This window comes from Alligator mississippiensis, chromosome 4, assembly GCF_030867095.1.
Source record: "Alligator mississippiensis isolate rAllMis1 chromosome 4, rAllMis1, whole genome shotgun sequence".
NCBI classification, from domain to species: domain Eukaryota; kingdom Metazoa; phylum Chordata; order Crocodylia; family Alligatoridae; genus Alligator; species Alligator mississippiensis.
Window position 1 is genome coordinate 156,200,476 of NC_081827.1, and position 288,358 is coordinate 156,488,833.

The 288,358-nt window shown below is 47.6% G+C and overlaps 1 protein-coding gene across 2 annotated transcripts; it reads left to right on the forward strand.

Annotated features, from left to right (window-relative positions):
- The first annotated feature begins 27,001 nt into the window (after nt 1-27,001).
- On the forward strand, nt 27,002-158,649 carry CRHR1 (corticotropin releasing hormone receptor 1). Of its 2 annotated transcripts, XM_019500696.2 has the most exons (13): nt 27,002-27,130; nt 49,804-49,888; nt 106,169-106,288; nt 122,671-122,756; nt 127,913-128,019; nt 128,602-128,722; nt 131,215-131,368; nt 132,549-132,609; nt 135,348-135,420; nt 144,454-144,539; nt 150,467-150,602; nt 151,056-151,097; nt 156,047-158,649. In XM_019500696.2, exons 1-13 carry the CDS (start codon nt 27,080-27,082, stop codon nt 156,185-156,187), a joined length of 1,263 nt encoding a protein of 420 aa, XP_019356241.1. In that variant the 5' UTR covers nt 27,002-27,079; the 3' UTR covers nt 156,188-158,649. The 2 variants fall into 2 exon arrangements, with proteins under 2 accessions (XP_019356241.1, XP_019356248.1); XM_019500703.2 differs by lacking the exons at nt 27,002-27,130; nt 49,804-49,888; nt 122,671-122,756 and having other exon boundaries at nt 106,201-106,288.
- Nucleotides 158,650-288,358: the final 129,709 nt, after the last annotated feature.

Below are 288,358 nucleotides of genomic sequence, written 5' to 3' on the forward strand. Positions count from 1 at the left end.
GTTACTCACCCAGCTATACTCTCAGGGGAGCAAAACTTGTGCACTACCCTTCACCCAGGGCAAGTGGCAATGTTCTCTGTTAGTTATGACCCATTTCACAGTGAGCCCTTGCCCTGTATGGACTTGTGTCAATCACAGCTAGGTTTTTGCACTGGAAGTACTGCTCAAGGTGAAGAAGGATGGTCCAAGGCAGGGGCGGGCAAAATACGACCTGTAGGCTGGATCCAGCCCACCAGGCCATTCTATCCAGCCTGCAGGCCCCTAAAATTTTTAGAAAATTAATTTTATCTTCTCCTGGCTGCCTATCAAAGATGACAGGCAGTCAGTGGCAGCACGACCCAGGGGGATCCAGTGGCAGGACCCAGGGGCTGAGCAGCAAGGCCCGCCTGGCTGCACCCTGCTCCCAGCCCCCACCCACCTCCCTTCCTGCCCCCAGGTCCCAACCGGAAGCCTCTGGTGGCTTCTGGCCTCACAACCTTGGAGCTGTCCCCTCCCCCACTTCCTTCCACCCCAGTGGAAAGGCAGATAAGATAAGATAGAGGGAGGGGGTGAAACTGCTATGATCTGCCCAGCAGCCAGGAGCCCTGTGGTGCTTGCCAGTCCTGGCTGCAGCCAGAGCAGAAAGTAGTGGATGAGGGGGGTGGAGAGAGGAAGCAGGGGGGCTGTGGGAAGCGGCAGTGGTGTGGGGAGCAGGAAGTGGCAGCAGCTATGGGAAGTGGCAGCAATGCAGGGAGCGGCAGGGACCGCAAGAAGCAGCGGTGGTGCAGGGAGTGGCAGGGAGAGTGGTGGTGGTGGGGGGAGTGACTGGTGGTGGTTGGGAAATGGTGGCAATGGAAGCGGCAGCAGCTGCAGGGTGCGGTGGCAGTAGGGGGAGTGGCAGTGGTGGCAGCTGGGAAACAGCAGGGGCAGCAGCAGTGGCAGATGGGCGTGTGGGAGGGAAAGCAGGGAAATAATGGTGTAGTGGCGGTGGCAGGCAGGAGTATAGAACCCATATAGGTGCCCTGGCGCCACCCGGGACCGAGGGTAAGGTGGCAGGAGTGCAGAGCCAGGGCACGGAGTCTGCCTGGCTGCATCACATGAGGCTTGCACCAGTCTGCAAGAACTGTACATGATGGATCCAGCATCCCAGCCCCATCTCTCTCTTTCTCTCCTACCCCAACCACCGTAACCCCACACCCTCCCACAGCCCCCACCCCAATCACATACCCCACACTCCTCCATGGCCACCCGCCAAACCCATACCCTACCACATACACACATACACACTCCCCAACCACCCCCTCACATACAGCCCCTTACCACCCACACACACTATACAGTAGGACTGTATTTTGACCTGTTATGCAATCACCTCTAGATACACTTTGTAAACACATAAATCAGTACAAACATATTTTAAAATAAAATAAAAATAAGTTATAGCAGATGTTTATGGGCGGGGGGGCTTTGAGGAGGGGGTTCTGGTTTCAAGACTGCAGCACCCTCCCACCCAAAAGGAGTACTTCTGAGACAAGGTTGGTGATTTCTGGTGGCAAAGGTCAGGGGCTGGGGGTGGAGTGGGGTGGCATGCAAGGCTTCCGATCCCAATATGGCAACCAGGGGTGGGGCAACTGTCAAAGGGCAGGGCTACCATGTGGCCCTTGACAGCTCACCAAAACTCAGTAAGCTCCACCCAAAATAATTGCTCACCCCTGGTCTAAGGTCACATTGCTGGTTGATAACAGAATCAAGGATAGACAGCAGACCCCCTATGCTGCACCACAACTGCCCCGTCACAGAAATGTTGTCAAGCCAAGATGTGCTATTGCTCTTCACAAATCAAGGCTTTTAATATGTAATCCTGGGCTTCTCCTCACTGCATGTTCTTAGCCATGAAAATGACTAGCATCATTTCCCATTCTCTCAGCATGGGTGGGTACACTCACATGCTACTCTGAGCCCAAATGACTGGAAACTACACTCCAAAGAAACTGCCCTTCATTAAGAGGCTTTGGCACTGTTGACTGCAACCTAACTCATGACAATGCAGAGGCTAGAATACACTGCCTACCTCTAGGAAAAACTCTTTGTCCAGCTACCCAATGGGATAAAAGAATGCATTTGACAGCTGATACATTCCTGTGAAAAATTTAGGATGCAGTTCCAAGACGTTCTTTTTTATGCCCTTCATAAAACCTTTATGTGTAAAAAAAAATATTAGCCCAGCCCATACTCAAGAATTTTTCTCTCAGACACAGTGCCTGCAAGAGGACTGAAGCCCAAAGTCATATCAGCAGCAGCAGGGAGTTTTACTATGAAAGGGCTTGGCAGTGGATTGCCAATAGCACACCGGCAGCTTTATTGACAACACACTGGCACAGTGATAGGGTGACCTTTCTATGACATTGTGATATATTGATATAGCATCCTATATCAGAGAGCTCTGCAAACTGTTCGTGGCATCATACCAAGTTGCACACTCCCCTAGGAGTGTTCATCCAAAAATCAAAAAGCCCTTGGCAAGAAACAAGACATTTAGTTTCATACCCTATCCTTTTTCCCCAGAGAATATGCCATCGCTGCATTCTATAGGCAAAGAAATCCAAGCATGGAATAGCCACTGGTGAGAAGTCACTAATGTTTCACAATGAGTGAGTGCAGGGCAAAGCAGTTATAATCCCTTAATACAGCTCTGATGCAGAAGTTCAACCCTCTGTCTAGCCTCATGTTAAATACTGCTACCAGTCAACTCATGTTTAAATGGGCACTCATTTATTTAAACTGCAGAATCAAAAGCATTCATATATGATATTAGCCATTAGTTATAGAAATCAGTGTGCTTTAAGCATGCTAACCCATAAGTAGCCATGCTGAACTTGTTCCACATGATCTTGAAAGCTAAACAGTCCTAGCAGTAGGCTGAGATGCCACCTTGAAATAACAGGTGCCATAGACAGAAATCAAGGAAATGTAACCAAACACTTGCTGTCTACTACACTATAGAAATCAGATAGGTGGCATGTCTTAATTCAGACCACTAGTAGCGATCAGCTGACAGGTGGGTATGGAAGGAAGGGATGCAACATGGTATATGTTCCCTGCTCTTAAAACAAACTCACCTTTGTCACCTAGCCCTCAATGGGTTTAAGCACAGCAGCTCTTTAACAGTAATACTATGGAGCAGAAAGCTATAAAATGGACAAAGGCATTAGATCCCATTAGAAATGCCAGAGGGAATTTTAAAGGGGTGATAAATTAATAAAAGTAACAATGATTATTATTTATTCTGATTGACATTGTGCTTTTAGGCCATGTCCATGTAAGCATAGACGTTTGTTTTCCCAGAGACATGAGGAAGCGGCACACCTTGTGCTGCTGCTACTTGTCTGTGGGAAACACCTGTGCCAAGTGCCCTCTGGTGTGCAGCAGGTTACCCTGGGTGGAGTAGAAGAGATGGGGCCAGCACTGGACTGGCCCCAGTGGCCTTACCTGGGGTCCTGGAGGCCTCCTGGGGCTGCAGCAGCAGCAGTGATCCTGCCAAGCGAGTTCTGGCCAGCCAGACTCTGGTTTTGGTTGGCACATGCTGCCCCCACATGCACCACTCCACTTTTTTTTTTTTTTTTTTTTGTGCAGATTTTTTTGACCTCAGGATCTCCCAGAACAAAACCCCACACTCTGTGCTGCTACCCTGCAATGCACAGAACACCTGAATGTGCAGTGTGTGGGGCTGCAGACGTGTCTGTGGTGCCACATACCGCACAGCCGCGCTCATCCACATGTGGCCTTAGGCTGTGTTCAGATGAGCACAGCTGTGCGGTATGTGGTGCCGCAAACATGTCTGCAGCACCACATACCACACATTTAAATGTTCTCCATGCTGCAAGGGCACACTGCCCGTGCGTGCGCTGCTCTTTTTTTCCCATGGTTTTTTTATCCCCCTGGATATACAGGTGCCACTCAAAAGCAAAGCCAGGCTGTCTGGAGCCATGCTCTGGCTACCAGCCAGGCTCCTCGCAGCAGAATGGCTGCTGCTGTAGCCCCAGGAAGCCCCCAGGACCCCAGGTAAGACTGCCTCCCCTACCCCACCCAAGGTAACTTGCCATGCACCAAAGTGTGCATGGCATGGGAGTTCCCTGGGGACAAATACCAGCAGTGCAAGGTGCACTGCTGCTACTTATCTCCAGGGAACAAAACATCCATGCTCATCTAGATGCAGCCTTACAGTCCAACAGAGAGCGGGGGGAAAAAGGCAGGGCTCTTCACAACTTCCCACCTAACTAAAAGGGGGTGCCAGTGTTTGAAGGAAGGTGTCAATCCACTCCCATACTCTGCAGGTGTTTTTGCATTATGAAGCGGCCTGATTGCTCCTCCTTTTGAACCTGAAAGGAAGCGTTTACCCACCCACCAGCTCTAATGATGTCTGTGATTGTCTCTGGATCTAAAACTATCTGATAGCAACCATTAGCAGCTTCCAGCCTGCCCCTTCCTAAATATTAGTGCAAAGACATTTTCACACAATAGTGCTATTGTGCTACTTGAACTTTTCCTGGTCCCTGTTGTTTTTATTTTCAAAGTGTGTCATTTATTCTTCTCTGACCAACTTTGAAAACCTGTTTTCTTATGTGTTTAAGTACTTCCTTTAATTATTAAGAATAATCCCTCCCTAATCTAGCAGGAACTGAAACACAGTGCCAAATGACATTTACATTCTACCCCATATGCCCTCCATCATTTGTGTGACTGCCTTCCAAGAGCCAGGAAGAAGGTTCCTTATACAGAGTTTTCCACTATGTTGAGGATTTTTTTTTATTTGTTTCTTCTTTGTGCAGAGGGTATTAGTGTGTCATTTCTTCTAAGTTTGGTTTGATTGCTTCTGGCGGAAGTAGAGATTAATTTTTAATATAATTCCATACAAATGAATAACACATTTTTAAAGCTCGTCCAGACATCTCCTCCTCTTTGAACTCTGGATTTCTAATGGGGCTCCTACAGTAGACCTTCGCTAACATGACCACCATTTTCACTGTATCCCCTGCAGAACAAGCCCATTGCCTCACAACATTGTGCTAGTGCAGTGCAGAGTGATGTTGGCAAGTACTGATGCACATTCCTCTGACACCAAGATATAGGACAGAGTTCAATGCAGCGTGCTGGTGCTGCCACCCAGACCTGCTAGTATAGTACACTGTGAGGATGACATGCAATACTAGAAGTATTCTGGGTGTCATGGGCTCTCCATACTGTGACCCTTCTATTTACTCTCTGCCACTTGGGAAAATGGGATAAGCTTGGCCCAAGGGGAGTAGAGTCCTAATGCCCTTAAAGAGATCAACCACTCTGGTGATAATTTGCTTATCCCCTAACTGGGTGGGTTCTGTGCTTCCTGCTCTGCTTGAGGGCATACAGAAGAACAGGGATTTGTCTTGTTCATGTTTCACATGGATTCCACAGGATGTGCCCAGGCTATACGCTTGTGCTGTGGCCTAGGGCAAGATGCTAAGTACCTCATTGTTTCTACCCTTCCAGCCATCAAGACAGAATGCCCTCTGTTGGACCATCCCTGAGCAGGAGAAACCTGCTGTCAAGCCAAGAGGGCTCAGTCTCCACGGTTCAGTCTTTAGCCTTGGGCCTCTAATCTGACACGACCATCAAGGTAATGTGTGAAAAATAAAAAAGATCTCCAATCTCATGTCAGGCACTGCCATGGTATAGCCTTACAGTAAGGGTCATTACTAGTGTGGACTGATTTTGACACCATGCTACAACAGAATTTAGTCACTAGCAGTGCCCTGAGCTATCCAGTTTTCCAGAGCATTTTCCAACACTTTCCATCTCCCCTTTGAAATCCAACCCCCAAATAAAAGTAGAGGAGAAAAGAGTAGCAAATATTTAAATATAACACATCATGAAGGGTCTGCTGGCCTTCTGCAGGATATGAATTTTCCAGACTGAGAATATTCCTGATGCTCACAGTATGAGTGGGAAGGTGTCACAGACCACTAAGGTGCCCTGTGCCTGAAGAGGGGAAAAACTGCTAAAGAAGGAGCCCTAGCGGTGATTAAGGAGCACAGCTGTGTGTTGCCGGGGCAACTAATGAGAGTCAGCTGACCAGAGGGGGCAGGGCCTGGCCCTTCATAGATTCATAGATTCATAGATGTTAGGGTTGGAAGGGACCTCAATAGATCATCGAGTCTGACCCCCTGCATAAGCAGGAAAGAGTGCTGGGTCTAGATGACCCCAGCTAGATACTCATCTAACCTCCTCTTGAAGACCCCCAGGGTAGGGGAGAGCACCACCTCCCTTGGGAGCCCTTTCCAGACCTTGGCCACTCGAACTGTGAAGAAGTTCTTCCTAATGTCCAATCTAAATCTGCTCTCTGCTAGCTTGTGGCCATTGTTTCTTGTAACCCCCGGGGGCGCCTTGGTGAATAAATACTCACCAATTCCCTTCTGTGCCCCCATGATGAACTTAAAGGCAGCCACAAGGTCGCCTCTCAACCTTCTCTTGCGGAGGCTGAAAAGGTCCAGTTTCTCTAGTCTCTCCTCGTAGGGCTTGGTCTGCAGGCCCTTAACCATACGAGTGGCCCTTCTCTGGACCCTCTCCAGGTTATCCGCATCCTTCTTGAAGTGTGGCGCCCAGAATTGCATGCAGTACTCCAACTGTGGTCTGACCAGCGCCCTATAGAGGGGAAGTATCACCTCCCTGGACCTATTCGTCATGCATCTGCTGATGCACGATAAAGTGCCATTGGCTTTTCTGATGGCTTCGTCACACTGCCGGCTCATGTTCATCTTGGAGTCCACTAGGACTCCAAGATCCCTCTCCACCTCTGTGCCACCCAGCAGGTCATTCCCCAGGCTTTAGGTGTGCTGGACATTTTTCCTCCCTAGGTGCAGCACTTTGCATTTCTCCTTGTTGAACTGCATCCTGTTGTTTTCTGCCCACTTGTCCAACCTATCCAGGTCTGCCTGCAGCTGTTCCTTGCCCTCCGGCGTGTCCACTTCTCCCCATAGCTTTGTGTCATCTGCAAACTTGGACAGAGTACATTTGACTCCCTCGTCCAAGTCGCTGATGAAGACATTAAAGAGTATCGGTCCAAGGACCGAGCCCTGCGGGACACCACTGCCCACACCCTTCCAGGTCGAGACCGACCCATCCACCACGACTCTTTGGGTACGACCCTCTAGCCAATTCGCCACCCACCGGACTGTGCAGTCATCCACATCACAGCCTCTTAGCTTGTTCACCAGTATGGGGTGGGATACCGTATCGAAGGCCTTCCTGAAGTCTAAGTATACGACATCCACCCCTCCTCCTGTGTCCAGGCGTTTCGTAACCTGGTCATAGAAAGAGACTAGATTGGTCAGGCATGATCTGCCCGCCACAAACCCGTGCTGGTTTCCCCTCAGCATAATTTGCCCTGCCGGGCTCTCACAAATGTGAGCCTTGATAATTTTTTCAAAGACTTTACCAAGGATGGAGGTGAGACTGACTGGCCTATAGTTGCCCGGGTCCTCCTTCCTCCCCTTTTTGAAAATGGGGACCACATTAGCCCTTTTCCAGTCCTCTGGGACTTGGCCCGTGTGCCACGAGCATTCGAATATTCCTGCCAGTGGCTCTGCAATGATGTCGGCCAGTGCCTTCAGCACCCTCGGATGGAGCCCATCCGGGCCTGCCGATTTAAAGGCATCCAGTTCTTCCAAGTGACTCTGCACCACCTCAGGATCTACGTGTGGAAGTCTGGTGCCTTGCTGCTGCCTCTCTACTACCCCAGTGAGAGACTTGTCATGCCCCTCACTTAGGAACACTGAGGCAAAGAACTCGTTGAGGAGTTCAGCCTTGTCCCCCCTGTCTGTCACCAATTGTTTCTGCCCATTTAGCAGGGGTCCTATTCCTCCCTGGGCCTTCCTTTTACTCCCAATATATCTAAAAAACAATTTCTTCTTGTCTTTTACTTGGGTTGCCATCCTCAGCTCCATGGTAGCTTTGGCCCGCCTAACTGCCTCCCTACAAGCACGAGCAGAGGAGGTATATTCATCTTTAGTGATCTTACCCTGTTTCCACTTTTTATGTGCTCCTTATACAGCCCAGAAGCAGAGGCCTGAGGTAGTTTGCTGCCAGCAGCCAGAGAGGTAGGAGCTCCCTAAGGCAGGAGGTGAGGAAAAGCCTGACTGCAGCGACAGCTTATGGCAGCTCTCAGAGGCTTGAGCAATGTTGTTTTAGCCAGGCAGCTTCGATTTATTTTACAGCCCAGGGGCTTGTGTTTTGTTGTTGTTTAGACCGGTGGTTTGGGTGAGGCTATAAGGGGTTGGAGGAGGCCTCATAGGGGACCCACAGTAGCGTGGGGATCCTGGTGCCAGGAAGGGTGCAGGTTACAGGGTGCTTAGACCCCAGCCCCAGAGAGGGGCATTTGAAGAGCCCAAGTGTGGGCACGGTGAGCCCCAGAAAGGGGGCCATCTTATTGAGAGGCCCAAGTGTGGGCGCGGGGAGCCCCAGAAAGGGGGCAGTATTATTGAGAAGCTCAAGTGTGGGCGCGGGGAGCCCCAGAAAGGGGGCAGTATTATTGAGAAGCCCAAGTGTGGGCGTGGGGAGCCCCAGACAAAGGGGGGGTAGCTTTAGCAGGAGGCCCAAAGGTGGGCACAGAGAAGGAGGGCCCAGGGAGAGCAGGAAGGGGCCAAATAGGGACAGAATAGAGATAACAATGATTCCATCTGCGAGGCTTGGGCTGCGGTATTGGGGAGGAAAAGGAGCCGCAGACAGCGCCCCCTAGTGGTGGGGCAGGACAAGGGCAGCCTCCCGCTGATTAAAACTAATTATTCAATTAAGATCAAAGGCATGGCAGGCGAGACAAGGCGGGCAGGTGCCCCAGAGACAGGTGTGTGGGCCACATTGAGGGCGGCCCAGTGAGATGACCTGTCACAGAAGGCCACAAAGATACCGATGCAAGCTGAACCCAGGGAAGACCAAAAGTTGTGTTGGCTGGGAAAGGGAGATACTCTATAAAGAATAAGTCAACAGGTCATCTTCACCACAGAGAAGATGCAAAACTTTGGTTTTCAGCACAGCACCATGCCTCATGGTCTTGCTTGATTCTTCAGTAAGCTTGGGTGACCAGGGAATGTGAGTCTCTAAAAACGCCTTCCTCCTCCAAAATGAAAGGGAACTGCTTGCTACCCTCCATCCCGGGTGAGTGCCTGCCACTGCATCACCTCAGGCTGGGTTATTTGTTACTCAATATGTCTGAAGCTGAATGTGGAAAGGAGGGACAGGTTCCACCTGGTACAGAACATCTAACCTTCCTTTCCCATGATGGAGCAGAGTGTCTGAGTTGTGCCAGTCTTATGTTAGAAAGGCTTTTTTCCAATGAGAAAGTTTCACAGTGTTCCCTGAAGATGATCACTCCTTGCCTGCATCTGCTCTCCATTGTTCTGCAGACTGATCTCTTCAGTGACATGCTACAGCCCCTCCATCAGCACCCAGCAAACCTAGTATGTTGGTCATAATTTTCCAAGCAGTTCATGGCTCATGCTTTACCTGCATCTAAAATCAAAGCTTACTCTGTAATCTACAACAGCTGTGCTCCTGCAGGGAGAAGCAAATCACAAAACCCAAATGAAGCTTGAGGGCTGGGCACAGAATGTCACTGAAGGGATCAGTCTGCAGAACAATGGAGAGCAGATGCAGGCAAGGAGTGATCATCTTCAGAGAACACTGTGAAACTTTCTCATTGGAAAAAAGCCTTTCTAACATAAGACTAGCACAGCTCAGACACTCTGCTCCATCCAGGCCCTTTCTGTCCCCAAACCCACTACCAATCAAGAGAAAAAAAAGCACAGAAATTCATAAAATCAAAAATACTAAAACCAACCCCCACACATCTAACTAGTTCCAGAAACCCTGTGAAATCTACTAGAGACTCCCCTAATGCCTTTGAGTGTACATGGCAGTCAGCCTAGTATTACAGTGAGGGGCACATGCAGTATAAGCCCTTAGAAAATAGATAGGTATAAGCAGACAGACCAAGAATACATAGCAAATATGGCTGCTAGGACTGGATCATTTGATTCATGCAAAAGGCATTGACAGTGGACAGCAGTGACAGACAGACAGCAGGGAGAAGTCTTTACAGTGTCTTAACAGGTACTGTGTTCCGTGTTAGTCTCTAAGACACCCCTAGGTCTTTAATTTGTCTCCTTCACTGCTTGTACCCTCCTACCTCTTCCTTGCAAGTTCTCCAGGAAGCTCAGTCCATCCTGCACTGCTCAGTTTATCCTGGGCAATGCTGTGTTCTTAACCATCTCCCCCATCCCCTGTGGCTGATGGCAGCTCCCCAGAGGCAGCCCCTTGCCTGTGCTGAGGCACAGGTGTGGCCAGGTGCTGTCTGTGGTAACAGCACTATGTAAATAAGAGAAGACATGGACTCTTAAATGCAACCTTCTTTCCATCCCTGCGCTGAACAATAACGAGCAGAGCCTGGAGGAGGCCGGCAGTACAACTCTAACCTTGGTGAGACATGGGACACATGACAGGCTTGTCTAATAGAAATCCATCCCAGAGTGCTGCCCAGAATCTGAACCAAATGTATGGAGAGGAGTGTTAGAATATGGAGTTGGAAGTCCTGGCTCTCCAAGTCCTTTCTAATTCTAGCAGAGGCCCTCTAGTAAAGAGTAAGGAAGCATTAGCAGGGCTGAGCAAAGTTTTGACTCAACACTGTTTTCAATTAAAAATTAAAATTCAGATCAATAGCAACATTTCAGAAATTCACATTGATCTCACCATATTGGTTTGGTTTAAAACCTATGAATAACCTTAAAAAATCCAAACAAACCTAAATGCTGACATATTTTCAGAACCAGAGTTTTGGATTTAATTCTGTTTAAAATGACATTTTTTATTTTGAAATGTGTGCGGGCCGGGAGCAGTCCGAGGCCCTTTTTTCACGCGGTGGGCTATGGCCAGCAGCCCGGACATGCTGGGTCAGGGAAGGCAGGCGGCACGCTAGAATTAGGCACGGACGCTTAATGGTTGTTTTAAGATTATTTACTTACACCGTAGATGGTCGCGGTGTAGGCTGGAAAACTTCCAGGAAAACTTCGCTTAAGTCCTAGTTTAAGGACTCGGACAGAGCTCTGGATTCACTCACATGAAGTTTGCTAGGCTCCATGGAACTTCTGTGCGTAGGGAAGGGTACATCAAGGGATCGTTCGGCGACGGGGAGAGGCGAGAGGCTGATCAGACCCCTGTTGCCTTCTTGATATTCACGCTAGGTCCAATAGGCTCTGCAGCGCTTAGAGATCTTCACGAGACGTGAAGTCTCCTCCTGATGTTCGTGGAGTCCTCCAACTTGGGCGGAAACCACTCAAGCCTCTTATACGGCTAGCAAGCCAATCGCTAGCCACCACGTAGGAATAATTTAGAACTGACCAATAGTGGGGCACAAATTTGAATACAAATGGCGGGAACTCCTTGCAACGTGCATTTCTGTGTTGCAACGAAGAAATGCACCCTGCAAAGAAAGCTACAAGTGGCGGGAAATAATTCAGCAGTGCCAAAGCGCACACAAACAAAAATCACACCCTTGGGTTGTGACAAAATGTACTTATGTTTTATTTACAATCCATGGGGAAAAATCATTTTAAAAACCTGAAAATGCAACAAAACATTGTATTCTGTCCAAAATATTTTTCGTTACTTTCTTAAAAGTTTGGGGGAGCTAGGTCTGAGTGATAATGAACAAGGCAGAGGCCACTTACATTTGTGTTAGCTTTTAAACACATAGCTATGGTAAATGTGTTCTGAGTAATATTGCATCATTCAGAATGCAGCATTACTGCCTGTGCTTTATCCAGTGCCTTGAAGTGGGATGCTTGAGTATGTGACAAATCCCTGTCTGCAAATGAGAGCACTTATGTAAAGCACACAAAGTGACAAGGCAAGGACCTTTGTTGCTCTACTCTGAAGACAACGTTCTGTGGAGCACATGCTAACAGCAAACAGACTGTGCATTTCCTTTAAGGGCCCAGCTAACCCTGGATCTTGGACTAAGGCTCAGTTCCTATTTTTGCTATCCATGCCATGTGAAACCTGAAGTGACTCATTAACAGTGGCATTAGCTTGACAACAACTAGGCAGCTGGTGTACATCACAGTGACCGGTAGTATCCCATGGTTCCCGTATACACCTCTTCTCTTACATCTATTAAACTCTTTGGGACAGGATCTTCTTTTTTCTTCTTGTTTGTACAGCAACTAACATAACAGGATCCTAGCCCATGATTGGATCTCCTGGGCTTTATGACAAGACAAACCAGACAACACAGAACACTAACTAATCCATGCATCCATTTCCTCATCTGCACAAATAGGGATATTATTTACTACAATTAGTGGGTGGACTGTGGCTAGGGACAGACATTATACATACAATGGTTTAAGTGATCAGAAACTGGTTCAAACCTGCAGACTAGCGGTGGCACTGGTGCTGGGAGGGGCAATGGCCTCCTCAAAGCCCCGGTACCACCTGCAGCAGTGTTGACTCCCGCTCATGGCCTCTCGCCAGGAAGAGGTTCACACTGCCTGGACACCAGGGCAGGAGCTGCTGCCCTGCCAGGACCCTGCCCCTTTGCTGCTGCAACAGCGGGGTGGAGGCACAGCCAGAGTCCAGCCAGCAGGGCCCCTTAGATGAGGGGGCAGGGAGGGAAGTTATACACTTCAAGTTACTGCTGGAGCTGGGTATGGCCCCCCAGCACAGCTTCCCTGCAGCTCCTAGCCTAAGCGACTGCAGGTATGTGCCTGCATTTCCTCAGTCCAGATGGAATGTCTGTACACTTGCAAACTGATTCAATCTAGGCAGGTTAGAGTAATCTGCAAAGATTGAATCAATTTAGGCTGAGGCTTTTTGAACATCTGTCCCTAGCCTGTAAGGATAAATTAGTCCTGTTTGTGAGATGTCCCTGGTAAACCAGCCTGTATTCCACCCTGATCCCACAAGGCACCAGGGACCTAAGTTGATGTCTCCTGCATGGAGCAGTCTCCATGGGCATGTATCTGGTGCATTTCACCACCACTCCTGACACCTGGCCCTTCTGTCATTAGAGGAAAACCCTGGCACATTCCTACCTTGAGTGCACTAGGCTTCAGCCCCTCCACCACTACTTCAAGAACCTCCTTGTGAGCCTCTAGCTGCACTTGGAGTTTTCTTGTATGCACCATAAAAGAGTGGCTCCATGAAGTCTCAGGACCTCTTGGTCAGTCTCCTTCTGGCCCTAGCTAAAGTAGCCATCTACCTGACAGGAAGGAGGGTCTGGCCAAGTGGGACCCCCAGTGACTGTAAGGTCATCTTCCTGTTCCTCTTCTGTTTAGGTCTCTGGGCACACTTTCACAGGGCAGGGTCCACTGGCCCCTTGAACCGCTCATGATTAACCTCTGACCTGCATACCCATTTCTGCTTTGGTGTTAGTTGTCCCAAGTATTCAGTAGTTACACACTTAATAGCCCCTTCTAATAACAGTTTCTTTGTGGACCCAGCCCCACAGTCCCCTACATGTAACAAATAGGCCTGTCACTTCTCTGAGCATATCTCCAGACAGAGTTTTACTAGACATGTTTGAGGGGCAGTGGACACTAGCCCGTGTGCTCTGCTTGGTATCCGCCCTTGGAAGACTCATTATGAGCCGTTGACCCACACTCCCATCCCTGTTTTCTTATTTGCTGTCCCCCAGAATATCTTGTGCTCACAGCAGCCTCCCTGATTCCAGGAGACTTATAGTTCACTTGATGGGCCCAGGCCCACCACTCTTTCAACAACAAATAGGCCTGTCTCTGAAGTGTTCAAGTGCTCTAAAGAGAGGAACCTCAGCACCTAAAAATATTCAACAGCAAGTCAAGCACATGTGGATTAGCCTCCACTCTCTCCAGGTCCCAGTCCATACCTCTGTACAGTGAGACAGACTATCTCCCTGCCTCTAATGTCTGCTGTGAGACTGAGCTGACTACTCCTGGTTGTAAGCCCGATTACAAGAGACAGCCAAAGCATCAGCATTGTTAACAAATAAACTTGCAGTATACATTGCTTATGTGTAATGCATCGTGACTATCCCTGGAATGCAAATATATGTAAAGAGGGAAATAATTAATTGCAGCAATCAGTTATAAATGCCCTTCTAGGGTCCCCAGAGATTATGTGGCTAGAAGCTTCATTTTTAAATGGCTGGACATCTCATAGCAGATCTTCTAAAATAAAAAAACTCCTGTCCTTTTTCTGTGCACTTGGTAACCACCAGTATCCCCAGCCCTGGGGTCACTGTTGGATCATTCACCAGGTTGAAGGCTCTCAAATTCACCACCTCAAACCAGGGCATAAAACTGGAGAATGAAGGGGAGATAAGAAAGATTTGGGGATGCTGTTCAAGTTAAACAGCTCCTTCACACTGAAAGAGGAGGGCAATTTTTATGCAGTTTCCAGCTCAGCAAGTCCTGCTATTTTCTCCTCCACACAGAACAACCTTGATCTTTCCCTCTTGAATGAGCTGTATTATATCACTTTTCAACAGCAAAGGGCCTACTGGAGAATCCAGGAACAGGATCTAGGTAGTTTAATGCAGCAGCAGGAACAGGGATTAAACCTGCAGACCTTGAACTGATATTGCCTCAACTAAAAGCCCCATCTCTAATAGCCCAAACTTATTAGCCTTGAAGTGCCCCAGCAACCCATGCAGCAGAACAGAGTGCTTCACCAAGTAGGCATATTTTACACACATTTTCTTTCCTGGAAGTTCCAAAGGATAAATTGTACGAACTTCTGGTGTACAGATATATTTGAAGCCATGGCTTCTGGCATGTTTATTTCGGATCTTAAAAGAGTCTTCCTACCTGAGTCACCCTGGGTATGTGCTTTCATAGATTTCAGAGATTTTTCATAGATTTTCATATATTTTTAGGGTTGGAAGAGACCTCAGTAGATCATCAAGTACAACCCTCTGCCCTGGGCAGAAAAGAGTGCTGGGGTCAGATGGCCCCAGACAGGTGTTTGTCCAGTCTCTTCTTAAAGACCTCCAAAGTAGGGGAGAGCACCACCTCACTTAGAAGCTTATTCTAGATTCTGGTAACCCATAAAGAAGTTCTTCCTAATGTCTAGTCTAAATCTGCCCTCTGTCAGTTTGTGGCTGTTGTTCCTAGTTACTCCAAGGGGTGCCCTGGCAAACAAAGTATCTCCTATTCTTTGCTGTCCCCTCCCCCACCCCAACACACACACACACAAACTGGAAGACAGCCACTAGATCACCTCTCAGACTTCTCTTATAGAAGCTGAAGAGATCCAGGTCCCTCAATCTCTCCCTGCAGAACCTTACCTGCAGGCCCCCAACCATACAAGTAGCACTCCTCTGTACCCTCTCAAGGTTATCCACATCCCTCTTGAAGTGTGGTGCCCAAAACTGGACACAGTACTCCAGCTGCAGCCTTACCCATGCTGCATATAGGGGAAATATCACCTCCTTAGACCTGTTCGTGATGCACCTGTTAATGCATGATAAAGTGCGATTAGCTCTATTGGTCACTTCATCACATTGTTGACTCATGTTCATCTTGGAGTCAACTATGACTCTGAGATTCCTCTCTGCTGCTGTGATGTTTAGAAAGTTGTCTCCCAGTCTATAAGTGTGTTGGTGATTCCTCCTCCCCAGGTGCAGTACCTTGCACTGATCCTTGTTAAACTGCATCCTGTTTTGTTTTCCCCACTTTCCCAGCCTGTCCAAATCTGCCTGAATTCATTCTCTACCCTCCAGTGTGTTTACTTTGCTCCATAATTTGGTGTCACCTGCAAACTTGGACAATGTGCTCTCCACGCCCTCATCCAAGTCACTGATGAAGATATTGAACAGCGTTGGTTCAAGGACCGAGGCTTGTGGGACCCCAATGCCCACATCTTTCCAGGTTGATACAGACCTGTCCGCCACCACTCTCTGGGTGCATCCCATTAGCCAATTCACCACCCACTTGACCGTGTAATTATCTAAGTTACAGCCGCTTCATTTTTTTATGGGAATGGGATGTGTGACACCTTATTGAAAGCTTTTTAAAAATCCAAGTATAGGACATCCACCTCGACTCCTGTGTCATATAGTTTGTGGCCTGATCATAAAAAGAAACAAGGTTTGTCAGGCAGGATCTACCTGCTATGAATCCATGCTGGTTCCCCTTCAGCATTATTTTTCCTGCTGAACTCCCACAAATGTAATCCTTAATAATTTTTTCAAAGATTTTCCCAAGGCTAAAGGTGAGGCTAACCAGTCTATATTACCCAGATCCTCCTTCCTCCCCTTTTAGAAAGTAAGAACCACACTGGGCCTTTTCCAGTGCTCTGGAACTTGTCCTGAGTGCTCAGTCTTGCAAGTGGTTCTGCTATGACACTGGCTAATTCTTTCAGCACCCTTGGGTGAAGATCATCTGGGCGTGCTGACTTGAACACATCAAGCCCCTCCAAGTGTCCCTTCACTAGGTCAGTGCTAATTGTTGGTGGGCCAGTGTCTTTGCTGTGCCTGTCTATGGTCAAATCTAGAGATACGTCTTTGTCCGTGCTCAGGAATACTGATGTAAAAAGCTCATTGAAGAGCTCAGCTTTGTCCCTCCTATCTGTCACTAATTGTCCCAGCCAGTCCTGTGGGGGTCCTATGTTACCATGCACCTTCTTTTTGCTCCCTATATACCTGAAAAAGGACTTTTTGTTGTCTTTAATTTGTGTTGCCAGCCTGAGTTTCATTGCTGCCTTAGCCTTTCTAACTGACTCCCTGCAAGCGTGAGCCAAGTAGGTACATTCCTCCTTGGTGGCAACCCCCTGCTTCCACAGTCTGTATGCCTCCCTTTTCAACCCTAGACTTTCCTGGATTTCCCTATTCAGCAAAGAGGTTTTCATGGCTCCTTTGCCTCCCTTTATGTGCAATGGGATTGTCCCCTTATGTGCCTGAAGGTTCATTCCCTTGAGGAATGACCACCCTTCCTGGACTCCCATCTCTCCTAGGCTCTTGTGCTTCAGCGCCTCACTTACTAACCTCCTGAGCTCATTGAAGTTACCCTTTCTGAAGACTAGCACTTCTGCCCTACTGGTTATCTTTCCCACCTTTCAGCGGATAGTGAATTCTAACAATTGGTTGTCACTAACCCCTAGATTATGCTTTATCTGCAGATCCTCCACCAGGTCATCCCCTGTAGCAAACACTAAATCCAGAAAGGTATTTCCCCTAGTGCGACCTGCATTAAGTAAAGGAACTGTATGCAGGTTAGATACCTATGTGTACAGTTGGATCTAGCTGACTGCTTCTCTCAGCAGATGCCTGGATAGTTAAAATCACCCATGACTACCGTATCCCTTGAGTGATCTGCCTCAGAGCTGTCTTGAGAATTCCAGGTCTAGCTCATCCTCCTGGTACAGTGGTCTGTAATAAACTCCTACTACCAAGTCCCTTTCACCCTGACCCTCTTGTATACCCACAGTGCCTCAATTTGCCCTTCTGATCCCATCTTGATCACTGAAGATGTGTATTGTTCCTTAACACATAGAGCAATGCTCCCCACCCCCACCTTTTTCCACTCTATCATGTCTATACAGCTTATAGCCCTCAATGCCTACTGTCCAATTGTGGGTAGGATCCCACCAGTTTTCAGTTAAACAAGCCAGGTCAAAGTCTTTGTTTGCAAGCAGGAGTGTGAGTTCCTCCTGCTTGCTCCCCATGCTCCTAGCATTAGTACAGAGACACTTAAGCCCCCCAGTGGGTGCCCTTGATATACCCCAGTCCTGATGTTTATTGGGCCACACAGTAGTTAAGGGGACCTTTCCATGCATGGCTTGTGATTCATTGTTCCTAGGTTTTCTCTGTCTTCTGCAACCCCATCCCCCAACTAACCTAATTTAAAGCTCTGTGTAGGAGATCAGTCAACCTGTAAGAGAACAGACTCTTACCTTTTGAAAAGAGGTGGAGACCATCACAACCCAGCATGTCTCTGTCATGGAAGTGTGGATCATGGTCGAAGAAGCCAAAACCTGCACAATGGCACCAGCTCCAGAGCTGCAGGTTGGCTTTTTTAATACAGCTTTCTCAATGCTGACCGTGACCGCTGACCGGAAGGATCGATGAGAAGACCACCTGCACCTCCGAACTCCTAAGCCTGGCCCCCAGAGCCTTGTAGTCACTGATGATCTGGCTCGGACTACTCCTGGCCGTATCATTTGTTCCCACATGGACAAGGACCATGGGATAGTAGTCGGAGGTCTGGATGAGGTCAGGAATCCTTACAGTGACATGCCAGATCTGGGCACCAGGCAAGAAGCATACCTCCTGGACCACGGGCTCCAGGTGACAGATGACTCCCTCTGTTCCTCTCAGCATGGAGGTGCCCACCACGATGACTCTGCATCTCTTCTTCCAGCTGTCCAGTTGTCCCTCAATCTGCATGGTGGTGATTGTGGATGTTGCTTCCTCTGCTGCACCCTCCTCCAGTGATGCCATGGCCTGATACCTGTTCCCAATTGCACTAGGCAAGTTGCAAGTGTGGCAAGTGTGATGTCTGGCTCTGGAGGTAGCCATCTTCCATATGTCTGCATTGGGTCCCTCCTGCATTGTCTTTCCACAGGCTGTGCCGGCCTGAAGAGAATTAAAGTGCCCATCAATCTCATTTCTGCAGCCCTGATCCCCTGCAGCGTGCTTACCTCTGCCTGAAGTTCCCTCATCTTCCTCTCCAGGGCCTCAAGCTAGGCACTCATGGGACGGGTGAGGGGACTCCTGTTCCCTTCCCCATCCCCAGGCCGCAGGTACCTCACTAGGCAAGCCTCACAGACAGGGGGCCTGGGTGCTCTCGGCTCTCCCAAGGGTTCCGCGTGGGTGGAGGCCTCAGAGGACCCCAGGTGCGGGGCATAGCAGGGGAAGGATTCCTGGCTGTGTGCCATGTCCTTGCCACCATTGAAAGACTCCTCTGCTTTCCACTCACCCAGAGTCTCTGTCCGTGGCCACTGACACCTAGAGTTGCTGGCCCCTGCTGTGTGCCCTCCTGTGCAAACTCCCATGCAACCTCCAATGCGCCCAAGAAGAGCACCTCCTGTTTGTGCAGACTGTTTGCGTGGCTCTCTCCCAGCTCAGCTATATGGGGAGCGGAGGGTGGAAAAACCCTTCCCGATCCCCTACTGGTGGCCCCTCTCTCTTGCCCCTCCCCTTCACTCACCCCACTTACCTTTCCTTTTCATTATCTTCCCACCTGCTGGAGACTTGCCGCTTTGGCGTGCTGGTTCGGCAGTGTGCTAGGCGGAAGCCGAGGGCACATGCGCACTGCTGCACACGTGTGCCCGCTTCGGCATCCAGCCCTGACTTTGGAACAAACATCCTCCTCTGAAACACTTTACTATCTTCTCTGCTCCTGTTATTTCAACATTTCCAAGCAAAGGATACTGGAATCCTTTCTGTGATGCATCCAACTCCTCAGCTCCTGGTGTATTGAAAAAAACTGTTGTCTAGCAGCCTCAGAATAGAAGCCAAGACCCAAACCAGTACAGAGGTAACTCCAGTCCTCCATGTTGTGCTGCTCCCCAAAATTTGCTCCCCACGGGTCATCTGAGACTCCCAGAAAGTGAGCTGTTTAGGAGAGGCATGCTGAGGCAGCAGGGGACTTGCATCATGGTCCATCAAACTGGTCAATACAATACATTTCATTCAAATCCTCCCTGTTCTCTGCCCTCCTACTGAATGAGAGAGAACTGCCTGTCTGCAACTCCTAGCATTTTTATTAAATTACACCTTTATAATCTGCTTGTCTGAATTAACTTCACTTTGTAGGGGAAGTGTCCTTTTCCCAGTGACCATTCTCTCTTCCTCCTGTTTGCATGTTGAGAGTTCTCTGCAAAGAGAAGGACTATAAAGTGACTCCTATTTTAAAAAGATCAAAGCTAGTGAAATGCTGTATCGCTTAGCAGGTGCCTTGTTTAGGGCACTGGGTGGGTTGTTTGTTTCTTTAATACATTGGAAGACCTGCTTTGCCTTTAAGAGACCTTGCTTTGCTGAAGATGTTGGCCATGAACATAAATAAGTTTACCTGGGCTTCTTTCCCTCATCTGTAAAATAGAAATAACAATTTTGCCCAGTTACAGGCATTAACACATTAAAGATAGTCAGCTCCACAACAGTAGTGATAATGACTTTATCACAACATCCTGGGACATCTACTAAAAATGAGAGGTTAACACGTTTGAGACTCAAAAATACGGATTTGCATCCATTTTTTGCATTGTGTGCGTGACCCCTGAAACTGGAAATATGGGATTCTGGCAGGTGTCTAGATTTTCTGATGTTGCAATTTAATACAATAATGATTAAAGCAACTAATGGTTGATCTCAGACACTGGAAGACAAGTAGCTGAGTTCAATGTTTCAGCACTCTTTCAATTTGCAGGTACAAAATGTATTGTTTGGTTGGTTTTGCTGCCAAGTGACCAACTAGAATGCTGAACTGTAGTGGGTCAATGTAAAATTAAGGGGAAGAAGCAACTTTAGGATTAAGCTTGGTAAGCTTCTAAATGGGATAACTGGATATGGTTGTGCTGTGATAGATTTCCAGTCCCATGAAAAGCCCCTATGGTGTGTTTTTTTAGTGTGGCTTTGGCTTTTTCTTTTGGTGCCATAACTTGAGAACTCTTTATTCAATTAATTTTCAATTCAGGAGAAAAATATCAAGCTTTGGTTCAGATTTATCAATTTTGAGGCCTGACTTCTTTCAGTTGGTGGATTGTAAAGGCAGGGCTAGCAGAAGACTTGTAACAGAAGCTTTAAATACAGACCTCTTCATAGAATAGCTATCATAATACCATTTATAGCTCTTCATCCACAGAACACCTTGTCAAACCTGCTGACTCCCTGCTGCCTTCTCCCTTATTCTCTTGATAGAGGAGATAAACAGTTCTAATTTACAGATGTGATGACCAAGGCAGATAAATCTCTTCTGAGCTGGAAGTACAAATTTCTGTGAAAAGTAGCAGTGTAAACACAGTGGGAGCTCCATCTTTATTGTCTCTTAGTGACTCCAGAGCAAAAGTGCTCTGCTGATAAGCCAGCCCAGAGTACTCATCCTCTACTCTGGGAGTTGAAGTAGGCTCACTGTTTCCCAGACACTCTCCCTAGCATTAAGGGTTCTGGCCAAAGTGGCCCTACAGGACACTGGGTACATTCAAAGGGCTTGCATAGATGTAATAGACTGAATTTCAGTACATGGCTCTGCAGAAATAGATTCTGGCTTCCTCACCCTTAGCCATTCTATGCAGAAGGAAGAAGCACAAATAAACAGGTCACTAGCTCTGACTCTGAGGCACAGAGGGATACATACAATGCCGTGAGCTTTGCCTTTTGGGTTACATAAGGATCACTCTAACAGCTCCAAATAGCAGACCTTCCTGGAACACTGCTGAGACCCAGAAGTGTCAAAACCATGTGCAGTTACAAAAAAAAAACATTAAAGACAACAAACTTCTAGTTAAAATTCCCCCCTCTCTTACAGGTCAGGTTGTGTGAGAGCTTTCTGAGCAAAGCTTTTTCTCTTTATTTCACTCTTCCCTAATACCAGAGTCTGCTTTAGTCCATGTAAAGGAATTTGAGATTAGCCATGACAAATGAATTGATTTCCTTGTCTTGGGGACTGTTTTATTTTTCCTCTGCCACATCTGACAAGTCACATTTTACTATAAATCCCCTCAATTAGGCCTTTAGAACAGTTCTACAGTCATTTCTCTGATATATGAGGAAGGAATTATCCTAATGTCCCTGGCAACCAATTTCTTGACTAAAAATAGTGTATGTTAGATTAGCTTTCTCCTGCTTCTTCCTTATTTTCGCCTGGCACCTGATAAGAGTATTGTCAATAAGCTTCCCCTTCCCTAGTAATCACTGGGCAGGTTGGGCTACTAAGGGTTAACCCTTAAGACCTGTAAAGCATGATAAAAATGCTTGCACCCAGCCACAGGCCCTCATTTGAATGAATAGAAAATAAGCAGTCAAGGTGATGATGCTGTAATGCAGTGGCTTTGTGTGTAGGAGTAAATAGGTGATGCTCCTTGCCTCTTTGAGCCCTAAGAAATAGTAAGGGACCTGCTAATGCCAATAGCTAAGAAAGTGCCTTCAACTCAGACCGAAACAGCTCATCTCTTTAGCAGCCAAAGACCTGGTTTCTAGCCTCAGCCCCACCAGAAATGTGTACAGTGTGCATACCTATATGAGCTGTAAAATAGGCTGCTGTACATTAAATATCACTTTAAAAAGCATGTGCTTTCACTACTGTGCATTAGGGCAGCCTAATGTGTATTTATTTAGTACCTCACATTGGAGTCACTAACTTTAATGCACTGTAGGAAAAGCACATTATAATGCACATGTAGACACACTCAGTGTGCGCTAGAATCATGAAGGGCTTGGTTAGATGTTAGTCATTTCCAGTCTTTAGCTAGGTGCCCAGGTTCCCTTGGACAGTGAGGGAAGCTAAGGGTGTGATTTGCAGCAAGAAGAGCAGGGAGCGACTGAAACCAGCTGGGAGAAAGCCATGGAGAGGATTTGAGTGCCCACCTACTTTTGTGACTAGAATTCCTCTCCTTCCTTTGCATGCAGAGAAGGGCATCTGTCCTTTCAGGGCACAGGCAAAGGATAAGCAGCTGCTGGTGCCCTTTTATCCATTACCCATTTGATAATGTCTCAAAATTTTCCTTTGTATCATTCCTTTTAATGGAAGTGCCAATATAATATGCTCTTCAGGAACCCAAATAAATAACTTGCATGATGCCAATGAGCCCAAAATATATACAGGAATTACTTTGCTTGTTCCTGAAATGCAACAAACTCTGGAGTGGAACAGAGGTGTTTTATCTGTGCTCAAAAAAACTGAAAGATTTACTCAGAGAGGTGTAGAAAAATTCTGCATCTGGTTGAAAATGCAGACACACAGTCCAGGTAGGTGGCATGTCATTACCCACTTTGGAATCTGACTAGGAAATCATCTTGTCCTGGATATGGGGCCATAGGATCACATGTTTGGTTTCTTTGGGGTTTCAAATAACATCTGTCAAAGCAACTCTTAGCACCTATTTGCTTTCTTGACAGAATGTGAAGACTTCAGGCCTGATTCTCAGGAAATCATCCACCGAAGTCCATGAAACTAGGGTGAGGAGAGTCGAGTTCTATCTACAAGTTTTCCCCAGGCTGCTGCATCTGTGTCTCCCCTACCACCCTATCAACTGTCCCTTTTCTACTAAAATCCTACTGGAAAGTTAGGTAAGAATAGTACCCTTAGACCTAGAGGTAGACAAAGGGGCATGCTGCCTAAAGAGCCTCTAGAGTGCTTAGATTAGCACACACCCCACTGATTTACCTGGCTCTCCCGAAGGGAGGGGAGGGCGAGCTGCCAGCAGGCAGAGCGGTCCCTGTGCTGTGTGTGCATTGGGGAGAGGGCTGGTGCTTCCCTCCACAGCAGGGGTGGCTCCCCGGCTTCCCACCCCCACCAGGTGGCAGTCCCGGGGGGCACCGCAGCCAGGGAGGAAAGCACCAGGCCCCTGCAGCTCAGCCAGGCAGGCGGGCTCCAGGAGTGGGGAAAAAATAAGATCAGGCTCACCGGGCTGCTGCCAGGCTGCCTGCAGGGCTTCCTACAGAGCTGTGGAACTGCATGGAGCCCAGTGCTTTGCTCCATGGTTGTAGGGGCAGCAAACTAAAACTCCTTCGAGGAGTTTTAGTTTGCTGCGCCCCAAGTCATTTAAGGCATATTACACCACCAAATTTCCTACAGCAGCTAGAATTCACGTTCAATACACTGCCGAGGCATGCAAACACCGACACCATTAAAGCGATGCAAAAGCATTTAGCCGGCTTTAAAGTGTTATGCACACACGGCTCCTCCCAGCCCTGGGACTCCTCCTGAACCTCCTCCCAGCTCCTCAGCAGCCCTAGTAGAACAAGAAGCATAGACAGCCACCAGAAGCATAGACAATCCCCAACATTAAGCGTTAAGTTCCTCTCCCTCTAAAAATACCTCTGCTTGAGAGTAGGGAGGAGGAATTGGGACCTCAGGAACCTAGCGCAAAGTTGCAAGAAGTGCAGTCATTTCCTGAGAATTACTAGCCAGGAGAAGAGAATCCAATATCTCCTGGCCCTGAGTGGAGGAGGGGGAAGTTTGGTCCAGCAGGAAGAGTAAAAAGGCAGGCTTGCCAAGTGATCCAGGACTTTGAGAACTGGTGTTCAGCTCTTTGCTGCATGACCTTGGCTCTGGCACCTAGGCTAAGATCCTGCAAAGGAAACAAGGTGCCTAGGTCCTGCTCCACGAGGGAGTTTGGCTTAGTTTCCTTGAGGATCTCAATTTAGTCTCACTGGCCCTCTAGCTATTGCCATGGCAGGACTTCCCGGCCCATGGGGGTGGGAGGCTAATTATGTCATTGGGGAAAGAGGAGTCAAACAGACATCTTGCGCTGTAAGGGGTCCTGGCTCCATACCACGTGCTTTCTGAGATAGCAACTTCCCTTCCCTGTGTTCTGCTCTCCCTTAAGCAAAACCAAGCTGATAATCCTGATGAAAGCTCTTGGGGAGAGCAGTGGTTGAGCCTATCATCAGCAAAGGGCTTAGCAAGCCTCAGGGAATGGGCTGGTACACAGCTGAGCATCGCTCGGGGGTCCCATACAAATCTACGGAGGCACTCACCTGGGCTGAAATGCCTGGAAAGCCATGCGTTAGAGCCTCAGCCTTCGTGTTTGAAAGAGACGAGTTGCTATGGAAATCTAACTGGGGCTGGACAATCAGATTTTAAAAGACGTTGGCAGGACATCATTTTTCCTCAGTTGAAGAGGCAGGAAAAGGGTCAGGGCCTGTGGGCAAGCGTCAGACTATCGGCATGAATAAATCAAAGAGCACTGACCTTCTGTTTACCTGTCAAGAGTCCTTTGCACCCCTGTGTTGTTCCAGATCACAAGGATTGGCAGGAGCAGGATTGGAAAGGATTAGGATCCATCCTGCCCATGCTACATGCTGCCACACAAGACTTTTATCAGAAACAATGCGTTGCATCAAAGACAAAACCCATAGCATCAGGTAGTTGTTGCAACAGGGTGTAGGGGGAGGACTCCCCAGTTTTTGGAGTATAAGGGATTGACTTCAGTTCAATTACACCCACAGTGGAAGTGCTCAGAAGGGAGGTCCGAGTGGTCACTTGCAGTTAGGTGCAGGGCAGGCTGTCCCCCTGCTCAAAGCAACATGACTGAACTAAACCTCCAGGAAGGTTTCCCATTCACTCCTGTGCAGTTTCTGGCACACTTACTCACCTTGACTTCTCATTACTAATTTAAAAAAAAAAAATCTTGCTGACTGGTTGGTTTTCCTCCTGCTGAATCATCCCAGCAGGTACATTTAAAACTGCCTTCCCTGGGGCTGGCTCCTTCAAGCCCAAAGCAATGCTTGTACAAAGTCTGTGTAGTGCCTGCAGGTGTCTGCCCTCTAGCCCTGCACTAGCACAGTGGTGGCAGCATTACTGCAGAAAATCTTAGAGGGCTTTCCTCACCAGGCAGGACAGCCCCAGATCCTAGTAGAGGAGATGCTGCCAGAAGAAAAATGCTACCGTCTAAGGGCCCAAACCTAGCTGTACCACGGCAGGCAGCATCGCCACCCAAGGGGTGCCACAGAGAGCTGGATGGTACCAGGGCAAGGCAGCAATATCTTGGCATAGCAAGGGGCAGCATTAGTACCCACTGCTTGAAGATAATGGAGTCGGGTCTCCCCTCTACCCATTTCTACCGGAAATTACTCAGTCCAAAAGTGCTGGGCAGATGCCTCCATCAGCTTTGTTTCAGAATCAATTTGGGAAATTATAGCAGGCCCAGGAACAGCAGGATTCAGGCGCAGAGACGGCTGGGCACTGACTTCATTCTGTGGGCAAGTGACAGGAGGCACACAGCCAGCACCCCCTGGGCCAGGTGCCCTCTCTGTGCCATGCTGCAGGCACACTTCCCAAGGCCTGCTGGAGAGGCGAGAGGGGCCCAATGGTTTTATAGATTTCATACATTCGAGCTGGAAGGGACCCTGGAGGATCATCGAGTCCAGACCCCTGCCCAAGGGGCAGGAAGTCAGCTAGGGCCAAAGGATCCCAGCAAGATAAGCATGCAAACGTTTCTTAAAAGAGTCCAGGGGAGGTGCTCGCACCACCTCCCGAGGGAGTCTGTTCCAGGCCCCGGGGGCTTGGACCATAAAGAAGTTTTTCCTTATGTCCAGTGTAAAACGGTCTTGGAGGAGTTCACAACCATTACAGCAGGACAGGAGAAAGCCAGGACTCTTGGCTGCGCTGCCCCAATGTATCCCCCCTCCCACTGCCGCAGCTCTTCAGAACGGGAAGGGGCAGCACCTGCCGGGGAGCGGATGTCCACGGCGGGGCTGGACCTCATCCTTGGAGCTCAGAGGGATGTAAAGGGCCTTGGGGACAGGTGATGCCCAGGCCCACCAAGAGGCTGGCAGGTGACCCCCTAGGTGCCTGGGGGCTTGCAACAGGCCTATATAATTCATCAGGGGAGGGCAGCAGGGAATAGGAGACCCGGATGGCCACAAAACCCACGGAGAGCAGCTTTAGCTTGGACATCAGGAAGAACTTCTTCACGGGCAGGGCAGGGTGGCCAGAGTCTGGGATGTGCTCCCAAGGGAGGTGGTGCTCGCCCCGACCTCTTCAAGAGGAGACTGGACAGGCACCTGGCCGGGTCCCGCCCGGGGCAGGGGGGCCGACTCCATGACCTACCAAGGACCCGAACATCTCTGACTGAGAGGGCAGGAGGCTGCGGGGCGGGCTTGCTCCAGGCCAGGGCAGGCAGGAGTCCTGCCGGCTGCCCTGAGGAGGGGCGGGCCGGTCTCGGGCGCTGCCCCAGCGGCTCCCGCCCCCTGCCCGGCCGGCGGCGGGGGCTCGGGGCGCGGGCCGGGGCCGGCGCGGGGCTCGGGGGAGGAGCGGCGCGGGGAGCTGCGCGGCGGCGGCGGCGGCGGGCGGATAAAAGCAGGCGGGGGCCGCGCCGCACCGCTCGTCAGCCCGACCCCTACCTCCGGGAGCGTGGCACGAGAAGCCGCAGGATGGTGCCCTGCACCCGGCCCGGCCTCTTCCTTCTCCTCCTCCTCCTCCAGGTAAGCTGCTCCCCGCGCTGACTTTCTTTCAGGAAGGAGCAAGCCCAGGCCGGGGCAGCCGGTGCGCTCGGCTCCCGGGATGCGCGCCGCCGTGGCCGGGGGCAAGGTCCGGGCGGCTTCTTGCCCTCCCCCGGCCGCCAGAGGAGACGGGCAGCGGGGGCGAGGCCGTCCCAGCTCTCCTGCCCCTGCCCCGCTCCTGTCCTCTCGCCCGGGCAGCCAGGAGAGCGGGCTGGGGGAGTCCTGGCTGCAATGAATGGGCGAGCAAGAGCTCGCAGCACATGACAGTTGGAAGAGACACCTCGTTCAACCCCTTGCCGCAAGCAGGACCGGCCCCAGCTAGATCATCCCACCCAAGTCCAAGTTCAGGTCTTACAAATCTCCGAGACTTGAGCGATTCCCCCCGTGTCTCTGCTCCAGTGCTTTGCTACCTACCCTCCTTGCCAGTCCCGTTGCTACATTCAAAGGCTTTCCGAGGAAAATGCCCTTTGGTTTCAAGTGCTTTGACTGCAACTTGAATCTTCCAGTTCTGTCAGCTGCAAATATCTGCGCTGGTTGGGCAAGGATTGTTTCCCCCCCTCCTGAAAAGTTTAGGGTTTCTGTTGAGAAAATGCACAGAGCCAAGGATTTTGGGGGAGTTGCCAAATACAGGGTCTTACTCAAATGCTGAACACTTTTTTTTTTTTTTTTTTTAAACGAAGGCAGAGATGGGCTTGAAAAATGTTGGCTCTTTGTTTTTAAAAAAATGAGTTGCCAAAGACATGTCAGTTCTGGAAGACTGAAGTGGTACTATCTGCATAGTTAAAATGACAGAAAATGCAGAGGTTCAAGCTCCCTTAGCACCTTTACTACCTTGTGTTTTGCATCTTGCGGGGATGTCTGAGGCTATCCATTTTACAACATGAACAAGAAGCAGCATTTAGCTGCATGTTTTTAACAGAAAAACACGGTAAAAAGCCCTACGTAAGGGCCAGTATTTGCCAGTAAGTGTTAACATTCGTATAACATCGCTTTTGGACGCTTCTTGACTTTGTTTCATTTGTCTTATCTGTTCATTTGTCTTATCTGTGTGGCTGAAATACTGCATTCATGGAGTTTTTCAAAATTAAATTCTATGGTGGTGGTTCTGCTTTCTGTTAATAAAATGATGGAGATTGCTGCTTGTGCATAGGGTATGCATGTCCATAATCTTGTATTTGGACCTTTTGTCTCCATTAAATAGGTGTATCCTTTCCCCATCCCTTCTTCCAAATACTAATTAATTTTGGCCAGAAGCCAGTCCTGCAGAATTTTATCCTGAGCATTTTGTTAAACTGAGATCAGTTAAAAATGGGCATATTAGGTACCAATATTTCTAGTACTGTCTGTGAAAATAGAGATGAGAGGAAACCAAGCTCACTGAGAAAATGATATATCAAGGCACCTCCATATCTAGGGTCTTGGTGGTTATCTGAACTGTACTGCACTTCAGATAACTTCCAATGGGCCACCCTAGACACTAGTTTTCTCTGCCCATTCGAGTGTGCACCTTCCATAGTTGCTATTGGGGATGGCCTCTCTGTGCAGAAAGACCAGGAGCTTGCTACCCTTGCCTAGTGTCTAGGTAGAGTTAACAGTTCTCTATGGTCTTCATGGCAAACCAGGCACATACGGCTGCTTGTGCTGCTCAAGTCTTTGCCAGGTTTGGGAAAAAAATATGTGACCCTCTTGCTCTGCAGCTGGGAGTAGTCTAGAACCACTTCTGATGGGGTCTCCTCAAGAGATACATGCCTGGTGCCACCTCCGTGGACTGAGTTTGAGTTCATCCAGACAAAAAAATACAACTGATACCGAATGACTGTATGACCAGTCTCACCTGCACTAACTAGCCCCACACCAGAAAACATAAAGGAAAGGTAAACACAGGAACAACTTGTAGATTAATTTAACAATTATTTGCTTTTAATTAAAACCTTGCTAGAAGTGCAGATGTTCCTGAGGCTCCATGAAAGCCACTGGGTACTTTCCTAGTACTCCCAGTCTTGCTTGGAAGTCACTCCATTACCATAGGCATAGGTGGCATTGAAGAAAACACAAAGAATGTGTCTGTGTTGTGGTAGGCATCCAGGTTGTAGCCATATTGTTCTAGAGGAAAAGGCAATCAGAACTCGTAGTAGAGATTTATATCTTTTATCACACAAACAAGATTTTTGCAAAAAAAAATTCTTTAATTGCAAGCTTTCGGGCACAAACACCATTCATCAGGCATTGGAGAAAAAACTGTAAAAGTTCTCTTGGGTAGAAATTAAAGTTCATATTTCATAGAGGACTCCATAGATGGAAAACTCCTCTGGGCAGTCAGTTCATAGCTGGTATGAAGCCTCTCGCCTCCTGTGAGGATCTGCAATGATGCAAATTACCTTGAAACAAAGGCTCAGGTTTCAGGTGGTCACAGTGGCTTCCTGCTTGGGAAAAGATGAAGATTTCATTTTTTATTTTTTTTTAATTGGCTAAAATTTGATATCTGTGTGTCGTATCCAGGTTGTAGCCATATTGGTCTAGAGGAAAAGGCAATCAGGACTCGTAGTAGAGATTATATGTTTTATAGATGAAATCTATATTTTTATATAATAGAGATGATATATAATATAGATTTTATCTATAAAACATCATCTGTACTGTAAGTCTTGATTGTCTATATTGTGGTTGCATCAACAGCTGCATGGCATGTGGTCACACACCCAGCTAGATTGAGAGGAGCTAACTCGGGTCCCTATCACAGTGTATGCACAGAAGCAAATTTCTCATCGTGAACTAATTTATCCCCCTTCCTGCATGAGTTTTGCAGTCTGCGTTAAGCTCTGTGCTGCTGTAGCTCGAATGTTACTGGTAACCAAGCCAGTTTAAAGCATTCTTAAGTATGTCTGTACTTAACAGTCTTCACAGCAGTGTGTAGAGGGCTGATGACCCTCAAGAGCCAGGCAGGCAGATATGAAAATATGTTGCAAAAATGTTTTCCTTTATCCCATACGTAGTCAATAGCAAATCAAGCTAAATAATTTTTTGTGAAATTATGTCCAGTGTTGCAGCATCATAAGATGACTGTTTTCTACAAACTTGATTTTTGCTGGGGGGGGGGCACTTATTTGCTTGTTTGTTTTTTCAGGCCCAATAGGCAAGTTTTTGATGGGGAGGGAAAGGTAAAAAAATAAATTAATTAATAACTTTGCTGCACTTTTTGCTGTTCAGCTGTAATAATAGGTTTGATAATAAAATCTGAAATGCAGACCTCAGCTCCATGCCTGTCAAACCATTTGCTCAGTTTGCTTTAAACCGTGTGCGTGTGCAAGTACACCCACAATCATGTGAATTTTTTAAGTGGAAAAGGTAACTAATGGCACAATCTTTCCTGGTACTAGTTGCTCTATTTCTTTAGGAAGGATGTTACAGGAACAGTCGGGGTAACCCATGAACCATTCTGATTTGGAGCCCTACATATCAGAAAATCTGCGTAGAGTTCCTGTATATATCCATACAGGTTCACTTTTCATTTTGGGCCCTAGAAACTTTACCTGGAGCAGCTGCTCTTAAGTGAGTAGATAGTAAGTTTTGAATACATCACCAGCACCATTTCATAGAGTTCAGGGACAGACATAGCCTTGAAGACTAACGGCATAATGAGATTGAAGGGGGGGCAGGCAGAGAGGGGGACACAGATTTAGACCAATTCAGACTGGAAACCAGGTACAAATGTTTAGCTGTGAGGGCAATTAGTTATTGAAAAAACTTGGTAATGGTCAAAGTGAATTTTCCACCATTTTCAGGCTTTACACCATGGCTGGGCGTCTTTCTAAAGGAAGAGCTTCAATTCAGCAAGAAGTTATGGTTGATGGAGTGGACAGGATAAAGTTCAGCAGCCTGTGCTTTACCGGAGGCCAGATGAGATAATCATGATTCCTTCTGGCTTTAAAATGTGTGAACTCTGGTCCCATTCAGTTTTGCCTTTGAATTGATTGCAGCCAAAATTTCACATAAAGCAATAACTGAGTCTGGAGGGCCTGGGCAGACATTGGAGGGTTTGTTTTGTTTTGACATAAAAAAAGAGAGATCTGCTCCCAGGAGTATGTGCAGCATAAGGGGAGATGGATGCCTGTGTGCTTGTGAAAAGAAAATGGAGGGATACACTTAGAGGTGAGAATGAGGGAGTCACTGGGGAGAAGAAGGAATGGATCTTCAATTCTGTGTGGGTCTCTTGCTTTTTATGGATCAGGATTGTCATCAGAGGAGCCTAATATTACACACTAAAAAATGGCCCTTCCAAATGAATCTCTTCAGCTCTCAGTCTTAGCTTCAAGAGCTTTCACTGCATTGAGTCTGTAGGTTCCCTGAAAGTGGTTCTGATTCTGCCAGGATCTTTCCTCCTTGTTTGACTGCAGCAGTAGTTTCTGACAGTCTCATAGTTGCTGTTGCATTTTTCTCTCTTCCCCAAGATCAAAAAGAACTCTTAACAAATAAATGAAGTCAGAATTTCTTTTTCTATGAGAGAGAAACTAGATTTGAATCCAGGTGAATGCTTAATTGCATGTAAATCAGCTTTCATGAGGCATTTGTTAAGGATTTATTGATATTCCTTCTAGGTTTTGCTCCCATCTTGTCCGTAATTTAACACGGAGAGACTCCAGATGGGATAAATGCTCAGAGCTAATGTGCTTACTGCAAAATGACTGAGGCTGACCCCAGCAGAGGTGTAAAGTCATAAATTCATAGATTTTAAGGCCAGATGGGACCATTGTCATCATTCAGTCTGACCCTTCTGCACAGGGTTGGGGAAATTTCAGCCAGTGCTGTTTTTGCATTAAGCCCATTATTTCTGTCTGTGCATAATCTTGATTTATTTTTTTTGACTAAACCTTTTGATAAAATCCTGTATGACATTCTTATAAGCAAGCTAAGGAAATATGGCCTAGATGTAATCGCCATCAGGTGGGTACACAGCTGATTGAAAAATCACTTTCAAAGTAGTTATCAATGCTTCTCTGTCAAGTGGGGTAAGCATATCAAGTGGAGTCCCACAGGGCTCTGTCATGGACTGAGTTCTATTCAGGATTTTCATTAGCACCTTGGAAGATGGAATAGTGACTACACTCATAAAATCTGCAGATGACACCAAGCTGGGACCAAACAGGTGACACCAAACACTTTGGAGCACAGGATTAGAATTCACAATAATTTGCCAGACTGGATATGAAATTAATGGGGTAAAATTCAATGAAAACAAGTGCAAAGTGCTAAAAATGAGGAGGGGAAAAACTGAAATGCAGAAACGCAAAATGGGGTGGCAGTGGGGCTGGGGAAAAAAAAAAAGATTGAAGGTTTAGGGTGGATCACTAAATGTGAATTGGCAAAGTGATGCGATTGCAAGAACAAGTCCTGTTCTGGGATGTGTTAACTGGAGTTTGGCATAACAGAGGCAAGTGGTCCAGCGTCCTAGGTACTAATAAGGTTTCAGCTAGAGGGCAATGTCTATTTCTGGGCAGCAAATTTAGGATATAGACCGGGGGTCACCAACCCCCAACATGCATGCCAGAGCATGGCAAGTGAGGCCATTTTGCTCAGCATGCCACAGCTGGCCTGAGGTCTGGGCTGCTGGGTCCAGCCAGGGAGCCTGGGCTGCTCACAGCAGACAGCAAGGACAGCTGCAAGCAGCTGGGCTCTATGGCAGGGTGCTTGCACCAGGCAGGCACAAGCATGGAAGCAGCTGCATCAGGGTCCAGAGCCCTGGCCCAGCTCCATAGCTGGTGGGGACACACAGCAGAGAAGGGGTCAGGGCAGCGCACCCCCAGTCCTTTCCTTGCTGTGTGCCCCAAGGCACACTGCAGCTGCCACTGGCCACAGAGCCTGAGCTGCTCATAACGAAGAGGCAACAAGTCCTGCTGTGAGCAGCCCAGCCCAGGCTGCCAGGGCCTGCATACAGGGGTCTGCATACAGCATGGGCTGCTCGCAGCAGGCAGCTATGAGCCTGCAAGCGGTTGCATGGGGTCTGAAGCCTCAGCCCAGCTCATTGCTGGCAGTGGCTGCATGCGTGCCTTGGGGAGCATGGTGGGGAAATAGCCAAAGTTTGCCACAACAAGGATCAGGCCCCTCATGGATGCCCTGCCATCCGCCCCTAGCACTTGGCCCAAAAATGTTGCTGACCCCGATATAGACCAACTGGGGAGATTTCAGAGAAGAACAATAAAATATGCCTTCTGAGGAAGGGTTGAAGGAGCTGGTTTTATTTAGCCTAGATGAGAGAAGACTAATGGGGAAGCACAATGTCAGTGTAACGATACCTGAAAGATTCTTATAAAATGATTAGTAGCTAGTTATCTTCTCCAGCGACTGAAGGAAGGACATGAATTCAGTTTAATTTGCAAAAAAAGAAAGTTTAGGTTGGATATTAAGAGAACCTGTCTAGCTCTGAGGGTGGGAATACAGCAGAATAGCCTGTCAAGAAATATGGATGTTCATAAAAGCAGGTCGGACAAATACTTGTCAAGATGGACAAGGTCAGGGGCAAAATCCGGCCTGAAAAAAAGTCTGATCCAGCCCTCAAAAGTCTAATCTGGCCTAAGGAACTGATTGGTAACATGAAGCTGCACTATGCCACCCATCCCTTCTGCAGTGCTCCCCTCTGCTGCAGAATCTGCTGCATTTGAACTTTCCTTGTTGCAGGAGGGTTAGAAATCTTCCAGGACGGTGAGTGCAAGGCAGCTGGCCACTGTGGAGGCAGAGAATTCTCGCCTGTAGCCACTGCTAGTTCTGGACCAAAAGCTACCACCACCTAGACTGAGTATACTTCATTTATCCTGGTGCAGGCAGTCCTATTTGACTTCTCAAGGTCCTATTCAGACCTACCTTTCTATATAATTTCACCCTCTCCACTGTAGGACCCTCTCACCAGCGCTCTGACCACTGTTCTGACTGAAACAATGAAGTCAGTAGGATGTTTGCTATGAGTCCTGGTGGGAGCAGGAGCAAGAATTATGGTATGTCCCCACAGAGTTAGCAATGCCAAACTATATCCTTGGCAAGTGAAAATCCATGCTCTTGAAGCCAGTGATGCTTTGACCACTTAAATTTACTGAGCATCAGGCTACAGTGTCTTAAGCTGAGATCAGGAAATAGAGAATAAGGTTGAACATGTGAACAAAATGTTTGCCTTTCCTTCCAGCTAATGCACAGAGCTTGCCGGAGGCCAGGTCTCACCTCACAGAGACTCTGAAGGCTGCAGCCCTGTGCGACTCTCCCTGGTAGCATAGCCCATAGTGTTGTCTTGCAAAACTCTAGACCCATGTCTTCATCTATGTTTTTACCATAAATACAGGACTGGGAAAATAAGGATTCTTTGTGTTGTGTTATGGTCTACAGCATCCTAATGCTCCTTATCTTCATTAAACCTTTGGGTATGAATAGGCATAGTGAAGAGAGCTGGCCACCTATAACTTTGACCACACTGTATTTATCAATTCAAGCATTGCAGTTTGAGGGACCACGTTGAATCGAGCCACTTTCCTGGGGTACCACTGGGTGCTGAACACAAGGTGATGGAATTCCTGTTACAGAGGTCAGTTTGGGGTGTATCTACCCATTAGCCTGAGTCTGTGGTAGTACCTAAAAACCTGGCCAGAGTTTGACTTTTGTGGCAAGTATGCAATGCATAGTGCTTTCCTGTGTAAGGCTGGTTTGGGCATTAGTAGTATAGCCACATTAACACAAAGTTCCTCCCTCTACTACCATTCATGCACGTTCCTATCCTGCATACAGGACCTCCACCTGACGCAAGAGGTACACGGTCCCACTAGGGGGAATGCCTTACTGGACCTGGTATTGGCAACGGGGGATGATATGGTAGGGGACCTACAGATTGGTAGTCACCTGGGGGACAGTGATCACCAAATAATAGAATTCACCATAAGACGTTGAGTGGGTAAGGTGACTAGTAGGGTGAAAGTGCTAGACTTTAGGAAAGCTGATTTCAATGAACTCAGGCAATTAGTCAAGGACGCACTACAGAGTAGGAGTTTTGAAGAGATGGGAGCCCAAGAAGGGTGGCTGTGCCTTAAGGAAATGATCCTTCTGGCACAGAGGGAGACGATCCCGATGAGAGGAAAAAGAGGGAAAGGGGCCAGGAGGCTTCCTTGGCTGACCAGAGAAATCCAGGGCAGCCTGCGGACTAAAAGGGGAGCATATAAAAAGTGGAAACGGGGAGAGATTACCAAAGAGGAGTATACCTCCTCTGCTCGCACTTGTAGGGAGACAGTTAGCCGGGCCAAAGCTACCATGGAGCTGAGGATGGCATCCCAAGTAAAGAATAACAAGAAATTGTTTTTTAGATATATAGGGAGTAAAAGGAAGGCCCAGGGTGGAATAGGACCCCTACTAAAGGGGCATAAGCAATTGGTGATGGACACGGGGGACAAGGCTGAACTCCTCAACGAGTTCTTTGCCTCAGTGTTCCTAAGCGAGGGGCAGGACAAGGCTCTCACTGGGGTTGTAGAGAGGCAGCAGCAAGGAGCCAGACTGCCATGCGTAGACCCTGAGATGGTGCAGAGTCACTTGGAGGAACTGGATGCCTTTAAGTCGGCAGGCCCGGATGAGCTCCATCCAGGGGTACTGAAGGCACTGGCTGACGTCATTGCAGAGCCACTGGCGGGAATATTTGAACACTCGGAGCGCACGGGCCAGGTCCCAAAGGACTGGAAAAGGGCCAATGTGGTCCCCATTTTCAAGAAGGGGAGGAAGGAGGACCCGGGCAACTATAGGCCAGTCTGTCTCACCTCCATCCTAGGCAAAGTCTTCGAAAAAATTATCAAGGCTCACATTTGCGAGAGCCTGGCAGGGCAAATTATGCTGAGGGGAAACCAGCACGGGTTCGTAGCAGGTAGATCATGCCTGACTAATCTAATCTCTCTCTTATGACCAGGTTACGAAACGCCTGGACGCAGGAGTAGGGGTGGATGTCGTGTACTTAGACTTCAGGAAGGCCTTCGATACGGTATCCCACACCATACTGGTGAACAAGTTAAGAGGCTGTGACTTGGAGGACTACACAGTCCGGTGCGTAGTGAATTGGCTGGAGGGTCGCACCCAGAGAGTCACGGTGGATGGGTCGGTTTCGACCTGGAAGGGCGTGGGCAGTGGGGTCCCGCATCAGTGACTTGGACGAGGGAGTGAAATGTACTCTGTCCAAGTTTGCAGATGACACAAAACTGTGGAGAGAAGTGGACACGCCGGAGGGCAGGGAACAACTACAAGCAGACCTGGACAGGTTGGACATATGGGCAGAAAACAACAGAATGCAATTCAACAAGGAGAAATGCAAAGTGCTGCACCTAGGGGGGAAAAATGTCCAGCATACCTACTGCCTAGGAAATGACCTGCTTTTGGTGGAACGGAAGGGGAAAGGGATCTTGGAGTCCTAGTGGACTCCAAGATGAACATGAGTCGGCAGTGTGACGAAGCCATCAGAAAAGCTAATGGCACTTTATCGTGCATCAGCAGATGCATGACAAACAGAACCAAGGAGATGATACTTCTCCTCTATCGGGCGCTGGTCAGACCGCAGTTGGAGTACTGCGTGCAATTTTGGGCGCCGCACTTCAAGAGGGATGTGGATAACCTGGAGAGGGTCCAGAGAAGGACCACACGTATGGTTAAGGGCTTACAGGCCAAGCCCTATGAAGAGAGACTAGGGCACCTGGACCTCTTCAGCCTCCGCAAGAGAAGGTTGAGGGGTGACCTTGTGGCTGCCTATAAGTTCATCATGGGGGCACAGAAGGGAACTGGTGAGGTTTTATTCACCAAGGTGCCCCTGGGGGTTACAAGAAATAATGGCCACAAGCTAGCAGAGAGCAGATTTAGACTGGACATTAGGAAGAACATCTTCACAGTTAGTGGCCAAGGTCTGGAATGGGCTCCCGAGGGAGGTGGTGCTCTCCCCTACCCTGGGGGTCTTCAAGAGGAGGTTAGATAAGCGTCTAGCTGGGGTCATCTGAACCCAGCACTCTTTCCTGCCTATGCAGCGGGTCGGACTCGATCAATTGAGGTCCCTTCCAACCCTAGCGTCTATGAATCTATGCTGGTCTCTACATGGCTCTGCATTGTGCTGTGCAGATGTATCCCCTTGGTTTGTTTAGAAGTACTGTCTTCCTCAAATGGCACTGAACATGCCACCCCAAGCACCTCTGAGGCACAGGAACTCTCCAGACCATCTGAGCCTGCATATGGATTGTGGAGCACTAATGAAACGTCAACCGTTAAACAGTAAGCTTGTCTATCTTCACAGCAGAGCTCCCACACCAGTAAAATCACGTAAGCCCGTATATCATTTATCCCCTGTGCAATTTCACAGCCCTACCCACTGCTTTTAATCATTGCTGTGCTGCCTTCTTTACTCTGACTTAAAGAAGAATGCCTTGCATTTGAAAGCATGTCTAACTTTATCCCAACCATGCAGTTGGTCCAGTAAAAGATAATACCCACAAAAATCCTTGCCTTTCACATAATTCCTGGACCATCACAGTTACTGCATCCCTCCAATACTATATCATTTACATGCATTCCTTTTCTCCCTTGAAATCAAGAAAGGAATGACTGAGATTGAATAGGGGAGCTGCTTGGCAGAGTACTGCATTGCTCGCTCCCAGGGGCTTTGTCAGCAATGACATCTGCTGTCTTGTGAATCATGGAGCAATTGTCAGGCGTCTGTTGGCAGTTAAATAAAGTTGTCTGGCCCTGGGCTCTGCAGCCCCTGCCCCAGGCACAACAATTGCTCTGAAATGCGGAGTCTGAGGCTGTGCACACTGGAGAGGCTGGTGCCTTTTTCAGGGTTTAGAGAGTCGCTCCATGTAAAGACAGCTCTGATACCTGGCAGCATGGTGGGCATGTTAGATATGGCTTTATTCTTCCCTCTCATCTTGTTCTCTTTTCACACATCTGAAATGGGCTTCTTCAAGGCCATGCTTGATAGCTTAAGCCTGAGTCCTCCCCTGCAGCATCACTGAAAAATGCTGCAGAAACAATTGCAGCATCTTGCCTGCAGGGGAGCCTGCTCCAGGTGAAGGAGTGGCAGGAGCAGATGGACTCTCATGCTTCCCCAGCCACACTCGGGCTGTCTGCAACCTCTCCGACTCGGTGGATTTCTCACGCTGACTTTGCACTGGTATGCAAGGTTGGCACCAGGTGGTGGCAAATCCTGCCCACGCCAAGAGTACAAGAATAAGGCATGAGAGATGTAGCAAGGGTTTAACTGCATGGAAAGCTGCCAAGCTCTCTAGCCGCTGCTTTGTCTGGTTCTGCCCTGCAGTCAGCAATTGCAGAAGCATGGAACCAGGAATAGTAAAAGGTGAGGGCAGCAGCAGGGAAGGGAGAGGCCAGGGAACAAGTTTAGCGTGCTATCATGTGTTCAGGTAGGTGGATCAGCCTGGGTCTTGCTCGGTTCATCCTCTGAGTTGTTTCTTCTCTGCATTCCCTATCATGGGTGGAATCCCTACCACAGGCAGCACTAGACAAGCTGTAAGATAAAGACCGAATCTCAAGATCTGTGTCCAGCTGGAGGCAGAGTCCCACTCAGGGTCGCTGCAGTGTATACCTACCCCTTCTATATGTCAGGTTGAACCCATACAGGGCCTCTTTAAACTGGGTAGTGTAACTAGATCCATAATTAGTAGTACCCAGTTGCTATCTGGAACACTTCTCAGCTAAAAGAGAGTTTAAGTAGGGAAACTGAGGCACAAGGGGTAATTTTACCTGCCCAAGGACAAAAAAAACACTTGACAGTGTTGGGAACAGAACCCTTACCTCCCTGGTCCTGGTGCGATGCATCCTTAAGGCCTACTTGCTCCTCCCAAATTACAGATATCATTTCTTTTCCTTGGTTAGAGGAACAAATACCTGCTTTCTGCTCACCCTGAAAATAAGCACAACTTAATCCCAAAAGGGTCATCCCAATTATCTGAGCCCAGTACCGAAATGAGAAGGGAGGGGTGGGAGGCTACAGGAGCATGAGGCCTGGGTGCTGAGTTAGTGGGGAGGAGGGCATAAAAATAGTTCCTGCTACACTGACAGCCTGAGACCTGCCACTAGCAGCACAGCCACTAAAACTGCCTTATGTGCTGCTTCTAACTAGTGCACAGAAGTACCAAGCAATGCTCCCCTGCTGCAGTCTCTGCTGTCAGTGCCCATGAGCATGCACACAGATCTGTGAAAAGTGAACTGCAAGAGCCATTGAACATGGTTCTGGCCCAGTAGCAGAACAACTGTGCCTGTCCCCTCCCTCATTATTGCCACTCTCTGAGACCACCTGCCACAGAAGGGCTTCTGAAAAAATTGACAGCAGCACAGCTGTCCTGGGCGTCTTTGCTCTGAAATTCAGTTAATACTTGGCTTAAGACGGCTTAGTGGTTTGCTTTCTGGTTTCAGCCCTGTTGAGCCTAGAAAACCCAAGCCCCATCTTTTTATAGCTAATTGGGCTTCACCCTTTTATCTTTGTGCTCTGAAGCTGTTGCATCTCCCCCCCCCCCCCCCTTCCTCCCATATGGATCAGATCTTGTCCTGGGCAGTGAAATGTCACAGTAGTGAGGCTGGCCTATCTTCAGGAAGCGTTGTGGTTGGTATTTGACTTGTATGTTAATTAATTGGTTCATGTCCACAGAGCAGCATGGATATGGAAAGTGCTGGAGATGCTTTAAATGTTAATTGTTGTTCATTAGGATTTCACTGCTAGGTCACTGCCAGATCAGCTGTAGCCTGACACCAGATGTATCCAAGGGTGCACCCCTACCTCGCATATTAATAACAATACTGGGGCTTTTGGGAACTGTAGAAGCCCCTTCATGCTAACACGTGCTGACACTCTGTCTTCCAGCTCCTTTCAGGGACAAAACCATCCTCCCCTCTCTTTTAACAAAGCATGTGGTCAAGACATCTTTCAGCAAAACAAAAATGTGAGACACCAAACCTGAAATGCACACAGCCCAGAGGGAAAGACCTTGCCCAAGATCAGTCACAGGCCATAGGGATGCCTCCCAGCTCCTGCTGCCCGGCCCCAGGCATGGGCCCCATGGGGGATATTGGATCTGTGGTCCTGGTTAGGAAATAAAAGTGAAGGGATGCAAAGGGCTGGAGTAAGAGGGGCTGGGAAGGTCACAGGGAGAGAGGATGCTAAACCATAAGGCAGGGAGAGGTGACATGGGGCTGGAAGCTGAAGTCTAAGGACTGGAGGGTTGGATGATTGGTGAACTCCAGGAGTCAAGCCCTTGAAATGGGGCATCAGGCAGGAAATTGCCTAGATTTTCCTCACTTTCTCCTGAGTTCAGTCACCTGCTACCTCAAGTTCACTCTACTGAGGGGCTGGCAACTACTTTGCTGCCAATGGGCACTATATTTCCTGTAAAGGTAGGAGGGACTATGAAATCCCCTGGTGCTTGACATCCAGCAGCAGACTGGTCTTTGATGGCTACTGCTGTTATGTTAGGAAGCCACTTATGCCTTTCCCAGATGGAAATGCCCATGGCGCTGATGTGGGGAGGGGAAAGGTGGCAATGGCCAGGGTGTTTGCACTTTGTTTAACTGCTACAATGCCAAACAAAGTGCCAGTGAGAGGCTTCCACAGGGCTTGATAAGATGTTGGTACCCAGCTGTCTCACCACACCCTGGCCACGCCATATGATGAAGTCCCAATGATTCAGGTGTTTCTTGCATTCACTGCAGCAATGAGGGCATCATGATTCATTCCCCGGGGTGTTCCTGACTCTCCTGTCCCTGGGGGAGGAGGCATACATGCATTAACCCTGGGCATGCTGTAAGAAAGTAGTTTTCCATCACCTTGCCACAACCCAAGCATAGGTGTCCAATCTGCTTAGCCTTCTTTAAGTGCAGCCACCTTCTATTCATGCGCACTCTGCTGAATGCCCCCTCTATGGACTTCCCCTCTCTTGTCAAAGCAGATGGAGCCTGTGCCATCATGGCTGTCAGCAGCATAGATAACTTTTTGTAAAGGTGGACAAAGTCTTGAGGCAGCTGTTCCCATTTGCAGCACAGCCTTAAGAGGGTGCTAGTCTGCAGGGGGTGCTCTGCCACATGAAGGTGTGCCTGCTGGGGGGCCAGTCTGCTTTGGGAGGTGGGGTATACTCTGTTGGATGAGGCCTTGGCTGTTCAGCAGCCCTGGAATAAATGTCAGTTCAGGGCAGCCACTGTCTACTGCCCTCTTTATACCTCCTCTTTGCTCCCAGCAGAGGCCAGTTAGGCTGTATGGATGAGGCTATACTGGGATCTGGATGCTCCTTGTGTCACGGGGCTCAGCATCCCACTAGCGCCTGAAGAGCCAAGTCACTTGTGCCTTATCCCACCTTTTTTCCTTCTAACCTGCCGTCATGATTCAGCCCCCAGTGTAGAGTTTGAAATGAGCAGGCAGAACGGTGCATCCATACACAAGCATGTAGCCCCACCAGGGCTCTATCTAGCCCTCCATCCCAGACACCAGAGACCTGACTCCTATACATAAAGCTTAAAGAGGCCCCGCTTTACCCCAGATCAGAAACCCATCCTGCTCTTTGCCACTGTCCTAATATGTCCATTCCTTATAGGCCCCCACTACCTCATTCGTGATGGACTCCTCAGTCTCTTCACTGAGCTCAGCTCCATTGATAAACAGTAACATGGTTGTGACCATGGACAGGACAGGGGTGAATTGTCCATTGGAGAAACTCAGTTATGCTGGAATTCAATAATCCAGGAAGATGCTTGGCTTTTCCTGCCCTTTATTCCCCCTACAAGGAAAGAGGAGGGAAGCGAGGGAAACAAAGAAACCGCACTTGATGAAAGAGCAGACAGTGACATTTCCATGAAATCTGATGTAATCTCAAATGCCAAGTTTTTTGTTTTTTGTTTTTTTTCCATCCTGCAAAGGGTTTAAGAAAGAATATGCCCAGTTCTATTCCTTGGACCAAAGAGGCCACTGCAGGCCTCTGAAAATCATACCTGAGAGGTGGTTGGTGAGCACCTGTTACAGTTCCCACAGCGTGCCACTGGAGCAGGGGGCAAAAATACAATGTTATGGTACATCTGACTTTCTAGGACACTGCTGTACCAAGGCCTGTGGGTTTTGCTGTTGCCCACTCTGGGGGTTGTACACTGGAACCTACCCTCCTTAGACATGCCCATAAGGAGAAGGAGGCAAATTGAAATCCTGCAGCACCTTCTTTTGTTCTGCTGAGTGCTGGTGCCTGGTTTCACAATTTGAAAATGCAATCATATCCAGGTAATGGTGAAATTAAATGACTTGGCATAGGGGAAAGGAACTGGGGAATGTCCCTTTAGATCAGGAGTGTCAAACATACAACCCATTACAAGCTGGCAACCAGAAGTTGTGGGACATGGCTGGTGGAGTGACTTGCCACCGGATCTGGGGCCTTTGGGCCCACTGAACATGGCAGTCGGCAACAGGAAAGTGAGTGAAGGCTGATACAGCTCTGGTAGCCCTCCAGCCACTTTGCCTGTTGCCACCACTGCATCCCTATATTCTCAGCTGCTGGCTGCATGCTGTCACAGCAGGGGTGCAGTGAGCTCACTGAGCACATGCTGGGGTGCAGGGGAAGAGGATGGTGTCAACCATGGTAGATTGGTGTGCAGCATGGTACTGGGTACAACACTGTGCTGCCTGGCTTGTGTGGCAGGGCTTCCCCTGCAGCAGCACCAACTCCCAGCAAGGGGATTCTGGCACCCCTTCAAAGTTGGAGCCAGAGGTGGGTGCCTCTCTCACCCCACCTTGGCTACACTACTGTGAGACAGCCAGAACTTCTACAGCTGCATGCAGCTCCCAGGTAACAGCTATGTCTGCAATGGTGGTGTTCATTGTGGGCCCTTTCACGCTACAGGTTTCCCTCACTCTATGCAGGTTCTGTATGTCCAAATTCGCTCTTATGTGATGATCCTTTTTATACCAAAAATTTATTATATGTGAGGTAAATTCACTCTCAGGCAATCAGTGTGGTGGAAGCCCGCAGGCTGCTTTGTGCATTGCACTGTGGGAGTGATGCACCCCAAAATATAGTCTGTTGTGTGGATCTGTGCTCCTCACTAGGCCTGTGTGAATAGGGAAGTATTTGATTTGGATTCAGCCAATTCTGAGGACAGTGATTCAATCTGGTGATTTGAATCGCTGTCCGCACTTGATTCAGCCAAATCAGAATTGGAGATTTGGCGCAGATTCGGATCCACCAAGGAGAGGCAGGTACAGCTGGGTGGCTGCGGGATCTCCCACTGCTTCTGCAGCTGTGCCTGGCCTCTCCCCGGGCAGGGGGAGCCACAGAAGAAGCTCCCGTGGCTGCCTTACCTGGCACTTTAAAAAGCCCTGCACACACCAGCTCTGGCAGCAGCGATCAGGGTTCATGACAGAACACCCTTTCACCCTCTTCCTCCCCAGTGTCAGTGGGGGGCAGCAGGGATTGTCCATCCCCCCTCTCTGCCTGGCACCCATGCAGCAGCTGCTTCATGGCATGGGTGCAGCATGGCTCAGCAGGGCTCCACGCACTGTCTGGGAGCTAAGGCAGCTCCACATTTCAACTGGACCAGCCTGGCAGAACTCAGCCCCAGCTCCGGTGTGCAGCGCCCTGCTGAGCCGCGCTACACCTGTTCCATGGGACAGCTGCCACATGGGTGCCAGGCAAGGGAGGACGATCCCCGCTGCTCCCTGCTGCCTCCACTGCATTGGGGGGGGGGCCTTTGCCACGAGCCCTGATCGCTGCTGCCAGAGCTGGGGTGTGCAGGACTTTTTAAAGTGCCAGGTAGGGGATGGGGCTGGGCAGGGAGCCAGGGGAGTTCCTTCCATGGCCTGGGGAGAGGCGGGCACAGCCAAAGGAGCCATGGGAGAACCTGCAGCCACTTGGCTGTGCCTGCAACTCCCTGGGCGATCCGAATCTCTCCAAATAAGTTTGGAGGCTTCCAATTGGATTTGGACCTCTTAATGGGTCTCCCGATTTGATTCGGATTGGGAGATTCGGCCATAGAATCAAATCGGTGACCGAAGCTTCGCACAGTCCTACTCCTCGCTCATTTGTGACGCATGTTTCTGTAGTTGCTACCCATATTATAATAGTGCCCTGTGCTTGTGTGCACTGTCTGCTGTTGGTGAGTACCAAAATTGTCTTGCAAAAGTGGTTGAAATGGGTCTGAGGGTTGGTGCAGTTGAGGTCTTGGAACATATCCCTATTTGTTACATTATAAAGTGGGTTCCCTTTACGCAAATTTGAGTTATCCACTGTTTTCCAGGAATGCATGTACAGTATCAAGTAAGGGAAACCTATATTGGAAAGAGATGCAAGCTGGCTGCCGCTGTGGACAGAGATGGCTTTAAATGTTTTTTCTACATACCTCTTGGTAGCTGGGGCTTGTGATCCCTGTGGTGCCGGGGCAGATGCAGCATCCCACAGAAGCGGGGGGGGGCGTTCCCCAGTGCACTTGAAAGTGGACCAGAAACACTTTGGGTCCAGTTCCTGGTCCACCGGGGAGTGTACTGAGAAACCCCCCTGCGCCCCCCCCAGCTCAGCAACTGGTGCCTCCTGGGTCTGGGGGGCGCAGGGGGGCTTCCCTGCACTCTCCCTGGCGGTCCTGGAAGTACTCCTGGTCCACTTCCAGTCCACTTCTGGGTTCATTGCTAAACATGCTGGAGAACCCACCCCTCCCACGCTGCTGTGGGACGCTGCATCTGTCCCAGCACCACAGCAATCACAAGCCACACCTGCTACCTCAAGGTATGTAGAAAAAAACTTTTTAAAGCTGTGTCTGTGTCCGAATTGCTGATTTGCTGAATCAGCATCAACTCATGAGATTCGGTTTCGGCCAAATCACATTGGGGACAGTGATCCAAATCATTGTCCCCAGTTCGGGTCAAATCCAAATCTAAGAGCAGAGTTGACCTGCAGATTGACAGCCATGAGAAAAAACAGCTGAGCACAGATTGGGGCACGAAAAGCAGGCTGAGCAGACTTGGGAAATGATCCAGTTGGCACTGCAAGGGGCAGCACCTGTTAGCCAGTTTGGAGTCTCAGAGGCACATGCCTGGGCTAGGAATTAAGTCATGGCCAACCAGCTCTGCCTGAGTCCAGGTCACAGGTAAGTTAGGAGCAAAGCGGAACTGGGCCCAGTTGGGGCTTCTAAAGGATAGTGGTGCTCCCCCAAACTGTTATATGTAATTGGGAGGAGCTTTAATTTTGGGGCCTCCAGCTTGAGACCTGATTTTTAGAAATGTGATTATAGCTCCAATTCCCAATATCTAGTGGCCCATGTGCCCTGCCCAGGAGTTCTGCAAACTTGCACATGCATCCATCTTTCTCATATGTGGATGTCTGATGCTGCCAGAGTGATGCAGGTATGGAATACAAAGCTGTGCTGCTTAAACCACTCTCCCTCCTTTCCCACCCCCAGCTGCCGTTGAGATATATCCCACCCACCTTGCCTCTTATCAGTGTAACAGCAAACAGATCAGGGAACTGCCAAGAACATTGCTTCTCCACACAGAGAGAAAGCGTGTATGGTGTGTGGGCTCCTTTTGAATTTTCTACGTATAGTCTGAAGAGTTTTTTACAAGGAAGCTATCCTCAGCCCACTTATACCTCTGTCTGGCATGGCTCTTGCTATCAGAGACAGCTCCCAACAGCAGCAAATGGTTGTTTGCAAGTCCAGTGTCTGTAATGTGTGTTTAATGTTTGACCATTGTCGGAGGCTCTCTGTCTGCTCCAGTGAGATCGGTCTGGGCCAGGACTGTTTACCATCATAAGACAGATCTCTCTCCACTGACAGTCATTGGGTCATTTAGGTTAACTACCATGCATCACTCCAGGGCATTTTGGGTGCCAGAGACTTGCCTGGCTCACAGCATACTATGTTTTCAGAATTCAAACCTGCCTTGATAAGTAGAAGAGCCATTAAGGCTTAATGAACCTGGTGGCTGTGACCCTCCCCATTGTTAATCAGAGGGGGTAGGTCATTCCCTGTGCACTTCTTGCAAGAGGAAAATTTATGCCCATTAAAATAAATGGGTTATTTCACTTCAGCTCCCATCCTGTTGCAGGGTCTCCCTGGCCTTCTCTCAGTAAGCTGGACTGCAAATACAGAGTCCCTCTTGAACTTCAGTCCAGCCAGCCCACACTGCCCCTCTCCATGACCAGTGCTTCCAGTTCATCAATATGGTCCTTGTCCACACATGTCTCTGAGAATGGACAGTCATGCTAAACTCCTTTGGTCTTACTGCATCTTCTCCTGTATAACAATCTGTCTGGGCCTACAGCTTGGTATATGGCTTGGTATACTTGGATGTTCTGTGGAGCTGGGTTGACTTTTTCCTGTTATTCGCATTGCCCCATTGGCCTGAGAAGTTAGCCAACAGGGGCTTTTTCATGATTGTTTCCATGAGGACGAAAACGTGGTCATATGAGTCTGAAATGTTCTTGGGTGGAATCTTGTTTCTTTATGATGAATGGACCCACAGTGCTGTTTCCCTTAACACAGCAGGAACAAAAACATTGGGCAGCTTTATTACTTGGAAGTCCCCAACCCTGCCTCTCCAGCTAGTGCTAGGACAAACACACTCTGCTCTTCTGCTCCTTCCTGGAGCTGTGTTCATAGATGGCTATTCATTTTCTTTGCTTTTGCACAAAGCTCACTAGAAAGCCTTCCAACCCCTCAGACCATATAGCTTAGATTTGCTCAGGTTTCAGCATGTGGGGCCTTGGGCACTATCATGCCTTGGCCAACTATCATTACCTAAAGGGACATTTTAATTGTTCCTTTCCATTCAGAAAAAACTGATGAGCTTATATTGCAAAATGAGCTATTCCAGGATTACTCTCTATGGGGACTTTCTGTTCTAAAATAAGTGATTTTATTCTGGAATAATTGCTCTGCTCTGGATATGGTAATTATTCCAGAGTAGCTATCATGTTTATTCTAGAATACAGTATCCATGTGGGGAGCTATTCTGGAGGAGCTATTGTATTCTGGTTCATTTCCCTTATATAGAAAAGCCCTTAGCCTGAAACAACGTTTACCACATTCTTCAGTCTCAACTAGTCTGAGTAAAGATCCAGAACTCTTGCACTAGTAGCCGTTAGGGCTGTGTGAAACGGCACTGTTCCGTTTTGACTTCAGTTTTGAGGTTTGGACAGAACAGCATTTTGTTTTGAATTTCATTTCGAGTCGAAACAGCCTCACTGTTTCATTTTGTCAAAACGTGAGGCTGTTTCAATGTTTTACCTGACCATTGTGCTGGGGAAAGGAAGTCAGCTTAGCTGGGCTGAGTTCCCAACCCCAGCTCCACGATCAGGCTGGGAAAATAAACTCAGCCTAGGGAGGTTGAGTTCCTTTCCCCAGCGCGATGGTCAGGCTGGGGTTGGGAAGTCAGCCCAGCTAGGCTGACTTCCCATCCCATGTGCTAGATGGGGCTGGGGCTGGGCTGACTTCCCATCCCCAGCCTGATCTAGTGCAGGGGATGTAACTCAGCCCAGCTGGGCTGACTTCCCATCCCCAGCCCGATATTTTTTTTTTTTTTTTGGAAGGCTGGGGAGGGGAACCAAGTCATTGGGCTCAATTCCTTTCCCCAGCCCAATCGCAGCACTTGGGAGGGGAACTGAGCCTCCCTGGGCTGCTGAGAGCACAGCCCTGGCTCTCCCCTATCTCCCACCACCTCACTGGCTGCTTTGAAACTCGAAACATTTTGAAATGTTTTGACTAGCCTCATTTTGTTTTGAGGCTGTTTCAGAGCACTTTGTTTAGATTCAATTTCGCTGTTTCGAGCTTAAAATGAGTCGAAACACTGTTGAATCGAAACAGCCAGTAAAATTTTGCACAGCCCTAGTAGCCATTAATCCCTTCCAGCATAACAACACCTCCATAGAATCCTGTGATTTGGGTTGGGTAATGGGATTGGGGATGAAATCAGACATGTTTACTCTATCTGTTCTACATGATGTCGAGGTGCTAGGGCAGAAGTCGGGGATTGGAATGATTATTCAGTCCCTCAATCACATGCCTTGGCTGGGCACAGTTTGGATTGTGTAGGGGCTGAGTGATTGTCAGGACTCTGCTATGGTCACTAGGGATAGTCAGAGGCCAAGGCCAAAGCTTCCAGAGCAGCCTACCAGGGTAGTAAGATTAAGCTACTCAAGGGTCTATAGCCAGTGGCACACAAGAGTGTGGCATGAGCAGTATCACATGTGCTACCTTGGATTGCCAAATTTAAATGATTGTGTACCATTTGCAGATGGTGTGGGGGGCTTTGTCATAAGTCCCAAATGGACTTATCATTCCCTTGGAGCCATAGCAAGACTCCTTATCCTCTCTGCCACTTAAGCCTACCCTTGGGCTGATTTTAGTATTTGCAATGTGTCAAGTGGATATGGTGCCTTATGGGTCTGCTTGAGTGCTGGGTACTGCTGTGGTGGAAATTCACGGTTTCAGAAGATGAAACCTTCAGACTAAGGTTGGATTGAACCTGAGCATCACCATAATTTAGATTTTTTTCCCTGCTTTTCAGCTGTTGCATTGAGAGCAAATATACTTAGTGCACACACTTCGTATCCTGATGCCTAACTGAGAGCATGCCTCTTTGGAAAGTTCTTCAGAAAACTTTGGCAGACAAGGTTCCTTGGGTGAATTTGATATCTTTTATTAGACCAACCCAAATGGTTGGAGAATAGTTATTAAGCAAGCTTTCGGGTTCTAATAAAAGATATCAAATTCACCCAAGGAACCTTGTCTGCCTATGTCCTTAGACCAACACGGCTACAACCCAAACCTCAGAAAACTTTGTGCAGATTGCTTTGGAAATCTACAATATGCAGACTGGGAATCGGATCTTGATTTTGCTTTTACCTTTCTGACAAATAACCTTCTGCACCACTCTGGTTGGGGAAAGGGGTCTTGATGTAACAAGACTGTAGGGACTGTAAATGCTTCAGTGTTTAAAAAGGCAACCACAATACTAACCACCTCTGTAAGGTGTTTTGAAATATGCACATAAAGTAGTAAAGTTTGACATGTGAATTATTTGTAACATACACAGAAATCAGGCCCTTGCAGAAGCAAAGACTTCCCTCCCCCTCTAACAGCCTATGGTGCACTCACGCTTATAGAATTTCAGACTCTGGTCTGGCAGTCCCTTCTTATTATTGCTTTCTCTTGTGGCCTCCTGCCTCTGCAAGGGTGCTAGGGTCCATTTTATGTTACTCCATGACCACATTAAGGGACAGTAGGCCCCTAGTTTCCAAAACTCTGGCCTGCACTAACAGGAGCCACAGAAGATTCTGCTTCTATGGAAAACAGTTTGCGCCTGCAACACAAGGCTTACAGTGATTGAACTTGAGAACAACTGTTTGCTGTAGCAGGAAAGCAATTCAGGATTAAATGTAATGGAGCTTCTGGGCTCTGGGGACATGGTACTGGGCTGGGAGCATTGAGCAGCTGCTCAGGCTGGGATCAGGTGCATGTGCCAAACAGAAAGGGGTGACATGAACAAATATCACTGAGGCACCCTCAGCAGTGGGGAGGATGTGGCTGAAGCAAACCTAGGTTCTGTTTGCAAGCTCCATTGTTAGTGACTGGTAGGGGACAGGGCAAGTCCACCGGTTGTTCTAACTGTTTGCTTTCTCTTCTGTACACAGGCATTTATCCTCTGGATTAGCCCCTCCTCGGCCTCCATCCAGGATCAATACTGTGAAAGTTTACCTCCTGCCACTAATTACACAGGTAAGCATATACCGTGTCATCCTTCTGCCTGGCCCCTGAGCAGCCAGCCCTCTCCATCCTCTTGGTTTATTTCTGTGGCTTCTGAATGGACACTGCTTACCTGGTCCCTAATGGGATTCCCCTGGATCCCTAATGGGATCTCTGAAGTTGAGATGTAAGAGAGTCTGTTGCCTGAGTATTAAGTTGTCTTGTTCCTTCCCAGTGGTAGCTTTGAGCTCTCCAGAACACCACAGCTTCTCCTTGCTAATGGCACGAAGTTAGCATGAGCTGCATATTCCCAGAGAAGTGGATAGGATTCTTCACTGGTGATTCTGGTGGGGACCCCCCAAGCAACTTCAATCCACCCCTGTGCCATTGAAAGCTGGGCTTTCTCCAGGTTTGGGAGAGACATCTGGCATGCCTCAGAGTGCCCAGCACCTTCCCCACCACTGTCATTCTGAGATGGAACACTTCCAGAATCTCCATTACACTGATTCTCTGATTCTCCCTGCAACATGCTCCCTCTACCAAGGCTGGCCAGGGGCCTTTCAGAGGATAGCCTTTGCTCCGTAACTCCTGAACTTTGGTCCAGAGATAGGGTTCTTTATGCTGTTCTGCCTTTTACACAGGGGCCACATGTCAGCTGAGAGCTGGTGGAGGGAAGACACCCTTAAAAGGAGGGGCTAAGGGCGTGTGATCAGGGAGAAGAGTGGAAAGAACCAACAGCAAAGGAAGGGTTGGAGCAGACAGCCACCCAGTAAAGGACACCTGGTACTAATGGCAGGAAGTTCTCTAGTGGCCAAAGGTCCAGACTTGACTGATTTTTGTGCAGTCACTCCTGCCAGCAAGAGCCTCTGGCTCCCCAGGGCAGTTCTTCCTGCAGGCAAATGGTAAGACAGACCTCTCATCTCTGGATGAGTGGGGATGGCAGTACTGCTCTATGGTCCCTCTGTAAGTTTTATCATTGAGCTTCTCTGCCATGTAAAATTCTACATGGAAGAGGATTCAGCAAGCATGATATATAAGGGCTGCTGGGCCCTGCTCATGGGGGAAGAAGGGGACAGGAAGTTTGCCTCAGGTCTATCCATGCAGTACCCCTTCTATTCCATTTCTGCTACAGATCAGCTGGCATCTGACCAGCAGTGGAATACCCTCTTGCTAATGCCCAGTCCCCATCCAAAGCCAAGCCATCTTCCTACTTCCCACTAGCAATCCAGACTAAGTGCCAGCATCCCTGAGGGACCATGAGTCACTTAGCTCAGGGGCCGCATGTGGCCAGAGAGGCAGAGGAAGGCATAAGCCTTGATAGGCTCTTCAGTCTAGAAGGCCTATTGTCTGATTTGCATTGAGGAAACCATGGTATCTGAGCAGCAGCTCAGCCTGACCCACTAATCAGCATAAGGAGCTCCATCAGGGTGACTGATGAACTTGGATGAGCTGTGCTGATGGATGGTCCCCGCCACGCTACTCCCATTAGCACAGCTTTAAAAACTACTTTTTGAAATTAAATATTGGCATCAGCTCCTGGTGACTCACCCCTTCCCTGGCTGGTGACTGCTTGCAAAGTGGCAAGATAGCAGCCTGATAAACAAACACTCTCCATGCATCGCACCCCCATGGCAGAAGCTCACTCGTGCAGTAGGGGCCAGGAGAAATTTCACAGCAATAGCCAGACCGCAATGGGCCAGAGCTGACCACAGGGGGACCTGCACCCTGGAATACCACCTGGCAGCATGACTCTTGGGGCAGAGCTCATGGCAATGGCAGCCCAGCAACGCCTTGTGTTCTGGGAACTAACCCAAATGCTGGTGTCACTAAGTTTATTGCTCTGAGAGCTCCTGGGTGAACTGCAGGTCAGCCCAGTAGCTGGTCATGCCCTGTGGGCTCAAGTTTAGCTCAGGGAAAGGAGGGGAGGGCTGGAATTACTGTATGCCGAAGAGCTGGAGAGTATCACAAACAGCAGGTACATCTCCAGAAAGGAATAACACAGGGACATGCATTGACAGGAGACACCAAGAAGCCTAAATACCCAGAGAAACCTCTACAGCAGGGGTTTCAAACTCATTAGGCCCACTGGCTGGATGAGTGGTATGAAGCAAGTCCAGGGCCTGGACAGGTCTAAAAACAAACCCTGCACACCTTGTGCAGCAGGCACTCTGGACTGGCCCTGTGTATTGTGTGCAGTGCATGTCCTGGACCAGGTCCACAGGGTTGGGGCCAGTACACTGCGTGTGGTGTGCAGGCCAGCTTGGGTCATGCCATTTGCAGGTGGCACTGTGGACTGGAGGATAGGGTTCCACAGGCCATATCCAGCCTGAAGGCCAGATCTTTGAAAAACCCCTCCTCTAAAAGGACCACTGCTCCCTTGGCTTACCCATGTGTGTGATACTGAAGCTCTCTTTCCAGATCTAGCCTAGGCTTCTGCCTCGTCGGTTCCCTTTTCCCCAAAGTCCCTTGAAGGGATTCAGTATCAAAGATCCCTGACTCCCATTAAACTTCATGCCAGGCTTCAGCTCTGAGAGGGTGATAATCTCTGTCTTTCCTCCAAGCCAGAGATAAGTCCTGATTCCCTCCTATTCTGTACCCATTTTTACTACATTGAGACTCCTCTTTAAGTAACTGGGTGTGTCTACACAAGACGTTTACTGAAGACTTGCCTAATTCGCTTGGCAATAATTGTCGCAGTGTCTACACATACAGTGCTATTAGGATGGAGTAAACTAATTAACTCCACCATAGGTTAATATCTGTAAACACAGGTACTATCCTACGGCAGTTTTTTACTCTGCAGCAATGCATGTGTAGATGCTGACGGGGCTTACTGGGGCATGAGGATGATTTGGGGTTGGGGCTCCCTGCCGGCTAGTCCCATACTGAAGCACCCTTGTGCCCCAGCCAGCCTCTCTGTAGCACATTGAGCCAGGTTGAAGCAGCTCTGGGCTGGCAGGCTGACCCCCAGGCCCTCTACCAGCTGGTGCTGCTCTGACCCAATGTGCATATTAACATGTGGCACGCAAGAGCAATAAACTCTGGCATGATATGCACCAGAGTTTATTGCTATGCATTAATGGCATGTGTAGATGCACCCACTGGGTACAAACTTACATTTTAGCACGGTGCTCAGGTTAGTTATTACCCAGCGCATCTGCACATGGACATACAACACCTTTGTTACTGTGCCGTCATTTAGTATTTCCTTTTGGAAGTACTAAAAGATGGTGCAGTAACAGCCCATACTGCGCCGTGCCAGCCGCGCACAGTTATTTTTGGTTGCTATGTTGCCATAGCAATGCACTATGAGGGAGTGCATTGCTTCAGCAATGTAGTGGTGACATCACAGGTTTTCTCAATGGATGCTACAGTGCCATAGTGTCTTATGTAGATGCTCCCGCTGTGTTTAGAAGCCGACAGCAGGTGCCAGGTTCTGTATAAATCTGCATAAGCAAGAGTAACACCCCCCCCCCGCCCCCCCGCGCTTACATTAAAAGTAAAATCTCCTGCTTTTGGCTATGAGCCAGCCCTTCACCCATGCTCCACAGACATCCTGCATCTTGGCTACTGTAGATGCAGAAGACATTTCCTGAACAAAGGTTATTCCAAAATCACTTACTCCAGGGTTTTCTGGGCCTTCTAGTGGTGGGGCCTGTCAGAGACAAGATCCTGGGCTGGAAAGCTCTGATGCAATTTGGCAATTCCTATGTTTCTAATGAAAGCAAGGGGGGACCCTGTCAGAGAGCTTATGACCAAGGCTGATGCCATTAGGGCACACCAGCTTTCATAGCCAGCCACATTCAAGAGAGCAGGGTTGTCAGCATTACAGCCAGCTGCTTTGATTTGCTGGAAGATTGACCCAGGTACCTATTTACAGTTCAACTGACTAGAGATCGTGTTAGCATGAACTCATAGTGAGGCTTGCATTCATGCCTTTGTAGCTGTTGAAAAATCTTTTGCCACCCTGACTCTGCATCCTTTTTTTAACTCGCTGCCATAGACGAAATGGAATGGGATCAGGGGACAAGCCTACTCTATACGTAAGGTACTGATGAGGTGTCTCAACAGTCATAGTGGTTACAGGCAACTTGACCCGTAAAAGCGCAGGCTCAGGGGTGACCTGGTGGCTGCCTGTAAGTATATAAGGGGTGTACATCAGGATCTGGAGGAATGCCTGTTCACCAGAGTGCCCCAAGGGATGACAATGTCAAATGGTCACAAACTCCCCTGAGACCATTTTAGGCTGGACATAAGAAAAAAAACTTTACTGTCCAAGTCCCCAAGGTCTGGAATAGACTGCTTCCAGAGGTGGTGCAAGCACCCACTCTGGACTCTTAAACATTTGGACGCTTATCTTGCTGGGATCCTTTGACCCTAGCTGACTTCCTGCCTCTTGGGCAGGGGGGTGGACTTAATGATCTTCCGAGGTTCCTTCCAGCCCTAATGTCTATGAAACTTCTGGACTTGCCCTTGGCAGTGGGTAATAAGCTCTTGGTACAACAGTAGCCATATATTTATTATTAATAATCCTTTACAGTGTGGTAGCTATTTAGGAGCTACAAGAATGGATTGGAATACTGTGTGCTGGGTGCTGTACAAACACAGGATGAAAAGTTGTTTTTTTGTCCCAAGGAGACTTCCAATCTGAGTCTCCCAAATGGAGGATACCGAGGAACCATGTGTCCCCTCCCCCCCCCCCATAAAGCCACATGATGAAGTTATAAAGCCCTGGGTAAGAACAAGGTGTGTAACCAAAATGCCAAGATAGCGTTGGCCCAGGCACAGTGCGGACTGGAACTGTGGTCATAATTCATTTGTTTTTCCTCCCTGAAAGGTTTCATTTCTCTGTGTCATTTGTCCTTGAGAGTGTTAGGGTGTGATGAATGGCATTTGTTTTCCTCTTGTTCATCTCACCTGATCTATAGTATGCCTGGCTTTGTGGGTTCCTGATCTATTACATTCCAGATTGGTCTCCTCAGAAAGTGCTATTTTTCTGCCTTCTGCTACATACTTATCTAAATTGACAGACACTTAGAAAGGCAGAAGGCTACAGAGACTGATAGGAAGAGGCACAGACAGGTGACTGTCTACTTCACGGAGCAAGATAAATAGGAGCTCTTCTAATGCAGGTGCCCCATGGAACACAGTTTAATTTGACACTTTCAGCAACAGAACTGGTGCATTATTCTCCCTTAAAGTACCTGCTGCAGTCAGCCGTAAAGCAGGTATGTCCTATCTGGGCCTGTCTGTTATGTTTAGCAGCATAGCAGGGGCATTCTGCTTGGATACCTCTGGAACATTTGACATGCCAATCCATGTTGTGATCTAAAAACAGAAGAGCTCAGCCAGCAGGAAGCCCAGTTCACTGCTTCTGTCATCTCACAGACCAACTGCTAAAAATGAGAGAGGTGAGGTGGCAGTTTGACTTGTTAATTCTGCGGTATGACCCTCTAGGAGTTGCTACCACTGCTAAGTGAGAGCTCCCATTTGCAAAAGTTTCTGTGTACTGACTAGCAGGTGAGAGCACTGGGTTCCACTCTTGGCCATGATCAGGATTTCTTAGGTGATTGTCTCTACTTTTTATACGCTGTCCGCAAACTGGACTGACAATGACCGATTTCCCCCAAGTGTAGAGTGCTTTGAGATCCTGGCCTGACAGGCTTAGGGGGGTGTTACCCCCAGGCTTTTGTTTTTACCCCTATGAACACAGGTATGGCCCATGTACCTCCTTCTCTCCAGGTGTTCCTGCTTTCTTCAGCCTTTCAAAGCACTGTCACTAAAAGGCTTCCTTCATCTGTATCTGAAATATTAGGGGTGGCTACTGTTGTGAATGACATAATACTGCTGTAATCCTGCCTGGATTCATGCGCTCCAGAAAGAACAAGGTGGTTTAAAACTAAAGCCTCACTTTAAATCACCATAAATCACTTCTGGGTAGAAACAAGCATGAGGTTAAAATAAGAATTATTTTGTTTTTTTCCACAAAGTAGGCTTTTTCCCTTCCCTTTGCAAAAGCAGTGGTCACTTATCCATATAGTCGTGGCTTGGTTGCTCTGTAGTGCAACCTGTGTGCAGATGTAGCCCAGATGTTCAATTTGTATCATGCTGTCTCAAAGATGGCATCCTCCAAAATCCTGTGGCTGCCAAGGAGCTGAGAGCTATGAAAATATTGTAACGAACTGTCTGGGATGCATGAGCATCACCACCCTCTAATGAGCAAATTCAGGACTGTTGGAGGCTCTATGCTGCTGCCCATAAACTGAGCTCTTCCTGTAGCTTGGGTGAAAGGAGCCTGAACTTTAGGGGGAACAATGCTGTCTCTTTGCTGCCTCTGAACAGGTACTGTATCAGCATGGTGACAGTCAAATCCTCAGTTTGGTCCTAGGTACTACAACCTCACTTTGCATTTCTGTTACCCTCTAATTCAAGGCTGTTTTAAACCCCACTAACTTTTTAAAAATCAAATGTACAGAACTTTAGTAGTTAACTGCTGAAATGCATGCATTAGAAACAGCTGGGGCTCTGTTCTGGCTTCAGTTACAGGGATGCAATTCTTCTTCGAGTCGATGAGAGTTGCATTTGACTGATGTGCGGCAGTCTTCGGCCTCATTCACCATATTAACTGTGATGTAGTTCCTGGCTAACTCCATTGATTAGGGGATTTACAGGGATGGATCTGAGAGTAGACTCCAGCCTGAGGGTAGATTAGATCAGGGTAAATATATAAAGTTAATCCACTCATCCATATGTAGGTAAGGGTATTTCAGCATTTCCTTGGAGTGGGTAAGAACATTGTGTGAGTAATGCAGAGATTCCTTAGGGGGGATTTATGTTTCCCCTTAAAATGACAGGAGAATTTTATAAAAGCTTTGATTAGGGTAATTTTGAATTGAGAGTTATTATAATGAAACTAATGAGCCTCACTGTAGGACTGTGAGACTTCATTAGCTAATGCCTGTGTAACTCTCAGGAATTGGCATGTGGTAATAATGAGGTTTACTAGTCGCTGGACTTGCGTTCTATCTATCACAATGTCAACACAACATGCAGAAGGGGCCTCCTAGCATTTAGCAGTGGAATTTTTTTTTAAGGAAAAAGAAGTGCTATATGGGTGGCTTGAATCCATTGCAGGTACTTCTCTGGCTCCCATTGGGATAGTGCTTGTGCACCTCAGTCATTAATGTATATAGTCTTTCAACACCCGTGGAGAGACAGGGCAGTGCTATTAATCTTGTTTTACAAGTAAGGGCTAAGTGGCTTCACCAAGGTCACAACAGGGAGTCCATGGCAGAGCAGAGATTGGACCCAGATCTCTCCCAGGACAGTGACCTAACCATTGGGCCTCCCTTCCTTTCTAAGCAAGCTTTCAGCAATGCAGACACAAGGGAACATTTTTCTGAACACAGTACTGTTAACCCCCAAGTATAGGTCTTCAAACAGCATCTCAAATTGCACAAGCCTCACGATGTAATTCAGAGAACTCACAAATTTATTCCGGGGAGCATGCTGAACGTATTGGAGCAGTCTATCCATGTTAAAGCAATCAATCCTAATGAGGCATGTTGTCCCTTCCACACATCATTCACAATCTCTGATCACCTGGAGTGTGCCAGGGGGGGTGCATGCAGTCTAGAGCCATGGAAAAAGCTTTTTTTTTTTTTTTCTATTTACTGGAGTTCTGGACAAAAAACCCTTAATTTTAGATTGAGCAAAAACTCATAGTTTTCAAATGATGGCCACAAGGAGAAAGTAAAAATATTTTCTGATCAAATGAAACATTTCTCAGCTTTAAAATGAAGAGGTTGTTTTTTGGGTTATTTGTTTTGGGGTTTGTTTGTTTTTTAAGTCTTGACTGCCTTTCTTATGTCTTTGTTTCTATGTTTCCTTAAAACTTATTTTAAAGTCATTTCAAGGCAGAAAAAACAAAACATTTTGTTCAGACATCTTGGACTTCTTCCAGTTTTAATTTTTCTTTGGAATGAACAATTTGGTAAAGCTGATAAGGTTATGCAAAATGATTTGTTGTTTCTGATTCTGAGACTTTGTGACTGAATCCTCACAGAGTCATAGAAAAGAGAGGCTGAAAGGGCCCACCAGTCACCTAGTCCAATCCCCCCTGCTCAAGGCAGGATTATTCTCATCCAAACCATGGAATGCATGTACTTGTGTAGCCCAGGGTTGTCCAGTTTACAAGAGGCCGGGAATTGCGTATACCGTGAGCTGCACAAGTGGGGCTACAAGCCCTGCAGGGAGCACCAGGGCAAGCCACAACTGCCCTGGACCACATACACCGTGGATGCACCCTCCCCCGCCTCCCAACTGCTATACCATGTGCCTGCAACCCCCATCACTGCACTGCTTACCCACAACTTTCCCCTACAGTGCATGCCCATGCTGAATTCTCCCCTACTGCACCACATGCCCATGATCCCCCTCCACCCTCTCACTGCACCATGTGCAGTGTGGCAGGGGGAGTTAGGAACACACCTGCAACCCTGCCACTGCACCATGTACCTCAGGTTTACCTTCAGCTCCCCACACTGCTGCAGTGCTCTGACCCCTGGGGCAGAGGTAGGAAGCAGCAGCTGGAGAAAGGAGGGAAGAGCCTGAAGACAGCAACTAAAGCAATGGTGACAGTGGGAGTTGTGGCCAGACAGGAGCCTGGGAGCCACAATTTCATCCCTTGCGGGCCTCATACAGCCCACAGGCCACCTGTTGGACACCACAGTTCTAAAACTACACCATCAACTGTGTCCCACAACTACAAGGTGCCTTAAAACACCAACGTCACCCTAACCTGCCACAGGTAAAGCAGTGGGACAAGGGCTGTCAAGGTCCTGGCACTGCACATGTTAAAAACCACCCAAATAACAAAACATTTCTTTTAGCTATAACACAAGTGATATTATAGGTCTTTTAGACAGGAGGTACCTGTCCAAGTCAACACAGCCTCAGGAGGGCTTACTAACAAAAACGATCAAAAATGCTGATTATCACTGTGGGAATATTTTACTTTTTTCATTTCCTACAATTTATTTTTTATTTGGCAAAAAGCCTACACGGACACATTTTTCAGCTATTCAAGATCTATTTTAATAGATGTATACAGTGCAAAGCAGATATCAAATTCTGTCTTGTCCAACAATGCATTTTACTCACTTCAAAAGGTACAGGACAGCAAGGAAGATAAGGCTCAAAGCCCTTGGTCTATTCCCCATTTTCTTAGAAGGGATTTGTCCTTGCTTCTCTGCCCTCCTATCTTAAAACCAGCAAGAAAACTGAATCATTTTTAGAAGCTGTAAAGAGATTGGAATGAGGTAACAAAAGGAATATCCGAATGTTTTGGTGAATCCACCCATATGAAGACTGTGGCTGGAATATGTTCAAGGGGTGGAATCATAAAGTCATAGAAAATGAGGGTCAGAAGGGACCTCAGTGTGCAGGCCGGGAGCGATCCGCGGCCCGTTTTGCGCACGCGAGCTGTGGCCAGCAGCCCGGGCACGCGGGGTCGGAGAAGACCGGGGGCGAGCTAGAATTAGTCACGGACGCGTAGTGGTTGATTCAAGATTGTTTACTTACATCCAAGATGGTCGTGGTGTAGGCTGGACAGTTTTCCAGGCACAGCTCCGCTTAAATCCTCGTTTGAGGACTACGACAAGTTCGCTCTCTCCCACGGAGTTGTTGAAGCTCCGTGGGTCCATCTCTTTTCTCGCAGGAAGGGATACGTCTAGGAATCTATCGGTGACGGGGAGAGGCCAGAGGCTGGTCAGGCCCCTGTTGCCTTTTAAGAAATGCATTGGGTCTGTAAGGATCCGCAGCGCTTAGAGATCTTCACACAGCATGAAGTCTCCTCCTCCTGGTGTTCGTGGAGTCCTCCAACTTGGGCAGAAACCACTCAAACTCTTTATACGGCTAGCAAGCCAATCACTAGCCGCCACGTGTGCATAATTTAATGTGAACCAATAATGTGGCTCGAATTTCAATACAAATGGCGGGAACTCTTTGCACCAAGCATTTCCTAGATGCAAAAAGAAATGCACCATGCAAAGAAAGCTACAAATTGGCGGGAATTCTCCCTTGCACCGGGGTTCTCTTCTGCAGCAGAAAACTCCACCGTGCAAAGAAGCTGTAATTTAGCAGTGCCAAAGCACACACAAAACACAAAATCACAACTTTGGGTTGTGACATCCCCCCCTTGCTGAAGGCATAGCTAAATTATGCTATACACTTATCATTCTAGTGATCTAGAGCTTTGTCGTGAATCATCAAACGAACAGATAAGCAAACAAACAAATAAACAAACATAAAATTCGCTGTCCTGGGATTGGGTTACATAATAATCAACAAGCAATAATCAACACAAACTCATAATCAGATTCATAATAAAACTACATGATCAGGGCTTCAGTGGGCGTCATGGTGAAGTCGTACGTCAGGCCCTCAATTCTTCCGATGATGTTATCCCTCTCAGGGCTTCTCTTCGCCACGCACTCTGAATTCCGGATCTGTAAACAAAACTCTCAAAAAAAAAAAAATAGATTAACACATCTTCAGCAAATTTACAAAATTTTCATGGAACTTTACTAGTTCTCTAAACCATCTTCTCTTTATATTCTCAATTGGATGAAATCATTGAGGAGCAATCATCTGGTTCCTCTAAATAACGGAAACCTAACTCATAGGCCAATTGCCATTGGCCTGCATCCCCTAAAATCCGAAGATGCCGCTTATTGAGTCCAGAACGCTGTAGGAGAAATCCAAACATGTATCGCTCTTCTGGGGTTCTCAGTGGCAGTGGTGGAAGATCGGATTCACGATATTTGGTGCCTTGAAGTTCGGTTGGGTGTCGACGGTCCCGATCAAAAGATAATCTTGGCTCCATCAGGATACGCAGTCGTGACAACTGACAAAGGAGATTGCTTACGGGTTGGTTCACCATTGGGTTGAGCAGAATCCGGAGGACGATGATGTTTTTTCGCCCATAAATCTCGAGGCAACTGTCTAAGCTGTGAACGGTTACTGGAACGGTTCCAGGATCTCGTAGATGACGGTGAGGCCATGGTCTTATTCGCTGGAGTGATGTCAGTCCCAGTGCACATGCTCTGGGGTTCCAGGCACAGTACAAGACTCCAATAATTGCTAGCATGAGATGCTCTGCACCGGTATGTTCTGGCCGTCCTTCATGCCATACATGAGCTTTTTGACTAATCAGTCCTGCAACAAGCGCTGGCAGTGGAATAGGCCAGTGAACGTTGACCGCTATCATGTCGATGTCAGTGACATGTCCTCTACTCCACGAAGCTTGTCTAACTAGGAAGCTTGCTTCTTCCTGGTTCAGCAGGTCGGATCCAAGTTCCATGACCAAACGTCCCAACCATACAACTAGAGTCTCTTCAGGCTGGATTCTTGATGCTCTACATAAATCTTGTAACTCAGTTCTGGTGCGAGCATAGTAGGCAGTAGCAATTCGATTAGTCGTTGTTGTAGGGAAAGCTGCTCTTTCGGGAGTTGATGTTGTTACAGGCTGAACTGCTGCCGCGGGAGTTACTGCTGCTATTGTTGCTTCAGGTAGGAGGGGCGGATGCACTCCTCCGCTTGACTCTCCTTCGTCGGCAGGAAGGCGTGGTCGGTAGAGGCATCGCTGCATCGCTAGGCGGGGTTGCCGGAGATGACTCTGCAGCAATGGGCGGAGTCGCTGACCAAACTCTCGTGGGTTCTTCCGAAGCTCCACCCTTCTTTTCCGGTTCTTCCACGCGGTCTCCCTCTTGCTCGGCGCCATCTTGGGCTGGCGTTTCAGGCTCCCTTCTCTCAGACGCTTCTTTGACTGCTTGAATAGCCATCTGCAGCTGGGTTTTTAAACTTAAATTCTGGTGCATTAAATTAGTGATCATACGAAAAGTTGCACTTAACTCTCCCCCCTTGTCGTATTGTGGGGCCACCCTCTCATCTGCGGTGCGTTCCTCCGTCTCCAGATCTTCGCGGAGCTCGGATGGAAGCTCGCGACCCCATAATCTAGACGCCACCATGAAAGGGGAGAACCGGCCAATTGACACCGGTTCTTCACTCTCCCGAGCATATCGTAGGCATCGGGCACACTCCCAGGTGAGGGTCGGGTTCACTGCGCCCGCCGGGTTGACTCTGGCGAGGAACACGGTATCGAGGGGCCTGAACAGGACCCGCTCGTCCCTCATTATACACCCGAACGCCGCGGGGAGCAAATACACTTCCCTCTCTCTCGGGGCTCCGTCTTCGGAGACTCCCTCTTCTCCCTTCAGCGACAGGCGTCCGCTGACAAATCTCTCACCCGTTCCGCCTGCCTGGTGGTAAGCGATATGCGCCTCCAGTTCTTCAAAGCTTTTCACTTGGCGTTGGTTATTGCGCCAAGGGCAGTTCTTAACCAGTTCTAGCTCTAATGTGTCCTCTCCTGATCCCATCCTTGTCACCATGTGCGGGCCGGGAGCAATCCGTGGCCCGTTTTGCGCATGCGCGGGCTGTGGCCAGCAGCCCAGGCACACTGGGTCGGAGAAAACAGGCGGCACGCTAGAATTAGTCACGGACGCGTAGTGGTTGATTCAAGATTGTTTACTTACACCAAAGATGGTTGTGGTGTAGGCTGGACAGTTTTCCAGGCACAGCTCCGCTTAAATCCTTGTTTGAGAACTACAACAAGTTCGCTCTCTCCCACGGAGTTGTTGAAGCTCCGTGGGTCCATCTCTTTTCTCGCAGGAAGGGATACGTCTAGGAATCTATCGGCAACGGGGAGAGGCCAGAGGCTGGTCAGGCCCCTGTTGCCTTTTAAGAAATGCGTTGGGTCCGTAAGGATCCGCAGCGCTTAGAGATCTTCACACAGCGTGAAGTCTCCTCCTCCTGGTGTTCGTGGAGTCCTCCAACTTGGGCAGAAACCACTCAAACTCTTTATACGGCTAGCAAGCCAATCGCTAGCCGCCACGTGTGCATAATTTAATGTGAACCAATAATGTGGCTCGAATTTCAATACAAATGGCGGGAACTCTTTGCAGTGAGCATTTCCTAGATGCAAAAAGAAATGCACCATGCAAAGAAAGCTACAAATTGGCGGGAATTCTCCCTTGCACCAGGGTTCTCTTCTGCAGCAGAAAACTCCACCGTGCAAAGAAGCTGTAATTTAGCGGGAAAATAATTTAGCAGTGCCGAACCACACACAAAACACAAAATCACAACTTTGGGTTGTGACACTCAGGAGCTCATTTAGTCTAACCCCCTGCTCAAAGCAGGACCATCCCCAACTAGGTCTCCTAGCCAAGGCTTTGTCTAGAGGGTCTTAGAAGTTTTTAAGGATAGAGATTCCACAACCTCCCTGAGTAAACTGTTCCAGTGCTTTATACTACCCTCCTTGTGAGAAAGTTCTTCCTAGTATCTAACCTAAATTTCCCTTGCTGCAACTTGAGAGCGTTGCTTCTTGTTCTGTCATCTGCCACCACTGAGAACAGTCTAGGAGGGCTGTGCAAAATTTCGCTGGCTGTTTCATTTTGACACTGTTTTGACTCATTTTCAGCTTGAAACAGTGAAATAGAAACGAAACGAGGGGCTTTGAAAAAGCCTCGAAACAAAACAAGGCCAGTCTAAAAGTCTAAAAGTTTCAAAATATTCCATATGGAGCCCCGCGGGGCAAGTGGTGGGATAGGGGCTCCTGGCCAGTAGAGATACTGCTGCACTTCAGCCCAGGCCTACTGCAGGGCTTGTGACTGGGCGGGGCAGCTGCCAGGGGGCAGATAAGGCTGCAGTCAGCGACTGGGCAGCAAGCAGCACAAAGGTGACCACCAGGGCCAGGACAGTGTCCAGCATCTAGCAGTCCTCCTCCATGACCTCCACTGTCCTTGCCACTGTGGCAGCCTGCCACTCCTGGGCCTCCAGGTGCCTCTTCTCAAGAGCCAGGAGCCTGTCCTGGAACTCCTGGTCCACCCAGTCCCTCTGCCAGGCCTTCTCCTCCTTGCTTGTGACCCTCTTCTCTTCGCATGCGTCCCTCACTCCTCAGCCACCATGAGGAGGCAGTCCAGTAGCCAGGTACAGCCTTGGGTCCTCCGCTGCCTGAGCCTGTGCATACCTCGGCCCTAGCCAAGACTGGTAGTGACCCTGAAAGTGCATCCCAGCTGCCAGCTGGTGGTGCCTCCACCCTCCCGCAAGGGAGCCTCTCCAGGGCCAGCCCCCATCCCCATGCCAGCCCTGCAACCTGAACGTATCCCTGCTCAGAGTGTCCCAGGCATACTGTGAGGTGCTGTTTTGCAGACTGAGGGGTGCCCAACCCACTGCACCTTGCTGCTGCTTGCCATGGTGCCCCAAGCACACCTGAGAACCTGGCTTGGGACCCTGAGCTTTGATGTCATAGTGGGCAAGCCCACGCTGCCCCTCAACTTCTGCTGCCACCTGGATGGCTACCTCTAGCTACGCTACACATCTCTGCCTCCTGCAGGTGAAGATGACATTGCCGCCAGCATTGACGCATTTCTCTGCATGTGAAAGGCCTGTGCTTGCCTATAAAGTTTTGCACTCCCTCCTGTCTCCCTGTGTGCTGTGGTGGGGAAAACTTGGGGGGTCAGGGGGAGCTCAGCCAGGCCAGGGAGGGGGGAAGGCAGGGGCGGGGATGGGGAGGGCCCTTCCCACAGTGCAGGACCTACTGGCTGGGTGTGGCGGGCATGCCCAGTGGCCCGAGTCTGTCCCCACTGGAGTGAGGACATGAGGCCCCCAGTGGTGTCCTGGGGCACAGTGCCTGGTTGCCCAAGCAGACGTCCCCTCTGGAGAGGAGTTGGAGCTGCTGAGGGCCGCTGGTGTTATGGCTGGGCTGGTCTCCTGGGTGGGGCTGTGCACCCAGAGCTGGCAGGGCAGGTGATAGTGTGGGCTGCCAGAGTTGATGGACAAGGCTGGGGCAGGGAGCATGGTGGGACATGCTCCTGATGCCCTGAGGTGCCCTCCCCTACTGACACCTCATTGCAGGTGCCAGGCCGCAGCGGAGGCTTGGGCAGGCTGCCCATGGTGGAGTAGACAGCATGGCTCCAGCCAGGGTCCCAGGGCGTGAGGATATCATCCAGCTGCTGCATAAAGGATACTGTCCAGCTGCTATCCACTGTAGGCAAACTGACTGAGAACCTTGGCCTTGCCCCACAGCACCATGTGGTCTGTGGTCTCTTTCTGGGACCAATTCTGGCCCTGGGAGGCAGTGTTTGCCTTTGGGAACAACATCAGTGTATCTCCCTCAATGGCTTGCTGGACCTCCATGTGACAGTCCAGGTGCTACCAGGTCTGGGCAGGCTATTGAGGCTGGCCTGGGACCTCTGCTGCATGACACAGTGGCCAGAGGATGACTGCAGGTGGCCCAGGGCCCAGCGTCTCCGCAGGCTTTTAAGGAACAGGGGCTGGAGCAGGCAAAGAGCTGCCCCAGCCCTGGGTCTGGAGAAGCTCCCAGCCCCATGGCCCTGTGACTAGCTTGCAGGTGGCACCCTGGTGCCAGGACTGACCAAGAGCAAATTCGCTCTCAGTCAGTCTACACATACCTTACTGCACAATAACTACTTGGGAGTGATTTTGCTACTCATATTTTCAGGTAACTAATTAACTCCAGAGTAGGGCAAATTTACTGCACAGTAAGTGTCTACATGTGTAGAAAGTGATACTTACTGTGCAGTAATTTGCTCTATTGCGCAGTAAAGCACCTTGTGTAGATATACCCTCTGAATCCTAGCCCTACCTCCAGCCTATCTACTGCTACCCCAACCTTGGTGTCATCTGCAAACTTGCTGTGGGTGCACTCCATGCCATCTTCCAGGTCATTGATGAAGACACTGAACAAAACCAGCCACAGAACCAATTGCTGGAGCACTCCACTTAATACAGGCTGCCAACTAGACATAGAGCCATTGACTACTACCCTCTGATCCTGATGTTCCAGCCAGTTTTCTAGCCATCTTACAGTACCTTTATCCAAACCATATTTCATTAGCTTACTTGTGAGAATGTTGTGGGAGACGGTATCAAAAGCCTTGCTAAACTCAAGGTATGTGACATCCCCTGCTCTCCACACATCCAGAGAGCCAGTCATCTCAATATAGAAAGCAATCAGGTTGTTCAGGCATGACTTCTCTTTGTTGAATCCCATCTGACAGTTCTTAATCACTTTCTTCTCCTCCAAGTGCTTAAAAATGGATTCCTTGAGGACCTGCTCCATGATTTTTCCAGGGACTGAGGTGAGGCTGACTGGTCTGTAGTTTCTTAAAGATGGGCACTATATTGTCCAGTACTCTGGGACCTCTCTCAAGAGCCCTGAATTTTCAAAGATAATGGCCAGCGGCTCTGCAGTCACATAAGCCAACTCTCTCAGCACCCTTGGATGCATCATGTCTGGCCCCATGGTCTTGTACACATCCAATTTTTCTAAATAGTTCCTAACCCATTCTTTTATTATTTTTTGTCTGTTCACCTTGTTCCCAAACTGTGCTGCCTGTTGCAGTAATCTGGTAGCTGACCTTGCTTTTGAAGACTGCAGTAAAGAAGACATTGAGTAATTCAGCCTTTTGCATCCTCTGTCACTAGATTGCCTCCCCCATTCAGTAAGGAACCTGCACTTTCCCTGATCCTCCTCTTGTTACTGACATACTTTTGGAAACCCTTCTTGTTACCCTTCATGTCCCTTGCTAGCTGCAACTCTAATTGCACTTTGGCCTTCCTGATGTCATCCTTGCATGCCCAAGCAATACTCTTATACTCCTCCCTAGTCATTTATCGAATTTTCCACTTCTTGTAAGCTTCCTTTTTTGTGCTTTAATTTACCTCATTAAAGAGTTCCATGCTAAGCCAAGCTGGTCTTCTGCCATACTTGCTAGTCTTCCTGCTCATTGGGATAGTTTGTTCCTGCACACTCTGTAAGGTTTCTTTAAAGTACATCCAGCTCTCCTGGACACCTCTCCCTCTCAGACTGGCCTCCAAGGGGATCCTACCCATTAGTTTCCTGAGTAAGTGGGAGTCTGCTTTTTTGAAGTCCAAGGTCCTTACTCTATTGGTCTCTCTTCCTTTCCTCAGGATCCTGAACTTAATCATCTTGTGGTTGCTGCTGCCCAGATTGCCATCCACTTGTGCATTTCCCACCAATTCTTCCCTGTTTGTCAAGAAGAGCATGGCCCCCAGTTGGCCTCTCCAGCGCTTGCCCCAGAAGATGTCCCCAATACTCTCCAAAAACTTCCTGGATTGCCTGTGCACCACTGTATTGCCCTCCCAGCAGATGTCAGGGTGATTGAAGTTCCCCATGTGAAGCAGGGCCTGTAATCAGGAAACTTACACTATCCGTTTGCAGAAAGCTTCATCCACCTCATCTTCCTGGTCTGGTGGTCTATAGCAGACATCCACCACAACCTCACCCTTGTTGCTCTCCCCTCTGACCCCAATCCAGAGACTTTCAACAGGCCTCTCTCCAGTTTGATATTGGAGCTGTGAGCAATCATACTGCTCTTTTACATAAAGCACAACTACTCCTCCTCCTCTTCTCCCTTGCTTATCTGTCCTGAACAGTTTGTACCCATCCATGGCAGTGCTCCAGTTATGCGAGCTATCCCACCAAGTCTCTGTTATTCCAGTCATGGCATAGTTTTGTGACTGCAAGGACTTACAATTCTTCCCATGTTTTTCCCAAGTTCTGTGCATTCAGTGTACAGACAACGGAGGTAACTAGCTGAGGAACAAGTGCCTGTCAGATTCCACCAAGTAAGTCTAGAAACTAGTGTATTTCAAAACTTCAGTTGCTGTCTTTTGCACAGCTAGCCTTACAGTTACAGCTCCAGTACAGCAAGATCCTCTCTGTCCTGTAACGTAGATAGGTTCCACAGGATAAGAATGATCATTAAAATGCAGTGCTTTAGGCAGAAGCAAACGACTCATTCCTACTTATTCTGTTGGCTTTGCTTAGCAAAGAAATAAAACTCCAAACTCTATAGCAGCTGTTGTACAGCCCTTGTAGTTGTCTAAGCCTTTCTGGATTTGACTTAATACATGACACACCCAGAGCATCTCAGCTGGGGCTGAGCTCCCTGATCTGAGATGAGGCATTCATTTTACGTGGGCTCCTCTTTCTTGCACAACACACCCAGGCATTAAGTTGTCAGCTTTACTTTGGATTATTAGGCAGCTGGGAGGTGACTGATTCAAAGGAATTACAGAATTATCTAAACGGTAGCTCTTGCCACCCACCAAAGAAGGGCCCCAACAAAAAACGTGGGCCCAGACAACCACATTTTTAGGAAAGTCATGGAGTTCCCCATCAATTTACTATCTGCTTGTAAAGTATTTTGGGAGAGGGGGGAGGTTATTCCCTGCAGAGAGGCCAAGGCAAATACAGGAAAATATAAGGACATTTTTAGTGTGCGGTAGATGATCTGCATCCAGTCACAGTGGTGCCCAGCACGTCTCATGTTGGTGCCATCTTCCAGATGGGATGCAAAGCTTCATAGGAGCCAGACTGCTGTTACAATTTTCCTAATAGCAAAAATGTTTGAGTTGGTGCTTCAGCCATAAATGCCCTGTCCAGTTTCAGACAAGGTTCCTTGGGTGAATTTGATATCTTTTATTAGACCAACCCAAATAGTTGGAGAACAGTTATTAAGCAAGCTTTTGGGTTCAAAAACCCTTCGTCAAGCTAAGGAAGTTTCAGCAGTTGGTGTGTGCTCTTCCTGGATGGAATGAAAAGTAAAGAATCCAGGGGCTGGGCTGGGCTGGGGAGTCAGTTGCCAGGCAGATTATAATGTATCAAAAATCCAGTGTCTATATTTAGTCCATGATCTCTAGTATCCAGGAGGTTGATGAAATGGAGCTCATAGGCTCGTCTCTGGGAAGTGTTGTATAAGTTTCCCTTGAGGATCAGGACTGAGAGATTGGAGAGAGAGTGGCCCTCCTTTGAGAAATGTGCCCCCACCGGTAATTGGGTGTTTCTGTCTTTGATGGATTTCTGGTGTGCATTCATTCTGGTGCGCAGTTGTTGTTTGGTCTCTCCTACATTTTTTCTATCAGGGCATTTGGTGCATTGGATGAGGTATATTACCTTTCTGGAGGTGCAGCTGTAAGATCCAGGGATGCTGATGGCTCTGTTGTGGGGTGTAGTAATAGTGGGGGTGGTAGAGATGTGTTGACAGGTTTTGCATTTCTTGTCATGGCACGGTCTGGATCCTTTTGGTGTGTTCTGGGCTTGAGGAAGTTTGCTTCTGGTGATGAGGTTGGCGAGGTTCGGTGCTTGTTTGAAGGCTAGGATGGGTAATTGAAATTGTCCGGTTTCAATTACTTTTAGCATTCTTCATTAATATGGGCTTCTTCCTTTATGTGGAAGACCCTGGAGATAATCAAGAGTCGTTCTAGAAACGTTGGTATGTTTAATCTTTGAAATTTATCCTGCCCCACCCCAGTTTGCAACATTGCTTGTATTGATACATAGTGTGAATTATGAAAGCAGCTTATGTAAAAGGAACCCCAAAAGGCCTTGTTATCCATTAGGACTGGGTTCAATGACCCTTACCACTTTCGACCCACCGATGTGCCGGACAAATAAGTAATGTGTGTGAAGTCCTGTATAAAACTGGTATGGGATCAGGTAATTAAAGACTGAATCATAATACATGTATGTTATGTGCTGATCAGTCGAGTGCCATCCTTTTCAAGAGGGTTAGCAATACAGTGGACAAATGGTCTCTGCTTAGCTTGTTGTGTTGTCATCTTAACCACTGTATTCATAAATCGTTCAGTCCAGTATTCCATGTCTTTTGACCGCCTCTTGCTTGGTCAACCCCTCTTTTTCTTCCCTGGTATCCTGGGATTCTATTATATCTTTTCAGAGCTGTCTTCTTCTATTCTTAGAATATGGCCATTGTACTCTACTTACTTCTTTGTCATCATTTGCATCCATTCAAGATTAGTTATAGTCATGTCATAAAACCATAGAAAATTAGGGTTGTAAGGAACCTCAGGAGGTCATCTAGTTAACGCCCTGCTCAAAGCAGGACCATCCCCAACTAGATCATTCCAGCCAGGGCTTTGTCAAGCCAGGCCTTTAAAACCTCCAAAGATGGAGATTCTACCACCTCTATAGGTAACCCATTCCAGTGCTTCACCACACTCCTAGTGAAAAAAGTTTGTCCTAATATCCAACCAAAACTTCCCTTGCTGCAACTTGAGATGATTGCTCCTTGTTCTGTCATCAGCCACCACCTAGAACAATCTAACTCCATCCTCTTTGGAACCACCTTTCAGGTACTTAAAGGCTGCTATCAAGGTATATCATGTCCACACAGAGCCAGTCATCTCCTCATAGAAGGCAATCAGGTTGTTCAGGTATGACTTGCCCTTGGTGAATCCATGGTGACTGTTCTTGAAAACTTGCTTCTTCTCCAAGTGCTTAGAAATTGATTCCTTAAGGACTTGCTCCATGATTTTTCCAGGGACTGAGTTGAGGCTGACTGGTCTGTAGTTCCCGGGATCCTCCTTCTTTCCTTTCTTAAAGATGAGCACTATATTTGCTGTTTTCCAGTCATCTTAGGACATCCTCCAATTGGCACAAGTTTTAGCCAGCAGCTCTGCAGTCATATCAGTCAGCTTCCTCAGCACCCTTGGATGCATTGCACCTGGCCTTGTGGATTTGTACATGTCTAGCTTTTCTAAATAGGTCTTAACCTGTTCTTTCACCAGTAAGGGCTGCTCATCTTCTCCTCAAACTGTCCTGCCAGGTGAAGTAGTCTGGTAGCTGACCTTGCCTGTGAAAACTGAGGTAAAAAAGGCAATTGAGTGCTTTAGCCTTTTCCTCCTCATCTGTCACTAAGGCCTTTGTCACATGTTCACTTGAAACAGTTGCAAATTATTGGAATGTTATGATGCAGGGGTGCTCAACCCCAGCCTACAAGCCAAATCCAACCCCCAGCACTGTGTGATCCAGCCCATGGGGTGCCCCTTGGGGTGCCAGCACTCCCCTGCTGCCAATTTTTTTAACCTATAGGGAGCCCCAGGAGCTGGATAGCATGTCCCTGCCTGCTATTGAGGGTGTGCAGGGCAGCAGGACCCCCAGTACTTCCACATGGGGCCTGATCCCAGCAAGCATTGCTGGGTGGAGCTGTGCAAGTCCAATCCCAGCACATGGACCTAGGCAGGGGTGGTGTAGGGTCCTAGTGTGCAAGGCTTGATCCTGGTGTGTGGGGTTGGGCGGGGGCAGTGCATGGCCCATTCCAGGTAGGCAGGGACAGTGTGGGGCCCAGGACCTGATCTGGGCATGCAGAGGTGACACGGGGCCGCAGGGCCTGATACCAGCATGCAGGACCCAATCCTGGTGCATGGGGTTGGGCAGGGGTAGCCCAGGGCCTAATCCCAGAGGCCACAAGAAAAGCAGGGCCTGCAGTCCCATCCCAGCATGCAGAGCTAGGCAGGGGCAGTGCAGGACTTAAGGACCCAATACTGGCACTCAGGGATTGTATGGGGTCCCCTCCCTATGTGTGGGGGCCAGGCAGGGCTCTGAGGGGCCTGACTGTGGCACACAGGCCCCAATCTGGCCTGCATACTGGCCGTGCACCAGTCATCTGGCCCATAAGCCCTAAACTTTGAGCACCACTGTTGTGACATAATAAGTTAGTATGTGTTAAGGGGGTGTCGCATTCATTTGCAGCAGTTACAAATCAACAGAATGCAATGACCTATTAATGTTAGAATGTGTTAGGAAATAAGTTACACGTTACACTTACACCATACTGCATCTATGAAGTGGTAAGCAGTATTAACATTAGAACACGCTCTGAGCAGTTGCACATTAAGGCTTAATACATCTCTGACCTGCACAGCTCTGACTTGCCACAAAAGGGCTGGTAAGCAGGGGTGTGGCTAGGACAGGGGTGGGCAAAGTCCGGCCCACAGGCTGGATCCAGTCAGCAGTGAACTTCATTTCCCAGCCGCCCCTACACATGACTGGGGCCAGTCTCCATGGAGACTCCAGCCGCAGATGTGCATGAAAGCATAAGGCTGCGGTTGCCATGGAGACCAGCCCCAGCTGTGCTAGCAGGGCACACGGCAGAGCAGGGCAAGGGGCTGCTCCAGAGCTGCTGGGATCTTGCGGCAGGGGCAGCTTGGTCCAGAGTCAGGGCACAGCTGCACTCTGTAGCCAACATGCCCCAGACAGCAGCGCGCAGGCAGGGGATCATGGCTCTGCCCTGCCTGGTCTGGAGCAGAGGCAGAACCATGATCCCCTGCCTGCACACCTCTGCCTGGAGCATGTAGGCTACAAATTGCAGCTCTCGCCTGGTTCTGGAGCAAGCTGCCCCCGTCACAAACTCCCAGTGGCTCCAGAACAGCCCTCTGCCCTGCTGTGCCATGCACCCTGCCAGCACAGCTGGGGATGGTCTCCATGCCAACCCCAGCCTTGAGCTTTCACAGTGCAGCTGCTGCTGGAGTCTCCATGGAAACCAGCCCCAGCCATGCAGGCAGGGGTTGCTGGGCAATGGAGTCTGGCTGCCAACCGAATCAGCCATTTTGCCTACCCCGGACTAAGAGCTAGGAAGCCTGGGCTCTGTCCCTGTTCTTGGTGGGGAGGGGTGGAAGAGAGCAGGAATTGCTGCAGCAGGAGCATGGAGTTGGAAAGCAGAGAAGCATGGAGGTCAGGGTGGATTGATTTAAATAGGGGTGATTTAAATCACAAAGGACCTCCTCCTGATTTAAATCATTGATTTAAATCAAGTTTCCCGCTGATACTTCTTTACATATTTCTTAAATAATGGCACAAATCTGATCACTAAAATGTGTTAATTTACAACTCAATACAGCATTTTACGACATCTGTCAATTTTTTTTTAATTTTCAAATTTTATTAACTCTAACAGACAAGTCATCACAACACTAAGTATACGCTGTCCTTAAAACTTCTACAACTAGATCTCATCTTCCCCACTCCCACTGTCATTTTATTCATAGACTGAAACAGAAATATGAGTTTTCCTGCTTTTCCAATTCCCAGTCAGTTTTTTAGCTTTGAGTGAATAATACCAAACGATGCAAATATTCTCTCTGTGCCTGGAGAGGAAGCTACTGCTGGGAAAAATTGGCTTAGCAACTGGTTCCCCTCCAGCCCTGAAATTTATTATGACTGGCATAACGGAGGAGTGATTTTGAGATGCCCATGCCATGGCAGCAGCATCTTCTTCAGAAGTTAGGCATCTACCTTTATATCTGGGGTTGGAAATGTCTGCAAGAAATTGAGGTGGAGTTAGTGCTTGATCCATTCACTTCTTTATTGCCTGCAGTTTAACTTTCTGGTTAGGCATTTCTTTCTTCAATGTCTCTTGAAGTGCCTTCCAAATTTCAAAAGTACCAGCAATGCAGCAACAATCTCTCTGAAATTTGTTTAAGGCTATAGATATAGGCTTCAGTATACTGAGCATATCCTCTACATTCCTCTTTAATCAAGTGTTAGATACTTTGGATGAGGTACTTCCATCTATTTTATCATGGCTTTCTTCACAAATTTTTATGAGAATAGGCCAGTTCTTAATAAATTGTTCAAAACAATCAACCACAGAATTCCATCGAACATCTTGAGGGAGAATTAGTTTGGATCCTCCTGCTGTCTTCAGTGAAACTGAAGCAAAATGGTTGTTATGGAAGTATTTTGCGACTTCAACAACATGTTCTTTTATTCTGGAGAAAGAGTTAAGTCTTTGTCTAAAAGATGCATTAAATGGGCACTGCAGCCATATATTATTAAAGAGCATCCTTCCGTTTTTTTCTTCTAAGTATCTTCTCATCTTTGCCGCATTTGCAGCATTGTCTGTGACAAAACTGCACATGCGACAGTTGAATTTTTGTTCACAGTTTATTACAGCTTTCACTGCCACTTCTTTTTAAATATTTTGCTGTGCGGGCATTTCCTGATGTATCTATTGTTTCTGAAAGATATGCAACCCCATCTTCTGTTGTCACACAGGCACATATTACTGGATTATTGTGTACATTGCTCCACTCATCAAGGCTTAAACTGGCAAATTTCCCCTCAGTATTTCTTGCAGACTGTTCAAGTTCCTTCTCGTACACTGTATCTAGCAGCCTTCCGCCAATGTCTGCTCTACCAGGTGGAGTGTAGCCTGGTCATAAGCACTCAACCATGTCAATGAAGTGTTTATTGTTAACAATGCGAGAAGGAGAATTTGTGGCATAAATGAACTGAGCAATCTTTTAATCTATGGTGTCTTGTTGGTATTTGCTGGTCCTTAGTGTTAGGGTGACTGTATTTGGATCTTGGGGAGCACTGGATTTGCAAGTGAATAAAGGCTTTTTTCTGTGTCTCAGCAGAGCTGCTGGTCACAAGGCAAAATGATATATGAAAAGTAACTTTGCAAATGCTTAAGCAAGCAGTTTTATAACAAGGTCGTAGTGTTGTAAAGTATAGATCCCATTGTGTAAGAAGAACAAGATGCAGCCCACCAGCTATCGTCAGGAGATAAAGCAGAAGCAAGTCCTTGGAGATAAAGGAGTCAACAAGAAACCAGAAAGAACCAGCAAGTGACTGGAGGAAGTGGAGGTCAAAGTCTTGAGCATGTGCTCGTAGCAGAGAGGCATGTAAATAAATGAAATGCATAGGCAATTACATGCTAATGAAACAAACAGAGGTGGAGCTTGAGATAGGAGGAGAAATGGGTGGAACCAAAGGCATGAGAGTGGAGGGAATGTTAATGAGCATGAACTGAGGTGTATAAAATGTGAAAAAAAATACTAATGTTCAGTGCGGCTCCCCTGTTTGTTTGGTTTTGGGGAGCTAGTCTGAAGCTGTCTCCATTTTGAATAAAGCTGCTGCAAGCAATGTGTGCTGGTGTTTGCTCCCTGCTTGCTCTGGCTAATGAGTAACAGGATCCATGGGCAATTGGATCATTGTCTCCCTAGTCACTGCACGCCACATGGAGTTGGGGTCTAACACTTACCGCAAACCCATCCATGGTGGTTGTTTTACTGAATGATTGAAATCTTTTGCTTCTACTGATACTTTGTTGTCTGAAATACATTTAGTTGCAGCACCGCTGCTAAAAGTACCAACAGATGACTCTGAAGTTGTTGCAGATAGACAAAGTCTCCCATGCTTAAATGGGATCCTGAAACCAAAATGATTTTTGAATAGCAAACAGCTTGGGAATTTACTTGTTAAATCACATGTATACTAAAAGGCATAGAGAGAGTCTTGAAGAATGATGCATTGCAAAGTGAATTATTAAATTTACTAACCAGTTGATCCACATTGTTCTTCAGACATATCCACATCTTCATCCACATCATTTTCTCCCAATAAGCAGTTTTCATTATGATGTTTCATTCTTGCAACTAGGCCCCACATCTCCTTCTTGAACTGCTTACATTTGACACGTTTTCCTTTTTTACCCAGGGAAGGAATCTCTTCAAAATATTGCCAGATAGGGTCTCTCTCATGCCCAAAAGCCATGACAATATTTCTGTGGCAAGAGTGGGGGGGAATACATGTGTGTGCAGCTGTGTGTGTACTACTGAATAATGTCTTCCCTTTTTCTTTCCCACCCACTCCACTGTTCCTTTCTACTCTGCCTGCGTCCTTTCCTATATTGTCTCTGTCTTTAAGACACTGTCTTAACTAACTCCTCTGCCTTGCTTGGCCCAGCTCCACCACCACCACCACCACATAAGCACAGAACAACAACAGTCCTATCCAGCCTGTGTCTTTGCACATTGACTTTAGTCTGCTGAGAAACAGAAAACAAAAGCCCAGAACTTGCAAGAAGCAAGAGCTGTTCGTAGGCTGGACAAACTGAAATGAATGCCCATGTTTGACTGGTAGGTAACTCAAATGTGTGCAAGTGTGGCAGAGCCATTAATTCATTTTTATGAGACTGTAAGTGTAGGTTTTTAGCATGTTTTTGATGACATTTAATTGTAACTGTTATTTTTTAAACGAGAGAGAAATTTAGTATTTTATTGATGATTTTTTAAAATTTAAAAATCTGATTTAAATAAAAAAATCTGTTTTTCTGATTTTTTTTATTTTTTTTTTTAAATCATTGATTTTTATCCACCCTGATGGAGGCTGTAGCTTCCCAACACACTACCCTTCCACCATCAAGTTTCCTGGCCTGAGATGAGGGCTGGTGGGGAGAGAGATGTCCCCTGCCAGCCTTATCCCAACCCCCCAGCCCAATTCCAGCCCCTCAGCCTTCCCTGGAGAGGGCTGTGCCTTTTGCCTGGAGCCCAGCTAAAGCCAGGGAAAAGTTCAGTTAATCGTGGTTACTCAAGGTTAATTGAAATTTTCCCACACTGCCTGGCCCTGTTTTCCCCAAGAGCCACTGGCTTGCTTTGCTAAGGCTACTTGATGGGAGCTGTAGCTTCCCTTCTCACCTCCCCTGGTGGCTCTGCTGCCGGCATGGAGTTGCCTTAGCAAAGCAAGAACATGAAGCCACAGGGAGCAGGGAAACATATTTTTCTGTAGCTCCATGCTCCTGCTGTGCATAGCCTTCTCCCATCTCCCAAACCCAGATGGGAATGGGGGAAGTAAGAGAAACCAGAGCTCCCATCAAGCTGCCTGGCCAGGAAAGAGCCAGCAGCACTTGGGGGAAATCAGGCCAGGCAGCATGGGAAATTGTCAGTTAACCTCAAGTAACCAAAGTTAATGGAACTTTCCATGTCTTTTGCCTGGCTCCTGGCACGGTGGTGCGCGTGCACCCCCTGAGAGCACCAGTGCACCCTCTGTCAGGCTGCGCTCCCTGTTTATCCAGCGGGCAGGGGGGCAGGAGGAAGCACCAGTGCCTCCCCTGCGAGCACCGGTCAGGGAGCAAGGCCGCCAGCAAAAGCAGCCGTGCTGGTGCTGGAAGTGGCTGCGGGAGTTCTGGAAGCAGCGTGGCTGCTTTTACAATGAATGAGATTTCCCATGGGGGATCCCCATCCCCCCCCCGGTCAGCGGGATGAGCCGCTGGGGGACACCTCCCCCCCCAGTCGCTGACTGGTGTCAGGGGGGCACATGCCTCCCTGGCTCAAGAGGCACCATACACCCATGCTCTCTGGGGATGGTTATGGGGCTGGAATCAGGTCAGCTGCCCCTGTCCGCTGCATGCAACCCCACACTACTACCTTCATGCTACCACCCTGCTTCAGCTGCTCAGGCAGGGGACGCCTTTCTTTGCAGCGCGAGGTTGCAAATACTGAGCTGCAGAGGTGTTGGGGGAGGGCAGCAGGGCAGGAGCCTGCAGCAGGCAGTGCACAGCCCCTGCTCTGTGCACAGATATGGGGGGCACGGGTCCCCCCTCGCACCCAGGAGTGCATGCCGCAGTGAAGAGCAGCCCCCGCCCCACCAGAGCCCACATCAGGCAGCAGGGCAGGGAGCCAGGCTCTGCTCCACTGCTGCAGCAGCTGCTGCCTCCTGCCAGGGGCAGGGGGCTGTGGACCCAGGGTCTTGGTCCCATAGCCCTCACAGCTGGGAGCCCACTCCGGCAGGGCTGGGGGAGCAGGACCTATAAGTGGGGGGCAAGGGGCACCAGCATGGCTGAAGGGGGTTGTGGGGGAAGGAGGGGGCAGGAGCAGGGCTGAGGGGTTGTGGGGGGTGTGAAGGGCACCAGCAGGGCCAGGGGAGCTGTGGGGTGGGGCTTTCATTTTAATCACAGATTTGGGGGGTTTTATCAGATAATTTGTGATTTTTTTGAGAGAGAATTTGCAGGTTTTTATCAGGGAAAACCGGGATCCCTGTTGAATACCCATTTATGGAATCTTTTTGGGGGGTCTAGGAAACCGCATCCTTCTATAGCACGCTTAATGTCTTAAATATTTATATTTTTCTCTCTGCTTCCTTCATAAGCATCCATTTTTACAGCTGCATGTTACTATGGGCCGCATCAATGCTTTTAATAACCTTGTCTTAATTTTGTTAGCAATCTGCCTACTCAGCCATATTGCATTCAAATTGTTTACCATTGCACAAGTTTTGCCTTGACCTGTCTTACTTCCCTTTGCTTTTCCTGTCTTCCATTGAAGTGTGCAAATGAGTCTGGCTCCAAGATCTCATTAGTTACGTCAGCTCTCATTTTTCCTTCGGCCGTGGTCATCACTTTGCATTTTGGAATGTTATCCAAGATGTTGCCTCTTTTTCCTGCCGTGACTCATTTTTTAACTTTGGTCTTTCAGTTCTTCTAGGGAAGTGGCAATCAAAATAATGTCAGCCATATACCTCGAATTACTAAGACTTCTGCCTCTGACTCTTGCATCCCTTTCAAATCTTGCCAGTGGTTCACACATGATCCTTTCTATGTAGATTAGAGTCACAGACAGAATGCAGCCTTCCCCAGTCTATCTGTACTATCTGGAACTATTCTGATGGAAGTCCAGCAAGCCTGACCACTGCTTTCTGTCCTCCATGCAGTTTATACAACATAGACAGAATTCTGTTAACCTTTATGTTTCTAAGTGGAAATTTTCAAGCCATGTAAATGATGATGGTTTTGACACTTACATGCAAGTTACAGTTCTGTTTACCCTTGCAGTGTGACTACATAAGTGTGCACGTGTAAGATTGCTTGCTAAGTATATGGGTACCTATGTACACCCATTATGGATGTGTTAAGTGCATCTAAGTCACAAAAATGTACCTAGACAAAATATATAACTAAAAGGTGTTAGATGCTAGAGGGGGATCCTTCTGTGTTTAGCCCCAGTAGCTATCTGGCATAGCTATCAGCATAGCAGAAGAACCCAACGTCACATGTTACACTTAGGACATGTTTCATTTAGATCATAGTAAGCATTACTATGAGTTAGAAAGTTTTCTAAGCAGCCGCACAGTAATGCTTACTATGTTCTAAATAAAATAGGTCCTAAGCACCAGAGCTTAGAAGACTTCCACTTTGCAGTGTACTGCAGGGGCCGAGACCGAACAAGTCCCAGTCCTCCCACCACACTGGAGTCTTGGTGTGGTGGGGGACTTTGACTGACAAGTTGTTTGTCAGTCCCAACCTCTGCACTGCACAAAAGTCTCCTGATCATATCACCTCTATGGAGCAGTTAGATGTTAGCTTAATGTTAGGTAATATTATCTGGAGATATTCCTCCCCACAAAAGTCCTAGCTTTGCTATGTGCTTTACTGATTGAATGCTCAGACACTAACATTTTAAGTGCAGTTAACTCGTGCTAAGTGTAACATGTGACAAGGCCCTGACTCTTGCCCCTTCCCCACCCCCAGGATTGAGCCTACATATTTCTGCCATCCCAACAGATTGCCAAACCACCACACCACAGTTTGGACATTCTAAAGGCTCCTCTCTCATCCTTCTTTTTGAAGTTAGTATCCTGAGCACCCATGAAAAAGAGGTATAAGGGGGATACATGGGGCCAGGATCTGTGTGGCTCAGTGAGGTGACTCTGTTTTGGCAGGGAGGGGCCTCCAGCACAGAGTCTTGCTCCCTTTGGGTCAAAAACTATCCTATGGAATAGCTCTCCATTCATTTTATCCCATGACAATTACCTGTAGAGCAGTACCTCCACTTCAAAAGGAGTGCTGGGAAGGGTCTGGATAAAGCTTGACCTGCAGCCTTGTAGTTAGAGAAGGGGTGCTCACTCCTGGCCTGTGGGCCACACCGGGCCCATGGAGCCATACCATCCAGCCCGCTGGGCTCCCCAAGGGTCTGGAAATTTGGCAGTGGGGAAGCAGTGACAGTGTTAATTGCCTCTGTCCAGTTGCAAAATGTTTAGACCCATGGGGAGCCCTACAGAGTGGATAGCATGGCCCTGCATGCCAGATTGCATTGGTGTGCAGCTAGATCTGGTGGGTAGGTTGCATGGGGCCAGATCAAGGCAATGAATGGTGAAAGACTGGATCAGGCCCATAGGTGACATGTAGGGGGGGCATGGGGGGCACATGTCCCCTGCAAGAGCACTGGTGCTCCCCCTGACCATGAGCACTCCAGCTGGTAGGGAGGCACAGAGGGTGCTAGTGCCCCCCCTTGAAATTGGCTTCACCGGCAGCATATTGGACCCCCCCACCCCCCAGTCGCTGGCTGGCTGCTGGGGACAACCCCCCCCCCCCCCCCAAGTCATGGCCTGCTGGTGCCCACCCCCAAACTCAGGAGGCACCAGTCACACATGATGAGGCCTGAGCTACTTAACAATGTCTTGTGTGCACAAGACACCAGTGAAACTATGAGATAGCTGGGGAATTATGCACTATGAGCTGCCTTACTGTATCCTTCCCTAATTTTTGAGTGGTAAGCTTTGAAACTTTAGCATTCTTGCAGTGCCACATTTTATATGTAATCATCATTGACCTCATGATAGCATCCAAGCTGTTTTAGGTTTGGCAGGAGAACACAGTCCTTGACCTAAGAGCTTAAAAGCTGACATTAATGCATCTATCCACCTCACAACTGGACTGAGTGTGATTACAACTGCACTCCTGAGGCAACAGACTATAACAATACCTGCTAGGTGCATTTGTTTGACAAGCTGGGCATGCAATATTTGCCACTAGAGAAGGGATTGATTTTGAGTATTTGCACTGGAACCAGATTCTAAGAGTTGCATTAACTGAATGAGAGAAAGGAAGTATTATACCTGATTTTTATGTCCAATTAAAGCACTGTGAAGGGGAGATGTTTATAGCGAATTGTTCGTAGTTATTTTTCAGAACAAGAGCAATTTGCAGAAATTAACCATGGACAATGAAAACATTTATTTAAAAAAAAAGCAACTGTACTGTGTTCACAAAGTGTAGAAGAAGAACTGGGAAGTGAATGATACTTTATGAATGATTCAGACACTTCAAGCATTAGGTCCAACTATCACAGTAAGTCATTTTAGATAGGAGGAGAAAAAAATTAAAATTGAAATATGGTGGGAGCCACCATTTATAAAGAAATCCCATCTTGTCTTTACAGGTCTGTGGAGGCATTAGGACAATCCGGGGGCATTTGTATCCCCTTTGCAACCAACTCCTACTCTCAGTCCCTTCAAACTGACACATTGTATTGGCGTGACAGATTGTATAGATGCAGAAAGAGCATACTCAGGAAAGGGAGAGCTCTGTCAGAGCTAGACACACTATGCCTGATTCTTCTAGCACTTACGTCAATGTCAATCAAAAGGAGCAGCACTGAAGTTAGACAGTTCAACCAGTGCAAAAGTATTGCAAGTGTGAAGACACACATCAAGTGATGGCCCTGAGGGAACTTGAGAGTGTGTTCAGAGTTTCATTGCCTGCTTGCTTTTGATTACATAATCCAAAAACCGAGTTACTAGCCAATGGGCAGTTTGGATGTCTTGATATTATGTTTCATCGGAGTTGGAATAAGCAATCAAAATTTCAGCGTGGTTTGGATCTTTTATCCAAACTCTTTCCAGATGCGAGCATGGAGGCCACAAAGGGGCAGCCTGGGGAAGATGCAGAGGGTAGTAGTCCTGACTGCAGGCATCTGGGGAAAACACTAAGAGACTGCTTAATTGGCTTCAGATCCACAATAACTACAGGCCTGGGAGAGGGACTTAAGTGCCACTCAAGAGACTAGTGTGAGAGCCCAGAGGGACACTGCTAGTCAGGGGAAGGAGGACTAGTGTGAGAGAGACCTGGTGTAACAAAGAACCTTTGCTCTGTTACTGGGAAGTGGTATGGCCCCTTTAAGGGCAGGGTGTTTGTAGCACAGACACTGGCAACCAGAAAACCAGGGGTTAAGAAACAAATCTGTGGTTAAGTCAGCTGACAGGGGAGGCACATGACCAGAAAGGTGCAGGGCTGTAGTAATATATAAGCCAGAGCCAGAGCAAGGTGAAAAAGACTTAGTGTGAGATGGCTGCTACTGATGACCTCCTGACACAGAGCTTTTGGAATGCAAAGAAGGAGTACAACCAGAGGGACATGATTCAGGGTTTGGAAGAAGTGTGATAGGCAGCCGGTGGGCTGGGTGTTTGTGTTAGTGCCAGAAGGCTTAAGTTTGTGTTCGGGTTTTGTCCCAGAGGATTGGAAGGACTAGCAAAGGGGTGGTTTGGAAGTCCTGATAGTGCCTGAGGCAGACACAGCAAGACAAAATAAAGAAATGAGGAGCCAGGGAGGGCTCAGTAGAAGAAAGGAAGAACCAAAGAAGTCTCAGAGGAAGAAAGAGAGTCAAAGACTCCAGAAGACAGGAAGAGTCTGGAGAAGGCCCATCACCCATGGAGGGGCAACAGAAAAGAGTATGGGGGGGTTCCAATGAAGGAAAAGGGGAGAGTGAGAAATAAGGCCTGAGTCCCATAGCCAGGTAGGGTAGAGACTGTTAAAGACACTGCATCTGGGAAAAGCAAGGAGCTGTGAACAGACTGAATGGTGATAGGGGCTGAAAGCCCACTAATGGATAATGTGTAGCACCTGTGAGGCATGTGCATGACTATGGGGGTAGCTGGAGGTCACAACTGAAGCCCCTAAGGCAAGAGAGGTTGGCAATAGACCACTGGAGAAGAGAGAGCATCTTAGGCTCATCAGTCCCTGCAGGCAGCCTCCCTTTCATTGAGTTTCCATCAAGACATGGCAGGCGAGAAAGCAAAGCGAGACCTTGAAAGACAAGGAAGAGAGAGAGCCTGGCAGGTATGATGTGGCTTTTAGGGGGCATTACAATGGTCCTCAGTCACCTAAAATGTTACATCCAGATATAGGCGGAGAGAACAGGTTGGCTGAGGCCAATTATGGATGGAGATGCCCTACTTGGGATTACAGTTTGAGGCCTGGGTCAGGTAGGCTGCCCAGTGATGAGCAGGGAAGAGTGAGGCACCTAAAGCCACACTCTGGATCCTCAGGGTAGCCTCCCAAAGTTATATAAATAGTTATATACTTTTACCATCAAAGGAGTAGCAGAAGGAAACAGGGCAGTCCCTTGAATAGCCAGAGAGGAAAAATGGGCTTTGTGTTTTGTATGGCCCCTATTGGGTACCACAGCCACCTTTAGATGTGGGTACTGATGGGCCCCTTCTCTCTCTCTCTCTCTTTCTCTCTCTCCCTCCCTGTCTGTGTCTCTCAAAAATTGGGGAGGGTGTCCACAGAAACATGTTGATTTTTCATAGATCTTTGGCTTTTTATTTGAATTTCAATTTTTCTTTCCTCAGGACTAAATATTTGCAGCACCAAACCAACAAAAAGCCCACTTTTTCATATTCATCCAAAACCTTTTTTTCTTTAGACATTGAAAAAAAATAAAAAAGAGTTAAAGTATTCAGTCCTTCAGCGAACTTTCAAAATTTTCAAGGCAGATACATTTTTGCTGTATGTTGTGTTTAACAGAAAACTCAATTTTCTGACCAAAAATGTTACGCTGGAATCTTTGGACTAGTCCCATGTTTCAGTGATGATTTCTGTGGGCTGTTTTTCTGATTGGAGAAAATCATTTATGCTTGAAAACACAGTAATGACCATGTTTTACATAATACAGTGATAAAGATAACTTTACACCTCATGTAGACAGGACAAGTCATGCCTAATAATATGTTATGTGAGAGTGGTTGGGCTCTAGGGGGAAGCCTGTGGTTATCTATGGCTAGCTAACACATCTTTAAACATGCCGTCTTCTTTTTTTTCCCTTCATGGTGCATGAGACCAGCCCAACTGGGAGCTTAAACTGGCATCCTCTGCATTATTGGTACATGGATGATTTTGTGCATCTGGACCAGACTCTAAGTTCCATTGGGCTAGGAATATATTTTTCTTCTCCTGTGCACAGAGGCTGATGAATGACTAATAACAAAATCCCTATCTTCTGGCTTCTCGGGGATACAGGGTCTTCTGTAATGATCAGTGCTGAGCTAGCATGCAGGCTTGGACCAGCTTTCAATGATAGAGCAAGCCCCTCACTCTCTTAGGTTCCTTTAAACCTCTTCCTCTAATGTCCCATTTTAATAGGCACTTTTTTGACCCCTGTACACATTTGGCATTCAGATGAGCAGGAAATATATTAGTTGTCCTCCTATCCTTGTGTGATTCTATCATGGCCAGCATAGTGGCACTAGGACATCAGTGCAGCGCTGTAGAGCAATCAGTCAGAAAGAGCGTTGTTCTTTGTGGCATTAAATATTTATCCCCAGTGGCACAAGTCTGTGTCAAGCTGAACTAAAAGTTGACAGTGAGCTAAAAGTTGACAGAGACAAAGACCTTTTTTACACCTGAGAGATTAGTAGAGTGAATGAGAGGACAGAAAGAACATTAATTCATGTTGTAGGAAGTTGGAAAAGTGAAAAAAGGGAGATGGTGAGGGAGAACACAAACTAGACTGGAGCATCTATTTCAAAACACATGTGGGTGAGAAGTACTCTACAGAACATTTATGTCCCTCTTCACCAAAGCACCTGAGCCTTCTGGACTGGCAATATTTTTGCCTCAAAATCCCCATGAGGAAGGGATGGGCTGTTATCCCCATTCTACAGAGCTGGGGCACAGAGAGGCTAAGGACAGACTCATATTTCACTTTGTGTGCCAAAATGACATTTATCCTGCCTGGCAACTGCCATTTTTGGCACTTATACACAGTTTGCAACTGTAGCCCATATGCAGTATAGATGTGTAGGTATCTGCTTGGCTACTGAGCATGCATGGTAGGTTGTGGTCTGGCTGGGCAGGTACAACACTCTGTATCCACGGACCTGAGCAAAGGTTGCTCAGGGAAATGGTAGTAATACAAAAACCTTATGATAAGGGGAGGAAATGAGGGGGAAAGAAGACAGCTCTCCCATATTTTTAATCCATTGTGTTTTCCTGTTGTGTGATAGTTTTTGAGATTTAAAAATGCTCCCATTGAGCATCAAACTCAAGACATTTTCAAGTTTTTCATGGAAACAATAGATACAGCAGATCTTTCAGCTCTCTTCTGGCCCCAGATAATCTGACAACCCATTGTTCAAGTGCGTATCCTGGGTGGGTGACACAGGGTCTCAAGCCTTTGCTCTGCTTGAGGGGATATGAACCTCAGTTTGCCCTACATCACAAGAGTACTCTAACCCCTGGGCATTGGGCAGTGCTGTCTACTGGTTCCAAGCCACTTGTGTAACACTTGTAGTGACACATTCTTTGGGGCAGGGACATCAACTTTGGCCTCTTCCATGCTGTGTGCCCTCTTCCAAGTCCTCCTGGCTATTTTAGAGTGGGTGAGACTCTACCTTCCTGCACCTGACCAGAACTTCCATCATTGTTGGAACTAGTGCATGCATTTCCACGGAGAGTTTCAGGGTAATGAACGGACATATTCCAATAAAAGCTTTTCGTAAGGCAGTTCTCGGCCAGTGCTCCTGTTTCAATCACCCTCTTGCATGTCCTTGGAAGCCTGGGTGCCTTAACTTCACTGTCTCCATTCCATCTGCTGTAATTGACCAGAAAAATCTGTGGAAGGTACACAGGCCAACCTACCAGCTAAGGCTATGCTAAATAGCACCATTCCATTTCGACTTCCATTTCGCTGGAACTGTTTTGTTTCAAGTTTCATTCAGTTTCAAAAGCACTGTTCCGTTTCGTTTTGTCGAAACTGTTTTGCGGTTTCGATGCTGTTTCGACGTTTCGCTCATAGGCTATTCCGCGCTTGCAGCACCAGCCTCCTGTCATCTGGCAGGCAGATTGGGGGCCCACACCCCTGGGAGGAATCTGGCACAGCCCCCACAGTCCTTCCAGGGGTGCAAGCAAGCCCCTGATCTGCCTGCCAGACAATAGGAGGCTGGTGCTGCCGGCTGGGACCAGCACTGAAGCCAAGTAAGCCTGGCTTCAAAACTCGAAATGTTTTGAAACTTTCAAAACATTTCGACTGCCCTTGTTTCGTTTCAAAGCTGTTTCAAAGGCTTTTGTTTCGTTTCAATTTCACTGTTTTGAGCTCAAAATGCATTGAAACAGCTTTGCAACAAAACACCGGGCGAAATTTCGCACAGCCCTACTACCAACACCCTCACAATGCAAATCCAGTGCAGGATGAGCTGAGCCTCAGCGTTAATAGACTTGCTTCTGCAGCTGAAGTGCTGGCCTCAGCTGTCAATGAAGGCTGCCTGCTATGAATGCATTACGGCACATTAGGCATACATGACATGGAAATCCATGGCACAGTGGATCAATCTCATCCAGCCTGGAAGAGGTGCATCCTCTCTGCAGATTTAACTGGGGTCTGAGCACTTGACATAATGCAGCCTTGGCGTGAGCAGCCCCATTGCAAAACCCTCCCCTCCACATGGGTGTTATTAGGACCAGAGCTTATGGTCCTTTGCACTACAGTAACCAAAGCCCACCAAAACTCTTCCTGTAAAACTGGGTTAGAAATGTTCTGTTCTCCAGGTCTGTGCATGGGAGGGTGAAAAAGCATAGCAAGGTTGCTATCACAAAGAGTTGTACCCCACATCGTCCCTGGGCTGTAGCCTGCCACTTCACATAGGCTAGTTCAAATCAATTGCCGCCAAACTCAGGTGATCAGGTTTTCTGTGTGAAAAAGAAGGAAGGTTAGGGATGACACCTGAACAGAGCCCTTAATAAAGCAGTCTCCAAGTGAAGATTATACAAAGAGGCTGTGATTGACTCATTCTCTGCTAACTATTGTAGCAAGTTAAGGTAATGAGAAGCTTTCTTCCTAATTGATTTTCTGTCTGACTTTGCTAGCTGGAAGGGCTAGTGGGAATGTAGGCTGTTAGTGTCCTCCCCAGAATGTCCTGTTGGCCAAATGTAATGGGAAATCAGACCCTGAGTTGCTTCTGAACCCATTGTATATCTGCTACCTGAACAGCAATGACTCAGAGAAGTGTGAACTTACCTCATTCTTGCTACAGAAAATAAATTCTGGAGTTTAATAATGACAACATGAATTTAGTCATTTAGCTAATTATCTTATAACTGATCAAAACATACAAGCTAGGATTGAGATTCTGATCATTTCACCATGCACTGTGCGACCCAGAACATTTTACCTTTCTTCAGTTTTCCAAGAGCGTAAAATTGGGCTTTTATAAAAAGTATGGCAGCACCATATATGAATAGGACTGAGGGGAAAAAAATCATTTTTTCATCAGAAAAACAAAATCCTAAAAAACAGTCTTGGGTTGCAGACTGAAAAATTGTTGACATTCAGCAAATTTCTGCTGGGAAAGAAAGATCAAGTTTTGCTTTCTATTTTCTCACTTTTTCAATAAAGAATGAATTGTAAATCCTGTATTTGTGCTGGGAGTTGAACATGATAGTCTGTGAGGTCCATTCCAGCCCTGGGATTCTATGAACATTTTCTGTAAACCTAAAGAAAAACAAACCCTTATTTTCATGGAAATTTCCAGTGGAAAAACCCCACTTATTTTCCTATGAAGGATAGGTAAAATGTCTTCTTGCCATGTGAAACGAGTGGGAAAACTTTAAAAACAGTTTTCTCACTCTCATTAGAAGATCATGAGTCAAGATTTTACGTATTTAGCACCACGTGTGGGGCTAGACCACTAGAGGTGCTCAGAAATCAATATTCCCCTTGTAACATGGCCATAAAAAGGTGTCAACAAATATCATTCCACATCGATTTCATAGACATAGACATTAGGGCTGGAAGGGACCTCGGAAGATCTTCGAGTCCAGCCCCCTGCCCAGGGGCAGGAAGTCAGCAGGGGTCACAGGGTCCCAGCAAGATAAACATCCAAATGTCTCTTGAAGGTGTTCAAAGTAGGTGCTTGAACCACCTCCGGTGGCAGTCTATTCCAAACCTTGGGGGCTCAGACAGTAAAGAAGTTTTTCCTTATGCCCAGCCTGAAATGGTCATAGAGGAGTTAGTGACCATTCAACCTAGTCATCCCTTGGGGTGCTCTGGTGACATTCCCCCACATCCTGGTGAGCACCCCTTATAAACTTATAGGCAGCCATCAGATCACCCCTGAGCCTGCGCTTTTCCAGGCTGAAGAGTCCCATAGCTCTCAGCCTCTCATCGTAAGGTCTGTTTTCCTGACCTCTGATCATACGCATGGCTCTCCTCTGGACTCTCTCAAGCTTCTCCATATCCCTTTTGAATTGTGGAGCCCAAAACTGGATGCAGTACTCCAGCTGCGGCCTCACTGAGGCTGAGTACAGCAAGAGGATGACATCCTGGGATTTGCTTGAGAAGCAGCTATGGATGCAAGCCAGCATTTTGCTTGCTTTACTAGCCGCAGCATCACATTGATGGCTTATGTTCATCTTGTGGTCAATCATGACCCCCAAGTCCCTTTCGTCCATAGTGCTACCCAGCGTAGCACTGCCAAGCCTATAAGCATGCTGTGGGTTTTTCATCCCAAGGTGGAAAATCTTGCATTTTCCTAATGCAAAAGTCAGATTTCAAATAAAACATTTTTTTCTTATTTTTCTATTTATATCTTGAGGGCAGATTAATAAAGATATTTGTTTCAATTCAAACCCAAATTATAATTTTTTGTGGAAAAAACAGAATGTTCTGGCTGATATAAATATTACTGCCAGCACTATTTCATATCAGGTGAAAAGTATTTTTCATTAAAAAAAAACATTTTAATCAATAATATTCAACGTGTCCTAGCTAAACCCCCCTGAACCTCCTGGCAGTCTCCATGGAGGCAGTCTCTCTCCATGCACTTGGTTGTTCACTCACGCACTGAGTCCCTTAGGGAGCCACTGGAATTTGAATTCATAAAGGTCAAATTAACAGCATCAGCACTGTGTTCCCCCTCAGCCTCTCTAGTGTTTTTCAGACCAACATAAAATGCCAAGCAAAGGGACAGACTGGGGTTCCAGACAGAGGAGGAAAATCATTAGAAGCCTGGAAAGAATTCTGTATGCAGAAGGGGTGGAAATATTGGGTCTGTTGTATTAGACAGATGATATCTATGGACTTGTCTGCACACAAAGATTGCCCTGCTTTAATTATACAAGTTCAGTTAAACTGTAGAATATTTTCAGTGAAGATATGGTTACAGTCCTATGAATGTGCTTATACTATCATAGTTCCTGTAAGGCCATGATTCCCAACCAGGGTGCCGTAGAGCCTATACACTTATACATGCTTCGCAAGATAAACCCAGAGACTTCAAATGGAAACCCATAATCTGTTTAGGCCTTTTGAAGTCCTTTGCAGCAGAATTGCTCTATTATTTTTCTTTAGTCAAGAAATGAGAGAAATCTAAGAAGGAGCATTTTCTGAGGGCTGTCCTGAATCTAAAAAAATTGAGAACCACCACTTAATCCTGTGTTTATGATACTGTGCTCTGTCAGTATGGGGAAACGCTGACTGGAGCATGCCCAGGGACTGGTACATAAGAAAGCTCTGAAGTTGGGGACACTAGGAGAGCCACTCTTGCAAGAGCTGAGGGAATCGTTTTCCCTCAGCATGACAGGAAATCAAGAGTCTCAACTGGAGGACTCAGGTGCCTGTACACCAATGCCAGGAGCATGGGGAACAAGCAGGAGGAGCTAGCCCTCCTACTCTCCAGTGGGCATTACAATCTAGTAGGAATTACGGAGACCTGGTAGGACTCCTCACATGATTGGAACATAGCCGTAGAGGGCTAAACCCTGCACAGAAGGGACCGAGTAGGGAAGAAAGGTGGAGGTGTAGCTTTCTATGCGAGGGAGCAGTACACCTTGCAGGCTGACATCGGCTCCAAGAAAGAGCAGCTCTTAACCCTCTGAGCGGGGTGAGGGGGGAGTGAGAGAGACCTAACTGTAGGTATATACTACAGACCACCAAACCAGGGGGAGGAGCTCAATCTGGAGTTCTCTCGAGAGCTGGCAGAGGCCGCGCATGCACGGGACATGGTCATCATCGGTGACTTCAATTACGCATACATCTCTTGGGAGGAACACTTGGCTAAGTCAGATCAGTCACCTTGCTTTCTGACCCATACTGTAGAGCTCTATCCAGCTCAGGAAGTGCACAGGCCAACCAGAGGTAATGCTGTCCTAGACTTGGTCTTGGCCAAAGGGGACCATCTGGTGAGTGACTTGAATATAGAGGGTAGCCTGGCCGACAGCCACCACAGAACTATCACATTCACTGTCTGTCACAAGGCAGGCAAATCAGCTATCAGGATTGAAATTTTGGAGTTCAGAAAAGCCAATTTCAACAGGCTCAGGGCAATAGTAGGAGAGAGAGTTTCATAGTAGCTAGGGTCAGGAGGGACCTGAACAGGTCATCTAGCCTGACCCCCTGCCACAGGCAGGAATGAATGCTGGGTTCACAAGACCCCAGGCTAGATTGATGTTAGTACTGCATCAAGTTCTGGGCACTGCACTTCAACAACAACATGGAAAAGCTTGAGAGAGTCCAGAGAAGAGCCACCCACATGATCAGAGACTTGCACGGCAAGCCATATGAGGAAAGACTGAGGACTTGGGTCTCTTCAGCCTAAAAAACAGAAGGCTGAGAGGGGACCTTGTAGCAGCTTACCACTATATCAGGGGAATATGTCAAGGGCTCAGCAAACAACTGTTCACCAGGGCATCCTTGGGGAAAATGAGGAGTAATGACCACAAGCTCCTGGAAGACTGTTTCAGGCTTAACACTAGGAAAAACTTCTTCACAGTTAGGGTGTCCAGACTGTGGAATAATCTCCCTCCAGAGGTGGTGCAATCACCTACCCTGGAAATCTTCAAGAAGAGACTGGACGGTCACCTCCCTGGGGTCACCTGACCCCAGTTGTCTTTCCTGCCTAGTACAGGGGGGCTGGACCTGATGATCTTGCAAGGTCCCTTCTAGCCCCTAACAATCTATAAAGCTATGAATACTACAATTGATTCTGCTTTATAGAATCCCTGGTTAATAGAATCAGCTGCTTATTTGAATCAATATGGGAAAACCAAAACCAAATGTATATTATTATATGTAAAAATCGCTCATATTAGACTCACAATTTTCATTTTTTGGAATCATTTTACCAAAGAATGCCAGGAATTTCGCACTGTTGTGAGGAGCCTTCTGCAGGCAGGCAGAATTCCAGCCTGCAAGGGGATGGGAGGGAGTGGGAGGAGGGCAGTCAGGCAGGGGGCACCATGTGCATGTTTTGTGCCCTAGGCACCCTGGAGAGCAGCTCCCACAAGTAAGTAGGTGAGTGGGGGGGGAAATTGAGCCACTGTAGGGAGGGAGTTAGGCAGGGCTGGGGCCCCAACGGGGAGTGGAGCGGGGCTGCAGGTGGCTTATGATGGGTGTGGAAAAATTGGGGGCCAGGCTCCCTGGCAACGCGCCCCCGTGCATATGGGGTACCTTTGAGAGGTGCAACCCCACCCTGCTGCCCTCACTGCCCACACCCACCACCACCTCGCGCACAGATCTGGGGGCGCAGGTCCTCCCCTGCCCCTCCAGGAGTGCACGCCATGCTGGGGAGCTGGCCCCATGCCTGAGCCCACAGCAGGCAGCAGCAGGTGTGGAGCCAGGCTCCACTCCACTGCAGCAGCCACCAACTCCTGTCAGGGGAAAGAGGCTGCGGACCTGGGTCCCTGGCCCCATAGCCCTGGCAGCTGGCAGAGGGGCCCTCTGGCAGGGTTGGGGGAGCAGGGGGATGTGGGTGGGGGTGAGGGGCACCAGCAGGGCAGGGAAGGCTGGGGCAGGAGCAGGGCCAGGGGCTGTGGGGGAGTAGCGAGTATCTGCGTTCCTTAAAAAATGGGTCGCCTTTTAATGGAATCAGCTGGTTAATAGAATCAAATCACCATTTCCCAAAGTGATTCCAATAAGAGGAATCCACTGTAGTGTAGTTTACTGGCATATAGGTGCACTAACAAAACTGCATTTTATACCACTGTATGAAAACCATCTCCATGAACAAAACCACCTACATGGGGACGAAAGCAAAGGGAGATAAGTTTTAACATTTGCTCCACAATGCCTTCAAGCTGGAATAGGAAGGAGGACCTCCTTTAACAAAAGAAATTCAGCTGGACCTGTTCAGGTGAAGTGTCAATGTGAGTGTCATTGAACCCCTCACATGGACATATTTATAGTGGAGTAAAAGTGACATATACTGGGGGGGTTCATTCCACTTCCCTTCCAGGAATAGCTGGTACCTGCCATTCTTGTACCAAAGTATGTCTACACTAGTAGGGGTTGTAATGATATCCTGATTATACTGATACTGTAAAAGCAATACAAACTGCTAGTGTGGACAAGACTTGAGCTATGAAAGTGTAAAAAATGCTTTGCTAGGCTCAAACAAGACAGGCACCAAGAAAAATGAAAAACACCGAAAAATGCAAGGTTCCCCACCTTGGGAGGGAAAACCTGCAGCGTCCTTATAGGCTTGGCAGTGCTACGTTAGCTAGCACTATGGATGAAAAGGACTTGGCGGTCATTATTGACCACAAGATGAACATGAGCCTTTAATGTGATGCTGCAACTAGTAAGGTGAGCAAAATGCTGGCTTGCATCCATAGATGCTTCTCAAGTAAATCCTGGGACGTCATTCTCTCATTGTACTGGGCCTTGGTAAGGCCACAGCTGGAGTACTGCTTCCAGTTTTGGGCTCCACAATTCAAAAAGGATGTGGAGGAGCTTGAGAGAGTCCAGAGAAGAGCCACGCGCATGATCAGAGATCAGGAAAACAGACCTCAGGACGACAGGCTGAGAGCTATGGGGCTCTTTAGCCTGGAAAAGCACAGGCTCAGAGGCAATCTAATGGCCACCTATAAGTTTATCAGGGGTGTCCACCAGGATTTGGGGGAACGATTGTTCACCAGAGCATCCCAAGGGATGACAAGGTCGAATGGTTATAAACTACTGAAAAACCGTTTCAGGCTGGACATAAGGAAGAATTTCTTTACTGTCCAAGCCCCCAAGGTCTGGAATAGCCTGCCATCAGGGGTGGTTCAAGCACTCACATTGAACGCCTTCAAGAGAAATTTGGATGCTTATCTTGCTGGGATCCTATGACCCCAGCTGATTTCCTGCCCCTTGGGCAGGAGGCTGGACTCGATGATCTTCTGAGGTCCCTTCCAGCCCTAATGTCTATGAAATCTATGAAGAGGAGTTTCCTTGTATGGAGGAAGTTGCCTACCAAGTTAGGAAGCTGAAATTGTAGGTGAATTAGCATTCCTAAGGAGTGTCTCTGAATAGTACCAGTTTACAGAGTTCTATTATATGATATTGCTTTCAAAGACTGCTAAGGGTTTAAGATGAGATAGAAGAGTAAGAATTGCCTAATACAGTGGTTTTCAGCCTGTGGTCCTCAGTCTCCTTGGGGTCTGCTGGCTATGTCAAATGGGTCTGTGAAAGATGACTAGGAACAATCAAAAGTATGTGAATACCCACACTTACAGTTCAGAGGCATCCACACCTCCATTCAACACTTCCAAAGAGGTCTGCACCTCCATTCAAAAAATTTTAAGGGTCCACAAATAAAAAGAGGCTGAAAACCACTGGTCTAGTATGATGAAAAGCACAGAAAAGGGTCAGCACTTATGTCTGGTTATGGTGATAGATGTATCCATGATCTGGGTCTTGAAAAGGAAGTGGTGAGTGACTGGACACAGGGTGATAACAGTAAACTGATGAGTCTTCTCTGTCCTTCCCCTGTCCCATGAAAAACAGCAGCTAACAGATTTAGAGCAAATGAAAGAAAATATTTCATGCAGCCAAATGGTCAGCCTCCCCGCCTCTGGAGAGCGCGAAGTCCGATACCAGTACTGAATTAAGGTAGATATATGGACAGTACAAACACCTGCAGTTTGGCATGCTCCCTTTTGGGCTCATCCTCACAGGATTATAAAACCTGAGTCCATTAAAGGAGTTCATTGTCTGCCTTTGATGTGTCAGGGGCAGCCATGGGTAGAGTGAGTATGGACAGTTAGTCTGAACTGGTGTAGGAAATCATTCTTACTCCACCTTGGGCTATAATAGATTCATAGATTCCAGATTCATAGATTCCAGGGTCAGAAGGGACCTCAGTGGGCCATCTAGTCTGACCCCCTGCCCTGGGGGGCAAGAAAAGGGTCACCAAACCTGAGATCATGTGATCCCAGCCAGGTGCCTGTCCAGTCTCCTCTTGACCCCCAAGGATGGAGCGAGCACCACCTCCCTTGGGAGCCCATTCCAGATCCTGGCAACCCTGACCATGAAGAACTTTTTCCTAATGTCCAGTCTAAACCTACTCTCCAATAACTTATGGCCATTGTTCCTTGTTGTTCCAGGGGGTGCTCTGGTAAACAGATCATCGCCTACTTCATGTTGCTCCCCACTTATGAATTCGTATGCTGCCACAAGGTCCCCTCTCAACCTTCTCTTAAAGAGGCCGAAAAGGTTAAGGTCCCTTAGCCTTTCCTCATAGGGCCTTCCCTGCAGGCCTCCAATCAGATGAGTGGCTCTTCTTTGGACCCTCTCCAGGTTGTCCGTATCCCGCTTGAACTGCGGCATCCAGAGCTGGACACAGTACTCCAGCTGTGGCCTGACCAGTGCTGCATAGAGAGGGAGAATCACCTCCCTGGACCTGTTTGTGAAGCACCTACGGATGCACGACAAAGTGCGATTGGCTTTGCCAACTACTTCATCACATTGGCGACTCATGTTCATCCTGGAGTCAACAGTGACTCCAAGAACTCTTTCTGCCTCAGTGGTGCTGAGGTCTCCCCCGAGCCTATAGGTATGATGGCAGTTTTTCCTCCCTAGGTGCAGCACCTTGCACTTGTCCTTATTGAATTGCATCCTGTTGTTCTCTGCCCACTTCCCCAATCTGTCGAGATCAGCCTGGATCTGGTTCCTCCTTTCCAGGGTGTTAGCTTCACCCCATATTTTTGTATCATCCATGAATTTGGACAGGGTGCTTCCCACCCCCTCATCCAGATCACTGATGAAGATGTTGAACAGCACCAGCCCCAGAACTGAGCCCTGAGGGACTCCACTGCACACATCTTTCCAGGTTGACACTGACCCATCCACCACCACCCTCTGAGTGCGACCCCTGAGCCAGTTCGCTACCCAGTCTACCATGTAATCATCCATGGCAAATCTCCTCAGTTTATTAATAAAGATGGTATGGGATACCGTGTCAAAGGCCTTCTTGAAGTCCAGATACATAACATCCACCTCAACTCCTGCATCTAAGCATTTGGTGGCCTTGTTGTAAAAAGAAACTAGATTAGTCAAGCAGGACCTGCCCGCTATAAACCCATGTTGGTTGCCCCTCCATATCACATTAGCCAGTGGGCTCCCACAAATGTGTTCCTTGATAACTTTTTCCTAAGATTTTCCCCAGGATAGAGGTAAGGCTGACTGGTCTATAGTTCCTCGGATCCTCCTTCCTTCCCTTCTTAAAGATTGGGATGACGCTGGCCCTCTTCCAATCCTCCGGGACCTGACCCGATCACCATGAGTGCTCATATATCCTTGCTAGTGGTTCAGATATGACACTCACTAATTCCTTCATTACCCATGGGTGAAGTCCCTCCAGTCCCAGTGATTTAAACACGTCCAGTTTCTCCAAGTGTCCTTTTACCATATTGGCACTGACCATGGGTCAGCTGATGTTCTCTTTGTTGCTGTCCATGATGTATATTGAGGGTTCGTCTAGATTCCTATTTACGAAGATAGAGGCAAAAAAACTCATTGATGACCTCTGCCTTGTCCCTGCTATCCATCACTAAGCCCCCTGCCCATCATGTAGGTGTCCTATGCTACCCTGCACCCTCTTTTTGCTCCCAACATATCTAAAGAAGGACTTTTTATTGTCTTTAATCCCTGCTGCTAGCCTAAGTTGTAGAGCTGCCTTGGCCTTCCTGATTGACTGCCTGCAGGTGCGGGCCAAGGAAATGTACTAGCTACCCCTCGCTAGCTACCCCTTGTTTCCACTTCCTGTATGCTACTTTTTTTGCCCTTAAGGTATCCTGGATGACCCTGGTTAGCCAAAGGGGCTTCCTGACCCGTTTGTCCCCTTTTCTCTGCCATGGGATTGTCTCACTCTGAGCTGAAAGAATGGTATCCTTAAGGAATGACCACCCCACCTGGACCCCCCCAAAGCATCTAGGCTCTTGGTTCCTAGTACCCTGCTAACCAATCCCCTGAGCCTATTAAAGTCAGCCTTTTTAAAGTTTAGCACCTGCGTCCTGCTAGATATAGTGTCTGCCCTTCTCTGGATAGTGAATTTTATCATTTGGTGATTGCTGTCCCCTAAGATGCCTTGAATCTGCAGGACCCCCACCAGGTCATCCCCTGTGGCCAACACCAAGTCGAGCAAGGCATTACCCCTGGTGGGACTCCTTACCTCCTGTCTTAGGTGGAGGTCCTGAATACAGGTTAAGAACCTGCGTGAGCGGTTAGATCTAGCTGACTGTTCCTCCCAGCATATGTCTGGGTAGTTAAGGTGACTACCATGTATCTAGACTGCACAGCCTCTGAGACCTGTCTGGAAAATTCTCCATCTAGCTCATCCTCCTGGTGCGGAGGCCTGTAGAAGACCCCCACCACCAGGTCCCTTTCCCCCCGACCCGCTTTGATCCTAGCCCACAGTGTCTCTGCTTGTTCATCCTCTGATCCCAATTTGATTAGGGAAGATGCATACTGTTCTTGGAAATAGAGAGCAACACCCCCTCCTTTTTTCCCTTCTCTATCTCTCCTGTACAACCTATAGCCCTCTATTCCTACTACCCAGTCATGAGTAGAGTCCCACCAGGTTTCCGTTGGACCCACTAGGTAAAAGTTATTGCTCGCAAGCAAGAGTTCTAGATCCTCTTGCTTGTTTCCCATGTTCCTGGCATTTGTATATATACATTTAATTCCCCTGGTGGCTACCCCCGGATCGCCCCTATACTCCTGTCTAATAGGTTCTTTGATACTTACCTGGGCTGATCTAGTGGGTATCTCATGGTTTAGTGTTCTGTGGATCCCTCCATCCTTGTCCTCCCCTTCCCCCAACGAACCTAGTTTAAAGCCCGCCGGAGGAGATCAGTCAACCTGAAAGAGACCACACGCTTACCTTCGGAGGAGAGATGTAGCCCATCCTACCTGATAATGTCAGGCAAGACATGCCCCATGGATGAGGCTAGCTGCTATGGTGGGTAAGGGCATACTAACTGGTTACATCAGTCACCTTGTCAGATCTCCTACCAGCAAACCGTGGCAGCCTACAGAGCTGAGGAGGATTCAGCAATTCTCCTGGCCCTCCTTGTTCCCACTGAGGTCACTGGCAATGTTCCCACTGCAGAAAGGCTTGGTTTCTTTGCATTCCCCAGAAAGTACCATCATCTCTTTGTGTATTGTTCACAGCATGATGAGGGTGGTCACAAAAGGGCATTTTTATGGGATACCTAGTAAATTTTCTGAAGTTTACTGTCTGCTGACCCCGCTCTGTGACAGTTGTCACCTGGAGAATCTCAGAAAACAATCCTCCCCACAACACCAGTTAAAGGGACCAACAAAACCCCCATGCAAATTTGAGTCCCATTAAACCCAGTGGTGGACTTCTGTAATCCGCACAGGCAAGAACTCCATCAAAAGCATAGAAGCCAAACTCATTTTATTCTATTCTATTCAGACATTTATGCCTTCTTCCTCGTGTGAACATCTTCCAGCCACATACTTAAAAATTTCACTAGCATATCACAGGGTGGGTTGTTTTCTCTCCAAACCCCTCAGCTTGGGGAGAATGAATTGTGCATGGAGAGGAGGGTTTGCCTACAATGTTATGAAGGTTGCCAGTCCTTAGAGAGCTCACGCACTTACACTAGCACACTATAGCCATCCAGTGGATGGGTGCAATTTCCCCATACTAAAATCCTGTTATCATTAAGGAGAGGTTTGTTTTGGGAAGACTGGAGGTGTCATTTCAGAGTTTGCCCTCCTGTCACTCCTGAGGTGATGCTGATCTTTTCAAGGCTGAGACCAAGAGGCATGAAAATGCTGGACTGGTGTATAATATTTACCCTGTGTAATCACATTTTAGCCATCCTCTGGGTTGCATAAAGGAAGAACAAAGAAAAATGAACAGGCTCTCATCTCCTTGAGCAAACCCTCTTCCTTGCTAGATACGTGGATTATTTACATCTCACAGATGCACACACTGCAGAGTCCTTTGCTCCTATTAAAAAACCAGATCTTTGAGAAACTCAAGATACAAGGAGAAGAAAAAAAACCTGAACAGATTTTCAGTGTGTCCCCCCACATGCAAGATATTCAGCCCCATACTTTGATACATTCAGTGAGATCTTTTCCCAAGTCAGTGATGTGACAGAAATTATAAGGTTTCCACCACTTACCTAGAGAGCTGAGGGCAAGCCTGCATTTCTCTGTGCTTGCTCCCTGAGTGTTATTCATGTTGCTGTAAGGAGGTGTAAGCTGAATCCATTATCTCTTTCTTCTAAGGCAACCATCCTATTCTCCAGTTTAGACCTGGTCCAGCTGTAGGTGCCCTGGTTTCACTACAGCACAATTATAAGCTGATTGAGTTAAGCCCATGCAAAATGCAATGTGGATGCTCTCAGGTATCCAGGTTGTAGCCGTATTGGTCTAGCAGCAAAAGGAATCGAAACTCAGGGTAAAGGTGATTTCTTTTATTAAACCAACTAGATTTTTGCCAAAAAAATATATTTTTTGCAAGCTTTGGGCACAAGCCTGAAAGCTTTCAGGCACAAGGTTTTGGGCACAAGCACCAGAAACCTGAGACCCTGCTACTGCCTTTCTTTGAGGTAATTTGCATCATCACAGAGCTCAAAGATACCTTGCCACCTAAGAAATGGTTGCCCATAAGAGCATTCCATATTTTTACTCCTCTGTGAAATTTAAAACACCATAACCAAGAAGAAATATGACTACATCCTGTTTACCACCAGACAACTTCGAGATAAGCAGATTATTCCAACTTTTCTCTGAGCCTAATCTGCATATAAAATGAACTGTTCCAAACAGGAGATTTTACCACACCTTCAACTCTCCTATGAAATATGAACTTTCATTTCTACCCAGGCGAACTTTTACAAACTTTTCTCCTATGCCTGAAAAAGGGTACTTGTGCCCAAAAGCTTGCAATTAAAGATTTTTTTTGCAAAAATCTAGTTGGTCTAATAAAAGATATCCCCTTTACCACAAGTTCTGATTCCATGTGGAATTTCATGTGCTCTTGCTTTCATTTAAATTGGGTATGCTTTGGCTAACTTAACTAATTAGGAAAGGTTTACAGTAAAGTGAAATAACTTATCCATGTGGGAAAAATGTACCGGCAGTTATAACAAATCAATTAGATCAAAAAAATTAGTTATATTGATGTAACTTCCAAAATAAGAGCATCTTTTTCCATGTAGTTTATATTGGTCAGTATTGTAAGGATAGTTGGGTGAGCAGAGTATGAGGGAAATGGGGCACCAGGATGGACTGGGCACTTTACGCCCCAGTTCTCCTCTCCACCTGCACTTCCTGGCTTTGGACTCTGCAACAAGCAGCAGCAGGGGTGTATGTCAGTGACTGTAGGGCTCTCTGGAAAATGTAGTTCTACAGAGCAGCAGTAGAGTTCCCTGCCACTGGGAGGAGATATCACCCCATTTTTTGCCACCAAAACTTAAAGGTTTTTTGCCCATTCCACATGGAAACTGCAGCAAAAAAAATGAACTGACATCTCTCAGCAGCAGCAAACATCAACTGCTGCTCCTGTGTGCTGCTTCCTTCCAAAGCCTTGAGAGCAAAAAGGTACAGGGGGAAGGGGAGGGAGGATTGCCCCAGGCATGGTCTGGCCCAGTTACATCTCTGAGAGTGCTTTCAAAGTAACATATACTGAAGCAGGAAAAAGACATTAGAAACTGTAACAACCTGCAGGTTCCTGCAAGTTGTAGCACAAGCTGTAGTGGGGACAATTTGAAGGGTGACAGCAGGAAGCTCCATGTGCTTCAAGTATTTTGCTCTGAGCACGCAGGGCACCTCATGCCTGTAAGCAGCAGCACTGGGCACACAGGTCTTAGGATAAAGATCCAACTTCCTGCAGTCCATACAGCACCCCTTACTGCACGGTATACTCTTAAGCATGAACCACATGAGAGGTGGGAACCGATGAGAACCAGAGTAAAGAGCATGCGATTTAAATCAGCCACAAAGTGAAGAAAGGAAGCATGGTGGGACTTAGACCTCCTGCATATTTGGATGTCCATGCAAAGAACCTGGCAGTAGCATGGAAGCAATGGAAGGAAGAGCTGACTGTACACAGTTTACCATGGTGGGCAAAGATGAGAAAATAAAGGTAAACCTTTTCCATTACCTCATTGGGACAAAGGAAAGAGAAGTGAATGCACCAGTTTTACTTGAGGAGCCCAATACAATAGAGCAACTGATGAAGATGTTTTCATAAGTACTGTGACTCCAGAAAAAATAAGAGCGTGGAAATGTTCTGGGGGGTTTTTTGTTTGCTTGTTTGTTTGTGTAACCAGAAACCAGAATCCAGAAAAAGGAATAGATAGTTATGTTACTGAGCTGCAAACATTGGCATCCACATGCAGTCTTGAGAACATAACAGACTCCCTTACAAGAGATGGAATTATTTGTGCGACATCTGATCCTAAGCAGAGGGAGAGATTGTTGAGAGAGGCTCATCTGACTCTGGATAAGTCTGTTCAAATTTTATGAGCAGCTGAGTTATCTAAAGAATTAAAACAGTTGCTAGTGTGGAACAAATACACGGGATCAATGTAAAGAAAAAAAGACAGGTGAACTGAGAATGTAGTCCCCAGGCCGCAGTGTGGCACTGCAGGAAACTATGCAAGACAGAAAAAGTTTCTAGATTCTGGACAAGATGCCTGGGCTTTGGGAACAACCGTTTTGTGTTCCAGTGCTGTGACAACCCCAAGAGAAATCAAGCCACAATTCATGCAGTAGGGGAGGACACCGACATTTTTTATAAGGAAGATGAAGTCTTCTCCATGATTTTAGCAGACCCAAATACTCTGAACATACAGGCACTACAAATGAAAACTGCTAAACAGCCATCTGCCATATTTGCAACATAGTGAAGCAGCAACCAGTCAGATTGCAGCTTGATTGTGGTGCCAGCTGCAATGTAATTAATGCAGAACTACACAGCAATGATATCAAATTGGAGAGATGTGAGCAGATACTGGTGATGTACAATAAAACAGCTATACAACCAGTGGGTAAATACAGATTATCAATACAAAATCCAGAAAACAGTACCACCTGAAGTTCATAGTGATTGACACTGAAGAAAGTGGTCCACTGTTAGGCGACCAAGCAGTGCAAGCCATGGACTTACTCTCACTGCAACAGCAGAATATCCTCCACATGATAGGAGGGCAGAAGTACAGTGTGATCCTTGGTAGATATTTTACAGGAGTACAAAGATGTATTTGAGGAAAACAGGCACCTAAAGGGAAAGCTCAAGTTTGGAATTCACCTGCAAGCACAGCCTATACTACTGCTAAAATGAAGAGTACTAGCCCTGGTGGAGCCACTCAAAATGGAACTAACAAGCCTGACAAGAATGGACATTGTAAAACTATTGGAAATTAGCACCGACTGGATCAGCAACCTGCTAGTAGTAAGAAAACTATCTTGCAAACTGAGGATCTGTATAGATCCAGAACCCCTGAACAGGGTATTGAACAGAAGCCATTATCTGTTGCACTCTTTCAAGGACATACTGCCTATGTATGAACTGTCAAAGACAAAGTATTCATGATTTGTGATGTAAAAAGTAAGTTTTGGCATATTGAGCTAAGTGAATTCTAAAGCCATCTGACAATTTTTGCAGCACCCTGTGGCAGACACCACTGGGCATGAATGCCTGTGGACCTCTGGCCCACCCCAGAGGTGACCCAGCATAGACTGAATCAGGCACTGCAGGGACTTCCAGGAATCAGGATTGTAGCAGATAGCATCCTGATTGTGGAGGATGGAGATAGCAAGGAAGAGGCTATTCATGACCATGTTGCTAAGCTGAGATAGCTCCTAAACAGGTAAAGGCAGAATGTTAAGTTAAACTCAGACAAGCTAAAGCTGAGGAGAAGTGAGTTCCTCTACACTGGATACTTCCGACCGCGGCAGGACTCTGATCTACCTTGTGAAACTGACAGCCATTAAGGAGATGCCCAGACCACAATACGTGAAGGGAGTGCAGATTTATAGGCCTGGCTAGCTATCCAGATTCTGTACACATTTGTCAGAGGCTTGCAAATCTTTGAGACAGCTGATGCACATGGGCTAGAAACAGACATTCAAAAATCCTGAGCCTGAATTGATTCAATCTTTGCAGGTTAGTCTAATCTGGCTAAGCTAAACCAGTTTGTAACCACACAGACATCCCCTCTGGACTGAAAAAAAATGCAGGCATATGGCTGCAATGGCTCAAGCTAGAAGCCGGGGGGGCACTAGAGCAGCCCTCCCTGCCCTTCCACAATACTGAACTGAGGGGGCGTGGCCATTCCCCCACAGGGCACTCTGATTTAGGTCCCCCATGTTGTTATCAGCATTTAACACCAGAAAACAAAGTCCCTCTCATTCGTTCAAGCTCCTCTTAAACACCTTTTTCCAAGGAAGAGAACATTCCAAGGAGGGACATTGCCAACTACCTGTTGATTAGCTCCAAAAAGGACACAGTCCTGTCTGCCTTTTTCCCATCTATCACAGCATGGACTGTAGCCAGCATGTGGTATAGAGGAGAGGGAAGAATCCCTGCTTGGCAGGGGGCAGCAAGGGGAAGCCAGGCAGATGCCTGCACTCTCTGCCAGAGCTCCAGCCAGGGAGCAGAGGGGAGGGGCCAGCTCTGCTGTGGAGCAGACAGCCCAGCCCATACAGCATGCCAGGATGCTGGGGGTGTCTGGTTTATCTTAAACCAGCAAGGGGTCTGAGACAGACATTGCATAAATCGGTTTGACCCAAATCAGTTAAGTCTGATGCTACTTTGAACCAGGTTTATCTCAACCTGGCTTCAGCCATTTTCAAACTGGTTTATATGCATTGAATATCTCTTCTAATACAAGTTTAAACAAGTTTTTGATCACTTAAACTAGTTTATGTATAATGTCTGTCCCTAGCCCTGAAGGTACCAGTCCTGAAGTATTACAATCTAGCACGACAACTATAGCTACAGTGTGGTGCCTCAAAAGGAGGCCTTGTAGCAGCATTAATGCAGAACCAGCAACCCACAGCATTTGCCAGGTAGGCCCTGACCAATACAGAAAGAGGATATGCTTAAATAGAAAAGGAACTGCTGGTGGTGCTCTTTGGAATGGAGCAATTCCACCAGTTCACCTTGGGACAGAAGGTGGATGTGCAGTCTAATCACAAGCTGTTAGAAAGCATTATGAAGAAGACACTCCTCAGTGCACCGAGCAACTCCAACGCATGCTCTTGAAACTGCAGTGCTATGATGTCAGCATCAGTTACTGTTCAGAAAAGACATGGCTAGTGGCAGATACCCTGAGCAGGGCCAGCCTTCCAGAGTACATCACATGTGGCTTTGTGGAACACTAGATTGAATCTGTCAATGCACTGCAGTATGTGTGCCTGCATCTCCAAAGGGAGTCTTTGGGGGAGCACAGAATTGGATGAATAGCTAGAGACTGTGGCATGAATTGTACTCCAGGGGTGGCCAGATCACTAGGAGCAGGTGTCCCAGGAAATCATTCCTTACTGGCAGGTTAGGGATGAGCTATACCCTATAAAATGTAATCTGGCATGAAGGTAACAGAGCTGTAATCCCTGCCAATTTGAGGCAGGATTTCATTAAAAGAATATATGCTTTGCACCTGGGAATAGAGGCATACTTATGGCATGCTCAGGAGTGTCTACTGGTCACACACCTACTGCAGAGACTTCCTCAGCCTGATGAAGGGTTTTTAAACCCAAAAGCTTGCTATTTTTTTTTTGTTGTTGTTGTTGTTGTTGTTCCAACTGCTTAAGTTGGTCTAATAAAAAAGCAGGTTTAGGCTTGATATCAGGAGGCATTACTTTATGGTTAAGACTGCCAGGCTCTGGAATGGGCTCCCAAGGGAGGTGGTACTCTCCCCTCCTTGGGGGTCTTCAGGAGGGGGTTGGATAGATATCTAGCTGAGGTATTATGATCCCAACACTCATTCCTGCCCAAGGCAGGGGGCTGGACTTGATGATCTGTTCAGGTCCCTTCCGACCTTAGAAACTATGAAAACTTATCTACTGGTCAGGCATGAATTCCCAAATAAGGACATACGTGGAGCTTCCTGGTGTCTTCCTCCAAATCATCCCCACTTCAGCTTGTGTTCCAAATTGCAGAGCCTGCACGTTGTTAAAGAAACCAAATGCAAGGTGTCCAGATAGAGTGTGAATCACTTGCTAAACTAGTGCAAAGCCATACGGAGGAAACCCCTCAGAATCTTTTGGTGTAACTCTGTGCAGAACCTTAGTATGTCTGTGTTACAGATAGTTCTGCTAGTGCTGGAAGAGGTGTTTTCAGAAACCAGGCCGGGAGAGAATTCTAAAATATGGGTGGATTTGAAAAGAACGCATTAATGCATTTAGCATCTGATGCATCTAATTTCCATGCTAAGCAGCCTAGTAAAATCTGGAAGCCAAGGACAGCCACTGAGCAGATAGCTCTGATAGGCAAATGAGGCTAAGCCATAACTATAAACTTTTTTCTCCTTTTTTTGCTTAAACTAAACCCTTTGTGGCAGGAGATATTTTTCTCCTTTCTCTCCTCAGCACAAAGGAGGAAGCATCAAGGACAGAAACTAGCACTTTCAGTGGAGTGTTGTCTATAGCTTTTGGTAGAGCATTGTTCAAAAACTGTTACAGACTACCGGGACATGTCAAGACAGACTATGCAGTCCAGAAACAGAGGCAACCAGTAAGCATTCCAATAATACCCTTAGCTTTCCACAATGAATCATGACTACTACAAAACACTGGAAAGCAAGTTTTGCTTGGTAATGTCTAGCTGAGAACTATGGTAAACACGATTTTGGGCACAGGAAAGAAACAGATACAGCCTCAGGTAGAACAAACACTCTTGTTTAATTCCATTATAGAAATGAAAATGGTCACTTTAAACGGGAAGAGGATAATAAACCTATGGATTTCTAATAAGTAGGGACCTACTGAAATCACGGCCAAAGTGCACTGCGTGGTGGCTTCTTTAGTCTTGCAGTTTCCCAAGCTTGCCTCCTCCCCACCCCCATGCCTGATTGGCAGAGGGGCCTCACTGTTTGCTTCTGAGCAGCAGAGAGGCAAAAACCACAGTTTTAAATGTGATGCAGTTTTTGCCTCCCAGCCAGTCAGCAGCAAGCAGCAGGGCTGCTAGGGCACCTCGGCCAATCAGCAGCGAGAGCCAAAATCCACACCATATTTAAAACCAGGGTTTTTGCCTCCCCACTGATCAGGAGTGAGCAGTGAGTGGTGGGGCCCCTCCTTCAATTGGGGGTGGGGGCAGACTGGGGAAACTGCAAGATTAAAGGAGCCACTGTGCAGTGCACTTCTACCATTATTTTGGTAGGTCCCTACTAATAAGCTATTGGAAATATGTAGAGACAGAGGACACACAGTTGAACAAGATGAACCAAATCTTGAAAAAGGATAAGGTCCTTATTGCATGTGGAATACAGAGAGATTGAAATAGAAGACAGGGAGGAACAAGAAACACCAAGTGTTTCTGCTGCTCTTACATCAGCAAAAAAATCAGGCCCCACTCCATTGATGTCCCACATAGAACTGAAATAACTGAGCTCAAAATCTTACTGATGATTCTGTGGTACTTGGGGTTTTCAATAACTGAAATGCAGGGAAAAAGAAACAAAGCACTTAGTTTCATAGTAGTTAGGGGTCAGAAGGGACCTGAACAGATCATCTAGTCTGACCCCCTGCCACTGGCCGGAGCACAGACTGGGATCACACGACCCCAGACAGGTGTTCATCCAACTTCTTTTTGAATTTACCCAAGGTAGGAGCAAGGACCACTTCCCTAGGAAGTTGGTTCCAGATCCTAGCCACCCTAACAGTGAAATAGTGCCTCTACTTGTTTCAGCACTAATGTCTTCAGTAAGTATAAATGCTTTGCAATAAATTTAAATCTCTTTCATTTTCTATTGAACACACATTTTCTAACTGTAGAATGTTAATGATCAAATTATGTTAGCATTAAACAGGAATGCTGCTTCATATCTATTCCTGAGATGTAAATAAGATATTTTGCTGTTGTACATGTTATATTCTATGGACACACGCACATTATATGTATAAAACACTGCAATCTGGCCTGAATGATGCCTACACTAACACAGTATACTTTACTTTTCCATATTATCTGTTACCTTTATAGGGGGAATTTCTTATAGAACACCCTAATTTAAACAAGCTATTGTTCAACTCATTCCAGAAAAGTGCCATGAGATTGACCCCAGGGTCTCTATTAATGTTGCCTCCTTTTTTCCTTCTATCCCTCAGGACTCCAGTGCAATGCCTCAATAGACTTGATTGGTACATGCTGGCCCCGGAGTGCTGTGGGGCAGCTGGTGGCTCGCCCCTGCCCTGAATACTTCTACGGAGTGCGGTACAACACTACAAGTAAGGCAGAGGGGACTGACCAGGGGAAAGGCAGGGAGCAGCCACACCAGTGGCATTGATGTTGCAAATGAGTTTGGAATCAGTTGCTCAAAGGCAGGAGGCAGGGGGGTGAAATGGTCACAAATCACTGAGGGAAAAAGAAAAGCCCACTCCTGGCATTGAGGAGCTGGTATCTCCTATGAAGTGAGCACCCACCATGGTATGTAAATGTATAAGAGGGGTCACCCACCATGCCCCTGGATTGAGCCAAATGGTAGTGGGTAAGGGAGATGTTTCAGACCACATGCTGGTTGACAAAGAAAAAGCTTTTCTCACTGCATGACCCAGTCATTCACATCCAAGGACTGACCAGAGTGATATCCTGTCTCTGATAGTTATTTCAAAGGACGGGTCATGAAACCCCACAGTAACAGATTAAACTGTCCCTTCCACTAAGTCTCATCCTGATCTGGGGTCCAACCCTACCCCGGCCTAGCCTAGCCAGGACCCCACTCACCTTGTGGCAGGGGGCACGGACAGGGATTATCCCACTCACTCAGCCTGGCCCCAGCAACAGGGGACACAGCTCAGCCCAGCCATGTGCTTCCTGCGCTCCTACGTGCCGCCGCACCCAGCCACTCCCCATGTGTCCTGCCACTCCCAATTGTAGTGCCTCTGACGGTCGATATCAGTCTGGAGGGACCAGCCCCCCCAGACTGAGATCAACTGTCAGGGGCTCCCCAATCAACCAGTCAATCATAGTTTCATAGTTTCATAGATGTAGGGTTAGAAGGGATCTGAGTAGATCATCAAATCCAACACCCTGCCTGGGCAGGAGTGAATACCGGGCTCATATGACCCCAGCTAAGTAATCGTCAAGCCTCCTCTTAAAAACCCCCAAGGTAGGAGCCAGCACTACTTCCCTTGGAAGTTGGTTCCAGACCCTAGCAGCCCTTACTGTGAAGTAGTGTCTTCTAATGTCCCACCTGAACCTACTCTCAAACAACTTATGGCCATTATTCCTTCTTACTCCAGGAGGTGCTCAGGGGAACAGGGTCTCTCCCATTCCCTGATGATCCCCTCTGGTAAGTTTATAGATGGCCACCAGGTCCCCTCTCAGCCTTCTCTTGTGAAGGCTGAACAGGTTCAGGTCCCATAGCCTCTCCTTGTAGGGTCTGCCCTGCTGTCCCCAGATCAGGCGAGCGGCCCTCCTCTGGACCCTCTCGATGCTGGCCCATCCCTCCTAAAGTGCAGCGCCCAGAACTGAATGCAGTACTCCAACTGTGGCCTGATCAATGTCGCATAGAGGGGGAGGATCACTTCCTTGGCCCTGCTTGTGATGCATCTGTGGATGCATGACAAGGTGCAGTTAACCTTATTGACTGCATCCTCACATTGGCGGCCCATGTTCATTTTGGAATCGATAATAACTCCAAGATCCCTTTCTGTCACTGTGCTTACAAGAAGGACGTTTCCCAGCCTATAGGTATGCTGCTGCTTCTTATTGCCCAAGCGCAGTACCCTGCACTTGTCAGTATTGAATCCCGTCCTGACTTTGGAAAAGCTGACTTTGAAAAGCTAAGGAGGATTGTCAGAGAGGCCCTAAAAGGCCACAACCCAAAGAAGGATGTTCAGGATGAGTGGTTGCTCCTCAAGGGAGCAATCCTGGATGTGCAACCAAAGTCCATCTCATCTCAGAGAAAAGGCAGCAAAAGGACACAGCAGCCCCCTTGGCGCTCCAGGGAACTGGCAGACCTCCTGCATCTTAAAAGGAAGACCTACAAAGGATGGTGGGCTGGAACCACCACCAAGGAGGTATACTCTGCTCTGGTCCAGACCTGCAGAGAGCAAACCAGGAAAGCTAAGGCTGCAATGGAACTCCAGGTAGCTACAAATATCAAGGACAATAAAAAGTCCTTTTTTAGATATGTGGGGAGCCGGAGGAAAAGCAAGGGCAACATTGGACCCCTGCTAAACCAAATGGGGCAACTGACAACCAATGCCCAGGAGAAAGCCAACTTGCTAATTGGATACTTTTCGTCAGTTTTTCACCAGTCCCATGGGACACCCCTGCCCACTGTGGGTCAGGGAGGCCCAGGTGAGGGAGATTCCTTGCCCTCCATCGAAGCTGACCTCGTGAAGGAACACCTTGACAGGCTGGATACCTTCAAGTCAGCTGGCCCTGATGGGTTACATCCAAGGGTACTCAGAGAGCTGGCAAGCATCATAGCTCAGCCCCTGGCATGGATCTTTGAGAGCTCTTGGTGCTCTGGTGAAGTGCCCAAAGATTAGAAGAGGGTCAATGTGGTGCCTATCTTCAAGAAAGGGAGGAAAGTAGATCCAGCAAACTACAGGCCCATCAGCCTGACCTCTATCCTGGGGAAGGTCTTGGAAAAGATTATCAAAGAAGCCATCCTTAACAGACTAGCTGAAGGCAATATCCTCAGAAATACCCAGCGTGGGATTGTTGCGGGTAGGTCTTGCTTGACCCATCTCATTTCCTTTTATGACCAGGTGACCTATCACCTGGACAAGGGGGAAGAGATTGATGTCATATATCTTGACTTTAAAAAAGCCTTCGATCTCGTATCCCACGATCACCTCTTGGCTAAACTGGCTAGCTGTGGCCTCGATCTCACCACGATCCACTGGCTGGGGAATTGGCTCTGCGGTAGGACCCAGAGGGTGGTGGTCGATGGAAGCCAATCGTCTTGGTGTGTGGTCACCAGTGGGGTCCCTCAAGGCTCTGTCCTAGGGCCTATACTATTTAACATCTTCATCAATGATGTGGACATTGGAGTCAGAAGCGGACTGGCCAAGTTTGCCAATGACACCAAACTCTGGGGTAAAGCATCCACACCTGAGGACAGGAGGGTGATCCAGGCAGATCTTGACAGGCTCAGGAAATGGGCGGATGAGAACCTGATGGTGTTCTCCACCTTGGGAGGAAAAACCTGCAGCATCCTTATAGGCTCGGCAGTGCTACGTTGGTTATCACTACAAATGAAAGGGACTTGGGGGACATGACTGACCACAAGATGAACATGAGCCTTCAGTGCGATGCTGCGGCTAGTAAAGCAAGCAAAATGCTGGCTTGCATCCATAGATGCTTCTCAAGCAAATCCCGGGACGTAATTCTCCCGTTGTACTCGGCCTTGGTGAGGCCGCAGCTGGAGTACTGCGTCCAGTTTTGGGCTCCACAATTCAAAAAAGGATGTGGAGAAGCTTGAAAGAGCCATGCGCATGATCAGAGGTCAGGAAACAGACCTTATGATGAGAGGCTGAGAACCATGGGACTCTTCAGCCTAGAAAAGCACAGGCTCAGGGGTGATCTGATGGCTACCTATACGTTTATCAGGGGTGCTCATCAGGATCTGGGGGAATGTCTATTCACCAGAGCTCCCCAAGGGATTACAAGATTGAACGGTCACCTACTCCGCCGCGACCGATTCAGGCTGGACATAAGAAAGAACTTCTTCACTGTCCGAGTCCCCAAGGTTTGGAATTGACTGCTGTCAGAGGTGATTCAAGCACCCATTTTGAATGCCTTCAAGACACATTTGGATGCTTATCTTGCTGGGATCCTATGATCTCTGCTGACTTCCTGCCCCTGGGGCAGGGGGCTGGACTCGATAATCCTCTGGGGTCCATTCCAGCCCAAATGTCTATGAAATCTACAAAATCCTATTCTCATTTGCCCATTCCTGTAACCTGTCCAGGTCCAGTTGTATTCTGTCCCTCCCTTCTAGCATGCCCACCTCGCCCCAAATCTTGGTGTCGTCAGTGAATTTGAACAGGGTGCTTTTCTCCCCCTCATCCAAATCGCGGGGGTGAAAAGCACAGTGCAGGCCCAAGGACCAAGCCCTGGGAGACTCCACTGCCCACATCCCTCCAGGTCAAATATGACCCATCCACCACCACTCTCTGGGTGCAGCCCCTCAGCCAATTTGCAATCCATCTGACCATGTAGGCATCAATGCCACAGTCGCCTAGTTTTTTAATGATAATGGGGAAGGAGACACTGTCAAAGGCCTTCCTGAAGTCCAGAAAGACTACATCCACCGCAACACCTGTGTCCAATGATTTTGTGACCTGATCGTAGAAGGCAATCAGGTTGGTTTGACAGGACCTCCCTCTAATGAACCCATGCTGTTTGCCCCTGAGCATAATTCCGCCTGCTGGTCCTTCACAGATGTGCTCCTGGATAATTTTTTCAAAGAGATTCCACAGGATCGAAGTAAGACTAATGGGCCTATAGTTGCCTGGGTCCTCCCTTCTCCGTTTTTTGAAAATGTGGACTACATTGGCCTTCTTCCAGTCTTCTGGCACCTGACCAGAGCACCACGAGTGCTCGTAAAGCCGTGCCAGGGGCCCCGCAATAACCCCATGCAGGGGCCCCACATTACCCAGTGCCTTCTTCATACTTCCTATGTATTTAAAAAAGGACTTTTTGTTGTTCTTGATCCTTGATGCAAGCCCTAGTTCTGTATCTGCCTTAGCTTTCCTAACAGCCCCCCTACAAACCCAAGAGATGAAGGTATACTCCTCTTTGGTGACAGTCCCTCCCTTCCACTGGGTGCACATCTCCTTTTTGGCTTTCAGGCATTCCCGAATGCTTTTGGTGAGCCGGGGGGGGGGGGGCTTTTGAGCACTCTTGCCCCCTTTGATTCTCATTGGGATTGTCACCCCCTGGGCTCAGAGGATTGTCTCCTTAAGGAACGACCACTTATCTTGGACACCCGGTTCCCCTACCCTCCAGGACCCCAGTGCCTCTTCTGCCAATTTCAACTCATTTAAGTTGGCCCTCTTGAAGTCAAGGGCTCCTGCCTTGCCGCAAGCCCTTGACACCCTGTGCTGGATGGTGAATTCCAGTAAGCGATGATCACTGTCGCCCAGGTGGTCAAGAACCTGGAGTCCCCTCACCATGTCATCACCTGTGGCCAGGACCAGGTCCAGCAGGGCATTCCCCCTGGTGGGACTATGCACCTCCTGGGATCAGGATCAACCAGTTGGTGGACCACTGTTATACAGGGATTGCTTCTACAAGCCAGCTGACATTCTGATGCTCCCCAGCTCTGCACATGGAAGAATGACGGTCCCCTGATCTGGGGATGGGAAGACTGGTCCAGACTAAAACCCAGGAACCTCTGAATTTTAGTCTCAGCAGAAGTATTGGCTCACCGCAGTCAAAATCCCCATCCTTTGCTGCTGCCAACCCCTAATGCTTCTGAGAAAGGTGGGAAAAAACCCTGACACTTGTAGCAACAGGAAAGGGAGAAAAAAAATCCTTTTTAGCTCCATAGCACAACTAGTAAAACCCAGAAGCATAAGGAATACCCATAGCATAATATAGGCGTAGCTATCCTCAGATTGTCCCTGACCAATGCTTAATCCAGCTTTTCCTTGAACATTTCCAATGATGGAGATTCCACAACTTCCCTAAGCAGTGTTCCACCATTTTTCTGTTCTAAAAGTGAAGTTATTACTGAGTGCGTCTACACAAGATGTATACTACACAATTGACTAATTAGCTTCTCAGGAAATGTCACACATCTACACATGCACCCCTGTTAGGCCGAAGTAAACTAATTTACTCTGAAGAAGGATAATACCTGTAAATACACATGTAGACACTGCCCCAGCTGGCAAGCTAGCCCCATGCTGGAGCACCGTCATGCCCCAGCCAGCCCCTCCACAGCACATTTTGCTGGGGGGGAGCAGCCCCAGATTAGCAGACAGATTCCACCCCACCCCCCCACCCCCCCCGGTTGGCGCTGCTCCAACTTGGCTCAATGTGCTGCACATGAATAAACTGCAGAGCTTACTGCTGCACATGTTCAAATGGCACACTTGGGAGCAATAAACTCCAGGTCAATAAGCTCTGGAGTTTATTTATGTGCCTTAATTGCACATGTAGACACGGCCACTGATAGCCAACCTAAACTTACTTTGCTGAAACTTCAAGACATTAGACTTTGTCCTGCTCTCTACAGTGAGAAAGCAAAGGTATTCTCCCTCTTTATGGCAGCCCTTTAGACATTTGAAGACTGCTATCGTGTCCCCTATCAAGTACCTTTTCTGCAAGCTGAATATTACCTATTTCCTTCAACCTCTCCTGTATGACTTGCCTTGCAAGCCTTTTATCATTTTATCACCCACCTCTGGATCCTCTCTAACTTCTCTATGTCCTTTTTAAAATGTGGAGCACCAAACTGCACACTGTACTCTAGATGAGGCCTAACTAGTGCCAAGTAAAGGCACTAACTATCACTTCCCATGTCTTGTACCTCATGCTCCTATTGATGCAACTCAAAATCACATTTACCTTTTGTACAGTTATGTCACATTGCAGACTCATATTGAGTCTGTGATCCACCGAGACTCCCAGATCCTTCTCCACAGTCCTGCCATCCAGCCAGGTGTCATACATTTTTTAGCTGTGTTTTTTATTATGCTTTGCAAGGTGCAGCACCTTGCATTTGTCAGCACTGAACTTCATCCTGTTAGATCCATGGAATCATACAAAACTAGGGTTGGAAGGGACCTCAGGAGGTCATCTAGTCCAACCCCTGCTCAAAGCAGGACCATCCCCAACTAGATCATCCCAGCCAAAGCTTTGTCTAGCTAGGTCTTGGAAAACCTCCAAGGATGGAGATTCCACCGCCTCTCTGAGTAACCTGTTCCAGTGTTTTACTACCCTCCTAGTAAGAAAATTCTTCCTAAAATCTAACCTGAACTTCCCTTACTGCAACTTGAGACTGTTGCTCCTTGTTTTGTTATCTCCCACCACTGACAACAGTCTAGCTCCCTCCTCTTTCAAACCTCCCTTCAGGTAGTTGGAAGCTGCTATTAAATCCCCCCTCCGTCTTCTCTTCTCTAAACTAAATAAGCCCAGTTCTCTCAGGCTGTTTTCATAAGTCATGTGCCCCAGCACCCTCACCATTTTCATTGTCTTCAATTGGACTCTCTCCAATTTGTCTACATCCTTTCTGTAGTGGGGGCCCCAAAATGGACCACAATACTCCAAATGTGGCCTCACCAGAGCAGAATAGAAGGGAAGAATCTCTTGCCATTCTGATATGGATCCATTTTTAATTACTTTTACTTGTGGCAAAAGCTTGCGGTGGCAGGTGATACAAATGTTATTTGCAATAGCTCAAAACTACCCAGGTTTTAAAAGCCTCTGTTTTTCTCACTGCTGATCCCAGGCACCTGTTCCCTAAAGTGAGAGGACCATGAAGAAATTATGTTCTATTTATTCTTTTTCATGTCATTTAGATTAAAATTGCTTGAAAAGGAGTGATGAAGTTCTTCTGAGCACTAGAGATTTAGGGGAGACAAGCCCCTCATTGAGTGTGGATAGTAGTAAAGGTAGCACGTGGAGAAGAATATAATTTTTTTCTTTAAAAATATGATGATAATTGTCAACCAAAAAAAATTCCATTGGAAAAATGAATTACCCCTGGTGTTGCCCAGGGAAAAGGAAAATAGACATTTTTTTCATTTTATGTTTTTAATGTTCTTATGCTGCTGATTATCATGATTGTATACAAGGGATTATATTTAATGATGTCAAAGAGACTTAATTTGTGATGTAGGTTTGTTGTCATAGGGACTTTCCTATAAAGCTGCTTCCCAAGACCTCTTAGATTTGTTTGTTGGATCTAAAGGGTGATTTCATTGCTTGGAAGGTGAAATAGAATAGGTTTCTTTTCTTCCACTTTGATGTTTTCTTTGTCTGGGAAAGATTTTTACAGTGCTTTGATGGTTTTATAACCTTATCCCTCAGCCATCTTCTTCAATTTGTCAGGAGGGAAGATGGACAGAGATGCAGAAAAAAAGGACTGTGCAAATAAAAATAAAAAATTCTGGTCACATTTTCATATCCCTTTCATATTACCATTTCTTTTCACTTTCATGAGCTTTGCTTATATTAGGTGAGAAACAGGGAGCAGCTGGGAAATTTCAGTGCTAAGTACTGTGAGGACTTATCAGACATTCATAACCAGAGCATCTGAGTACTCTACAATCTCTGAAATCACTCTATATGCATTGTACAGGCGGGGCAGTAAGATTAGGCTATGTCTGCACTGCAGTTGAAGGTGTGGTGGCAGCCTGGTCAGTTGTAGCCACACTAACTTTAATCATGCTATCTTTGGTACCAGTAGTGTCACTGGGTAGGAGGTGAGGTGGGGACAGTGGATGGGAGAGGTAAATGAGACAGCAGTCCTGCGTACCAGTTTAGAGGGGGTACCAGAATAGTACCACATGCAGGAGTCTTTTTCCAAAGCAGGCATAACCCTATGCCAAACAGTGTGTCTGGAGTGAGTGGGGTGAATGGACTGCCCTCCCGCCAGGAGGCTTTGCCATGGGAGATGTAGCTCCATGTCCAGCAAATCTAAGCTTGCACTGGAGCAAACAGGGTACCAGAGGGAACTCACAGGAAGCCCATAGCCAGGGTTACTGCTGCTGGTGTGGAACAAGCCTGTTCTCTAGCTGCAGCAGCTGAGCTCATGCTATTACAGCTCCAGTCATAACAGTAGCAGCTGCTACTAGAGTGCAAAGAGCTGGGGAAGTAAGACTATACTTCCCTTCCTCAGTGGTCTGCATAATGCCTCCCCCACCAGCCCTGGGTACTGAAGGAGCTTGCTATGCCTCTCTTGGATACCAATAGCAAAGGACCACAGCTGCATCCAGGGGCCCTGGAAGGCTTGCTAGATTACAGGAATCTCAATTATGTCTGTTTGTCCACCTATATTGCAAAACCTTGTGAAATCCTTACACGATGGCAAGAAAGCAACTGTAATGTATGAAAACCAAGAGTCTGACTCGTTCAATATCAACAATGGAATGAGTAATGCAGGGTTCAAGCAGGAATAACATTTACTTCTCATTCCTACTTCACCATGTGTTCCATGATGTTCAAGAGGGTTTCTGTCTCAGCACTAGACATGATGGAAGACTGTTTAATATTACAAGGTTCAGAGCTAAGACAAAGGTGAAGGAGATCATCATAAGGTACCTGTTGTTTGCAGATGATGCAGCCCTTGCAGATGATGCAGTACCAGTGTTGATGCCCTGCAGCAGTGGTTGTCAACTGGGGTACAGGTACCCCTAGGGGTACTTTAAAAGGTTGAAGAGGCTACAGGGGGGCTCTCGCCACTACACATATCCTGGCAGAGGTCCAGGGGGCACGTGACCCCTGATCTGTTTGCGGGGCAGAGGCAGCTGCACGCACATGCTCAGACCCCCCCTCCAAATAATTTTAATATAAAGCGGTACATGAGCTGAAACTTTGAGACAGAAGGGGTACACTTGTTAAAAACGGCTGAAAACCCCTCCCCTACAGCATCTCATTACCAAGTTCTGTAACTCATGCAAAATCTTTTGGCTAGCAATAAGCTTGAAGAAAACTGTTATTATTCACCAAGGCTCTTCAGAACCATTTCCAGATATCACCTTAGATGGTACTCATGTTGATGACCAATTTTTCTACCTTGGCTGTACTGTTACCAGCAATGTAAATCTTAATGCTGAGCTTGCTAGTAGAATCAGCAAAGCAGCCACAAACTTTGGTCTTTTGCAAGACAGCGCCTAGAACAATAATAAACTGTCAACTAAAGTGAAAATCCATATTTATGAGGCATGTGTTTTATCCACTCTTTGATATGCCTTAGAAACATGAACAACCTACGCCAAACATACCAAAAGACTAAACAGCTTTCATGTTAGACGCCTGCGTAAAATGCTTCAAATAAGGTGGCAAGACAGGGTGACAAATGTAAACGTATTAAATCAGGCTGGTATGTCAGCCATGGGAATATTAATTAGTAAGAAAAGACTCAGGTGGCTTAGTCATGCCAGGCAAATGCCAGATCGCAAGATCCCAAAGGATGTGCTCGCAAAGGGTTTGGAAAGAGAGGCACGCCGCTGTGCAGATTTTGGGATGTTTGCAAAGATGACTTCGCATCCTTTGGAATCTGTGGATGATTAGGAAAGGAGTGCAGAATTTCACTCTGGTTGGTGGAGTCAGCTTACAGCTGGAGGAAGGCACTGCAAGGCCAACTGCATCAAGTTTTTTGATGACAAGCATCAGAAGACGAAATAATCTGCTGCTCTGATTCAGAGCATTACTAGTGTGTCAGTGTGCCCTACCTGTGGGCAGGACTGTCACTTGCTCATTGGACTTAGCAGCTGTCAAAGAACTCATTGGTGCATACACCATGCTCTGTAAAGAATAACAGTGCTTAACTGAGTTGTGTTTGCCTCTGCTGTAATCACACTTTCCACTACAGTGCCAGTGTACTCACAGAAATGCCAAGTGGCCTATTCAAGGTCTATGGGGCATCAATGAGATGGCAGAGAGTGAAACTCAGGCACCCTGAGCCCACAGGTGGCATGCTAATCACTGGACCATACTGCCAAACACCTGGCCTGCACATGAGCATTGGGCAGTTATAAATTCCACCCAAACTCTTAGCATCCTGAATCTTCAAAGCAGACCTCTGAATAGCACCTCTGCTCAGGCAAAGCCACAGAATCTCCTTCCCCTAGAGTTCCTGGCAGCATCCAGACCTATTAAGAAATATGATCTGCTTTACACACACACACACACACACACATACACAGAGAAACATCAACATTTATTCATATTTTTTTTTTGAACCAGTTGATAATGTCCTTTTTTCATGAATAGTCAAAGATCTCTGGGATACTACTAGATCATTTCTTTTTGTGAGCACTTAATCTAGGAATTGCAGCTGCCTTTGCATTTTGTGCACCACTGACAACACAACAGAACTCCATCTCCTAATGAAGAGGACTAACAATAGACTACATTGAAACATGGACTTCAACAGCCACCTAACACAGCTATGAACAGTTGCCTTTAAGGGGGCACCTGAATTTGAACCAGTGAACTACTTGAGCTGCAGTGAAATGCTCTACTACAGAGCTGTACCCCCTTGGTTTTGGGTGTGGGGGGGGTGCTAATTTTTTTTTTTAAAAGAACAATTAATGTATTGGTTCAGACCTTTCTCTTAATTTCCTAACTAGATGCAACACTGCTGAGTTAATTTGGCTCTTACTGTTGCTATTAATAATACTGCTCGGTCACTTTTGAAGCTCACTTATTGACCAACATCCCTCTGTGCTAGGTGCTGTACAAACACAGCATTAAAATGGTCTCTGCCCCAGTGTGTTTATAATCCAAGCCTTTTGTATGCCTTCTTGTAGCCTTGTTGAGGATGGTGAAGCATTCTGAGTTCCACTGTGGGTGTGCCCCTGGGAAGCAGAGCCCTTTGGAGGGCTGTGAGTGCCAGTTCTGACTACCAGTCCCCACATCCATGTTCCTTGCTCTCTCTCCTGCTCACTTGCCTCTCCACACAGTACCTGCTCAATAACTTTGTCCTCCATCATGTCCCTACACCCAGTCCTCTCAGAATGAGTTTGTTCTTCTGTCAGGGCTTTGCAAGCAAATATATTAAACGAATTGGGTTCATGGAGAAAACCAGGTTTTGCGAGACCTGAGCTCAACTTTCAGCTTAGCTGCTCTGTGACTCTGAGCAACAAAATTTGCCCTGAATCATTTTACAGATGCCTGAATGGGTGCAGGCATCTGTGTTGTGTTAGTACAACTCTAATCCAAGCACCTAGGGTGCTGACAGAGTGCAGCCCCTGCTCTAATTTATGGTGCATTATATAAAGTGCCATGAGTTAAAGCCCTTTTCCCCCCCAGACTAACAAACATTCGCTTGTTGTTTTGGGGGGGAGGGGGCAGGGGAAATCAAGCCTGCCTGCAGCGGAGGAACTGCTCCTCTCCCCCCAGCCCTGCCCACCACCTAGCTCTGGTGCTGTGTGCAGGAAGGGAAGCAGGGGGCAGGGGTGGAAATCATGAGATGGGGGAGACTCAAATCCATCCTCCCCAACCAGCTCAGGCCAGGCAAACCCCAGTCTGCAACTTACTCTTCCTCCCCTATCTCCCTCCTTTCCAGCAGACAGCCCCAGGGGTAGGCTGGGCTGCATCAGCCCAGTCCGGACCACACAACAGATTAACTCTAGGGAACACAAGTTCCCTAAGATGCTTCAAAGTGGAGTACCTTCATCTGATCCCTTGTTTGATGAGGGTTAATTTGGCACACAATCAACCACTTTTAAAGCACTCTGCAGCCATGTACATGTGTCATGCCATGGCTATATAGAGCTTTCAGGGGACCAATTGCACAACAAATGTAATTTCTGTCTGTGCCCCTAGTTTCACCAGTCCTGGAGACCTTCTGAGCTGAAGAGGAAGACTAGTACCATGAATATGACCCAGCATTCAGTGGGGCAGCGCAGCGTGTGGGTCATGAGGACAAAGAGCACAGGCTAGCTGGGTTAGATGACGGCTACATTTGAGAACACTGGGGGATAATATTTTAAACTCTGTGGTTTCATCACTAGTCTTGGAACTTGCAAGCCTGGATGTCACAATGGAGCACATGGATCTGCCTATCCTGTGTGAGGAGTGTAGGGATCAGGATCAGATGAAGATGGAGGAGGAATTTTCTGCATCCATGATTATGTGATGGCCCAAAAGGAATGAAGATGCCAAATGCACACAGAAGCTGAAACTATATGCGCAGTTTGGACAATTCTGTCTCCACGCCATTATGAATTCCCACCAGCATGCTGAGATTTCATGGCCCATTAGCTTTCAACCAATGTTCATTAACACTGCTGGCCTTTCTGAGACAGCTGCCGTATTTGGACTGGCTTGAAACTGCCAGGGCATGGGGAGTGGCAAGTGCAATAATTCCCCCTCCTTTTGGCTTTCTCCTCAGTATTTCGCATCCGATCAAAAGTTAATTCCTCAGAGACATTTAAGGGTCAGAAATTGATCCCAGGCTGGAACCATGCAAAAGAAGATCCCACAAAATCAGTAGACCACCAATAGATCAACGGTAATCCCTGCAAATTCTCCAGAGCTGTCATTGTAATGCTTGGTCTCTTATCCATGTTCACAGGTCTCTAATCTCTTATGTGGCCCTCCTGCTGGAAACAGTATTAAAATATGCATTAAAAAATAGGTGATACAAGATCTCAACAGCCTGCCTGCTTGTAACTAGAAGCTTCTCACAGGGCGTGCTAGAGATCTGCTATGTCCTGTCAAGACCATTTATTGGCCCCCCTGATGTCCTGTTCAGGTGCCTCTGGATGTCCTGGGCTACTAAAGGTCTCAGGGCTAGAGATTCTTCTCAGGGTGTTTGGGGATTTATCCTACTGAAAGCTGGTACTTCACAGGCAGAGAATAGCTGGCAGAGCAAGCCAGCCAAGTCATGGGGTGGGAAAAATGTTGGTTTTGCATGCCATTCAAGAGAGTGACCCCAGTACTGGAACTGAGCATTCAAGCCAGCAGTTACACGGAGGAGATTAACCCCTGCTGAGCCACCTACTCCACTCCAGGCCCCATAGCACTGAAACCAAAGGAAGAGTGCCTCCATGGCCCCACTGGGTTATTCACACCATTCTCTACCAACAGTGCCTAAGACTGCATTGGAGTCAGTTACTTTTGGAGGTTCCCCCTTATTAACCTACCTGGGGGCATGACTACATGGCTTCTCTCCAGCTCCATGTCCACCACTGACAAAATAAGCCCTGCCTGGGGCTGCACTCAGACGCTTTATCTCAGGAGAGGTTGGGAGTTGTGAAAAGAGAGGGGGCTCAAGTTCTGTCCGAGTCATTCCTGAACCTCTGCTCTGACTAATCATAGATCTTAGAGGAACTGGAACAGGAGCAAGCAAGCAGGATTTATTTTATCAGCCGCAGCTTGGAGTCAGGAGGAAAGTTTCGTCCATTCACCCAACCTCACCACAATGCCATTTTTCAGTTGAGGAACGTTTGGCCTTTGGGCTAATAATAGAACGGGTTTGCTGTCACCCGAGTTCTTTCATTCTTCTGATGCTAATCCTAATAGGATGCTGCTTTGGGCCTGTCATAGCAGTTTCTTCTCAATGTTGCCTGCAGTCAGCCCAGCCCATGAAGCCTCTCCATCTGGCCTGTAGTACTGCTACTGGGCTAGGGAAGTTTGGGGCATGAATGGGGGGAGCATGTCCCACCGCTGAATTTGGAGTCCCCTTTCCCCCATGCACATGGCCTTCAGCAGTAGAAGGGTGGGCAAGGGCTGTGTTGAAATAGCCCCTTAACCCTGTGGCTGCTCAACAAGTTGCCTTTCATGTGAAAAGCAGTCATTTGGCCCATACGTTTGTCATACCACCTCCACCATTGCACCATTCCTCAGGTTAGATCTGCTGCTGCCCAATGCCCTAGACTAGACCCAACCTATGAGGAGCCTCATGGTTGTGATGGAACCCAGGGTAATCTGATGATCCTCAAGGGCCCCTCCACATTCTTTCTAGCAACTAGAAGTGTGTGGATCAGGTAGGAAGAGTAGTGTGACAGTGATTGTAAACGTATCTCCCACTGTAATCTCCCACAATATCTCCCACAATAATGATGATTCTAAGGAAAGTTCATGCCCATTAGCTTTGACAGAAACTCAGCGCATCTACATGAGATGCTTTACTCAAGATGCGAGCTAATTCCTACTCAGTAAATGTCACCGTCTACATGTGCAAGCATTTACTGCACAGTAATTTGCTCTAATTGTGAGTAAATTTGCTACCTTCAAATGCAAATAGCAAATTTACCCTCGATTACTTACTGCGCAGTAGGGCAAATGTGCTCGGGCGGCAGGGGGTGGGAGATTGTTCCCTGCCCCCGGAAGCTACCTGCTGCCAGGGTGGGCTCCACCAGTGGAGTATGGGTGGGGACTATGTGCCCCTGCGCTGACAGCAAGGAGCTCCTTGCCCCCACTTCACAGTTGCAGGGTTCAGGCTGGGAGATCCTATGTCCCAGCTCCAGCTCTGCAGTCATGGGGCCAGTGCTGGGAGATTCTTCTCTCCCAGCACCAGCTCCGCTGTCACAGGGCTTGGGCTGGGAAATAAGGATCTCCCAACCCAGGACCTGTGACAGCAGAGCTTGGACTGGCAAATAAGGATCTTCCAGCCTGGGCCCTGCGATTCCTGGGAGCTCCCTGCTGCTGGGGCAGAGGGACATTGCTCCCACCCAGGCTCCAGTGGCAGAGGTGCCCATGGCAGCAGGAAACTGCTAGCATCAGAGAGCAGTGTCTGAGCCCCGCCAGGAGACAGCTGTCTCCTGGCTCATGCTTCCTGCCAGCCCCTGGGCTAGCACCCTGGAGGAGCCTACAGCTCCCCCTGGCTGCTGCAGGGACATGGTGCAGGACCACAGGGAGTGGGAGCAGTATACCGCTAAGAGCCGCAAATCTGCTTCTCCATCCCTGCATGTGTAGATACATGCCCAGGAGAGTTTACTTTAGAGTAAACTGTTCCTGGATTATTAGTACATGTAGATGCACCCACTGGGAAGCATTTGATAAGATTTGGAAGCAAAATACTGCACTTCAATATGTCAGACTCTGGCTTTAAAAACTATTAATAGCACAGTGGAAGCAAATAGCAAGAAGAATTCCAGACAACTCTTCTGTCTTACACCTCCTGCTGCCAGAGCCACCACCTAGTGTTAGACCCAGACTCCTCCTGAGATTTTGAAATGGTTGCAGGTAGTTTCCCTTAACTTTTCTTTCCTAATGGGACAGAGGGAGAGCCATGTTAGTCTGAAGTCAGGCAGACTGCAGAGCTGGGTGGCACCTTAACACTAAATACTAACTAAGACTAGTCCATTCACGTCTGATGAAGTAGGCTGTTGCCGATGTAAGTTTATGCCTTTCCAAACACATTACTGAAAGGCAGGGATTTTCACCCTGTCTCTACAATGGCCGATTGGCATGGCGGCAGCAAAAGTGCCGGTGGCAGAAATGGTGGTGGCACTGGCGGTGGCTGCTGAGTACCCCCTGAGGCCTTCTCAAGTACCCCCAGGGGTACACATACCCCCGGTTGAAAACCCCTGCTCTAAGGTGCTGCCCAGCCCCACCTTCTGCTTGAAGCTTTTCTAATGAGATTTCTATCCAGACCGAGACAGGAACAAGATCAGGGTGGAACACACTCTCTGAGTATTTCCAGTGCAGCTTTGGAGATGTCAGCCTTGGAATGCAGTGACTTCTTCTCATTTTGAGGGTGATTCTCTGGACCTTGACACCAACCCCCTCTACAAGCACCTACCTCTTCCTTTCCTGCTCATAGTTTTTTTTGAAGGAATAAACATGACATCTACTGAACTAGTAAATGACTGAGCACTATTCAGGGAAATAAGATCCAATTGTTCTAGTGCCATGGCAACCTAAATTAGTCTCATCATAACAACAATATCTTTTTCTAAAAGGTTTGTGTCTGGCTTATTTCATCCTGTGCCATTAACCCTCCCCTGTGTTTCTTTCTCTCTTCCAGACAATGGGTACAGAGAATGCCTTGCAAATGGGAGCTGGGCTGCCCGCGTCAATTATTCCCAGTGCCAGGAGATCCTCAGTGAGGAGGTACATGCACACAGGCCATTCAAATTGGCCAGGCCTGTTTTATGGAATTGGGAGAAGGGGAGTAAGGAGGAGGAAGAGGAAGTCAAGGTTTAAAAGAAAATTCAAGGCTTTGTGACAAGCTTAGTTCAAGGAAGTTTGATAAAAGTCATCATTGATAGGACTGGTGTCTTTATGATGAAGCTTAGCAAACTTCAAGTGAGTGTCAGGGGACATTCGTAATGCTTCACCTTGTAGTGGGTTCTTAAGAGCAGGACTTGAACCTGAGACCTCTGTATCATAAAGTAGAGATCTCTTCTGCTGGAGCAAAAAGGTCAACTCTTCTAATTTTGAGTTCAGCAAGCAAATCTACCCCACTAAGTGGACCACTTATTCCACTAAAGCAGGGATGTCAAACATAAAGCCCACAGGTTGGATTTGGTCCACAGAGCACTGTCATCTGACACACAGGGATTCTGGAGGGGCCAAGAACTCAGGGGTGGGGTGAGTGGAGAATCCATGGTACAGAGTCCCGCTGGGGGTGCATTTCTGTGGCAGGAGTGAGTGACAGTTGTGTTAACCCCAAGAGATCTCTGATGCCACTGGGCAACTTTGTCTTGAAGTTAGGATAGTTTTAGTCCCCTCAGAATTGCACTTCTAGGCACAGAAGATTTATGCCAAAAATAAAATCCAAAAAATACCCCACCTTCAATTTATTCTCAGTTCCTTGGTAACTAGCATAAGATAGTGATAGACATTACCTGTTGATAGGTGTTGGCTTGTGTAGACTGAGTGAGCTCATTCTCAGTTCAGGTCCCTCTGGATGTTCTTCCACGACAGATGACACCAAGCAAATGCCTTTGTTAGTGTCAAAGATGCTGAATGGGGATGTGCAGGTTGATTGGAATGCTAGATGGCACCGAGTGTCAGAGGTACTAGCCAAGGCCATGCACTATCACTTAATAAAGGGGAAGAAAAAGGTACAAAGAGCAAAATATAACAGTGTCTTGTATATGTGCCGTCATCCATAAAGCCACAGGCAAAGGTTCCAAGAATTAGGGAGGCAGTTGGAACTATACGACTTCTCCGTGTCCTCCCAGTTCCAGACTGCTGTAGGGGCCCAGGCAGCTTTAAATTACAGCAGCCTGCCCACATCTAATCGTGACTTCTAACCCCTTCCATCCCATCTCCTGTATACCACCAGCAGATTCTCTGTGCATTGGGTTTTGGAGGTTCGGAGATGAGAGTGGAGCATGATAGACATTGCAGCCAGGCAGAGGGCGGGGAGATCCTTCCCAAAATCTCGGGTCCAGAAAGGGCTGTTACACTTCTGTAGACCATCAATTCTCAAGGTTTTTGGTCAATAGATCACCGTCAGCCATCAAAATTTCTTGCAGATCACAATACATGTTTATCATCCAAAACTATAATGGTGTGATGAGTCCCGTGCAGTCTTTGGAGCAGCTGTTGCCCACATATCATGGTCTCACAGGTCACCAGTGGGCCTTTGACCACAGTTTGGGAGCTACTTCTTCAACCTGTCGCCTGCATAACATAAACTAGAGAATGTCATCCTCGGTGCTGAGTCTGTCCCTGGTGGTTGAGCTTGAATGATATCTCAGCTCCAGTGTGATGTCTCAGCTCCAAGTGTTAGAGAAGCAACTGTGCCCAGGGGTGAACCCTCCTTCTAGCCCATTAACTTCCCTTGTTAAAATGTGTGCCTCTGCTTTCCAGTTTGAAATATTCTGACTTACATGCACAGCTGTTGGCTTTTGCCTTGCCACTCCCTGCTGAGTTAAAAAGCCCTCCGGCATCACAAATCACGTCTTGTTCCTCCTGTTTCTCTTTCTTATTTCTAAAATGAAATAGAGAGTACAAAGCAGGGTGAAAAGGTTCTTCTGTTCCTGGTAGTTGCTGGTGCTGCATGCTCATGGGTAACTGGAAAATGGGTGATGGTAGGGAGTGTTTGTGACAGGGGACATAAAGGGAGGAGAAATGAATTTTGCAGGAACCAAGAGAGTTGTAACTATGCTGACCTTGCCTCTTGGAAAAGGGAGGGAAAATGAAGGGTGGATATTTGCAGCTGATAACTCCGTCTGGCATTTATTACACTGACATTTCTTGCCAGGAATGGCTTTCTCACCCAGTTAATCACTAATTCACAGATTGGATGAGTGCTTAACAGTAGGAGGAATCAATTAATGTAATTACCACGCATGCCTTCCCAGGATCCCCTGCTTAAACCCACCACCAACCCTCTCTCCTGCCCCGCTAGAGAAAAAAGGAATTAATTGAGACATCGGATGTATTAGGCTTCCAGGTAGCTTCACAATATTCTAATTAAACAAGAGACCTCTGAGATTTTCCATATAATGGCTTCACAGAGGTCACTTCACTGAGGAGAACTACTCTGAGCACTACACAGTTATCTAAGCTATTAGTCCCCCTTATTGAAGTGTGCACAGACAAGCCCCATGAAGGGGAGAAGACACTTAGCTCTAGACTGCAGAGGCTTGGTAACCAAGGGCATGTCTATACTATAGCAATAGGGTGCTGAGTCATATCACTGGGGAAATAAGCCCTTCCCACACACCCAGACCCCAGCATATCAACCCAGAGGGCACATCTACATGAGACCTTTACTGAAGAGTAGACTAATTAGCTCCTCAGTAAATGTCTCGTGTCTATACATGCGGCCCTCTTAGGCTGCAGGAAATGAGCTCCCCACAGGGTAGTACTTGTAAATACAAGTACTATTCTGCTGCAGAGTTTTTTTACTCCACAGCAGCGCACATGCAGACACTGATGTGGCTTGCTGGGGCACAAGGGTGCTTCAGTGCAGGGGCTGCCTGCCAGCTAGCCCTGCACCGTAGCATCTTCGTGCCTCACCCAGGCCTTCTGCAGCAAGTTGAGCTGAGTCAGAGTGGCCCAGCTCTTGGGTGGTGCTCTAATTAAAATGCCCACAGCATCTCATGTATTCAGTGTCCAACATGTCAAAATGGCAGCAGGGGCATCTCTCTTTAACTAAAGTTCGTTCAACGGGCTTTAGTTGAAGCATCCCCACCGCCATTTTGACATGCAGGGCGTTGAATATACGAGATGCTGCAGCACACTGAAGCATTGATTAGAAGGCTCCAGCAAACTCTAATTGAGTCTGCCCTGACATGTACTATCAGAATGTGTTGAAGCACATGTTAACAGTGCCCTAAGATTGTGGGTAAAGTTTTCAAGAGCACCAAAAATGCTAGGGTACCTAAAGTTTTGGGGTTCTCAGTTCATATACCTGGAGAAAGTTGGATTTTCAGAATGTGTTGAGGCATACAGCCTCCAAAAATAAGGCTCCTTGCAAGCATCTCAGTCAGAGCGCCACAAATTCAAGGCGCTCCAAACCACTACTGATTTTTGAAAATCAAGCTAGTATTTTGTTTTGTTCTTTTAACGTTCCAGGGTGGTAGCAGTAAAACAGGGAAGGAGCTTTTGAAAAAAGCAGTCCTGATTTTCACTGACAATCGGGCCACTATGCATGCCTTTGGCTTTGGTAAAAGGGTCTTGAAGTGAGAACAAATGCTGTTTACACTACCTTTGGACCCTTTTATGCTACCCCTATGGGGGGCATTCCTGTAGCTGAGAATTTATTAGGGCCATAGCTGTCTTGAGATTGTCCCTTTTGGGCCCTGTGATGATTCCCTTCATGATGTCCTTGGCTGGGAATTTTCTTTTCTTTGTTTTCACCTCTTTCTTAAAGATTTAATAAGAAGACATTTAAACCAAGAACCCTCCAGCAGGGCTGAGATGCGATCAAGCAGAAGCTCATATGCACATTCTGTATCTGCTGCCTCATCTCTCTCCTAAGCCATCATGGTAAACGTGTACCATGCAGGAAAGCTTTTTGTCCTCCACCCACTTTCACCCCAGGTGTGGGGTGATTCACAGGTGATCCACAGGCAGCCAGGAGGACAATGCAAAAGATATGGAACCACTGAATTAAATCTTAAGGAGGGTATCTATGGGAAGAAGAGGCAGAAGGAAACCAAAGCAAGGTGTTCAGAGGAGACAGGGTAGAGAACCCTAGTGTAAAACTCATGATATTTGCAGGCCCTCATTCTGTTTGTGTGCTGTCTTCCTCTATCCTGCACTGTCTAAAGAGACTGGGAGTCACTGGGGATAGAGACAGTGTCTCAGTAGCATAATGCCAAGATCTTTCTTTAGGCAACTTCAGCACACTTTACAAAGGAGGTCAGCAACATTATCTCTGTTTTTTGGAGGAGTCCGGCCACCAGGATCATAATAGAGACAGGGATGGAGCAGGGTTCACTCTTCTTTTCACCAGCCAGATGTCTAAATGCTGTCTGACCTAAGGGAGCCTTGGTTTTGGAGAAGGCTGTAGGTGCTACTGAATTATTGCTTACCATTGTAAATATTGAGCAAGGCTTTGGGAGTTGTACATCCATGCATCTAAGCACTAGCTGCTCTCCACATATCACCACCAGCCATTTTGTATAAATAACTTCTGCCTCTGTCTTGTGGTCTCCCATGCTGCATGACCTCTGCTCCTTTGGCAGCAGGACTTTCTCACTGATTTTTTTCCTCATGTCCCTCCCTGTGGTCCTGGCATTAAGAATTGTCCTAGGTGCCCATGGAAACAAGAAGAATGCTTTCTGAACAGCTGTGGGGAAGAAAGGGTACTTGTAGTAAGCCATAAATCTGTGGGTTGCCCAGCTTCCTGCCCCTGCAACCTAGGATGCTGGCCAGGGAACAGGGCACTGCATTGAATTCTCCTAGATGGTGAGAGATGCATTTGGCGCTTCAGTAAAATGCCCAGTATCCAGCCCCACTGTAAGGGTTTCAAGAGGGTGTGACATGCAATGACTCCCAGGTTTCAAAGGCAGAAGGACAGGGCATTGCTGAGCACATGTCCAGATCACCTCCACACTACCCAGAAGTGCTGCCACCCTCAGTTTCCCCAAAGAAGCTGACAAGGCCAAAGTCATCAAGGCTTGGGAAGGTTCTTCGAAGTCTGTAGCTCTGAACCACCGTGGTCCTTCCAACTGGGGTTTCTCACAAAGCCAGCAAAAGCATGTGATACCAGGGAAGACCAATCATTATGGGCTGATGATTCAGCCCAGTGGCCTGACCTTCTGACCACTTCTGATTCCCCACTTGTACCTTCTCTCCCTCAGAAAAAGAGCAAGCTGCATTATCAAATCGCTGTCATCATCAACTACCTGGGGCACTGCGTCTCGCTTGGGGCCCTGCTCGTCGCCTTTGTCCTCTTCATGCGCTTGAGGTGAGAAACACCCCTCACCAGCTCCAAGCCTACTTGCTTACCCCTCACCAGCTCCAAGCCCAATGGCTGCTCAGTTAACGAGTTGCCTTTGCAGCCTGGATCTGTGCAGATAGGAAGAAACTGTGGGAACTGAGCTAAGACCCCCACACTAAAACCAGGGAGCAGCAGTCTCTTGTGAAGCCCTATGAGTTGCACTTGGTTTTGGCATCTACTACCTGCCTGTCTGGTCTCCTCATTGCAGGAGGTGAATGATTCAACTCTACTTCCTTCCCCACTCCTACAAGCTGGAAGCAATTACAAGCCCAGGGGAGAGGGAGTTAATATCTTCCCACCCATTTTCAATGTGTTAGGAATATTGAAACAGAGAAAGTTGCAGCATGTCTCTTACTGCTCTTAGGAGTCAGGTAATGCCACAGTCCTGCCGCCTCCTCACCCAGAAGAAAAGCTCAGCTCTGACACAAAGCTTCACTAAATTTAATTCAATCACGAAAGAGAGAAATAGGAGCAGGCCTTTCACAACATCTCTGCCACATGCAGCCCACGAGATCTAATAGTGCCCCCCAACCCTTCCTGTGTCCACAGGAGCATCAGGTGCCTGCGTAACATCATCCACTGGAACCTGATCACAGCCTTCATCTTACGAAATGCCACATGGTTCGTGGTACAACTCACAATGAACCCGGAGGTGCATGAGAGCAATGTGGTAGGTATGGCACTGCCAAGGAAGGGCTGCAATACATCCAGTGTAGGGATGACACACGGGTTGCATCCATATCAGTGGGGAAGACAAAGGAGTTGGGTGGTACAAAGGAGGGCTGGTCTCTACCCCACAAAGCTGGTGCCATAACCACAGCTATGGTTTCAGTTTCTGTTCTAGGGCAGGCAGTGCCCAGTGCGGGAATGAGGTAGTAGTCAGCATTGGGCTTGGCTTCTAGCAGCAGTGAATGCCCTAGCTAGCAGGGTGCTCAGTGTAGGCAGTACTAGAAGGTGTGCCACTTTGGCTGATAGATCCTGCTTGCAGGAAAAACACTTTGCTAGTACATCTCACTCCTGGCCCATAACTTCCACTGACATACCAGGGCTGGACTCCTCTCCCTCCCCTAGCTCTGCTCATGCACTTTGCTCTTGACCCATAGCACCCTATGCCTCTCCCCAACTGTGATGCATGGGCAAAGGTAGCTTATCCAGCTCCTTCTTGTGCTCTTTGGTCCAACCCCACTCAGGAGCCGTGAGCCCCTCCCATTCCTTGTTGAGAGGAGTGGGGGCTGGACTCATCTGGGTTTTTGGTCCTGCCCTCTCATGTCATGCTTCTGCATCTCTCATAGTCCCAGAAGAAGTCAGGGGTTAGTTTGGGAGTGAGAGAGCAATGTCTGCATATTGCAGACTGTCAGGATGAAACAAACTTGTCTTCTCTGTCATTTTCCAGAAACCAAATTATGCCTTGACCCCATCCCACATAAGCCCCAGTCCAGGAGTCAGTGAGTACAGAACCAGTCCCAGTCACCACTGAAATCATTCCCTGGCATTGCTTTCTCCCTCCTGGGGCACACTCTGTCCTGTCATGCCAGGGCTAGCTCCTGCACTCTCCCATCTGGCCTTTCACAATATCCAGGATCTGTGCAGCTGCTGTGTGGAGTTCAAGAGGCATTTATATTCTTAATATCCAATAGTACTTGGGAGCTTAAGAATAATGGGGAATTGATTGAATTTGAAGCCTGGTTAATTGGTTGGAGATGGGGAGGGGAGGGGAGGGGAGGGGAGGGGACAGGGGGAGGGAGAGGCATCCCAGATGGCAGCTTTGCACAGGCTGCAGAAAGAAATGAAGTGTTCACCTGGCCATGACCATCATTCCCTGGGGCTTGTGGAAAGAGAGAGAATGGGACATGGGTTCTCCTCCTGGGCTAACAGCTCCCTGCCTGCTCTGTGTGGTTTCAGCAGAGCTGTGTCAGGTGGCATGAAAGGGGAGTTGCATGCTCTGTAAATGGGAAAGAGAAGGAGACATAAAAATATTGGTGAGGAAAGGAATCAAGTCTGTCAGTGTCCAGAGTAGCCCTGAAAAATACCTATACTTGAGCTTTCTCTGCAGGGAATTGACCTGGAGAGATGCACTCTAAGGCCACATCCAGACGAGTGTGGATGTGCAGTATGTGGTGCCGCAGACCTCTTTGCAGCACCACACACCACACATGCAGGCATTACCCACACTGCTACCTTGCAGGGGGTGGGGTTTGATCCCAGGAGATCCCGGGGATAAAAAAAACCCCACACTGAAGAAAAGCAGGACAGCACACGTGGTGGCAACGTGCACCACTCAAAATTGGAGCCCGACCAGCCAGAGCCACATTCTGGCTGCCAGCCAGACTTCCTGCCATGGCTGCAGCCCTGGGAGGCCCCCAAGACCCCAGGTGAGGCTGCTGGGGCCAGCACAGTTGCTGGCCCAAGCCTCCCCTACCCCACCCAGGGTAACTTGCCACACGCCAGAGCGTACATGGCACCGGCGTTCCCTGGGGACAAGTAGCAGCAACACAGGGTGTGCTGCTGCTACTTGTCCTTGGGGAAACAAACATCCACTCTTGTCTGGATGTGCCCTAAGAGTTGGACCTGGGTTTGGTCTTACCATTGAGCAGGGGTTGCCTGTTACTATCTGTGTGTGGAAGGCAAGAGGTCTGGGAGAAGCCTGGGCAGTAAGGGGACAATTAGATCATCCATGAGGACTGGGGAGACCAGCATTGAACCTCCTGCTCCCCAAGGATCTTTTGTAAGCAAAGCTAGGGGCTCTGTGCCTCCACGCCTTCCATGCAATAAGAATTATAGCCCACTTCAGGGAACTGTGACCAACTAAAGCATCTGGATATTAAGGCAAACAGACAGCTTAGTGCCTAAAGCAGGGAGCTGGATTGCCACTTAGTATCTGAGTCACCTTGTGCAAATCATAATCTCTATGCATCACTTTCCCCTCTCTGACCTGGTGGTGAGCTTTGCACCTCCCCTGGCTTGCTTTTGTGAAGTACTGAGATGAAAGGTTGTGCATTTCCTGGTACAGCTGCATCACGCAGCCAGGAAGGCAGGCCTAAGACCTGATATGAGGGTCCCAGATATTGATGTGTTGTCTCTTCGTGGCACTGCTTCTGACAGTCCTGCCTTCTCCCTCTGTGTTCCTCCCTCCTTCACCCCTGCCGACTGCTGCCATGGCAGGTCTGGTGCCGTCTGGTCATAGCTGCCTACAATTATTTCCATGTCACCAACTTCTTCTGGATGTTTGGCGAGGGCTGCTACCTCCACACAGCCATTGTTCTCACCTACTCTACAGACAAGCTTCGCAAGTGGATGTTCATCTGTATCGGCTGGTGTGAGTATCTGGGAGAAGGGCTGAGGGGGAGATGGTGCTTCTGGGCCAGTGCCACTCATCATCTGAGCAAGATATTTGCTGACTGGGGTCGGCTGGCAAGCAGCTACCAGGAACACGTTGCACTACAGGTGTACCTTCTCAGCTCCACCTGTTGTTGCTCCAGGTTGGAGGCAGATGGTAGGGAATTCATTACAGCTGTTAATGCAGCCCGCTGGTGGGTGTCTACTACAGGCGCCCCCCTGTGCCAGTTCATCATGCATAGTGTCTGCCCAGCTTGAGGAGCTGCCTTTTCAGCATAAGCTGTAACAGCTGATGCTTCTAGCTCTTGAGGGCCCCAATTTAATCCTAAGTGCATCAGCCGAGACAGCAGGCATCACACCAACTCAGGATAAGTTTGTCCACATGGGCACCAACACTATATGCAGGGAGCCCACATAAACCAGCTGCCAACATTCCCCACAGGTTAACTGCCATGAAGGTTTACCAGCATGGCATAACTGCCTGGTACAGCTCCAGTGAACAGATTCAGTGTTAGTCTGGGGCCCTCATCTCTGGTAGGCCAGATGGCTGTACCAAAGAGTTAATGGCTTATGGGGCCCCATGCACTTGGCAGTGCCCAGAGGCAATAAGCCTGTCTGCAACAGGGAGTGGGCGGTCCTGTGCCAGCTCCCTTCCTGGTCTGTGAGCCGGACATCTCTGTGATGTGACTGCCCCAGAATTGGCGTTTCACTGGGGAGATCAGAGACAATCAGCTCTTTGTGCACATCTGCACTGCAGAGTAGCTAGAGCCCTAGCTGGGTATGCATAGGACTCAATGTGGATGCCACCAGGAGAGTGGCTGAGGAGGACAGAAGCAGCCCCTCATGCTTCAACATTGTATGCTTTTTTTTTTTTTACCTGATTTCTATTTATTTTTAATTTTAAAAGTACAAGGCCCCTCCACAATTGGGTGAAAAATGGGGAAATGTAATGGAAACATCAGTAACATGTTCCCCCTCTTGTTTTTATTTCAAAATTTTTAATTTGGAAACTTCATCTGAATTAAAAAGGAAAAAAACTTCCAGCTAGTTTCTGGGGTGTCTCTGAGATATACACTAATGTTGGGGCTCCCAGGGTCTGGGTCAGAAATCCATATATATGCTGCACTGCTACCATTGACATCTGCATGTGTCCTTCACAGGTATCCCCTTTCCAGTCATTGTTGCCTGGGCAATTGGGAAGCTGTATTATGACAATGAGAAGTAAGCCTGATTTCTGCTACTACTGCTACCACCACCATCATCAAACTGTTCCTATTGCAGAGGCCCCACTCAGGATATCTGTTGTGCTAGGTGCTGTACAAATATAGACATGGATATGGTTTCTACCCTGAAGAGTTTACAAGGCAAGATACATACAAAGGGCTGGGGGAAAGACAGCATATTTTCTTTCTTCCTTTCCTGCTTTCTTTCTTTCCGCTGCACAAGTGCAAGTTACTTTTAGTGGCTAATTGTTGCTGGACCTTTCTCTTAAAACAGTAAATGAGACTTTAGACTCAGCCAGAGTCCCTACAAAATGTTTGTTAAATGGAGCTGGGATTTAATCTACAGGCAGAGCTATAAACTGCCACCACCTGAGCCATTTTCACAGAGACCTGCTAATGGAGGGCTTAGCGGGAACCTGATGTGTTCATCATCTGTATTGTGGAGTTAAAAGGAGCCTATTTAGGTGAATGGCAGCTTGCCTCTTTTTTCAGCCCCAGCTTTGCCCTGTAACTCTACAGCTCTTCCTACACAAACAGACGATGCACTGGTTTAATATATATATAGGTGCAAAGCTCCAGCAGACACTCTGAAACCTGGCCTTCATAGGATGTTATACTAGCATAAATTAGACAAGGAGAGTTAAACCACTAGACCAGCACAGCTCTCTCTATGGGATCTTCCTAGTTTAGTTTAACCTGCTTCCAAGCTAACCCTGAAAAAAAGCACTCTTACTGGAAAGAGAGTGTCCATAGGAAGAGCTGGTCCAATGTAAGGGCAATGCTTTAGATGTATACCTTACATAGATTCACACCTTACAGTTTAGCTTGCTGTACAGAGGAGTTATCTTCCCTAGCGACCTAACAACACGCTATGTTGCTGTATGGTGCACTACAGTGACATAGCGATCACACGGGTCTACACATGATCGTTAGCTACATCGCCATAGTGGTGTGCTCCCTGCTTATACTGTACCAGTATGACAACATAGCGGGAAAACTTAAGCGTGTGCCGTCTGTACGGTGCAGTACAGGTGGTTACTTCATTGTGTTTTAGTACTTCCAAAGGGAAGTACTAAAACACGGCTCATTAATGTCACCATAAAGCGACGTGTAGACACGCCCTCTGAGAGAGAGCAATTTGTGCAGGGACACCCCACAGGAGGCTGGTGAAGCTCCAGGTAGCACCTGGCTCTCCTTAGTCCCAATGCTCCATCCAGTAGGTAACTCCACCCTAGTTTAGCTAGAAGGAGTCATCTGCCCACATATGTGTACCTTTTTTTTTGGAGTGATTGAGTCCGAAGCTCTTGGCAGCAATGGGTGAATTAAAGCAGTGCTAAAGGCTGCATAGATGCTCCTGATGTCAGTTTGAAGCAGGCCTACCCCAGTAGTTTGGGAATAAGTTTAAGATAAAAGGCCACTAAAAAACTAAATCAGAGTGGGGGGCCCAGGAGATTGTCAGTCTGTGATCATCTGGAGCCAGATTTTCAAAAAATCCCAGGGCTCTGTGAAAAAGGCTTAGCAGCAAACAATGAGGTGAGGGCCTGATTTGCAGCAGCAGCAATGAACTGAGGTCCCCTGCAAATCAAAACACGGACCTCGGGGCCTGAATGGATTTTCAGAACAATTTAAGTTATACCAATTTGTCTTTTTCATGTAGAGAGGGCCTTAAACTATCCTGGCATCAGAGCATTCACACAGCCTTTGGCATTCTTTGGACTGGTTTGGGTTTGCATTCTCCATTCAGTTAAGCCAGTGGGACTTTTCATGAGGATCAACAATAGGCCAGCAGTTCCTAAACTCTTTGAATGGATGACCCCATTTCTGGTCAGCTTGTGACCCTGCTTCTGATGCAGGGCCAAGTGCTATAAGTAAATGTCCATGCGGTTCATGACGCCATTCATACATGCTATAATACCACTGGTGGGGGGTGAATATTTTGAGATTGACTGCCATAGGGCTCATCCCCCTGGTGGAGTCAGGGCTTCAATGGTCCCCTTTAGGGAAGACAAAGGAGAGTTGTCCAGGAAGATCAGGCGCTTGCATGACCAATTGTTTTGTTGTGTTGAGAACAAACCCAGGATAGGCAGTAATTAATGTGCTTTGGGCCACTGTAACCCCCAAGCCATAGAAATGCATGGCACCCATGATGTTTTTAACTATCTTTCCCACATCCATGGTGGGTTTCTGGTGCTGTCTGTACTTTTGGTAGGCTTTATAAAGGTCAGGCCAAATTCCCAAAAGAACTCAGGGCCCACTTCTCTGAATGTTCTACTGCTCCTTTGGGCCCACCTTATTTAGTTCTGCAAAGCTGGCCACTGATTTCACAACCCACATGCAAACCAAGGACTGCTGAATATTCTGGCCTTAGTGACTAGCACATTTCCCACCAGGCACCTAATATGTGTTGCTGGCCCCTGGCCTCAGTAGGCTAAGATGCAATGTTAACATAGTAAGCTATCTAGTAAATCAATTGGGGATAGCTGCTGATCTGAAATTGGTGTAACTCCCTCTGGTCTCTGCAGTATCTCTATCTGATTTATACCCATGTCACAGAGAAGAGGCAGGCCCCTGGTGGCAGCAAAGACTGTAAATCATGGGGTGGATCCCCTGAGCAGGGAGGGGATTTGTTCCAGCCACCCCACAGTCCCAGTGATGGATGCAAAGGATCATGACTGTTGTGCCTAAACTCTCCCTGCATGGCCCTTATTCTGACCATCCCATCCATTTACCTTGCAGATGCTGGTTTGGGAAGCGAGCAGGCATTTATACTGATTACATCTACCAAGGCCCTATGATCCTGGTGCTCCTGGTAAGAGCAGATACTCTTGCTCCCCTCCTGTCCTCTTCCCAGGGGTTTCACTGTGGCCTGATTCTGATGCGGATGTTAATTCTGATGCTGCTCAGGCATCTTCAGCCAGAGACCATAGAGCTGCCCTTTGGTATCTTTTGTAGGAGAGTGTCTACCTGGGCAGACATGGCTCTCCAGGGAAATGACCAGTTTTATCACCAACATTTTCCCACTGAAAATTTACCCAGTGAAAAATATCACTGGATTTTTGCAGGGCAAAAAACAAAGTCAGTTTTCTGATGGGCTTCAGCAATGGAAATCACTTTTCAGTGTATCCAATGACTTCGGGCTGCAGACCACCCCAGAGATTACAATAGCCTAGTACTGTACAGACCCAGGGCAAGCCAGAAGGTCTAACATGCTCCACCTCTCTCATGGGACAAACTGAAGCATGCACATACATTTCCTGGCAGTTGCATATTGCCAGCACACAGATTAAGAGGCATCAGAGTGACAGGATAGAGATAGTAAGGACTTGCTGTGATAACAGTGCAGGAGTAGAATCAGTTGACCAAAACTTCTTTTAGGGAATTTATATATGTGCTCCTGGAGTGGAGGTGGGAGAGGGGGAACTTTAATTAGAGTGATTCTGAGCAGCTCTAATTAAAGCACCCAAAGCATCTCGTGTGCCAGCGTCCCCACGCTTAAAAATGGCAACGGGAGCATTTTATCTAAAGCTTGCCAAGCAGGAGCACTGATATACAAGACGCTGGAGTCTGCTGGATTCAGTTAATCAAGTCTGCTCTAATGTGCTGTAATTACAGTGTGTTGGAACAGCCTCGCTGCTCGTGTGTAGGCACCCAATGTGATCAGGACAGTTAGTACACAATGTACCTAGAACAATCAGCCTAACCAAGCAAGCCCATCACCAGAATGCTCAACCCTTCCAAGCTAAACCCCAACCCAGAATCTGATGCCTTCTGCCTCAGCTGATAACCACTTGGTCTGCTGCTGATAACCAACAGTAGAGGCCTGCTGTCTGCTGAGGACCATGAGTCCCTAGGCACCACCATAGTATGTACAACAGTTAAGTAATGGTATTGACATGTCTTCATCTTTACCTGTCCCAGATCCCCTTTCACACATCCTTAGCCATCCTGCACCTCCATGTCAGCATTGCCCTTTGTGCCCTTTATATAGTTTGTTTTTGACAGAGAACAGAGGAGGGAGGATGTGGAGGGCTTCTCCAAAGACAGGGAGCAAAGTGACCATCCAGGAGAAGGGATAGAACTGATCTCACGCTGATGCCAGGATGTTCTCAGTTCCTGTAAAGTTGCTTTTTCTTCCTTAAAACCATAGTAGGGTGAGTGTCTGTTACACTGTCTAACAAAGCTGGTCAGACAGTCTTCATCCAAGTAGCCCTGCTTTTAAAGTCAGTTAGGCATTTGAGTCCATTTGACCAAAAATAAACAAGGACCTTGAACATAAGTTTTTTGCAAAGCCCTGGTGAAGTATTTAAGTACTGAGGCATCCCGGTCACAGGGTGTGGCTTCTTGGTCTTTTATTGGATGACCTACCCATTATAAACAGGAGGCCTGAATTGGCAGGGCTTGGCATTGCTCAGGGAAAGGCTGGAATCAGGTTGTGTCAAGAGAATTGGCCAGAGAGCGGCAGCCCTAAGGAACCGATTTGGGCTTTCATGGGAAGAGCTATGTAAACGTCCCCACAGCTTCACCTTCCTTCCTGTGGAACAGCTTTAATACCTACAGGTTTTTAATCACCTGCACCAGCCAGCATCCCCTCTATCTCTCTGAATAATAGAGCCCTGCTTTTCATTTTTTAGCCCTTAGGTAGCTAGACCATTTTTAATCTGTGTCAATTGTGCTTGGGTTTGTATGCTGCTCTCCCCATGACCTCATTAATGGAACAGCAGTCAGGAAGGCACTGGATTGAACCAGCAGCCTTCAGCCACCAGCTCCTTCTCCTTGCCTGGAGGAGCCCAAAATCCCCTTTGCACTTCTCTTCCTTTTTCATTCGCCTTATCCTGATTTTCTTTCACACCTTTTTCTACCCTTCTTCCTCTCATTTTTAACTCTGCTTCTCCAGGTCACTCTCTGTCTCTGCCCTCCTCATCTCTCTCCCTCTTAAACAGTCTAGATTAAACATTTCATTTCACTCCAGTAAAGTGCTTTGAAGATGATCTATGCAAAAGTCTCATTTCCTGAGCCCTATGTATCGTGTGTGCTGGATAAGACAGCCAGCATGAGAAAAACAGTATAGGTGATCACATCACTAAAGACTGTCTCAGAATTAGACTGGATCAGCATTTATCTTCAAAAAGCAGGGTAGAGCTTGAATATTTTTTAACTGAAAAATAAACACCTACCCCCCAAGCCCTCCCTGCCCCACACACACACACTTTTTCCCAGAGCTCTGGAATTTTAATTGAAACAGATTTTGAAAATCAAAATGTTTTAACCAAAGATGCTTGTCTCCCAGTTTGCAATTGTAATTTTTCATTTAAAAAAAGGAAAATTTTGAAAAAAAAGGCAGTTTTGTTTGCCTGCTTTAAGGCTGTATGAGCTACCTTAATGTAGCCACTTTTTCTGCTTTGAGTGGTTCTTTTTGATACCTCTTCCCCTGAGCTTTAACATGATCAGTTGAGGGACTATTGTGCTGGGTGTTGTGCACGCTCTGAAACAGATGTGGTCCCTGGCTTACAATCTGAGATGTGCCATGTCCAAAAGGCAGCAAAGACAATTACTGTAGATACAATTTTTATTACAGGGAGCATCAACCATCATAGAATCATAGAGAAGTAGGGCTAGAAGGGACCTCCAGAGGCAGTATCATCTCTATCCAAACCATCCTATACAATCCGTAATCTAAACTCTGCGTCAACCCTGATACAACATGGACATAACACCCTAACTTGGCACAGGTAAAGCAGGGGAACCACAACAACCAATGTCTTGCTTCTATAAAGGTTGTCAATATATGCTCAGAGGATCCCAGGTAAAGGGACACATCTCCTGCTATAAAGGAAGGCAAAAACCCCCGCAGTTCATACCAGTCTGACCATGAGATAAAATTCCTTCCTGACAGATACAGCAATCAGTTTTACCCTGAGCAGTGGTGCAAGACCCTCTAGCCCAGAACCTCCAGCTTTGGTCCCAGCAGGAGCATTGGTATACCACAGTCAAAATCCCCAACCTTGGCTGTAGCCTCTAAAACTTGGGGCATTCCTGCACCAAGCCCAACACATTCCCAGAAGAGGCAGTGCCTTAGTTGGACCTGCCTTGCCCAACATCTGTATAGATTGAGTGCTTTAGTGGGGCTTTTTTGGCACTTTTATCTAATAGTTGATTGACTTAGCTTTAGCAAAAAGTGCAAAAAAGCCCCACTGAAGTGTCCAATCTATACAGAAACTGCAGAGCTGGGTCAAACTAATGTGTTGCTTCTTCCAGTAAAGCATGTTTTGAGGGGTTTTTTTAACATCTGCAAGTGTTCAGGGAGACTTCAGATGAAGCCATACACCAGAATTACCATGTATCAACACAACAGACTTCAGCTATCCCAGTGAACTTTAGAAGAAGAGACAACTTAGGAAATCACAGGAGACTTTGTCTAACTTCTGAATCGAGTTGGCTGAAGAATATTCCTCCCCTTCACACTCTCCCCTGTGCAGAACAGTGGTGCTTATAGCATGCCCCTCAACCCTCTCACACCCACACCTGCACATACATGCAAAAGATTTCAACTTTTTGCACAAAAAAAAGCTTCGATTTTGACTGAAAAGTACCAAAAATGAGGATATTTTCACCTTAAAATTGTTAATTTTCAGGCATTCAGATTTCTAGCAATATTTTAAAAGAAAAGTTGTCACTTTTCACAAAGATGTTTGCTAAGTTAAAAAATCCACTTTTCTGTTGAAAACAAGTTTTCACAATGAATTTACAACCTGTGCTTCCTCCAGGCTCAGAAGCTCAATCTGAGATCTAAAAACCCAGCAGGCATCTTCCTCCCCCTCTTATCACTAGCCCCAGCCATGCTTTACACCTGGGACTTAAAAGGCTTTGGTATCTGCCAGCAGTACCATCATTAATCTCTTACAAAACCAAAGATTAATAGAAATCATTCCAGTATTTACAAAGAAAATAAGGTATTTATAAACAATTTGCTTCTTAGTGCATAGTTTTGTAGGCCTAACACCAAGGGCATAATTTAACATGTGAAAAATGTTGCTGGAGAGCATGACGAAGAAAAGGACCAGGCTTGAGTCTCCGATCCAAGGAGGAGTTGGCATAGCCAGTAGCCTAAAAAGATACCTTTCTGTTTGTAAACAGAGCCCATCAGATGTGAACACACTGAGTGAGCATCATCATGCAACCCCACAAGGTGTACTGCATACACTTTAGTTTTTCTTTTCACTTTCCTCTGAAGCCTCTGGTGACAACCTTCAGGCAGGCAACTGAAGTGCCCAGAGTAATTGGCTGCCTCTGCAGGAGACCCCCCATCCCCCCGGTCAGCGGGATCAGCCGCGGGGATTCTCCCCCCTCCAGTTGCTGACTGGTCGGGGGGGTGGGGGGATTGGGGGGGCACATGCCCCCCCGACTAAGGCGGCACCAGTCGCCCATGGTGTTTACGCCACTATTTACAGATAAAGTTTTCCAGCTATCAGCCTTGCTTTTAAGACTTTTTTCTCACTGAGTGAATTGTATCAGCTGCTTCCTTATTTTAAGAAGAAAACCTGGAAAACTTGGCTTGATAATTACCTAGCTGGCTTGATAATTACCTAGCTGGGGTCATATGAGCCCAGTATTCTCTCCTGCCCAGGGCAGGGGTTGGACTTGATGATCTACTTAGGTCCCTTCCGACCCTACATCTATGAATCTATGAAAACCAAATTCTTGTAAGGGACTGTCAGCAGCATCTGTGCCCTGAGTCTGTCCCACCCCATCAGGCTGCTGCAACTAGACCAATGGAAGCCATGGGGGCCTTGGGCAGTGGCGACGCATAGGGGGTGCATGGTGGTGCATGCACATCCCCTGAAAGCACCAGTGCACCCCCTGACAGCAGCGTTCCTGCACAGGGGAGCAGGCGAGAGCACTGATGCCCACTCCGCCCCGAGTGCCAGATGCTGGCACCAGGAGAAGCAGTCCCCCTGTGGCCAATCACACTCATCTGGAAGAGGCACTCCACTGCCACTTGCAGGTCAGCGGGATCAGCCTTGCGGGACACTCCCCCACCCCCCAGTCAGCAGAATTAGCCACGGGAGGGACATCCCCCCAGGGATGCTGACTGTCTGCTGGGGTGGGGGGCAAGTGCCCCCCCCTGACTCAGGAGGCACCATTTGCCCATGGCCTTGAGGAATGGCTACATGAGGAGCCAGTTATGGCTTCCAGGCACTTGAGCAGCTGCAGGAGTCACCAAAGGAGGTGGCTACTAGAGTACTTCCCACAGTAGTGACTGGACTTCCTTCATTTGGAACCAGCTGTCTCCATCTTTCACAGCCTATCTGCCTCTCTTCTTCTCTGTCCCATCCCCCTCACCCACATCGTATCCATGCCCCCATTCCCTTCCCTCCTCCTTCCATCTAGAGGATCCCTCCCACCAAATGCTGTACCTCCACCTGGAAAGGAATGGCCCTTTGCTGCCTTCCCATCTTCACTCAGTTGGTGTGTTCTGCCCTTCCGTCACCCTAAACCTAAATGTTTTTTCTATTTAGACTAGAACCTCTTCGCAGAAAAGATTGCCTGCTATATCATGTGTGCACTGCAGTGCCAGTCAGCAGGGCCCTCATCTTGCTTGCTTCTGAGCCAATAGGTTCATAAACAATAGTAATAATAAACAACCCAGTAACTGAAGTTGTACCAGTCATAGTATGTGTTGGGGACTCTGTCAAGATGCTGAAAGGCTACCTCAGTGACTTTCTGTCAGTGACCAGAGTACCCTAAAAGTATTTCCCAGTTTGCAATAGCACCTAGTGCCCTAAGGTTCTGGCTGATCCAGGGCCTGAGATAAAAGATCACCATGGGTAGTAACCCTGCCCATGAGATGGCAGACAGGATGTTCTTGCAGACTGCCCAACAGCAGGACACAGCACATGCTTTGCCATTGGATTACAAATAATCTTTCTGTAGTAGTAGAGAATAAGAGATCAAGACCGCAGACTCAAGGAGAGTGAGTGTTCTCTATTGGTTGGAGTCATGTTTAGTGATGGAATAGCTAAAGCATGCACGTTTTGCCCTACTTGTTCTGAAAGGCAGCATGGCTGAGTGGATAAAGTAGGAAGCTGCTGCATGAGATTCCTGTGCTCTTTCCAGAACTCTGCCTAGAAAAGATGCTCCACTGAGGCCTTGGCCAGCAAAAATATTATATAGTTATACAAAAGTAGGGCTTGAAGGGACCTTCATAGGTCATCTAGTCCAGCCTCTCGCTAGAGACAGTATCATCATTCCTGTCCGAACGTTCCTATACAAATCCATTGTCCAACCTATTGCTACAACTACACAGTCAATCCTGATGCAACCACAAGACATAGCACCCTAACCTGCCACAGGTAAAGCAAGGGAACAAGAGCAGCCAGTGTAGTGCTGCTACAAGGGTTGTTGAAAATATGCTCAAGAGATCCAAGGAAAAGGGCCGTGTCCCCCACTACAGAATAAGGCAACACCCCCCCCCCCCCCCCCCCCCCCCCCCCCAGTCTGCACAAATCTGACCACGGAGTAAAATTCCTTCCCATTCTAAAATATGGTGATTGGTCTGACCCTGAGCTGAAGGATAAGACCTTCTAGCCAGGAACCTCTGGGTTTAAGTCCAAGCAGGAGCACTGGCACACCCCAGTCAAAATCCCCAGCCTTGGCTGCAGCCAACCCCCAATGTTTCTGAGGAAGGCACAATACAATGATGTGTAGAGATACCCAAAACAGCTCTGAAAGGGCCAGCTCTAGTACTGGAAACAGTATAACCACATGAACATAGCGCCCCACCCAACCTAATATACCCTGCTTCAGGAGGACTTGAAGAAGCACCATGCTAATCCTACTGTATTGCTTTTGGTGCTGAAGCTAGCTCAGGTACCACCATGTGGCTCTGCATTGTGCCATTCAGACATACCCTAAAAAGGCTGGCATATGCACAGAATTACAACCAGCCTTCAGTAGCAGTAAAAGTAGAGCTCGTGAGCTACCAGTGCAAAGCTCAATGCACCTTCCTCTGACTGTAGGGTATTTGGTGAGGTCCTTGTCCTGCTTTCCTTCCTTTGTCCCATAGTTTAACAACCAGAGAAACCAGTCATGTGTTGTACTGTACTCTAGTGACTCTCAGAGCACAACCCTGAGATAATAACACATAATGTTACTTAATTTAGGTTTTTGACTGCATGCCCTGGGTGTGTCTTCCCTGCGACTGTGAATAATTGCAATGTTTTCAGCTACACTCATTCAGCACATACAGCTTCATGTTGTAGTTATTCTCTTTTGACCTGGCCTGTGGCCACTACAGTTCACTGAGGGGTGTGGGTTGATTGCTGCTGTTCTTTGTTTAACATTGATGCTCATGGCCCTCCTGAGCTGGTTTAAGCCGAGGGTCACTGCTCTTCCATTTTGCTGTCTTGCATCCATTAACTGGCTTTAGATCCTTGCCACATCCTTGTGTTTTATCATCTAGCTGCTTCCCTCCATAGTCAGTTCTTTGGCCTGTTGCCCTTTATCCCACCACAGAGCACAGTCTGCAGCAGGTAGCCAGCAGACTAGTTGCTTCATCCAAACCATCAGAACGTTTTCCTCACTGCTGCTGAAGTGACTCTCCCTTTCATATGATCTCTTCTGAGTGCCTTGGTTCTCACATAGTCTTGACAGCTGACTGCAAGCAGCCTGTAGTGATCACTGGACTCAATAAATACGCAGGCATGTATGAACGAAAAAAAACATGCTTTAATTGTGGAGCAGTATGCAACGTGTACAGAACCTTTGTCTGTCTCTCAGTAACTGGGCACATCTACACAAGATGCTACTGCACAGTCGTTACTGCGCATTATTTGTAATAACAAGTACTAAATGAATGTGCAGTAACCAGAGTTACTGCATAGTAGTGCTGGCAAATGTCTTTTAAGTGACACTACTGCCCAATAGCCTAATAATACTGCACAGTAGCATATTGTCTGTGCTATGACATGATGTTGTGCAGTATTTTCCAGCTACTGTGCAGTCAGTATCTTGTGTAGATGTGCCCACTGACTCCTAACTAGCTGCTCCGTAAGGGCCCACCTCTCAAGTCCCAACTCACCCAATCTCCTGTTAGGGAGTATCTATAAATTAGAACTTCTACGTCTATACTGCTGTTGGCAACATTTCACTCCAAAGGCCAGCAGTGTGATTGTGCCAGCTTTCCTGAAGGTCCAGTTGCATGCAGTGTCCTGAAAGGTCCAGGTTATTAAGAAAATATGGGTCTCGAGCTGACCTTTTTCATGCCAATCCTAGGTGTAGTGTGGGTCTAGGTAGACCCTTCCCACTGCTCTGACCGTTCTGCCCTGTGGATGGATACCTGCTAGGGAATAGAAGAAAACCAAACAGCAAAGTTTACGCAAGATTGAAAACGAGCTGTAGGTGTCCAGGGGCTGGGAAGTCAGCAGATACCTTTGCTGTTCCACAGAGACTCCCAAGATCTTTTATGAGCTGTCATCCAGAACGGGACATTTTCTCCCATAGACTTTTCTGGGGATTATTGACAATAGTGTAACTGGGGGTGGGTGAGTGGGGCGCTAGTTTCAAGCAGTGATTCAGAGGGTATGCCAGAATGGGAGGAATGGGAGCTTCTGTGCTGCAGCAGCAACATCCCATGCTATGTAGCAACAGCAGCCAGGGTCTTTGAGTTTCTAGGACCAGTAACACACACACAACCACACACACATACACACAGTCCCTGGTATCTCTGCCTAGGGCATAAAACATGCAAGGTAGACTTCTGATTGTTGGCACAACATATGGAGGGGTAGGTGAGGTGCAGGAGATGTTTCTGTATTAATGAGTCTCCTTCCTTTGTCTATTCCAGATCAATTTTATCTTTTTATTCAACATTGTTCGAATACTCATGACGAAGCTCCGGGCCTCAACCACATCAGAGACCATCCAGTACAGGTAGCAGTGAGCACTGGGGAATACCATAATAGCACTGTAACAAAGTGCTTGTCCCAGGGGGTGACCGTGATGCTCCCTGGTGGTCTCATGGCCCTAACCTGGTCTGCCCTTGTGGGAAACCCTCCCCTTTGCTCACACACCATGCCTTGATGTTCTTTCTAGTCCTTTAAAGGAAGGGAGGCTGCCCCAGGGCTTTCCAAAGCTGGCCTCACTCATTGACTTGCAGGCTAATCATGTGTCTTGGGGAACCCATATATGCTTGTCAGGGCCCAGCCTTCTCAGCCTCAGCCACCACTTTAAATTGGCCGGTTCCTATGGCCTAGGCCCACAGCACTGGACCTGGCTTCTGGGTCCCAGCCTTGTCCTGGCCCTCCTTGCGCCTTGTCTCTGCCCAGTTTCTAGGCTCCAGGCTCTCCAGCCTGAAACATTGCCCTGCTCCAAGCTCTGGGCTCTCTGGCTCCAAACACTGCCCTGCTCCTGGGTCTGCTTGCTCACTCTGCCCCCAGCAGGGCTCAAAACAACCATGTGCCCCTTGGGCACTACTGGGACCTCCAACCCCTCCCCCCCTTCACAGCCCCCCCATTTCCACCTTCATGTCCTAGAGAACAGCCATTCCTCACTTCCAATAAAACTAGCCAACCTTGCCCACGGACTGCAGAGATTTCTCTGGCAGTCTGCTTTTCATAGCTGTTTTGTCCCCACCAAAGCCTCCCCTACTGTAATGCTGTGGGCTCAGTGGATAAATACACCCAGTGGAGTCAAGGGTGTTTGTTGTAGCCATGTTAGTCTAAGGCTATAGGCAGACAAGGTTATTTGAGTAAATGTTATATCTTTTATTAGACCAAATGAATAAACCGGAAAAAACCTTCTTTGCAAGCTTTCAGGAACAGCAGACTCTCCCTATGCCTGAAGAAATGTGCCTGTGCCTGAAAGCCTGCAAGGAACAATTTTTCCAACTATTCAGTTGCTCTAATAAAAGATATCACATTTACCCAAATAAACTTCCCTAACCTCTGGAATAAAGCATTTTGACTCAGTCCTTCCTCCTCTATTGTAAAAAAGACCCAAGCAGCTCACCACAGGAATCAATCCAACAAAGTCTGTGTGAGCTTCAAAGACCACTGACAACTGGCTGTGAGAGAGTTCATCGTTAGTCTTAGTATTACCAGCAAAATACTTTCCATTCCTCCCACATACCCTGGCTCTCCTCATCTCAGAGATGACTATGTTTTAGCAGTGTCATCTCTGAAATACTTTGGAGCACTCCTTAATGCAGGGGCAGGCAGTTATTTCAGGTGGAGGGACACTTAATGAGTTTTGGCAAGCCATTGAGGTCCGCATGACAGGCAGCCGGGGGCAGATAAATATTAATTTTCTAAATTTTTTAGGGGCCCCACGGGATGGATAGAATGGCCTGGCAGACCACATCTGGCCCACAGGCCGCATTTTGCCCACCCCTGCTTTAATTAATGTTGTCCACCAGTTCCTAGCTGTTGTCAGCAGAGCTGAGCAGAAAAAGGATATCCAAACCTTCTAGCCAAGCAAAAAGTATCATGGGGTAGAAAGGGCCAGGACTGCAGTGTGATAGGCTTTCCAAAGGACCTGTCTTAGGACCACAGGGCTGGTTGACTACCATTTTAAGAATTCAAAATGACTACCCATTTTAGAGGTAGGGGGTCTCAAAAGTTCCAGCCAAGAAGTCTATGTTTGAGATTATGGGTTGCTGGATTCTCATCTAAAGCCAGCATAGTAGCTGAATAACTGCCTTTGCAAAAGCCTTTCCCAAAGGGTCTGACCTTCTGCTCTCTAAAGCTGGCCATACAAATCCTGGCACAGAGGTGAGAATTAAATTGCTTCTTGGGAGCAAAACAAAGGACAAGCTAAGAGAAATGAATCAATGCAGCCCAAACACCTGCTGTCCCATCTCAGGGGAGGAAACAGAGGGTGTCTTTATACATGCACCAGGGATTGTGGGAAGGAGGTTTCTTTAATTAGAGAGGCTCCTGGGAGCTGCTGTAATTAAAGTGCCTGCAGCGTCTTCTGTATTCAGTGTCCAGCACTTCAAAATGGCAGTGGGGGAACTTTAACTAAAGCTTATTCAACAAGCCTTAGTTAAAGCGCCCCTGCTGCCATTTTGAAGTGCAGGGATGCTGAATACACAAGAAGTCAAGGCTGCTAGAGCATGTTAATTAGCACTCGCCAGCAGACTTGATTAAGCACTAACTAGCACACATCAAAGCAGGCATCAGGCATATGTGTAGGTGCCCAGAGCTTTCTTGGGTACATGGTAGAGCTGATTTACCCTCCCCTTTCCAGACAGCATTTTGCAAAAAAAAAGTGAGTCTCTGCATCCTAAAATACCAGCTGTCCTGCAGGAAGGAAAGGTCTTTCCATCCTTCAGTGAAGTTGACTCTTCCTGTAGAGGCAGAAGGAGACTTCCTGGATCCAGAATGTATATAGCATATGCTTGAGAAGATGGTTTTGCAAGATTACAAGATTTCTACTTGTAAGTAGAAATTTGAAACTACTTGTTTCAGGACACAGAAAAACTGTGATGTTCAGAAAATATTTGTGGGTTTGGAAAACTGTTTAATAGTTTCATAGATCAGGGCAATTCAATTGCTAAACATCCAGGGGCTGCACATCCCACTGGCCACATGGGTAGAGGCTGCACACTGTATGGGCCACACCAGTGGGAGCCATGGGCCTAGGGCTGGACACCATGTGGACACCTGCCCTCCCACCCCTGCACCCCACACTCACAAAGCTCCAGCCTCACCCCTGGCTCCCCACACTGTATCATACTGCACCACACCACCCCTTAGGGGGGGCACAGAAGGCAGAAGCCAAAAGAGGCAGAGAAGACTTGGCTCCAGCTGCTATGGCAGCTGGATTAATGTAGGGGAGCAGCAGCTGGGCAGGAGCCTGGGGGCCATAATTTAACTTCCTCCAGGCTACATGTGGCCCACAGGCTGCAACTGGACATCCATGTTATAGATTATAAGCCAAAAGGGACCATTATAATGTTCTAGTCTGACCTTTGTATAGCACCGGTTTTAGGACTTCCTCAAATTAATTGGTGTTTGGATTAGGGCAGATATTTTACTAAAAGAATTAGCTTTTCACTTGAAAATTTCCCAGGACGGAGATTAGTAAAACCATTGGTAAATTGCTCCACCAGTTGATTTCTTTCAATGTGTGCCTTATTTGTAGTCTGAATTTGTATAGCTTCAGTTTTCAGTCATTGAATCTTGTTATACCTTAATCTCCTGGACTGAAATGTGTTCTACCATCCAAGTGCCCACAGAGACACTTATGCACTGTGATAGAGCTCAACAGATTGAGCTCATTGGGCTACACAAGACACTGACTGTCTAGTAGCTGAATAATACTGCGCAGTAGCACATCACAGCACACACATTGCTAATATGCTACTGTGCAGTATTATTAGGCTACTGTGCAATAGTATCACTTAGAAGACGTTTGCCAGTGCTACTGTGCAGTAACTCCAGTTACTGCACATTTATTTAGTACTTGCTAATACAAGTACTAAATAAATGTGCAGTAATGACTGCACAGTAGCATCTTGTGTAGATGTGCTCAGTGAGTCTTTCACTATAAAGCATGTGCTTCTTGCTCTCCAATTTACCAGTGACCTTCTTGAGCTGTGGATGCCAGAAGTGGATGCAGTTGTCCCACTGTCAGGTACATATAATCAGAGAAAAGTAGGGCTGGAAAGGATTACAGAAGGTCATCTAGTTCAGCCTGATTTTCAAGGCAGGATCATCTAAACCACCTATCTAAACCATCCTAGACAAGTGCTTGTCTAACCTATTCCTAAAACTGTACAAACTCCCCTGTCACATAGCTACTAGGCACAATGCCCTGAAACACCAAAAGCGCTCTAACTTATAATTGGTAAAGCAGGGGGATGAGGGCACTGCCAGTGTACTGCCCCTGCAAGAACAAAAAGTACTTGTTAAAATACATTTGAAAGATTCAAAAAAGAGTGCCAGGCCCCCCAGCTACAGAGAAAGGCAAAGATCCCCACACTCCATGCCTATCTGACTGTGGGGGTAAAATTTCTTCCTGATAACAAAGTGATGTTTGGTCTGACTGAGTGGAGGAGCACGACCCTCTAGTCTGGAGCCTTTGGGGTTTTTAAGTGATACCCACCTCTATACTCCTACCCTGTATTCCCCTCTTTTTACTTCAAAGGTTGTATTTGCCCAGCTGGCCACAGCATCACACCAAGAGCTCTTATGCAACTGATTGTCCACTTTGATCCCTTTAGTCTGGTTCTCCAGGATTGAGTCCCACATGCTGCAAATGTAGCAGGTATTCCTGGTGCCTCAGTATAGGACATTGCATTTGACTGTGCTGAAATGCCTATTGCTTCCTTGCCAACTGTTCCAGATTGCTCTGTGTCAGTGGCCTGACCTCTTTGCTATTTGCTGCTCCTCTAATTTGTGTGTCTGCAAATTTAATCAGAAATGATTTTGTGTTTTCTTCTAAGTCACTGGTAAAAATATGAAATAGCTTAGGGCCAAGAACTGCAGATCCCTACAGGAAACAGACTGACTTGAGGTCCTTTCCCCAATTACAGTTACACGTCAGACCCATCAGTTGATTTTTAATCCATTTAATGCTGTGTTGATGCAGCGTTGTTCTGGTTTCCAAATCAAAATGCACATGGTACAAATTCAAAGGCCTTACAGAAGTCTAGAGCCATTATATCAGCCTATTACCTTTATCAACCAAATTTCTAATCTCATCAAAAACAAACATCAAATTAATTCGACACAGTTTATTTTCTGAAAGTCCAAATTGATTGGTGTTAATAATTCTATCTGCTTTTAATTCTTTATTAATCAACTCCCCCCACTCTCTGTTCTTTAATTTCACCTGGCTTCACTGTCATGTATCCTGCCCAATCCTAATTGTCATGTTCAGTTTACACATGGAGAAACTGGAGCACAGAGAGCCATAGGGTGTGTGTAGATGAAACGGGGGTTTACTTCGCTCTAAATTGAAGCAGTGGGTTTTTTAAAACACCACTTCAATTTAGGGAGAAGTAAACCCCGTGTCGTGTACACCCGTGTCTTACCTGCCTCCTCTCCAGTGGCGGGGAGGGGAGAGCGAGCTGCCGGTGGGCGGCACGGTCCCTGGGCTGCGGTGAGGGGCTGGTGCTTCCCTCCACAGCAGCGGCACCCCCTCTCCACCCCTCAGGCAGCACCCACCCGCAGGCACCCAGTTTGGGCAGTCCGGGGTGGCACCGCAGCCACAGAGGGAAGGACCAGGTCCCCACGCAGCTCATGCAGTCAGGCAGACTCCAGGGGAAAAAAAAAAGATCAGGTGCAAAAGCATTTAACCCACTTTAAAGTGTCGTGCATACGTGCCCCTCGTTTCGTCTACACACACCCATAGTGTCAAACATGATGACTTAAGTTTACATGCTTGCAATCCACAATTCTACACTATGGTAACTGGCCTGATTTTCAGAGGCACTAAACATACAGTGTGCCAACAACTTTAGAGGGCATCCTGGGTGGTCAGGACTTGTATCTGTCAGGCCATTTCATTTGGGGCTGTCTGACCCTCACCATGTGCTCACGTTTAAACCTTCTGGCCTAAATGAGTGACATCTGAAAAAATGAAGCCAGTAGTCCTGGCACTGCTGCCTCCATCCACTTCCCACCAGTAATTATAGCATCATATAGAAAAGATAAATCCTTACTAATAGGATGAGACAAGCTCCTTCTCACCCCACCTGCCATTTATGCTAATCTGATTGCTTTTTCTTTATCTATTAGGAGGCACTAAACTCAGACTCACATTCCTCCAATCTGCCAGTGGGTGTGGGCAGGGGAGGTATGCTGTGGTCTGCTGCTGTGCTGATGCAGCTCACCTCTGTACTTTTTCCTCAGGAAAGCTGTGAAGGCCACACTGGTCCTGCTGCCATTGCTGGGTATCACCTACATGCTGTTCTTTGTGAACCCCGGGGAGGACGAGATCTCCCGCATTGTCTTCATCTACTTCAACTCTTTCCTGGAATCCTTCCAGGTATGAGTCGTGGCAGCTGCATCACCCCGTTGGCCAGACCCATGACATACATACAGCCTACCAGCCCCTCTCAGGCCACGCCAGGGTTCCAAGAGATGTGTCACATGTGTGAAAAATGGGCCCAGAGCTGTACTGGAGTCACGAGCCTTGGGCTGTGTGTCAGTGATACACAGCTTCATCCCACCCCAGTCCCCTGGAATCACTGCTAAATTCCATGGGAAACATCTGAAATTGCAAAGTTAAAAATAACTCTGGTTTAGCCAGGTGTAAATCAACTCTGCTTTCTCCGTGCCCAGGGACATCCTCCAACCCAGAGCCTCCCAGGCTGGAGCCAATCCATTGCCCTACCCCCAAAGCTGGAGCCATGCCCTCTGCCCACCTTGGGCGGATGCCATGCCAAGGATTTCCCTCAAAGCTTGTAATAATTGTGGTTCTTGTGTTTCCTCCCCCCAGGGCTTCTTTGTCTCTGTCTTTTACTGCTTCCTGAACAGTGAGGTGAGTGTCTTCTTGGGGATCTGTGTCTTTCACTTCTGCAGGTTCCAGGCAAAGTTCTCCCAGTGCCTCTCAGTTTGTCTGACAAGCCAAAAAATATAATAACAGGTAGATGTCAGAGCTAGGGAGTTATGAGTGACCAGTTACCAGGGGATGCTGAGGCTTTCCTCAAACGTGAAGAAGCAATGACACAAATTTGGCAGATTTAACCTTGTCCCCCATAGGAAGTTATAGTCTCCATCAAAATCAGCACGTCTTCTCTCTTGCCAGACCAGAGTCTGATGCCCATCAGCAAAGGCCAGTAGGATCCCAGGACTGGAAGGGCAAAAGGTAACTCATTAAGAGGAGACTTCTAGTTCCAGCAACACCAGATTTGTTTCTGAAGAGCTTGCAATTGGTTTATTTACCAGTGCACCCAATCCCTGCTTTGCCCTTGCAGAGCAAGGACAGAAAATCCAGTTATAGCATGTACTTGAAGAACAAATTCACACTGGACCAGCTGAGGCCTGACAGCCAGCCACAATGATACTCAGTAGCAGCACTCCCTGCCTACACTAAATAGGTCCAGAACCGTTGCCTGCTTCAGCAGTGCCAGCTTGTGTCTGGTGTAAACAACATTCACTGGGACACCCATCCCAATCCCTCTGTACTTTACCTCTGAGCAGAGCGGCTGGGGAAATGATCTTTAGTTTTCATGGGAAATTTATAATAAATTTTAGCCTACTTTTTTAATCAAAATTCACCATAAGAATGTGATTTTTTTTTAACAGAAAATATTGTAAATATGGATTGAAACCTGTTTTCGGGAGGTTTTTTGTTTTGGTGTTCAAAAACCAAAAATGTTTTCCCCAAACCTGACATTTTTCACCAAACATGATGAAAAATGATTAGTTTTATTGAAAAATTTCAGCAAAACAGACACTCCTATCTCCCTGTCCCATGCTATTGTTTGCAAGCCATTTTTCATTGCCATTGATTTTCATTGTTCAACCAGCTCTTAAATACATTGCAGCAGTGGGTTGCTTTGGTCAATGCACCAGTGAAATGTTATGATACTTCAGCCCAGGGCTGTCCAACTCACAGCCTAAGGGCTGCCTGCAGCCCACAAGGGGTTAAATTGCAGGTTGTGGCCTCCTACCCTGGTGCCATTCCCCCCAACACTCAGGTGGTCTCTGAACTCTGGGTGGGAAGCATGGAGGGGTGGGGCGGGCTGTGCAATGTACTGCAGTGTACCTGGGGAACACCCATGCAGCATGGCACAATGCAGCAGGGTGAGGCGGGGGGTGTGCTGGTGGCACAGCACAGTAAAGGAGGAGTGCCAGCAGTTCAATGAGAAGTCCATGGGCCACATTGATGCAGCCTCCAGCAGCTCAGCAGTTAGATAGTCCTGCTTTAATTCATCGTTGTGATGTCACAACAAGATTGTCTGATGTTGCCACAGCACATTTTATCCTAATAGGCGAAGCCCCTGGATGAACTTCATGCACACATCAGAATGAGTTGCACACATCTGTTTTAAGACAGGGATCACTTCACCAAACCTTGTGGGTTCTGACCCCAGACGCTAAGCTATTAGGAGCAAAGAGTAAAGGAACATCTATAGCATAGCCTAGAGGCATCTCTGGACTGATCATTTATGCTTCTCTTTTTCATACACTTCCCTGTGAATGCTCTCACACCTTTGCTGGCTGTAAGGATTGATAGCTGGGTACAAACAGAAAGAGCAAAGCCCAGGGGATAAAGAACATAAAAAGCCTTTTACAACACTGAGGAAGGATGTGGCATCTCTTAAGTTTATTCTTCACTAACTTTTCTTCAGGGAAACGTGGATTCCAAGCCCATGACAGCCTGACCTAACAGCCTTGTGTTTGCTAAACAATTCAGCCATCACTGCTGCTTCCAGTTCTTACTTAAATCTCCCTTTATGGATTTTTTTAACTATGTTATTATTCTTTTCAAAAACTTACTTTGAAAAAAAAATGGCTCCAGCCTTGCTACAAAGGAGCAAGATGGCCTGGTCAATAAATCAGGGAATCTGTTTGTGCTCACCCACTCCATCCAGGCGTCATGGATTTTTGTTCAGGCATGAAGGAAGATTGATGATTTCATTTCCAAAGCAGCCAATTTCCTATGGTCAGCCATAAAAAGGCTCGCAGAGTAGCAATCAGAGAACAAATAATGTGTGGCATGTAAAGAGAGCTTCCCTTCTGCAGAGATGGGCTACTCCTTCTAGCACACGTGCAAAGATGTATTATGACCTCATTCTACAAATGGGGAAACTGGACCAGAAGAAAAAGTGACTTGACCAAGGTTACACAGTGAGCAAATGGCAGACACTTGTAAATGTGGCAAACAATATGGAATTAATGAGAAAACCAAAAGGGCTTGCTGGGAATACTACAAGCCAAATCCTGTTCACCTCCATGCACCTACATGCTGATTATGTGTGCAAATGTAGCTAAATGTTAACTATGGTACTGATGCAACTTTTACATCCTGTTTCCTTCTGAATAGCTGCACGTACCCTACTGAGCATGCCCAGAAGGCTCCACTGTGGCAATATAGAAGCCCCTAGATAGGCATGTAACTGTGTGTAAGTTCCGGAAAATGTGGTCAGAGAAAAACCATAACTAGCAACTGTTCGATGTTGTCTCATCATGTAGCCAAATAGCCTAGTGGTCATGGCACTTGTGCAAAGAGTGGAGATAACTCACTTCTATGCCTCTCTCACCCATCTGCCCTTCCCAGCAAAATGCTTTAACAGATAAGCATGCAATTACATAGCTACCCAGGTGATCTTATTCCAGCACAGAATATAAATGAGCATAGAGAAGCCTTCTCAGCACGGTCAACAGGGCAAGCACAGCTGTGCAAGTAGAAATAGAATCTAAATCTAAATGGAGTATGGGGAAGTATCAGAAATTGTTGTGTGGCTCTAAATTCAGCAATGGAGCTGAAAAAGATGGAGGTCTTGATGAAAGGACATGTTGGTTCAGCTGAGAGAAGAGAGGGGAGTGGAGGAGAGGAGGAAACCAAATATTCCAGAACAGCTGGAATGGGAACAGATCAGAATTTATTCTGAGACCACAAAGGAGAGGCAAAAGGGAAGTGGGTCCTTTCTTTAGGTTCTCTGAAAGGTTTTGAACGTAGCTGGTTAGAAATTAGCAAGCCTGTTACATATCTTCTCAGCAAATTAGTCTGTAATCTTGAGGCAGGGCCCAGACTAGTCTGAATTCAAATCTTAGGTAAGGCTGGAATGGACCTCTGCAGGTCATCTAACCCAACCCCCTGCTCAAGGCAGGATCATTGCTATCCAAACCATCCCATACAAGTTTTCAACCTGTTCCTAAAATTGTACAATCAACCCTGCTGCACAACTACAAGGCCGATTGCCCAAGGACACTGAAAGCACCCTAACCTGCCACAGGTAAAGCAGAGGGATGATGACTGTCAGTTTCTCCATCTCTGTCAGGCTTGTGGTAGGATTGTAGTGCATAAAGATGGGTGGCTGGCACTTGTTTCAGTGTATAATAACAGGCAACCGGGGAATAGAAAACTCAGGGAGCCAATAAACTTCTATGCAGTCAGCAGTCTAGTTCTCCCAGAGTTGAGAAGCATCGAGATGCAGAAGCTCACTAAGTCCATTGTACTGATCAGGCTTTTAGAGCTTGCCCCTGAACTTTCTTTCCTTAGCAAGCATCTGGTCTGTTCAGTGCATGTGTCATGCTTCTGTTGCACAGAGTACAGGTACGCAATGCCAAAACATGATGTATTGGTCTAGCTTGCTGGATGGATGTGAAGGGTTTTACCTGGAAACCACCATCCAGCAGTATTCCTGAATGGAGCAGACACAGGTGAGAGCCAGGGACATGGAGGGGAGCAGCGCCAGCTAACCACCAGCCTAACTTCTCCAGGTTTTAAATATTTTGCAGGGTAATGAGGAGCATGAAGAAATTTGTCCCACCACAGCTGTTTCATCTTGCCCTCACTCTTTGTCCCTCTTAGTGGGATTCACACTTTGCAATCAATAAAAAGCACATCTTCAATGTTTTCCAGCCACAGGAGACTTTGGCACGGTAGTTGGTTTGAATTGATGTTGCTGAGATGCAATGTGTGTGGACCACATCAATAATAAACCCTTTCAAATTATCATTCACCTCCCTTCCAGCCCACTAGACAGCCTCAGATTTGGTGTCTGAGCCACTAACTTTTTTTTATAGCTCAAGGCCAGATTTATTTCTCAGTATCTCTTTCACTCTATGCTGAGAGCTTCCTCTTGTCACTTCCATTTCTGTCTTTTCACATCAGGACGTTGCATGCAGAATTTATTAGGCTCAGTTGTCAAGCAGGGTAGTAGTGGTGGCTGGTGACAACTAGGGCACTGAGAATCAGGACTCCTGGGACTTCTGCTTCTTATTATTGGTTAGAGTAGAGGCATGGGAGTCAGAAATCCTCGGTTCTTATCTCAAGTGTACTATTGACCTGTTAGGCAACCTTTTACAAACCCTATGCTCTCCTATCTTAGCATGATGGACCTTTTCCTGGATCTGGAGGGTTTCAAAATCAGAAGGGTCTACTGTGCTTATCCAATTCGACCTGCACTATGAGGCAAACCATAAAATCCCTGGAATTTGCTCTCATCTTTACTACAGATTGACTGTGAGAGCCTATTACTCTGCAACCCTGAGTCAGTCCCCTCCCACTCTCTGCCTCAGTTTCCCATCTGTAAAACAGGGGTTCATGATACCAACTGCCCCTTCCTCCTGGGCAGTTGAGAAGCCTAATTAATTGATGTCTGGACAGTTCTTTTAGCCATTTGGCTAGAAAGTACGCTGCAGTATTATGCTGATGGGAGACTGAAAGTTGACATGAGTTCTTTCCAAGTCCTTCAGAGGCTGTGGTCCAGCCACACAGTTAGTAAACTTCCTCTCTGCTCTTCACTGTGTCCCCAGGTTCGTTCCGCTGTACGGAAGAGGTGGCATCGATGGCAGGACAAGCACTCCATCCGCGCCCGTGTGGCCAGAGCCATGTCCATCCCCACATCCCCAACACGTGTTAGCTTCCACAGCATCAAGCAGTCAACAGCCCTCTGAGACAGGAGGAAGTTATCACCCACAAGGGAGGCAGAGGCTTGCCATAGCTTTTCCTCTGCCACTTGCACTTCAGATTGAGTGTGGTGTGTTAGCAGACCTTACAGGACAGCAGGAGGCTCCAAGCTTGTGAGCCATGGCTCAGCAGAGCCCACTGGAGGAGTGTGATGTTCCAAAGAAATCCTCTGCTAAACTCTCCAGTGGTTGACCTGGGAGACGAGACATCAGAGCAGCTTCTGCTTATTCTGACTGGCCAGTGGGAGGCCAACGCATCCATGTCTGTGGGTTTGGGCAGTATCCGGTGGTTCTGAAACAAGAAGGCAGCTGAAGACATCAGCCTATTTTGGGGTCCATACTTTCCCCAGGCCTGTGGAGTGACAGTGATTCCCAGACTGGTGGCTGCCTTACTGAAGGTATGGAAGGGTCCAGCAGATGCCACACTGCACTGCATCACTCCCACTGCTGGGGGACTTGAGACACCTTATGAGTACAGGAAGAGCCCTGATCCAGAACCTGGGTCTTGATGTGCCATGGTCTGAGATCTTTCCTTCCTCCATGTTTGCACACACTGCACTGCCCCCTCTCAGATCTCAAGTCCTGCATACCAAAGTGCTGTAAAAGCCCTGTCTGCAGCACATGCTAAGTGCATCATATGGGGTTGGGTGACCCCATCAGAAGCCACTGCGTGCCCGTGGCATTGCTAACCGTGCAACATTAGGGAAGTTGGTACATTTTACCTCCTCAATATTGTCAACACAAATGCCCTGGAGAACCTCTGCAGGCCCTGGCAACAGGTATATCACTCTAGGGTGCTTTAACCTCTAGTCAGGAACTGCCACTTGGGACAGGAATAGAGTTTGCTTGGTGCCATTTCAGTGTTGCACTTTATACAGCACTAAGGTTACTGATGCTCCCACACCCACCCTGCTTCTGCCTCCATGGAGCAGGATGCCTGTGGGCCACATGCCAGCACCTGCCGTGCTGCCTGTTCCAGTGCCAGGGCATGATGCCATGAGGCATGATACTTGCTAAGCTCTCAGGGCAGCCAATCCTGGTTTGGAGAGCTGATACTAGGACTCCTACACTACTGCTTAAATTGCCCATTTTGGGGTGAAAGTTGCTTGTTCAGTCTCAAGCACAAAGAGGTATGGGACCAGTCCCTCACAGCAGCATTGTTGAGTTACTTGTACTCAGGTTCACATCTCCTGAGTTTGCCTCTCTCAAGTGAGTGTGGTCACACTTTGGAATAAGACTAGTGATTGTAGTAGCGGTACTGGGTGGTCAGGATTGCAGCTCATGTGTTGTGGTAACTCCAGCTGCAGGCCCTTACTCTCAGGACAAGTATAAAGCGTCAGTGTACTGAGATGAATGGGGGGCTTGTTTGTGGTCAGGACTTTAGCTGGAAGCAATATTCATGTTATAACTGGAGTTAACTCTGAAGTGAAGGCAAGACCTGGGAGAACCAGAGTGCAAAGAGGTATGGAGAGTGGTCACAGCAAGCTGCTGCTGCAGGAAAGACATAGACATGAAGGGGGCAGGGAGATCAGATCCTAGCAATGGGAGCAGGTTGTTGTAACTCAGTACACGTGTGCTCTATAACCTCTGTCAGCTGCAAGCAGGAGAGGCAGAATGGAGGTAACTGAAAGGGAAAAGGATTGTTTAGCCCAGAGCCGAAGACATGGCACAACAGGGGGTGAAATGGGCAGAGCTAGCCACAAACAGATCTGGCCAGGGTTAACACTGATTCTAGGGCAGAGGAGACAAGATTTCCCAACTGTCTTGGGGAACCCCTGCCCCCTTGACCCCTCGCTCACACGTGATGAAGCACCTTAGTTTTTCTGTCATTAGACAACACAGATTTTAGATACCATATTTTTCACACATATAACATGCACCCTTTTTCCCAAAACTCAGCTGCTGAAAATAGTGATAAGTGCTTTAAGTGAGGGATGAAATACAGTAATAGCAGCTTCTGCAGCTTGAGCCTCTGCTGGGAGAAAGAGAAAAAGACACTTCACATGATGCACAGGGGACCAGCACAGTGAGTACATAGGGCTTTCTAGCAGCTGAATGTGGACCCCTTCTCTTCCACCCTCTCCTTCCTGCCCCAATAGAGGCTTGTGCTTCAGAATCTGGCTGCCTACCCAAGTAGTATAAGGCTATGTACCCAGCTCAGTTCAAGAAAATAGGGCAGTTTGGTGGTTTGACTGTAGTTGCCTGTTTTCCCTGGAAAAGTACTGTATTTCTCTGTATTTTTTTAAAAAGATTGTTTTTTCCCATCACTCTGCCTTTCAAAAACAAGCAGGTCTTATTCAGGAGCGTGTTGCATGTGAGGAAATGAGGTATTCCTAAATAAAAACTTGTCCAAATGTGTTGCATGTGGTATGGGCCAAAGTTCCCCATGAAAGATGTCCAGATGCCATAAGGAATAAAGGCTGAACTGCCCTCTGGTGTCTAGTAACCTCCTTAAGGCTTCCAGATCATTTGTGTGGCCTCTTGCTCTTGCAAGGAAAAATCCCAGAAGTGTGTACAGTTGAGGTAGTGATGGCAAACATAGCTTGGCATGGTTTGGCATGTTCTGGACACTGGTACTTTATTGCCTGGTTACTTCCTGCCATTTATTTGTCAAATATGTAAATTAGGATAGCGCATCATTTACATGAAGCCTGCACACTTGCACATCTTTGGCCTTGCTAGTGAACCTCTCTTGTTAGTCACACAATATGGCAAACGTTTTCAGATTTGGTGTGTAGCTTGAGCTGAGAGCCACGTAACAGATAACAGAGGGACATAGATTGGCAGGGGATGTCCACAGCTTCTTATCTGCAAATGAATTGCAGTTGATTTACAAAAAAAATTCAATGGCTGAAAAGTGAAATCGGCCAGGTTCAGAACCGTGATATGGTGTGTTTTTAAAAGGGGAGTTATTAACTGCTACAGCAGGCAGACACGGCAAATTTACCATCATTACTGCCCTTTCAGACAAGCTTTGATGTCTCAGTGCAAGAATCATAGGATGAAGATCTCGGGTCTGGGTTCTGCAGGCTAAGATCAGACTGCAGGTCCCTTCGAGCCTTAACGCTGATGACCCTACAAGACTGTCATTCAAAGAAGGACTGCCATGGCCCTCTACCTGGGACCTCTTGAGTGTATATTAACAACATTTTATACGAGCAGGACATTGGCTGCCGTGTTTCCCTTGCTTTACCTGTGGCAGGTTAGAGCATTAGGTCTATGTTATGTCAGGGTTCAGGGTAGTCGTATGTAAATTTTAGATTATGGTTGTATGGCATGGTTTGGATAAGGTTGATCCTGCATCAGGCAAGGGGTTGGACTGGATGACCTCTGGAGGTCCCTTCCAGCCCTACTCCTCATGACTCTAGGTTGATGCCTATATGGAGGTTAGGGTATTAGCTCCCATACCATATCAGTTTCAATGGGAATTAGGGACCTAGATACCTCTGGGGGCCTGAATCAAAGTACTTGTCCAGTCTCCAAGACCCACAGAAGCAGAAGACCTTGCTGATGCTTTGCTAGGCTTGTTTGTCCCAGGTGTCATAGAGAAGTAGGGCTGCCTAGAAAGTTCCAGTCATCTCTCCACTGTGATGTTGTTTTGAGTTATCCCTGTTCCCAGGGCAGGCCTGATACATTGTCTTGTGACAGTTCAATGTGGCCATAAGCCAAAATGTAATAAGGCAAGGTGTTTCTAGGGAGGATGGCCCATAGAAGGGAGCATTTGTCAGCTGGAATGGAGTAGATTTGGGGGAGGTCTGTAGGTCCCACTCAGCCTTACCCCTCACCTGACTGTCAGCTGATCAAAAGGTAGATGTGGAAGGGTCTCATATGAGATTCCTTAATGCAGGATACTCACTACGAAGAGTAGCTATCCTTAAAAAAAAGGCATCAAAAAACAACTTTAATATGAAATTTCAGAACCACAAATCATCCATTGACTGGAATGTGTTAACCTTAGTCTCAATTGGGGCTACAGATTCTTATCCCATTACCTGAACAGTGGTGCCCCTCCAGGTGTTAACTGCCTCAATTGATCTCAGTTGATCTAATTAAGTCAGTTATTACCTGTGTTAGTAGCATCCCCTCCCCCTGTTCCTTTCCTTTCTATATACAGTCTTTTCTTTCTGCACTCCATTCATAGCATCTGACAAAGTAAGGTGTTGCCTACAAAAACTCACACCATCTTGCCCAACCTTCTGCTCAGCATAGGGTGAAACCCTGACACTTTTGAAATCAAGAGGAATGTTGCCAGTGGTACCACTGGTGGTAAGCCTGTGGATCCAAGATCGTGTAATGGGGAGTATGGGAGCTGCAGAGGTAGTTGCACCATTACTTCTAGCCTCCCTCCCTTCACCACAATGAACAGACCATGTCACAAGGATCAGCAGCTGGAGACTTTTTTTAAATCCCAGAAGCAGGTAAGAATTCCTCTTTCCCTTCCCATCCATGCTTAACAGCATGTATCCTCCCTTCCAATTTCCCCCCTCCCCTGCCTACTGTTGCCACTGTCTGTGGCTGATCCAGGGAAGGGGGAATGCTCTAGAGCTACCTCCCTCACTCCCACTGGGCTGTATGAGAAGCTGAGCTCAACCGGAGACAGGAACAATGGTGAGTAGGAAAAGGGGAAAATATGATGGGAAGGAACTTGTTGCTGAGCACAGAGGGGAAGGGAAAACAGGAATTCTTACCTTCTTTTGGGACTTAAAAAAAGAGTCCCTGGCTGTTGTTCCCACCAAATGGTCTAAAGTGAGGATGCAGCCATGCCAATGGACCTCCTCTGAATCTAGCTATGGTGGTAGGCTAACATGCACAGCCTTTTCTTTGTGGGTGAGCAAACCATTCTCACAGGAGGAGGGATGGTATAATGCTTAAAGCACTTGTAGAACTTCCTTTGCAAAAAACAATTCACTCCCAGCCAGGGGTTGATCTAGGGTGGGCCTCAGCAGTCATTGCTGCCACCTCCCTTCCCTCCCCCTGCCTTTTGATTCTTGCTCTGTTCAAAGTTTAAAGCAAACTGCCCAAAGGGAAAACTGCATTTCTATTCAGATAAGCTGAGAGAGTCAATTGATTTTGTAACTCGTTGTTATCTACTTGGTTTCTATTACTCTTTTCCACTAATCAAGCTCTCTTCTACAGTTATCCTGGTAATGTTTCTCTGCTCACCCCCAGTGTGTCCAGTAATGGCATGTCACTAACCAGGAGCTTGTTCCAGGTGGTTTTGTTCCTAGGGGATTCAAACCCACAACAAGCCAGGGATCAGGGAGGAGAGAGGCAGGGTTGAAGGGAAGCCCACCTGTCTGATGGCTTGGGCAAAAGGGTCCAAGGCAGGGGGAAGTTGCAAAAGCAAAGCAAAGAAGTTACTAAAGTCACCTGTTCCTGGGTTATGTATTGGAACAGATGACAGAGGCTGTGGGAGGCTGAACCAGCTGCACAACTGGGGTAACAAAGTTGGACATGGGCAGTTATAGCCCATGGTTGGGGGCTCTGAGGGGTGGGGGGCTTATTATTTAAGAGGGGTTCTGAGGGGAAGTGAGTCAAGGGCACCAAGGGACTTCTTGGGAGAGGGGAGCGGAGTCTGGGGGCTAGAGGGGTTTGAGATGAGAGGCTGGAGTGTTATGGAGGTGGGGGGTGTGTGGAGAAGATGGAGTTTGGGACTTAGGGGTATGGTGGGGGTAGTAGGTATGAAATGGAATCTGAGGGGATTGAGAGCAAAATGAATTGTAGGTATGGGGAGCCCAGGAGGTATGAAGGACTGAAGTGAGTGTTGGATACTCAAAAGGGCAGGGGAGGGCTCAGTGGGGCACAAAGGGGATGGTGAGGGGTAGCAGGCTTGGGCATAATGAGAATGAGTCTGTCTGGAGTGTAGCAGGTTTATGGGAGCAGTGAGGAGGCAGGGTAGGACTCAGTGGGTCATGAGGGGGATGGTGGAGTCTGATGGGACTTGGGACATGATGGGCGAGCATGGGGGGACATGTGGGATAATAGGGGACAGAGTGGAGCCAGGGAGCATTTGAAGCAGTAGAGGCAATACTTAAGGGGGGGGACCCATGTGCTGGGTGCAGGGAGCAGTCCTGTCTGTGACCAGGTGCCGACTCTACTTTGGAGATGGCAGTCACTCCCCCCAACACCCCCCCCCCCCACAGTTATTTTTTGTGTGTTTGTTTGGATCTTCAACAGAACAATATAGGCCTAGCCCCCCCCAGTATATTAATAAAGCTTCAAGTTTCTTTTTTAACTGGAAAAAATAATGTGTTTGTATTATATGTGATGATGCATCACACCATCTTCCTCCCCACCTTTTCAAAATCCTAGATCTCATGCCCACGCTCCCAAAAGCCCCTGTGGTCCCTTCCTAGCTCTGTCACAGTGTCATGGTATGGCCTTGAGCCAGTCACTTCACTCCTTTGTGCTTCAGCTTCAAGAGAAAAGTGCAGCTAATGTTGGTTCCTGACAAGGAGGTTTGAGGCTTCAATGCTATTTGCAAAGCCCCCTGATTTTCTTGAACTGGTACCCAAGAAGAATAAAGTATAAACAATAAAGAAGTGTCCACATTTCAACCTCCATATATTTAAGGGTGAAAAAGTTCAGCTAGATTTAAAATAATTCACCCCACACCCAAATTTACCTCCCCCCCACCCCTTTTTTTTCTTTCTTTACAGCTGCATTTATACTCTGAAAACCAAACAAACAATGCTGCAATGATCACAAGCTCTTGTGGGAGCAGCAGCTGGTAGAAATCCTCCATGAGGAAAGGGGTTCTGCATTAGCTGAGATTAAAGCATCCCAGTTTCAGAGTGTTCTCTGAATTTATCTCAAACTCTAAATCTTTTAAGGTTCACCTATCTCCTGTTGCCATTAGAACCGTACCACATGCCAAAGAATCACAAATTTACTTTGGGAAGGTTCCCAGAACTATAGCAGCTCATATTCATTCTCTAGGCAGTTTCTGCTAACGTGCTGATGCATCAGCCTCGCGGCATCAACTTGAAGGAAGGAATTTTGTCTTCAAGAAAATTGTGCATCAATTTGGCAATTGTGTTGTGAAATAGATTTAGCTATTACCAGCAGTTTCCTAAAGCCAGATGGAGGGCTTCTAGCTTCCTACCACAATGTGTTGTATGGGGCCAAGGCTTGCAGGGTAGAACTTTATTGAAATGCAGCCATTTGCAAGACACAGGCCACAGCTACATGAGTGGCAGACTGATCAGTTCTTGCTGTGAAGTCATTTAGTATCTGAATTTAGTTCTTGCTGTGCAGTCATTTAGTGCAGTACCGTCACTGTACGGTGTAGTACCATCACCGTACGGTTCTTTTCAGGCGCTACTGCTCAGTAGCGATGAGCTACCGTGCAGTAGCTTGTTACTACTGCGCAGCAGTGGTGCATCACGGTTACTACCTAGGAAATGACCTGCTGGGTGGCACGGAAGCGGAAAGGGATCTTGGAGTCCTAGTGGACTCCAAGGTGAACATGAGTCGTCAGTGTGACAAAGTCATCAGAAAAGCTAATGGCACTTTATCATGCATCAGCAGATGCATGACAAACAGAACCAAGGAGGTGATACTCCCCCTCTATTGGGCGCTGGTCAGACCGCAGTTGGAGTACTGCATGCAATTTTGGGCACCGCACTTCAAGAGGGATGTGGATAACCTGGAGAGGGTCCAGAGAAGGGCCACAAGTATGGTTAAGGGCTTGCAGGCCAAGCCCTATGAAGAGAGACTAGGGCACCTGGACCTCTTCAGCCTCCGCAAGAGAAGGTTGAGAGGTGACCTTGTGGCTGCCTATAAGTTCATCATGGGGGCACAGAAGGGAATGGGTGAGGTTTTATTCACCAAGGTGCCCCTGGGGGTTACAAGATATAATGGCCATAAGCTAGCAGAGAGCAGATTTAGACTGGACATTAGGAAGAACTTCTTCACAGTTCGAGTGGCCAAGGTCTGGAACGGGCTCCCAAGGGAGGTGGTGCTCTCCTCTATCCTGGGGGTCTTCAAGAGGAGGTTAGATAGGCATCTAACTGGGGTCATCTTGACCCAGCACTCTTTCCTGCCTGTGCAGGGGGTCGGACTCAATGATCTATTGAGGTTCCTTCTGACCCTGACATCTATGAATGCTACTGCACAGTAGTGTCTTGTGTAAACACGCTCACAGTATCAACTATCTACTGGCACCACACTGGGGCCAGAGACCTGAGACAGCTAGTCAGTGAGTAAGGAAGGAGCATGAGCCTGACTAGGGATGGCATTAGAGTTCAGAAGTGGAACCAACTTCCTAGGTGCAGCCTACTGGCAAGCCTCTATCTTCAGGCAAAGCAAAGGATGGTATTTATTCCCCAGCTCTAGGGCTGCCCAGCCCTCCAGCCTAATGCTTCAGCAAACTAACTTAAGCTGCCCTGCCAACAATGACACAAGCTGCTGCTTGCACAACACATCCACCTCAATGTGACTTTGGGTTTCAGGGTCCCATCACCCTTTGGGAGCTATGCCCCCTTGCAATCATACCAGTAGCCTCAGTTTACCCTTCAGTTCTAATTATGGGTGATCAAGTCTTCTCTCCCTCTATCACAAAGCTGCCAGTCAGGCTTCTCAAGATACTCTGGTAAGCAAGGTTACTCCCCACCCAGAGTACGTCTCTGCAAACAGAGAAAATGCCTGTATCAGTCATGTGCCCTGGTGCACAAGGACAGGGAGACATCTTGAATAGGAACTGTGAGATGAAACCCAGCTGCTTTATGTTGCTTCTTAAGGAGGCCTCCATTTGTTCAGCAAATGTGCTGTGAGATGAGTGCTGAGGAATTCCAGTTCAAGTAGCAGGATAGCAGTGCCATCCATAAACCGGAAAAGCTGGCTTGTATACTGTGCATGCATTTCACCACTGTCCTCTCCCAACAGAAGGCAACTTTCCAAAAGAGATTTGAATTGTAACAAAGAATGAACAGACTTTCTCTCAGCCTTCTGTCAAGTTGGTTTGATTTCTTCACTGGGGGTTTTGGTGGGAGATGGAAAGGAGGTGCCCACTTCCAAGATGGGATATGGGCCCAGGGGAGGGTTTCACTGTACATATAGAACTATAATGAAACAGAACAGGGTCTTCAATGTTTTTGGACAGAGTGCCAAAAACACCCGCAAACTCAACTTGTAAGATGTTGGTGTGCCGGGGCGGAGCAGCCCTTACCTTTTCCCCGTTGTCTGCCCCAAAGCACATAATGTGACAAGCAAAATGCCTTTATGTGCCATGCTCTGGCACCCATGCCAGGGGATGCCTACCCCTGAAATAGACTTTAAAAATACAGCCTAAAAGATGCACAGCATCTGATGAGGGGAACTCAGGCTCATGAAAGCTTATACACTGCTGATTTAGTTAGTCTAAGAGGAGACCTGCAGGTTAGTCTTCTTTACCATGCCTCTAACCCAAAAGTCTACTTTGCCTGGAATTGTAAAAGCTGAGAGAATTGCTGTGTGTAGACGAAATGAGAGGCATGTGTGCACAGCACTTTAAAGCGGGCTAAATGCTTTTGCACCATTTTCATGGTGTTGGTGTTTGCATGCCTCGGCAGCATATAGTGCATTAATTCCAGCCACTAGGAAATTTGGAGGCACTTTAAATGACTTGGGGGAGGAAACTCTTTCAGGAATTTTAGTTTGCTGTCCCTACACCTGTGGAGTGAAGCACGGGGCTCCATGCAGCTCAGGGGCTCTGCAGGAAGCCCTGCACGCAGCCTGGCAGCAGCCCAGGAAAGCAGGCTCTGCCCAAGAAAATTGGCAAGCCTTATGTTTCCCTCTTCCCTTCCCCCAGAGCCTGCCTGAGCTGCGTGGGGGCCAGTGCTTCCCCCCCGTGGCTGCGATGCCTGCTGCAACCACCCATGCCGGGTGCCTGCAGGTGGGTGCCACCTGGGGATGGCTCCTGAGGCCACAGAGGGAAGCACCAGTCCCCACCCCAACAGCCCAGGGACTGCTCTGCCTGCCAGCAGCTCTCCCTCCCCTCCTCACTGGAAAGGCAGGTAAGTCAGTGGGGTGTGTGCACGACATGGGGGTTTAATCAGCCCTAAACTGAAGAGATATATTTTTAAAACCCACCACTTCAATTTAGGGCCCCTGTTTCATCTACACATGCCCTATGATTTTAATGGAAAATAATATGAAATTTTTAAACAAGAACAGACAGCAGATGTGTACACAACTCTATTTCTGTCATCCTGTTCTACCCATTGCTCAGACTGACATGAATTGCTTTAAGAAATATGTACATGTTTGTGTTCCCAACCCTGTTGAATTAAAATTCATTTGAATTATTTCTCAAGGACTCTTGTGGGTATGTCAGTCTCTTGGACAAGGAGTTGCTGGTTCCCTTCCCACAGTAGGTGGGACAAGGAAGTCTAATTTCCTCCTGAGAACCCTCTGCAAGGGCTGTCTGCTGGTGACCTGATTCTGTGAAAAGCTGAATGCCCTCAGATGCCTAACAATCATTCCAGGCTAAAGTCCCAGTAGGATAATCAATAAGCACCTGTTGTTAGAGCCAGGAAACAAAACAGGACTTGATCCTGCTTTTTATTTTTGTAGGCCTAATAAAGAAAATACTGATCAAAGAAAAAGGAGTCGTCCATGCCCATTGTAAGGAGCATTTTGAAGACCTTCTCAATTGAGACTCTGTTGATGACAGCATTCTCAACTCCATCCCACAAGACCCCATCAGAGATGATTGAACAATCCTTCCAACTGTTGCTGAGGTGAGGAAAGCCATCAAGCAGATGAAGAATGACAAAGCATCTGGAGCTAATGGAATCCCTGCTGAAATCTTCAAGCAAGGGGGAGAGGAGCTTACATCACAACTCCATGCCCTCATCATAATGATCTGGAATGATGAGGAAATCCCAGCTGACCTCAGGGATGCCATGATCGCGACGATCTTCAAGACAGGAGACAAGCTGGACTGTGAAAATTAAAGAGGGATCACCTTGCTGTTCACCACAGAAAAGTTCATTGTGAGAAATCTCCTGAACCATCTCCTCCCACTCGCTGAAGAGCTCCTCCCAGAACCTCAGGGTGGGTTTAGGGCAGAGGTGGGCAAAACCCAGTCCATGGGCCAGATCCAGCCCACCAACAAATTTGACCCAGCCTATGAGTGGGTGGCTGCTCCAGCTCATTGGATCCGGCCCAAGAGCAGCTAGCAGGTGGGCAGGCAGGGCTGTTTCTGCTACACTAGTCAGGTGGGTACCCAGCAGCATCAGATCTTGATGTGGCAGCATCAGCTAGGTGGGGGTTTCCACTGCAGCAGGCAAGTGACAGCATCAGCTGTGGGTACAGCCAGCAGGTTCAGGAGCCCCAAGGCAGAACCTGCCAATGGCGTTAGCTGTGGACCCAGGCAGGAGCTTCTGCCATGCCGGGTGGGTAGCAGCATCAGCTGTGGACACCGCTGGCATGTTTTACATCAGGGCTCTGGAACCTGCTGGCTGCACCCACAGCTGATGCTGCCACCCACCCACTGTCCCCATCTGGGTCCGCACCTGAATGTCATGGCCCCTGGTGAACTACAACTCCAGCCAGGTTCTGGAGGAAGGGAAGGGAAGAGAGAGAGGAGAGAGAGCAACAGAGACACAGAGAGCTTGAGCTTGTGATCAATCAGCTCCCGGTCAGTCTTATCAAATCAATCTTCATGTTTCCTGGTAGAAAATCCAAGTGTCTCTTCACCGGCACTGATTATGGTGAACTTGAAGGCATCCCAAGCGCTGCCAACACACTCCCATTGCTGTTGATTGGAATTCACCAGTTTTTCAGTGAGACACTTGTGGAAGAGGTCTCATTTAATTGGGTCCTTGAGTCCTTCAGTGTTGACCTTCCATTGGCATTGCTTCTGCTGCAGTCATCATTAGGGAGCTAGTGTGGATGGCATATAACTTAGCAGATGAGTTGGTGACTGGTCCAGCAATAGTCAGCTCCTAGTATAGCTTGAGTGATGCAGGCATCATTGTAATCCCAGGCATGAACAATGATGTAGTCAATCAGTTGCCAATGCTTAGATTGTAAGTATTGCCGTGAAGTCTTGTACCTGTTTTACTCATGGAACAGGGTGTTGGTGATGGTGTGTCCATGCTTTGCATATTTGGTAAAGAGGAGGATGCCTTTGGAGTTGACCTTTCCCACTCCTCCCTTGCTGACAGTTCCATTTCAGAGGTTTGAGTCCCTTCCAACTGGCATTGAAATTACCAAGCAAAATAAGCCTATCTCCCTCCAGAATGTCAGAAAGGACTTGGTCAAGGTTGGCATAGAATTCCTCCTTGGTTTTGTCTGCAGTGTCAAGAGTTGAGTTATATACACAGATGACAGTGGCATATTAGCTCCCTACCAATTTGAGACAGAGTCATGAGGAGCGTATTAATTCCAACAGGGAATTCACTGAGTTGATTTATTCTTGAGTTAATTCTTTATGGAAAAACCTAGTCCATAAAGTCAGTGTCCTCCTTCCTGTTTACCCTTCTAGAAGAGGGTATAGCCACCTCCTTGTTCTTTGATATGCCTATCTCCTGCCCGCTGGGTCTTGCTTAGTGCACTAACATCAGTGTTGGGTTGCTTGACTTGTCAAGTCATGATTGTGGTGCAGTGCTTTTGGTCTTCACTGTTAGTATTCTCCATGAGAGTCCTGATGTTCCAGGTTGCAAAATTAATTCCAGGTCTTTGTTGATTTTAACCTCAGTAAAAATGATCAAACTGGGCAAGGTTAGCCAGTCAGGAAAAAAGTAGGCAGACTATGTTTAGGATACCTTTTCTAGCCCCCTCCCCGTGATGGGATGAGCAGAGTAGATCCTAAAGAGGGCTACCCAATTACAGTTACAGCCCCCAAATCACACTCCTGCCTCATCCCAATGCTAGACAAACTTCTTGTAACTGCCACCTTTCTGCCAGATCATGACTAGGAGATTCAGGCCTCACAATCATGAGCTGGTAGCTGAAGGGCTTGAAAAATGTGCTAAAACTGTTTCATGGAAGATGCCTGTGCATGATTTCTTTTATTGTGGAGAAGCTGCTGCACATCAGCTTCCACAGGGTTCTTGACAGAATGGGACCATGATCCAAAGGCAAGGAGGTCAAGACAATTGGAGATCTCATTCTGCTGCAGGCTTCATCTGCCTGCTTTGATGTTGAGGATTAGTAGACCCATGGCTCAGGGCTGGGCAGCCTTATTATAGTGGCAACCTGCAGTTGCCATGTCATGGCTCTGTCAGAGGATATTTGTGGCTTTTTAGAAGGAAGAGCATTGCCATCTGCTGTCCCCCCCACATCCTGGTGGTGCTGCCACCACTGCTTGGTCCTGCTTATTTGTTGGTTACCCCTGCTTATTTCACAGCTAACCTTCCCTAGAGGGTCATTCCATGATCCACCACCTGTGGATGTGCTGAGAAGCAGCACAGCTCTGCCATCAGAGAGAATCATAAAGCACAATACCAAGTCATTAGTGTGAAGACAGAAAGTCCTTGTTATTATTATGGCCCCTTTATCATGTTAATACTGTACTCTCAAGCTACCAAATGGTAGATGGAGGAGACAGCACTGCCTATGGTAGCAGCCCTCCACTCCACTCCCTGCAGCACTGTGTCTCTGCATAGAGTAGTGGGCACAGCATTCCTCAAATGGAGGAGTACTCCCCACTGAGCCACCACCTAGAGTGACCAGCTACCCTGAAGTTTCTTAAACAGGTCTGAGATCAGGGCTTTATCCTTGTGTCCCCAGAGAGTCCCATAAATGATGGTTTTGTTCTCCATGCATTCCCACAGGCTCAGGCAACATCCTGGCAAGGTACCATGCTGCTCCATGCAGGTTAATTAGTGATGCACCAGCTAATTATAGCAGAAGCAACATAGCTATGTTCAGATCACCAAGTTTTCAGCTGAGCTCATTAGTCTGCCTGCAGCACTGCACTAGGACAGCTACAGTAGGTAGCATGGGCAGCTTCCAGTTCTGGAGGTCTGTTACAGGCCTCACATCTTGCAGGCAGTTTGGGATTGCCGCTCTGATTTTGGTACCCAAAAGTTAATCTCTTCAGGTTCCAGCGCTACAGTACACCCATGCCCACTGAAATCATAACTGAGGACAGTACTCACTTTTGGGTCACCCTGGGAAACATCCCCACTAGGGACTGTGTGTTGATATGGGCTTGGAATTAACTCAGAGGGTGACCACTGGCAGCTGAGCTACAGCCATATCACACACAAAAGCTGGCTGTCCATGGTGTTCCCCATCTGAGGCTATAAACACTGTCATGACTGGGGCATTGGGGCTGTGAAACCATACATGCTTCTTAAAGTTTTCCATGAGGCACCTGAGGCTCCTCGTCACTAGGGTGGCTGAGATAATAAAAATGTAATGCACTTCCTCACTGGGGGAGGCCAATTAAAAATGGATTTCATTTTACAGCTGAGTGTTTACTATTGAAATTCAAACACCAACATCTCTTTCTGGTCAAGTTATTCTACTGCAGAATTAATTGCACAAAACCTTGAACTCCACCCTAATTTGGTAAGCACCACACACATAAAGAATAATTATAGTGTTGCCCTGAGGGGTCAGGCCAACGCTCAGGATCTCAATATTGCGTTGTTAGACAGGAGGGTATGGTGTACAATTGCACATATACAAACACACAAATCAATTAGGTGCATACACACACATACTACCAGCTCAGGCACATACACATTCAAACCAGCCTAGGCACATGCATATCTATTACCAATTCAAGCATATACACTATACACCTCAGAAGTTAAGCACAGATCACTAATTTGTATATCATACACACAATGCTATGTGTGTGTGTGTGCACACACACACACACACACCACTCACACTAGCAACTCAGATACACACACGTTCAAAATAACTAGTCTAGGTTCATGCACACCTATCACCAGTTTAAGCCCATACACGCTACACACACCAAATTTAGACAGGATCAGTTACCAACACCTGCACATCCAATACACATACATGGTTTACTAATCATATACCACACACAATGATATCTATATATGTATATATATGTGTATTCACTAATTCACACACATACCACCCACCTACACATACACAAAGGTGAGTTCCTAAGTTGGGTGTTGTGATGCATATGTATGTATGTGCTTGGTGTACTTGGGATACCTGGGGAAAGGTTAAGGTAAGAAAGTAGAAGTGTAGGGAGTTAAAGTTACCAGGACCAGGATTAGAACTGGTAGACTACAGGGGCCTGGGCTGAAGAACTGAGGCTGGGGGTAACTTTAGGTTAATTGATCTTAATTGATTAAAAGACAATGCCCAAAGCCTGCAGAACAGAGAAGCAATGCCAGCACAGCTAGGGGGAGCTGAAAAGGTAGGTAGGGAGAGGGAAAAATAGGAATGAGGGAAAGTGAGGGTGTTAAAGAGGGGCTCTGGGTGTGGGGAGCCAGAGGGTGGCTCCAGGGCAGCTAGAGAAGTTGCAGGGAGCAGCAGTAGGTGCTGGAAGCTGGAGAACATCTCAGGACAGCTAAGAGGAGCTGGGAAGCTGCAGTGGGGGGGAGATTACAAAAGGTGCAGGGGAAGCCTGAAAACAGAGAGATGGACAGCAGAAAAATCACAGGAAAAGCAGCAGGCAGCAGAGCAGCAGGAAAGCAGAGAAAGGCAGCAGAATCACAGGAAAAAGGCAGTAGGAGCAGGGAAGGCTGAGAGGTGGCAGAAAAGGGGAGATGGAATTGGGAGGAGATCAGGAAACTAGCAGAGAGGGTGGGGACTGGAGCAGAGAGAGAGAAAGAGAATGAGGCTGGAATTTAAGATAAGGAAGGGACTGGGATTCAGTAAAACATGACCCAACTCAGGGTTGCAAACGACAGTGGTTTTATTGAACAGGGGAGACGGTGACACAATGTCTTATTGGTTCCCTTGCACGCACCCACCCACCCACCCACCCACAATGGCAGCAGGGGTTAGAGAGGCTTGGTGCAGGAGCTGAAGTCCACTGAAGTCCAGGAGGAGAGAGAGAGAGAGTCCAAATTGTAGGAGGAGGTGTGCAGGTAATATCTACCTATCCAGGCTGGAAAGGGGTCCTTGTCCAGTAGGTGTTGTACAGAGTGGGGTTGCCAGCAGGGCCTCTGGCTGGATAGGTGGTGTGGCATGGCGCTGGTCCAGATGGAGAGGGCATCCCACTGAGTCTGTCTTCACTGCCCCTTTTTATAGGGGCAGACCTTGTGTGACCCTAGTGACAGGAAGCATGCCCAGGCAAGGGTCAGCCCCTGGCATAATGAGCATGTGTGCTTCATGCAGGCATGTGCAGTTTCGGGTGTCTGTAATGGTGAGAGTTGCTGGTTCTGTGGGTCTTTTGTCTTTCAAATGCTGGTCTTGTCTCTGTTCCTGGGTGAGGTCCGTGGTTCCTGGATGAATCAATGTGATGTGATGGCCCGGTCATTACAGGCCATTCAGTAGATGCCTGCTACCATTGTATTTCAATCATTTCCAATCATTCTCATTCATCGGGGAACCAATTTACATGGGAGGGGTACAATGAATCATATTGTTGCAACATGGGATGCCCAGGCACAGGACAGAAGATGGAGGCTTGACATATAAAATGGAAACTTGACATGACTTTGGTTCACTTACAAATACAGGCCTAAAACATACAATATTCATATGAAACAAAAATCAATATAAAAATGATAATAATACAATATACAACCGTAACAATTAATACAAACCTAATAATTTTACAATATAAAACAGTGGATATCCAAAACCAAAAACTTGCTACCAAAATAGAAATGTTTAAAGCTTATCCTAAGTTTGAGCTCACTTATACTTATCTATAGAGAATAGAGAGGGAGAGAAAAAGTCAGAAATGGTTGGGGAAGGGGAGGGAATGCAATTAAAAAAAAAAAAAAAAAAGAAACTGGGGGTTTTGCTACAATAGTTCCCTGCTGATTACATGATTATATTTAAAGTAATCAAGCAGTTCTGAGATTAAGGACCTGTCACTTGCTGTCATTAACTCCTCTGACAAAGTTGTAGTGCTAGAAGTAATCCACGTTTGCCCTCTACAGTGCACTGGAGCATCAAGGGTCTTCCGTGAGCAATAAAGGCCAGATTAGAATATAACACTCTGGAGCAAAATAAGCCAAGGTTAGAACAAGGGTGAGTATCTCTGTAATAGGGTGCTGCAGTGGTTTAAACAGATGGGGTTAAAGCGGTTTGGAGATGAGGCTAAATCCTATTTCACTTTACGCACCTGAATTACATGTACACAGTAGGACTGTGTGAAACGGCTACGTTTCGTTTCGGGTTGGACTTGGCCATTTCGGAGGACAGTGATTTGTTTCAGTGTTTCGGATCACTGTTCCGTTTCGATTCAGCCAAATCTATTTTGAAGTTTCAGCACTGATTCAGAGATTTGGATCGGCCGGGGAGAGACAGGCACAGCTGGGTGGCTGCAGGTTCTCCTGTGGCTCCTACGGCTGTGCCTGCTTCTCCCTGGGCGGGGAAGCCGCGGGAGAAGCCCCTATGGCTGCCATGCCCAGCCCCATCCACTGCCTGGCCCAGTGTCCCAGCACTTTAAAAAAAAAGCCCCGCACTTACCAGCTGCAGCAGTGGCAATTAGGGCCTCTGAGGGCAGTGAGGGGCAACGGGGATCACCACCCCCCCACTGCCTGGCCCCCTGGCATGGGTGCAGCGCTGCATGCTGTCTGGGAGCTGAGGCCATTGGGGCTGAGTGGTGCCAGGCTGCAGCCGACTGCTGGAGCCACCCCAGCTCCCAGACAGCACATGGCACCCTGCCAAGCCATACTGCACCCATGCAATGTGACAGCTGCCGTGCAGGTGCCAGGTGGGGGTGGGGGCAATCCCCACTGCCCCGCACTGTGTGGGGGGGCTCTGCCATGAGCCCTGAGGTCCTGATCACTGCTGCTGCAGCAGGTGAGTGCAGGGCTTTATTTATTTTTATGTGCCAGGAGGCTGGATCTGGGTGGAGGATTGAGCCAGGCAGGGCAGCCATGGGGGCTTCTCCCATGGCTCCTCTGGCTGTGCCTGCCTCTGCCCCAGTGGGAAGAGCCGCAGCAGAAGCGCCCATGGCACGAGGGCTGAGGTGCTGTGCTGGACTATTCCTGGGGGCACCTCTGAAACATCCAAAATGTTTTGGATGGTTTCGTTTAGTTTCAGAGCCTTCCATTTCATTTCTGATTTGGTATTTTGGGAGCCAAAATGGGCTGAAACACCTCCAAAACGAAACAGCTGCTGAAGTTTCGCACAGCCTTAGTACACAGCCATATAATGGCAGTTTTCAGCGTTTGGACATAATTCAGCTTTGCCCACACTAGTCTGCTGAGCGTGGTTCATAGGGATAGGCTCCAGCTGGGGTATTAGAATTGGCAGGGTATACGTGAGGCCAAAATTTTAGCTGCAAAAAAATCTAGACTACCTGGTGTTCTGTGGATTATAGAACCCTCCCCTATTCTCTTCCCCTCTGTCAGAAAATATCAAGCATCTTTCATCCACCTTCCTCTAAGCTATGGATATTACACTTGCCCCAATCCCTGCCCCACCCCAGGTCAGATACAGACCACAGGGCTCCTTGGAGACTGAACCTAGACCCAGCAGCAGTCAGGGGAGTGGTGGCAGCAGCGGCATAAATGGTAGTGAGCCAAACAGTGGTAGGATGAGAGGCACTGTGTTGGCATAGCCATTTCTCACCCCACTGCCAATGAAGGCCATTTCCAAGGAGGCCTCACAGCCCTGAGTTCTGTCCCTGCCTTCTGCTTATGCCGTCCCTGAATTCCCAGGCCCAGCTGGAGCCCTATGAACTGGAAGAAAGGACTCTTGAAGCCAGATCCAGCCCACAGGCTATATGTTTGAAGCCCTGACTCTAAGTGTCAACTTCACTTCCTCCAGTAGGCAGCAGCATAGTCCCTGGGGATGAACATCACCAGCATGATACCCAGGCTTGACATGCATGAGGCATTTCACTCTCTGGCAACTGATGCCCACAATTGAACATAGAAGCATCACCAAGAACAAGAAATCACTATATCTGGTGAGAGGGGCAACACTCCCCTTCTTGCCTTTGGGCATGGGAGCTTCCACCAGTATGCATACCAACCAAAATAGTTATAAGGGAGTTGTTGCTAGAGATGATGCAATCCTGCCCAGTTCCCATTATACAAAGATGGGAATATTTTGTAAATTCTAAACTGATGACCCTGAAGACAAAGGGCAAAGCTTTCAAAATAGCCTGAGGGCTCTTTTATATGGAGACACTCAGGGAGGGCACTGACAGACAAGAAAAAACAGCACTTTTCCAAAATAGGAAGCGTGACAGTTTGACCTGGTTCCCCAGCATCTGTATAGATCAGGAGCTTCAGTGGAGCTTTTTGGCACTTTTATCAAATAGCTGATTCAGTCAGCTATTAGAAATAAGTACCAAAAAGCCCTGCTGAAGTGCCAGATCTATATAGACATTGGGAGACCTGGGTCAAACTAACACAATGCCTCTACTGGGTATGCATGTGCTTCATGCGGGGGCGCACTGAGATGAAAATAAAGTACTGGGGGTTTTTTCCCACATCTGTAATCAACCTCAGGAACAGGAAAATTACCCTACATTAACAAACTAAAAGGCCTTAATTCAAAGGGGTTTCACTTACTTTGAAAGTTAATTAAGATATGTTAACAGAGGGACACCTTCCTTCTGGCTAAAAGTGCCCACACAAAGTGGAATGCAATTTCACTGGCCCACTTTAAATTCATGCTCTTAGTTATTTCAGATTAGTTTTGTTAAGTGTCCCCAACAAAACAATCTTAAAGACCCTTTGAGAACCTGCAGGGATTAGGCTCTTGCACCATTTTAAGTGCTTTCAAATTTATTATCCCAGAGCTCTACATAGTCACAAAACAAAGCAAGGCATCTGCTTCTCACCCATCCAAAGAATTTTACAGGGGAGAAGGCAGGTGGACAAGCAAGGCCTGCAGCATCTGTGCCCACCACATGATGTTAAGTCCTGGGACCACATTTTCCAGTGCCCTTCTACCCAGCAGCTACCTGGTAATCTCAGGCACTTTGGAAAATCTCACCTCTGTATTGCTAAAAGCGGAGCATTTCTGAAACAGCACAGTGCCTGGAAAGCAGTGTGGCAGACACAGATGGCTGGTAGAATTTAATTTGGCTCAGTTTATTTGATTAGCATATGAAGTCCTCTCTTGGGGCTGCCTCCTGCCCCAAGAATTGCTCTGGCTCAGCCTTCACCATATGGAGTAGTGTTTCTGTAATATTTCTTTCCCTGCACTCCATCCTGTGTGAATTGAGAATCTGTGGAAAAAACCCTCTGTATACAGCACAGCAAACAAAAGGAGGATGAGGAAACAACTCCAGCCCTTTTCATCCATCCCTGCCCTTTACCAGTGGGCTGACAGCAACCTCCTATTAACAATGGCTGCAGAGCTCCAGACACCATTCCAGGCCCTGTATGAACCACGGTGCCTTTGGGGGCAGGCTGGGAAAGCAGGTCCTTTGGTTCTGAACACAGAAGCAGGTGAATACACTTGACATGCAGGTGACCTCTCCTAGCTTGTAGTAACAGTAAAATTATTTGTGGGCCCAGTGAGCCAAGGCTACCCATGTGTTTGGCTTGCTGAGTGTTGGTGGCCTGTGTGTTTGGGTGGGCGCTCTGAGCAGCTGGGAGTGCTGCTAGCTGGGTGATTGCTGCCTGAGAGAAGTCCTAACAAGAGGATGGAACCAGTCCAGGTCCAAGAGGGTATAAAAGGAGACTCCACAAGCAACCAGGGAGAGAGTTAACAGGGGCAGCAGACAGGGAAGTTTACAAGTCAGTTCTCAGGGCAGTTTGCTGCCCTCCTCTTTGAAAGGGAGCCTTTAAGGTGTGCTCTTTGTTTAATTCAGAGTAATTAACTTAGATATATTTAGTGTAAGTAGCTAAAGTATTGGTCTAATTGCCAAGTTTAAGTCCCTTGTTCATGGGTGACTGGTGCTGCCTTAGTCAGAGGGGCACATGCTCCCCCCACCCCACAACCAGTCCCACCGACCGGGGTGGGGCTCCCCCCGCAACCAATCCAGTGGGGGGGGGCCTTGGGCAATCCTGCCAGAAGCAGCTACAGCAATCACAGTGATTGGCTGGCGCTTGCAGGGGGTGCACCGGTGTTCCCGCCTGCCTCCCCCACCCATTGCTTAAGCGGTGAGCACAGCTGGTCAGGGGGTGCACCAGCACTCTCAGGGGGTGCATGTGCAACTTCATGCATCCCCTACGCATAGCCACTCCCCTTGTTTAACTAGAGTCAAGTGAGGGGGAGTTTGCTAGGGAGTTTACCTGGAAACATAGGCGACACGTGCCTCCTGAGGCTGGCAGGGCATGGTGGCTGCCCGCAGGCGGTGATGCAAGCATCGACGGTAAGGGTGGGCTGAGCAGGGACTGTCCGTAGGCAGCCATGGCAGTAGCAGCAGCATGGGGGGAGTCCCACCGCAGCCAATCACCAACCGGGGGCAGGAGTCCTGCCACAGCCGGACGCCAAGCCTGGAAGTGCTGGTGGCGCGCCTGGAAGTGCCAGCAGCATTTCTTAGGGTGGCAGCAGCACTCTGCCTGCCCCTCCTGCCCATCGCCTAAGTCGAGAGCACTCATTCTCAGGGGGGACACCAGCACTCTCAGGGGATACATGTGCACCACCTATGCCTCACCTATGCCCAGAAACTCTCTCAAGTGTGTTCACTGTAAGCTTGGTAAAAGGAAGCAAGTTAGCGGGGAAAAGGGAACCTTTTGGGACCAAGGAGCAGTGAACAGGCAGCTTACATGGGAGTTTACTAGGGAAGGTGTGCTTGGAAAGAGAAGAAGAAAGAGAGAGGCAGTGGATTAAGAGACTCAGAGAGATGTATGGAGGACATCACAATGCCAGAGCCACTGCCAGCTCTTCCTCTGCTTGCACCCACAAGACTTCTTTACAGGCAGGATGGCTCACCATCGAGGCTTCCACACAGGTTTCCACAAAGGTCCTGGTTTGCCACTGTAGTGACTCCAGCTTGTAGTTCCTTCCAGTGACAGCTAGGTCAGGGGATGCCTGCAGTGTGAATGGTGTCTCCTGATGGTGTCCCTCAGGGAGAAGGCAAGAGAGATACTGGAGGAGATGGCAAGGCTTCAAAGCATGCTCTGCCATAAGGACTTTATCAATTCAATGCTGGAAGAGACCTCTGGACTGCAGAGTTGAGACTGCCACAGGCAGTGTGAGAGAAGGAAGAAAACATGGACTCCTCCTGAAATGGTTTGCCTGGATCCCTAGCAACACAGAAGGAGGAGATGCAAAAGCACCAGGCCAGGCATCTCCAAGGCTGGGAGAATTGACACCACGGTCAGTAAGATGAAGTGACGATGGGGGTGGGGTTAGGGTTAAGGGACTAGGAATGGCCAGTAACTGTGTGACCTCCCCTTGGCAATCAGGAAACCTAGATTCCTTTCTGCTTCCCAGAGCAAATTGTCCCCTTCCGTCAGGGGCTTCCCCTTAGTTGTCCACAGAGGGGATGGACCCTCCTCCCCTCTAAGAACCCTCTTCCTGAGTAACTCACAACTCCCGCAGCTTTTGGAGAGTTAGGCTCATCTCCAATGGTGGGTTGGGGCAAGGCGTTCTCCCTCGCTGGGTGGTCAACCTGTGCTGCTCGCTGCGGGAGCTCAGCTGCCTCATGAAGCCTTCCAGCCTGCCAGCCCATTCTCCACCCCATGCACCACCCTGTGCACTGAAGGGTGTGCCTGGCTCATGCAGAGAAGGGGACCTGCACTGCCTTGTGCAGTTGCAGCATCCCATCGGCTACTGCCCTTCTCTCCACCCCTGTGCAGTGCCTGTGCACCACAGGGGTGCCTGCCTCATGCAGGGTTGGGGACCAGCGCTGCCTCGTGCAACTGCCGAGGTCCTTTCAGCTCTCCACTGGCCCCGTGCACTGCTCTGTGCACCGAAGGGGCTGGATTCCTGTCTCGTGCAGGGTTGGGGACCCGCACTGCCTTGTACAGCTGCTGAGGTCCTGTCCACTCCCAGCCCCTCCCAGCCCTGTGCAGAGACCCGTGCACTAAGGGCTCCTGCCTTGTGCAGGGTTGGGGAACTATGGTGCCTCATGCAGCTGCTGAGTCTCCATGCACTGACCCATGCACCATTGCCACACTCTTCCCACAGCAGGGTTAGGATGCAGCTGCCTGTTGCTTCTCCCTTGCTGGAGGTGTCTTCAGTGCACTTCTGGAGCAACAGCTCCACCCTGCTGGTCAGCTCTACCAGTTCTTCTGCAGCCCTCATCTTCATCATCCCTCCTCTGAAGCCGCCCGTGTGCTTGGAATAGCTGCAGATGTGATATACTTTGACTTTAGCAAGGCATTTGATACAGTCTCCCACAACATTTTTGCAAGCAAGCTAAGGAAGTATGGATTAGATGAATAGACAGTAAGGTGGATAGAAAACTGGCTGGATCACCAGGCTCAAAGGGTAGTAGTCAATAGCTCAATGTCTAGGCGGCAGCCAGTATAAAGTGGATTGCTTCAGGGGTTGGTCCTGGTGCCTGTTTTGTTCAATATATTCATCAATGATCTGGAAGATGGGATGGATTGTACCATCAGTAAGTTTGCAAATGAAGCCAAGCTGGGGGAAGTAGTAAGTACACTGGGGTTAAAGCTAGGATCCAGAGAGACCTAGACAAATTGGAGGATTTTTCCAAAAGAAATGTCATGAGGTTCACTAAAGAGAAGTTCAAAGTCCAGCACAAAACCATCCCATGCACCGGTACCAGCTGGAGACTGATTGGCTAAGCAGCAGCTCTGCAGAAAAGGACCTGGGGGTTACAGTGAACAATAAGTTGAATAGGAGTCAACAGTGGGTCCTTGTTGCCAAGAAGGCAAGTGGCATACTGGGCTGCATTAGATCCACCCTGTGCACAAATCGGGGGGGTGGGGATGCAAGGAGTGAGGAGTATGCAGATGATGTTAAGTAATACGTGTTACACTATCATGAGACTTACACAGAGATAATAACAGTGGTCTTCACTGGCTCCAGTTCCATGTGGAGACTGGGACCAACAAATAGCTGATTGTCAGTCCCAGCCACCACACACTATACTGAAGCTGGTTCACGATTCTGGTGGAAGGATTAGGATCAACAAATAGCTGTTCATCAGCCCCAGTCCCAGCATGGCACTGGAGCTCCAACAGTCGGCTGTTTTTTGCCTGCACCACCATCTCTAGCCCTGCCCACAGGGTTGAGATCATAGTAGGCATCATAAGTAACTGCTCAGAAACCTTTCTGGCTCATAGCAACAATTACTATGATCTAAATAAAACATGTCCTAAATGTAATATGCAACAAGGCCCTCAATTAAACGTTTGGATATTCTGGGCCCCAGCTACGCTACCCTGAAAAATAAAGACCAGGCCTTTAAGCTAACGCATTAAGCCAAAGAGCAAAGCGAGGGGAAGGTTTAATATGCCTGCTGTGGCTTGTGTGGTGAGGAGAGGCAATCTGCTGCAGCATCCTTTACTACACAGAGATGTCTGGATCTAGTCTGGTATCCAGCCTCAGACATAGGTCTGAAAGGAAGGTGCAAGGATCCTGTATTGAACACTGGTGGAGTAACCTGTGCTCCCAGGGGAAGTTTCTTCCTAACCCTGGGTATAGAAGAGTTGGCTCAGACTTTGAAGCCAGAAGGATTCCACCCATTCTTAAGCATGAAATGTCTTGTCCAATGCAACTGTGAACACTTTCCTCGTGCACAGAAAGGTCTAATCCCATCACAGAACCTAACCACCTTCAGGACCAAATGGTAGCTAGCAGACTTCCAAAGCTAATTATGGCATGCCTGCAAATATATTCTGTTGTATCAGCTGTAAGTGTATGATATCTTGGGACTGGCTCTGTCAAGGGCATTTTACAATCCCAGTCTGGAGATGCCAGCCAGATCTCCTGACTTCACTGATTTGCTGAGGCTTGTGTAGAAGTCCAGTCCATTAGTATAGTGTGCAAAGTATAGTGGTCCTCTCTCCTTTATCTAGAAGGTCTATATTTAATTGTCATTTCAGTTGGTTGAAGGATTGCTGGCCTGCAGCTCCCAAGAGCACCACCAGTGCCTCTTTGGAAAGACAGACCTCAACATCGTTCTGTTCTCATACTCAGAGCATCTGCCTTGTTCCAGTCCTGTCCTGTACCATGTATGATAATTGGTCCCAGGTGAAGTATTTCCACACTCTCCTGTGTTGATTGGACTCTTTTCAGCATCCATTTGGGCCCAATACAACATGCTAGAGAGGCAAAAAATAGACCTCAACTGTCCTTTCTGGGTATACAAAGGCACATACACTTTCTTAGGATTACATAGCAGACAGCAGTCGCTTGCACCACTGTGGACCTCTGTAGGGCCTTGTGCCTAGTGCACAAAAAGTTATAAAGGCACTGGTGCCCAGGCCCAGCATGATACATGCAGAGGTTAAGCTCATCACTACATGGTAGTGGTGACACTGCTAAAGGGGAAATTTCTCATTTCACTTTTATGGCTGAAATGTCTAATTTGAGGTTTTTTATTGCCATTCACCCAGAGATGTCTCTTGTCCCTGATGTGATATTATTCTGACTCCACCAAAACTTCAAATTAATATTTCATCCTTTAATTCCTGTGCCCTATCAGTCCCTGCTTCCCCAAAATGAAAGCTCCTGACATTTGTCACAGCAGTCACAGTTAAACTGCTTTCAAAGAGAACGGCAACAGGAGATAGGCAGCATTTTACTGCTCTCATGAAATTTTCAAAGAGCTGTATTTTTCCAGTCTGGAGGAAATATATGAGTGGGTATTTGGGTTCTCCAATGGGATATCAATGTGTCTGTCTATTCTCTTTTCTAAATGAGACTGTTTCGGGGAGGGGAAATCACATCAGAGCAATACCTGGAGGCTGATGTCCTCTCCCTGACCATTGGTTTAGGACAGATTTGCAGATTGCCTGCCTACTATCCAGAATAGTGTGTGTTCTCCACAGGTCACAAGGTCCTAGTCCCAAAAAGGAAGGTATGGGAGAGGACGCTAAAGTCTGAGCCATGGCCACAGGTGCCTTAATTCACTGGATAACAAGTTCCAGCAGGTGAAACCCTATCTTGAGCCAAACCAAGATCACTTGGATAATATTTATTCATAGACAATATCAGGCTGGAAGGAGCTTCAAGGCTTTTGAAGGAAGGACCAGAATTAAAAATGATCTTGACGAATTGGACAAATGGTCTTAAAAATAGGATCCAAGTGAATAAGGTCTAGTGCAAAGTACTGTATTTAGGTAGATACAATCCACAGCACAAGATGGCAAGAAACTAGCTGGGAAGAAGATTTGCAGAAAAGGACCTGGGGGAGAATAGTAGACTGCAGACTGACTATGAATCAGCTATGGCACATCATTGTGAGAAAAGCAAACATCATACTGGGACATATCAACAGGAATCTCATAAATAAGAGAAATATTATTTCAAGGCTACTCAGCACTGGCACAGTGTCACAGACAGGACTATAGCCAGTTTTGGGTACTGCACTTCAAGAAGGAGATGGGCCAACTGGAGAGAGTCCAAAGGTCAGCAACAAAAATGAACAAAGGCCTAGAAAACCTGAACTCGAAAAGACTGAACAGACCGTGCTTTTAGTATAAAGAAAAAGAGATTGGGGGAAGACATAATAACAGTTTTCAAATACATCCCAGGTTCCTCTTCTCCTCATCCACAGGGACAGGACAAGAAATAATGAGCATAAATCACTACAAGAGATATTAAAATTGCACGTTAGAAAAACTTCTAACTGTAGGGATGGTAAAGCACTACACTAAAGTAGATTACCTTGGGAGGTCATAGAACCTCCATCACAAGAAGTTTTTAAGAACAGGTTGGACAAACCTATGTCTGGAACATTTTAGGTACAATTGACCCTCCCTTGGAGCAGGGGGGTAGACTATGGGCATGTGTAGACAAAACAAGGGCCCTAAATTGAAGTGGTGGGTTTTAAAAAACAATTTAGGGCTGATTAAACCCATGTGTGGTGCACACACCCCTTTGACTTACCTGCCTCTCTGGCAGGGAGGGGAGGGTGAACTGCTGGCAGGCAGAGCGGTCCCCAGGCTGCAGGCAGGGGCTGGTGCTTCCCTCCATGGCAGCAGTGCCCCCCGCCTGGCCCCAGGCAGCACCCACCCACAGGCACCCGGCTCAGACGGTCCTGGGGGGCACCGCAGCCGTGGAGGGAAGCACTGGCCCCCGAGGAGCTCAGGAAGGCAGGCAGACTCCAGGGGGGAAAGAAAAAAAAAGATCAGAGACTCACTGCTTTTTTAGGGTGGAGCTGCTTTCCTGGGGTGCTGCCAGGCTGCCTGCAGGGCTTCCTGCAGAGTCATGGAGCTACATGGAGCCCGGTGCTTCACTCCGCAGCTGTAGGGGCAGCAAACTAAAACTCCTCAAAGGAGTTTTAGTTTGCTGTGCCCCAAGTTATTTAAGGTGCATTACGCCACCAAATTTCCTACAGCAGCTGGAATTAATGCACAATATACCACTGAAGCATGCAAACACCAACACCATTAAACTGGTGCAAAAGCATTTAGCCCATTTAAAATGTCGTGTGCACATGCCTCTCGTTTCATCTACACACAGCCTATAACATTTCTCAAGCTCCTGCCCAGCCTCATTTCTCTGATGCTGTATCACTTCTTATTCCTATACCAATTTATATCTTCAGATTCCTGCACAAATACTGCTAGCAAGTTCATCTTTGTTATGCTGTTATAGCAGGTAACCCACTGCAACTCAGTGGGCATGTCTACACATGTATTAATGCGCTATAATCAGCGCTACTGCACAGTAGCACCAGCGCACATCTTTTATGTGATGCTAATGCGCAGTAGACTAATTATACTGTGCATTACCATGGCTTTTGCCATGAATTAGTCTACCGCGCATCCAGAGTCTTGTGTAGCTGTGGCCAGTGACATGCAATTCTGAGTGCAGATACATTCAGAAGGGGATGTGCTGCAGAACTTACAACCAAATTAACAAAGAAAGGATGTAATTGTCCAAATTAGAGCACAACTACAACATAAGCCAGCTGAGTGGCACTGATCACAAGTGGGGAAGGGACCTCTATTTTGAGTGTCATGTCAAAATCCCCAAGACCTCACATTCTGACACAAATTTACCTTTAGTTAAAGGGAAGGGAGTGCTTCAACAGTGCCTTTTGCTTTGCTTGCAAGGCCACATGTTGTGTGCAGGAGTCCCTCCAGGGCTTTGGGATGCTGGCTGGCATGGCAGTCACAGATGAAAGGGCTTCTTTGTCTGACTCACTCAGCCATCCTACATTCACAATTCTTTGGGCAAGCGGGTAGAAAATTTAAAGTATAAACAGATGCTGATAAATGAAGCGAATCAGCAAAACACATATCATCCATTGTCCCGTCCAATGATCTGAGAATGGGCAGCATGTTCCCCACTTGCAGATTCCCCGGGGCGCATCTCTGTAAGCAGAGAAAGCTGGGGTTCCCTGCTTGTAGAGATGGGCTCTAGGGAATATCAGGGGTGTGTCTCTGTAAGTGGGGAAAGCTGGGACTCCCCATTTGAGATGTGCCTGGAAATTTCCTGGGACAGGTCTCTGTAAGAGGTAAAAGCTGGGCAGATGGTCACAGGGCTTGAGGTGTCCAGTCCTACCCAAAAATTCCCAGGCCATGCAGGTCCCTCAAGCCCCAGGGTAGCTGGAAAGCATGGGCAGCTCTGGGCTGCTTACACTCTCCCACCAGAAAGTTAACATACATGTGCCTCAATAAAGCGGCAGAAGGTATTACCATCTTTTGTTGGAACCACAAATTTGGGCATTTGTGGTGTGACAACTGGTATACAGGTTTCCCTCGCTTTATGCTATACATATGATCCTGGAAAACTGCGCATAACTTAAATTTGCATAAAGGGAACCTACTTTACAATGTAACAAATAGGGATATGTTCCAAGACCTCGACTGTACTGACCCCCAGACTCATTTCTACCAATTTTACAAGACAATTTTGGTACTCCCCAACAGCACACAAGCACAGGGCACTATCATAATGGGGATGGCAACTACAGAAACGTGTTGCAGACAACAAGCGAGGAGCACAGATCCACACAGGAGACTATATATTGGTGCGCATCACTCCCACAATGCACCACACAAAGCAGCTGACTGCGGGCTTCCATTACACTGATTGCATAAGAGTGAATTCACCTCGCACATAAGGAATTTTTGGTATAAAAAGGAGCGAATTTGCACACACAGAACCCACATAAAGCAAAGGAAACCTGTAGACTTCTGTTTGCTTTCCCTTTGTGCCTCCATAAAAATTGTTACAATGGCACATAGGTAACATCTTTTTGCACCCTTAGGATCCATCTCAAGAAGGATGGCTTGGGCCAGCTGGCTGGCAAGTTACAGCAACAGCATTCAGCTTCTGCATCCTCTGTGTCATGCCATGCTATTATGCACTCTGGTGCTCTGGAGGGGGAGGAAGGAAGCAATATTGGCTTTGGGAGAGAAAAGGGAACATAGCGGGTTCTTAGCAAGCCTTTGAAGAAAAATGGTTTTGTGGTTAAGGCCAGAAGTCTGGAGCCCGCACTAGCTTGTGGTCACTTCTCCCCCTTCTGCAAAGCAAACAAAATTTCCCAACCTCAACAAACAGCTTAGAGCTCTAATTAAGTGCCAGATATGAAAGACTCTGGGTGCTTCATCCAGAAGGGGATGCAAAGTGGCTAGATATTATCAAAAACAGGGATTTCTGGAACACTGTCCTGTTCAGATGTCTAGCTTAGTCCATTAGAGGTTTAGAGAAGCATCACAAACACAGGACAATGGCCCCCGATTGAACTGCCCTCAAGTCTTTTGGGCTTTACCATCACCAGTCCCATGCCTCTCCCTCTGACTCATCCCAGTAGTATGTCCCTCCGATACAGCCCCCCAGGGAATATTCCACTAGGTCATATTCACTCCGCATTCCTCCAGCAGCAGGGGACTGGCAGCCACAGCAAAGTGACAGCTAAATGCCAAATTAATAGGTTAATTGTTTAAGGCCTCCATAAAAGTGGTCATTATCAAGGCAGCTCCGTGAAAAAGTTTGGACTGAAATCCTAATGCAGAACACTTAAAAAATTTAAAGCCTCACATTTTTACAGAGCCCTTCCTCAAAGATCACCCTGTGGTTTGCAAAGTACAGAGCATAAACAGGATTCATTCCACCGAACAACAAGAATCGATCGCTGCTGGGGCGGAATGTGTCGGGTGCTTTATGGTCCATAGTAGCCTTTAAGTAAATGTAGATGTCACCTCCCTAGTTAAATGCAAGGTGGGTGTTGGAGGGCAGAGTATAAGTCCAGTACTGGCCACTGACCATGGATTTTGTGTGGCGTCTCCCATTCAGTTGCCATACTCTGGCACAGGAAAAGTTTCTTTCAAAATCAATGTCCACAGAATCATGCGAGCAGAGCACCGTGTGTTTGGTTTTACGCAGTAATAGGAAGAAACCACTAGGGAACAGCTGTTAGTCACCAATGCCAGTTTCCACAAATACCCTCCACATCCACCCAACATGTTCTTCATTCAAATCCACTCCCCTTGCCAATCCCAACCTGCTTTGGCCCTTGGCCACTCTGCATTTCATAGTTTCATAGTTTGTAGGGTCAGAAGGGACCTTGACAGATCATCAAGTCTGACCTCCTGCCATGGCAGGAAAGAGCACTGGGGTCAAACAACCCCAGCAAGGTGTTCATCTAGCCTCCTCTTAAAGACCTCCAGGGTAGGAGCCAGCACCACTTCTCTCGGAAGTTGGTTCCAGATCCTAGCCACCCTGACTGTGAAGTAGTGACTCCTGATGTCTAGTCTGAATCTACCCTCTGCCAGCTTGTGACCGTTATTTTTTGTCACTCCTGGTAGTGCTCGGGGGAACAGGGACTCCCCCAATACCTGCTGGTCCCCCCGACTAGTTTGTAACAGGCCACTAGATCCCCCCTCAGCCTTCTCCTGTGGAGGCTGAACAGATTCAGGTCCCTTAACCTCTCCTCGTAGGGCCTGCCCTGCTGACTCCTGATCATGCGGGTGGCCTTCCTCTGGACCCTCTAAATGCTGTCCACATCCCTCCTGAAGTGCGGCGCCCAAAACTGGACACAGTACTCCAACTGCGGCCTGACCAGTGCTGCATAGAGGGGGAGGATCATCTCCTTGGACCTGCTTGAGATGCATCTGTGGATACATGACAAGGTGTGGTTGGCCTTCCTGACCGCGTCCCCACACTTTCAGCCCATGTTCATTTTGGCATCAATAATGACTCCAAGATCCTTTTCTGCCTCTGCACTGACAAGAAGGGAGTTCCCCAGTGTGTAGGTCTGCTGCTGGTTCTTCCTCCCCAGGTGCAGCACCTTGCACTTGTCAGTGTTGAAACTCATCCTGTTCTCATCTGCCCACCCCTGTAACCTGTCTAGGTCCAATTGCAGCCTATTCCTCCCTTCTAGTGTGCCCACATCCCCCCCACATCTTAGTGTCATCAGCAAATTTGAATAGGGTGCTTTTTACCCCCTGATCCAAGTCACTGATGAAGATGTTGAACAGTGCAGGTCTGACCAAGCCCTGGGGAACCCCACTGCCCACATCCCTCCAGGTCAAAAATGACCCGTCCACCACCATTTGACTAGGAGGGTGTCAGTCCCATGCTTTTTGGGCCCATCTGGGATACAGGAGGGTCAGTAACTCCCTAAACTTAACTTTGGTGCCCAAACTTGGCATGGCCCAGACCACCTTAGACCTGTAATTTTAGAGAAAGAACTGTTTAGCCCCAGACTGCTGCATCCTACTGTGGACATTACCATCAAAGGTATTTATCTGCTAAAAAGTCTCTACTGGGCATGTCTACTCATCACCCTATGGCAGGGTTGTTACTGCGTTGTACTTCCTTTTGGAAGTACTAAAGCACAGTGCAGCAACTGCCTGTACTGCACCGTATGCATGGCACATGGTTATTTTTAGCCACTACTTTGCCATAGTGGTAGTCTAAAATGGGGGAACATGCCACTACAGGGAAGTAGCTGCCGGTGACGTGTAGACGCACATGGTTGGTACGTCACCATAGCACATCACTATGGCAATGTAGAGCGACATGTAGACACATCTACTGAGTATTAAAGGCTTCTGACCTGGCCAGCTTTGCACTAATATAATAAGTGCCACATTCTGGACTCCTCTGTTGAAAGTAGCATTTCTTACAACACTGTACCCTTGAGTGCCATGCTGTGGAACTGGCATCAGGCTGACTCCAGGATGGCCAACCAAGCACTACAGCAACAAGATCCATCTTGGAGGTCTATTTCACAAGTCAACAGAACCTCTTAGCCTCATGTGTCTTGCTCAAGGGGTGTCCAGCAAGACGTTGGTCTCAGTGGTGGCTGTCACATTTCTTGGGGTGGAATCTCAAGATCCATTCTCTCCATACACAGCACTTATTCTGTAGTCTTCCACTGTTTACTGTCATTCCCTCAAAAGGATCAAATGACCTCACACTGGAGATTACCACTTCAGTTCTGTTCTCTTGGGGCTATGACAAGGTTTATTCATTAACCAACCAGGTCTCCTAAAGTAAAGTACTATTTCTTCAAGGGGAAAAAAAAAAACTGTTTCAGAGAAAATGCCTTAAAAAGCAATAAGATATTTGTATAAAGTTTCAGGTCAAATCAGCCCAGGGACTTTCCCCCAAAACAGTCAAATTGCAGACATTTTGTTACCAGCTTCATTTCAGAATTGGGCATTTGCCTTGTTATCCTCTATTATCTAGCTCTGGTAGGAAGCATCTTTTACATCACACCTGTCTAACTGATGGCCTGTGGAGTAGGGCTTGCATTGCTCACATTACAGCAACAGCAGCAGGGGAAAGTATTGCCCACATAGTGATAGCGATAGGGGAAGAGGTGTCACCCACATGGTGGCCATAGAGAGACTCGCATAGCAGTGGAGGTCCCATGTGGCATGTGGCCCCCAGCCACTATGAAGCTGGACAGCCCTGCTTTATGTTAATCACTGAGTCATGAGTAAAATCACTGTCAAATCCACATAGATAAAGCATAACATACATAACATTAATACACTCGACTGTGGCTCTGGCACATTGCATCTGTCACAGATTCATTTCCAAGTTCTGGACAGACTTCTCTCCATTTAAACATGAGAAATCCTGGCTGCACATACCATCCATCATGGGTTTTCAGATACAAAGTTGTCTTTACTGTGAGGGAGAAAACTGAGCAGTGGCATTGGACAGAAGGAAATCAGCTGCTTCAGTAGAAGCCCTCCCATCCCTGGCAACTGCAAGTCTGCACCATATCAAGCAGACCTCTTGTGGCAACTACTTGAGAAGTGCTGAGGAAGGTCTGCGCCCTGTGGTCCCAGCTCTACTATCCCAAATTGCAGTTATAAATGTTAGTCCTGGAATGAAAACAAGAACATTTCTTTCCTTATCAAGGGAGCATAACACAAAGTTGATCATACCAATTCAGTACTATAAACCTGCCTTACCAGCAAGCACAGAGGCAATGGACTGAACATTTGCCACACAAATGGGAGGCTGGAGCAGCCCTCCAATTTGATCTTTGCGCTTTTCAAATTAACTGTCTAATCAAGCCTAGGTAGCACTTCCTTTGTAATTGCATCCATGCTCATAAAAGGCATTGGACTGACAGTGCTGGAAACTGAATCTCTCTCTTCATCTACAGAGCAGGGACAGAAGGATTGCAATCTGCTCCCTGCACCATTATTGCTCACCACCAACCCAGAACTCTGCCAGGGGCCAGAGTACAGTTCAATCCATACCAGATATTCAGGTGTTGGTCTCTTTGCATTTCATGGGAGATGCAATCTGGCCCAGTCACCCACTCTTCAGGGAAGCATCAGGACAACATCTCTCACATGGCACTGTGACAATACCAGCAGTCATGAACTGCTGTAAAATGGAGTCCAAAAGAACTGTTGGATTTGGAATCAGACAAAATATTCTGCTTTGCTTTTCCTAATGGATAACAGAAAGTTTCAGCAGAAGTCAAACTGTTGAAAATAGCAATTTTTACAGACACCACAATTCCCACTGGGGAAAAAATAAAAGCACCTTGATGGCAGATTCCCAACCAGCCCTACTTTAAGAGCAAGGAATTCACATGACACTCTTTAAAAAAAGACAAACAGTCACAAACTTATTTCTGTTCTGTCCTTTGCAGCAAGCTGGTCCTTGGTCCCTTGAAGGTCTTTCAAGGGGATGGGGGGGGGGGGGGTGTGTGTGTGTGTGTGTGTGTGCGTGCGTGCGTGCACGCAAGCACAAGCATTTAACACTAACTATATTTTAGGCACATTCCTTGCTAATCATAGGGAAATATTGGAGGGCACAGAAAGAGCTCCAAGTACCATAAATATCATCTGAGCCAAAACAGCATGCATGTCAATGGTGGCACTTATGCCTGAATGGACAAGGGGAGGAGACAATGCCAGAGCAATTCAGGAAAATCTATGCAAAATGGGCTAGCAATTAAATCAGAATTAACTGGGCTGCAAGAGGAGAAAATTGCATCTTTCAAACCTTTTGATTATAGAGCTGAAATGGCCCAGAGCTTCCATGACAATCAGCTTATCGCCCAAGCCAAACAGCTGAAAAGCCTGTTAATCAAGATCATGGGAAGCTTTCCCAGAGTCAAACAGCCTTGTTCAAACTATGGTTCAATGGTCCTAGTTTTGCTTGCTCCCTGCCTGAGCTTCATCTGCTGTAGTATCAGCCATGGAAATGCTGGCTGGAAATGAGCACAGGGAAAGATGTTTCCTTTTTTTTAATTTATGGAAGGGAGGGCTGCATATTTCATATTCAGGTTTGGAAAGTCAGTTCAACTGGCTGGCATAATGAAGATGGATACTATATGGGGGTTTCTCACCCAGTTCTGCTAATGAATCTCTGCCATAGCCTGTAGCATCCCCTGATAGTCTAAATCAGGATGCACATATTTTTTTCCCATTGCAGCTCCTCTATTATTTTAATGTTAGGTGCCAACCCTATTGATGGTTTTTCAGGCACATATCTGGGTCTCCAGAAAGAAAAAAATATCCTGGGGAATTATTCACCTGTGTAGCCTGGTCTGGAGGGTCAGTATATCATGCTACGCTCTGTTGTACAGAAATAGCATAGCCAGCACTCTGTCACTAGTCAGGAGACAAACAGAGCTCCTCTTGGCACCTGCTTTACACTCACAGCCAGGCTGAGTGTGTGATGAGTCCTAACTGGAAGTCATTGTTAGGATCTGAGACAGATTCTCCACCCTACCACACCAGGCTGGTACTTTAAAGGTATGACAGAAGTCTAATCCAGGGACAAAAAGGAGAAATTTTGAACAAATCAGTTGAGCTGCACTTATATACTGGGTTTTGATTTGGTTCAGTATCTTGGCCAAGGAGAATTCCAATGCCCAACGGGTTCTATCCCCAAGGGCTCCCTCAGCTTCCTCCCTGTAACTATTTATACACCTGATCACCGCAAGTCCAGAAACATTAGTATCTCCTGCTGCCCATGCTCACAGTAATATGGCCAGTGTGTCACCTGGAGCCAGTCAGCCTTTCAGCATTGCCAAATGTTGTGCAGGACAATAGGAGGAGGAAAGCTGGGGCATTCCAGGGTGCCAGGAGGGGAGGAGTAGGGTTGACAAGTCCATGGCCAGATGGTAAGGGTGGAGGGAAACTTCCTGCTGATTACCTGTGCCAAAGTACAGCAGTGGGGCTCAACCCCTGAGGTTTCAGCAAAAACCTGGATGAAGGACATGTCTGCTCTAGCTCATCTGCTTCTCAGCCCAGGCAGTGGTGTCTGTCCAGTCTTTTGGTGCACAGATACACTACTCATCTCATAAGCTCTGGCCACAAATAGTGTGTCCTGTGAGGCCCTAAGGACACCCAATGCCAAGCAGAATCAGGCTCTGGACCTTGGCTATGTCATGCTGTTGCTTTGACTAGAAGTCCAGCAATATGCCAGGTGTGACCACTGCAATCAGTGAGGAGCCTAGTGTTTGAGGCCTTGCCCAAAAGACCAGCCCTGCTCATTCCTGAGGTCAGCTTTCTCACCTGACCCATCTCCACTTGCTTTTAGAAATTCATAAAGGAATAAGCATGAAAGTCATAAAGCTTATCCAGATGTGCTCCTCTCCCCTCAACTACACCTATCCCATCCCATCCCATATACAGCCCTGTAACTTTCCCACCCCACTGAGCTCCAGGTCCCTTACATGGCTTATTCCCAGATACACACTGGAACCAAAATCACCTATATTCCACCCCTGGCTCTACTCCCCTCCCCACCACCCCCAGTAGCCCCAGGCAGGCTCAACTTGCTCTGCTGATCATAGGACATAGGACTTGAGCTGCCCTTCACAGGTAACTAGCCCAGAACTGGTGCCAAAGCAAAGCAGCAGTACATCATAATAGGGTGAGCCTGAAAATGCTGCCGAGGTTTCTTTACATCCCTGACTTTAGCGAGGGCAGGACAGAGGTGGACACATCTTTGGAAATCTTTGGAAGAGGTGGACATCTTTGGCCAGTGTGATGATTCAAGGTCATGGGCAGTAACAGCACTGGGACAGGAACACAAGAGCTGCGGGAACTGCACTGGGAAAAGGATACTAAGCCTCAGCCTGCCGAGAAGAAAGAAAAAAACGCAAGGACATCCCAGGGGCCCCTGATCAAAGCAGGCCAGCTGGCTCCGAGAAGGTCAGCAATGTTCTGTGCGACATGGACTTCACTGAGGGTAGAGAATCTCATCATCTTACAGTAACACACCCACTCACATCCCACAGCAGTCAGGGCATCCTGTTATTTCAGGGCTGTTCTCCCACATGCAAAAGTACCCAAGATATGACTTTCATTCCAAGTTTGAAAATCTGGGCCTGAATCAGCCCAGGCCCACACTACCCTTAAACATTCCCACAGTGCCAGGCAACAGCCTGCTGCTTCTGCTGAGAGGCTATACACCCAAACATGGCTATACTGCTCCTGGCCAGTGAAGCAGCCACAGCCCAGTTCTTGCACCAGAAGCAATGTAGTCATGTTCACATAGCACTATGCCCCAGCCAATTAGCTTTGCCAAGTCCAGCATGGCTAATTAGTCCATTGGAGTGCTGCATTAAGGCAGCAACACTAACTGGAACCAGAAGTAGTACAGATGACCAGAGGTGTGCAGGGCCTCCCTGGTTTTGCTTCCCAAAGCTCAATTGCTTTTCCTTAAAAGCACCTATGCAAAGTTCCAGCTATAGCTGCTGTCCCTGTTCCTGCCCTCCATCATACAAGCCACCCCACACTGTCAGGAAGCAGGTGTGCTGTAGGCCCCAAACCCAGTAGCTTGAAGAGATGACTGTCAATGGAAGGGAGCACCTGCCATACTCTCTTGAGATGCACCATAACCAACAAACCCTTCCCTCCCATGTGGGAACTCTTATGGAAATGAGCCTCCTGGCTTCTCTCCTGAAGCAATGATACTTGTCACCTGCCCAGAGCAGAGAAAAGCTGAGGCTAGATCTAGTAAGAGATAGGCCTGATTTCCAACCTGTGGTCAAGATCCAGACATCATCTACCATTTGGGGGCATTTGGTTCCATGGGTCCCTAGGAACTCAAGAAACACAGGCTAAGAAAAACAGGCATTACTCCCGTGGATTTCAGCAGAGAAACTGTATTTATCCTGGAGACCAGAATTTGACCAGTTGCATTCATTTGCTTGAGTGACAGGGAAGGGAAATGGTAAAAGTATCTTGCTGTGCTCTGTAGAGAGCTATTCAGGTAAATGAAGTGCCACTTACCCTCCACCAGCCCAGCAGCTGAGCAGCATTTTCCTGGTTGGCATTGCTGCTTCCTTCTGTGCCAATTAACTACTTAAGCTAATGGCACTGTGCTAATTGCATTAATAAGGAACTAATCTTATACCTGACTGATGTAAATGGGAGCTAATTACCTGACATAACTCTCAGCTCTACAGCTTTTCCTGGAGAGCTATTAGTCTGTGTGAAGTTCTTTTACACCAGCTAACATCCTTGCAGTAGACCTAGGGCTGTCTTCCTCTATCACTCATGAATACTGTTCTGGCTTTAGGAGTCTTTCAAGGTTGCCTGCTTCATTGTGAATGCAGCAGAGTATAAGTAAATGGCAATGAGCAGAAAATAATCTTGGGACAGAATTCTGCTTTGTGCTGTGATCATCTACAAAACCTTCCTGCTTGTAGGCATAAAGCAACAGCTAATCTTTGGGTCAAGAAAACATTGAGGCAGGTTATTCCATTACTGTCCATAGTGCATTTCTTATTCAGAACGCATAACTTAGTCCCTCTCACAACCAAGACATTAACCTAGATGAGCTGTGGGGTTGAGCCAATTTAGCAAACCTCACTTGCCCATATTGGGACCTAAGCACAACATGGGAGTAGGGTTCAATCCTGGCCCTTGCAAGAAGAGCCACAAGTGGTTTTCATGACCTCAGTAGCTGGTGGCCACTTCCCCCACCCCAAAGAATAAGGTCAGCTGCTTTACATTTTATATCAGCTCCTGGAAGGACTGAAATCTAGCAGCAAAATTGTGAAAGACTTTGAAATAAATAAGGCAAGCCCAAAGACTGGGACATGGAGCTGTGCCAGCCAGCACAGATCCAGCCCCAGCTCAGAAGAGAGCAAAAGACCTACCTGTCTGATGGTGGTAAGAAGTTTCCATTGGATTAAACTCACAGACTCAGCCCATTTCCTCATGAGCAGCTATCCTAACTGCAAGATATACTGCTACATTTGATGTTCATTGGCCTCCCTGACAGCACAAAAATAGCACAAAGGATAGGAGGACCATGGAGGTAGAAACCCTGTTCAGTCCTAGGGAGGTACAGGTAAAGAACATAGAAAATCTTGTACCACAGTGGCTTAGTGAAAAGGGGACCTGCTAGGGCCTCGGTCACTAGATGAGCCTGCTACTCACATCACTGGAGTTGGCTCTTTAGCAGAAGTGGTAGGGTCCTGACTCTAGGAGTGCTGAAAGTGGGATCCCAGATTGACCAGGGTATCTGCTTTACTGCAGCCTGTTTTTGCATTCATCTTCCTGTGAAGAGATTCAGCCTCTAGGCCACTAACATCCACCTTCCCACACAGAGCAGTCATTCCTGCTGACCTTCTGGGAGTTACTCCTCCCTGGATGCAAGAAACAGGACTGTCAGCTCAGCATCACTGTGAGTACTAAATGCATTAGACAAATAGATGTCATCAGGGTCCCCATGGAAATGCAAGAGGCTTAGCAGGGGCAGTTTTGCCAAGATTCAGAGGAAGCCAAAGAAGGACGATAGGCAAGAGCACTCAAATTCCCATTGTGCTGGTGATGTAAAGCCACAGCTCAGATAGCTGTGCAAGGAGCTCTCTGATAAATCCCTTTTCTCAATGCAAGAAAATCGATAGCTCCCAGATCAAGCGGAAAGAACAAGGAGTTATGTATCTGCTATGCAATAAATAATATTTGGGAAACAAGCTGCTGGATGAGTCAGACCAACAAATTGTGGGGCAGAGGCATTGATCACTGCTGCTCCATTGTGAATTTAGTGCTTTACTTGTACATGTCCTCAGTGCTTTCCTCCCAGACATGCCCCCCCCCACAAATTGTGAGGCTTCCCTGGTGTGCAACAGCAGCAATTGCTCTCCTGACCATAGGGGGTACAACAGAGCAGTTTGGTAGCAGGATGACAGGCACTCAACCAACAGGTTTCAAAGTAAGGAGCCTGAGCGCAGGTACTTAGCCATGAGCACACCATGAACTTTTCCTACCTACAGCTCCATCAATGACCTTCGAACCTAATTTATGTAGCAACCTTTCTATTGCAGGGACTGTAGTATTTTGAGCACCTTATGCCTATTCATGATTTAAGCTTCCCCCATGAAACAGAAACATCCATCCTCCCAATGTTGCAAACAGCAAGCCTGCAACACAAGAAAGGAATAAGTCCTTCTTGTGGGCTCACACGATATTTGAAAAAGAGCCAAGGCAATATCCATGTCTGCCAATCATCAGCCAGTAGCAATTTTTCTCACACCCCCATTCTCCCAGTCGTGGGCTTCCTTCACCAGGTTGCCTCGCACTTTAGTGGAATGCCCCGCTTTCCCTTGCTCCCTTCTCCCCGACACCAATCCACTCATCCTGCTGCCCTGGTTCCTCCTGCCCAGAGATTGCCAGTCACACGTGATGTTAGCCTCCCAAGGACATTACTCAGCCCTACCAGAGCTCCCTCCTGGACACAGGGGATACAGCCTGTTGTCACTAAGCAGAGAGGGAAAGGGAAAGAGGACACTGTCATATTAAAGAAAGAGTTGCTTCTCAGATATTCATTCCTGCAGCAGTGAGCTGAGTCAAAGGATCATTGAGGCTACCCTTTATTTATACCTGTTTGTTGTTGTGCTTTCCCAAGTTAATACAGCATCCCCTTATCCCTTAACCCAGTCTTGCAGTCCAATAACTGCATCTACACCAGGCTTTTTGCTGGTATGGGAATCTTGTAAACAAATATAAGAGGCAAGGATTTTTTTGTGAAGCCCTTTAGTGAACCAACTGTATAGCTGAGAAAGAGGTTGAACATAAAGTACCTTTCATCATTGAGAGTTCATTCTGGTGCACAGATTCATAGATGTTAGGATCGGAAGGGACCTCAAATAGATCATTGAGTCCGACCCCCTGCATAAGCAGGAAAGAGTGCTGGGCCTAGATAACCCCAGCTAGATGCTCATCTAACCTCCTCTTGAAGACCCCCAGGGTAGGGGAGAGCACCACCTCCCTTGGGAGCCCGTTCCAGACCTTGGCCACTCGAACTGTGAAGAAGTTCTTCCTAATGTCCAGTCTAAATCTGCTCTCTGCTACCTTGTGGCCATTATTTCTTGTAACCCCCAGGGGCGCCTTGGTGAATAAATACTCACCAATTCCCTTCTGTGCCCCCGTGATGAACTTATAGGCAGCCACAAGGTCACCTCTCAACCTTCTCTTGTGGAGGCTGAAAAGGTCCAGTTTCTCTAGTCTCTCCTCGTAGGGCTTGGTCTGCAGGCCCTTAACCATACGAGTGGCCCTTCTCTGGACCCTCTCCAGGTTATCCGCATCCCTCTTGAATTGTGGCGCCCAGAATTGCACGCAGTACTCCAACTGCGGTCTGACCAGCGCCCGATAGAGGGGAAGTATCACCTCCTTGGACCTATTTGTCATGCATCTGCTGATGCACGATAAAGTGCCATGGCTTTTTTGATGGCTTCGTCACACTGCCGACTCATGTTCATCTTGGAGTCCACTAGGACTCCAAGATCCCTTTCCACTTCCGTGCCACGCAGCAGGTCATTCCCTAGGCTTTAGGTGTGCTGGACATTTTTCCTCCCTAGGTGCAGCACTTTGCATTTCTCCTTGTTGAACTGCATTCTGTTGTTTTCTGCCCACTTGTCCAACCTGTTCAGATCTGCTTGCAGCTGTTCCCTGCCCTCCGGCGTGTCCACTTCTCCCCATAGCTTTGTGTCGTCTGCAAACTTGGACAGAGTACATTTGACCCCTCGTCCAAGTCACTGATGAAGATATTAAAGAGTATCGGTCCAAGGACCGAACCCTGCGGGACCCCACTGCCCACACCCTTCCAGGTCGAAACCGACCCATCCACCACGACTCTCTGGGTGCGACCCTCCAGCCAATTCGCCACCCACCGGACTGTGTAGTCATCCAAGTCACAGCCTCTTAACTTGTTCACCAGTATGGGGTGGGATACCGTATCGAAGGCCTTCCTGAAGTCTAAGTATACGACATCCACCCCTCCTCCTGTGTCCAGGCGTTTCGTAACCTGGTCATAAAAAGAGACTAGATTGGTCAGGCACGATCTGCCTGCCACGAACCCGTGCTGATTTCCCCTCAGCATAATTTGTCCTGCTGAGCTCTCACAAATGTGAACCTTGATAATTTTTTCAAAGACTTAGACATAGTTTTTGTTTAGATCAGGAGTGGGCAAAATCCAGCCTGTGGCCAAGATTCAGCCCGCCAAAGGATTTTATCCCACCAATGGTGTGTCTCTTGGCTCTGCCCAGCCCAGGTCGGGGGCAGCCTGGGCTGTAGCAGATGCAGCCAGCCCCACTGCCCCTGGGTGTGCACTAGGGCTGGGACATTGTGGCAGCTGGACTCCATTTCCTGGCACCTTAGCAGCAGTGACTCCTTCTGGCTGCCACTGCCAGACCTGGCCCTGCTGCCTGGGCACCCTGGCTCATCTACCCTGCACCCACTGCCAGGGGTGCCAGATGGAGAAGGCAGGCAGGGTCTGTAATCCTGGCCCTCTCTGCCCATCCCATTCCTGAACACCACTTCATGCCCTCCAGTAGCCCCATCCCATCTGCCTGGCCTAGTGTGCCCTGCCCATGTGGTTTCTGGGCTGGTCTCCTTGGAGACCCTGCCTGCCCACTCTGTCCAACGCCCCTGGCAGTGGGTGCGGGGCAGATGGGCCAGGCTCCATTGTCCCCCTCCTCTCCCCATTGTGCCAGGCCAGGTCAGCCCCTCCCTTCCCCTTCTCCCAGCCCACAACAGCTTACCAAAACTTCCTAAGTGGCCCTCCAGCCCAAATAATTGCCCACTCCTGGTCTAGACTCATGCACATAGTTTCCATGTAGACATTTGGTGTATTGGGTAAGATATACAATCTGGGATAGACATATAGGATTTGTGGATTCTGATGGTTTTGTTGGAAGGGATTGGCTGTTGTGACTCTGGAGATGAGTTGATAGATTTTGCATTTATTGCTAAAGCAGAGTTATGTCCCATTTAGAATCTGTTGATCGGAGGGTAGTTTGCTTCTGATGATAAGTTGGGCTAAATTTGGGGGTTGCTTGAAGGCCAGGAGTGGGGGTTTTGGGAATATTTCTCTTTGCTGTCAGCACATGTTCTCTTTTTGTATTGTACTAGGTTCTGTTGGGTATTTGAGTGGCTCATTCAAAGCTATGATCTGTTTCTCTGTTGGCATGTCCTTGCTGGGGAAAGGCTTGTGAGGTGGGTGTCATGAAGGTCTGGCTATAGATTATAACTTTTTTTGGTGTGTCTGGGATGATTGCTGGTTTTGTAAAGATAAGTGTGACAGCCCATGAGTTTTTTGTATACAATGTTTTGTAGGTTGCCATCCCAGATATGGATCTAGAAAATTGATATCAGGGGCAGCATGGGCTGCAGGGAGCTGGGGAGCAGATGGGGAGAGGTATCCTCCACCCCACTCCTGCTGCCGCCTCCGCTACCACCACTACCACTCTTAGGCTGACCTGGGTGGCAGGGTGGTGTTCAGTGGGTGGAGGGGCCAATGGAGAGTGTGATTCAGGGAGTGGGGAGCAATTTGGGGGGTGGAAGCAATCATGGGACAGAGGGGCCAATCAGGGGACAGGGGGAACGATCCAAATAGCCCAGAGACCCCCTGTCCCCTCCCTCCCAGTTGCTACAGCCTATACTAGCAACAGATCTGACCAGTGCATGTTAGAGAGGGTATTAATCCTTAATATGTGACTGTTCATAGCATGTGCTAACTTTAACACTAACATGCCTTAGAGTTAGCAGATGCTAATTCAGGGGTGGGCAATTATTTGGGCTGGAGGGACACGTAAGGAGTGTTGGTGAGCTGTCAGGGTTGACTCAGCCCTTTGCTGCAGGGGGATGCTGACCTGGCCTACTGCAGCAAGCAGGGTTGGGGGTGAGCAATTGGTCCTAACTGATCCTGAGCTGTCCATCCTGCACCCACCACTAGAGGCACCAAATAGAGCAGGAGAGGTCTCCATGGAGACTGGCCTGGGACCCCTGTGGGCAGGGTGTGCATGGCCAGGTAGATGGGATGGGGCTGCAGCTGGGCAGGGAGCGGCATCCAGGAGCAGGAGTGGAATGGGCAGGCAGGGACCAGGGCTGGGATCGCAGAGCAGTGACAGCGCAAGGCTACGATCTGCTCCCTGCATGTCCCTGAGATGGGTGCTGGTTCCTCAGACAGGGGTTGACTGCTGCCTGTAGAAATGGCACCTGTCAAAGGGATGTGTGAAGAGTGGATCACAGCTCTTCCCCAGCCCCCAGCCCCATGCAGTCACTTCCCCATGATCCCGGCCTTGGCCCCAGCCCCAGCCCCACCCGCCTGTCCTGCTCCCAGACACCACTCCACACCTGCCTGTAGCCCCATCCCAGCAGCTGGGCAGAGCATACCCTGCCCACTGTGGTCCCAGACCAACCTCCATTGAGGCCCTGCCCACCCGCCCTCCGTCTCTCTCCAGTGCCCCCAGCAGTGGATGTGGGGCAGACTGGCAGTGAGAGCTAGACAGAGTCCAGTCACTGCACCACTCCCACCCCACTGCACATTCAGTGGCGAAGGGACCAGCTGAACATGCCACAGCCCGGGCAGTTCCCCATGCCTGGGCTTGGCAGGACCAAGGGACCCGCACAGGCCAGATAAAAATCCTTGGCAAGCTGGATCTGGCCTGTGGGCCATATTTTGCCCACCCCGGTGCTACCTGTAGCATGTAATCTCACCCCTTACACTGCTCCTGAGACCATCTCTTTGCTCCTAGTTTATAGCCCTCCACTCCTTCAAGCAGACTATTTGAATTTTCAGAGTTAAACACAGTCCATTTTTTTCTCTCTGTTATTTAGCTGAGCCTGTGTCTGCTTCTCTCTCACACCTGAGAAAAGGGAACTCATGCCCAAAAACTTGGCCAATGCTTCTCCCAACATTACAACTGGTTCAATAAAAGGTATCACAAAAATCCTTGCCTCATACATTTTCTGGACCACTGTGATACAGTGCTGATCCAACCCTGCTGTAACAATTACCGTGCTCCAAGCCAGTCTTTTTATGCCATCCAGAATTTCAAGAGCAGATATGACCTCAAAGCTTGCAGAAGGGAAAGTGTTGCCTGCAGATAGGAGGTGTTTGCTGTTTCCCAGGTTTCTGAGCAGGGCAGAAGGGGAGACTACAGAAGGTAGTCATTGTTTATCTAGAGGCAAAGCTCTGAACCTGAGTTTCATTACTGATCCCCTGGCCTATCTGTTTCATAGGTAGATGTGGAAGAGACAGAAGTCAAGAGGTAGAAATGAGTGGCTGAAGGAGGCATCTGTGACTCAACCTGTGATGAAAAAAGCAGATGCAAAAGCAGTCTCTCTATCTTTTCTGGTTATTGCCTGTCTTTTGTGCCATGTTTTCCAGCAGGTTTCTGAGAGTGAGCATGGCCTGTATCACAGAAGGCTGCCAGGCACACGGCCTCACTCCAGAAATAGGCAGGTGGTCTGGTCTTCCCACTCTTGACGGGGACTTGCTAATACCGGTATCTCCTCACCGCTGAACTCCCCCATTATCTGACTGACTCCAGCACAGGAAAACTAAGCCAGGCATTCACTCTCTCCAGACAGGCTCTTTCTTCCTGAGATGGTATCACAGCCTGGTGCTAAGTATGCCACAAAGGTGGGAATGTCAGGTTGGGCTGTGTCTTGCCCAGCCCCTGCACTGACTTCCCTGCTGCAGAAAAAGCAGTTAAGAGTCCCCTGCCTCACTGTTCATCAGAGCTGGAACTTTATTGTAACAGAATCAGGCATGACTTGCCTCCTGGGCACTGCAGCATAGTGAGTAAAGCAGCTTTTAAGGGCAAGTAACCAGAGCCTTAGTAGGCTGAATTAGTGCAAATCATCCAATGAGTGGCACAGAGGAGGGGTGGAGCCCACATCTTGCCCTCTGCCTGGATCCCCCACAAGTCTTATCCCAGCTCTGACTCCGGGGTGTCCAGCACTTAAAGCAAGTGAGCAGGACTTCTGAGGTCTACCACAACTCTGCCAGTGACTCACTGGTGAGCCTTGGGCAAGTCACTTATCCTCTGTGGGTGCATGTAATAAACTCTGGTGCAGTTCATGCCAAAGCTTATTGCTCCTGGGCACAGCATTTACCTGTGCACCTGGGATTACAGTACATTGATCCAGGACGATGCAACCCCAGCTGGCAGGGGGCCCAAGGGGTCAGCCTGCTAGCCCGGAGCTGCTTTGCCCCAACTCAGCATGCTGCGGAGGAGCTGGCTGAGACACAATGGTAGGGCTAGTCAGCAGGCACTCCCTGCACTGTAGCACCCTTGTGCCCCAGCCAGCTCTGATTGCTGTCTACACGTGCACTACAGTGCACTAAACTCCACTGTAGGATAGTACTTGTGTTGGGCAGCACTATCCTGCAGCGGAGTTAATTAGTTTACTCCGGCCCAATAGTGCCACACCTATAGATGATGATGCTTTACAGCCAAGCTAATTAGTCAATGTGTAGCTGCCCCCTGTGTGCCTCAGTGTATGTGTCTGTAATATTGAATATTAAATGCAGTCGTCCTCTAATTGGGAGGTTTGTGCCCCCACAGCCTTGGCCAACTTGGGGTCCCGTCATAACACCAAACTGAAAGAAGACAGTCTGGGAGTGGGAATAGAAATGCGCAGCCACCTGAGGAGTAATCCGAGCTAGGAGGCACCACTGGAGTGACACAAACAGGATACTGCTGCTAATGAATTTGTAGGGCATAATGACTGCAAGTGCCCAAGTCTTGACTCAGAACCATCTGGTACTAGGTGCTGTACAAGCACAGGACAGAGGCAAGGACTTATGTTAAAACACATGCTTTCATGTGATAGATTTGACTGGATGCTCCGAGGTCACAGCGTGCGTCCTGCTCCTCCTGCCTCTCAGCACAAATACAAATAGTTTAAACAAACAGAAACAAGTATCCAGAACAACCATGAGCAACCTGCATGGCTTCCTTGTAATGTTCCATCTGCTAGTTGGGAAGCCATCAAGGTCCACTCTGCTCACTCACAGTGGTAGCTGGCACATCTCTGGAGTGGGGTGGGGAATATTAAGAGTTTCCCACTAGATAAGAGGAGAAAAGCCAAAACCAGGAAATTTTCATTTCAATTCATTTCAACAAAACATTAAACACACCAGTGGGAACAAACTTTGCTTCCAAAAAAAAATTATGTTCTTTTCAAGAAGGGGGCACAACAGCCCCCTTGGCTCTCCAGGAAACTTGAAGACCTCCTGTGTCTTAAAAGGAAGACCTACAAAGGATGCAGGACTGGAACTACCACCAAGGAGGAATACTCTGCTCTGGTCCAGACCTGCAGAAAGCAAACCAGGAAAGCCAAGGCTGCAACAGAACTCCAGCTAGCAACAAATATCAAGGAGAATAAAAAGTCCTTTTTTAGATATGTGGAGAGCCAGAGGAAAAGCAAGAGCAACATTGGACCCCTGCTAAACCACATGGGACAACTGACAACCAATACCCATGAAAAAGCAAACTTGCTAAATGGATACTTTGCATCAGTTTTTCATCAGTCCCATGGGATGCCCCTGCCCATTACAAGACAGGGAGGCCCGGGTGAGGGGGATTCCTTACCCTCCATCAAAGCTGACCTCGTGAAGGAACACCTTGACAGGCTGGATACCTTCAAGTTGTCACAACCCAAGGGTGTGATTTTGTGTGCGCGCGCTTCGGCACTGCTAAATTATTTCCCGCCACGAGGAGCTTTCTTTGCAGGGTGCATTTCTCAGTTGCAAAGAGAAAACCCCGGTGCAAAGAAGTTCCCGCCACCCGCATGCAAATTTGTGTCCCACTATTGGCCAGTTCTAAATTATTCCCACGTGGTGGCTAGCGATTGGCTTGCTAGCTGTATAAGAGGCTTGAGCGGTTTCCGCCCAAGTTGGAGAACTCCAAGGAGAACCCCGCAAGGGAGGACTCCACAACCATCTGGAGGAGGAGGACTTCACGTCTCGTGAAGACCTCTAAGTGCTGCAGAGCCTAATGGATCCAGCGTGTACCTTAAGAAGGCTATAGGGGTCTGATCAACCTCTGGCCTCTCCCCGTCGCCAAACGATCCCTTGACGAACCCCTTCCCTGGGCGCAAGTTCCACGGAGCCTAGCAAACTTCGTGTGAGTGTATCCAGAGCTCTTCTCCGACTTGTTTTCTTCAGTTGACATGACGGGCTCGCATTTTTAGAACCTTCAGCTGGATTGGGCTAGAGTTCGCGAGTTTAGAACTCTTGTCCGCTCTTCTTCTTTCCTGTCTGCAACTGCAACTCAAGCAAGTTTTCCTGCCTGCACCGCGACCATCTACAGTGTAAGTAAAATAATCTTTAATCAACCATTACGCGTCCGTGCCTAATTCTAGTCTGCCGGCCTGCATTCCCCGACCCGCATGCCAGGGCTGCTGGCCACAGCCCGCCGCGCACCCCCGAGGGCCCCGGACCACTTCCGGCCCGCACATGGTGACGAGGATGGGATCAGGGGAAGGCATGCTGGAGCTAGAATTAGTTAAGAACTGCCCTTGGCACGGTGGAAAACACCAAGTAGAAAACTTTATGGAACTGGAGGCGCGTATCACTTACCACCAGGCGGGCGGAACGGGTGAGAGGTTTATCAGCGGACGCCTTTCGCTGAAGGGAGAAGAGGGAGCTTCTGAAGACGGAGCCCCAAAAGAGAGGGAAGTGTATCTGCACCCCGCGGCATTCGGGTGTATAATGAGTGATGAGCGGGTCCTGTTCAGGCCCCTCAACACTGTGTCCCTCGCCAGAGTCAACCCAGCGGGTGCAGTGAACCCGACCCTCACCCGGGAGTGTGCCCGTTGCCTAAGATGTGCTCGGGAGAGTGAAGAACTGGTGCCGATCAACCGGTTCACCCCCTTTATGCTGGCATCTAGATTAAGGGGTCGCGAGCTTCCATCCGAGCTCCGGGAAGATCTGGAGACGGAGGAACGCGCCGCGGATGAGAGGGTGGCCCCACAATACGACAAGGGGGAGTGCTAACTGCAACTTTTTGTACTGTAACCGATCTAATGCAGAAGAATTTAAGTTTGAAAGCCCAGCTGCGTATGGCCGTTCAAGCGGTCAAAGAAGCGGCTGCGAAAGAAAATCCTGAAACGCCACGACAAGATGGCACCGAGCAAGAGGGAGACCGCGTGGAAGAACCAGAAAAGAAGGGTGGAGCTTCGATGAAACCCACAAGAGTTCGGCCAGCGACTCCGCCCACCGACGCAGCGTCACTTCTGGTGACCACGCCTTCTTGCCGACAGGAGGGAGCATCAAGCGGAGGAGTGCATCCACCCCTCCTGCCTGAAGCAATAACAACAATGACTCTCACAGCAGCAGCGACTCCCACAGCAGTAGTTCAGTCTGTAACAACAACCAGCTGAGTTGCTACTGCCTACTATGCTCGCACCAGAACTGAACTACAGGATTTGTGTAGAAAATTAAGAATCCAACCTGAAGAAACTCTAGCTGTGTGGTTGGGACGTTTGGTCATGGAACTTGGATCCGACCTGCTGAACCAGGAAGAAGCAAGCTTCTTGGTCAGACAAGCTTCGTGGAGTAGAGGACATGTCACTGACATCGACATGGTGGCGTTCTACGTTCACTGGCTTATTCCACTGCCAGCGCTTGTTGCAGGACTGATCGGTCAGAAAGCCCACACATGGCATGATGGACGGCCAGAACATACCGGCGCAGAGCAACTCATGCTAGCGATTATCAGAGTCTCGTACTGTGCCTGGAACCCCAGAGCATGTGCACTGGGACTAACATCACTCCAGCAAATAAGACCATGGCCTCACCATCATCTACGAGATCCTGGAACCGTTCCAGTAACCATTCACAGCATAGATAGTTGTCTTGAGGTTTATGGGCGAAAGAACATCGTCGTCCTCCGAATTCTGCTTAACCCAATGGTGAACCAACCCGTGAGTAACCTCCTTTGTTAGTTGTCATGACTGCGTATCCTGATGGAGCCAAGATTATCTAGTGATCGGGAACGTCGACATCCGACCGAGGCTCAAAGCGCAAGACATCGCAAATCCGATCTGCCATCATTGCCACAGAGAACACCAGAGGAGTGATACTTGTTTGGATTTCTCCTACAGCGTTCTGGACTCAATAAGCGGCAACTTCGGATTTTAGGGGATGCAAGCCAATGGCAACTGGCCTATGAGTTAGGTTTCCATTATCTAGAAGAACTAGACGACGGCTCCTCAACGATTTCATCTAGTTGAGTGTGCAAGAGAGGGTAGTTTAAAGTAGCAAACACCTGTATTATATGTTTTAGAAATGATAGTGTAGTTCCATGGAAACTTTGTAAATATTTTGATATACGTTAACTTATCTTTTGAGAGTTTTGTTTACAGATCCGCAATTCAGAGTGCGTGGCGGAGAGAAGCCCCAAGAAGGATAACATCATCGGAAGAAGTGAGGGCTTGACACGCAACTTCACCATGACGCCCACTGAAGCCCTGATCGTGCAGTTCTTTGTTATGAATCTGATCATGTGTATATGTATTTGTGCTGGTTATTATTTGATTCGATCCCTGGAGGACGAACTTCTTATGTTAGCAAATTTTGTGTTTACCCGTTTAGTTCGATGACCCGTGGTAAGAGCTCTCGATAACCCGAGTGACGAGCGTTGGCATAATTCAGCTGTGCCTTCAGCAAGGGGGGGATGTCAAACCCAAGGGTGTGATTTTGTGTGCGCACGCTTCGGCACTGCTAAATTATTTCCCTCCACGAGGAGCTTTCTTTGCAGGGTGCATTTCTCAGTTGCAAAGAGAAAACCCCGGTGCAAAGAAGTTCCCGCCACCCGCATGCAAATTTGTGTCCCACTATTGGCCAGTTCTAAATTATTCCCACGTGGTGGCTAGCGATTGGCTTGCTAGCCGTATAAGAGGCTTGAGCGGTTTCCACCCAAGTTGGAGAACTCCAAGGAGAACCCTGCAAGGGAGGGTTCCACAACCATCTGGAGGAGGAGGACTTCACATCTCGTGAAGAACTCTAAGCACTGCGGAGCCTAATGGACCCAGCGCGTACCTTAAGAAGACTATAGGGGTCTGATCAACCTCTGGCCTCTCCCCGTCACCGAACGATCCCTCGACGAACCCCTTCCCTGCGCGCAAGTTCCACGGAGCCTAGCAAACTTAGTGTGAGTGTATCCAGAGCTCTTCTCCGAGTTGTTTTCTTCAGTTGACATGACGGGCTCGCGGTTTTAGAGCCTTCAGCTGGATTGGGCTAGAGTTCGCGAGTTTAGAACTCTTGTCCGCTCTTCTTCTTTCCTGTCTGTAACTGCAACTCAAGCAAGTTTTCCTGCCTGCACCACGACCATCTACGGTGTAAGTAAAATAATCTTTAATCAACCGTTACGCGTCCGTGCCTAATTCTAGTCTGCCGGCCTGCATTCCCCGACCCGCGTGCCAGGGCTGCTGGCCACAGCCCGCCGTGCACCCCCGAGGGCCTCGGACCGCTCCCGGCCCGCACACAAGTCAGCTAGCTCTGACGGTTTACACCCAATGGTACTCAAGGAGCTGGCAAGCATCATAGCTCAGCGCGTTGCAGAGATCTTTGAGAACTCCCGGTGCTCTGCTGAAGTGCCCAAGGATTGGAAGAAGGCCAATGTGGTGCCTATCTTCAAGAAAGGGAGGAAAGTAGATCTGGAAAACTACAGACCCATCAGCCTGACCTCTATCCTGGGGAAGGTCTTGGAAAAGATTATCAAAGAGTCCATCCTTAACAGACTAGCTGAAGGCAATATCTTGAGGGATACTGAGCATGGGTTTGTTGCGGGTAGGTCTTGCTTGACCAATCTCATTTCCTTTTATGACCAGGTGACTTATCACCTGGACAAGGGGGAAGAGATTGTCGTTGTATATCTTGATTTTTAAAAAGCCTTCAATCTGATATCCCATGATCACCTCTTGGCAAAACTGTCTAACTGCGGCCTCGATCTCACCACAATCCACTGGCTGGGGAATTGGCTCCACAGTAGGACCCAGAGGGTGATGGTTAACGGAAGTCAATCATCTTGGTTGCCGGTCACCACTGGAGTCCCTCAAGGCTCTGTCCTAGGACTTATACTGTTTAACGTCTTCATCGATGATGTGGACATTGGTGTCAGAAGCAAACTGGCCAAGTTTGCCGATGACACCAAACTCTGGGGTAAAGCATCCACACCTGAGGACAGGAGGGTGATCCAGGCAGATCTTGACAGGCTCATGAAATGGGCGGATGAGAACCTGATGGTGTTCAACACCAAAAATGCAAGGTTCTCCACCTTGGGAGGAAAAACCTGCAGCATGCTTATAGGCTTGGCAGTGCTATGCTGGTTAGCACTACAGATGAAAGGGACTTGTGGGTCATGCTTGACCACAAGATGAACATGAGCCTTCATTGTGATGCTGCAGCTAGTAAAGCGAGCAAAACACTGGCTTGCATCCACAGATGCTTCTCAAGCAAATCCCGGGACGTAATTCTCCCATTGTACTCGGCCTCGGTGAGGTCACAGCTGGAGTACTGCGTCCAGTTTTGGGCTCCACAATTCAAAAAGGATGTGGAGAAGCTTGAGAGAGTCCAGAGAAGAGCCACGCGCATGACCAGAGGTCACAAAAACAGACCGTATGATAACAGGCTGAGAGCCATGGGACTCTTCAGCCTGGAAAAGCGCAGGCTCAGGGTGATCTGGTGGCCACCTATAAGTTTATCAAAGGTGCTCACCAGGATCTGGGGGAACATCTGTTCACCAGAGCACCCCAAGGGATGACAAGATCAAACAGCCACAAACTCCGCCGCGACCAATTCAGGCTGGACATAAGAAAGAACTACTTTACTGTCTGAGCCCCTGAGGTTTGGAATAGACTGCCGCTGGAGGTGGTTCAGGCATCCACTTTGCATGCCTTCAAGACACATTTGGATGCTTATCTTGCTGGGATCCTATGATTCTTGCTGACTTCCTGCCCCTGGGGCAGGAAGCTGGACTTGATCCTCCGGGGTCCCTTCCAGCCTGAATGTCTATGAAATCTATGAAAATCTATGAAATCTAGGAAAAAGTGAGATAAATATCTTTTAAAAGGTCCAAGGAGGTGATCCTCCCCCTCTATGCAACACTGGTCAGGCCGCAGTTGGAGTACTGCATCCAATTCTGGGCGCCGCGCTACAGGAGGGATGTGGCCAATATGGAGAGGGTCCAGAGGAGGGCCACCTGCATGATCAGGGGTCAGCAGGGCAGGCCCTACGAGGAGAGGCTGAGGGACCTGAACCTGTTCAGCCTCCAAAAGAGAAGGCTGAGAGGGGATCCAGTGGCAGTCTACAAACTAGTCAAGGGGGACCAGCAAGCATTGGGAGAGTCCCTGTTCCCCTGAGCAATCCCGGGAGTTACAAGGAACAACGGACACAAGCTAGTGGAGGGTAGTTTCAGGGTAGACATTAGGAAGCGCTACTTCACTGTCAGAGCGGCTAGGATCTGGAACCAACTTCCAAAAGAAGTGGTACTTGCTCCTACCCTGGGGGTCTTCAAAAGGAGGCTGGATGAGCATCTGGCTAGGGTCATTTGACCCCAGCGCTCTTTCCTGCCACAGCAGGGGGTCAGACTAGATGATCTCCTCAGGTCCCTTCCGACCCTACCAACTATGAAACTATGAAAACGGTGCTCAACCTCTGGCCCACAGGCCAAATGCAGCCAGTGGAGCCATCACACCTGGAGCTGCCCACAGGTCAGGACATTTCATGGCAAGGGAGCGATTAATACACCCCCCTGCCAAATTCCAAAGCCCTATGCGGCTAGTTGGAGCTGGGTGCCATCTAGATTAGGACTGGGCCATGCCACACAAAGAGTGTGCTTTGTAGGCCATGGTACAACATTCTGAATTTAACAGAGGGTTGAGTGATTCCAGAAATTAAATTCCAGTTTTCATACTAGCAACTCTGTTTCATCAGTACATTGCCTCTAGTGAAATTGGGGCAGGAGGGTGATCTCTGGTAACAGTGGGTGGGGGAGCTGGGTGAACTGGAGATGGCTGAATGCTTTGGGGAGGAACAGCCTATGAGGCCACTCCTGAGCCTGTGCCCTCTGGGCATCTGGGTAGGCAGGGTTCCCTGCATCTGGGTGGGCAGCTTCCTGTGCTGGGATTGTGGCAGGGCAGGGGGTAGGAGGTGAGACAAGTGCCATTCAAGTGGGGGGGAGGGGGCAGGAATAAACCCCCATCATGTGTACAAGCACCCTGGGAGGTTTCTCTTTCAGGACCATCTCTGAACTACACTGTACTTCCCTTGCACCAGAAACAGCAGAAAGTTTCTTCAGGTGCTAAGATGGGGTCCAGTGAGTCAGTCTAAGCCAGTGGTCACCAACCGGTGGATCCCGATCAACTAGTCAATCCCAGAGCTTCTAACAGTCTATCTCAGGCTGGGAGGGGTTGAGGCACGTGCGCTTAGCCCGCCCAGACTGAGATAGACTGTCAGAGGCTCTGAGATCGGGAGCGGCAGGATACACGTAGCTGGCCTGAGCTGTGCCCCTTGCCGCTGGGGTCGGGCTGGGTGAGAGTGTTACGTCTCAGCTCTGTGTTCTTGGGCAACCCTGGCACAGGACGCAGCCTGTCTGACTCACAAAGGACTCACCCCCCAATCCCCTCCTCTACATAAACTAAACTGATTAAGATGCAGTGAGAGACATACCTAAGACCCTCCAGATAAGGGTGACAAGAGTGAAACAACTGCCCTAGGTCTCATTTGCATCCAAGATGGAACCAGATGACCATTCATTTACATGGGAGATGGAGAACAGAAAGCCTGAAGCAGAGACTGCAGTGAATTCTGGGACCAGAGAAGCAGGGGAGCACTGCATGATGGGGAATCTATGCTCCAAATGTTAATCAACCTATGTTCACACGCACCCAGCTCAGCATTTATCAGACCAGTTCTAATCTGGATTTACAAAGGACTTTCCCCCGCCCAACACACACACATCTCTAAGTTTAATAGGCATCTCGGGCCGTACATTCCCCGGTCCCACTATGGGAGGCCTATTTAAACTTGATTGACTAAAACTCAGTTGCCAGGTTAGGGAATGCTGAGGCAAAGAGACCGAGTCAGAGGGGGTATGGGCAACATTTGAACAATGGTAAAGGGGTTCATAACAGTGTCCAGCCCATTGGAGCCCTAATCACAGGTGTTGTCATGCTTTTCCCAAGACAACTGGTGGAAGTCCTCTGCACAAAAGGTTATGAACACCCCAATAATTGTCTTAAGTCTGTTAAAAGACTATAGTAAGATCTGGAAAAATCATGCTAAGCTGAGGCTTGTTCACAGCAAGTGAAAATCCAAAATCCTGATGTTGCAAGCTATCTATTGTTTCTGAAGAAACCATGAGATATCCCATCAATATATCTGCTATCCATAGGAATTTCAAGCTGTCTCCCAAGTATCTGGTTACTCCCTAACCTTATGTGTTTCCTAATTATCAATCAGTTTCTTGAGATGTTCCAAACCAGATAACCCCTTGTCAAGAGAAAAGACAATGATTTACGCTATTGAGGATGCTTCGAAGCAGCGGAACTGAGGGTATAAAAATCTGTAAAAAGCAGCAGTGTGGGTGCTTCAAGAAGAAAACTCCTGTGCTGACACAATCCCCTGTTGTTCTTGGGACGCTGGAAGAAGAGAACGTCTCTCTCTTCAAGGATTGTACTACGGACTGTGCCTGGCAGCTTTGCAGCCCGAGTACCTTGGACTGATGAGATCCCAACGCTCTCTCTCTTTTCTCTCTAGGCGTAAATTTCTGAACCTGAACTGTATTAGTTAAGCTTGAGCTAAGTTTCCCCAAATACTTAGTGAAACCAGGGTAGTATTGTAATTGTTTGTGTTTGTTTTTTTTTCTTTTGCATGTCTTTTACTATTAATACCATTATATATTTCATATGCTTAGCAATAAATAAATTTTATAGTCAAACCGGTAGTAACTGGGTATATTTTTCCTTCTCTGCTTCTCTTTCCTCCCATGCTCTGCAGCAACGCTTCTTTTACCTAAGCTAAAGATCCCTGTGAAGCCCAAAAATACTGTGGGGTCTGCTCATCAAGAGGCCAAAGATTGAGACGGGCTGAGTTTGAAACACATAAGGGGATCAGCTTGTACAGGCTGATTGACCCAGTTTGACTCAGACGTGCCCTTATGAACTGAATGCTGGCCCATGAGGGTGTCAGCTGGACACCAAGCTGGATTCAGAGGGATTCTGTTCACCTGTGTGCTTGTGTCTGACTGCAGTTTATTGTTGCTCTGATTAACTGATTCTTGGCATATGAGGGTGTCAGCCTGTCCGTGCTGATCAACCTGGCCGGGCCAGGCGTGTCATGTTAATTTGTGTGTGTTTCTGTGTATGACTGATTTGGTGACCAGAGGAACCCAGCCACATTGAGACTGAGTCCTGCAAGATAGCTCCATTGCGGGTGAGGACTTGCAAAAGGGAGTTATACAGCTCCATATAGAAACACAAGTAACACAAGCAGCACATTGACAGAATTACCAAGACCCTAGAAACCTATCCCTAATAAATGAGCACACCCCAAAGTAACGGGCAAATCTGGTAACAAGAGGGGTAATCCCACTTCACACCCTGCCACCCTGTGGTGAGGGAGGGACTGGGGCAGGGGTGAGTAGGGCCCTAGCCGGGCTGGGCAGGGGGAGGGTCACAGCCCTGGCAGCTCATCCAGGAATGCAGGGGGGCTCCCGCGCTGCATGCACCCCAGAAGAGACCCAGGGGCCACGTACCCTCCAGATCTGTGTGCGGGGCAGCAGCGGTTGCTGCTGCACATTGAACTTTGCACCTTGAGCCCCATGCACAGATTGGGGGGTGGGGGCATGTGCCCCCCCAGCCTCCACCAGGGTGTGTGCAGTGCAGGAGCTCCCCTGTGCACCTGGATGAGCCGCCTGGGCTCCAACCATCTCCTAGCCCAGCCTGGCTAGGGCCCCACTCACGTGGTGGGGGGTATAGACGTGCTTGTTGGACAAGCTTTAGATAAAGCGCCCTCACTACCATTTTGAAGCACAGGGATGCTGATACATGAGATGTTGCAGCTGGCTGGAGCACAATAATTACCATGCTCCAGCGGACTTGATTAATCAAGTCTGCTCCGATGCACTATAATTACACTATGTTGGAGCAGCCTCTTGGCTCATGTACAGGCAACGTTGGTGCCACAGCCACAGCAGCTAGAGTGCAGGATGCTCAAGCCATGTCAGGTAACACTGCCACCTCTGAGGTCAGACCGTGGAGGTTCTGCTGGAGCCCCCAAGCTGCTGGGGACACCTGAGGGTGCTGGGCAGGGAGCAGAACAGGAAAGGTGAACCCACCTGCCACCACCACTGTCCTTGACTGCCCTGGTGGAGGGGGAAGCCCGAGAGCCACTCCTGTCTGGCTCCAGCTAGGGCCTGTGGGGAATGGCTGTGCTAGGTGCTGGACTCAGTTGGTATGGCAGTGGCAGCAGGCTGGTTCCCTCTTCCTACCCCTGTTCCCTGCTGGTGGGGGACATGGGGAAGGGGAGGCCAGCACGGAGCAGGGGCAAGAAGAGAGAACTTGGCTGCTACCACCACTGTGCCCTGCCGAGCCTAGACCCTCACACAGCCACTTCCCACAGATGGAGCCCCTAGACCGACAGGGGAAGGCCTATGAGGACATACAGGGAATAGCCGTAAAAAAGAGAAATTCGCCCACTAAACCCAGTTGACCCAGGCACAGGAGTGCCCCAGAGCTGCTCCTGTCCTACTTCAGCTACAGGCTGTGGGAAGTTTCTGTGCAGGTGCTGGGCTCAGCAGCACAGCAGTGGTGATGGATGTTTCTCTTCCCTGCCCCTGGTCTCTGCTTAGCCCCCTTCCCCTTGGCAGCTGGCTTGCCCTACCCAGCTATGCCTTGTCTCCCTACCCCTCCACTCTGAGAGGCAGCACCAGTAGCATCTGCCACACCCCCTTTTCCAAATCCTGGATCTGCCCATAGGTACATGGGTGTATAGGAAAGTTCTGCTGAGAACCAACTATCATGTACAAAAGGGGTGGCACAAGCAGCCTCACTGTGTAGCATGTAGCAGGCTGAAGAAGGGACAGGGAGCACAGTGACAAACAAGGCAAAGAGCAGGAAACAGAGCAATGGGTTGGTCAGGGAAAGGGGATCAGAGTGACACTCTGGAAGGGTGTGAGTCTTACCTTGTGGCACAACTGTCAAAGAAGGTGGGCCCCACGCTGGTGTGCATCATTAGTAACAATTCAAGAAGTGAAATGTGCAGGCTTTTTCTTTGCAGTTTTTATCCTTCTTGAGGGATGGGGAGGAGTAATCTTGGGGCACATCCACAAAGGTCTGTCAGCTCTGAGATGGCAGTGAAGTTCTGTGGTGGAAGATGATTTTTGTGTGTGTATATTATGGAAGCAGTTTGAATTTTAAAGGGCCTGATATTCAGAATACAGATGTTCTGCTGGTTTGCTTTCATTTATGTGCACCACAATAAATGCAAAGCTTTTTTCCATTCCAGGAAGGAAAAATCAGATTAAAATGGAATTAGAGTTTGGAGGAACTTTAGGTAAAGTACATTACAGGACTTCTGCAAACAAACACTTAACACCCAAGAAATTCAGATGTAAAGTTGCACTGAAAACAAATGAAATATTCAATTATGAAAATACACAGGTAAGACTGTGCCCTCTACTAGTGCTGTGCAATGACCCCACAGTTATGATTACCATCTTTTCTTTAAAAAAAAACAAAACAAAAAAGGATCAGGGTAAAATTTTCAGAAATCCCTAGTCAACTTGGAGGCAAAATTCAGTTGGCTCCTAGGTGTCTCAGCAGTCCCTAAAAATGTAGGTCAGGGCTGTCCAATTGGTGGCCCCATGCACCAGCAAAAGACTAATATGCTTCCATGGGCTCCTGCCTAACCACCATAGGTGACTGGTAGGGGGGCACAGGGGGCACATGCCCTCCTGAGATTGGTGGCCACTGCCACCGGTTCTGCAAGGAGTCGCCACTCGCCACCCCCTGCCAGCTTCTGTGGGCAGTCGCCGCTTACCACCCCGCCACCACCGCCTACAAACTGTGTCCCCACCCAGACTCAGGAGACACTAGTCACCCATGCTAACACTGCTCTTCTTGTTGCCTTTGATGCAGCAGCAGTTGGGGTCTTTGAGCTTCGCCACTCACCCTGAGCTCTGGTTCCTGCAGTGAGGGGCAGGATGCTGCAGCAGGAAAAAGCCAGGGTGACTGCCTTGCATGTGTGGCAAGGGAGAGGACTAGGCTACTGGCACTCTGTGCACAGTGGAGGAGAGCTGGGCTTCCTGTGCCGTCTGTGGCAGCAGAGGGGGAAGCTGCCTATATGGTACACACACAGCAGGGGAATGGGGTGTTTGTGCTACACATGTAGCAGGGAAGGGACCAGGCTACTCGCACCTAGTGTGTGTCAAGGAAGGGAAACAAACTGCCCTTGTGAAGAAGGCAGAGGCTGTCCATGTGGCAATCAGCTCACATTCGTGACCTCCTAGTCTGCGGATATGCAGCGTGCCCCCCCACTGTGAAGTTGATCAGCCCTGAACTGGGTGTAAAGAAGCAGTCAGGCACACAGGATCCCCACCCTGCCAATGGCGAAAGGTATGCATTACCAAATGGCAATCCAGGGAGCCCAAGCTCTGAGCAAAGACAATTAGGGCACCTGCTGTGCTTGAACTTACGCCTCTTTCAGGCACCCGACTGAAAGCTTGTATACATTTGAGGCAAGAGACCGCAGTCTCATTTGGTTCAGGGAGCAGCACCTGCCTTTCCAATCAGTGGGTCTATCAGCCATTCTCCCTCGGGAGAATTCAGCCCAGGCATCAATCAATGATTCCACGCATTGCTATATGTGCAAAGCCAGGAGGGAACTATGATGTCCCTACCAGCTAACAAGGTTGTATCAAAGGGCCAGGTGGCAGGCTTCCTAAGGGAGCTACTGCAAGAGCTCAGTGTTACAACCATCCCCTTATTAGGTTTAATCACAGATAAAACCCCACCAGGGAAATAATTATTTGCATAAAATACCCATCATACCTTTTCAAGTTATAAAACCTCTGCCTTTGAGGCTGCTTCTCTCATAAAACCCTTACTGGATTTTATGCAAGACGCAATACGCAATAGTATTACTCACAGCAGCTGCCCTGTGGTTTCAAAGCCATTGCAAACGAAAACCCCATTTGGGTTCTTAAAACATTCAGATATGAAGAGGAGTCCCCTCTCTGGAAGCAGCAATCTGATTGCATAGCATGAGTGGAATCATAATAATCGTATCCTATATTGCTGCAGCATTTCTCATCTTAAAAAGTGTCTGGTAGGCTGCACGTATAAAATTCACTAACCTGTCACTGAAATGCACTCCCTCTGGGGTATAGTATCACAGAATAATGTACAGCAATATTTTGCAGCTCTTTGGGATAGGAAGTGAAGAAAAATGATGCAAATGTGAGGGGAAGTGTAGATGAACAGACTGTCATTCTCCATATTTCACTAGGATACCTGGCTGACATGATTATTCTACAGTGTCATCATAGGACCTCTAAAGTGGTAAGGAGTGTGATTTCAGATCTTATCCTGAGTTGATGACCCAGTACCACCTCAGGTCTTCTTGGGGGAACAAGAAAAATTAGCTTCTATTTTAGCAATGTTCAGCAGAGCTGTGCAAACATTTGAGCTTTCGGTTCTCTGGATGAACCAAAACAATGTCTGAGAAATGCTCCTTTTGTCCTGAAGCAAAGTGTTTCAGGAGCTTCCTGTTTTAATTAAGATTAGGCAAATTGCAAAATAGAATGTCATTTCAAGTTGAAAAATCAACTTGTTTCTTTATTTAAAAAAATTATAAAAATTAAATGTTAGTGGGGGGGGAGGGCGGGTTAGTTTGTTTGGGGTTTTTTTGCTGCAACAATTCAATAAATTCAACACAAATTCATAAGTCATTCCAGTCAGGCCACATAACTGTTTGAAGCTATTGGTGGTGAAAAGGAGGGCTTTGTTGTGGGGGAGCTGTAAAGCTGCTAGAGAGCTAGGCAGCTTTACAGTCAGACATGAGCAGGTCTGGTTCCAGGTTGGATCTATCTCCATTTATTCATAGTATTATTTATATTACCTGCCACTTGCGTTTGCTGTGAGCTCCCAAAGCATTGTGCAATCTCCTAACCGTAACCATTTCAGAGGTTGTTGAAGACAGTCTTTTGCATGCAGGTTGTAGAAGAAAATCAATATATGCCATCTATATTTATGTATGTGCTGTTATCATCTACCGACTTTGGAGAACCTAAGTTTGACAGAGACGTCCTCTATTTCTCACTGCTCTATCCATTTGCCCCTCTCTAGCCACTTAGCTACTCCTATTATCAGACAGCTTTTGTACACACCCAGCAAAGCCTCCTGCTATCTGCACTCTGACTTTAGGATCAAAGGATCAGAAATAACTTATTGATCTCATTTTTCTTTGTGATCCTGTTTTTATTGCATTTTTACTTCTCTCCTTTTCCCTTTGTAGAACACATATCCATAATGTAGGTAAAAAAAAAGTCGTTAGAAATGGTTGTCATTTTTCTGTTCAAACTTCTCTGGAATGAAAATTGGGGGTTAGATTAAACACATTTTTTTGCAGAAAGCAGATGCATTCCTTGAGAAGTTTTTGGTTATTCATGAGGAGACCAGAAACCCAAATCATTTACTAAAAACCAAAAACAAACAAACAAACAAAAACCCAAACAAATGAACCCACATTGGATTTATTTGTAATGGAAAATAAAAACATTTCCGTTGAATATTTTAACGAGAATGCTTTTTGTTGGTTTGTTTCATATTGTTTTCACTTAAATTTACCCCGGGGAAATAAAATATTTTCTGTGGAGGCACAGCTAGCTAGTTTTGCACCTTGGGAAGCAGCAGAGCATGCGGTTGCAGCAATGGCTGGGCCAGCAACAGTTGTGGCCCTGGGCTGGTAGTGGTTATAGCCATTATTTTTGCACCCCATACCAAGTCGGCAGCTGGGGCTGGTGCCCCACTTACTCCCCCTTAACTATGCTTTACTGACCAGCTCTAGAAGTGTAATTGTTATGTTGCCCATAGAATCATAGAATCATAGAAGTAGGGTCGGAAGGGACTTTGTAGATCTTCAGGTCCAACCCCCTGCCCGGGCAGGAGGAAAACTGGGCTCAAATGACCCCGGCCAGGTAGGCATCGAGCCACTTCTTAAAGACCCCCAGGGTAGGAGCCAGCACCACTTCCCTTGGAAGTTGGTTCCAGATCCTAGCCTCCCTTACTGTGAAGTAGTACTTACGTATGTCTAATCTGAACCTACTCTCCAACAACTTGTGGCCGTTATTTCTTGTTATCCCGGGGGGCACTAGGGGAAACAAGGTCTCCCCCAAACCCTTCTGGTCCCCCCTAGTGAGTTTATAGACAGTCACCAGGTCCCCCCTCAGCCTTCTCTTGTGAAGGCTGAACAGCTTCAGGTCCCGTAGCCTCTCATTGTAGGGTCTGCCTTGCTGTCCCCGGATCATGCGGGTGGCCCTCCTCTGGACCCTCTCTATGTTGTCCACATCCTTCTTGAAGTGGGGTGCCCAGAACTGGACACAGTACTCCAGCTGTGGCCTGACCAGTGTCACGTAGAGGGGGAGGATCACCTCCTTGGTCCTACTTGAGATGCACCTGTGGATGCACAATAAGGTCCAGTTAGCCCTGCCGACCGTGACCTTGCATTGTCAGCCCATGTTCATCTTGGAATCAATGATGACTCCAAGATCCCTTTCTGCCTCCATGCTCTCAAGAAGGGAGTTTCCCATCTTATAAGTGTGCTGCTGGTTACTACTGCTCAAGTGCAGCACCCTGCACTTGTCCGTATTGAAACGCATCCTGTTTTTGTTAGCCCACCCCTGCAACCTATCCAGGTCTTTCTGCAGTCTTTCCCTCCCTGCTAACGTGCCCACCTCACCCCAAATTTTGGTATCATCAGCAAATTTGAACAGGTTGCTTTTCACCCCGTCGTCCAAATCGCTGATAAAGAAATTGAACAGGGCGGGCCCAAGGACCGAGCCCTGGGGGACTCCACTGCCCGCTTCCCCCCAGGTCGAATGTGACCTGTCCACCACCACCCTCTGAGTATGACCCTTCAGCCAATTCGCAATCCATCTGACTGTGTAGGCATCGATGCTACAGTCACCTAGTTTTTTAATGAGGATGGGGTGGTCGACAGTGTCAAAGGCCTCGCTGAAGTCCAGAAAGACTACATCCATGACGACACCTGCATCCAATGCTTTTGTGACCTGATTGTATAAGGCAATCAGGTTGGTCTGACATGACCTGCCCCTAATGAAACTGTGCTGGTTGCCCTTGAGCATCATCCCCGATGCTGGCCCATCACAGATGTGCTCTTTGATGATCTTCTCAAAGAGTTTCCCCAGGATTGAGGTAAGACTGATGGGCCTATAGGTGCCCGGGTCCTCCCTCCTCCCTTTTTAAAGATGGGGACCACATTGGCTATCTTCCAATCATCTGGCACCTGGCCCAAGCACCATGAGCTCTCGTAAAGCCATGCCAAGGGCCCTGAAATAACCCCTGCTAGCTCCCTCAACCCCCTGGGGTGGAAAGCATCTGGACCTGCTGATTTGAACATGTCCAGCCCCTCCAGAAGCACTCTAAACCAGTCCTCCTCAACCTTAGGTCTTGAGGCGTTCCCCTTGAGTCCATCTTGAATCACAGTGGGGGAGTCCCGGTCCCTGCACAAGAAAATGGAGGTGAAGAATTTGTTAAAGAGGTCTGCCTTCTCCACTGGCGCAACCACCAGATTGCCCAGCATATCTTGCAGGGGCCTCACATTTCCCGGCACCTTCTTCATCCTCCCTCTATATTTGAAAAAGGACTTTTTATTATCTTTGATCTTGGACACCAGTCCTAGCTCTATGTCCGCCTCAGCTTTCCTAACAGCCCCACTACAGGCCCGAGCAGTGGAGGTATACTCCTCTTTGGAGATTGCGCCCCCCCTTCCACCAGATGTATGCTGCCTTTTTGGCAACCAGGCATTCCCGGATGTCCTTGGTGAGCCAGGGAAGCTTTTGGGCACTCTTGCCCCCCTTGCTTCTTGTTGGGATCATCACCCCTTGCGCCTTGAGTATCATCTCCTTAAGGAACAACCACTTATCTTGGGCACTGAGTTCCCCTGCCCTCGAGAACCCCAGCACCTCTCCCACCAATCTCCTCAACTCTTTGAAGTTGGCCCTCTTGAAGTCTAAGGCTACCGCCTTGCTGCAGGCCCTTGACACCCTGCACTGGATGGTGAATTCCAGCAAGCGATGATCGCTATCACCCAGGTGGTCAAGGACCTGAAGCCCCCTTACCAGATCATCGCCTGTGGCCAGGACCAGGTCCAACAGGGTATTTCCTCTGGTGGGACTGTGCACCTCCTGGGTTAAGTGGAGGCCCATTGATCTCCTGTCCCCAGAAATCACCTCTGTCTGGCCCAGCTGTTCCATTTAGCAGATTGAGCTTGAAGGGAGAAGGGGTGGCTGATGGGGGCCCATTCCAGGACAGGACAGTGGGGGTGGCAGGGGTAAGGCTGTGCTGTGGTGAGGTATGGGGTATGGTCAGTGGGGTATCAGGGTGTGTGGATAAGTAGGAAGCCCCTGGGGTGGGGACAGCATGGTGTAAAAACTACTGCTACAGTCAAATGTATTCCTTGTTTGCATACCCCCATTAGCATGCAAAGTTCAGAGGTTTGGGGGCTACTTGTGCCTGTTTTACTGTTCCTGGGCCTGAGTTGTACTGTGTGGAAGTCACTTTTGTTTGGTGCAGGTGGTAGAGTCCCTTGATGGGAGCCCTGAGTGACTCTCCCTTCCCAATTGACTGGGCTAGGTGGTAGTTCCCCTGGATTGGTTTGCTAATGAGTATAAGTATTAACTGTTTGGATTTCACATAATGTTTAATGGTTAAGGTTTTCTCTAAGGTTGTGTATTTATCCATTTTTCCCAAATAATAAACACTATTTTAGTTTAATGTTGCTTATAATTGGGGAAATATATGCATGTTAGAAGACCCAGTTTAAATTTATTGTCCCAAATCTCTGGGTGAAGCCTCAAGCTACATTACAAAAGTTGATGTTAAATGCCTAAATTTGAACCTGGCCTTTTTTTACTGCCGTCTAGGGCCTGGCAGATGCATTACATTTACATTATTCAAAAAGTATGCAAGTAAGAACATATATTAGTAAAAAAGTTTAGTTGTCAATGAAAAGTGTGTAGTGTGTCAGTAAAAAAAAAAAAAAGGATTTCTTGGGTTGGTAACCCTGTTGTTTGTCTATTAGGTGCATAAGTGGACTGAGGTCCCTAAGTATGATTCTACTCATATTCCTGAGAACAGTTAATGGAAAAGGTGGGTGCATCCTTATCATTGCTTTTTTTTTTACTTGATATTAAGGATTGGTGACATGCTACAAAATTGCATTAATGGATCTTCAGGGACCTGAGCAGGGTAGAATAGAATCACCCCAAGGGGCCTTGCTTATTTTCACCCCTCCTGGGCTATGGATCCCTGACTCTGGTTCTTGCCTCTCCTGGGCAATAGGTCCCTGATCCTGCCTGCTCTCCTCATTCTATGGCTGTGGCTGCTATCCCTCAAGCTCTGACCCCATTCCTGAGCCAGCTGAGACCTCTATTCCCCTACAGTCTCAGTCCCTAAACCACTGCTCTTGCCAACCCCAGCTCCAGTGTTAGTAAGGAGTCTTGCAGCAGCTCTTCTGCTCAAGAGTTCCTCTCCCCATGGCTTCCTGGTCAGACTGCCTTCCCAGATCAAGCTCTGGGCTTATATCCTGCAAGCCCAGCTCCTTGTGAGTCATGTGGCCACCTTGATTGCGCTCTGCCTCACCTGCAACATGCTTCTCCTGTAGCCTGCCTTTCTTTAAAGTAGCAGAAACACCAAGCTCCCTGCTGCAATGCCCAATGAGTGGAATAAAGTCTAGCTCTAAGTGACTATTCCAAATCAGATATAATCACTACTTGGCTTGGCACTTTGCTGTTTTGTATTTTTCCATTCATTCACATGGCCATTTACTTAGAAAACCCTAATAATTTGATGCCTCTAAAAACCCCTAAAATATGTATGTGTTTATGCTCTAAAACTGGTGAAATATGCACTTAAATAATAGAAATATGCACTTTAATCTTCATTATACTATCTTTAAAGCCTACAGAAAATGGGGGGGGAGTAGAACCCCACAAAATTGAAATGTGAAAGCTTTCACTTTGATAATCATTTATGTAATTAATCAAATTATACCCAAAATACGTTTTGGTACATATTAGGATATGACTATATTATGTCCTTTTACTTGCTTGCAAAATAATTAGATTCACAATATGTAACTGGTATTTTTCCAAGTTTTTTATGCTAATCTTTGGCACTTCTCAGTCAGGATGAGTTTGCATACTAAGAAAGATTTCAATGTCCACGGACGTTACAGGCAAAACTTGAAAACAGGAGCCAGAATAACTAGTACTTCTTTTTGTAGTTCTAGACCAGGTTGACTAGAACTGTCCAAACCCATTTGTGAAGCACTGATGGAGACTGCCTTGCTGGCATCAAAACTGCTGACAATAGTTTCTAGAGCCTCAAAATGCTGAGCATAAAATAGGGCTGCATTTAGTCAAGTTCTCCAGCATATCAGTATGGGTTTTGGGGGCTGTCAAGAAGAAGTTCTTTGTAGTGTTGCACCCTCCATGACACCTTTACAAATACTGATTTTTACACTTGAAATGATAGAGTTGATAGCTGGAAACTCAAGTCTAATGTGTACAGCAACCCAATTGAGGCCATTCAGCAAACAGGTACAGTAGGTGTGTACAAAACATTGGCAATGCTGTTGCTGCTTTCTGCATAATACAGCTACATCCTCTACAGGTAGAAGATGAAATTTCCCTTCATTGCTGGCAGTAGAGTTAGGTCACAGTTAACAGAGTCATTCTCAAAACATGCTATTATTGCATGATTTGTCCTCTGAAACACTTTTGAAGTCAAAAGGTGAGTTTTGCCAGGTTCAACAGTGAGTTTCCCAGCTATCAAACTAGCTCTACAATGGCCACAGTCATCTGTAGTCCCATCTATAATAATCCAAATGAAATTTTTCCTAGTATCACCACAAAACTCCTAATTTGTAGCTTTGGGCATTTTTACACCCGCAAGCACCGCAGCACTGGGCACTTTGAAAAGCGCCCAGTGTGGCGATGCTTGCAATTGTATAAGTGGCAGAATGTGCATCAGTGTTGAGAATATGGCAGCAGAGTGCTTTTGAACTAAAACACATAGAAGGTGCTTTAGTTCAAAAGTGCACGGCCGCCATTTTCTGCACACTAACGTGGATTTTGCCACTTATATAACTGCACGTGATGCAGCACAGTGCATGTCAGCTTATGTGGAGAGCAGACTCAATTAACTGAGTCTGCTCCAAAGCAACGGATCTCCAGTGCATCGCGGGACCAAAAAGTATGTGTATAAATCCCCACTGTAAACTATGCCAAAATAGTTTGTTCTTGCAGTTGATTCATCTGGAACATGGTCATGACAAGAAGGATTACCAGTACAGGCAGTCCTCGAATTACAACATTTCGAGTTACAACGTTTCGCACTTAGAACATTTATAAATTGACACCCTGTTCAACTTTATGATGTCAGTTTTGACTTTACAACGTTTCTCCAATGCGACGTCACACCAGCAAACAAGTTCCCTGCATTACTCATCTCCCTGGAGAACATCTGTCCAAACTTCCTTGGACACTTGCTTTAAGAAAGCAGACAAGACTCCAGAAAAACCTGCAGCCAAGATTCCTGAGAAGACTCTGGCCAAGAGCCCTTCAAAAAGTCCAATCAACAGCCCTTCAAAAAGTCCAGCAAAGTCACCTCAAAGAAGTCCTTCCAAATCAATACAATTGCTATTTACAATATAAATACACTAATGTAGCTATATTACTTATCTATAATTGATCAAGTACAAAATTCTGGGGTATTTTTAGTGAAAATAGGGTATTGGGCCTTGGTTCAGGAACCAATCCCCCATTTATAACATTGTTTCTTATGAGAAAATTGGTTCCAAGTTACAACGGGTTATAATTTACTTTGAAATGCAAATACATACCCTTTATGTATTAACATCATTATTATTCACTAACCTCTCAAATATGCATCAATATGCACTATAATACATACAAATTTGGAGCAGTATTGATACAAATAGTGTTTTAGTCATAATTATAGCTGGTACACCCAGGGAAAGATATGCATTTGCATATAAATCCTATGTCTAATCAGTTTTCTTTTAAATATATAATTTCAGTAACAGCTTCTGTTCTCTTCTGTTAGGCCTGTATTTGACTATAACTTAAATATTATATTTGAGTCCTTAAGGCTATAGACTAAGGATTGGGTAGTCTTTTAACTTCTTTTATTGCTTTTTATTCTATCATTTCTGTAAAAGCTTCTGCTCTGTTCTGTTAGGTTTGTATTTGAGTAGGAGTCAGTGTTATATTTTTGCAGCTTTTGTCCTGCAACCTCCAAGGAACCTGCTCACTGAGAACCAAAAGCTACCTCTTCCCATATCAGTGCTGATATGCTGGGTGGAAAAGATCTTGAGCAGGCCACACGCAACACAGACAGAAGCTAGAAGCAGCAAGGAAAAAAAGGGAAGCAAGGAGACTCAGAAGGTGGTTTGATATGAGACATACATTCATCCTCACAGTGCACAGTCAACTGGATGGCTAACCACATTCATCCTCCAGCCATTAACTGGACTGTGAACTTTGGGAATATGAATGCATGCAGCCCCAAGTCAAGAACCAGCTACTCTTTCTATAGGACATTCTTCTATCTTCTATTCGGCTTTTATTTGGGTAGTTCTTAGGGGTTTCACAAAGACTATAACCAAAGACCAAGGACTACATATTCTTTACATAACATGAGAACATAAGAACTGCCATTTACTGTGTAAGACCATAGGTCTATGTTGCCCAGTATCCTGTGTCATGGTGGCAGAAAGTGGATGCTGAAAGGGAGAAGGAACAGGGTTTTTTTTTTCCATTGTTCCTCTCTCACTAGCAGCCTCCAGCATTTAAAGTCTAGGAAGTATTGATTCAAATGCTGTACCCCTAACTCCCATGCTCAATAGCTATTGATGTACCTTTTCTTCAAGAATTTGTCCAATCCCTTCTTCTTGTTAAGTCCCTTCTTGATCTGGCTAAAATTACATAATTAAAATACATAATTTTGTTAAGAGTTTCTGCTATCTTGTATTAGTCTTGTATTTGGGTACAGCCTAGGTATTACTATATATTTAAATGCTTTTATTATATTGGTATTATATTTAAATGTGCCCATTGCTAGCATGTAATGAAGTAGGTTGTTTCCTGCTATATCTTATGCTTCTATGAATCAGTTAGTCTCTAAGGTACAGCTGTATCTTAACTTTGCCATTTAAATGTTTATAGCTACAGACTAAGGATTGGGTATTCTTCTAAATATATTATTATTCCTTTACATATTTCATTTTTAAGTATTTCTGCTGTCTTCCATTAGACTTCTATTTGACTATGACATAGGTATTTTATCATACCCAGGAAGACAGAAAGAAACATTTAGACATCACATTCCTACCACTGCTGGCACCAGAATTTACTTTCTCAGCACAACAGGGAGCCACATTTTTTAGGCAGATCCAAGAACCTTGATTGCATTCAAATTGAAAATTAATGACTCAACTTCAGTATCTCTGTGCTAGGAAGATATTTTTCTCACTTATTAAAAAGGAAAGAAAAGAAAGAGACTAAATGAGCTTTCTTGTGAGCAGGTCCCAAGTAAAAGCATGCCAGGGTGGACTTCTTTTTAAATATGTTAATCTCTAGAACAAGAGACAGCTCTTTGCTTGTTAAGGTTGGTGCAAAGTTATCATGAGAGCTTTGTGAATACTGAATAACTGATTTTTTTTTTTTTGCTTAAATCTTTAGCACCAAAAAAAATATTGTTTCATATTGTATCAAAATCAATTTCTGTTTTTGTGAACCAATTTTTTTTAAGTTTCAAATCCAAGCAATCCAACCAATCCCTTTTTCTTTCACTTTTTAGACTGTTTAAGAAACTGTAATATACAGCTAATAAAATTAAATTTTAGAAGAAAATGTTTTGCATCAATCTGAACTCTTCATTTTGAAACAGAATAATTTGACTTTCAAAAAATAACTTATCTTTTTCCCAAAGCTTTTCTTATTTTCCCAGAAATAATTTGGTGAATTTGACAACAAATCATTATAGCTAGGTACTGAAGTTATACATCTTGTGCAGTACATGCACAGAAAGTGCTCTGCAACCATAATCAACTGGAAGTCAGGGGCCGTAGAGTGCTCTAAAAAAGGCAGATCCTGCTCTAGGATGGGTGCAGTACCAGACTGCAGTGCTGTAGGTTAGATGTTAATGCACTGTAATGAACATCTGTACCAGATCCCATTGCAACTCATTTAAGTAAAAGGTGTTAAGTGGCCCTCCACCTGAAATAATTCCCTGCCCCTGTGATAATCTCTGACTTGCTTGAAAGCAGAAAGTTGGTTTGGAATATCTCTTCCTGTATTGCATTTAACTGTCTTAATAGCAAATGCCAGGCTTAAGCATTTACAAACAGATACACAGTTAATTGGTAACCTGATATAAATCCAGGTGGCACTGAACATCCAAACATTTACTTGTATCATAAGGACAAGCAAAAGAAAACTCTTGAAGCCGCTGCATGAATAGTCAGTATTTTCTATGGAAGGACTACATATTATATCAGAAAGTTGCAGAATTTTCATTCTGCCCCTGCCTCTCCTTTCATAGTTTCATAGTTGTTCAGGGCTGGAAGGGACCAGCTGCCTAATATGGCCAGTGGCCATCTTTAAAAGGCAGGTCCGCATGCTGCTCCATTGGCAGCTGCTTTTCTGGCCGGGAGAAGCATGCAGAGCATGGGGGAAGCATATGGTGGCTGTCTCGCCACAGCCCCTGCCTCCCCGTGCCATGGCTGCTCCAGCCTCTGCCCCTGGCAGTGATGCTTAATGCCCTGAGCTCCTGCTGGCCATGGTGCTGGCCCTAGCACTGCCCCCCCTCACACTTTCTGAGGCCCTGAGCAAGGCACACACCTACCAGCAGGGCCCAGGGTACTGGGTGTAAGAAGCGCTGGCTGTTCTCCCCCTCCTGCACTTCCTGCTGTAGCCTGCCGAGACAGCCACCCATGGACCCCAGCCCCACCACGTACCCCCAGTATAGCAGTCACTGTGGGTAGTTCTCAGAAAATCAATTTATTCTCCTCCACAGACACAGGACCTCTCCTCTCACTTCCCCCTCCAACAACAGATCCTGTTCCCCCCCTCTCTTCTTCCTTACAGGAAGGCAGAGGCAGAGTGTGGGACAAGCAGACATGCAGGGCTGCAGTGTAAGGCACCAGATGTAGGGTCTGTGCAGGCTGCCATGGGGCCCAGTGGCCACAAGCTGATTTCAGGTGGCTCCAGGTGTTGCCAGACCTGGCAGGTGCATGCAGCACTCAGCGCAGCTGGACAGCATAGCTCTGGCAGCAATGCAGCAATGCGGTGCCAGGGTGCAGGCAGGCTGTTGCAGCTGCCTGGGGCCTGTGCTGGGGGATGCAGTAGCCATCAGTGGCCACAGACTGTCAGCAAATGCCTCTGGACCCCAGCATCCCCACAGGCTTTTAAGGGCCTGGGACTAGGAGCAGCATAGAGCCAGCCCAGCCCTGGGGCAGGAGAGGCTCCCAGCCCTGGGGCCCTGGAGCTAGCCTGAGGCTGCCCCTCTAGTGTTGGGGGTGACCAGGAGCAAATTTGTTCCTGGTCAGTATCTACATGTGCGCTACTGCACAGTGACTAATCATGAGTAAATTTGCTACTTGATTTGCAGGTAGCAAATGTACTCACAATTAGAGCAATTTACTGATCAGTAAGTGTTTGCACATGTAGATGCAGATGCTTCCTGTGCAGTAATTTTCTCTACTGTGCAGTAAAGCATCTCATGTAGATGCACCCAGTGTATTTTAAACATTTATTTTATGTTCTGTCTTCTGCAGTTGTGTTGTAGTGCGTTTCCTGAATTATTAAACTTGGGGTGGGGAGGTATTATCCCTAAATGTAGCTGTTCTGTAATTGGGTCTCTCACCTTGCAGGGAATGTGCACCCTGGTGCCTTTGGCTGACTCAGATTTCCATCACAGTATGGTTTGTAATTCAGGCCCTTCCCCCAAAAATGAGCTCTCTAAATGTGAAACTCACTTTGAAACAACTATAGCAAGGTTAACAAAGGGAACCTGCCTATGAATATTGACTGCATCTTATTCTAGTTTGGTTATCAAGTTAAGGACAAATCACTATGTGGTGTCAAGGCATGAGTTGATCAGCAAACTGGGAAAAATATATTCCTGACCTCAGCAATAGTATGGTACATTTAAGGCTCTTGTATTGTCTCCTGAGGCATCTGGGATTAGGTGCCACCGGACCAGAGAGACTTGGTCTCCCCTGGATGTGGCAATTCTCAAGGGAGGCCTCTGCCCTTTGTACTGAACAAAGAAAGTCATTTTGCTTTTTGCAGAGCCTGTGATGTATTCTGAGGAGATACATGAACTTTTCAATGTAGATTTATACTAGAAGCTTTGGCAAACAAGCCCCTTAAGCTCATGGCCAGATCAGCCAGTCTGTTCATGATGAAAAATGAGTTGTAAACTATGTCACTGACCCATGCCAGCAAAGCAGGAGCTGCTGGGAGCCTGCTAAGAGAAGCTTAAACTTGCTCATTTTTTTAAAGCACTAAATCAGTGCTGTTTGGTGGGAGAGGAATGTTTACATGTATGTTTGTGTGTTCTCCTGCTGTGCAGGGGCCACAAGAGGCAGCAATGACCTCAAATTATGAAAAACACCCCTGTGCAGGGATTTAACTTTGTGCATGGTGTGGGCACAAATGTTTGAGGAGCTGGATGCAAATACCCAGAAGTTTGCTGCAGTCCAACCCAGCTCTATGTAGCTCAGAATCTTTCATAAAGATAGTATGCAAAAATGCCTAACAGACTTCAATAACAAATAGCACTGGGAGTGAGACATTTAAAACAAAAAGCTAAGGAAAGGCGAAAAGAGATTTTTGTGATGTGAGATAAAATGAGATACAGTATCACTGGGCCAGAGAAATTGTTCCAGACTGCAATTGCAGAGAAGGTGCTTAGCTGCTGAGGATGTGAAAGGGTGGAGAGAAGCAGCACTGACAGCTAGAGAATATCAGAACAGGCGTGGTTAAAAATGCCATTTCGAGTTTGCAGTCAGACACTGGGCATTACCAAGGACCTTAGTGTCACAGACCTATTCATTAATCCCGCAAAAGGCAAATATTTGTGCAGGTTTCATTCAGGCATGAACATTGCCCCTATTATTTTAACATGCTCATTTCTGCCTCATAACCTGGGCAAAACAAGGCCTGGCCAATACACATATTTGCACCAGTTTAATGAAAGAAGCAAAGCTAAATTGATTTCAACCTGTGGTGTGTGTGTGTGTGTGTGTGTGTGTGTGTGTGTGTGTGTGCGCGCGCACACACACGCGTGAGCACACGTGCATGCGCACATGTGCTTGCCTCTGTACACTTCTCAGGCAAAAAAAATGTAAGTGTGCTCACACACACAGAGTAGCACCAGCTTGACTAAATGGATTTAATATCTCCCCTTTAGTTAAACCAGTCACAATTTCTGGAGGTTGCCAAGACTTCAATAACCCCACCCCTTAGCAGCAAGCTCTGCCTCCTGGCACATAAAAAAGATCAGGACGTTTCAGTCTGTGTAGGTTGGCACTCAGCAAAAACAGGCAGGCTCTTGCTTTGTCCTTGAATCATATTCAATTTTTGGGGGATGTTCTTTAGTTTTCCTATTCATGGTTGGGCTATTGCTGACTCAGCATTCTCTACCACCTGAGCTGTGCTGAGAACTAGTTTTTCACCTTGGATGCAGATCCCCATAAATATAATTTTGGATTGACCCCAAGTCAATATTTTCCAACATTTTTGGTTCTAGGCACACCATTACCACTCCCCTCAAGGCCTGTGAATCTGCCTAGGACTGGATCCATCTCTGCAGCTTTAGCCTTATTTACCTCATTTCCTTAAGATCCAATGCAGAGGAAGTGCCACTGCCTCAGCTTGCTCTTGGGAATGAGAAATGTGGTTTCAAAAGAAAGGCCTCCATGGTAGTAAATATGGTTGTGATTTTTGAATGAAGCTGCAGGACACAGTATGTCCCTGGAGTTTCACCAGGGTTGGCCTCCATCCTGGCCAGGACTACATAGACAGGGAAGAGCCTGCTGTCTCTATCAAAAAAATAAATAAAAGTGTGTGTGTGTGTGTGTGTGTGTGTGTGTGTGTGTGTGTGTGTGTGTGTGTGTGTGTGTGTGGCAGCTCAGAGCATGGAAAGAGTGGGTGGGTGTAATGGGAGTCCCCTAACCCTATTACTAGAAAATGAATGAATGAGGGGGGAAAGGATGGAGCTATGCCTTTAAGAAGAGAGGCTAAGTCAGAGGTGGGCAAAATATTTCATAGATTTCATAGACAGTAGGGCTGGAAGGAACCTCATAAGATCATCGGGTCCGGCCCCCTGGCCAAGGGGCAAGAAGTCAGCTAGGGTCAAAGGATCCCACCAAGATAGGTATCCAAATGTTTCTTGAAAGTGTTCAGAGTAGGTGTTTGCACCACCTCTGGGGAGTGTCTATTCCAGACCTTGGGAACTCGGACAGTAAATAAATGTTTCCTTATGTCCAGCCTAAAACGGTCTTCCAGGAGTTTTGACCATTGGACCTCATCTTCCCTTGGGGTGCCCTGGTGAACAAGCATTCTCCCACTTCTTGATGCACGTCCCTTATGTATTTATAGGCTGCCACCAAGTCAGCCCTGAGCCTTCGCTTGTCCAGGCTGAAGAGTCCCATGTTTCTCAGCCTCTGTTCATAAGGCCTGCTCTCTTGCCCTCTGATCATGCATGTGGCTCTCCTCTGGACTCTTTCAAGCTTCTCCACATCCTTTCTGAATTGTGGAGCCCAGAATTGGATGCAGTACTACAGCTCTGGCCTCACCAAGGCTAAGTACAGCAGGAAGACAACTTCCTGGGTCTTGCTTGAGATGCATCAATAGATGCAAGCCAGAGTTCTGTTTTCTTTGCTGGCTGCAGTATCACATTGGTGTTCATCTTGTGGTCAGTCACTGGCAGCACATTGATCCTCTTCCAATCTTCAGGTACCCCACCTGAGTGCCACGAGTTCTCAAATATCCTTGCCAGGGGCTGCACTATGATGTCAGCCAGTTCCTTTCGCACTCTTGGGTGCAATCTATCTTGACCAGCTGATTTGTGGGTGTCCAGCCTCTCAAGATGTTCCCATAGAAGATCTATGCCAAGGGTGGGCATATATTCACCCTTACCCTGCTGATCCTGCAACTTGTCAGGCAAGATGGTCCCTTTGGGCTGGTGAAAGACCAACACAAATTAATCATTAAGCAGATTGGCTTTTTCCTGGGTGTCAATTATTAGCTGCCCCATTTGGTTTAGCAGGGGTCCAATGTTGCCCTTGGTTTTTTTTCTGACTTCCCACATATCTGAAGGACTTTTTATTGTCCTTGATTTGTGTAGCCACTTGGAGTTCAGTTACAGCCTTGGCTTTCCTAGTTCGCTCCCTACAGGTGCAGACGAGTGCTGAATAGTGGGGTTTCCTGTCTTCCATCCTTTATAAGCTTTTCTTTTTAGATGCAGAAGGTCTATAAGTTCTCTGTTGTGCCAAAAGGCTTGTAGAGCCCTTTTACTACCTTTCCTATGGGCTGGAATGGACTTTCCTTGTGCTTCAAGGATCGCTTCCTTAAGGAGTGACCACACATCATGAACTCCCCTCCTGTCAAATCATGGCCTCTCAGGGCCTCAACAACTAGCCTCTTGCACTTATGGAAATTGGCTTTCCTAACTCACCAACTTTGTGATGGATAGTGAAAGTGATCAACTCGTGGTCACTGTCTCCCAGCTTCCCTTCAATTCTTAGGTCGCCGATTAGATCACCTGCTTTTGCCACTACTAGGTCCAGCAGCACCTTACCTCTTGTCAGCCCATAAACTTCCTGAGACAGGTAGAGCTCATCCACACATGTGGGGAAGCTTTGTGACTGATCAGATTTGGCTGAGTGTTCTTCCCATGAGATATTTGGGTAGTTGAAGTCTTCCATGACAACCATGCACCAAGAGCATGCAGCCTCAGCCAGTTTCCTAGCAAATTCATGGTCAAGCTCTTGCTCCTGATTTGAAGTTCTGTAGTAGACTCCCACCATTATATCCCCTACACCATGTTCCCCTTGTATTCTAACCCAGAAGGTCTCAAGTCGCCCTCCTTGGGTGCCACTCTTCCCTTGTAGGGAAGTGTACCAAACCTTCACATAGAGAGCTACACCCCCACCCTTTCTTTCAACATGATCTCTCCTGTACAAGATATAGCCATCTATACCTGTGGCCCAGTCATAGGTGGAGTCACACCAGGTCTCTGCTATCCCTATGAGATCGTAGTTATTACTGTTTAGCAGAAGGATCATTTCCTCTTGTTTGTTCCCCAAGCTCCTGGCATTTGTGTAGAGGCAAGTGAGTCTGCCATTGGAAGCCCTACATTTCCCTGCACTCCAAGAAAAGCCTCGTCCCTGGGCTGGGGTAGGAGTGGGTTCCCTGGAGCAGCCTGACCTGCTGATTTTGTGGTTGAAGCTTGGTGGGCTTGCACCTCTGGTTATCCTCCCATCCCCCAGTAAACTTAACTTAAAACCCAGTCAAGCAATTCAGCCTGTCTTCTGGCTGAGAAGAGCTTCTTCCCCAGGGGAGTGAGGTGGAGGCTGTCCCTTCCCAACAAACCACTGCCTCTCTCTCCAAAACACAGTCTGTGGTCATAGAAGACGAAGCCTTCATGATGGCATCAGGCTTCGGCTCCTACGATCGCAGTAGAAATGCCAGCCTGCCAGGCACTTTCATCTGGCCCACAGGCACCCACCAACAAATTGTACCCCACCCAGCCCTTCCACCCATGAGGGTGGGAGCAAGATGTCCACATATACACCCCATCACACACAACATACCCTACTGCACCTCACTCCCACTGTTGTGGATGGAAGGGCCTGGGCCTGGCCCTGCCAGCAGAAGCTTCCAGGAGGGGTGGCTGCTGCTACTGCTACAGCCACCCCCAGGGGGACCTTCTTGACTTCCCTGCCCTTCTACTCACTCCAGGCAGCAAGTAGGGAAGCAGTGGGGATGGGTGGAGCTGCAGCTGGGCAGGGCAGGGAGCGTGGGGCTGAGGCTAGCAGCAGCACTGAGCCTGTGTCCAAATAGGTGGTGGGAGTGCAGAGCTTGGGTGGGCAGGGTGTGGGGATCCCCCGTACACTCTACCACATGGCACGCAGCCACCACTGCTGATAGCAGCAGCAGGCGGGAGGGCTTGGGGGGTTTACGCCCTGCGCAGGCACTGATGCCCAGCAACACACAGCTCTGGCCAGTGCTGAATGTGGAGCTGAGGAGCACAGCCTGCCCAGCCCACCTTTATCATGGGGGCTCCATGTGGGACACCTGCACCTCCCACACTCACAAGTTACCGGGGAAGCCCCATGCTGGAGCCAGCTATGCAGGTCCTGGGACTCTGCTGGGAGTGGAGGGAGTCTCTAACAAGGAACCCTAGCCCTAGCCCTGTTACCCTAGCCCTAGCTCTAGCCCTAGCCCTGTTACCAGAAGGCAGGTCAGTCCCTCTAAGACCAGAACTTTCCAGGCACAGCCTGCTTGCAGAGTAGGGGTTAAAAGCTGAGCCTGGCCAGCTAGTCAGGTGACTGGAAGGGGGCAAGCCAGAACTATAAAAACCCTGGCCTTGGCAGCAGTAGGAGGCAGTGGCTAAAGGGGAAGGAGGTTGTGTGTGAGAGCTCTACAGAGTGGCTTGGCTGCTGGTCCAGGTGCTGTGAGAAGGGAACTGCTGATGACTCTCAGAGAAGTGGTGGCAGTGCCACAGGGAGAAGTGTCACAGGCAGCAGGGAAACGGAAGCACCAAGCCACAAAGAAAATGTAAGCTGGAATGCTGCCTTCTTTACTTTCTTTTTCTTTTTTTGTGGTTAGAACTCACTGACTTTCTGTGTGTATATATACATTTTTGTTGATTGATACACTGATGGTTTGTGGATGAGGCTGTAGGGGAGGAGGTGGCCTCATTAGCACCCTGGGTGCAGTCATAAAAGGCTAAGGGGGCCTGGTGCACCAGTGTGTATAGTTGTGTGCTTTATGGGCTGGGCCAGTGGAGGCTCAGGGCCACTGCCCAGCCTTGAACCTGTGGTCCTCTGGCCAATGGATGGGCCTCTAGGCCAGAGAGCCTGGGCTCCATACTGTAAGCAAAAGGAGGGCCACGAGCCCCAAGATTAAGGAGCTAGAGCCTTGGAGTCAAACCCTGTCTAGTGGGTTTAGACTAGTAGGCCTGGCTAGAGAGAGACAGCGGGGGCAAGGCCCATGGTGGCTGAGAACCCCAACATAGAAGTATAATAGGAAGTCTCCCATTTGTAAGAACATCTGTATAATATTACATCAAGATGTGGCAGGAGAGTAAAAGTGGGATATGAGAAGCATTGAGGAACTTCAAGGGTGCCCCTCATAGGCCGCAGATAGCAAACAAAAAAATGCCACTGGGGAGGGCAGCCTTTTACAGATTCCTACCCCCTGCTTCCCCTGATTCATTTTATTATGATAGAGGCACTGGTAGGCTTCCAGACTGCTTTAAAATTGTACATATGTCAATAAAATATTGTCCAACTGATCTCTCTATATATATAGTGGCATTTCATTTTAATCATGGAAGAACATGGATTTGGGGTATTTTAATGAGAATTGAGGGGGGTTTTATCAGAGAATTTGCAAGTTTTAAACGGGGAACACCAGGATCCCTATGGTGAGGCAAGTAGCAAGACCAAGGCAAAGCAGCCTGCCCAGGGCCAGCACCAGGGAGCCAGCTGAAGGGCAAACAAGGTGGCTGACCTCCTGGCCATTTGGGGCCAGGAGGACACGCTTTGACAGCTCAAAGTGGGCCACTGCAACAAGCACATCTTTTGGGCAGTAGCTGCCCAGATGGCAGGGCAGGGGTACCAGAATACATGAAAACAGTGCCACACAAGTCAACTCTGTGACCACAGCCCACTGGCGGCTGGCCCAGAGGTGCAGGTGGCTCTACTACAGTGCCCATATCGCATCCCAGGTGGCCATGTGGTCCCCATATGGGTCTAACAGACATGCAGCCATAGGGCTACAGGTTCAAGGGGAGTATGTTGTTACAAGTGGCAGCAGGTCATAGCCAGGCAGGAGCACCCACTGCCAAACTGCTGCAGCGGATAGAGGTGAAAAGGCCATTCTAGGTTAGGGCTGTTTCATCAGTCCAGCTGGCACAAGGGTTAGTGTCTCCAGATATTAACTGGTTGGGACTCAGGAGCTCCCTGAGCTGCTTGCTAGGGCAGGTTTTTATACTTCTGGGGCCAGCACAGGTGCAGGCCCAGGCTCTAGCTCCCCCTAGCTGAAGATCTGGGAGGAGCTGGGCAGGTTTAGTTAGCCACAAATGGCATATTTTGGCCCACACCAAAGTGCATGTTCAGGCATGTGTGCTGAGACACAAATCTCTGGCACAAATTTGTGCCACTTGTATTTGAGCTGCTACAAGTGCATCTGCCTGCATGTTTGGACATACCCAAGAGCTGCATCTGAATGAGCGTGGCCATGTGGTATATGGAGCTGCAAACACATCTGTGGTGCCACATGCCATACATTTAGATGATCTCTGCACTGCAAGGGAGAGCTACCTGTGCATGTACTGCTTCACTTTTTTTTCCCCCACAAGTTTTGTTTAAAAAACCCATTGGGGGGGAAGTGGAGCATTGCACTCACAGGCAATGCATGCTGCAGCCCTGGGAGGCCCTCAGGACTCCAGGCAAGGCTACTTGGGCCAGCCCAGTGCTGGCCCGAACCTCCCCTCCCCCCCCCCCCGGATAACTTGCCACAAGCCAAAGTCCATGTGGCACAGGCATTCCTTGGGGGGGAAAATAGCAGCAGTTCAAGGTGTACCACCTCTACTTGTCCCCGGGAAACCAAACGGCCACACTTGTCTGGATGTGCCCAAGGGTTCTGAGAGTAGACTTGAGACACCCCTCAGAAATTGCCAGCCCTTAGTTTTCACTCTGTTCTATTATTTTTGTATAGTTAGAAGAGTTTTTGCAAAGAATTTAACAAGACTTATCCAAGAAACTACAGATTTCTATTTGAAATCTCTGGGTTTTTCTTTTGAATCATGTTTACATACCTAACAGTGCTAACATTGTGTGGCATCACATGGCACCCTTGAAAGGATCTTAAGGCACCCTTGAGACTTGAAGCACTGCTTTAAATAGAGTAGGAGGGGGCAGAATTTACACGGGCCACAAGAGGTGGCAAAAAAGTAGTATATTACATGGGCCTCCTGGAAAGGAACATAGAGCCAAGCTATGGCTCGATCTATGTTTTTTGGTCTACTTGTATCTTTAAAATACAATGCACTGTACTTGATCCAGCATAGTATGAATCAAATTTGAATGAACTAGTTATTTAGTTTCTATGGGTGCATTCATACATGCAAGCACATGTACTTGCAGCAGCTCAAATAGAAGTGGTGCAAATTTGAGCCAGGGCTTTTTGCTTCAGTGCACATGCCCAGACATGCACTTTGGTGTGGGGCAAATTATGCCACTTGGGGCAAAATAACCCTGCCTGGCTCCTCCTGGATCTGCAGCAATGGGGAGCTAGAGCATGGGGCCAACACCTGTGCTGTCCCCAGCAGAATTAAAAAGCTGCCCTGTCCTTGCCCCATCAGTACAAAAAGCTATCCTGTCAAGTAGGTCAGGGCTACTCATTCTCAGGAGCTTGCCCCGCCTGGCCCCAGCATCCAGGCAATTAAAAATAAAAAAGCCCACACTTGCCAGCAGTATCAGCTGCTATTGAGGGTTACTGGGGCCTGGTGGCAGAGCCCACCCACACAACACAGGGCAGTGGGGGGCATCGGAGCCTGGCACCCCCACTGCCCCATTGCATGGGTGCATCCAGGGTCAGCAGGACATTGCATGGCTCTGCATATTGTTGAGTAGCTGGGGCCTCTGTGGTTGTCACCTGGGCCGCACGCTGTACGGGGGGGGGCCTCTTCCTTGAAGCCACAGGGGACCTGATGGCAGCTGCTACTGTCAGTGAGTGTAGGCTTATTTTATTTTGGTGTTTTTTTTGTTTGTTTTTTTTTAATTGCCAGGATGCTGGGGCTAGCCAGGGCAGCAATCAGGGAGGCTTGAGAGGTAGGCAGGGGATGGTCCTGGTGAACCAGTGATTTTTGGGCGGCTGGGGGAACAGGTGGGTCAATAGGGGTCCCCCCCTCCCCACTTACCAGCAGGCAGTCAGCGTGCAGCACTGGAGCAAGGGCCAGCCATAGAGACACTCTGGCAGGCTGCCAGAGTGTCTCCGTTGGGAACCCAGCCTCTGGTTGCTGCAGGACATGGTCTGGGACTGTGCCCTGCCATGCTTCCCCCACCCCATTGTTTTTTGCTTTTTGCTTTTTTTTGACCACTGGATATCCAGAGGTCTAATTTTGCCCCCATGCTGCAAATTTGCAGTGCAGGAAATGTTTTTTCATTCCCACATGTACCTCTTGCAGCATCTCAAATGACTTTTGAGATGCTGCAAGACACACATATGCACTCATGTGGTTGCGCCCTGCGTGGTCAATGGGGATGTTATGGTACATTTTGCTTGATGAAGAGTTTCTGTTCTTTGTGAATCGGGGAATGCAAAATTTTGTTTTTGTTAGATTTATGAGTCATGTTACAAAAAAAAATCACCTGTGGTGTTTTAAGTTTTGATACATGCAGTGGCAATGTGTAAGGAGTACACTTGGATGCACGTGCACCTCTTGAGAGCATTGGTGCACCCCCTGACAGGCTGTGCCCCCCCCCCCCCACCCCATTTAGGCAACAGGCAGGGGGGCAGGTGGGAGTGCTGCTGCCTGCCCTCCCCCCCCCCCCACGAGCACCAGTCATGGACTTGGGGGCACCAAATGAAGCACTGTGGTCACTTGCAGGAGTGCTGCAGCTGCTTCTCGGTCAGCTAGATTGGCTGCAGGGGGCACCCCCCCCCCCCCCCCCCGGTCGCTGACTGGTCACTAGAGGGGCACATGCCCCCCCCCCCCCCCCCCCCCCCCCCGCCCTGACTGAAGTGGCACCAGTCACCCATGGACATATTTCAAAACATATATATGGGGCTGTGTTAACTGGGGAGAATCAATGTGCATGGACTCGCATTCTCCTTCAGCTGTGAAGAATCCAGGGAAAGCCATATACATTCTGGATGCCACATGGCAGAGTCTGATATGCCATCACTGGGAAGGGTTTCAGAGGGAGGGTGGGTGGACTGTTTATGCTAGGGTTTGTCTGCTCTGAAACATCTTGAATAGCAACAGTGGGAGACAAATACATAGTCACAGCTTCCTTTTATAATTGTTATTTAAGAAAAGTCCTTGCAAATGTTGGTTGCAGATCTTCTAAAGAGGGAGCAAGCTGGAGAGTCGTTCTGCTCCCTGAAATTGTATGGGTCTTCTCTCTCCAAACTGTTTAGCTTGGTGTAATCCTTTTTTTATTTTATTTATTTTTAATGTCCTGAGAAGGCTCACTTATGGCCTGTGTTGACTGATCATAGAAAACCAGTCGTCCATACCCACTAGAGAGAACCAGAAGGGACAATAAGAGTTGAAAGGGAAGCCAGATTGCAACCCACAATATACCTGCCTTGTTCTGTCTCTCACACCACCACCACCACCACCTGCACATCCGGAAAATGGAAATTGTATTACCATAATAATGCACTGAGCCACCTAAGCATCCCCCAACCTCACACTATTGAATGCACTATCAGCTTGTGCACCCAACTCCCGCAATCACAAGGAGGCTAGGAGGTGGCCAGGCCAGTCAGCTGTCTGTACCAGGAGGAAGTGCTGGAGCCTTCAGACTAGTCCTGCACTACAAAGTTATGGCAGTATAGCTATGTTGTTCAGGGGTAAGACAGGAATACACCTTCTGTCTGCAACTCCCCACCCTATCTCAATGCAGGTATGTCAAAAAGCTTCTAGAACTCATGGAATTGCATCTAAGCTAACAGAAAAAAATCCCTTATGCTTCTGTACAGTGTGTTTCCATTACCATAGATGGCAGAAGACTGGGGCTAATGGGGCTTAGCCCCCACCAAACTGGGCCAGTGACAGTGGCCCCAGTGCTACCACCGCCGCAGCCCCATGAACTCCTCTGCCACCATGTGCACAGTACCAGTGCATGCTGGCCCTAAAATGGCCCTGAGGGAGAGAGGGGTGCAGTCAGGTGGGCACACTCTGCATCACCTAGCCCCCTCAAAAAATATTTTCTACTGCTGCTTATGTCCACTACACAACTCTGCTGCAGAACCATAGTAGCAACAACTAACCTGCTGTGTAGATGAGCCTTTGGAAGCAGACTCTCACTTTCTGTCTCATAATGTCTCTGGTCTCTGTGTACAGTTAAAAAGGCACTGGCTATCACTTCTCACCAGGGTCGGTTGTCCCCAACATATTCTACAAGGAGCCTAGTGAAGGAAATTTACCCCTCTCTCAAAGCCAGGGGCCTTATGGAAGGTGGTTGGGTCTTTGCTGCAAACACACATGCCCTTCATTTAGGTTTTTGCCAGGTTAAACCTGCTCTGGGAAGTAATGATGTTAAAGAGAAAGAGGGAGAGAGAAATGACCTTGTCACTGAAATCTTAATGGCTCTGCCATCTCCAACAGAACTGGGCTCTCAGCAGGAGACATGATGACAACTTCCTTGACAGCTGAGATAAATTATCCTTGCAGCCAGTTGTCTTGTTACTTGCACAGGACAACATGGTATTTGTTGTTGGGTGTTTTTTTCCTTGGACTCTCCCTCTTGGGGCGGCACAGAGGATGTCAACAAGGTTGTGCCCCAGAATTGAAGCTCTGCACATGCACAAAGGCCAGAGGGGGAAAAAAGGATGGGACTTTTCCTATCTTCTAGCTCAGGATTGGCAAAATATGGCCCATGGGCTAGATCCAGTCTGCCAAGGAATTTTGCCTGGCCTGCAGTGGGTCCCTTGGCCCTGCCCAGCCCAGGCACGGGGCTCGGGTGGCACGGTACCTGAACTCATTTCTTGGCAGCCTCCACAGTGGCTACTCCCTCCACCTGCCACTACCAGCCTCCACTGCCAGACTCAGCCCCACCGCCCAGTAGCCCCAGCCCATCCGCCCTGTACCCATTGCTAGGGGCATCAAATAGAAAATAAAAATAAAAAAAGTAAAAAAAAAAAAAAAAAAAAGCCCCTACTCACCAGCTGTATCAGCTGCCATTGGGGGTCACTGGGGCCACAGAGGCAGGCAAAGTCTCCATGGAGACCAGCATGAGACCCATGCAAGCAAAGCACATGGCCCCATCCCAACTACCTGGCCTTCCCCATCACATGTGCCTGGTCATGGGTGGGCAAGGAGCGGCATCCAGGAGCAGGGTAAGTGGGTGCAACGAGGGCTGGGATCACAGGGCAGTTACAGTGCAGAGCCAGGGCCTGGGGCAGAGCCACAATCTGCTCCCTGCACATCCCTGCCATGGGCACCAGTTCCACAGGCACAGGCAAGTGGGAAGCAGATCATGGCCCTGTCCTAGTCCCACCCCTGCATTGTCATGGCCCTGCAATCCCAATCCCTGCCCCAGCCCTGGCCCCACTCACCTGTTGCACTCCTGGAAGCCAATCCCCACACACCAGGAGCCCCATCCCATCTACCTGACTGCATGCCCTGCCCCTGCAAGGTCCAGGCCAGTCTCCATTGAGACCCCAGGAATACTGGGTGGTGACAGTGCAGGGCTGGGGTCTGGGGTAGAGGCATGATCCATTCCCCACCTGCCCCTACCCCTGCCTGTGCAGCTGGCTGTAGTCATGGGCTAGCCCCCTGTTGCATCTGGCACTATACACCTTTCCTCTGTTCTTACTGTTGTGCTAATAGTTGGTTGGACTGGTAAAGGTCTCTCAGTGTTTAACAGTGTAGGCAGGGGCCTAACAGAATTTTGAAGTCAGAAAAGAATTTTTCCCCCGTGATGTCATGAGGAATTAGATACTGTTATGAATGCTGTTCTTGCTGTGGGGAGAGTTATTACAACTAGCCTCTTATTTCCTAAAAATAATGATTCTTCCCTCTGAGCAAGCACTGAATGGAGCAAAAGATAACAAAGTGCCTGAAACTGAATCAAATGGAGAAATGAGTTTCATTGTCTTCTGCAAAGCTCACGGTCCCTGTGTCACACGTACAAGCAGTTCTGAGCCATCTGAGCAGCTGAACCCATTAGTCTTGACATGAAATAAAGCTTGGCAGTGGATAATATTGACAGATCCTTATTGTACATAATTACTCAACAGGTTTCCTCCTGGATTCATTAATCACAGTGCACCTCCCCTTCCATTTACTGTGATGCTGAGTACATGGCTGTAAGAGATCAGTCACCTCATAAAGAGTTTTCAAAGGTGCTTCCTACTGAATTAACACTACTCCTGTTTAAGAGAGAGAAAGGTAGTTAGACCCCCACTGTGCACTAGGAAACATCCAAGACTGGGATCTGCTGCTTCTCCAAGCCCACACTGTTAGGAATTACTTGCATGAATACAGTGTTAAAAGATTTTTAAGGCCAAAAAGATAATTGCTTAAAAGTTGGGAGATGCCAAAATGCAGGCAGCCCCAGGTATAGATGCATCACTAGATACTCCTTTGTGGCCTGACCACACACATCGATCAGGGCACAGGTTGAACACAGTCCACTAGCTGGGTAATTTTTCAGTATTACTCTTTATCCTCCTTCTTCAGCAGGCAGCTCAGCATCATATTCCACGCACCATACAAATCCTGCACTGAAAGCAGTATGGTTCATTTCTTCCAGGGACCTGCAAGGGGTTCTCACCGTCGCATTCAAGCACTTCACAAACAAGAGGGGATTTGTTTCCATAACACCCTAAGGAGTTGAGGAGCCTCATTTTACTGATGTTGAGAGATCAAAAATGTCTGTTCATTTCAAGTGTCATATCTCTTATGTCATGCTCATAGAGGCTGATTTTTCAGAGAACACAAGATTTTTATGGCATGCAGTGTGGTCAGAGCCCAGCTCCCTTAGATCTTGCAGTTCTGAGCAATCGGCAAAACTCCTTCTGGGTGTGTCAGTCAGGACATCTGGAATGGAAGGAGCATGCATCTGGAAAGACCTGAAAATGGTCTAGTAGAAACGTGTTCCCAAGAACCACTGCTTCATGTATTTCCACACCTTTCAAACCCTGCCTCAAAGGTACTTCAGACAGTAGCCTCCTTCACTGCCCCGCCCTCTCTCACTCCTAAAGCAGAGTCTATCCTGTGCCAGAAGTAGGGTAAAGATCTAGGGTGGGAAAAGGATATGACCCTGTAACTAGAAACTAAGATAATGCATGCACAAAACAGCACCAAATTATGGTCACAAAAGCAACAGGATCTCACAATGAGAAATACTAAGTTAACATAAACACAGGTGGTGACACCAACTCCACTTCTACCAACATGCTTTTCAGTTTGAGGCTTTTCTTAACTTTCTACGGCTAGGAACAGATGTTGCATTTCTCCCAAGACAAGTTGTGCCTGTGTTTGCCATGAAACAAAGTCCTGGGATTGGCATGTATACATCCCACCCTTCCATTCAGGTTCTAGTGAATAGCTGAATGCACTGTTGCTTTTTTGCTATTGACTCATTATGGAAACCTGGAACAACTGTTCAGATGCACTTCTCGGTGTCCCAGGACAAACTGTTAGCAATTTCTTATGCCAGAAACCATTTTAAGGTTTGGCCTGAAACAATGAACATGGATATCTGAACAATTACTCCTTGTCCTGGGATAAAACAGTTTCTCCCAGGACAAATGCAACATCTGTTTATAGCCTATGCCTTATAGCCCCCCGTGACATGAATGGTAGTCTTCATGTTAGACTATGAAACCAGGAGCACAGAATGAAAATGCTGAGACCACACAGTGAGTCAGTGGCACAGCCTGGAAGGGCCCAAGCCAAATCTTCTGCCACTAGCCCAAACTCCTTCATTTCAGGTTTCTCCTATGAACTCTGACCCCATCCTCCTCCCCTTTCCCCTCCCCTCCCAAAGACAAACCCTCCCTCTACAGATCAACTGGACCTGACTCCCATTAGTGTTTTACCAGGTAGCTCAAAAGGGTCATTCCATGAGCTCAGGTATTCTCCAGCGCTCATTCACTCTGCAGCAATAAGTGTCAGAAAGCTTCCCTTCTGTTTCTGGAGAGGAAAGATGAACTTCTTTGCATCCATATTCTAGGACCCACAGTTACTGTCTTAATCCAGGCATAGGCCCATGAGATCAAATGTTGAGCTAATCCATCTGACTCCGCAGTGCACCAGGATTAGTCAGAACTGCTCAGAGGACTGGGAGGACTTCTTTACCAGCCTCTTCACCCTACTTTATGAGCCCAGAAGAGACCACCTCTCCCCCTCCACTTTTTGAATCCTTGAAATCACAGTGCTCTCTCTTTGGTAGTCACAGCAGCAAGCAGAAATCATGACCATCTGCAGCCAGTGGTGAAGGATTCAGTGGCTTCCAGCTTGTTTCTGAGGGCATTTCCCATTGATACCACTGCCTTACATGAGGTTCGGCTTGGAAGGAAGTTAACCAGCAAGACCCACTGGACTGGTTTCAGCTTCTCATGGGCAATCTGAATTACAGCTAATCACTAGTTTGCTGGCCCTAGCCTCAGCTCAAGATGAGCTGTGCCTTAAATGGCAAACTGAAGGGGACATGTGTGGGACTGGGGTAGGAAGAACAGATGGCTCTGTGCAGGCAGGGAAGTGGTGTTCCTGTGTTCCTGCTCTGGGGAGTTCCCAGGGGGGTTGTTGCTGATCCATTGAGTACTAGAGCAGTGTTAAAAGGGACAGGCCCTAGCTTCAAGAGTCATGGCTCTGACCATTGCCTGAACCCCTGACAGAGAGCGTAGACTCAGGACATACACACTTTTTGGATTGCAGCAAGCTGTGGCACTCCCCACAAAACCTCCCAGTAAATGCTATTCAGGGATTATGCTTCCCAAGGAGGAATCAAGAGTCAAAGGGACTCAATGGGAGTTTGCCATTAACTTCAACATAAGCATGACTGCGTCCTCTGGAGGTGGTTATTAATAACAAAAGATTCATCCCTGAGGTGCTATGTCCGGAACAAAGTCCTAGATCCGTCTCTGAAATGGTGCATTTGGCCCGTTGTGGGTTACATAAGGGCTTCAGTACTAGGAGTTTAGGAAGCCTCAAACCCGGTGCCTAAGTGTTAAACGGCTGGGGATCATTCTCTTCTTCTCCCACACAGAGATGCAGTTGCCTGCTGCACAGGGGAGTGAGACCAAGTGAGAGGAAATTCAGACCTGCCCCTACTATTGTTGGTAACGACTGGGTTCCAAGAAGAATAAAACCCCACTCATCGTTTCTTGGGGCTCACCTGGGATCTTCAGTGTACTGCTACAGCTATGAAAGAGTCTTGGGGTGGAAAAACAGGTGGATATTATTTTTCATTCTGGCCATTTGTGTAGGGCCCAAGCACATGAGCTGCTGGGCTCATGGAAGGGCAGACCAAAAGCAAAGAGCCTTAGGTCCTTATTGGGCAGACTGTGGCTGGGGCAGCCGCATGGGAGGGAGCAGATCTTGCACAGGCAAGGTGAAGACAGACAGAAAAGCTAGGAGCAGAGGGGCCTGGAACTGGTCAAAAATTATTTTAATAAAAAGGTTGTAGATTTTCAATTATAAGCAGTGAATTTCAATATTTTCCATGTTTTTGGTAGTGCTGAGCTAATGTTGCTGTGATGGTCCAGGCCTCCTGAGGAAGGGTCGTGTGATACCCAAAAGTTTGCCTATGTCTATTCCAACAATGCAGTTGGTCTGATAAAAGATGTCACTCACAAGAATTCTTGTCTCTTTAATTAAAAGCATTGTTTTAAAAAACAAAAATGCCCTCTTTTCCTAAACAAAAAAGTATGAAAACTTGTAATTAGTTTGGAGTCGTTTTGAGTCATCATAGCAGCGTTCTCTTTACTCAGAAAAATACTCCTTTTTATCTTTAATTCTACTCACTGGGGATATTTCATTATTACATTTATATTTCCTTTTCAATTGTCCACCTTTCTTCACTTCTGATATACTGGTACATCCATTGCCATCTGCCTTCCCATATTCCATCTGTTATATATGGCTTTGTTTAGAATTGCTAGTTTAAAATTGCTAGTTTACTATGCTTAAACAAGTTTAACAGTTTATCATATCAAAACAGAACATCAAATACCATAACAAAACAGAACATTAACCATTACATTATAACAAGAATACATTGCTTTTGCTTTAAAGAAACATCATGCTTTAATATAATTATCAAACTTTTCTATATGACAGACAGAGTAAGCTTCAGGATGGATCTCCTTACACCTTTGATGTTTTTTCTCGGAATTTTCTTAAACTCTATTCCTAGTTACAAAACTAGACAAATCTATCAAATGTATTAATCCCCAAATGTATCAAATGCGATGATTTTTCCGTGAGCAAATGATCTCCATCTAAGGATTGAAGAAATGGTAACTAAATGACCGAGTAGCCATTGGCTTCTGTCCATCTTGCTGGGCATGGGTTCCCTGCATTAATTAATCTTCAGCAATAGCATACCTTATCTAATTTTAGTCTATTTTCCTTTCTCCAATGAGAAACTATAAGCTACCAGCTACTAACAAATTAACTAAATTAAATTTCCAATTCATCACTATACTTGTGACCACTTATCCTAGAATGGCCCAGAAGGGTTATCAAATAATCTTTTGGCAATATAAGTTCAACACATCATAATATTTGGCTGAGTTCATGCTAATATTTTCCAATAAATGTAAAACCATCTCTTTCACCATACTATGTCTGAAAATACCCCCTGCCCCAGAAATTTGTATACCTATAAACTTAGCTAGCATAAGATGTCATAGAGACAGTAACATATGTTGTTGTTTTTTTTCATTTTACTGCAAATTGAAAATGCTGGTCCATTCTTTTCTGATTAAAACACCATTCCTGTGCAGGCTAATGTCTCTCTCAGAAATATTTCACTGTCAGGAGTTGTCAGCAAACTCTGAAACACATTATCATTTCCTTTGTTTCCTATACACCCAGAAGCCATTACTTCTGCTAAAGGGAGTTCTAAAGGGAGTTTACTATATAACACAGATTTTCTAGAAAGCTGAGAAGCAGAGAGCAACATTTTGGGAAGCACCTCTGAGTTAGAAGCCTAAGCCATTTTTGAAAATAGGTCTTAGGCACTTAGGAACATAAAATCATAATGACCCTTGATGAGACATTGGTGCAATAACGCTGCACATGGCAACACCATAGAGTTAAGCACCTTGATCCTATGTTTGCCTAGGTGCTGTCATCAGGAGGTTGGGGATATTCTGGTCCTGGACCACATCAGTGGACTCGTGTGGGTAAATGTATGTGTACTCAGTCCTGTCCTTCCTGAGGCCCACTGCTGATGTGGTACAGACAAGCCCAAGGTATTGTGAGATACATAACTCTGTCCAGACATTGACAAGGTGGCTGGGTGCCTCTAAATGGAATTCCTGAAAACCATAATTCAGAGTGGGCAACTGTCCAGAGATGACCAACAGATGGATGCTGAGGACAGGGTTGTCCTCAAACCTCATCCCTCTGGTGCTTTTCTCAGCAGCATCAGAAGCCACCTCCTTCTATTGGGATCCACAGGTAGGATCCTGCCATGAATATAAGTGCCTGCTTCCTTTCCATCAAAACTGGAGCAGGGGGCCCTTTGCTTTTAGAATGGTACATAGCATTATCACCCTGTAACAGGACAGTGCCTGAGGGCTGCTGTGATGCCCCTTAGTACCTATCTCGATCCTGCCTGACTCCCACTACAGCCTCCCAGGGTCTCACCCTGCTTTCTCACCTTGCTGTTAAAAGGTAATGAGGAGAGGTTGTCCTCGGAGGCTGGTGAGCCTAGGATGCTCTCTCCCTCTCTATTCTTGGTCCTTCTCTTGGGCCCACAGTTGTTTGGCCTTCTTGATACCGCTGTCCAAAATTACCTTATGGGCTAAATTTGTGATCTGCTTCCACCCATGCCTCACAGATGTTACTCTGTCCACAGTTTAGTTTTTTTGTAGGGGCTTCAGGCCTCTTGTCTCTAGCTCTCCTCCCTTTTCTCTGGCTGCAGGCTAGTCCTGGCTCACTGATTCAGGCCCAGCTCCCTCAGTCTCAGTCCTCTTGTGTCTCCAAGCCTTTGGCCCCAGCCCCCCGGTGTCCCTGACCCAGAGCAAGGCTCTACACTGGGTGCCCGTTCAGCACCCATGTGGCCTCCTTTTCACTCCTTACAGCCACACTCAGTCCACTGGTCTCAAGCTTAAATCACAACAGAAATATAAGCTACTGCTTCCCAGCTGAAAACCTACCCAGTTCTGGGTCATTGCCTTACTACAGGCCATGAGCTCCCCTTAGCTCTCCTGGCAGCTCCAGAGAGCAGCTCAGGTGCCTGCCTGTCTGTCTGCTGCAGGCATCATACCCAGAAGCTCCTCTCCTCATAGCATGCCTGCTCTGGCCAGTGTTGCCAGGTTTTAAATATGAAATTATTGTATTGGAAGCTCATAATTCTCGTATTTGCTGAAACATTATTGTACACTGAAAAATTATGCGAATAAGTCGTCTTCTTATTTACTTTCAAAGGTTTCATAGACGTTAGGGCAGGAAGGGACCTCGTGAGATCATCGGGTCCCCCAAAGGGCAGGAAGTCAGCTAGGGTCAGATGACCCCAGCAAGGTGAGCATCCAGGCATTTCTTGAACATTTCCAGAGTAGGTGCTTGCACCACTTCAGGGGGGAGCCTATTCCAGACTCTGGAGAATGGGACGGTAAATAAGTTTTTCCTTAAGTCCAGTCTAAAACGGTCTTTCAGTAGTTTGTGACCATTAGACCTAGGTCCCAGTTCCTGATGCACATCCCTTATATACTGATAGGCCACCACCAAGTCCCCCTGAGCTTTCTCTTCTCCAGGCTGAAGAGTCCCATGTCTCTCAGCCTCTCCCCACAAGGCTTGTTCTCTTTACCTCTAATCATGCACGTGGCTCTGCTCTGGACTCTCTCAAGCTTCTCCATGTCCTTTTTAAAGTGTGGAGTCCAGAAGTGGATGAAGTACTCCAGCTGTGGCCTCACCAAGGCTGAGTAAAGCAGGAGAATGACTTCTGGGTCTTGCTTGAGATGCATCAGTAGATGCAAGTCACAGTTTTATTTGCTTTGCTGGCTGTGGCATTGCATAGGTGGCTCGTGTTCATCCTGTGATCAATCATGACCCCCAAGTCTCTTTCAGTCGTGGTGCTAGTGGGTGTAGCATTACTGGGCCTGTAAATATAATGTGGGAGGGTCTGCAGCCCCCTGCCCCTGCTCCCCCCTGCTGCGGACTCAGGCTGGCCAGCTTCCCGCCACCGTGCACACTCCCAAGGACGGGGGGACCCATGCCCCCAGATCTGTACCTGGGGCAGGCACAGACTGTGGGCTTGAGCTCCCACTCTGCTTCTGCCCCCGCAGCCTCCAACAATTTTGCAGATGCTGCATCAATTAGCTGAATTAGCTGTCTCAAAAATTATCGTACATTTTGAACACTTTTACTGTTATTGATCATACATCATACAAGGCTGTTGAAATTATTGTACAAATACAATAATTATTGTACACCTGGCAACATTGGCTCTGGCTCAAGGCCTGGGCTTACATGCCTGGAAGCCATGCTCCTTTTGTCATGTGCCTTCCCCAGCTCAGCAGAGGTTTTTCCCTCTTAATTAAGAGTCAGCCTGAACTCCTGCAGCTATAGCCCCATACAGCTGGCTTAGCCACTGCATCTGCTTGAAGTGGAAGGAGCCTCTTGACTCCTTGTTACAGTTCATTATCTTCCCCCTCCATTATACCCGAATAACAGGATTTCAGTCCCGTTACACACCCACTTTTCAACCATAGCTTTTAGTCATATGATAGCAGATCCAGCTTGGAGTCCCATCCTCTCTGAGCAGAATACATCTCCTACCATACAAAAAAGTGCCCTTCCCATCAGGCTATGGGCTGTCTTGGGGTGGGAAACCCTCCCCTCCTCCTATTGAAGAGGTTCCATTGTGCAAAGGAAGAATTCCAGATGCAATGAGCAGATAGAGGAACTCAGAGGCTCTGACTTCAGCATATGGTTACGCATGTCCCTGGTCAGGGAAGGGGAGTCTCTGTCCAGAAGACTGATTTTGTGGATGTTTTGCAATGACCATCATATGAAATACTTACCCTGCCATTGGAGCCAAGATTGTACGCTGTGATCCTCCCAGGTGAACTTCCTACCCACGAGGTTGAACCATTCTTCATTTTTTTTCTTTTTTTGCATCAAAGAACAGATTTTTTTTCCAAATATCTCACATAAGCAGCCAATTGAGAGTTCTTTTGAGGAAAGAAGTGGGAGTAATCCCACCTTTTCAGAACCAATATTTTGGCTTTCTTCTTTTGAAAATGACAAATCATTGCAATTGACCTACAATTCCTTTGTTCAAAAACAAAATAATTTCACTTGAAATCTCTATTCTTTTTTTATTCAGTGTTAGGACAAAAATACAATTGGATACTACATTGTGCAAAACAAATCCTAGGTGTCACACAGACATGCTCCTAAATCACTTAAATGATTTGGGAAAACCTACCCCAGTCCTCTGACTTATTACATAAGTTAATGAGCAATATGTGCTAGTCTTGAACCGGAATGAAAGAAGCTCTTATCTGCGGTTCCATGCTGAACCCAACAGGGAGCTTGTTCCCACACTCCAGCACAGATTTCTGCAGGTTGCAATAGCTTGTCAGTCTGGTGGCTTAGCAATATTCACACCACCACTGTTTTCTTGTTCCTGCTGGGTAGGATTAGTGTGTTCCCCTAGCCACTCTTCTTCTGAGCTGTCTGACTCAACAGGGTCAGGAAGTCCTCAGAACTGGAAGTCTTCACTTATTAATAAGGCTTAAAATCTGTATGGGCCAGACTCTTATTTAAGCTAAGTCTACTCTATGCCACTCCAGCAGTGTAAAGTGGCTTGAAAGTGGGTGTAATTGTAATTGACTCTCACTTTAAGGTCACAGTATGCTGCTAGATTTGGGGACTTAGTGCAATCGAGACACAGGCCTGGAATCATTGCATTGATTTAAAATTACCCCCAAGTACAAATCAGGATCTCATGCAGGGTGGTGGACATTTTGTTAATTGGCTCTAGCATTACCTGGCTGCTGGTGTTAGAGTCAAAGTGCCGCTGTGTTGCTTTTCTACGCAATATTTGCTGCCAGTCTGAATTAAGCATTCTGGCAGCTAATCTCCAGCTAAGCCCCTGCCCATCTCTTGCTCCTACCTGATTCTATTACTATCCAACTAATTGACAGAAGTGCTTAGGCACTGGCTTAATAAATGGATTCTGAGCAGCCACGGCTCTTATGCTGGCCAGGACTCTGATCTGAGCAGAGTCTCTGATGGATAGCTGATTGCAGGACAAAAGAAGCAAGAACAATGAGTACATTTAAGGATTTAATTCTGTTCTGCAAGGGCTTTTATTCAGTGGAGCCATGAGGGGACATATCTTTATAACCCTAGTCTTCCCCTGGAGCCTGAAGCAGGCAGAACTGAATTCACGGCCTGAAGGTTCTCCCCAGTGCTACAACTCAGGGGCTCTTGTTCATTCCAGACATGAACAGTATCTAACCCAGCCACCATGTATTGGACATACTGCTGCCTTATGAGTATTTTAACCACAAAGCAAAATTCACACAATAGCAGTGAATTGCTCCTTGTGGCATCAGGCCCTGAGACTGGATAGCTCATCATTGTTCTGAGAGATAGGGAGAGACAGAATCCGCATGATCGGTCAGAAACCAGGCATTTTACAAAGATCCATTAGTACTGCCATAGTTTGGCTGCACCTAATTTCTCTCCACCCCACCGCAGCCACTTCCCTGGGCAGAAGGGGTGGAAATATGAAGGGTGTGGTGAAGTACTACATTGGGCCTATGATCGTCCTCACAGACTCCCCTGTACAACTAGGGGGGGAATGGGCTCTTGAGGGCCCTGAGTCTTAACCACTCTAATTTGGGAAGTCACTGAGAGGGTGAACAATGTCTCTCTCTAGTGGCTGAGCAAGGAGCTGAAACATTTAATCTCAAATTGCTGAGCCTGCGTAGTACAACCAGCCAGGGCTGAGGTCCAGTCCTTGCTTCTAAGCAGGGGGGGGGGGGGTTATAAAGTAATGTGATCTATAAAGCAATCATTATACATCTTGTCAGAACAACATGAGTTAACTGCACCAGGAACCATGTCTTCTGATTGCCTCATTTCCACCTGGCCTTATGGCTTCCTCAGGAGAACAGAACACTGCTCCAAGGCAATTTACTCTGCAAAAGCTCCTCAACCACTGCTATTGCCTATACAGAAAAGACTAAAGCTCTGTCATAGCTGTGACTCCTGCCTAAGTAGCTCCAGGGGCAGTAATGCCACAAAGGGAAGCTGTAGGCCATTAGGCTTAGAAATATAGTCTTGACACAATTAGGTTGTGAAGTCTAGCTAAGTTTGGCATGAGTAAGTGACTAAAGAATGAACTTTGTATGGGGCCAGATTGTATTTCACATATTATGCAAGAGACAAGGATGTTTTGGGACTGATATCTTTTATTGGCCCACTGCATAGTCAGGATAAAGACAAGTTTTCGAATGCAAGGCATTCAAAAGCTCCTCTAACTTATTCCAACTTTGAAAACAATATCACCCCTCAAAAGTCCTTGTCTTTCACATAATTCCTGGACCATCATGCTATAACATCACTCTGCTACCGTTCCACCACCCTGCTTGAGTCCTGAGAATCCATGAATGCATATACTTTTATAACATGCCACCCATAAAATTGAGTCATAAAGCAGTGAGGAGGAAGAGGATGCACCAGCCTTTTGCATAAACTGTTTTTCAGAGAATCAAGCAGGGTGGAACAGAATCACACTTAGGTACCTAAGTCTACTTAGATACCTAACAGGTAGAGTAGAATCTGGCCCACGGTTTCTGTGAGAGGACCCTAAGTAATAAACAACTAACTGCAAACAGGTGTGGTGTAATATGTTAAATTATGTTGAGGAAGAATTCAGGAGTGGACAAGATGTGTGTGTTTCTTTTTAAAAAAAATGCAGCAGACATAGCATGGCAACATATATGAAACAAATGGTAATGAGAGAAAGAAGTTAAACTAATCATTTAGGGTGCCTACAGACATTTAGGGGAGGCACTCTAACTCATGGCACTTTTCTATTTTCCTTGTTCGTTTTGCAGCGGGAGACAAGCAAAAACACCTTTTAAGGCAGGAGGCCTGGGAGAGAGGGTCAGTGCCCTGACTAAATTAAGGTGGGCAGAAGCCCAATAGGGGCTGAACCCTGCCCACAGATGAAGAAGGGACAAGAGAGAGGCAGATCCCTTGCACTGCACAGTCAGACATGTGGCCAAGGGAAGAGTAGGGGGAAACAAAGTACCAACAGCCTAGGCTTTGGTTACCTAAAGGCAGACTCCTGAAACAACATCTCAGTTATGACACCAAGACATGGCAGGAGGGAGAGAAAGGAGACAGATTAGGGAGCTGGTGTAGGGAGCAAGGTACAGCCCGGCAACTAGGGGGAACCTAGAGGTGCACCCTATTACAGCACAATGTTGTCACACCTTCATTTGCAGTGCAGACTTTCCCTCAGACAACATCATCAAAGCCTTGGCTGGAGCTTTTAGGCCTTCAGATGCCAGGATGATCACTAAGATAGGCAGAGGATCAATCTTGTCTCTTGTCACACAGTGAAAAAAGAAGGAGTAGAAGGTGCCACAAAAATCCACTGTCTGGATTTGTGAAACCAATCAAATGTGTGCAAATAATTCAATGTTGTCACTAACAAAACATTTCCTGGGAGGCAGGGAGCTACAGAGGCATTTTCAGACACTCACATGTATCATATTAACCAAAAGAACAGAGGAGGAAAGCCATCCTGTGTGTGCTAGATTGGAATAAATCACCCATGTCCAACAAAAATACTTGTTCACCTGCAGGGAGTGGGGAAATGTACTGAAGAGGAATTGCACATGGCTTGGAGGTGGGTTGGAACTGAAATATATCCAAACACCCACAAATAGCCAGGGTGGTATGCATTTATCACAGCATCTGCAAATGTGTCTGCGTAGACATATGCAAAAGTGTGATAGCTTTTACTGGACGAACTGCACAGATGGGAAAAAGATAGAGAAGCTTTCAAATTCAAGTAATTCTTCATCAGGTCACCAGTTTCACCTAGCAGGCTTTTACAAGCCAGGGCAGGCACAGGTCCTGTTCACAACTGGTTCCTTACATCTTCCCAAGCATATCCTCTACATAGGTGGCTGGCAACCAAATTAAACTGGTCTATATATACCAGAAAAGAATGAGTTTCCCCAGTCCTGAATTTAGACCTTACAGCTAATAAATTGGTAGTCTCCCAAGTCATGCTGGATATAAGCAATTTTGTCTGACAAGTAGTTGGCAAACTCATCACAGTGGATTGTGGATGACTCGATCTCTAGGTGGAGATAACCAAAATTTACTAGGTCTTTCACTACTCAAAGCAGTTCTGTTGGGCAGCACTTTGCAGATGCGATATCAATGGAGCAAAAAGCCACTTTGCACTTGCCATTGCAATAGCATAATTCTTTAAAAAGGATACAGCCCATCATCAATTGGCTTTGGCACAGATCGAGACATACCAGTCCTGTAACAGCCTACCCTCTCACTCATGAATAATGCATGCCCCTGGTGGCTGGCGGGGGCACAGTGGCAGGAGTATGGCAGTGGGAGTGCAACAGAGGTAAGCATGGAGATCCTGCAGATGCCACTGGCACTATCAGCAGCAGGGTGGGGGTGGCAAGCGCCCACAGATGCCGGGAGCAGTGTCAGCAGCGAGGGGAGGGGGTGGCGAGCAGCAACTGCCCGCAGGCACCGCCAACAGTGTCGGCAGTGCCTTTTCATAGGGGGTGCACCGCCACACTCAGGGGGTGCACGTGCACCCATGTGCACCCCCTACACATCGCCAATGCTCACACTTAAGATGCCTCAACTGCTCCCTATACCAGGGAAATCTTTTTTACTGCAGCAGTGGAAGCAGAAGGCCAGTGACACTGTTTATGACCAAGGTCAGCATGCTATTCCACAGTTCAACCAAGCCATCAGCACAGTGGCTGTCAGAGTCAGTTGGAAGGTCTCCCAGAGAGTTCTGGAATCGCATAGGCTCCACGTTTCTGGAGACAACCTAGCCTAACTGGTCCAACACTAGCAAAAGGCAGTGGGAGATAAATCTATGCCTTTAGAAGGTAATGGTCCAACCATAAGAAATGCAAAAATCTAGAACTCTTGGTTCCAAAATGATACCTTTTATTAAACCAACTGAGAAATTGCTTTTTTTTTTTTTTTATTTTGGAACGAAGAGTTCTAGATTTTTGCATTTCTTTTTGTCTCAGACCAACATGGCTACCACGTACATTCCTGAAACATGGTCCAACCATGACACAGGCATTTTAACGATGTCCACGGTGAGTAGACCCCCTGTTTCCAGGAAGATTAAAAACATTAAATCCTACGTGTGTCCTGCTTTATGTGTCAGTGCAGTTAATATTTGGGAAAGCCCCATCATTGTCATGGCAGCATGAAGTCTTAACCCAGCCCTGTCAAGCCCATCTTAGTGTATATGTTGAAGTCACCCAAGACAATAACCAGCTCAGCTACTGAGGTCAGGTAATCTCTTATGAATTGGGGTGATCAATGCACTAGCAGACTCCCCAGTCATTCCCTAGATTTGAACACAAGGTAGACACATTCCACATTAGACAAGTTAGGCACCAGATACCTTCTTTAGGCCAAATTTTCTTTATAGACAACTGCTACTCCAACCACTGTCCGCCAGTCTCTGACCTTAGGACTGTGTCACACGTGCAACTTAACACTTACTAAGTACAGTTAACATGTGATCAGATGAACATTCAAGAAGTTTAGTGTGCGTTATATGACCCTGTGGTATTGCAAAGTTGTTCCCTTTCTAGTGAGGGTTATCTGCTAACACATGCTCACTTCAATAGATCACTGCATTCCAATGATTTGCAACTTTTACAAGTGAACATGTAACATTACCCCAAAGATCAAGCCAGTTTCTAACTTTCTGTTCCAGAAGGTTGGGGAATCCAACCAGAGCAGGGGTACACAATTATTTTGGCTGACAGACCGCTTAATGAGTTTTGGTGAGCTTCAAGGGCTGCATACATAAAATATTTTAGAAATATAAGTTTAACAAATGATAGGTAAAAAACAAGTCATGTACTAAAAAGCAAACTTCTACTGTAACATATTTTAATTTTATTTCAAAAAATAATTTTTGTCCTGATTTTTTTGAGTAGTATATATAGAGGTGATTGCATAATAGCTCAAAATGTATATTGTCTGTTGGAGGGGAGCGGGGGGACTAGGGGGGGTGTGCACATGTAGGGGGGTGGCGGTGCCCACTTGCTAGGACCTAGGAGCTGGCCAATGGTGGAGGGAGGAAGGGGGGGGAAGCAGGGGGCATGTGCAGCAGAGTTTGCCAGGGCAGTGCAATACAGCTGCAGTCAGCCTCCTCCACTCCCTACCTGGCCTGCAGCTGCCCCTGCAGTGGTCTGCGTGGGGCCACACTCTGCCGGCTCCTGCCCAATGCAGCCCACACCACACTTTCACCTGCACCCACCTCTGGTCCCAGCCAGTGTGCACAGCTTCCCAGCAGGTCTGCTCCCGGTGTATCTACAGCTGTTCAGTACTGCTCATCTCCCCCTGCCTCCAGCAGCTCCTTCTCCTCCTGCCCCTGTTGCACCTCTCCAGGCAGCAAGGAGCTTTGTGAAATGGCAGTGGCCATGGAGAAATGTGCCAGGCACCATTTGCCCAGCCAAACAGGGGGGAAGCTGAAGCTGGGCAGCTCCTGCCCCAGCACACCAGGCTCCAGCTCCAGCTTCTGGCTGCCTTTCACCTATTCCGTCTACCCCATGCAATGAGCAACCACCTGCTGATGGCTGAGTGGGTTCAGCTGCCTGCGTCTGCCTGTGGGCCTCGTCTGCTACACTCTCTATTAAAATAACCGGAGCCTCTGGCTGGTTCAGTGGCCTGGATGAAAAATGACTTAGAAATCCACACTGCTGTGAGAAATCTAGTGGTTCATTGAGTGCATTTGCTTTCTGGTAATCAGACTGCTCGAGACTGGTGGGGGCACCACCAGTAGGTAGGTGGGTAGGTCAGCATCAGGGCCTAAACCTCTACTCACCAATTACACCCTTCCTTGGGGCTTGTAAGGCCACGGCAGAATGGCTCTCCAGGAGGTGGAAAACATAAGTTAGCTGCATTCACTTGTCAGACACACCCATAATTAGCCATTTGTAGGCACTCCCTTATTTGGAGTGACATTTATTCACTTGGCATTCATTTTCTGAACAATTTATAAAGAATCGCTCTGCTCACAGCAGAGGATTTGCACTGCAATTCAGTGATACATTTGAAATTATACATATCATTTTTAGAGCTCTCACTCATTTAAATTGTCACAGCTTGGGAGCACCTGTCAATCCTGTCGCCACTAGCTAATGAATAGCAGATTGGTCTTGTGTAGGATATTTTTAGTTTACAAGCATCTATAGAATGGGGAGATGCAAACAAACCACAGCTCTTCAGGGACAGGATTTGCCAAAGCTTTTCTTTCTCCAGGCTGAAAAATCTCAAGAGATCCATTTTTAATTTTTGTGTAAGACTTCACATAAAATGGAAACCTTTCACACATGAATCCCTACCCCAAAATTTGAAAATTTGCCCTGAAAATTGTCCTTACAATTGTTTCGTCAAAACCTGCTGAAAGCAAAGCAATCCAAACCACAGGCCAAAAATATTATTTACCTCCGTATGATGACTCATAGCCCTAGAAAATGAGGCCATCTCTCCATTCATCATGGTTATAGCCTGAGCGATGGCAATGAAGATGCCCTCTTAACTGGGCATGTCTACACATGTGCCTAACTGCGCAGTTGTTACTGCACAGTCATTTAATACATGACTGCACGTTAGTCACTGTTACTGCGCAGTCCTGGCTGAGTACAGGTCGTTTCCAACCCTACTGTGCAGTAGCACTAGCATCGCGTTTTGTGCTTCCCGACACTACATCGCCATAATGAAGAGCTATGTTGCAATAGCTCGTCACAACAGTGATGTAGCATCTCATGTAGGTGCGCCCACTGTGTCAAAACTAGCATGTCTCTGACACCCCAAAGATAAGAGATAAGAAAGGAATCAATTCTCCAGGTTTATAGAGACAAGAAAGCCAGTTTATGCCACATCTGAAAGAAGTAGAACGGAATGCGAATCTCTGATCTGCTAAAGCAACATTTCCCAAATTGTGGGTCACACCCCCTTGGTAGGGTGTGAAAGGTTCCTGGGAGGAAGGGGCTTGAATGAAGTGAAGTATTTTCAGGGAATCAATAGGGAGGGAAGCAGAGACAGTTGGAGGAATTGGGGGCAATCGATAGTGACGGGAATTGGTGGTAGGGAATCAGCAGCAATCAATGGTGAGGAAAGCGGTGGTGCAAGGAAGCAGTGGCAACTGATGGCAGGGAGATCAGCAGTGGTGAAGGTAGGAGGGGCACAAGAATGACTGACTTTATTGCAGTGCAGCATAAACCCTAAAATGCCAAGAAGTGTTCTGCTAGGTTGTTTCTCAATTATTAGGCCCACCAGGAACCACAGTAAAAAACTGAGGCCTTCTGGTGCTCGTTACACTATAGATGGTGTTGCTGCAAGAAAGAAGAAAGTCTGGCTCAGGGAGCTCACAGTTCAGGCAGCTGACAAGTTGCAACCAGAGGAGAAAGTAGACCTTTGTTGTGGGAGACAGAAGATAACAACACAAGTGAAGAGTAGTGAGGAGAACAATATGCAGTCTGACAGGTATTGCCAGGCAGCTGTCCTGTGCATGGGGCTGGGCCAGAGGGAGAAGGTGGCAGACTGCCATCACCAGCAATATGAAGGCTGGAGCCAAAATCTGGCCACACCAATAGATCTGATAGGAATAGGGAGTCTCTGGTAGATGTGTCACTGGAGGTGGGCTAGAGTGGCAGAATTGCTGGGCTATTTGGCCAGTGGGATTTCCTTAGGCTCAGCACTCCCAGGAGCTGCTCATGAATTAATTGGGCTGTGATGCAACAAATGCAGAATGGAAGAGATGTGTTAACGTCAGTGGTGTGGGTTGGATCTACAGCCCCTGGGTCATTGACTCCTGGTTTGGTTCTTGAGCTCATGAACTATCTGCTTGCTTGAGTCAAGCCACTTCTCTGATCCCAGTGAGAAAGGCATGGTTCTTCCCAGATGATAGCATTTAGTTCTGATGGGGCCACAAATTCAGTGTTGTTTTTTTATTTACACTGCCTCTCAGTTTTCTATTGCTGTAGCCCCTGGTGTCTGCACTGTCAGCAAAATCCCTCAGGCAACTTACAGCTGGGTCTGGCTGCTCCGCTATTTATGGGGGTGAATTCCTGCAGGAGTTTACAGTCTCATTCCTTAACCAGTGAGCTTCCTGCTGGAAGAGGAATCAGGAACAGTTCCACTGGGCTCTATTCCCAGTTCTGCTACTGGTTTCCTGTGGAAATTTAGGCAGTTGCTTCCCTGCTGTGTGCCTCAGTTACTCTACCCATAAATGAAGCCAAAGCATCACACTTCTGCCTTCTGGGGCAGCATTGAGGGTTAGCTCATATGCATAAGGCATGAGGGGGAAGGCCAGTAAACCACTACCTTTCCTGTTAGGCTGCAGGGATTAAAGCTAAAATGATGTTAGAGATTACTACAACAGCTGGCCCCTCAGAACTGCAGCACTATCTCTAATCTCTGCAGTGACTGAACTAAGCTATGCCTGGATGCTTGGACTTCATCCACCAGGAGCTGATTGGAAACTTCACCAAGGGGCTGGCTACTCAAGAGTCCAAATGAATAGGAGAGGGCTGCTGGTGCCTTTCCCTGTAATCAGCCTAGAGAAGATGAAGACTGCAAGAAGGCTTTTTTTCAGTCAACAGTTGAAGAATGCAGTTTAGGGCTGGAATGAAATATTTCACGAATTAAAATCAAATTAAGGAAATAGTTGGAGCTAAGCACAAAGATATCAGAAGCATTGTAACAGTTCATTCTGACAGTTTAAAAATTAGACATCCTGGTTTTCAGAGCCAGATTAACAAGGGGATTTAAGGAGTGAGAAGCAATGGGCAGGGCTGCCCACCCCTAAACTACAGAGGCTGAAAAGGTGGTAGTTCCAAGACTGCAGCTTGGACAATAACCAGAACTGATGGAGATCTGAGCTTCCCTTCCCTTGCTACCTGATGCAGAGCAGCAACTGGAGCAGTATATGGGAACAGGGACTGGGTTTCAGATTATTGCCCTGAGCCCTGCACTACAGAATGAATCTTTCTTTTTGTGATGCGGGAAAGCACAACACAACTGCTTTGACAGGAATCACCTGCCCCAGAAGATGACTGTTCTCTGGGGAAGTATGAGTCCTCCTGTCAAATCCCCTCACTGAAAGAAGAGATGGGTTTGAACCTGGGTTTCCTCATCTCTCAAGCAAGTACTCCAGCCAGTGAGCTATGGGCCCTCTCATGCTTTGTGAATGGCCTTCACGTCACCTCTGAATCTGGTTCCTTATTTTCAAATTTTCTCTACTTCATTAAAATCACCAGAAGGCAAAAGGATTCATGATGGGCCAAATGAGTTGTTTCCTTTGATCCAAAACAAATGTGTTTTGACTGGGTAAAAATTGTGAAAACAATCCATTTTTGTCTCAAAATAATTTTATTCTAGATGATTTCAGGTCAGCCACAAGCCAACAAATCAATTATTGTCAAATCCCTACTTCGAGGGTAAATTTCCTGGTACATCTGTAATCCCTGTGGGCTGGCCAGGTACATAGAATAAAGGAAACCACTGGCCTTGTAGTGAAATCCCATGGTGGGACAGATCCTCCTTTGGCACTGAATATCCCAGCCCCATGGAGTTACAACACCATCCACCAGCCTAGCTTCTGCCCTAAATAGATATCTTTTTATTCCCCTTGCTGGCAATGTAGCCTGACTTGGTGATTATAATGGGTAGATAAAAATATAAACAGGTAAATCTAGTTACTAAATGGTTGCGAACACATGAAGGTCTCCATCAATTGAAAACAAGGTCTATTGAAAATGTCACTGTAGTCCATGAGGGTTGGTAGGAATCATTGTCTGAATACTTTTCTTTGCACAATCAAGGGGATTTTGTTTTAAAAGAAAGAGCAAGCAAGTCACATGTCTTTGTGACCTTTAAAATAACATCAATTGCATACCATCAATTGCAGTTCTTGACTGAGTAAGACCGTTTGGGACCTGAGAAAGAAGGGGTTGCTAATCAGCATCCTGGCATTCTGGTATGAATGCTTGGTGAAATTGTGCATTGAACCCCCCCCCCCTTCCCTCCTCCCCCACTTTGTTTCTTAAGCTCCTGCTCACATCACTCCTGTTTGAGATATTAAATTCTCATACAGATGTGACTAACATCTCATACTATATTTTTTATTGAAGATAAAAGCAGCAAAAACAATGAAAGTGATTACAGAAAGCTTTGTGTAGTTGTGTACTCCACAGCCATTTTCAGGACGTTTCTCAAACCTTTGCCTGTAAATAATTGAATCATCTTAGATTTTGGAGGCAGGGAAAGGTTAGACGCAGTCAACCTGACTCAAGGGAAAGCCTCCTGCTGGTACTGTCAGGATCACCAATCAGTATAAAAACTGACTTGCATGCTTGATGATGTTAGGGGGGACCAGGAAAAAAGAAGAGGCACATCACACTCTCATGATGTGTAAGTCACCCTACAGAATAAGTGATACAGGCAAAGCACAAGAAAATATTGATGAAATCAAGACTTTTGCAACATAGTAACAAGAGATAAACTTGAACTTCAAGGTCAGAGCTGAAGTTGAACATCACAGTAAGACAGATTGTTATCCAGAGCTATGTGCTGCAGTCCACATTGATAAAGGGATCCATCTTGAGCCATGAATGGGAACTCAGACAATGGGACGGATCTCAACTTTGTAGCTGCTAGCTCATCTCTAATAACAACCAACTGAGGGCTCAGCTGTAGGGACCTGGGAATGGGATGCAAAGGACAACATTCTATTTCTCCTAGTGGAAAAGCAAAGCACAGACCAAAGTGACTCTCAATTATCCAACTGAAGTGTAGGAGCAATGCTATTACCCCCGCTGAGCCTATCAGTGCTTCCAAAATAGGGATAGCATCATCCTCTAGATACACACCAATGTATCCCTATTCCTATTATTGGGACACCCGTGTGCTCAGGGGAAATAATAGAATTGTTCCTATATTTTCAGTCATGTAACTCAGAATTGGTTGCAAGCAGCACTCTGTTCACAAACTATGTGAAACAGAATTCTGCCTTTACCACTTCATATCCAGAAAAAAATCCAGCCCATGTCAACAATGATAAAGTAGCTGTCTAAAAGCAGCATCTGGTTCCATTTGAAACAAGTTTGCAGGGTCTTAGTCCACTTTCTAGTGAAGTGTCACCAGCACAAAAAGACACCGTCTTGACTTAACACCTGGAGGTCCATGCATGAGGCCTGTGGGCAACCCCTGGAGGTTTGATGGTGATTATGGTAGTGAGTGTCCAGAAGCACCAAATGACACTGACACCCCATTGTGGTAGATGTTGTACAGGCAAATTAGTGAGAGACTGATTTGATATCCTGAACAGATAGCAGACAAAGTAAGGGCAGGTAAAAAGAAACATTGTTACTGTAGCAGGCTGGGTGGCAGAGTACAGCAGACTACACACCTCAGGCTGTAGTATTCTGCAGGCTGGCAGGGACTACAGCCCAGCTACAGGCAGTAGGTGCTGATTGCAAGCTGCCTAGGAGGTCAGGGACAGCAGTAGAGGTTAATTCGGGGCCCACAGGCCTATTTCTTGCCTCACGAGATTGTGAGCCTAGGCTCATCAGGTAAGCTATTAGCCTCCCTTAAACAGGGAGGCTACTGAAAAGGCAACAAGTGATTACTCAGGAGAAATTATTTAAAAAAAAACAGGGATAGGAGTGATGGTCAAAGGTTAATAAGTAGTGTGCCAATGGGAGACACCGAGAAGAGCACAATGGACAGCGTCCACTGGCCCTGGAATGAATCCAAGGAACCAGTGCACACCACCCAGTGATACTCTGCCTGAAGATGGGAACATATTAGGGACAGGAAAGTTGCCCCACAGTCCCTGGGGAACCTCCTGGCCAAAGCTTCCTTCCTGGTAAGATATACAGCCAGCTTAGCCAGGGCAGGAGGAGGTTGATCAAGGAAGTCCTGGGACTTGGTGGGGCCATGGATAGGGAGTGCGTAAATAAACAGGGGAGGGGAATAGTGCAGCCAGAACCTTAGCAAGCGGTTGTGGAGGAGGTGGTGCAGAGGCTGCAACCTGGCACACTCCAGGTATGTGTGCACCAGGGTCTCATCTGCTTGCAGAAGAGGCAGGTGTCGGGGGTACCCGTAAAGCCTGCCAGATGCACACCCATGGCAACAGCTCCCTGAAGGAGCCACCACTTGAGATCCCTGGTGTCTCATGGGATTAAGGTGGAATACAGACTTGTCCACCAGGGACCCTCGGTCCCAGCCTTGCCTAGGGTGTCCCACCAATTGTTGCTGGCCCACAGGAAGCTGAGAGACTCCCAGAGAGAGACAGACCCGACTCGTACAGACGTGTAGGGAGCCTGCTCCAATGCACTAGAAATCCAGCACGTCAGAGCAGACTCAACCATGAGCACAGAAATCGGTGCACTCTGGCAGCCTTCCATATGACATGCATCAGCATCTCCCTGCATCCCCGTGCTGAAAAAATGGTGGCAGGGTGCTTTGAAATAAAACACATTCTATGAGCTTTGGTTCAAAGCACCCTGCCACCATTTTTTTCAGCATGGGGATGTGCAGGGATGCTGATACATGTGACACATAGGCACTTTAGTGCAACTCGCTAACTGAAGTGCCCAGCGCCACATCCTAGGCCATGTGTACAAGTGCCCACAGAGACCAGGAGAGGGAATCCATGGGAAAGGGAGAAGAAAGATTGCACTGCAGTACTGAAGAAGCAGTACAAAGCCAGCAGCAGCACGTTCTTGGGGTCCTGAAAAGGTCCCCAGGACTCTGAGTCACCCTTTGGCTAGGGACAGAAATTACACACAAATCGGTTTAAGTGATCAGAAACTGGTTTCAACCTGTAACAGAATAGAAGCTTTGTGCACATGAAACTGGTTTAAGATAAACCTGTAATATCAGACTTAACTGATTTGGGTCAAACCAATTTATGAAACTTCTGTCCCAGGTCCCTTCCTGGTTCAAGTTAAATCATGGTCATGCTTTGCAGCCCTGGGCTAGCTGGAACAGTGAGGGCTGCCTGACAAAGGGTGGTGGGGCAACAAGCTCAGCTGGGAATGCAGCCCAATTTATAGGGGTGGGAGCTCTGGCAAAACCTGGCTGGGGCCTGGGAACGGAGTTAAACACCCCTTCCCCTGCTCAAACTTACTGCTGGCTGGAAATGTGGACTATAAATCCCAGAGGCACCTGGAAGCAGGACGTAGAACTGATAAGCAACCCTACAGAGTCCTGCTGCTGTAATTCTGAACTGCAAACCCCAGAGACCTTAGGGACAGCAGGAAGAGGAAGTGAACACACAGCCAGAGAGCCATGCTCTAGTGCTCTTCGGCTTCTGGCCTGAGCCACTGCAGGCTAGTGGCTGCATTTTCTGAATTAGAGGTAAAATGTCTGTTCACTTCTGTTCCAATTTAATCTGTGCAGTTTAGACTAACCTGCAAAGACTGAATCAATTCAGCCTTAGGCTTTTTGACTGGCTGTACCTAGCCTTTATGAACTGTGTTTAAAGACTGTTGAGCTAAGCAAAAATCCCTGAACTCACTACAGTTACCCACCGGGGGGGCAGTGTATGTCCATTGCTCTGTTAGTGTGTGCTCACTGGTTTATTTGTAGGTTGGGTGGGGAAGACTGCACTGTATTTTCTGTTCTGGGGTTTCTAATGAGCAGAAAGACCCCACTTTGTTATTGTAAGGTGGCTTCAGATCACCGATCTGTGACCACTGATCTGTTGTGCTGCTCATGCTCCTTGGTGTTTGGGGATCATACTAGTTGTCTGTCTGCTTGTAAGTGCTGAGTTCTACACAATAGCTTATTATCACAGCCTTGCTCAGGCAATTATAAAGTTGGCAGTTATTTATTTTCTGGTATTTTTATATAAGAAAAGTGATGCATTGAAGTGCCCTCCTTGGAAAATGTGCTCTGCTGCTATGGAGCATTGCATAGATTTTGCAAACAAGTATAAGGGGCTGTTTGAGTTAGCTGACCTTGGCAGTGTTCTTGTAGCTAGGAGAATAAAACTGTCCTTTCTTTATATGCATCACAAAGATCTCTGCTGTTCAGAGCAAATTCTGCAGTGGCCCAATTAATTGCTTGTTTTTATTGTTGAAATTTTAATGTTGCATCCCATTAAGCCAAATGCATACAGTAGACTGGATCCTGGGCTGGAGTAAATCAGCATTCCGCCGGTGACATCAGTAGAGCAATGCTGATTTATACCCACTAAGGATCTTGCCTGGTAACTTTATAGGAGCATGCAGCAAACACCACAAAAAAATAATTAAAGGTGAGTGCTGCAGCCACACCGAGAAAGCACTCATGCTAGGCAAACTGGCTCCTGGCTTTGTTGCCAAGGCGGGTAAATAAAAAAAATAAGTGACATCACAGTGTAATGGGCCTAATCCTGAAAGACTTGAGTCAGCAGTAAAAATTCTTTTGTGTAAAGGATTCTTGATGGAGATCGCAGCTCTGCAAAATAAAATTCTGATTCAGCTGAAATGCCCCCATTTTTAGCAGGGTTAAATCCAAAAGGAATGTTCTGCTACTGGCCATTTTGAGCACAATCGTAGGCAGATCCAAGATTTTAAAAAGCAGAATGTGGTAGGTCTGACCAATACCACAGCTCTACCATGAAAGATGGCAATGAGGCGTGTCTTGCCCCCAGCCTGCAGAAGACACCCTGGCAGGCAGACAGACAGAGAGCAGATGCAGAAAGTGGGGACTGCCAGGCTTGATACTAATGCAGCCACGCCCAACAGACCCTAGATGGAACTGAACAAGAGCAGCCCTGGGCAGAGATGTGGGATGGAAACAGAAAGCTATGCCCTGCTGCCGCTTGCCCCCTTCTGCCCGGAGCGAGCCATGCCTGCATTGCATCCCCTCTTCCCCCCACCCCAGCTGAGCAAGCATCGGCAGGGCAGAGCCCTCACTTCTGCCACTGCTGTGCCCACATCCCATGCCCCCTCTCCTCGTCTGGGCAACTTGTCCCAGCCCCAATCCCTCCCTCCCCCCTCCACAGACTTACCAGATGGAGGCAGCTGTGTCCAGCGTCGTGAGGACTGCTGCCTGTTTAGTCTATGGCCGAATCTCCGAAGTGGCACCGAATCTTTTCTGCATCAATATGGAGGATTCCAATTCGATTTGGACCTTTTAATTGGTCTCCCAATTTCGATTCGGATTTGGAGATTCAACCAGCAAATCAGTCCAAATCTCCTCCAAATTGAATCGGCTACCAAAGCTTCACACAGCCCTACTGTTGGACTAGCCTAGAGCCAGCTCTCAAGGGGTTAGTGTGCTGAAGTGGCTCTGGTTTCTGCTCCATGCAAGAAAAGTCCCTTGTCTGGATTAGCTCTAGCAAGGTATGCAGGGATTTCCCTGCCCTGACTATACTGTGTGATTCATTGTGGGAGAAACAAATGCCAAAGGACATATTCATAGATCGTAAGGCCAGAAGGGACCTCGGAAGATCATCGTGTCCAGCCCCCTGCACCAAGCAGGAAAGATAACTGGGGGTCAGGTGAGCCCAGCAAGGTGACTGTCTAGTCTCCTCTTGAAGACTTCCAGGGTAAGTGATTGCACCACCTCTGGAGGGAGTTTATTCCATAGTCTGGGCACCCTGACTGTGAAGAAGTTTTTCCTAATGTTGAGCCTGAAATTGATCTTCCAGGAGTTTGCGGCCATTATTCCTGGTTTTCCCCTCAGGTGCCCTGGTGAACAGTTGCTCACTGAGCCTTTGATGTACTCCCCTAGTGTAGCCTACCAGATCCCCTCTCAGCCTTCTTTTCTTCATGCTGAAGAGCCCCAGATCTGTCAGCCTTTCCTCATATGGCTTGTCTTTTAAGACTCTGATCATAAGGATGGCTCTTTTTTGAACTCTCTCAAGCTTGTCCATGACCTTGTTAAAGTAGCCACTCTTTACACTAACAATTTTCTCTTCATAATGTTTAATACTTACCACCTGCACATAATTACAACCAGAAAACCTTTGTGTGTTAACCTCATTTCCATCGCTTGGATCTTAAAACTCTAGCTAAAAACATCTCAAGACACAGAAACCTGTTATATCTCTTCTTTAAACACTTTTGAAATCATTTGTACATCCCCATGTCACAGGAATTAAAAGAGTTTTAAAAACTGTTCCCAGCCTTGGTTACAAATAGATAAGTCCATTCCTCCTTCTTCCAATTCTGCTTCACTGCTTTGGTGGGTCCCAATGTCTTCACAGTTCGGGTGGGTATACAGGTTTCCCTTGCCAACCACGGTTTTGAGTATCCATGCTTCAGAGAAGGAGGGGGGTACAGTCTGAAAATACCCCGCACAGCCTTCCTGGCCCTGCTCATGCCTCTCACTGCCCCCACAAAGCCCCCACAGCCTTGCTGCTGGTGCCCCTCATCCCCCACCCACAGCCCCTGCTCCCCCAGCCCCAACGGTTTTGCCCACCACAGAAACTTTCAGGAACCTAACCCCCGTGGTCGGCAAGGGAAACCTGAAAAATCTCAATTTATACAGTCCCAAATTCAGGCAGTCTCTTACCATGAAAGCTAACCCTTTAAATATCAGTCAATTCTGTACTTTCCAGAAACTCATTTTGAAACTTAACTACAGTTTTCTTTAGTACTACATCCTCTGGTCCTTTAGAGGTAAGCCCATACAACATCATCTCCCATGTCAGTTTTTGGCCGATCTTTGTAACCTGTAAGAAATGAAGGACTCATTTTGACACTCTCTGTACGTAGGCACATTCCCAGAACAGGTGTCCCACTGTCTCCTCCTCCCCACACTGCTCTCTTGGACACCACTGCATTGTCACCAGCGGTCATCTGTGTTGTACCTTCTTTACTGGCAGGACACCCCTTGCTGCCAAACAGGCCAGGTCTGCAGTGCTCCTTTCAGGTGCTTATCTACCACCTCCTTCCACTACCTCTCTGTTTAGTGTTTCTGTAAAATTTCTCACCGGTGCTACCCCACCATTCTTCCCTTCTGTCTCCATGAGCTTTTTATGGTCTTTCAGGGCCTCCAGTCTCACCTTCCCCACCTTGTAAAAAACTTTAAAAAGCCCTCCATTCTTGCATAGTGCACTGACAGTTGCCACTGCCACAGCTTTGTCAGCAGACCTCTATAAAATCCACACCTCCTTAAGACTGCACCCACGAGGAAATGATTCAAGTATGCTGCTTTGCCTTCCCTTTCTCATACCCCTCTGTTAAAAACTTCTCTTGTTCTTTAATTTATAAAAGGACCTCTTCAAAGCCACCTTTGTGGCATTCAGACTTCTGTCACATCCCAGTCCTACTGTGCCTGGTTAAAAAGCTGCCGCAATCTATGCCGCAGTGTTTTAAACACATTGCTCTACATCCTTTCACCATAAAAAAAAATCTTGCTTCCCATTTTACTGCTTGCTACAATTCCTGCTGAGGTTTGAAATGGATATGAAGTATCTGCAAGCCCCTACTGTGTTCTTTAGAATCCTTACATCCCTCCTCTTCCAACAACCACGTTTCATTTCCATAGGCCCTGCCCGCTCATGCTGCTGCGCCCTGCCTCCACCTCCCCTCTTAACATACAATGGTCAGTGACACCCACTGCTAAAAACTTCCTTCTTGATGACTTTAAAATTCTTTGAAATAAAAACAAAAATCACTGCAAAAGTGCACCTGTGCTTTGAGGTCCACTTGTCGCCACTTTTTTCTCCTTCCCAAACCTCTTTTAAAGTTTCATCTTTTAAAATGCTACAAAGCAGCCTTCCTAAGCTACCCGTGTCCTCCACTTCACCTACTCTTTGTCTCTCCCCTGCCTCAATTACAGAGTTAAAATCCCCTACTGCCACCCAGGGCCTTCCACTCACCACACAAATTCTCAGTTTCCTAAAGAGCTGGCACCTGGCCTTTCTCTCCATAGGGACAAAGACATTAAAATTTCTATTTCTGTTCCCCACTTTTCCACTGTTACATTCAACAGTCTGCCACTAATCACTTCCTCCATTCTCACTATTTTCACCTTGGAGCTTTTGATTAAATTGCCACCTTGCTGCCTTCTTGTGAGTACCCAGCCACCGTGAGGGCCCCCACGTCCTCAAAACTGCCATGGTCTAGGTTACCTGGCAGCCTGCACTCTTGCAATCACAAGACCTCTGCATTCAAAGCTGGTCAGAGACAGTGGTGTTGTACACAAGCTTATGCTAGGCAAGCCACGTTGGTTAGACCTCAGACAGAGAATGAAGCAACTCTCCATCAGACTTCTTGGCTTTTGAACAATTGTGGATCAGCATTGCATGGGCAGGGGCTGGAGCACAGAAGACACTTGGCTTTCAGGGCTCTTTCTGGGGCAAGATAGCCATTAAACTACTTTTGAATTTCATATAGTCTTGAGAAAATCAGGAGGAGAGAAGTGAGAGATACTGTCTGGGAGCAACCTGACAGTGGGATGTACAGAGGAGCACAGGTTGATTGCACTGGAGACCATCAAGAAAATGAATGCAAGGAATAGACCTCTTTGGTGAGGGGGAATTTCTGCAAAATGTAGTGTGAATGCCAGAAAGAGGCTTTTTGAGCAACGGGGTAGATGCAAGGACACAGAGGCAGAGATAGCAAGTGTTGAAAGGTAGATTAATCAGTGCCCAAGGGAATTTAATTCCAAGGCCCTGTGCTAGCTAGATGCACCTGAACAGAATGAAGGTCAATACTGAGGGGGAGGGGAGTGTGAATGCCAGTGAACTATAAGGTGCCACATGTCACACACAAAGTATTGAGAAGCTAGAGACGGAGGGAGAAACTACTGCATGAAGCTAATGTGAGGAAAAGCTGAGGAGAGCAAAGCTATGTGGGGATTAAGATCAGAGATCAAGCCATGGGCAGCACTGGAGATGGGGGAGAATATTCTCCCAAACTCACCCCTGCCTGGTTAAACCAGCCTGAGCTCCTCTGTGGATGCTCTTAATTAGGTTTAAACTTGATTTTGCTTGAATATATGGGAACAAGTTAGTGAATATAATTGGCCTTAAGGTGAGATGTGGGTGTCCAGACAAGGGTTTGCTTCACATTGTCAAAATGATTTCAGTTACACTGGCATAATTTCCATATGTACACCAGACTTCAGAGGGGGCAAAGCAGCTGTGACTAGAAGAAGAAATTAAAAGGATTTAATAGCTAGGTGAAAAGTAGATTTTCTGGTGCTTGGTAGTTTTGGAAAATACATTCTAGTTTGGAGTATAAATAATATTTTGAAATTTTTGGAGAATTTAAGCCATGACCTTCTCTGGGTACTGGAGAGACCCCTGACATAATTTAGATAGGTTATCTACATTATAGAAGGCTTCCTGTATGGATACAGGACTAGCAGGATCTTCCTTCCCTGGTCATGCCTCTCCATCCCTTCTCCACCATGCCCTTATACCAGGGCTCCTGACAGTCCTGCAGTCTTCCACTGTGACTGTTGTCAAGAGGCTTTTCATGGGTCCTTTACATCTCTGGTCCTTCTAGCAAAGGTGAGTAAACAGTCCCCTTAAAAAGCTGTTCATCATGCAAATAGAGAATTTTAGCAACATAATACATAGAGCAAACACGTTCAAAAAAGGATTTAATAACAAAGTATTGCTCTCAGTCACTAAATACCTTTTGAGGATCGAGGATCTAGCCTGAAAGGCACACAGCCGCTTCATAGTTTCATAGATGTTAGGGGCTGGAAGAGACCTTACAGATCACCAGGTTCAGACCCCCTTCGCTTTGGCAGGAAAGACTGCTGGGATCAGATAACCCCAGCAAGGTGGGCATCAAGATGTTTTTTGAGGATCGCCTGGGTGGGTGATTGTACCACCTCTTAGGTGACAGCATGTTCCAAACCTTCAGTACTCTACTTGTAAAGAAGTTTTTCCTTATGTCTAGCCTGAAATGAGTCTCCACTCTTTTAATGCTTCAGCCAGTTCCTCCTTCAAAATGATGTTTTTTCCTGTTGAATGCAAAGGGAAATCTTTTTTTCTTCAGTGGAAAGCTGCTGTTTAAAAGCTCAAACAAGTATTTTCAGTACCCTTTTCTATCTTGAAATCTTCAAGACAAGTGAATTGTGAATGTGTGTTGTGATTTAAATTAATTCAATAATGTGTGTTTTAAATTACTGTTATTCAGATTGGCAGAACTCCTCAGACTACATGTTTCCTATTTAGCCAAGAGTTGGGGAAACGCAGAGCAAGGACATTCTGGCTCCAGGGATCTTGGATTGCCCTGATGCAGCCAGTACATCTTCATTAGGATTAACATAAGATTCCCCATAAAACATATATCATCTGAGAAGAGAAGACGATATTTCCTGAACAAAGAAACACCCTGCCCACATTCTTACCTCCACTTAAGAAAGACCTGAGAGGACAGACTGAATTTACAGTGTTGTCAAGAGAGCAATGCTCAGTCTGGGCTGGCTATGAATTCCACCTCAAGATCCCTTCCCTTGGCTCATGACTTAGTAGGATGTAATCAGTTTGGTACTCAGGCCTTCACTCCAGCCCACATCCTTGAAGATACTTTAGAGCCTAACTGCCATTAGTTTCAGTGAGTGACAGGTGCTGAAGTATCATTGGGCGCGTGTAGACAAAACACACTGCTTCAATTTAGGGCCCTTTAAACCCCTGTGTCAGGCCTCCCAAACTTACTTGCCTCTCCGGAGGTGGAGAGGGGAGAGCGAGCTGCCAGTGGGCAGAGCGGTCCCTGGGCTGTGGTGGGGGCTGGTGCTTCCCTCCACGGCAGCAACGGGGCACCCCCATAGATTCATAGATTCATAGATGTTAGGGCCGGAAGGGACCTCAATAGATCATCCAGTCCGACCCCCTGCATAAGCAGGAAAGAGTGCTGGGTCTAGATGACCCCAGCTAGATGCTTATCTAACCTCCTCTTGAAGACCCCCAGGGTAGGGGAGAGCACCACCTCCCTTGGGAGCCCATTCCAGACCTTGGCCACTCGAACTGTGAAGAAGTTCTTCCTAATGTCCAATCTAAATCTGCTCTCTGCTAGCTTGTGGCCATTATTTCTTGTAACCCCCAGGGGCGCCTTGGTGAATAAATACTCACCAATTCCCTTCTGTGCCCCCATGATGAACTTATAGGCAGACACAAGGTCACCTCTCAACCTTCTCTTGCGGAGGCTGAAAAGGTCCAGTTTCTCTAGTCTCTCGTCATAGGGCTTGGTCTGCAGGCCCTTAACCATACGAGTGGCCCTTCTCTGGACCCTCTCCAGGTTATCCGCATCTCTCTTGAATTGCGGCACCCAGATTTGCACGCAGTACTCCAACTGCGGTCTGACCAGCGCCCGATAGAGGGGAAGTATCACCTCCTTGAACCTATTCGTCATGCATCTGCTGATGCACGATAAAGTGCCATTGGCTTTTCTGATGGCTTCGTCACACTGCCAACTCATGTTCATCTTGGAGTCCACTAGGACTCCAAGACCCCTTTCCACTTCTGTGCCACCCAGAAGGTCATTCCCTAGGCTGTAGGTGTGCTGGACATTTTTCCTCCCTAGGTGCAGCACTTTGCATTTCTCCTTGTTGAACTGCATCCTGTTGTTTTCTGCCCACTTGTCTAACCTGTCCAGGTCTGCCTGCAGCTGTTCCCTGCCCTCCGGCGTGTCCACTTCTCCCCATAGCTTTGTGTCATCTGCAAACTTGGACAGAGTACATTTCACTCCCTCGTCCAAGTCACTGATGAAGACATTAAAGAGTATCGGTCCAAGGACTGAGCCCTGCAGGACCCCACTGCCCACACCCTTCCAGGTCGAAGCCGACCCATCCACCACGACTCTCTGGGTGCGACCCTCCAGCCAATTCGCCACCCACCGGACTGTGTAGTCATCCAAGTCACAGTCTCTTAACTTGTTCACCAGTATGGTGTGGGATACCGTATCGAAGGCCTTCCTGAAGTCTAAGTATACGACATCCACCCCTCCTCCTGTGTCCAGGCGTTTCGTAACCTGGTCATAAAAAGAGACTACATTGGTCAGGCACGATCTGCCTGCCATGAACCCGTGCTGGTTTCCCCTCAGCATAATTTGTCCTGCCGGGCTCTTGCAAATGTGAGCCTTGATAATTTTTTCAAAGACTTTGCCAAGGATGGAGGTGAGACTGACTGGCCTATAGTTGCCCGGGTCCTCCTTCCTCCCCTTCTTGAAAATGGGGACCACATTGGCCCTTTTCCAGTCCTCTGGGACTTGGCCCGTGCGCCACGAGCGTTCAAATATTCCCGCCAGTGGCTCTGCAATGATGTCAGCCAGTGCCTTCAGCACCCTCAGATGGAGCTCATCCGGGCCTGCCGACCTAAAGGCATCCAGTTCTTCCAAGTGACTCTGCACCACCTCAGGGTCTACGCATGGCAGTCTGGCTCCTTGCTGCTGCCTCTCTACAACCCCAGTGAGAGACTTGTCGCACCCCTCGCTTAGGAACACTGAGGCAAAGAACTCGTTGAGGAGTTCAGCCTTGTCCCCCCTGTCCCTCACCAATTGTTTCTGCCCATTTATTTCATAGATTTCATAGATTTCATAGACATTAGGGCTGGAAGGGACCTCGGAAGATCATCGAGTCCAGCCCCCCGCCCAAAGGGCAGGACGTCAGCTGCGGTCATAGGATCCCAGCAAGATAAGCATCCAGTTTCATCTTGAAGGTGTTCAATGAAGGCGCTTGAACAACCTCCGGTGGCAGGCTGTTCCAGACCTTGGGGGCTTGGACAGTAAAGAAATTCTTCCTTATGTCCAGCCTGAAACGATCTTGTAGTAGTTTGTGACCATTCGTCCTCGTCATCCCTTGGGGCGCTCTGGTGAACAAACGTTCCCCTAGATACTGGTGGTCACCCCTGATAAACTTGTAGGTGGCCATCAGATCACCCCTGAGCCTGCGCTTTTCCAGGCTAAAGAGCCCCAGGGCTCTCAGCCTGTCATCGTAGGGTCTGCTTCCCTGACCTCTGATCATGCGCGTGGCTCTTCTCTGGACTCTCTCAAGCTTCTCCACATCCTTTTTGAATTGTGGAGCCCAAAACTGGACGCAGTACTCCAGCTGCGGCCTCACTAAGGCCGAGTACAGGGGGAGAATGACGTCCCGGGATTTGCTTGAGAAGCATCTATGGATGCAAGCCAGAGTTTTGGTCGCTTTACTAGCCGCAGCATCGCATTGCAGGCTTATGTTCATCTTGTGGTCAATGATGACCCCCAGGTCTCTTTCTTCCATAGTGCTAACCAACATAGCACTGCCGAGCCTATAAGGATGCTGCGGGTTTTTTTTTCCAAGGTGGAGAACCTTGCATTTATCGGCGTTGAACACCATCAGATTCTCATCCGCCCACTTGCTGAGTCTGTCCAGGTCAGCCTGGATCATCCGCCTGTCTTCTGGTGTGGATGCTTTGCCCCAAAGTTTGGTGTCATCGGCGAACTTGGCCAGTCCGCTTCTGACTCCAGTGTCCACATCATTAATGAAGATGTTGAACAGTATGGGTCCAAGGACAGAGCCCTGGGGGACCCCACTGGTCACCGGACACCACGATGAGTGACTTCCATCAATTACTACCCTCTGGGTCCAACCCCGGAGCCAATTTTCCAGCCAGTGGATCGTGGGGGACCCAAGGCGACAATTGGCCAGTTTCTCCAAGAGACGATTATGGGACACCAGATCGAAGGCTTTTTTGAAGTCAAGATATATGACATCAATCTCATCTCCCTTGTCCAGGTGATAGGTCACCTGGTCGTAGAAGGAAATGAGATTGGTCAAGCAAGACCTACCCGCAACAAACCCGTGCTGGCTATCCCTTAAGATGTTGGCGTTGGCCAGTCCATTAAGGATGGCCTCCTTAATAAACTTTTCTAAGATCTTCCCCGGGATAGAAGTCAGGCTGATGGGCCTATAGTTAACCGGATCCACTTTCCTCCCTTTCTTGAAGATAGGCACCACGTTGGCCTTCTTCCAGTCTTCGGGCACTACACCAGAGCGCCAAGAGTTTTCAAAGATCCGCGCTAGAGGCTGGGCTATGATGCTCGCCAGCTCCTTGAGTACCCTGGGGTGAAGATTGTCAGGGCCGGCTGACTTGAAGGTATCCAGCTTCTCAAGATGTTCCTTCACAAAGTCAGCATTAATGGAGGGCAGGGGATCACCCTCACCCGGACTTCCCGGCCCTGTAGCGGGCACGGGCGTCCCATGGGGCTGATGAAAGACCGACGCAAAGTACCTATTTAATAGGTTGGCTTTTTCCTGGGCGTCAGTTGTCAGTTGCCCCATCTGGTTCAGCAGGGGTCCAACGTTGCCCCTGCTTTTCCTCCGGCTCCCCACACATCTGAAAAAGGACTTTTTATTGTCCTTGATGCTCAAAGCTAGCTGGAGTTCAGTTGCAGCCTTGGCTTTCCTGGTCTGCTCCCTACAGGACCGGACCAGTGCAGAATAATCCTCCTTGGAGGTGACTCCCATCCTCCATCCTTTGTAGGCCTTTCTTTTTAGCCTCAGGAGGTCTGCTAGGTCCCTGGAGAGCCAGGGGGGCTGCTGTGCCCTCTTGCTACCTTTCCTCCGAGATGGAATAGACTTAGTTTGTGCATTGAGGATCGCTCCCTTGAGGAGCAACCACTCTTCTTGAACTCCCCTCTCCCTGCGGTCACAGTCCCTTAGGGCCTCACTGACAAGCCTCCTGAGCTTGTCAAAGTCGGCTTTCCTGAAGTCAAGGACTTGCGTGTTGCTGACTGACTTGCCAGCTTTTCGGTGGATGGTGAAGGTGATCAGCTCGTGGTCGCTGTCACTCAGCTTCCCATCAATCACTAGGTCGCCGACTAGGTCCTCCGCAGTAGCCAGCACCAGGTCGAGCAGCGCTTTGCCTCTTGTTGGCCCATAGACTTCTTGAGTCAGGTAGAGGTCATCCACGCACGAGAGGAAGCTCTGCGACTGCTCAGATTTTGCTGAGCGATCCTCCCACGAGATGTCTGGGTAATTGAAGTCACCCATGACAACCATGGCCCTGGAGCAAGCTGCCTCAGCCAGTTCCTGGGCAAACTCCTGGTCTAGCTCAGGACTTTGGGTGGGAGGTCTGTAATAGACTCCCACCATTGTGTCCCCTGTGCCGTGTTCCCCACGGATTTTAACCCATAGGGTCTCCAGCCGTCCACCCTGGTCGCCAATATCGGCTTGCAGGGACGCGTAGCTTTCCTTAACATGGAGAGCTACACCCCCGCCCCTTTTCTCTACACGATCCCTCCTGTACAGGGTATAGCCATCTATCCCCGTGGTCCAGTCATGGGTGGAGTCCCACCAGGTCTCCGTGATCCCTATGACATCGTAATTGTTTGCACTGAGCAGGAGGATGAGCTCCTCCTGCTTATTCCCCAAGCTCCTGGCATTTGTGTACAGGCAGGCAAGTGCCCCCTGGGGGGCTCCTTCCTTGCCCACAGATTTTACCAGGGCTGGGGCTGGGGTGGGCTACCATGAGTGCCGTGATCCGCTGGCTTTGCAAGGATTGTTCAGCGGGCCAGCAGTGGCGGTAGTCCCCCCGTCCCCCAGCGGGCTTAGTTTAAAGCCCGGTGGAGCAGGTCAGCCAGTCTGGCTGAGAAGAGCCTCCTCCCTAGGGGAGAGAGGTGGAGACCATCTCTTCCCAGCAGCTCGCTGCCTCTCTCGCCAAAGAGTGGGCTGTGGTCATGAAAGCCAAAGCCTTCCTGACGACACCAGCGCCGCAGTCTTTGGTTGACCACATAGATCCTCCTGTCCCTTCTCAGCCCATAGCCTGAGACTGGGAGGATCGACGAGAACACCACCTGTGCCCCCAGACCCTTAAGCCCCGCTCCCAAATCCCTGTAGCGCCTCATGACCTGGCTGGGAGTGCTCCGAGCCGTGTCATTGGTGCCCACATGAATAAGGAGCATGGGATAGTGGTCTGTGGGTTTGAGGAGCTTGGGGATCCTCTCTGCAATGTCCCGGATGCGGGCCCCTGGGAAGCAGCAGACTTGCCGGGCTAAGGGGTCAGGGTGGCAGATTGGCCCCTCCGTCCCCCTCAGGAGGGAGTCTCCCACAACAAACATTTAGCAGGGGTCCTATTCCTCCCTGGGCCTTCCTTTTACTCCCTATATATCTAAAAAACAATTTCTTGTTGTCCTTTACTTGGGTTGCCATCCTCAGCTCCATGGTAGCTTTGGCCCGTCTAACTGCCTCCCTACAAGCACAAGCAGAGGAGGTATATTCGTCTTTGGTGATCTCTCCCTGTTTCCACTTTTTATGTGCTCCCCTTTTGGCCCTTAGGCTGCCCTGGATTTCTGCGGTCAGCCAGGGAAGCCTCCTGGCCCCTTTCCCTCTTTTACCTTGCACGGGGATTGTCTCGCTTTGTGCCCAAAGGATCGTTTCCTTAAGGCACAGCCACCCTTCTTGGGCTCCCATCACTTCAAAACTCCTACTCTGCAGTGCGTCCTTGACTAATCATCTGAGTTCACTTAAATCAGCTTTCCTAAAGTCTAGTACTTTCATCCTACTAGTTACCTTACCCACTCGACGTCTTATGGTGAATTCTATTATTAGGTGATCACTGTCCCCCAGATGGCTACCGATCTGTAGGTCCCCTACCATGTCATCCCCCATTGCCAATACCGAATCCAGTATGGCATTCCCCCTAGTGGGACCGTGTACCTCCTGTGTCAGGTGGAGGTCCTGTATACAGGTTAGAAACCTGCGTGAGTGGTGGGACTTTGCTGTCTGCGTCTCCCAGCAGATGTCTGGTTAGTTTAGGTCCCCCATGACTACCGCCTCTTTAGCTTTTATGGTCTCCGTGAGCTGCCTCAGGAGCCCCGCATCTATTTCTTCCCCTTGATGTGGGGGTCTGTAGCAGACCCCTACCACCAAATCCCTTTCTCCTTGCCCCCCATGTAGCCTAACCCACAATCCTTCTCCTTCCTCATCCTTGGATTCCGTCTTGATGAGGGTTGACGTATATTGCTCATTGACATAGCACGCAACCCCTCCCCCTTTTTTCCCCACCCTGTCCTTTCTGTACAATCTATAACCCTCAATATGTACCGCCCAGTCGTGGGACGAATCCCACCAGGTTTCTGTTAGCCCTACTAAGTCGTAGGTGTTTTGTGCAAGCAGGAGCGCTAGTTCATCCTGCTTGTTCCCCATGCTCCTAGCATTAGTATATAGGCACTTGAGCCCTGCGACAGGTGCCTTTGCTGCCCCCCCGCTCCGAGTCCCAAGGGGCCCCTTATTTCTTACCTTCTCGTTTCTTACCTGTGCCGTAGTGCTGGCCGCCCCATGTCTTGCAGGTTCCCAATGTTCTCCTTCTTCAGGCTGGGCTGTCCTTGTGGGTGCCACATGGTTTGGTGGTCCACAGCTTCCCCAAGCGGCACCCACTTGCATGCACCCGGCTCGGGGAGTCCCAGGGGGGCACTGCAGCCATGGAGGGAAGCACCGGATCCCTGCACAGCTCAGGCAGGCAGGCTAGCTCCAGCAGGAAAAAAAATATCAGGCTCGCCGTTTTTCTTGGGTGGAGCCTGCCTTCCCCAGCTCCTGCCAGGCTTCCTGCAGAGCCCCAGTGCTTCGCTCCACAGCTGTAGGGCAGCAAACTAAAACTTTTTAGTTTGCTGCGCCGCAAGTCATTTAAGGAGCATTATGCCACTGAATTTGCTAGTGGCTGGAATTACTGCACAATATGCCACCGATGCATGCAAACGCCAACACCATTAAAGCAGTGCAAAAGCATTTAACCCTCTTTAAACTGTCGTGCACACATGCCCCTTGTTTTGTCTATACACAGCCATTATGGAGCAGGGGATTGGCCAATGCTTCCGTTTCCCTACATGTAAAAAAATAGGAATAAGGATGCAAGCGGTAATTCTGAGGTGACCCAACCCTGGGTGTGTGAGGCAAAAAAGCACTCACCGAGCAGCATTATTCAGGAGCCATGCACAGGTCAAACATTTTAGAAGTGATTTTGTGTGAATTTAGCCCTGGTGAGAGGTACCAGAGGCTGTGCCCAGAGACCAGCCTGACAGGCCTCCTTCCCGCTGTTTCTTCCCACGTGTCTTAATCTTGACCTGCGTGGAACAGCACTAGCAACACTGAAGAGCATGGCCTTTCAAGTCCCAACTGCCAAAAAACAAGGGAGCCACCCAAGAACTAGTTTGGATGGCAGCTCTATAACCTAGGCAGCTACGAGCTGATTTTTATGATACAGCCAGGGCATTTCACATGAGCAACCACTGGGGCACAATGGGGGATGGGGAACTAACTGGGAGGACCTACAGGGAAGGCTGTGGGGGGCTGAGCCCTGCATTGGGAGAAAGAGATGGGGAGGAGGGTAGTCCCTGTCAGTGCCCTGACTCCTATTTCTTGTGTCCATGGATGAGTCCTGTGTGCTTCGTATTCCCTAGCTGTAAGATGAGACAATAGTGCTGCCCCAGCTCCAAAGGGAGTTGCGAGGAGAAATGCATCCATGACTGTGGGACATTTGGCTGTTAAGGCAATGAAGCTCTGGCTAAGAGAGCAAGGAGTTTTCAGACCCTATTCATCTGGGCTAATCCTGACCCTTTTGTGGGTTGTCTTTGGTCAGTATAAAGCTGCCACTTTTCAGAGCAAATACCTTTTCGGCATGGCTAGTGTAGAAAGCCAGAGCTCCAGCCTTTCCAGATATAGATTCTGAGCATGTATTTAGTACCTACAGCATGTCACTGCAGTGGCAAAAGATAGTCCTCTTGAACCCCTGCTTTTACCTTTGGCATGTGACAGGGTGTTCTAAGCGTTCCTGTTCCTTCAAGTTGGAAGAGAATTTTTGAAATGGTAATTTTCGGGCATCCTTGAGGAAAATGGCTGCCTGAGCACACGGGGGACTGGGCTCGATGTCCCCTTTCAGTTCAGTGTTCTTTTTTCCTGGCTGGCTGATCCCATGTGCCTTCAGGTGGATGGGAAAAGGAGGACGTTTCCATAGAAAATGTTGGTGACGAAGTGTTTTGTTGAAATCGTGGCAGCCAATTTTTGACTTTTCATTTAAAAAGAAGTAAGCTTTCAGTTCAAAACAAACAACAACAACAACGAATATTGTCATGAAAACCCTTGTTCTTTGACAGTATTGAACATTTCCAAGGAAAACAGATACATTCCAGGGAATTTTTTGGCTAAGCCAAAAACCTAATTTTCTGTTATAAAACTGTTTTACTGAAAGATTTTTTGAGCAGCCCTTCACAGCCGATAGGAACAGCGCAAGGTGGAAGGGGCTGAAGTCATTGACTCAGTGAGGTGCCTGTAATGTCAATTGTTGAATTCTCAGCCTCTGGGGCATCTGCATAGCACCCTGACCTTTTTCACCCTGAGATATATGAAGCATAATCCAGAATGGATTTGGACAAGCATCATTTGAGATTTAATTACATACTTCAGAAAACCTCTGCTCCAGCCTGATATCCTGCTGCCAGGGTACATGATATAACTTATTTGCCAGATGACTTAGTTTCAGAAGCCACAGTTTGACTGGAACATGCCCAGCACATGGCTGGATTTCAGAGGGGCTTTAGATGTTTGATTTTTCTTTTGTATTTTTGTAAAAACATTGTTCTGCCTGGGTTACCCACATCTCCCTATCACTGCTTTCTGAGCTGTTTGAGCAATGCAGCGCTTCAGAGTCTCTCAAATCTGGGTGAGACGCTTATTATTAAATGCCATCAGCAGGCACCCCTGGATGTCACCTCATCTCCCTCCTCCTCCTCTTCTTCCTCCTCCTCCCTGCTCTCCTCTCCCCATTCAAACAGTTTCCAGAGAGTTTTAGGAGCTTTATTAAATCTGTTGCATTCATTTGCTCTACCGCAAGTGATGTTTGCTGTCTTCCCCTGGGGTGTTGAGTAACCTTCTCTGTTAGCTTGTATTCAGTTCATTATCCCGTTAACTTTGGGGGCTGCTATTTATATGACAGATATAGCCAATAAGAAGTCACACCCCTAAGAGACAAGCACATGTATGCGCTTGCTTGTATGTGAGAAACGTACATTTAGAAACACGTAGAGAGGCACGCATGCTTAAAATTGTGTCAGAAACACTGGCATGCACCTAAACATGCATACTTCTGTCCATGTCCATTTGACATGCATACTCAATGTACTCACAAGTGCATACCTACCTCATTCACAAGAACATAAGGAGTGGTAGACTGAGTCAGACCAATGATTTATCTAGCCCAGTACCTTGTCTCTGATAGTGGCAATAGTAGACACTTTAGATTCTAAAGTTTAGAGTGAGAGCATTGAACCAGGTATATCTACAGCAGGGGTAGGCAAAATGGCAGACCTGACCAGCAGCAGGATTCCATTTCCCAGCAGCCCCTGCCCACCTCGCTGCAGCCAGTTTCCATGGAGACCCCAGCAGCAGCAGTGCGGTAACAGTGCAGGGACAGGATTTCCATGGAGACTGGCCCCAGTACCACTGGCAGGATGCGTGGCTGGGCAGGGAGCTGCTCTGTGGCCGGGCCTGGGATCTTGCAGTAGTGACAGCATGGTCTGGAGCCAGGGCAGAGCCATGATCCACTGCCTGCACGCCCCTTCCCGGGGCATGCGGGCAGCAGTTTGCACCTCTGCCCCATCTCTGGACCACACTGTCACTGCCACAAGATCCTAGCTCCAAAGCTACTCCCTGCCCAGCTGTGCACCCTGCCACTGCTGCTGGGGTCAGTCTCCGTGGAAACCCCAGCCCCATGCTGTCATGGCACCACCACTGCTGGGGTCACCATGGAAGCCAGCCACAGCAGCACAGCCAGAGGCTGCTGGGAAATGGAGTCTGCCATGGGTCCGATCTGAACTGGAGGCTGGACTTTACTGGCCTCTAATCTAGAGTTACCTAGCCCCTATTCATTACCCTGGCACCCACCATAACTAGTTTAGAGATGCCACAAGAAACATCTCTGACTGTTCTGTTCAATAGCTATTACGTAATCTATTGTGGTGGGAGGGAACACAAGTAAACAAGCCTGCAGGGGTGGGATTCTTGTTAGGGAGGGGAGGATTAAGGTGAGGTATGTACAAACACTGGTGGAGGGAAGGTTACAACAGATGTTGCGGGAGGGGAGGGGTTGTTGGTAGAGGTATATAATGTGTATGCACTGGTAGATTGATATGGGAGACTGTCACATTCTAAGTTGGGGATATGTGTTGAGGGGAGGGAGGCACCAGACTGTAGCTGGGGACTTCAACTGCATTATTGAAAAAGGGGACCAGGAAGAAGGGGTTGGGGGAGGGCAGCTGGATAACTCTGGGAAACTGTTAAGCAGATTGGTGAGGGAAGAGGGGCTAAGGGATGTGTGTAGGGGGAAAGGTTTTTACAAGGGTGGATGGAGCCAGGGGGAGTAGGGTTTCAAGGATAGATTTTGTGTTTATATCAGAGGGGGAAGGAGGTTGTGGATGATCACCAGTTGCTGAGGGTTGAGTTGGGGGTGGAAGAGGGGGAGGGGGATATGGAAATTGAACATACTACTCCTGGAGGGTGAGGAGGAATGTCAGCAGCTCAAGGAGGCCTATGAAGGGTGGAGGACACTAAAGGGGTGTTTCAGGACTAGATGGGAGTGGTGGGTAATGGTGTAGGGCAGAGTGAGGGAGTGGTTTAGTAGGGTGGGGAGAAGGAAAACAAGGAAACGGGTGAGGGAATTGGGGAAGTTGTAAGGGAGGGTGCAGGGGTTGATAAGAGAGAGGCAGTATATGGCGGGATGTAAAGGTGGAATTAGAAGAGACGAAGAAGGGGATCAAGGAATAAGTCAGCAGTTGGGTGAAGGGAAGGATGTTCTTGATAAAGGCACTATGGGTGGATGAGAGGGAAGAATGGAGTAAGTATTTCGCAGCATGGGTGAGGAAAGGAAGCGGGGGTAAAGAACATTAGGATGGGGGAGGGGGTGTGTGTGGAAGGACAGGGGGAGGTGTTAGGTATGTCACATTTAGCATTAGTTGCACCTGCTTGAATGGTGAATTACCGTATTGTTTGAACTTTTTTTTTTTTTTACTTTTTCTGCTTTTGGTATTCACATGGTCAGCCATAGCCTTGAGCTCACTTTCACAGGCAGTTTATGTTCGAGCATTATTAACATAGTTATGTATAGTATGGGCCTTGTTATTATCTCAAATTAACTGAATTTGGCACTAACCAACTGAATCAGAGGGATGACATGATTGGACATGTTAATGAAATGTGAAAAGAGGGGACTAATTGAACAGTGCCCAACTGCAGAGGCCTTGCAATTTCCCGTTTGGATGGACAGACCAGATTAGGAGTCCGGGGCATGCCCAAATTAAGACACTGATAAAAAAACAAATTAAGATGGGTGCATGTGATGGGTTTGTTGGAACAAAGTAATATGCTGACAGGATAAAAACATGAACAGTATGATGATGACAGGGAAACCAAACAACAGTACCCAGAAATTAAGAGTCATCAGAGGAGTAAAGTTAAAGAAAAAAGAAGCATAAAAGGGGGGCAACAAGGAAGCTGGGTGTGTGCTGTTGTCCAATAACATCTGAACTGAAAAACAGCCATTACCTACGAATGACCACCTCTACTTTCAGGAACCAATTGGCCACCTTTTCTGTGAAGTAACATTTGGGATTAGGTAAAACCATTGAACTAAGTTTTCTTCTCTCTCTCAATGTAGAGACTCAATGCATTTAATGTATTAATAAAGTCAGATTTTAGTTAAGTTGGATTGTGTGAGGCATGTTTTGTATTCACATTGGGTTATGCTTTAGTGACCCTTTAGCACCAGGGGTATCTAACAGAATTACTGAGAGAAATAACGGGGTTTTATGAGGAGGTGTATAAAGAGAGAGAAATGGGCAGAAAGAAGATGGAATCTTGTGAACAGGCTGGTGGCAGAAGTGAAGGATTGGGGGAGAAGGAAGCACTGGAGAGGGAGATCACAGAGGAGGAGGTGGAGCAATGTTTAAGAACAATGAAAAGGAATAAGGCACTGGGTTTAGATGGTGTGTCAGTAGAGTTTTATTTGAAGTTTTGAGCATGGGTGGGTAGGGACCCTCTTTTGATTGAGGGCATGCATAGAGATTGAAGAGTTAAACGAGCCCTCAGGAACTTGGAACCTAGAAGAGTCCAAGAAAGTGAACGACTGGGTGAGCCACCAGCCAAGAGACTTAGATATACTCAAAAGATTATAGGTCCAACCCGGCAGGTGTGGTGTAGGGGCAAGGTGTATGGGGAGGTGGAGCCCTATGAAGAGGACATACCCCATTGGGAGTATGCTGTTTCTTTTTTTGTTCCAACATTCAGCTGCCCTTTATTTGTTTCACATCAAGGCATGGCAGGAAAGCATAAGGAAGTGGGCAGCAGCTTTCAGAAAGAGCTACAGGACACATCGCATCTGCTGACATTGGTTTATACTGCTTACAAGAACAGGGATTTGTCTGTGGAATACCCCAGTCAAATTTAGTGTTCCCAAATTTCTGGGTGGTGGATTGAGCCACTGGTATAAATCATTGGGCATGCCGAAATGTGAACCTGGCCTTTTTTGCTACTGACCAGTGACCAGCAGAAGAGTCACATGTGAAAGTTTTACTCCTTTTAACAGTTACACCTGGATGTTCTTGCCATAAAATATATCATGTATTCTCTGTTCTTTGGTATCATCATCATCTATTGTTCTCCCTTCTGTTGACAAAGTTTCAGTGGCCAGGACATAGAACAACATCATTGAGAAGAAGAACCACTCATAATGAAAACCTTGTAAATGTCCAATAGCTGATCCCAAGTGCACAGTAAGTATGTGACATTAATTTGCAGGGTGTGCCCCCTCGCCCCATGCCCTCAAAGACGAGTAAGTTTCTAAAGAATTTTCCTACCAGAGTTGACTAATCTTTAGTTATTTAAAAAAAATGGAAAGAGAAATAAACCTGAATTGGTTCTATTTTCTTCTCTAGTGATTTCCAGCCGCTCTGTAAAGCCCTCCCCCTGAGGGAATGATGACTCAGCCTGTGTACACATGTATTATTGGAAGTTATCATTGGTAGGTGACAGATATACACTCTGCATGTTCCTGACAGCCCTAGTAACTCCAATGTATACAGGTTCTTATACCACCCTTGTCATCAGGGTACCTGAGTGCCTTCTGATATCTGGCATGTGCTCAGCCAAAGACTTAAGCACCACAAAGGTAGCTATCTAAGCAGTTTCCTGAGGGCTGGAATTCAGAGCTGAGCTGGGCACTCAAGCCTTGTCCCAGTCACATGGGTGAAAAGCAGACAGCTCCAAGTGTGATTTGGTATTCCTTTGCTTCTGACTGTTCCAGGTAAGGCAGGAGTTCCTGAAGAGCCAAGGGGAGGGGAGGTCAAATTAGAGCCCTCAGGAAGGAGGGGTCGAGGATAGGGAGCAGGAGGCAACAGCAGTGGCTGTATCATACTCATATTTTTCATTCATGTAGTGCCTCATCTTGTCTTGATAAACAGTCATATTTCTCTTTTCTAAACAAATCAGTTTTCCCCAGCTCTCAGCTTTTCACTTTCCCAAGAACCATGAATAAACACCATGTCATACAAAAGTTAAATAGCAAAGAGATTTAGCAAAAGCTCTACTGATAGCCCAGAGCCCCTGAGTCCCAGAAGAGCACTTCAGAACCGGTGCACTAGCATAAGATTCCAAGCACCTGCAGAGATTCTTCCTCCCTCTGTAGCTCCCTGTTATGCAGCTTTAATCCTAAAAAAAAGGAGAATTATTGCATGCAGAACGTCCCATAGGCACCTGAAACCTCTAGAGCAGATACCATTCGAAATGCTGAGGGACTGTCTTGTACCACGGTCTTATATCTGGACTACCTCTGAAGTAGAACTTCAGCAGTCTTTTTAAAAAGATTGGAAAATACCTCTTTATGAAAACAGAAACTTTTCCTGGGACAAGATTGCTTTCAATGCAGCTCTTGATTAGAAAAAAATGTTGCAAAAAATATTTCCAAATTGTCAAAAGCATTTCACTTCCAACTGAGAAGCTCTAGTTCTCTAGCACATTTTGAAATGTAGTTAATTATAATAGAAATATTTTCAAGCTGTAAAAAATGTTTGCATTCAAAAGCAACCATTTTTAAATTACTGGTTTGCCTGAATTGCAGTTTCACTGGGGCTTTCAGGTCACAAATATTGGTGGGATTTGGCCCTTTCAGCCTAATTTAGGAAGGGAAGATGTTTGATATCAGAATTTTTCATAGGAGAGGAAGTCCTTCTCCTGCCCAGCTCTGATCTGAGAATGACAGTGTTATGACATCACTTGATAACCAGCTCTGATTAGGCCACAGTGGCCATGTCTCCATGAGACAATGACTGCGCAGTAGCCAGTGACTACTGCACAGTAGTGTCACATGGCAAAAGGCATGATGCGATGCTACTGAGCAGTTGCCTTGGGTTTCTGTGCAGTCAGCGTCATGGGAAAGCCATTCAGTGATGCTTCTGTGGGTTCAAGGGTTTTGGCAGTATCTAAGACCAAGACTGACCGTAGAATGACAATAATGTGGGTCACCAGGACATGAAATTAGTCCTCAGTTTTGCAAGGTGCTCAGACAAGTTCTAGCAGTTACACCAGGCCCCACTGCACATCTGGAATATGATGCTGGGTTTCAGTAATTGATTCTACTGAGGAAACTGGGAAGAGAGAGCAGCAAAAAGAAAAAAAAAAACTCACCCAGAGAGCTTGAGAAAATGAGTCATGAGGAGAGCTTTAGACGCAAATATGTCTAGCTGGAGAGATAATTACAGCCTACAGATACTTTAGGAGTGTCAGTACCACTGAAGGAAAGGAAATATTTAGGGTGGTATGGCAGGCTGCACAAGGGGAGAAACCTGATCCTTCTTCCAGAAAAAGCAACAGGGCTTTCACCACCAATTTCAGACAATTAAAGTGGGCTGGCTGGCTGCAAAACACAGGTGATAAAAGGGAAAGGAGCCCAAATGTGAAAGCCCAGACTCAAGAGCGGAGGTGGAAACTCCATCACTTGGGATATTTTAAACTAAACTGGGGCAGTCCACTGGCCAAGGCAGCATTCTCTTAGGCTTCTTTCACCTTTGTATTTCACAGGCTCTGCACATCCCTCTAAAGACCCTGAGGCCCTCTGGTTAGCAAAAAGGAGTGGAGGCTTATCAATCTTCCTCAAAACCTCAAGGAAGCTTTGTGATATCTGTATAAATTTGTTGGCCTTAAGGGTTCAATCCTCCAAATATTGGCTTACAACCCAGCCCCATCTGAAGCCATTAGAATGTGCAGAGACACAGATAGTTGAAATCAGGAAAGTGTATTGAACTACAATCATAACAACAGCATTAACCAGCAAAACATATGAAAAAGAATTATATATGGGTACTCAGTACCTCAAAGGCAGGGTGGGTGATACGTTACCAAATCCAAAAGGAATACTTAGGTGGGGGACAGCCAGCTTCAGGTAAGACTCCAACCGCTCGCTGAGATGCTCAGGTAAGTTTTCGTCCCACACACTCACACACCCTCACGTCAGACTCACCAAACAACATGCACACGCAACTCAGACACTTGCCTCTACACGAAGATCCAACAACTTCACGATCCCTTCACATGCATTGAAACAAAGGAGAGGGAACCACAGGAGAAAATGGCGGCAGGCAAGGACCATGAGATCACACAACTATACCCCTTATAAATCTTGCTGTCACCCCGTACTTGTCAATCAAATCTTATCCAGTCATTCTCAAAAGTGACCCATCAATCAAATGTCCATCACAGTTCTGGCCAATCAGGTATCTCAGCACCTCACAGGGTGCTGGGTACCTTTCCCACCAAGGCAGGTTACATAACCTGGAGGCTATGTTGCATGCGTAATATACGTATTTAGGTCATGACATCATAAAAGGGCAACCGGTCAGCATTTCTAGAACCTTTGTCCCTTCTAGTCATGTAAGCATGCACACAAATCCATCCATACAATCAAGGCTGAGAACTAGGGGTGTCTACATCTGATGTAATCAAGGATTGCTTCACTGAAAACACTGGATTATCTCATTTACTAAGGCTATTGCACATCCTTCTCCTTTCTAAGCTCTGGTGAGTTCTGGCCCTGCACTGCCCTAGAGGGGAGAAGCTGGCTTTAGTTACAAAGGGCACATCTGACTGAATATCGTGCGCATGCCAGAGAGCACATGCTCCTGGGCACACCCTGCTCGACTGCTCTCACTTTTACACACCAAGCCCAGCAATGAACCCACTCCTGGGACATCACCTTTGGTCATTTTGAAGCATCCTAGAAACAGACACTTCAAGAATGGCCATGGGGGATGCCCTTGAGGCAACATCTAGGCTTGGTACATGCTGATTAGAGCAGGTGGGTAGGATGGGGCATGTACAGGAGTATCCCTACCCACCCCAGGAGCACAGTGCAGGCAAACCCAGCATCTCCTAGGACAGCTCAGTCCACCTCTACCTCCAGAGTGGGCATGGACGGGCCTCCCCCTTTTCCTTCCCCATGCTGATAACATGCTGTTTGCTCACCAGCTTGTTCCAGGCAAAATAGGTCTTTGTGTTGTGGGCCCCTGTATCCACTGTTTCAGGACAAGAAGAGATGGTCAGGATCCCTGCGGCTCACCCTCCCAACCATGTTAGACAGCTTAACCCA

What these genes read in the sequence shown, in the direction of transcription:
- CRHR1 (XM_019500696.2), top strand. Translation starts at nt 27,080, where the DNA reads ATGGTGCCCTGCACCCGGCCCGGCCTCTTCCTTCTCCTCCTCCTCCTC. An exon ending in GTCCTCTTCATGCGCTTGAG is followed by an intron (nt 128,020 to 128,601) that starts GTGAGAAACACC and finishes CTGTGTCCACAG; the next exon opens with GAGCATCAGGTGCCTGCGTA. An exon ending in CTATGATCCTGGTGCTCCTG is followed by an intron (nt 135,421 to 144,453) that starts GTAAGAGCAGAT and finishes TGTCTATTCCAG; the next exon opens with ATCAATTTTATCTTTTTATT.